The sequence below is a fragment of the Falco rusticolus genome, chromosome 5, assembly GCF_015220075.1.
Source record: "Falco rusticolus isolate bFalRus1 chromosome 5, bFalRus1.pri, whole genome shotgun sequence".
In the NCBI taxonomy this organism is placed as follows: domain Eukaryota; kingdom Metazoa; phylum Chordata; class Aves; order Falconiformes; family Falconidae; genus Falco; species Falco rusticolus.
Genome location: NC_051191.1, coordinates 27,935,339 through 28,223,696, shown reverse-complemented (window position 1 = coordinate 28,223,696; position 288,358 = coordinate 27,935,339). Strand labels below are relative to the sequence as shown.

Genomic DNA, 288,358 nt, shown 5'->3' with positions numbered 1-288,358 from the left:
TTTCTTTCCATTTAACTTTATGTACCAGACTGAGGGTGCATGTTTGGGGTACAAAGCATCTCTGCAGACCAAGGAGACAGTGAGCTTTTGGGTAGTTTGCACTGTCCCCTGAAAATAGCTGTTTTCCTCAGCAGTAAAGAGGGATCTTTGGAAATCATACCCTCAGGTAGGTGCCAAAAATTAGACAAGGTGATCTGTGCCCCAAATCCTAACTTTATATTATTTTTGGGTGCCAAAATGGATGGGATTTAGGAACCTAAGTGCTTGGGAAAAACCGAGAGTTGATTTACCTGCCCATGACTATGTCAGTAAACTCATGATAGGAACTGAACACAGATCTGTGTCCTGGTCTAATCCACTAAGAATAATCATTCATCCTGTGAGATTCAACAGCCTCACACACACAGAGCAAGCCCTTTTCAACGTAGGTCAAAAATCATTGTGGGAAAATGAATGAAAGTGTATGAAATAGTAATGCTATCCGTTGCTGTAATCTTTAATACAATAATATCATTGGGGACTGGGATTCCGAGAGATGCTGTGCAGAACAAGACTGTCTTATATCACAGAAGTCTACTAAGACAAAACATACAATAAGAAAAAAAGCCTGACCAAGCAAAACCCAGACATTGCCCACTGTGATTTCATGGCAAGAAATATGATTTGGGATATTGCTTATCTGAAAGTTTTATCCTGCCTTTTGTAACAGATTTACAGCCCAAACCATGAATTCTGATTTGGGGAGTTCACCTCCTGAGACAGAAATGAGGAGTCTGGGTGTGCCAGGAATATGGCAATGGTCTCAGTATGTTAAAATAAAATTCCTGGCGTGGTTCACTCTAGTGGTAGTATTGGGAATATAATGTTAATTGCTGGACTAGGCTTTGGGCAGCTAATGAGCTAAGAATCCTCAATGGACTGGGGTCTTAATTACCTGATTTCCTTTAACCTGATTTCCTGTAACCCACCAGGTCAGTGGGACTAATCCCAGAACAAGACACTGTGCTGTATGAGATGTTCAAACAGATCCAAGGTTTTCCAAAGATGAGAAAAGGAAGTGGGGAAAAGTGCTAATCTCAGTGGAAATTAGGCATTTATGCCCAAAGTAATGATCTAGAAATAATCCTTTGCTAACCACTTACCAGCCTGAAAACCCAAAGACACATCAAATCTTGCACCTCCCCCCTTCCCCAATACTTTGGTGCCTAGATTTCTGCCCCCAGTTAAGCTAAGGAAGCACCATGGGAGGCATCTGACCTTACTTTAGAGGCCTTCAGCGTCAACACAACTGACCTCCCCTTCCCAAAACTCCTCTCTGTGATATGCAGCAAGTCTAAAATTTTTTCTCAGCTGGAAACAAAAGGACTTATAAATTAAGACCTCTCCATGAACGCACAGAGGGAAGGCACATTGTGTCTGAACCAGTAGACATGAGGTAAGTCAGGCTTCATAAGACCAGCATGTGAGTTGACTGCATGAGCTCCAAAGCTTTACCACTTTCTTCTACCTGGTGCATGCTACTCTTTACACTTGAGGTGACACCAGTCCCATAAAGCGAAGTTTGCCCTGGGTGCAACTTCTTTGAAGTGATTTGTATAGCTCTGCTTGTTTTTTCCCCATGAAACTCTAGGTCTCCTTTTGGTGACACTCTACACCAGCTTTATCCAGGCAGGTTTCCATTCTTGCTCATCATTTATCCTTTAAGGAATAGCATTGGGTGCCACTCAGTGGTGAAAACCAGGTTAAAATGAGGTCCCTGAACCAGTGGACAAAGCCCTTGCTGGGCTCTGTGATGACAATGATAAACTCTGACACTATCTAGAGAGGGTATCTCTCTTCTCACCCTGTGTTACTATCACAGCAGGATGGTCAAAGGAATTCCCACTTGTTGCTCAATATCAGAACCTGCAACTACATAAAGATGACCCTAAATGAAATACTCATCTAAAATAGCTCTGGTTCTCAGTTAAGAGTCTTTCATAGTTCTTGTTTGTTTGTTTGGGCTTTAACTTGTGTTCTGTGCTCCTTGTTTGGTGTTCCGCTCTTTTCATTAAGAGGTAAGAGAAAAAGGAAAGTAAATGAAAGAGAATCAGCAGATTATCCATGAAAACTTGCAAGTAAAAGGAGTTGGAGACACCAGTTTGTAGGCTAAGTTCAGATTCATCTCACTTTCTTTAGTCGTCTAAGAGTTAGGCTTTTAGTCTAGACTACCTCTAACTTTAGTAGGCATAGACATAGGAAAGACACAGACTTCTCCAGAGACTGTTATCTAAGGTGATTTATTATTAATTGAATGGTCTCACTGGGCCATAAACTGAGTCTTGTGCTTGAAGTGACACATATGCCTGAACGACTGATTAGGATCTGCAATTATTAGCAGTAGCAGTTGATATTCCTTGGGTTATGATGACATGCAAAGCCTTTTTATGCTAGGGAATCTGATTCAAGCTTCACTGTAGAAATCTGTACCCACACATTTACAGTAGAAACAAGGTCTCTTCCAAAACTGCTCTTGAAAGCTGTTTACCTTACCTATTCTTAAAGTCTCTAGTAATGGAGAATGTGTCACACACATGGTGACTTAATGTCATACCCATCATCATTTTATAGTAAGCTACTCTTCTGAATGGAGTATGTCAGTACCTTCCCTTTTTAGCAGAATTTCTTATGTTTTTAACTAATGCAGATAATTACTTTCTATCTTTAAAACCCAGAATGAACATTTTGATCACCTTATTTGACCTCCTGGCAAGACCTGTCCACAGAATTATGCCTCTCTATTCCTGAATTCAGCTTTCAAACATGACATGCATTTCATAAAGACAGCCAACCTTGAATAAGGTTGAAGAAGTGAAATCCAATCAAGCTTCTGATTTATATGCTGATTACTTTTTTTTTTTTACAAATACAGAAAATTTGAAAAGTGAATTTAAAATTAAGAAGTGCAGGGTTTTTTTCCCCAGAATAATGTAAACAAGATTGTTCAACTCTGCTGCTTCTCAGCTACTGATCTGCTGCTCTGACCTTGTAATCAGAGAAGACTGTGAGCCCTGCATTTGTCTTTGAAGACTGCTAATAATTAAATCCTATTGTTTCATTGAAACAGAACATGAGTCTCACAATTTGTAACCAGAAGCAGTATAGCTGCAAAGAACAATGTTGGATAAACATGCCCTTCAAAGATCAAAGGATGTAGGGCTTTGTCAATTAAAAAAAAAAAAAAAATCAGCATAGCTAAACTGCTGTTTCTCAGCAACTTAGTGTGGGTACAGATCTGAAGCTGCCTAGATTGCTTTGCTTTCATTTCACAGTCTCAAGGGCATCTTTATTCCCCAAAGTGTATGGGGAAGCTGGCACACCCAGATGTGAGCTGTGAGTCTGCGGGCAGAGGGAGAGAGTACCCCCCTCGTCACTAATTAAACGTTCAAAGGATTCATGCTCTCTGCAAGCAGCACATCTTTGTGACATTAAATAAAAATCAGCCTTAAAGAGAAAATATACACACAATATTTTCAATACGGCAATGGGCTAGAGGATAATGGGACGGTTTGGCTTTTTAGTGACACTGCTTTCATTTCTTCCCTGTGGGAGCCCTTGCCTTCTTCATGGATTTCCGCAGAGTTTGTCCTCCTTACCAATCAGAAACTCACCTCTGATGCCACTTTGGCCATGCAGCTCCAGAAGGAGATAGGAGAAACCACAGTTGCTCAAGGAATTTACCCCTTCCCATGGATGGCCATGTGACTTATGGCCAGCAAACCCTCTTAAATTGACATGACTCTCACTAGCTGCTTCCTGGTGGCCCAAAAAGGGGGCGAATTTGCAGCAAATGAGTCACGGCTAAACCTTGGCAAGTCTGTTCCGTACCTCATAGCTTTTCCTCTGTCTGTTGAACAATTTCCTTGGACATGAAAACTTCCTTGCTGAAATGTCTCTACTTGTGCGAGGACAGGTCACTGATGAGAAGAGCAGATTGTATTCTCCATGGCCTGACCCTTCTGGCAGAAGTTGTGGGGTACAAACCATTCATGTATCCACCTCATAAAATTCTCAAGTGTCTCTTGTCCCAGTGCATGTGTGTATGGACATGCTCCCAGCACGTACAGGTCATTGGCTAAGGTGTTGAGACAACCACTCCAGCAGCAGTGTAGACCTAAGACCTTTCTCTTGTCTAGATGGAGGTTCAGCTGGACCACCTAGCTATGGCATGTGGGTCCCAAGGCAAAAGAGAGGTTAACTTGCAGAGAGCACCTTCTTGAAGGTCAAGATGAGGTAGGGGGAGACTGTATGAGACACAAGTGTATGTCTAGGCAGGTCACAGACAGTCAGTGAGGGTCTCATCCACTCAATCTTATGCTAGCACATTCTGGAAGAGAATGAGAATTTGGAGGACACTTAATACCACTTTCTCCTATCAGTCCAGTGATCAAATAGAGGTAGCCCTTTGGAGGGGGCTCAGCATGGTGCAGGGTGAAATCTGTTCTCATGGGGTTTGCATTCAACTAGTCCATGAAGATGCTCAGAGGGCTGGAGCACCTCTCCTAGGAAGACGGGCTGAGGGAGTTGGGGCTGTTCAGCCTGGAGAAGAGAAGGCTCCAGGGAGACCTTAGAGCACCTGCCAGTACCTGAAGGGGCTGACAAGAAAGCTGGAGAGGGGCTTTGTACAAGGACATGTAGTGATAGGACAAGGGGGAAGGGCTTTAAGCTGAAAGAGGGCAGAATTAGATTAGATACAAGGAAGAAATTCTTCCCTGTGAGGGCGGTGAGGCGCTGGCAGAGGCTGCCCAGAGCAGCTGTGGCTGCCCCATCCCTGGCAGGGCTCAAGGCCAGGCTGGACGGGGCTGGGAGCAACCTGGGCTGGTGGGAGGTGTCCCTGCCCCTGGCAGGGGGCTGGAACTGGATGTCTTTAAGGTCCCTTCCAACCCAAACCATTCCATAGTACTATGATTCTATGAATCTATATGCCTTAATGCAAAAATAAATTTTACCTTTTCCCATTTTAGAGGAGGGTATAAATTGAGAATTGAGGAAGGTATAAAACAGAATGGATGAAATTATGCTAAAATCTTACAGCAGAGCTGTCTCATGCATAGCACTGTGCTTTCTGCTGTAGATTGTGTTACCTCAGCTTCAGAGGGAATTAATATTCTTCAGCTCTAGTTTTTAAATTGAGGAATCAAAGTTTATTAGCAGGTTATTACAACACAAAAGCAACATAGAGAATAAATGATTCCAGTGATTAGGAAGAAAAGTAAATTTAGCAACTCAAACACTTTCCTTTTCTCTGTCATTAAGTTCCAGGGTGGATCTTCAGCTCACATCAAACTATGGTGCTTCACTCTTCATAGCATTGAGTTAGCATTGGACATATGACCAGATACACTGAGGGCTAAATCTTCAACTGAGCTACATCTTCAAATGCTCCCTTTCCATTGCAGATGGGGAGCAAACGTCTGGTGGCAAGTGAAGATGTTCTCTCTCTTCAACTTAGATATGACTGTATGGTTTTCATCTGAAGTAGGGCAGGAAAAGGCAGTTTTATTCTAAGAGGATAATATTTGTTCCCGTTACCTCTTGTCCATCTGGACTCCAGTGCTTCCATTATGTGTGTCTGGACTTCAATTTATTAATACAATGACAGGAATGTAAAGCATGTAAGGTTGAACCTATATGTAGGACAGCTATCTAATCCAGGAGCCTACTAAAGAATTACAGACTTGCTGTTTGTTTGCTACACTTTTTGACAAAACACAGCTAGTCCATTTTGCTTCGTATTTATACTCCATTTTTATTTCCCAGTTCTTAGGCATTATCATTCAACTTTGGAGGATGTTATACAGTTTCCTTGACATAAATCTTTCTCTCCACCTTCCTGTCTGCTAAAGACAAAATCTTATTTTAATGAGTTAAATTCTAACATCAGTTAAACTGAGGAAAGAATCTGGCCCATAAAGTTTGACAAATGACAATCATTTTAAAAAGTAAAATGTACACATTGTGTCTAAACACAATTGACCTCATTCCCCTCAGCTGTCCTGATGTTCAGCTGCTTGGAAACTTTCCTCCAGGGAAAACCTTTATTAAATGATTTGTGCTTCTTTTACATTTTGTTCCAAATTATCTCACTCCCTCGTTTTATTTCTTCTTCGGGCTGGCTGCTTGCTACAGCTAATTTGGTTGTCCTTGCTGGGACTACCATAAATACTCTTTCCCAGTAGTACTTTGTAAGCTGAATTAGTCAAGTGATCTTGGCTATAACATTCAAGAAAACAGTCGATAAGATTAAAGACTGGGAGAACTTTATGGTTGGAAACACCGTTTTAAAGTCACCCATAAAGGTGCATGAACAAAAAGTGCTGACAAGGCCAAAACATTTCATAGATGCTAAAATTGTGACCTTCAGCATTGTATTAAAAGGGATAATTGTTCACTCACTTCTCTCCGTACGACAACTGTATTAAAACATTACATTCTCTTCAGGACTCTTTAACAAGGACCCTTCCACACAAATAGATGAAATACCAGATTAAAAACAAGGAGATAAAGCCTCACCTACAAATTGAAAGACAGAGCACTGAAGCCTGCATAAGCCCCCAAGTATGCTGGGTGCCCGTCCTTCTCTGACTGTGCAGTAGACCTCCCACCTGAGGTAAGTAGTACCAGTCACTCAAAGCAATAGAAAAGTTGTTTCTTCATCTCCGTCTTTGCTTTTCAGGCTCTTATTTCCCCTGACAGCACCTAGAGCTTTAAGCTGTCCAGGGCCATGGCTCTTGGGTGGAAGTCATAGTTGGGTAAGTCTGCTGCTGGCTTCAAGGTGGCACAGGTTCACCATTCCCCCCAGAACTGGTGGTGATCACCGTCACTGTGTCTGCACTGCTCCGGGCAGGCTGGGGCTAGAGCTGCCCTTACAATGCTCTCATGTCTTTCTCTCATGAGGTCCGAGCTTCTGCTTTTATTTTAAAGCTGTATGAACACTTCATTTCACTGGCATCTAATTCTGGGGTTGTGAAAGATGACAATAGGTCTGGAGTTATTTGTGACTGGGTGGAATCGATGAACAGGTTTCTGTCAAAAATTCCCTTTCTTTATTTTTCCAGACAAGCATCTGTGGGAACATTTCATTTCAGCATTTTCAAAAGCAAATGTTCTTCCTTTTCAGTTGCAAAATAATTGTTTTGAAGTCTGGATTTGGCAATACTTCATTTAAAAGGGTTAGGGAAATTTTTAACAATCCCCCGTCAGCCACACAAAATGTTTTGACTTGAAATCTCTCTCTTCAATTAATCAGAAAAAAAATATTATTTTTTCCCCATAAGTTAACCAGTATGCCCCCCCTCCCTTCATCTCCCCAAAACAAGAGTTTGCAGAATCAATTATTCCCACAGTTTTCTCAGACTTTTTGAGACGTAGTGGACAGAGCCACTTCCATGTCAATGTTGACTTTAAATAAATAATTTTTCTAACACTAAATTGAAAAGGTTGAGACTTTATTCTAATGAAAAAGGTGAACTGTTTTCATTTTTATATCTAGATTACAGTGAGAAAAGTATTAAAATATCAGTTCTTGTTGAATCAAAAGTCCATATTTGCTTAACTCTTTGTGCCACACAGAGGATAGATAGGTCTTTGTCTTTACAAAATCTTTCTGGCTGCTAAAAGGTAAGTCTATTCATGTTAGAATAAACCTGGAAAATTCTAGGGCACAAAAATGCATGGCACAGCGTAAACATGATCTGAGACACTTCAGGTACAAGCAACAATTCCACTTTTCTTGTAACAGATGACACTGCTTGAGGTTAGAACAAGAAGTACCTGTTGCCTGTGCTATAACATCTCCTGCAAATAGCTTCCTATTTGTGGCACTGATATAAAGTCTGTGTTTTATGGAGCTTACCCAACCAGCTTTTCTATGTCAGGTTATCACAGATACATTTTTTTTCTAATTCATTTTGAGATCAACTGCTGTTAAGAGGCTGTAACAAGGGATGTAACTTGCTCCTTTCACTTTCATTCAGACAGTTTGAATAAACCCACATTTAAGCCTTTTATGGTTCCTCTTTCCATTATACTTATTTTATTTTATTTTTCTCTGTGGGGACTGAGCCACTTTATTCAGGTCATTTTCTGCAATATCATGGTAACCCATTAAAATGTCAAATAATTTATTGTCCGTTCAGTCCACTCGCCTGTCCTTTTCATCTAAAAAGCACAGTCATTTCTGTAAGCTCTCTGTTCCTCTGCATGTTCAAAGGCCTTCATGGATCTCCTCACCTTCTCATTAAATCTTGCTGAAGAACAGTTGCCTTGGAAACCAGGGAGCCGATCCAGCAAAGGGGCTGAGCATCTTCACCTTGCCTTGACTTTGGTGGGAGGTGAAGCCATTCAGCACTTCTGAAAGGACAGTTAGCACATGGCCAGCAGAGAAACCATTAGGTGCTAACTACTGTTTTGCTCTAGTTTCAGGATGATGAGGAATGATGCTGGTCCCTACACACCCTCCTATCTTCCACATGAAGAACAGAAGATAGAAAGAGGTTGAAACATCTGATGCTTTTCTGGCATCAGCTGTGAGCTCATTTGTAATTGCAAAGACTTTGGAAATGTGAATGCATTCTAAATATTATTCAAAAGAACAAACCTATTCTGAAAGTCTAAGGGGACCCAACTTTCTTTCCAGGTTATTTATAACATGCTAGTGCATTTGTAAGGGCCTACTAGAGTTGCTACAGACACGGAATAATAAACCAATTTGTATTAAGAAGAAAAGAAAACCATATAAACAGCACATCTTAGATGTTCTTTTGAGATAAGACACAGCATCCTTCCAAGGACTCAGCCGATATAAGCACCATGTCTTAGCATTTCCAAGGATTTGGAAACTTTCCAGTGAAGAAATGAAGTCTAGATTGCAGTGATAATCACAGCAAGAGATACGTATATAAACTATACCCTAAGAACAAAGCTGGCTCTACTATAGGTCACCTTGGTCTATCTGGTTCATTATCTCATGGCAGAGCCATGCGAATGCAACAGGTTTGCTTCCAGCTCAGCCCAGGATCAGGTTATCTGCTTTTATCACCAGCATGTGGTAGAGGCCTAAAGACCTCCTTACATGTTCTTCCCAGCTCACCTGGCTCCGTACAGAGCCATTTCTTGGATCTGCATCTTGATATAGGTAGCAGGAGCCTTGTTCAAGGTCCAGAAGACCTTCGCAGCTGAAGCATCATTGCACAAGCTCAGTGCAGGGACTTCGACCCAAAGCCATCTACACACATTCCTGGGGAGCTGAGTGTGCGTTAAGCAACCCTTCTTAGATGGGTAGGCATGACCATGAGAATGATTACTGAAATATTTCTGTTCTTAGGCTACCTGAGCCCATTCTGGACCAGGGAGAGATGCAGGTCATAGTGCTACCTGGCCAAGTCCAGGCACTAGCCCTGCAAAAGCTGCAGCGGCTAGCTACAGGACCATCTTTGGCAATGTGACAGTACTCTAGGAATGATAAGCCTGCCCACTGCTGTCTTTACTGGCTTTCTACAGGCAATTTTAAGGTATTTGCCTCAGATTAATAAAACCCCAAGGATTGCATGCCTTCCCCATTCAGTCACAGTTTAAAAGTAGGTGGGAGCTTGTGGCTGTTTTACAGACACCCCACCACTATCAGGATGTGTTAGGTGGCCTGATGACATTTATGGACTTTAGAGCACTTTCAAGGACACAGAGAAGCAAAAGAGCCTTCACAGCAGGAGCAGAGGATTTATCAAGCCTAAGCAAGCCCAGCAGAAGAGAGCTTTGCAGGATCACAGTCTAATGGAGATGATAAATTCTGCCTTGTTGTTAGTTGAAGATCTCAAATGCTTCATTGGAGCTTGCTCCAGGTCCTTACGTGCTGGTGATAAAAGGTGCATGTCATGGTGTATGGTGGTGTACATCTGCAAGGATGCTTCCTTTCTGGCTGAAGGTCATACTGGGCTTTTCTCCTTTTCAAACAGAATGGAGATTTTTACCCTCAAAACAAGGTTTGCTCCTGTAGGTTACAAATCTTTCTCTGGGCTGTCCCCACAAGGAATATCATCATCTTCTCATCATGACACAACACACAATGGTTTGACTCACTTTCCCTGATGGCAACCCAGAGTTGCATCCAGAATCCACGTTAATATTGATTATTAAGATAGAACCACCCAGAGTGGTGAGTTAACTTCTGCTAATCCCAAGTTGTTTCAGATATCGAATTCGGTCAAGGTATTTTGCAGAATGCCTCTAGGAATATTTTTTCACATTCCTTCTCTTGATATTTTTGGTGTTCATTATCAAATAAGTTTGTTTGTTTGTTTGTTTGTTTTCTTTATATTTGGTTGTGCTATGTATTAGAACAGAAAATAAATTCCTTAAGGTCAAAAGGTTTTATTTTGATTTTAGATGGAAAGGAATTTTTAAACTTGACAAGATGAGTACTGGAGAGAAGCCTGAACTCAAAATCCGTTTGAGAAGTAGACCTTTATTCTTTTACACAAGTCCATCTGAAAGCCTTTCTACCTAAAAGCAGTTTCTTACAAAACAGTGCACTACAAGCAGGCAGGACTTCCCACAGAAATATGCAAGGACAAAAAAGAAATTTGCCATACCACTTGATGCATTTCTTCAAAGTTTCGCGTTACTTTATTTCCATGTGTCAAACATGTTTTTAAAGAGAAATAGAAATGAATTGAAAATTATATTTTGGTCATGTCTAGAGGCACTAAATGACATTAGAGCTACTGGCTCATAGGTGCTGTAGAAACACCAAGGAAAGGTTTTCCCTGCCCTGAAATCTTTTCAACTGGGACACAAGTTAGCAAAAAGAATTCAATATCTTGGTTTCCCAAATTCACCCAAGGAATGAGAAATTACTCTCCCAGCATCAGCCAGAAGCATATGATGAAGACAGAAAAACAGAATTGAATGACATAATGTGAGATGAACAGGAACTCACAGAATGGTTATTATAGAGTTGTTGATGTGCGATAACTTGTTCCTGCACTAGGAAATCCATGGGGATCTGAACATCTCTGAGAGTGGGAAGGGAATTGGGCATGGATGTGACAGTGCTGATTGGCAGGAGAACACGGCACTGAAGTCATAGTCTGGGGGCATGAGCTACCCTGGGCTACCTACATCAAAGCTGTGTGCTTCTGAAAATCCAACCAGGAACCACAGGAAAAAACCTCAACTTCTTACTCGAGCTAAAATACACTATTCTCTGCCTTGCAGCACTAGCTGGTGCAAAACACCTCTCTCCTCTGCCCTTTCCCCCATCTATTTATATTGTCAAGTCTTCTTTCAGAGATTGTTCCTTGGAAGAAAGCAAAGAAGCATATCTGTGGGGCTGAAAGAATAGGTAGCAAAGAGTAGCTTTCTAGTACCACAGCAAGAAGAGAATAAAGTTGGGGCAGCCTCACCCAGAAGGAAGAATTTGCTGTTACTGTCCCAACACTGCAGCATTGACACCATACCTGCTGTTGACTTCACGCAACGACAGGGGACTTCCAGGGCCATTCTAGGCCTTAGGGGTCATGAATTGGAATTTCTTGCTCTGCTGTGCGCTGATTTCCTCTCTGATCTTGGGCAAGCTCAGATTCAGCCAAATGCCCAGTCTCACCTTGAAAATAAGGGTAAATGCATTTCTGAAGTGCAAAATGTTTGGACAGAAGTCTCTTGCTGATGGTGGGTGACACTGGGGAGGAGGCAGGTCAAGATCCCTGTGTTGCAGGGTTTTACACCTCCAAAAGAGACTTTTTGTACTGACAAATAATATGCTTCTAATTAAGGATGAGGCTGTAAAATCTCAAATCTGATAACACATTGTGCAGGAAGCTAGGAGACATCTGTTCGCATGAACACATCAATATTAAGGTGGATTCTGGATGCAAAATTCTCCCCACGCTGTTTGATAATGACACTGGCAGAAGAGATCTCCCACGTTAATATCTGGCAACAAATGTTTTGCAACAGAAGCATGTATTCCACAGAGGATTGTGTGAACATAAGATCTAATTTTCCCTGGCAAAGCATCCATCATGTGTGTGAACTTTTCATGGAAGATAATAATACCTCCCATCAATAAAATCAAGTTGTTGAGTGGAACAAGACCAGGTAGAGACACATACACCCTCACCTTCACAATTACATCTGTGGTCTCTGTTTGGGACTTACTAAATGGGAAGCATTTGGAGTGGGGTGAGGCCATCTAAGATGGCATCTCTTTGGTGCTTGTGTCCACAGAAACCTCTGTGGGCTGCCCAAGTGCTGTTGGCTTCATGCCATTCTTAATGAGGGAGGAACAGAAGTGGAGGCTGAGCAGCTGATGGCCAGAAGAATTACCTTGGACCTTAGGCAAGGGGAGGATGTGGAATCACGTCAGGCAAAGTGACATATTCATAACACAAGACAAAGGCAGAAACGGTCACCAGGGGAGGTGTTTGTGACACTTCATTTACTGGGAAGGCAGAGAGATGGTAGATGAAAGTCCCATCTCTGCTGCTGAAGGAGAGGTTTTTGGATGGAGGGGAGCTGTGTGTTGGAGGGCAAGGTCCTAGTGAACTTGTAAGGAGAGATGCCGGGTTAGGGCCCCATTATATGGCCTGATGCCCACCCTTGTGCAGCTCTGGTCAGGAGTGAGTGGAAGAGCATACCTTGGTTAAAATGTTGGTCCTTTCAGCATACAGGCACGGTTTACCCCCAGGCCCTTTTGCATTGTTTGAGGTTCTCAAAGCTAATCCTGAAGAGAAGTAGGATCATGCAAGACTGACTTTTCCAGAACAGCCCAGATGCTGTACTTACTCAGCAGTTTGTCTCCATCACTAGTCAAGCACAAATCCCTTGTAGTACTACATAGAGACAGCCTCCCCAAGTACTCGTTTTCCTCCAGTAACTTGCTGCTCAGAGTATTACAAGCCAGAGTCAGTGTCTACATTTAACTGCCCTCAATGCCTTTTTTTCCATAAGTTTTTCCTGTTGCTTTTTTGAACCCATGTAAAGTTATGTGTCCTCGTCCTCCTGCGACAAAGACTTGTGCAACTTGGGTACAAACTGTGAGCAGAGCTACACATTTCTGCTCTGCCAGGCTCCCACTGGCATCTGCTAGTTTAATTTGCTGAAAGCTCCAGCCTTCCAGAAGTTTGCGGGAAGCCAATAACACTGGCGATGCTCAGCAGCACCAGTGGGTGGCAATCTCTTACTGACACCTATCCTGCGCCCTAGGCAAGTTCATTTTGGGTGTTCATTTTGGGTTGGCTCCAAAGTGCACTTCTATGGGTACAGAGAGTCATTAGCTTTCCGTCAGGCGTATTTTTCCATTAACTTGGTTTTCTTCTATCAAATAGGAAAGCGGTTTCTGTTTTTGACACACAGATGTGTTGGTGTCAGTGCCCAGCCCCTAGAAATAGCTTTGTTGCTAACATCCAACACCAGACTTGCTGGTTTTACCAAGAACAGAAGAGGAAGTTTGATTAACCACACATATATAAATAAACCCCCAACTCACACTGAAGCAGAGCAGCACTCAGTGATTCAGGGCGATGCAGCTGACCTTGCATATAAGAAGCAGGAACGGTTGCTGATGTAAAAGACTTTTTACTTCTCCAGTACATGTGCTTTTAAAACGAAGATTGGAATAAACCCAAGCAGTGAGAGGGACTTGAAGTGCAGAGGGAATGTTTTTATGGAAATGGCTTTCCATAGAGGGCTGCCCTCCTCTGCAAGTCAACAGAAATCTAAAAGGATCTGTTGAAGGACTCACAGGTTTTGACATACAGCAAACTCCGATGTCCCTTTTGGATCCCTTCATTATCTCTAATAATTGTTTTGGCCATAACTTACCACAAAACCATTTGCTCAAGAGCTACCTTGCTAGAGATACGTAATTCCGTTGCAGCTCCCTTTATAACATACATGGTTCCTCCTAGGAAGGGATTCTGTGGATTTAGATTAAATTTTGGCTATTGTTGGTGAATTTTAGGGAAGTGTCTCCCAGTTGTAAGTTCAGGCAGCATTCAGCCTTGGTGCACAAGGAGGGAGGGTGTTAAAATGCGGGTTGCATGGAGGGAAACCGCTAGGACATGGCAGGACCTCCTCAAACCTGCTAACTCATACTGCTTTATGTATCAGTGTGACATGTCTGTGGTGGGGCCAGCCCTGGCTGGTTTCCTGAGTGGAGCTGGACAAAAACACACAGTGAAATGTATTACTGGAACAGGGATGGGGAATTTGCTTTTCCACAGGACATTTAAACAGACCTGCATGCAGCACACCTCATTGCATGGTGTCTTATGGGGCTGCTTGTGTTTGCTCAGCCTCCCCAGTGGTCCTGATCTACAGGAGAGTTAGGAAAGGTGCAAGCAGGGAGCAGATTGCTGTTGCTTCTCCTAAAGCCTCAAGAGAAGGAGCAAATGCTCCATGGAGAGCCACAGACTACTGTGCCTGAAGCCAACTCTGCCTTCCAGAGCAAGGGGCACTCAGCTCTCCGGCATTCCTGATCCCAGCTTTGACACCAGATCATTATATGACCTTGCGCCTCATGTATTTTAGATCTTTAATACATTAGCGGAATGACAAGAAGAGAGCTATCAGCAGAAGAGGAAGCAAGAGTGCAGTAAAATGAAATGATGCTGCAAGATGTGTCTTCAGAGGAAAAAAACCAACCATCTCTGAGGTTACCTTAGAGCAGGAAAACCTGTGTCAGAGTTAAATATTTGCACTTCTAGCCATCAGAGTTACACTGGGGGCAACTTGGTGGATAGACTATGCAAATAAGGATCAAATTACTTGCACATCTGCTTCAGACTTGTTTTCTCAGCCTTTTACAACAGCAACTGTAAGTGTATTACAGTTGACACCCAAATGGGTTTAGGTACCTAGTTCCCATGCCACAGTCTGAGAAAAATATATCAAAGCACAGGACTAACAAGGAGCAGGGTACTTCACAGCAGTTAAAGGAAGAATGCAAATGTAATGCAACTACTCTTCTCTGTTCATTGGGAAAGGGCCACCAAACCAAAGGTTCAGATCCACGTAGGACTCAGCGTACTTGGGGAGCTCCCATGCCCTGGCTAATTTGTGGTTACAGCCTGTCTGCCTGCTTCAAGTCTGTGGAAAATATGTGGTAACTTGATCTAGTATGCACTGCTACTATTAGGCAAAATTAAGTGATATTGCCCAATGGTTTTGGTTCTTTAAGAGTTCACGGGCAGTTGTCATGGCTAAGCTGTTCCACAGCAACTTGTTAAACTAGTACCTTGCTTGCAGCTCTGATGACAAGGTGGTAGAGCAAGAAATGAGCTGAATGCAAAGTGAGGAGGGACATGGTAATTAGAAGTGAGGAATTAAACCCTTAGGGCTTGGTTATAGGAACATTTGTAAGCGACTTTACTCATTTGTCACATACCATCAGAACACCAGCAGAGCAGCTCAGTGGGTGCAAGAACAGCTGGACCCCAAATTCCTCCCAGGCCCATCTGTGTCTATGGTTTGCATGAGCTTAAGAGTGCTATAAAAGCACTTTCTTTTGGGACTGAATGAGCTTTATTGCTGGGAATAGTGTAGCATCATGTAATGAAGGGGAGCTGCGTACAGGTAGTACAGAGAGGGGTGCAGCACCCCACCAGGCATGACAGACAGAACAGATTCCATCTGAATTTTCTTTGTTTCTGTGTTCAGAGCAGAAGCCCAGCTAAGATGCTCCAAATCACCCTCTGAAGACTCCCACAGGATTTGTATGATCCTACAGAGAAAATCTTTCCAACTGAGGCACCCAGCTGAGTTGATAAAGCAAAGTCTTATTATTTTTGAGGCTTTAAGCACACTCATGGTGTGTTTGAAATCATCCTCAAAGCAATGCACACTGCCAAAACTTTTTGATTTTGTTGAACCAGCTTTTCCTACTCCAGAACCATACCGCAGAAAACATCTCAGCTGGCTTCCCCCAGGTATCATGACCAGGCTTGTGAACAATGACTAGCTTTGAGTTTGTTAATTTAATTTGCATTTACGTAGCTTTTCCCAATTCCTTATCTTTTTCAAGGACAAAAACAGAGAGGCTCAACTGTAGAGTTCAAACTCAGCTGTTTTGTTATCAATGCCAGTGCTTGTTGGACTGAAATGGCCAATTCAAAAGAAAAAAAACAACCCTGAGTTGGGCTAAGAAAACTCAAGAGATTGACAAAATAATGACATCAGTTTAAAAAGGAGGAAAATGTTTCAGCCCATCTGTATTTGCCATCTGGTTTCACCCATGCCACATTTTACAGTGTTGCTTTGCCACCCCGAAGTCAGATATATCTTTTTCACCTGAAATCTGAGTCTCACTGTCACAGCACTCTCTAAACTAGCCGGCTGCAACAAGGTCTTTTACCATCACACACCATCATACTCTTCATGCCAGTCCCTCTGCTGCCTTCTCCTAGTCCCTCCTCATCCAGAGCATGTGTTCTCTCTCTTCTCTTTGCTTCTTCCTCCTCTCTCTTCACTGGCTGCCCAACCCCTTACCAGAACAGTCACACCTGCACCTTATCTACATCAGCCAACCTGCTGCCCCTGAAGCCAGCCCACAGCTGTATATTATCAATGCTAATTAACCCAGCTTCATTCCTCTACAATTCCCCCTTTTTTTCTTTTTTCTTTTTTTTTTTTAACATTTCATACCTTATGCTTTTAACAATCATCACAACCTTCTACAAACAAATTTTTCATATAGTCTTCTATATTTCATCTACATCTCACAATTTCAGGGGTACTTGAAAACCACCCCAGACAACTAGACCCTCAACACTACCATGAAATTTCATTGTGTCAAGGTGAAAAATAGCTATGTGGGATAATCAACTTGGAGAAAATCATCAGAAGTTGTTTTTTAAAAGAATGATGAGCTGCTTCCCTCATTAGCAAAACCTCATCACTTTTGTTTGTGGATTGCTTCCCTCATTTTGCTTTTGAATTGTTTTCATCAGCTTTTTGGTACATGGATAGATCTTAGTACTGATACAGCCATAAAAGCAATTGCTAGAACAATATCAGATACTTCTTATGGTCTGTGATATTATATTGTATTATCGTGTCATACGAATGAAGCAATGGATTAGTTGAAGGTGCATTTCCACTGTCAGTTAACAACAGTGGCTCCAAAGACCACACCTGCCCATTGACCCTACTGTAAAGCCTCTGCTCTTGCCATAAGGTAATTTCTGTCCATGTTCTATAGCTCTCTGGAGGGACAGAGACAAAGTGGACCTTCTTGCCCATGTTGCCTGGAAAGTTTGAGCCAGCATGTTACAGCCTTTCCATCCATCTGCCAGTCTCCCTGGCTCTGTATTCGAGACAAAGCTAGGGGAAGGCTAATGGGTTTGGCCTGCCTAAGCCCCTTTTCAAACCTGTCTCCATCTTGCATTAAATATAATCATAGACCTGAACTATCACATCCAAGGACATCAGATCCACAACTCACTGAGCTCAGCAGGAGTCTTTGCATTAACACCACTGAGATTTGCAGGGCTAAGTCCCCGCAAAGAGAAGAGCAGAACTGACTCTGTTTTTTTTCCTGAAACTAACAGAAATAACCAGAAATGTTTCCTTCTGTGGTAACCCTTGCCAGCTTTGTTGTTTTCTCACTTTTTTTTTTTTTTCCTGAATGAGGCAAGAGTGGATGTTTTTCTATTAGTAAAAAGTTTCCTTGGAAAACAAGCTGCCCACTGTCACACCACGAGCCCACGTGAGCACGGCTGGGATCTCTAGCTAGTCGCGTCACATGTAAAATTCATGCGGCTTTATCTGCGTACGAGGCACTTGTGCATCCTGGCCAGGCCATCGCAGACCAGCTCCCCTCCGCAGCTTGCAAAATGTTTCCTTTGCTCCAAAGCCAGGCGAGACAGGCAAAATCCCTGCTCCCCAAAACGCACATCTCAACGAAGAGATTCGCTCCTTGGAGCCAAGAACACTGAACTCCTTTACCTTTCATTTTGACGGTTTCCATGGAAACCATAAAATTAAGCTATGCAGTTACTTACTGCAACATTACATAATCTGCCAAACGCTCAGTTGCTTTTCAACAAACGTGTTTGTGCTGCGTTGCTTTCCCCGCCTCCCCCCCCACCAAGTATTATCAGCCCGATCTGTGTTGATCTGATTAAACAAGGAGCAATGGTGTAAAATGAGATATTAAAATGCAACTTCTGTCAGTTCTCCTCTCCAGAGAATGACAGGCTGCCTGCCTCCACTGCCAGTATATAGCTGCAGCTGAGGTATTACAGCATTGCTCATCACCTGATCATATAGATGGGTTTGGATTGATGAGGGTCTGAGCTCAGTTCTGACCTCATGCACAATAAATAGGAACAGTTCCACGCTGCTTCAGGTTATTAGCATCTATGCAAATAGTATGCAAAAAATCTGGTCATACACAGCAATTTTTTGTTTAATTGGAGCAACAAGGCAGGGTAGAATGGATTGACTTCAGTTCCGTTTCCCACCTGGATCTCAGAGATTTGATCTCACCCAAAATATTTTTGACAAGTGCTGTGGAATATCCTGCAATTTTTATTGTGAAAGAAAAATCTCACAGTAAGGCAATGAACTATCCATTTTTCCATGTTCCTGGCGCTTGGCCATCCCTGCTGGAACTGGACCAGAGACAGAAGCGATGTTTGGGATGAAGGAAGCTGCTGTACAATTACTCTTTAACTTTTGTGGCCAGGCTCATTATTTTAAATAGAGCTCAGCAAAGCCAGATAGCTCTTCTTTGTTTTGTCCAGGATACACAATCCTGATCCTGTAGAGAATAACGTCAAAACTTTCTCACCATTGGTAAGAATGAACTGTTCCTTTTGTAGCTTTGGAGGGCAAAGGAAAGATTTCAGCTGGACCCTAGGGCTTGCACAGAAAATGCAAGGGGAAAAGGAAGGCCACAAGCACACATGGATGTGTAAGCAATGTCTTAGAAGAAGGGTATGAAAAGGTTTACAAGTTGTAGCTCAGCATCCGTTACCTTTCCGGCACTGTGTCTCTCAGGCTGTGTCTTTGCTAGCAAAATAAAAGAGGCCAGGAGATTACTCAGGCCAGACTGAGTAACTGTTTGGATGCTCTAGTCCTGTCTTGGTCCTGTGCCGAGTCTCACATGATGCTGAGGAGTGTGCAGACATAGCACAAAGGAGGCTAACTTATCTGGGGTACAAAAGAAGAGAGTTCAGATGCTGTACCATTTCCCTGAAGGCCAGAAATTGGCCTTGGCCTATTTTATTTGTTAGTAAAGTATGATGTAGTTTCAAAGAAATGATCAAGTCCATCACAGGCAGTGTAAGTTAAACCTAACCACACAGGCCCTTCTCTTCGCATCATCCTTTCATATCGCTTCCATTAATTTGTCCCTTCAACAAAAAACATGTCTTCCTCAAGCACTGTTAAGCCTTGGCATAACACTTTGAAAATCCCTGTCTGGGGTGTTGCCCTTTGTTTCTGAAATGTTGCTGAGAAACTCAAAAGAAAAGCTGGGATTCCTCCTCACACCACTGACCGTGTTTGCCATCAGGTGACACCCCAAACCCCCTAACCATATCCCTGGAAAAATCTGTCTTTTCATAGGTTAATCTCAGCTCCAGCTTCTTATGTCTCACTGGCTTCGTGTGACATGCAAGACAGTGATCTTAGTGTGACAGAAAGACATAAAATGCTAAATAACTGAAGCAGCTGTTGGTGCATCATCTAAAGAGCACAGATATTCAATAAAGCAGGCATTTACAATGTCTATAAATAGCTGGAAATAGCAGATAACTAATTATTTGAGTGCCAAAAAAACTCAGTCAACCTCAGTCAACGTAATTACACGCGTCATGGCTAGTAACTTCCAGCCTGAGATGAACTGAGGATGAAATTTGAAGGCACTGAAAGTTTCCTGGATTTGCCAAAATGGTCAGTCTATTTTTCCCATTTCAGTGCTAAATATTGGAGATCTTTCTCTCATTGATTACTTATAAATTCCACTTTGAAGTCAAGAGGTTCACCCAAAGTAAACTGGCATCACTGAAAAGACATTGTTTTATACCGGTACAGAGGGTGGATCAGGACGCCAACGTAACTATTTCTTGTATCTTTCAAATTGCAAGAAAAGGTATATTCACTCAGACGGCATAATAAATCTCTGCAAAATAAAGATGGCATTTAACATCTCTGCAGGGTCTAGTCTTTTGAATTTCCTGGTTTGCTGTTCCTCTGCTTTCAACATATTGCTTGATGTGAAAAGTTTCTTCACTTTATATATTCATTTTCTACTACAGCAAGCAGTACCAGTGCTAGACAAATAAACCACAGGACAGTAAAAATTTCATGCTAAAAAAAAATTGCCGTGAAGTACAAACAAAATATCAAATAATGCTAATATTGGTGGTTCTCTACTTTCTCCTGAACTGGGTTTCACTCAGCCTGCAGCAGACCTTCCTGTTAGCTTCTCTGTCCAGGAACTTATCTGCATGATAAACTCACATGCTTATTTGTCTTCCAAATCCTTGTTATGTAGTTTAACTCCTTTTTTTTAAAAAAAAAAAATAAAAAATAAGCTGTTCAAGATTACTGGCTGCAAAGATCAGATACAATTGTTATTCCCTTGATTTTTTTAAATTTATGTATTTGTTTCTGCTGATGATTGTCCAGAGACATTTCTCTGCTGCACTGGAGCAGTGTAGGTTCTACAGTTACTCTGGTTACTACCCCTGTTTCCAGCCTGAAGGATTATTCAAACCACTAGAATATGGAAACAGGTTGAACAAATGACCCAACACATTCAGAAACAGGGAGAGGACATCACTGCTCTGGTGTCAAATAACAATTAAATAATCAACATGTGATTAGCAGAACATGTCTTCCTAGTGTTTGAGGAAGGGAGAGACAAAAAAAAAGGAATAAAAATTGGTGGATGAGGGTAGTGACGTACTGGAACTGCTGAGTGGAAAAGAAGGAAGTGGCACACAGCAGCCAGGCAGTCATCAAAAGTGTAAGAAATATTAGTTTTAGAACAACCGGAATTATTAGTCCTGGAGCACTGAAGGGGCTTTCAGAAGCCCAGGAAGCGTTTTCATAGTATCTGGTAGGAGCCACGGTAGGTGGTTCTCAAAAAGGAGGGAATAGGGTGAGAACAAGAAACCACTACCTTAATTATGGCAAGCTGACACACTATGAAAAAGTGCTCTACCAGTGAGCACTGCAACAAACTGGGAGAGAGTGGGGTTAGTCACTAAAGATTTTAGCTTAGACAAACATCTGTCAGGAATAGGTTTTGGTTTAGCTCATCCCTGAGGATAAGGTGAGATACTTCACTCAGTATTGCAAAGAAGGTGTGGAAACAGACTAAACCTTGAGGTCCCTGCTGCTCTTCTGATGTGTGCTCTTAGAGTCTTTGTGTTAAATTATCCATTTGCTGCAAAAATTGGGATGTGATACAGTTGTGATAACCCCCTAGCGTGGGCAACAGTATCAAAAAAGTCGTGGAGCCACAGTGGTCGTCTGAACTACCCAGGGTCTTATGTAGGTGTGCAACCACTGACCTTAGAGTTTCTGCTGTGGTGGTTTGTCATGGTTTAACCCTGGCTGGTGATCAAGCACCATGCAGCTGCTCGCTTACTTACTCCTCACCCAGAGGGATGGAGTGGAGAATCGGCCAGGAATGTAAAACTCGAGAGTTAAGGTAAGAACAATTCAATAATCTAAACAAAAGAAAAATGAAAGAGCAATAATAATAATAACAATAACAGTTACAATGAAAAGGAGGGAGGGAGGAGAGGAGTGAAATACAAAGGGAAGGGAGAAAAGAAAAGAAGTGATGCCCAATACAACTGCTCATCCCCTACCGACTGATGCCCTGCCAGTCCCCAAGCAGCGATCAGTCAAGCTCCCCAGTTTATATACCAAGCTTGATGTCCCATGGAAAGGAATACCTTTTTGGTCAGTTTGGGTCACCTGTCCTGGCTGTGTCCCCTCCCAATTTCTCATGCTCCCCGCATCCTTCTTGCTGGCATGGCCTGAGAAACTAAAAAGTCCGTGACTTAGTAGGAACATTGCCTAGAAATAACTAAACTCATCCATGTGTTACCAACATCATTCTCACACCGAAGCCAAAACACAGCACTGCCACCAGCTACTAATAAGAAAATTAACTCCATCCCAGCAGAAACCAGGACATGGTTTCATTGTGATTGGAACTTGAAATGGCTGGGTGAAAGCCTGCGTGGATATACCTCCACACGCCGCAGACAGAACATGGGACTTGCACATCCACATCTACAAGCTGGTCACTTGGAGACCTTCCACAGCTTCAAGCTCTGCCAGAGGTCAAGCTGAAGCCCAGTGCCTTCAGTTCATCCAGTGAAACTGCTAAGATGGTCCCCTGTGTTTGTGCAGACAAGTGATGTGTTAATCGACAGCAACTGCAAAATCGTACAAATTCAGCCCCTCTGCCTTCAGAACAGCTAACATTTTCCTTTCTCTGGCCACACTGTGTTCTTGAAAAACAGTGCATCAATGTAGCATCCTATATTCCAGGATCTGGCTGAGCAAGCATCTTATCATGCTAAGATTAACAGATAGTAATGTATTAATCTCATCCTGCTGATACGAGCATAATGAATTGATCTTTTGAATGAAGACTGAGGAGTTTTTCTGCTTAAGATCAAACCCAAGTCATCCACTTGGCCCATTTCTCTTGAGCTCCTCATCTTTGTTTCTTGGTATATGCTTTAAGTGGGTCAGGCAAAAAACATGGCAACATGTAAGGTCAGATTTATAGCTGAAAAAAGCCATCCTCCTTTTATTTTTGATGGATTTTAGATTACTTGGTGACTTGGGCTGGACCACCAATTTGCTCTTTGTAACACACAAGAGTTGCCTGCTGTCAAAGCTCAGGTGAGCTCCTGAGGATGCACAGCAGCTGATGTCTTCCTCGTGAGGGAGCCATTCAGTTTACCAGTGGCAGGAGAAGCTGAAGTCTTCAGAGTTGGTCTTATTGTATTAAATCTGTGTTAATTAGCCCACCTGGGGGCTGTGGGAGGCACATGCTCAGTCTTAGCATTGGTGGCTCCAGGTCACAAGGCGCTGAGATGTGTTACTGCTCCTACATCCTGGGCAGGGTGGCAGGTGGGTGAGGAGGGTATTATTGATTATGAGACTGATATCATTAAGTCAGAAAGGGAAAGAAAAGCTTTTAAGCTCTTATTTAGGGCTGATGTAGCAGCTGAAGATTTCCTGCTGAGGCCAGGTGGTTTAATTCCAGTTAGCTTTACTTGGCTATGTTAATCGATGACAACCTGGAAGGAAGAAAATCACTTAAATCATTATTTTCCATTCCCATGCTCTGTTGGGTGGGACATGGTCCTGGTGCCTACCTCTCTGGACCTTGAAATGTGCAGCACAGCATGTAAAAGAGACAGAAGCACCACAAAAGCCCTTTTGTAAGGAAGAGATGTAATCACAGGCACAGTAACATCCTCTGTCCATGTTCAAAGTAGATATCTACATTCCTACAAGGTCCTCTGTATTAATAGATGGAAGTCATCAAAATGTGGCTGTTTCTTGGCTACTTCACAGATTGCTGCAGGTGTCTGAGGTCAAATCCCAAGTGTAGCTCTCTGGCAGTTTTTTTGCTGATACCATGAGGGAATTGCTCCTCAAGAACCCTGGCAGTGTGCATATGCTCCTGAGGAGGAGTCATGAAATTGTTTTATCAAAAGTGTATTAAATGCCTAACTTCAGACATCATCCTCCACCACCGGCTTGGTTTGCCTTGGTGGAAGCCAACTCCATTTACTGCACTGTGCTCTGGATCACAGAGGACCCTTATGGCCATTAAAATTTGCTTCTTTCTTTCTTGCAGGTAAATATAAATAGGAGACTTTATTAAGTGATCAGAAGTGAGTAGGTTTGATATTGCTTAACTCAGAGAAAATTCATTCTGGTCTATTGCCTAATTTGCAGAGAATTTTTGTTTTTTTTAATTTTTAAATTTATAGACACCTGAAGTTTTCCCACTGGAAGAGCCCTGTCTAAACCAAATTCCAGCCATATAATTTGGCCAGATTGATTTTCTTAATCACCATACAGAGACCTTTTTATATTGTTGACATACCAGAATAAGCCCATGGACCACAGAATAAAATTAATTGGCTAAAAGGATAAAGCACAGACAGTTGTTTTGATACATCAAACCCTGAGTGCCCCAGCACAGGGAAATTATTACAGGTTTGGATGATAGTTTCTTGGGATTTTTTTAATTTTAAAAAAATTCAAATGCTTTCTTCTGTTTTAAGATGCTTTCCTGCACTCCAGTCTCACAGAACCAACTTCTGAGGGCTTTTTTACATGAGAAAATAGATTGTTGTCACAGTAGTGGTGTAGTTCTGCTGCTTAAGTATCCAATTCCCTGAGTTTAACTGACTTTAACTTTAGAAGTATAAAAAAGGTGAAGTTTCATCTGTCTGAACCAAAGTGAATTTTGCATGGTGGCTAATTGCTTAGCTAAATCAGGTGGTGAGGCTGTGCTTTCGACTATGTATCTCAGAAGAATCTGGACCTTCATGCCCCTATAATGCAGCTACTATGGATGTCATGTCACAAGAGTCTCTTGAGAGAGAGGCTTGTGTCAACAGACGTTTTCAACCAGAAAGAAACTCTTTGCCGTGTTTTCTGACTTACTGACATCAGGTGGATATGCCACAGCTATAGTTAAGCTTGCAGAACATTGTTGTGTCAGCCTCACCCTGGGGAGCACTACAAACTAGGAACTATCCTCCTTTATATAACAGTTAAACTTTCTAAAGGAAACAAATCTAATTAGCAGTTCTTTTAGAAAAGTCTCCATACCGTGTGACTTTGGGAAGACAGAATTGCATCGAGAGAGTGTATCTTTCCCTATTGAGTTCCACTTTAGAGACACTTCTCTACAGATATCAACTCCATACAATGTCAATCTGTGCTAACAAGGTCTTTAATTGGGCTAGCTCAGAAATGATGTGCTAAGCCAAGACCCAGTGAAATCTCCCTTGGTGTCAAAATCCATTGGGTTTTCTCCCAACAATCAAGAGTTTCTACCCCTGTACAACCAGTGGGAAGCTAGCTGGGTTGGCAAACTTTCCTACTCCATCAGAATACAAGCCTAAAATCTGGGCAACTGCAAAAGGGGCTTGAATCTCTTCTCAGCCTCTATGTAAAAAAATGCAGAGACAATCAACAGGATCAAATTATGAAGCAGAAGAATCAAGCCCCTAATTTCTACAAGATTGCCTACAAGTGATATATATATATGAAAAAAGAGGGACATCCCTCTATATATGTTTCGTACATATATATACACACACAGATATATTTCTATGAGTCTAAAATATAGCTGATTTAATGAACCTGTGTGACACATACATGCATGCATCTATTACATATATCAGTGTAATTAGATGGACGTATAACTAAATATACATATAAACAATTTTAAGGTGTGTGTCTGCATGGCTATGTATAATTTAAAGGTATAGAAACATTAGGCATTGATTTCTCCTGAGCTAACAGGATTTGTGATTGGATCCCTGCATCTCAGAAGGATGATATAGAGCTAGGGAGGGACTTTTGTGCGTGACATTTCCCCCTTTGTTGGGAGGCTTTAGCTCTCAGTTTGTAATGACTTTTAAAATCGCCAATGTGAAATGCATCCTTCTAGGAAACATTTGTTATAGGTGCGGTAGGTCGTACTAAAAAATGAGTCCTTTGCTATGGCATGTTGTGAACACTCACTCACGACAAGGAGAGGTAATGGGAAGGTTATGTAAAAGTTCTTGTTAAGCATGAACATTGCTGGGAAGGATTTCACACTCACACCGATAGTTTAGCACAGAGTTTGACCAAATCCACGGCCAATATCATCCCATATAAGAGCAACCATAGATGGGTAGGCCACTCCTGTGCACTCTGAATAATCATCGCTAGGGAAAATTCACTGCTTTCCAACCTCTGTTTACTATATCTCCAATATAAACATGGTAGAACTCAGCCCAAAATTTGAATCAGACTGCCAAGTGGCCAAAAATTATGTCAGTGATTTTTGGTATGTAGAGTTGAACTGTTTTCCCAGGGAGTCTCTTTATCTCTGCAGGACAGAGACGATAAGAAAGAATAGTCTGGGACCATCAGGAAGCTTGAACTAGTTAAGGTTGTCTAGAAAAAGGACTCCCTGGTGGAATACATTGTAGAATACCTTGGTTGTTCAGCTCCACCAGTCTTGTGGTCTTTTGAGTGCTTATCTGAAGCTAAAGCCTGAGTGATGGAGACCTTCGAGCTCCTATCAGACCTCAGGGTAAATCAGCTGGCAAAGTCCCCCAAGCCATAAGCCAAAATGAGTAATTTTTTATGATGTGGCCTGATCAGAATCACGAGACTGGAACAATGTAGCAGCCCCCAAATGCCCTCTGTGTTAGCTTCTGGCCACTTTTTCTTAACAGTTCTAAAGAAAGGTTTTGAAAAAAATCAGAACAGCCTCAATGAGGATAATTTTAAGAATTTGTAAGTTAGAAGCTCACACCTGGCACTCAGCTTTTCTCAGGAAGCAGCACTGCTGTTTGCCCTCTACAAGTGGCACTGCTTACCGAGAGAGACACTTTCAGTTTTATTTTTATGCTTCTCAGCTTGTTCATCTGTCTGAAGAGCCAATAGGACTCCTCCCCTCCCCTCCCACGCAGGCTCTTCATTTATGCATCAGAGATTCTTGTGGTGTCTGGGTTGTAACATCCTCAAGGCTGACTTCCAAGGCTTGCTTACTTCCAGGTTTATTGCCCTGGTTTCCACTCCAGGTGCACAATGCCAGGTGCTCAGCTACTTAGCACTTGCTTTTGGTGGCCAGCAATCAGATTCTGAAAAAATTATGCTCTCATAGTTTAAGTGAAACCTTTGATATAGCTGTGTGTCTTTTAATGTGCCTGGTTTTCTTTCCCTCTGTCTACATCCCTCTTTTCCACTGGAACAGCCCGGAGAAAAAAACATGGAAGACAACTCAATGGACACCACAGACAGAATTTCACTAGGTTGCCATTACACAGCTTGGCTCTAGCTGATAATAAAGAGTTGATATTTACTATAAATTTTATAATTCTGATCAAGATGCAGGTCATATCTAGAGAAACGGCACCTCCCAACACCTGGCATATCATGGGAAAAGGTTAAAGTGAACAAAACCACTCAGCTTCTCAACAGTAATCAGAAGTAACTCCATTACATTTGAAGGTGTTATCTTGGCACAGAATTGAGGTGAAGGAGGATCAACACAGAATCTCCACTTATATTTTAAAACTTTTTAATGAGATACAGAAAATCTGAAGGAAGTCTAATTTTTTCAACCAAACTGTCTTTACTCAGACCAAAGCTCTGGACTACAGGCAATGGGAGTCTGAGAAATTACCAGTTTGGGCCTTTCTCTGCTTGAATATTTGCAAGTTCCATCAATTAGCTTAGATAAAGACCATCTGTGGTCTTTATTAAACGCTAAAGTTTTCCCTTAAGTGACTGTCATTATCACTGCTAAAGAACAGCCAGAGTCTAATGGCTCTACACGGGCTACCAAAGAAAACATTTGACTTCTCATGGATCTGAAGAGGATCACAGTAATTCATTTCAAGGAAGAACTCCTGACATAACACAGGCGCATGGACCTGGCCTGATTCATAAGAGCAGAATTTAGGCTCTTAGGCTTATTCAGGCTCTAAAGATGACTCTTTTTGGAGGTTTTATAGCACTTATCTCCTGCTCAGATTACTATTTTTGCTACTGTACCATGGAAACACCATTCCTGACCCAGAACTCACTGTACTGTCATCACCTGAGCATTCCTGTCCTGTTTGCCCGACTGGGCATAGCAAAAGTGCTTCCACTTGCAGCATGCTAGCTCCTAGGGCTGGGACACATCTAACTTTGGACATCCAACCCATCCAACCTGGGCATCTGCATGTGTGTAATCACCAAGTCTCCCTTTATTTTAGGAGAGGAATGAATTGCTTCCAAAGCCTGGAGAGTTTCCTCTCTGAGAGGGATGATGGGTGTCTTGTAGGTGCACTGATGCCAACGCAAGTGTGGCAATTAGTGTCTCACTCTGCTCCCTGTGACAGACTCATCCTTACACCTAGATTAAAAAAACAGCTATTCAACCAAAAACTTGGGCAAACACTACTAATGCTAACAAATTGGCCCATTCTTCCTTACAGGCCCAACACATGGGGTACTTGGCCATGGACAAAGGTGGAAATAACTCCCACTCATCCTCTCTCGGAAGCTTCTTTTACCCTGGACCTTCCTGAACTTGCAGTCCTCACCCCGGTTTCCATGCTATGCCACCTTGGCTGCATTCCTAGGAGCAGGTGATGCAGCATCACTGTGTTTATTTGATTCTGGGTTGCTCAAATTAGGTGTCTTTTACACATTGGCCTAAAAGAAAACAGCTGAACTGCTGACCCTTCTTGGGTTTTGGCCATTTAAAATGTGTAATGTGGCTGCTGCTTTGCCCCTCTTATCTGACCTCACACAGAAACTCTGACAGTTTCTGCGCAATTTCAAAAGGACCTGGAAACCATTACTGTAATATAGGTAGTTTCCCTTTCACCTATGCAAGTTTTCTAGCGTTATGAGTGTGAGAGTGACCTTTAAATCATGGAGAGATTTCTGGTTTAAACCATCTCTGTCTACATGATTATTTCCATCTCAGCAACAGAATTAAATTTGTCTTCCTCTCCAAAATAAGTTTAAAACTTCTTCACTTAGAAAGCTCTTGCAAAACTGAAGTTCTTCTAAGAAACCAATGTAATGTTTAGAGCTTTCTTTCACTAGTCATGTCCATATCATGTCTTGCTTTCCTAGTGTTTTATGGCATGGGTCTTTGCTGTTCCCATTACCCAGCCTAGAATTACTTTTTACAGCCTAGAGGTTGCCCAAAACGAAAGACCAGATGCTTCTTTTGTGTGGGAATTTGCACAGTGCCACCAGCTTTTTTCTAGATCAGGTCTACTATAGCAAATAAAATCATCTGGGAATCATCATCTGCAGGGAGGCAGCACAGAGCAGTTCAAGTCCACTGGACTAAACTCTTTTCCCTAACACACACCTCATCCAAATTGTGTCCCAGGAGTTTATGGCTCTGGGCATCTTCTGTGAGAAGCCAAAACCATGTGAAGAGTGCTACCAAATAAAAAGCATAGATGATCAGAAGACAGATCCCATTTTAACCTGCAAGTATAGCTATAACTTGTGTGCTTATGGGAACAGAAGTATCCACCTAAGGGAAGGGACAGGACTGGGAAAATGGGAAGGCCATGCCATCTTACCACCCTCTTAGCTTCAGCATGGATTTATACCAGACTAGGATGACTGTGATGACCTCATGCTTCAAAAACAGTTCCCTTGTTCAGTGACACTAGTTTTGCTCCTGGACTAGTACACTCACACAGAGGAGCAAAGGGGTCTGGTGAGCTCTGGGGCTGGCACAAAAGGAATGAATGGGAATGAGTAGCTGGAGGAGGGGAGGGTGAAGGAAGGACTGCAGACACGGATTATTAGACTGGGTTAGGCTGGTGTGAAACTGCAGTCTCAGATTCCAACAGTTCAGTGAACGTGGTGGGTTCCTTTTGAGTAGGTTGGTAGTCAAGTCTCTGACATAACTACATCCGTGCGTAAAGCAGTTGCCTTACTCAAGATCCCATTAACCCTCCCGACCAGATACCTGACTGCTAGCTCTAACTCATTTCTCATTTTCTTCCATCATCACCTCCTCAGGAGTGTTTCTTCATCACCTCCTCAGGAGTGTTTCTTCCCTTTAAAACTTCTGCCAACATATTCGTATCAGTGAAAAGGTGCTGAAGAAGATGTGTTTTCTCTGCAAACTCTGTATCTCAGCAATATGAGGTCTCAGCAAGCAGTGATGCCACCCTGAGGGGCTGGAATTAGAAGCTGATCTCTTTTTGCTACAGGAAATCACCAGGAAGACTTGTCTGCACACCTCTGCAGGAATAGGAAGGGCTGGAGCCTGCAGTTGGGGCTCAGTCATCTAAAAGTCATACGAGTGTAGAGACAGCTTTTGTTACTTACTTATTTTCTCCTCTGACTAAAAAAAACCCCTTTCAAATCAGTACCTCCCAACTGATTGCCGGTGTCTTTGGATGAGGCCCTGGATGAAGTGGATGCACTACTCTGCTGGTGGGTCCCAAACCTCTGAGAGGCTACAGACCTCTGTCAACTCTAAAATTCCCTATGGTTCATTCACATTAGAACTGACGAGTCTGCAAATTGCTGTGCTTAATTTGATTTTGCATAAAAGCTTCGGACCACAAAGGACAGTCTCATGGACCACAGCTTGGTGGACTGAAATAATGACTTTCAGTGGAAGGTCTTCTGGACAGCAACTGTGTCTATTCCGTATACAATTTGAAATATTGAATTCTGCACCTAGGATGGAGTAATTCCCAACACAAGAATAAAATGGGAGATGAGTGGCTGGAGGAGGAGCCCTGCAGAAAGGGATATAGGGGTGCCGGTTGACAACAGGCTCAATATGAGCCAGCAGAGCGCCCTGGCAGCCAAGAGGGCAAACAGCATCCTGGGTGGCATCAAACACAGTACAATCAGCCAGTCAAACGTGATGGTTGTCCTGCTGTATTCAGCATTGGTGCAGCCTCACCTTAAATAATGTGTGCACTTCTGGGCCCCACATTTTAAGAAGGTTGTGAAGGTCCTTGAATGCATCCAGAGGAGGGCAACAAAGCTGGTGAAAGGGCTGGAAGGCATGTCCTATGAGGAGCAGCTAAGGACTCTGGGTTTGTCTAGTTTGGAGAAAAAGGAGGCTGAGGGGTGACTGCATTGCTGTCTACAGCTTCCCGAGGAGGGGACGTGAAGTGGGAGGTGCTGAGCTCTTCTCCCTGGTATGCAGTGATAGGACGTGTGGGAATGGTTCAACACTGCATCAGGGGAGGTTTAGACTGGACATGAGGAAGCATTTATTTACTGAGAGGGTGGTCAGACACTGGAACGGGCTTCCTAGAGAGATCAATGCCCCAGGACTTCCAGTGTTTAAGACACATTTGGAAAATGCCCTTAATAATGTGCATTTAACTTGATCAATCCTGTACTGGTCAGGCAGTTGGACTAGATGGTTGTTGTAGGTCCCTTCTAACTGAAACAGTCTAGCCTATTCTACTATACATTTTTTCAGTGTGTCATTTAGAAAACAAGGTTCTTATCTGCGCAAAAAGCAGGTCTAGATTTGTACACGTCCTAACTTCTTCACTGGTGTAAGACAGGCTAAGTAGCATTTTTGCTCAGTACAGCCTGCATCTCATGCTGTCACTGTTCTCTAACTGCCTCATCCCACAATGAAAAGAAACAAATAAAAATCAAGATTTAAGTTTTTCTGTTAATTAGAAATTCCATGTTAAAAAAAAAAAGTAAATCTTCTGTCTCAGATGAAGGAGATTGTTATTTTTATATCACTCAATCATGAGTTGAGCTATAAAAAGTCCTAAATTCCTCACAGTCCCATATTGAGTTGGAAGTTAATGCTTCATTAGCAGTAAAAGCTTCAGGTTATGTTACTGAGTAACCTTTTGTTCAAACATGATGTCTGGCCTTTGCATAAGTGCTTGGGTATGTCTATCTCTGAGCTATTGAGATGATGTGACTCACCAAGCTCTTGTAAACAGGTTGGTTTTTTCCCTACCTCTTCTCGATATCGTACATCCTCGCAATTTGCTTTCTTAGAAACACAGCCGTCTGCTAAGGCAATGACATTCTTTAGCTTCATCTGCCCTTTTGCTACCGCATCAAAGTTGTCTCTATTGTGTAGCCAGCAGCTGGTTCTAGAGAAGAGAGAGCCTAAGGCAGCCATGTCTAACTCAGCTGAGCACCCAGGTTAAGCGGGATGTAGCTGTAACAGGCAGTTCTGCAGAAACAGCAGGGCAGGGATGAAATTACTTTCTCATGGTGCCCCAAAGATCTTTGCACTGACCCTGATTTCACGTAGCGGGAAGGTCACCTAACAGACCCTTTCTATAACCTCCTTTTGTAATTACTTATTTGAGCTTACAAGCCAAATTAACACCAGGACTTATTTAGCCTCAAGCCATCTGTGAGCTCTACACAGGAACAGACTCACCTCCATGGAGCAAGGGGAAAACTGAGGCATTTCTTTGCAGTGATGCTTAGTTCTGCACCAGGACATGAGGCTGACCAGTATGTGCTGGCTCTAGAAACAGTTAGTAAGAAAATATAGCAGGAAAATATATCTCTGACATTATAATCCTTCCATAAAATATCCAGTTTCCTCTTTAAACCAACTGAAGAATGCTCTGAAATGCCACTGTTTGAATGGGTAGGAACCATCTTTTAATTGCCAGAAAAAAAATACTCATGGCTCCCTTTCTGCTGTGACTTGCATGGCTGTTTCCCATTCAGACTACTAGACTCTAAAATGGGTTATCTTCTTGCCAGAAATGGGAAACTCATTTTTCAAAGACCTGGGTGACTCAAGCTGGGCTGCTCTAGACAATAGTTTCGAACTTTCTTAAACCCCATGATTTGATAAGTAGAAGTCATTGACAGTCCATGTGCTGTAGCATAGGCTGAGTTAGGCTGGTAGCAGCATGATCTCGCTGTAGTAGGTGGCTTGCAAGGCCAGAATAATACAAAAGCTTTATGAGGTTATAGCTGCACTACTATTACGATCACCTTTAACAGGGCTTGTCCTAAGTTCCTTAAAAAAATATCTTGGAGGTGAACATAAACCTAGGAGATAGTGCTATTGTCTTAAAATAATTCTGGAAGGTAAGTTTTTTTGTCTGTGGCTGGTATTTAAAACAAGAGCAACTCCCTGCATTTCACTGTCTCTAGAAAACACCTGAGGGGCTGGAGTAGAAATGAGTCTTCCCTGTTAACAAGCCACCTCAGAGTTAGGGATCAGGAAGTATGTCTTTATCCCTCCAGGACCTTCCATTATTTAATTTTCTGTTATGGGTTTTTGGTCTCTGTTCACTACCTTAATTTCAAAAGCCAGGAAATTATCATTTGACAGGTGAATTTCAGAATGGGTAAATCTAGCTCAATTCAGATTTTTGTTTGTTTGGGGTTTTTTTTGTTGTTGGTTGGTTGGTTTTTGTTATCTCTGTTTCTCCAAGAAAATTTGTCCAATGGAGGGAATATAATTTCTCACAGAGAGAAAAAACCTTGAAAACTGCCACTTTCTGCAAATGATGTTCCAGGCAAGTGTTTGGGAACCACAGAAAAGGCTTTCACTGACTCTAATATTGCATTATAAGTTACAGCACAGTGGTTTCTTTTATGTACCTGCTCCTAAGCATGATCCTTTTCTTTATTTCACATCCCTTACAATATCCTGCACATGGAAATCAGGGCAAATCAGTTTCTAGCACATCCTCCAAGAACCTTCATTCCTCATCAAGTTGTTGTGGCCCTTGAATATAAGGATCGGTGAAACACACTGATCGCCCTAAATCCTCCCCAGTGTTGCCTAAGTAACTACATAACATTATCTCCACGCGTACTGAGCTGCTGTTGCTCTCCATGGCAGTTCTACCTGCAGGAGGCTGCACCGGCAGTGACAATGACACCCAGGCATGCAATGCCAGCCTGGGGAGCACGCAAGGGTGGCTGCTGTGCAGAGAAAGAAGTTGGGGCCACAGCTGTAAGGCCACTCAAGTGAAAAGACCTTCATCCCATTGGAAGCAGATCTTTGGGGCTGGGTACTTGCAGTCAGCTTTTGAGGACTGGGTGGATTTGCAGCATGGAAGACGTATGGACACAAAGGAGTCAGGCAGGGATGTATGCGTGGGCAGCCACCATGTGGCAGGATGAGCTGGCAGTCACCAGTGAAGTGCGGCATGTATTCAGACAGACTTTTCCGGCTCTTTACATGAGCTAAAGTGCCTTCGAGGCACAAGGCGTGCTCTTCAAGACTGCCAGCCCCGGCTCCCCATGCAGTCAAAAGGGCAGGTATCTCCAGTGGGATGTGACTGCATCTCTGTCTGGGCCAAGGGGTGGTCTGCCTAGAAAAAGGTCACTGGGTGCAGCTTTCAATTAGCTATTAAACAATAATCATCCATACATAAAAAACAAGTTTGTGTGTTTATTTTTGCCTATTAACAGGTATTCCCAGTCATTTGCTGGAAAATAGACAGGGATCTACTTCAGGCATCCTATTAAAATGCTGTCAGCTGTGAGCTCTTTAACATTTTTCTCTTCAGGGATCCATAAATATTCAGTGTTCTTGTCCTGAAGGGCAGTTATTTTAGACTTAAGGATGTCTAGACATCCTTAAAAGCTAAAGTTCACCAAAAGTACTGGTAAACTTAGTTGCTTCCATACCTATATGGAGAAAGGCAGATCTTAAAAGTGCAAGGTCCCTGCTATAGCAAACCGGTTTCCAGAGTTTGCAATGTAAGCAACGAAGTAAAAGCAGGAACAAAGAAATGCATTCCATGGTCACATTTGAGATGTGATTACAGGAACATCTGAGCTGCCATGAAAAGGCAGGATCTTTCACATACTTTCCTCTCATTCTCTCTTTCCTGCTGTCAGTTCTTCTGTCCTCTGGCTCTGCCTCCTCTTTGTGTCAGTGCTGTTACCCATCACACTGCTCTGGTCCTGCTTAGCTTGCTGAACTTATGGAAGATAGTCTGTTTTCTCTTTTTGGGAAGGAGGGATGGAGGGGAAGGTTCATTTTCTGCCAGGCTGGGGAGTTGTGCTGGCTTGCAACGTCATCCCAGGAGTTGGTAAAATATACGCAACATCAACATGTGGCCAGAGAGGGGGAAAAGGAAAAACGGGTGTGTGAAATGGCAGTTTCCCTTTCTGACAGTAGTGACAGCAGTGAGCTGTTTAGATCAGTTTACTTTGTCCTGTGCAGCTTTCTCTTCTGATGTTGTGGACTTCTTCCCTTGACAGTGTATTTACCTTTGTGGGGTTTCTTCAACTTGCACACGGTGAAGCCTTGAACAGAAGGTGAGATCTGCCTTGGCTATCTACGGGGTCTGTTAAGAAAAGGCAGTTGCCCTGAGAGCTGTAATTGGAACAAATCTCCACGGAAAAGATAACAGAGCCCCCAGCAGAAGGGCAGTAATTAGTCTCCGATCTCCCTTTGCTTTAGGATGAGGTCACTAATGAGCACCAATGAAGGTATGGAGGATACCATCCTACATGGAAAAAAGGACATGGAAAAAAGACATGTCCTGGCTCCAATGTTTCATACCAACCCAAAAAGATGAGCCCTTCTGGGTTTGTTTATTGGTTTGTTTGTTTTGTTTCATTTGTTGTAAATGCATCATCAGTTGTTTCAGAGTTTGGCCTTTGGGCCCTGTCTGCCAGAAGGAGCAGGCATTTGGGTCCGAAAGGAAGACAGGACTCATAGAGTTCCTCTCAGACAGCTGACCAAGACACTTCCCATACCTTTTTAAAGCAAGCTGTAAAAGCTGAATTCTCCCCACACTCTGTAACATCATGCCTTTCTGGTTTTTTGCATGACATTGAGTAGCCACTCCTTGTCCTGCATTGCTTCATGGAGTTACACGCAGGATGCCCATCCTGGTAAACCAGAGAAACAAAGCCTTTACTCACTGAAGTTCACGTGAAAGGAGAATTGGTTGGTTTTTCTGAGGAACAGGTCTCGCTGCAAGCTCTCTTTGGATCTGCATGTGCTGTACCCAGACAGTCTTTCCTGGAGAGTGGGAAGTAACTTCAGACCGGCCCAGTATGCCCTCCTTCCCTGCAGATTGGATACCCAGCCCAGCAGGAGGAAAAGAACTGGTTTTAAAATTCAGCATGTTGTTTCTCCTTTTAAATTAGTGATTTGGATCTTGGTTTGGAGCATAAGGAAGCATAAATTATAACACAAATGAGAATGTGGGAGACAGTGTAGGAAAATTCTGTATAAAAAAAAAGCGGAGAGGGAACAACATTTGGGGAATAAAAAGTAGGGCAGATTTTGAAATATTCTCAAAACCATTTAACACCATCTGTCAGGGGCTTGTGTTGCTAGGGATTTATCATCTCCTATCTACAAAATCCTCTGGCTAGTGAAAACAAATTTGGGAAAAGATGATTAAACTTCTCCTACCCTTCGACTCCCACCCCCGCACTCCCACCAGCCAGCTCATCTTCTCAACTGTGCTGAGAGGAGGAATCAGCTGAATCCATGTGCAACTCTACAGAATGACCAGAAATTCAAAAAAAGCATAATTAATAACTGTAATATCATCCTTTTTAGCTTGCCACAGCATAGCCTTGATTTTGCAGTGCTTATACAACAAACCCTGAAAAACAGATACACAACCCAAGGGCCAGCCAGACTCTATATCATAATGTCCCTGAGGCAGAAGATTGATTTGCAGAAGGGAAAAAAATGCAGAAACCCCAAAGCATCAGATTCAGAAACCTCCCAAGCAACTCCAAGTGTTGGTTACTGCACGTCCTGGAAGCCTTTTGACCAAAATCTATCTCACATATTTTTAAATCCTATTGATCACACTTGGTCTAGAGGCTGCCTTTACAAAAGGCTAATTAATAATCTGCAGTGCTGTTCTAGTTGTATAGCAGTGATGTTATGAGCAAGTTACAGATATTAGGGATGGGTGTAAAGTGCTGAATTAACCTTCTCAGCTAGAAAAAGTTAAACATTTGTATGAAATTTTCAATGCCATTTTTATTTCAAATAAGCAATAGTCAGCTCCTAGCTGCTGTAACACTGCCTTTGGGGGTGAACTAGAAATACACTGTTGTCTTCCTCTCAGTAGGCTTCCTTGCTTTCCTGTATGCCTCAGGATACAACATGAGGTCTCCCTACAGAAGAACAGAGAGGGAACAACATTTGGGGAATAAAAAATATCCCCTGGAATCCTGGTCATAACAAGCTGCAGGAGATGTAACCACCTCCCAGGTCTTCTTTATCCACAGAGAAGAAGGTAAAAAAAGACAGTGACACTAAATATCCCATACGACATTGCTGCAGAATACTACTACTACTAATAAAAAAATCTTTGTATTTTTGCACATCCCAATGCAATGGATTTTTTTTTTTTTTAAATTAACTGGAGGTTATCTTCTGAAAAGCTGAATAATTCATTTTTAGGAAAAGTATTTAATGATTATTTTACAGCCTCCACCATATAAGTTGTTCTAATAAACTAGTTATTTCAACTCCTGTTAAGTACCTAGTAGCCTGCTATAAATGTCTTAGAAATGTGCCTTTAGGTTGAACATTGTTTTTCATGTCTGTCTTCCTTTCTGAAAGCAAGCTACAGGCTCCATGTGAATGAAATAAAACAGTCAGAGAAGATTTTAAATAAAAACGTATTTGCTGAGACAAATTGCAGCAGTCTAATAACAGAGGCTCTGGAATGATAACTGAATGCCGGAAAGCAGAATGAAGAGCAATACTGCCATGAATTTTTCCATATACTGGGGAGATGGGCCACGGATTGCCAAAGGGTAAAGGCTGGTGTGATCTGTGTAAGGAAAAAAAGTCCCTGTGAGCAATAATCCCCGCACAGAGCTCTCTGCGGAGCAGCAGGTACTAAGGTGAAGGCAGGCATTGCTAAATTATGAAGGGTGGCAGCTATTTGTTTCATTTCCTTTGGCTGAGGTTTGTTTTAATTCTGGAAATTTGATTTTCAGTCCCGTGGGACTTCAAAGAGAGGGTCAGTGAGAGAACAGAGGATCCCATATCTCTGGAAGAGTTCTGTGTTCAGGTGTAACTGAGCTGCTGTCACCGTTTTAGTGCCTGCAGGACTGGAGACACCTTCGGAGAAGATGAATAGGAAGATCCTGTTTCTACCACTTGTACATGCATACCTTGTAGGTGTGCGCACCTGCACCGACACCGACACATTTGTATATATCCTTATACCCATTTAAGATACAAGGAGACTCATCCCATGCATTTGAGCCATCCCTGTCCATTACATCACCGTGCACCAGCTGCTCTGCTGTAACTGCCTATATGATGCTGCTCTTACACCCTGGCATGTGTGAGGGACCTACGCCTTACAGAGCCATGAAAGAAGGATCAGTGCATGAGCAGTCCCCATGGAGCATCTGACATGTGGCAGGAGGTGGTAGTGTGAAGGGGGGTAGCTCCACACTCTGCTCTGTGCTCGGTGGTGACACCAGTCCTTCCAGGGCCTTTGTTTTTTAGGGGAAATAAGACTAAATGTTTGGGACAAGGAGAGCTACTAAGTAAAAGGTGTCCTGATTTGAGGAAACAGTGGGGACAGAATTAGGACACCACAAAAAGTAAGAGAGCAGCACACAGTGGGGCAGGGCTGATTTAGGAAAAAATGGATGTGGGGGTGGGTTTCCATTTCTAGGTGATTTAAGTACCCCGGCTCTATACTTGGTTGGGGTTCTCCCCAACTAATTTGAGTAAGACCTGTCCTCTGGACGTGTGCATACGTGAGCATACATGGGTATTTTTGGATATACCAAGACCTTGGAGTCCTATCTTGCTGTATGACCGACAATCATTTTCTGCCACTTGGGATATGAATGTGTCATTCTTGGCGCAGCTGAGGTGCCGTTTTGGCACCAATCCAAAGGATGAAGTGGTGTGTACTTTCTTGCCACAAGCCAGACACTCGAATGACTCATCTTCATTCATTCTGTCTCCAAAGAAAAGCTGCATGTATATCTGCCAGACCTCACTTGGATATTCCTGGCAAATGACAGCTTCAATGCAGGAGAAAGCCAATTTGGCTTCAGTCATAGACAGATTCACAGGTAAGACACACCTCCCCATGGTACTCTTCTCGAGTCAACTCAAGGAAAAGTAGGGAAGGACTCCAGCACATCGTTGTGTCAGGTGTGCAATTTTTTTGAGTGTACACTCTGCATGGGAGTATGAAAACCCATAGCCCTGGCCTGGAGGAAGGTTCATCAGCTGTGTGCAGGTGAAATGTAATGGAAGCTTATCTAAAGTCCAAAAAGTGAAGGTGGACTTTTAAATTTATTTCAATGGCCTTACAATAAAATGCTTATTCATTGTTCTTTCTTGGGTTAAACGTCAAGCAAAGAAACCACGCCTTAGTGTTTTCAAGAGTCAACAGCAGACAGCTTACACTTGGATTGATGCAACCACCCAGAATACATCCACCATCCCTTTCTCTTCATCCTGCAAAATGGCCTCAGTGACATGGCAAAGAAAGAAAATTTCTCAAGCAGGTCACACTGGAACTGTATGTTCTGCATGACCAGCCTGCAAAGTCAACAAGAGCCAAGTCTACATACCTCCTAGCAGAATTTGTCCAAAAAGTGAAGGTAATGGAACAGCTTGCCCATCCTACTGTTTATAATTCGGAATGCTGATTCCCAGGATCTATGAATCTGCTGAACTATTACTAAATGCTGAGCTCTGGGAAGCTGTGTAAACTCACAGTAAAACCACTAAATATGTTGTTTAATCCTACTGACACTCATGGTTCAACTCTATTATCTCTGATGGGGTTAGAATTTAACCTTGAGTTCAAAAACCTAAAGAAGTACTAAACAGATGGATAATGAATGGATAGACAGATAAGTGCCAAAATGGATATACATTGTTCTTTCACTTCAAAACAGGCTTTATGAGGAACATCCATCTTAGCAACTCTTTGCTCCCAGAAAGGGAAGGTTTTGAATGCTGGCTTCTAATAATTCATACAGTGATTCTTGCTGATGCCATGTGGATGTGAATTTGCTTTTCTTTCTTATAAAGCTTACATTCGGTTGGGAAAAAAGAGCTAATATTCACATGTGTGAAGTTTAAATGCTGATGGTATTTGTGATGTGGGAAATATTGTTATTACCATAGAGTGTGTTTATGAAATGGGATTGAGTTGAGGATTTGAAATTTCCCACAGCTAAGAGAACACTGCATTAGTCAGACAAATGCTGTTCTCTGTGTCTTCAAAGTAAGTCTGATTCATATTTGAGTCTGTAACTGTCCTTTAAATGGGTCTTTCAAGTCACTCTGCTCACCTTACTGAGATCCTCACTGAAGACGGTCACACTCCAGTGTTCCTCTAACCCAGCAGTGGCAGTGGCAAATCAGTTTCCACAGCCACTTAATGCCAGATCTCAGTATTGGGCCACTTGCAGATAGACCAGCTGTGATGTCTGTAATTTGGAGGTAATGGTATTTGTCTACTGAAAACTGGATCAATATCCTAAATCTTTTTCACTACACATCTGAGAATTTCAGTTACTACCAAGCTATGCAGGAGCTACTGCTGCCAATAGCACATCACTAAACACAGAGCCAAAAGCACTCCCCACAATTTTGCCTTTTACCCTACACATGAATTCTGCTTTCAGACTTGGGTAAATAAAATCATGAACAGAAAAAGACTGATTGCAATGAAAAAACTTTCAGAGTTTCCTTCTCATATGAAACCACCCTTTTGTTTGCCTCTCTTTGTTGAGGGATGTGCGGTAGAAGAAATATCCACAACTGCTTGTATGAATATATGTAAAATGAAGAAAAATGGACTTTCCCTTACATGGGTTTTTCATGATTCAAATTTTTTTTTTTACCAAATCAGCTTTTGTAACTGATAAATGGAAAAGTTTTGTTGAGAGGTCTCACATGAGTCAAAACAATCAATAAAAAATTATCAAAACATTTAATTTCAGACTGCTGTTTCTGCTAGGACTTGGCTATATTGTTCTGACTACAACAGAAAAGTTATGTCACTTGAATCTAAAGTGGATTTCTTCTAGTCTCAGCCAAGTAAAGCCATTTGATAAGGAATCCTGACAACATTCTGGATATTCTGAGTTTTGGCCTGTTTCAGAAACTGTTCTGGGCAGTGGTGACAGCAGTGACTCCCATTACCCTACTGCCTGGACACTTCATGCTCTCCAACACTTTATGTTTTTTGGTGTTGTCAGCTCTGCAACTTGCATAAATATTGGGCATTCATTTTAAAATTGGGGACATGTCTTCCAAAGTCTGAAACTCTGCTGAACAAAGACATCAAGATCTTTGACAAGACAGATACATCCCCCCACCCCTGGTCCCTGTTGTTTTCTATAGGAGCTGGATGAGAATACCTCTGAGGATGTGAGACAAGTGAGTTTTCCAGGGCTTGCAACTCATCTGTAGTCAAGGCCATACCAATGCCAAGATTTCATAATAATCCTTGGATTTGTCTTCCTCCTACCCAACTGCATTGTACATGATAGCAATAGAAATCCTCACTGGAGTGGGGGAGATTGGACCAACCTGCAAATTAACCCTTTTTCCCTTAAACCCCCAATCTTTGTTTCTGCTAATGCAAATTTACCTTGAAATGAGCACAGAAACCAAGCCTAGCTGGTGACTCACCTCACAGTGGGGACATTTTGAGTCATTCCTCCCCACACATACATCCACTTAATGCCTGGACACCAAGAAAGAACTCAGAAGCCTGGCATCATTCTGCAGACAGCCATGGTTTTGGTCTGAATTGAGGCTTTTGATGCTAGAAGGGCCTTGCAGAGGATCTGAGACCTTCCATGCCTATGTATTCCTTAACCACCAAATCCTCACCCCAGGGCTTTGTGCACAGAAATCAGTGAAGGCAAGGGAGACAGATATGTCCCCATCCTGCCCAGACAACAGTCCTCTGTGTTGGGACCTTGAAGCATCTCCAGCCATTGGGTCAGATGAACACAACCATGTGTGCATTGCATGCTACACGGCAGATGGAACTTGTATGGCAGAGATCTTATTTCTTGCTAGTGCATATGCTACCCCCCGGAAATAACTCTTCCCAGCAAGTCCACCCATGTGAGGATTCTCATAGCCTGAACACATTTTTTTTTGTATTATCTGACACAGCGTCATGTCTCTTGTCCCTAATCCACTTGTTCTTCTTGTCTATATAGGTGGCGAGCTAATGTAGGCCAAAACGTGTACCTATGCAGCTGGTGTAAGAGACTGATGTTAGCTGAGAGCTGTAGGTAACCATGGGACAACCTGTACTTAATTAGAATGTGTTTGTATATTCAGTTACTCATGTTTAGAAGTTTTTCTAAGATCAAGGCTTAGTATTGTACCCATGGCCTTTATATTCACTGCATGGGTAGTAACAAAAAGACAATACTCTTTGTCCAAGTTGCAAGGCTTCTGCCAATATGTGTCATCTGGGATACATTCCCTATCTTTACACTCGCCTTTCTGTCTGAAGTAGCATCACCCGAATGGTGAGACACATTGCAGTCACACATGCTTAGCGTTTGTTTCTTGGCTTATATTCAGACTCCATGGAGAAACACTCATAAAAATTGTCCTGATCAAAGGACAATAGCAACAAAACTTTGCAGATGCATTAATGAGTTATCTGGGGCTGGACAAACAGTTAAAGCTATGCTGTTTGAAGGCAGAATCTTTAATGAATCCATTCTGTGTGGATGCTGGCTGGGATGAATCTGTTCCCAAGAACATCACTTTAAAAGTTCAAATGATTCAGCTTCTCCTAGTGAAGCGCTGCGGGATTGTGTCTACGCAGTTTTGTCAAACTTCGTAAGAGTTTCTTAGGTTGAAGCTCTCTGCTTGGCATCATTAACTGCCCTGCAATTCTTCATGATGCTTCTACAGCTTCATGGACACCAGGAATTTACTCTGAAAAATATTTTGATCTCTGTAGAGGTCAACATCTATAACTCTGTAAAAATCAGGTTGATTTCTTTTCCTCTATTTCTTCCTATCTACCGAGGTTCTTCCTCACTCAGAACAGCACCAGGTACAAAGGGAACAGGCAGCACAGCCCATTGCTCTTTCCAGCACTAAGGATGCATTGCCATCCTGCAGAAGTGCAAAGAGCAACGCAAGGGAGGTGGCCAAGAAGAATTAGGTTCTCCCAGTCCAGGACATCAACACTGCAGGTGCCGTTTCAACTTTGCATTGAACCCCTCAGCAGTGAAAAGGATCAATGCGATTTGGAGCCTACCTGTCCGTATAAAAGTTTCCCACAGCAAATCACAACTGGACTCATATTAAAGTCAAATTATAAGAATTAATTTTAATAACAGTGAAATGTTTCATTCCAGCTGCAAATGTTTGGAATTTTATAGCACAGTTACCCCAAAAATGTTTTTGTTTTTGGTTTTGGTTTTGGTTTTGGTTTTTTTTTTTAGGGAAATGCTAGGCTGAAGAAAACAGTAAAATATATGTTTTTAAAGGATCTCATCAGATAGCTAAGTCCCACCCCTGCCAAATTAAATTCTGTGGGAGCTGGCAGCTTCCTCTGGTTCCTGTACATACTGTTTCTAACAAGACAAAGGAGAACCTTTAAAACCTTTCACCCAGCGGCAGGAGGTGTCCAGGCAGTGGCTGTGTGGCCCACAGGGAAGCAGCACTGCCCATGGGAGTGCTCTGGTTTGGCATGCTGGTTAGAGCTGGCAGGTGGACAGAGGGACAGGCACGCAGATCCCACAGCTGTCCCCTAACTCTTCTTATCTTTCTCTTTTACGTTCAAGACTCGCCTCCAGCTTCCAAGTAATTTCTGACTACTGCTGATGAATCTTACATTCAGAAATTAAGTGAAAACCACTATGAACCCCTTAAAGGTTCATTGGTTTAATTTGGGTGTCATTTTGGGGGCTGTAGAGGTTGAGTGGGGAAAGGGCTGATCCCTGTGCAGTCACCGTTGTCCCTACCTTGTATGTGGGCAGAAAAGAAGGTAGAAAATAACATCTCCAGTCACCCAGCTCCCACCCATGCTAGGTATGCTGCATCTTTTCAAAAGCCATCTCATAACAAGTGATGGTCTTCTCGCTAGCCTCGAGCAGCATTTCAGGAGCAATTAAAACGGTGGGGATATGTCTGGGGGAGAAGATATTCCTTTGGCCTCTATTTAAATGAAGCTGCTATTCAGCCACTAACGTTTCTAATTACCAGCACTATAATTGAAATACCGGAGTAGTCTATTTGAGGAAGGGGAGCAAGGGGCAGAGCAATTTTATTGAAACATGGGTTGGCAAGCTTGGTGCCAATGTCAGCTGAGCAAATGTAATTCAGCTCGGAGGGATGCAGGCAAAGATGAAGAAGAGACAAAGGAATGGTGCAGGCATAAGCCATGCAGTGGATGGAGATTTGACGTAGTGCTCTTTATGCCCCAGCAGACATTTCAGGGGTGATCTTAGCCCATGAAACCTCAGTGACTGGTTCCTTCACAGGGGTATATGTTACCCAGTTGGGCTTGATGGAAGATACCCTTTTACAGGAATGAGAGTCAACAGAAGAGGCTTTGGATCCTATCAGGTATCATGATCCTGTTGGCAGTGAGGTTTTAGGAGCGTTGGGTAAAAGGAAGCCCCTTATTTTCTCTCTCCCCTGTTCTGTTCCCCAGGTCCTCGATGATCTGGTCTCTCTAAGATTTGTGACAAGTTCCTAAGGCTCTTCAGAAATAACAGCACAGGCCATGTTGGAGGTTAGGGTATACTCCCTTCCTCCCCCTCCCAGGTTTAGGCTCCCCACACCCTTCACAGTCTTCTTCCATGTCCCTGCTCATCCCAAGGCCCAGAGATCCTCCCGCACAAACACAGGGACATGTGGCTCTGCAGCGTATTGGGGAGCAAGAGGAAGCTGCTGTGGGGTGTTGGGAAGGAGAAAGCATCCTGTGGCTGGCCATGCCTCTTGCAGATAGTGTCATTCCTGCTCGGAGTGGGGGACAAAGCAGAGTAAATGGGCCTAGGAGCAGGCAACAGACATGATGACAGCATTGTTGTCACCCTGGTCTTATTTTTTTCCAAACCTTTTGCCCTGTGTGCTCTTTTGGGGTGTTGGGAGTGGTTATCTGTGACTCCGGTTGCAATCGAGATTCCCCATAGCAGGTGCTGTCTTTTGTTACTACAGAGCCCTTGTCTGGGTTACATGAACGTCCTTCCACAGCAACGACAATTAAGGATCTGCTGCAGAAGTTTAGGATGAGATTGAGCTCACAGATTCAGACATCAAACTTGAGAGGATGTCATGGGTGAGAAAGAGTAAATTATAGCGTGCAGTGAATCTGGGTTCTGGAGTTTACTGAAGAACCAACAAGATAAGAGCTTTTACCCTACCTGATTATCTCATACATCCACTCACTGACTCCCACTGACATTGACTTCACAAAGTCTTGACCTCCTTTCCCAGCAGGGAAGTCACTGCTGGTCCAGGAACAAAAGTCGTGTTGGTTCCCACATCTTTCTATTAATTGGAGGATTCAGGTCATGTCACTCCATGAACAAGGGACTAGGCACTGCAAATAATATCAAGCACATCTGTATGGGCAACTTGAAACTTTACTGTCTGCCAGGATCAGAGCCCAAATCTGTCTTACTGAGAACATACACTTCTCCCCTCTGCACCTCTTGCCTGGGTCTTAGCCTTGATAGAATTTCAGTCATCTCCGTTCATTGAGGCTGAAACACGTGACTGGAAAGATTTAGTTCTCAGAAAGACTTCAGGTGAGTGTTGCCTGTGCCTATTGCATTAGATGTTGTAAAACCAGACTGACATATACACTGCCTTTCTGAAAAAGCTTCTAATCTTAAAGGAAACAGAGCAGGACAAGGGGCTACCAGCAGAGAAAGCATGCTGTGGGTGACAGACCTATTGAAATGTCTTACAGGAATGCATTTTGACAGCTGATCTTGCTTCTTCTTCCCCTGAGATATGTCGAGTTGGTTAGATGAGAGGTTCTCAGGTGGACAGTCTATGCGGCACAGGTGACACAGTAATCACTTTGCAGCAGCATGGCCCAAGGCCAGTCCTGACTGTGCACACTGACACGTTCTTCTCTAAACAGCCAGAAACATTTTCCACATCATCAGTGATACCTAGATAACCATTAACTCTGTCCAGGTCTTAACCTTGACAGTAACTGATGTGTGTATGTGCCCATCCACACAGTCTACCTCCAAGCCTGGCATTAGTATGGAACATGAGTATTTTTGTTCCCCGTCACATCTTTATCTGCACTGTTTTTCCCCTTTTCCTGTGGCAAATCAGCTATATGGCTGTAAGCTCTATTGGGACAGTCTCTCCTTTTTTTTTGTGCACAATCAAACTCACACTTGTGTCCTGCTGTAGAGCTTAACAATGCCTTAATGGTAAATGGCCATTAAAATAGCCAGGCCCCTCCTTTAGATAAGAGCCAGCTGTGAAGTCTGGATGTGGCTCCAAATTTCCCCGTAGTTTGGGGACTGTGCCAAACCGGGGATGTGGTATGAGCTAATCACTCACAGAAATTAGAGGCTGCTCTGAAAGGCAAGTGGTTGTTGTGCTGAATGCACAATATTAAGATCTTATCTTGCTTTACAAGCAGACTAAACCCAGAATGAATCAATTATGAGATTAGAATTAATCCAATAATCCTCTGTTCTTCTGTGCCTGAATCAGATGGTGCATCTGTAAAGATAGTGTTAGTTACGGCAAATGAGATCACCACTTGTCCCATTTTATTAAAAGCCTTTCCCAAGCGTTAACAGCTTGGGTGAGAGGTTAAAATGAAATTAAATTGAAATCTCTCCTCTTTGACTGATTGCCATTGTGCATACATCCTTGGCCTCAGCTGCCCGGAGGGGATGGCCAACACAGAAAAGATGCCCCATGACTCTAGCAATGGGACGTGGAGAAGTTCTGCTGCAGGATTTCCACCCCTGGATGTGGCTGCCAGTGTAGCTGGGCTTGTGGCTCAGAGGGAGCCAGAAAACAGTACTGACCTTTTTAAATTCCTTTTGCAAACTCTTCTCATGCTGCAGCTTGGGCTTGGGGCAAAATACTGAGACCTGCCTCCCCGCCCACCAGCCGTGCTCTCACCAGCCGGGTCTTGCAGTACTTGTCCTCTCTCCCCTCTTCTATGTGCTTTTTACAGTCCCATGTGTCTTGACCTAAATCTGGATAGTTACCCTCCTGGTTTATCTTTTGCGTATGAGACCAGTCATGGGCAAGCACAGCTCTGTCATCTGCCTGGTTTTACAGTTTAACGTTTGTGCCTCAAACCCAGCCCTTCAAAACCAGACTTTTACTTAGTGTTCTCTATGCCACTCTCTCCTGTTCTTTAAAGAAAAGGGAAAACAGACAAAACCCAGGCTCAAAGTAATACTGCTACATGCAGCTATAATCATTATTTGGGTGATTGAAGCTTGAAACTGAGACTTTCACTGCTCAACTATCTTTGCCACCAGGTCCAAGACATAGGTTGAGTGGCACCATTCTCTTTGTGCGCACCCTCAAGGGATGTCCACAGATGCTGCTCATCTCGGAGCTCTTTGGAAAGCTCAGCCATGTCATCAAGTTGGAGGAATGCAGGAATCAGACATCCAGAGGTGGTCTTGGCCATGGAGAAGGAACAGGACCTGGTGGCTAGAGAAGAAAGCTGAGCAGATTACACAGCATTACCTCCCCCCCTCACCCCCGGAAGTTGGCAGTGCCATTGTTCATAGTGAAGTTGCCCATTTGACTGACACTGGAGCCAGGCAAGTAGGTTTGGCGTTTTCCAAGGCAAGGATAAGTTTGAATTTATTATTGGAAAGGCCTCGCACAGCCTTTCTGCTCTGTAGTTACCCCATCTGCAGAGCAAAGCAGTAGCAGCATTACCCAGTCCTGATCAAAGAGGAGTGTCATGAAATGCATAACACTGAATATCATCCAGAGGGAGAGGTGGGACTGGACCAAGGGAGGAAGGAGACGACTCTTCACTGTGGTCCTGCCTGTGTATACTTCAGGAAGCTGGGTTTGGTCCAGGGCCTGTGCATTGAAGATGGCATTCAAAGTTTGAAGCCTGCTGCTAAGACAATTTCTCCAGGGCTGTCCCTCTATCATCTTTCAATTCCTCTTTCCAACCAAAACCATTACAAAAAGATTAAAAACAGCAGTGAATTTTCTTTTCATTCTGCTGAAGAAAACCTGAGCAATTTTGTTTGGACTTTTCAAAACAACTCTCTCTGAAGCAGAGGAGATACCTGGATAAACACAGAATCATAAAATGTTTTGTGTTGGAAGGGACTTTAAAGATCATCTAGTTCCAACTCCCCTGCCATGGGCTTTTGTCCCAGCTTTCACAGTTAAAGTCATCAAATTTAGGTGCAACTGAAAACAGAAGTTCAATAAAAGCATTTTTCCATGTCTTTAACATTAGGGCCTTGCTGATGGAATGCTGTTTGGAAACTTTAAGAGCTGCTATGACATTAAACTGGAAACATGAGCAGAGCTGTGAAAGAATCAAGACTTAGAATTTGACTTTGATATTTAGTTTTACTTTTCTGAATTGCTTACTCTGCAGAAGTCATTTGGCAGTTTAAGGAAACTGAACTTCTGGTTCTGTATGCTTCTAGCCAGGCAGGAAACACTGCCAGAGCAGAGCAGACCCTTCATCCCTGATATAGGCACTAAATAACTGAAAAATATTGAATAAAATAGATGAACTGGATACTTTTCATGACCCTAGAAAAACCCAGACCTTTCCTGGAGAGTGGCTCGAGCGTGAGCTAGGAGGTAAGGAGGGTCATACTGTGCCCCAGAGATGATAACCAGCCTCAGTAGAATTAAACCGCAGTGATGCTCCTAATGACCAACACAGGAGTCCAAAACAAAACTCCTCCACCCTGGAACTGAGATTAACATGTCCCTCTCTGAATTATGACTCCCTTGACAGATGGCTCCACTAATGAACCAGAGATTAAAAGACTGGAGCAACCTGATTAGTGGAAAAACTTCTTAGCATTTACAAATACAAAGAGAGATTTTTTTCAAGGAAAACTTTGATGGGAGATGTGGCTCCTCTTCTCAATAGTTCAGTCCTACTTTTTGATCTCACAGTCATTCCTTAAACAACATGCCCTTCAGTTAGGAGCAAAAAACCATCATCCATTCCTAGACATTGTTTTAGACACAGGTTGGTCCAAGAAGCCTCTTCAGAGGCTTCAGTATCACCTCAGCTGCACTCTTCATCTTGTATCCATGTGAGTATTGGAGATGGACAAGTTCATCTTTGGCAGAAGAGCAGATCTCTGCAATGGAACAAAAATGCAGTCTCCCTACCTTTTTGCTGCTCTTGTCCTTCTAAGGGAAATGTTAGCTCTATATTGTGGCACATGAAGGCCCGGACCCCAGGTGAGATCCCCCATTGCGTACACCAGTGCTGGTTATACCCAACCGCTCATCCACCCAGGTTCTGCCCTGGAACGTGCCTACGTGCAGCAAAGCACCTTGGCAGCCAGGTCACACCCCACCGAGCTGTTTACTCCCCCCTGCTCACCTGAGGAGGTCTCTTCTTCCCAGCTCAGGGTTTAAGCTGGGGGGGCCAGCCCCTCGTTGCAGATGGGTGAGCACAGAACTGATGTGCAGGTGAGCTCAGGGAGCCAGATTTAGTGCCAGTTGCTGCCTCACCACATTTTCAGGCAGAATCACCCTGCAGCCCGGCACCCAGGCAATGGGCAAAGCCTTTTCTTTATCTCCACATCCAGGGCTCAGGAGCGAGCAGGATAAGCCTGCACAGATGTCAGAAAGAGCCCTTACACTATATGACAAGGGAACAAGCAGGTAAGTGAGAAATGAGGAACAAGTAAGAAAATTATTGTACAGCCTCATACTTTGGTTGTTAAGCTCTTATAGACCTTTCAGAATCTATGTAGCATATTTTCTTAAATCAGTTGCATCCTGAGAGAATTTTTTTCATCTATATTTAGACCCCAGTTTCCTAAATTCTTGGATTCCTGCTCCAGCTCACCTCTCCTTCTTGGATGGGTGCTGAATACTTCTAAGTAAAGTGCCTAGCTTCCAGAAGCACCCAGCTGCTCAAGACAAGCTTGAAGAAGTGTTTAGGGAATTGGTGTTCGGCAAGAATTGGTTGCCTGTCAAACTTTCTCTTTTGAGTGTTTCATGAGAGATGACCTCAAGCAAGGCAGGGACCAAGACAGGGTGAGTTCATGCAGATCTCCTGCATGTCTGAAGCCAGCGATGTGTTTTTCAATGCAGCAGGAGGTCTTGTGGCAAACATGGATGTGTCCAACTGCGCACACAGGATGGAAGAGGGAGGATGTATCCTACTCATGGTTGGAGAATGTTGGTTATCAGAACTTCTATTGTTGATACTTTTCCCAGGAAAAGAAAGATAGGATTAACCCAGGAAGACTTTTTGCTGCTTGATTGTGCCTGAAATGACAACTTTGAAGCTCTAAACCTTGAAAAAATGACAGGAACTACTTCAAAAGGAGCCTAGCTCATGGTGACTGTATGCCTGAGAGCACAAAAGGTTACTTGGACTGGCTGCCTCAGGCTATCCTGGTACACTGCAGCCTCGTATGCACCAGTTTGTCCACCTCAAAGATGTGGCTTTCCCCAGGGTGGAACACTCAGCTCTTAAATAGTATTTCACACTACTCAATGCCAAAAGCTAAGTGGGAACAGGAAGGTTAGGATGAATTCTTCCCCATATTGAGTAAGCAGCAAACCTTCTTTAGCAGGGCGTTGGACTAGATGATCTCCAGAGGTGCCTTCCAACCCTGACCACTCTGTGATTTCCTAATTCTGTGATGTATGCCAACAGAGGATTTGGTGCACTATAATAAACAGGAACTGAAGATCGGATTTCCAGCTAGTGTGCGTTTTAAGCTGTACCCTTGATCTAAAACCCTTCTCTTAACACCATAGCTGGAAAAACAAATTGCAGTCCCCAACAGCAAGGTATAAGCAACAGCTCTATGAATATGTAAAGACCTTTCAGATGGTATTTTAAAACAGCATTCAGTAACCATTATGCCACAGTTAACTGACTTCACCAGGCTTAAAAACAGGATTCTTTAATTACAGTCGTTTATATTTCCAAAGATAGACTATAACATATTTATAAACAATCTGTGCACTTGGTGAGTAAATGACACACGGCGTGAATCATTCGCTAACAGTTCTTATATAATATTCAAAGTAGGCATGAATGTTTCATGAAAGCGTTTCCACTGCTGAACCGGTTGGGGAGCCAAGCTCCCCTCCTTTCCCATATACACTTTCTAGGCAGCCTCTTCCATCCCTCTTTCTTCTGTGAAAGTGCTGAAAGACTCAGGATTCCTGATAGAAATAAACACCTCTGGATTTGCCAGTCTATCTCCAGTTCCAGACCATTGCAACTAAGTTTTGGAGCACCTGTGCTAGGAATGCAGAGACATGTGCTTTGCCACAAGGAATTACCTCTAAAATAGCAAACCTCTCATATCTCATGGATGTGGCACCAGTCCCTCACAAGGAAATGCTGCCTCACACATCTGAGATGTTCAACATGATATGTCAGAGATAAGGAAAGGATGGGAGACTGGATTTGCAGCCACTCCAAAGGGTCTAAAGGTCTGTCCTGAACAGGGAAGCACTGAGCTTATGTCCTTGATGCTAAATCACTGAGATTTAGCAGTCCCTTGAGTAGTGAGAAAGGATTGGAGCAGGCTCCATCAATGCTAGACATGGATAAGCCTCCATGCAAACCCCAGCTCAGTGCTGACCTCAGCTCTGGCTGGCCTCTGGCTGGCATGCTCTTGTATGGTGATGTCCTAAGACCTGAGTTCATTCAGATGAGAATGCAGGTGTCCACACACAAGCAGAAAACCTCGGTCTTCTGTCAGGCATTATCATCCTTTTCTTTACAAATCCTGGCCCAGGTGACTGTGTGGGCTTTGTGAGGCTTGTTTTCCCGAGGTGAGCCCCAGGCTCTGCCCTGACATGTGATGCAGCTCTGTGCACACCTGCACACCTCTCTGTTTGTTCTTCTCTTCGCCCATGTGTTGTGTTTGGTTAAAGGTGTTTGCATAGCACTGCACACAAGAGGGAACACACAACTGTCAAAAAGACATCAGGCATACTTCTGGAGGATAGACCCTAGACAGCAAGGCTAATGGGAAGCGGTTGGGGAACTGGGGATGTTCAGCCTGGTGAAAAGAGATCTCAGGGGAGACCTTCTCACTCCCTACACCTGCCTGACAGGAGGTTGTAGCAAGGTGGGGGTCAGTCTCTCCCAAGAAACAAGTGGTAGGACAAGAGGAAATGGCCTCAAGTTGCTCCAGGAGAGGTTTAGACTGGACAATAGGAAAAATTTCTTCACTGAAAGGGTGGTCAAGCATTGGAACAGGCTGCCCAGGGAGGTGGTGGAGTCACCATCCCTGGGGGTGTTTAAAAGACCTGTAGATGTGATGCTTAGGGACATGATTTAGTGGTGGGCTTGGCAATGTTAAGTTTACAGTTGGATTCAATGATCTTAAATGTCTTTTCCAACCCAAATGATTCTATGATCCTATGAATAATCATAAAAATGGCCCAGATGCTTCCCTACACTCAAGACATCCCTAAACCCTTAGTTGCCAGAAGCTGGGTCACTATATCAGGGAAGAATAATTTTCTATGCATATTTCCAATTGCATTTCTTGTGTCTCCCATTCTTTTCTAAGGTCCCTACTCCTGCTCAGTGTTAGAGCAGAAGTGAATGTTTGGATTGATCCATATAGACGCTTTCCCCCCTGCCCCAGCCCATGGCTTGCTTAAACCCAAAGCAACAAGTCAGCATATTAAGGGACTGCAGAAGAGGAGAAATCCAAGCTAGCTGCCACCCAGTGCTAGAAGGGAGTTGGGGATATGAAACTCCTGAGCTTTGCAGGGCACATTTAGATGTCCTAGTAGTAGATCAGGGGGTGTGTGAGTGTGTGCATGCATATGTGTGTGCCAGAAAGAGGGATCCCTTTTAGCTACCCCATGTGATGTTGCTGCGGTTCTCAGCAAAGGCATGTTGTGACAGCAGGAGAACGTCTCGCCTGGGGAAGAGGCAGGCAGAAAAAGGCTTTTTTGTTGTTGCAACACTTAGCCATCATCACTCAGCTTTCAGGAAGCTTATCTGAACTTCACACGCCACAGTGACTCTTTCACAACAGAGGGGTGAAGTTCTGGTGTTCAGGGGAGATCCCACATTTGACTCTGATTTTCTTATTTGTTGTCAGGACTGACACCACGTGATGCAGTAACTGGCAGTAATGCCAGTGTTGCATTTCATTGTCCCTTGCTACATTTGTGCAATTTGTAATTCCATTTATTGGAAGGGTCTTAAGTGAAGGGGTGAAAGCAAGGTTATATCCACATGCATTGCTCAAATCCATCTCTCCTGTTAGTTATAGGAGCACCTGCCCCTGCAGATTTGTTGGCAGGACCTGTGACCCTGTGGGGAGAGGAGTCTGGTCTGGGACAGGGCTGTGGGCAGAGCTGGGGACCCCGCAGGAGGGACCCACACTGGAGCAGTTCATGAAGAACCGCAGCCCATGGGAAGGGCTGATGTTGGAGATGTTCGTGGAGGACTGTCTCCCATGGGAGGGACCCCGCGCTGGGGCAGGGCAGACTGTGAGGAGGGAGGAGTGGCAGAAAAAACATATCATGAACCGACCACAGCCCCCATTCCCTGTCCCCTGCTCTGCTGGGCGGGAGGAGGGAGAGAAACTGGGAGTGAAGTTGAGCCCCAGAAGAAGGGAGAAGCGGGGGGAAGGTGTTTATAAGATTTGGTTTTATTTCTTATTATCCTACTCTGATTTGATTGGTATTAAATTAGACTTATTTCCCCCAGGCAAGTCCATTTTGCCCATGACAGTAATTGCTGAGTGCTCTCCCCGTCCTTATCCCGACTCATGAGCCTTTTGTTGTATTTTCTCTCCCCTGCCCAGCTGAGGAGGGGAGCGAGAGCGGCTGGGGTGGGCACCTGGTGTCCCACCGGGTCAACCTGCTGTAGATGAAGAGGAGTAAGGGCATAGGACATGGGAAAGTAGGTTCCATCATTTCCACCCCTTATGGAAGAGTCTGATTCTCCTTCATCTGATAAATCATATTTTCTTATAAAAAATACCAGCTTGGGTTAAACAAAACACGCAGCAGAATGAGTTCATGCTTTTAGTGACATTTCTAGGGGAAAGCTGATGAAAAACACTACAGGGAAACCTCATGAGAAAGACTACACAATTCTCTGGTTTTTCATTGAAAAGCTACTGCTTTTTTGAAAGAATGGAGATATTTTATTTGCAGGGGGTGAGGGTGGAATAAGAAGCACCTGTGCTGGTGCTGGGCAGAGAGCTCTCTGGCAGGGGCACGCTGCAGTGGGACTGCAGGTCTGTGCTGTGCAGGCTGCGTGGGGGCATTTTCCAGCAGCTCAGCACCTCCCGAAAACTTCTGTAAAGATGTAACAGAGAGCTACAACAGCTTCATCACAGGGCTGAGGCAAAAAACATTTTATCTCTTTCTGTGCTTGCACAGCACCTAGCACACAGGGAGCCTAGCTATAATGAGAGTTCTAATTTGAGATGACAAACACATAATCGTACTTCTAGAAACTTTCTGCTTTTGTCTATTAGACTTCAAATTCCTTAGACCCTGACAGATGTTCACCTCACTGAACTTCCCAGCCAGGTAGGATAATGTTTCTTTGTGTGGATATTTATGTGAATAATCCTTTGTTAGGTGAGTGGCTTTATTGATACGTGACAGCTTGGACAGCAGGGGTTATTTGAGTCATCCTGTTCTGCTTTTGCCATTTTAATTTCCCTACAAGCCCCAAGGGCCAAATGAAAGTGTGAATGAATAAGTAAGAGGATGCCCATTTGCAATATGTCCACAATTGTCTTCCTCAGAGCCTTCCTTATCTATAGCCAAGTGTCCCAAAATTACACCAGGCAAATACCGCAGACATTTATTCTTTTTTGACTTTCATTAAAACATGCTGTTCATAGCAGCAATAAAGCGTATCGGTTTTAAATGGACCTAGATTTGTATTTTATATAGGCTGCTCAGTTGTTGTTGTTGTAATAATAAATGACATGGAGGCAATTTCAGATTGTTCTGACAAAAATCAGGACTCCTAAGGGGAGTCTGCCTTGCACACATGAAGTTGTAGCTCTGAGCAACCAGCTAGGAAGATGCAATTAATTTCCCCCTCGTGAGTAAAGCCATTATATAAAATACCACAGTTGCCTTGAGGGCCAAATTGAAGGCACTGAATTATGTATTATCAAAACTGACTTTACAATGATGTCTTCATGGGCACTTCTGCGGCTGGTGAATGGAAAGGGAACAGCAGTCAGCTGCAAGGATCTTATTTGTCTCTTGATCGCTGTAAACCATACACTGCTCATGTGAAGACCTTAATGAGACAGAGTGACATTGCTTTTTCCCTTGAGGTAGTGGCACAGGAAGGAGAGGAAATCCTGCAAACTCTGCTTAAATATATTGTCTGTATTGACAGGTCAGCCCATGCCCACCAGTCTTTGCTCAAGACCCAGAGATGCAATGGTTTTCCAGCCCATTTCTCTCCTGTTTGAAGATGACTCCTGCAAGACCTAAGCTGACCTGCCACTTCTAACGTACTGGAGCCATTTTATGTCTGGGATGAAGGTCTGAAGCCTCCACACCCACTTGGGTGCCTTCTGCTCCGGGATGTAACGCACCATGGACAGAAAACCTCCCCAGTAAAAACTGTGTGGGGTTTCACAAAAGGACTCAGCATCCCCCTTCCCTAGCCACTGCACTGGCAAGTAATGTTGACATTTTCCTTGTATCCCATGTGGAAAGGGAGGGTGGAACAGGGGGATTAAGGTCATATCAATACATTTGTCAGCCAGCAAAGAGCATATCTGTTGAGCCAGATAGCAGGTGTAAAGTCAAGCAGGTCAAACCAGATCAAAAGGGGGTTATTAAGGAGTATTTTCAGCTGGGCATTCACAAGATACATTTCTACACAGAAAAATCCTTTACATTTCACAATTTCAAGCCAGTGAACCAACACCCTGTATGTGCTGTTTATTCTTAGCAAGCAGACACGAGGTAAGAAATAAAAAATTGCAATGCCTGGAGCAAAATTGGATGGTTGCTCAGTGATAAGGGGGGAATGGGTTTCATTTTTCGTGACTGTTTTTCCCTCTTGCTGGCCTCTGATCTCAGTCATCACACTGATGCAATGAGGCAGGTATTCACATTAAAAGCAGCAACTACTTAATTAAACTTTCGGTACTCTGAACTATACAAAAACACATAATAAAGGGGGGAAAAAAATCCATGTTTCTTTTGGTAAAGGATTGTCACACACTCTCTTGTGGCCCAAGATTCACCAGCAGTCCAATGAGACAGGGCACATTTTGCTCATCTTACAAAAGATAAAAAATAAATCAGCTTGCTTCTTTCCCTTCAGTCTCACATTGTGGTAAACTAAAAGCCTCCAGATGGCAGGAAAGGGAGTAAGTGTCGGCTCTGGGAGAAGGAGCATCCCACAGGACAGACTGCTTCGGTGGGTGGGAGAATTGAAGCTTTCCTGGTCTGACTCTGAACAAGCATGAGACCTTTCTAAGCTGGAAGTTGCCCTGAGAATCACCCTGAGAATCTCCCCCTAGAAAGCCTATGGTTATTTAAAATATGTAGAACCACCTGCTAAAAGCAGTAATTATTCCTTAACAGAGGAAAGAAAATTAAAATCTTTCAGACAAATAATTCCTGACTAGGGAGGTGGTGGATTCCGAGGACAGACCAAACAGATCATGGAGGCTGGTTCTGACCCCACCTCACCTCTCTTGCATATGGAGCAGTGCAAATATAGGAAAAAAAATAATAATCTGAATAATCAACTTTCCCTGAGGGCTTCCCACTTTACTTTCTTATTCAGATTGCCTGGGCCATTTGCCAAGTTTCCTCAGTGCTCCAAAGGCAAACTCAGAGCTTACTGGCCTGTCTTCTGGTCTTGAGATGTTCCTGGGAACTCATGAAATGCCACCTGACGGAGAGCAGGATGAGTGTGTGTGTGTTGCTCACACGTGTGCTTGGCAGAGGTGTGACCTGGTGGGGTCCCTGACCCCACTGGGCACCTCCACATTGCAAGCAAGAGCGTGCCTACTTGGGTTAGAAAGAAATGTTCCTGCTCCTGCTCCTGCTCCATTAACCAGCCTGGGAAAAGACAGACCCTTACCAAAAGACTTAAATTCATCAGAACAACAGATGAGCAACGCAGAGCAAGGAGCACTTTAGATGGCTTTATCTAAGCCTTTTGGATAAAATGTCTGCTGGCAATTTCTATCTAGGACCAAAAAGATTTATTAGAGCCACAGAGATGGGCTGCCCTGACTGTGATTGAGCTAAAAACGATGTCACTGGTCTCCAAAACACCTTTTCTGAGTTCAGCCCTGTGCTTAGTGCCCACTGACCTGCACACCCAGCTGTCAGGCCACTTTCTCGTTATCCCTTGCCTACTGAAATAGCACAAGTTTGTGTTTACTCTTCAAAGAAGCGGTTTTGTTCCTAACCTTGGGCAAAGGTAGCCGCCACAGTAATGTCGGCTGGAAGGAAACTCTGCTCATCTCTAGCCCCATCCCCATCCCAAAGCAGAACTATCACCGACACTAGCAGCTGAACCATGCCTTTGCCTAGCCAACAAAAGTCCTTGGATGGAGACTCCACCATCTCTCTCTGGATGTCTTGCTTGGCAGCACCAGGTTAAGGACATTCACATAGTTATGTTGACAGATTTAAGCTTACCAATAACTTAGGGCAATGGGAAAAAGGGGTTAATCCTCCCCTTAGTCCTGCTGCAACCAGGGTAAGGTCTCAGGAGAGCAACAGCCTCTGTCTTACACCAGTGCCTTACCCTAGAGCCTTTACGGTCCTTTTAGGCAGCTATATTAGAAGGGTTGTCTGTCATGATAGTCTGTTCTCAGCCCAGGATCTGCTCACAGGCAGTTCAGCCCCTCCTCTTTTGGGAAGAAGAGAGGGAAAAAAGCAAACATCATTTATTTTTGACAAGGTAAAAGGCAGACATGTAATATGTGTCCAGGTGAAGTGGCTGCCTATTTACCAAACCAAAGAACTGAAAGGGTAACAGCCGTTTCTCTCTGTTCCAGGAGTGTCCTTTAGCCAGATTGGAAGATTTCATTAAACTCTTTGAGTTAGTGCTTTTCTTTCATATCCAGTAGCCAACATGCCCTTTTGAAGAGTGGGGGACCGGAGTACAATGCAATTAACCCCTAGTTCTCCTTACTGTAGGACGGATCTTGTTCCTAACGCAAGAATGTGGTGGTTGGAAACACAGGAATCTCTTCATTTTTCTGAAAATACAGAGTAATTTAAAACCTGAAGAGACCTGTGAGGAATTTCAGTTGAGTCAGAATTGGTGGAAAGAGACCAGATCCCAAGATTTACAACTGCTTTCTCGACAAATTCCAAAGGCTTACAGAAACCTTACAGTCCTTAAACCCAGCCTTGCTGCCATGTGAAGGCAGCAGCAGCGTGAAGCCAGGCCCTCTGTGCCAAAGGTCTGGGAAACAAAAGTCCCTGTGTTTTTGTACTCTAGATATGAGCTTCATCTCATCTAATGCTGACTGTCTAAAAGCTAGATATCACTGCCCACGTGACTCATGACTCCCTTTGCAGTCATCTATAGGGTATGAGTCTTCTCATCCTAATGTAGATGCTTAGATAGATTGCATGAATCACATTTATAGAAGTATTTTCTTCTTTCTGCTGACAACATGGCTTAGAGAACTAGCTCAGGTGTGGCTGTCAACACGGTGACTTCCTAAAGATATCGAAGACAAATCCCACACGTTTGTTCCTTCCTTCAGCTCACAAAATGCAGGAGCGTGGTCTGCAGGTAGAAGCTGAATGTTGAAAAGCAACTTTGATTGATTTCACTGAAATGTCACTGTAGCACCCTCTGAAACTTTAGCCCTACTAGTTTGAAAGGTCTGTTTCAATCATCTTAAACTGCTGGGCTCACCAAAATGGGATTCACGTGTATCGTGTAAAAATGTCAATAACCAAAACAGCACCGAAAGTTAGCCCTGCTAGTTATTGAGGTTTCCTGTTCATTAACCATTCTTATTGTATTTTATGCTGGAAAGATACCAAACTACAAGGGAAAAAAAAGTGAGTTTAGGATGCATAAAGCTTGTTAGCATGATACATTTCTCTCCAGATGACTGTTCATCAATCTTCACCTTCTCAGATTCACTTTAGTTCATCTTAGCATCTTAAACAAAAGGCCATATTCTGATTTCCTTTTTCATTTTTCATGTCCTTTTACTCCTAAATCATCCTGTTGACTTCAGTGAGATTACCCAATGGTAATGGGAGGGGAGGAGGCAATCTGCCCAGTGACTAATTTGGATTTTTAGCTCCTTTCCTGAAGCTTCGTTTTCATCTTTTCTGTTTATTCCATTATTCATATCTCAGTCTGTACCTACTCCAAAGACTGCATTGTAGTTCCTGTCACAGAGATGTATCTTTTGAAAGCCATGGGATCCTTTCCGGGAGATGCTGAATTGCCCTTTAGAGTTTTGCTATTCTTTGGTGATTTGCTGAATGCAGCCTCCTTTTGTTCTTCTTTTCTTCCAGTGTGTGATCACTTCACAGCTGCACATTTTATGAATGTGTTAGCCTTTAGTGCATACATCTTGCTCCACAGCTCTGGTGTCCTCGCATTTCAGAAGCTGCTGTGGGTACATGGGCTGACTTGCTCTTATTTTCTGGTTAGAAATTGCCTCGGTGGGTGCTCGGCTTTGTCCGCTTTGCAAACACTGTCAGAGGATGCTGAGTTACCACCGGTTCCTTATCCGACAACCAGCTGAGTTCATAAGATGTAAAATGATGGTCCTTTTCTCTGCAAAGGTAAGGGTACTCAGCCCCTAGGAGGTCCATCCTCCAGTTCTGTAACACCCTCTTTCCGAATCAGTAACAGATGTATTTATTTAGTCCAAACAAGATTTTGCCATTTCTTTTTAGGGTTATCCTGACCACTGTTATGAGACAAACTTCTGTTGCTCCTTATGGTCTAAACAGACTGACTTTTGAAGGATATTTTGTTCTGATGAGCTGGACCAAGTCTATAATAATTAAAAAAAAAAAAGAATAAAATAAAATAAAATGCACAACGAAGTAAGAGCTTCAGCAGAAAAAACAGCTCTTGAGGCCAGAACATTTAGGTGTGTGAAGCTGTTAAGATGACTACTGGTTGTGCCTTCTGAGGTTTTATTTTATTTACCTTGCAGAGAAGGACATGGCTGAACCAGATGGGTTTGGAAAAGAGATTGGGCTTATCCAGAGACACTGGCATTTTTTTAAACATGCAATGTTGGTTCGCTAGAAATCCCATTCCTGCTGTGGGTATGAAACAGTGCCTTTACAGTGGTGTTGTCCAGGTCCTCTATACTGTGCTGTAAAAAGCAGGGAAGAGATCATGGTGCTGATTAGAAAGGAAAGATGATTGTTCCAGGGGTGGTGGTGGGGTGGTGGTAGGGGGGGAAGTAATCAAATTATATTTTAATTATTGGAGTTTGCAGCTAATGATTTTAAATCTGACTCTGACTGGATCTGATTCATGTAATTTCTTTAGACTTTATTGGGGGTTTTTTTCACTTAGCCAGTGCACCATCTGTTGTTTTACAGTTGTCTGGTTCCTTTTTTGCCTGGGGTGCAGTTACCTGAATTTTTTAATCACCAGAAAGCAGTACACCTGGAGATGTCTAGATGCTACCAAGACCATGCAGTTCTCTAAAGGCAGCACTGACTCCACCTAAGTAATATGGTTGTATGGCATATTTTGTTCTTCTGGAAGCCTGTTTTCTCACTTTCTTTACAAAATCATTCTTATTTTGGTCAAATATGAACTATTCTGTCTAGACTGGAAACATGTTGGTCTCAGTTCTAGGCAAGAAGCTGGAAAATGGCAACACTGAAAGAAATCTCTAAAAGAGATACTTTAAGACAGTAAATAAAAGTCTGTGAAGTGATGAAGCAGCAAGTCAGTCATTGTCATTTTCAGTTGTAATCTAAAATGTCCCTGTAATATGATTATTATTGGTCATTTCAGCTGGACGGTTAGAAATCAGGTCACTTAATGGATACAAAAATGCAATTGAGGTAAGGGAATAACCAGCAAACGTGAGCATCCAGGTTTGACCAATTTGAGCTTGATGAATTAAATGGTGCCAATACTCAGTGAATACAAACAATCTCAGCCCAATTAACTTCAAAAGCAATTGCTGGCTGATGGCAGCTCAAGCTTTTTCCCAGCATTTTTCATTTAGGCAATTGCCTGGCACCGGTTGGTAACTCTCCACTAAGTATGCCAGACGAGGAACAAGCTAATGCATTACCAGAAAACACTCAGCTTGCTGTCTGTATAGGTATTCCTATGAGGAAATGGGAAAACATGGGAAATGAGGACATCATCTGACAAAGTGGAGTGAAGGAGGAGAGAGGAGGAAGACAAAGGAAGTAGAAATAAGAAGTAGAGCAGTTAGTGCCCTGCAAGTTGCGCATTCCCTCCTGTGTCAGTCAAAGAAGGCATCAATCAGAGACAAAGCCAAAAAGCAACAGCCAGTTGTAGGCACAGAAAATAGAAGAAAGACAAAACGAAGCAGCCAGATCAATGTGCTGGATCTCATCACCACCAACCTCTGCACTTTTCCATTCCACTGAGGAAGCTTAAAAAAAATAAATAAAAAATCAGCCACAACAATAAAATCACCTAACTACTTCTCTTTAGAGTTTGTAAAATCTTGGTGTAGTTGCAAACTTAACCAATGTGTAATTGAAATTTTCTTGTGGCTGCTTCTGCCTGTTTTCCAAGACAATGATATCTCATTACAACAGCAGAGTTTATCACAGATCTTGGTCTTGACTTTGACATCACTGACTACGGATCTCAAAACTCCCATTAATTTCAATTGATCAACATCAAATGTGTTATGACATTCAAGCTAAATGGATGTTAAGGAAATGGCCAGCTCATGGAGACACAGCACTGAAGAGCCATTTGGAGGCCTTCAGGTCCAATCCGCTGCCCCAAGTCTGGATGAGCTTTGCCTATGCCCTCCCTGACATATGTCTGTCTAATCTGTTTGCAAGGACTGATATGAAGAGAGTTCAAATGGGAAAGGGGAAAATATGACTTTGAAGGAGATGAAAGAGTTTCTATATGAGTTTCAACCAAGTCTTTCCTTGGGTTGTTGATCAACACAGTCCCTACCAGAGCGTAGGGACTCTGCCAGATAGCAAGATAGAAGTGGTGGGCTCTTATAACTTTGAACTCCCCTCTATGTCTTTTTCATCTTAGACATCAAAACCTGTGAGGCTGTACTGTCATCTTTTTTGACAACTCAGCAACAGTTAATATCTCTGGTAAACAGGCTGAAAACAGGCACTCCTGCCTTTGACAGCAATGCGCAATAATAGCAACACGCTTCCCTGAGCCTGCAGCTAACGCAGAAACTTCTTGAAAGCCACTGAACATGCGTTTCGCTCTAACCCATGTAATCTTCCTTCACAGCCTGACCTGTGATTTTGGACCTGAATTCCTTTGTCACATGGGGTGGACAGCTGAACATCAGGTGGTGAGTATGCTTTGAGAAGACGTTAATGGACGGTGACTCTTCCGTCTCTCTGGATTTGTAAGGTCCTTGTGGAAGGGGTGTAAATGTAAATTAATTGATTCCTAGAATTCAGGGAGGTTTACATGCACACCGGGTTGTACATATGTTGTAGGGCATATGAACAACACGAAGTGTTGATGCAGTCAAACTCAGTCTGTTCTTTAGCCCAAACTACAAGAAAGACATTGAGGTGCTGGAGAATGTCTGGAGCCAGGCAGGGGCTGGGGCAGGGGCTGGGGGGCGGCGGCAGGGGGAGCTGGGGGGGTCAGCCTGCAGAGGGGGGGCTCAGGGGCACCTGGTGGCTCCCTACAGCTGCCTGGCAGGGGCTGTAGGCAGGGGGGGTCGGTCTCTGCTCCCAGGGAACAAGTGACAGGGTGAGAGGAAACAGCCTCAGGTGGCGCCAGGGCAGGGTCAGATGGGCTGTGAGGAAAAATGTCTTCACGGAAAGGGTGGTCGAGCCTCGGAACAGGCTGCCCAGGGAGGTGGTGGAGCCACCATACTTGGAAGTGTTCCTTGGAATGTAGATGTGATGCTTAGGAACATGGTTTAGTGGTGGACTCAGCAGTCCTGGGTTAAGGTTTGGACTTGATGATCTTAAAGCTCTTTTCCAACCCAAATTATTCTATGATTCTAACTCCACAGCTTACAAGACAGAACAGTTGGATTTCAGTGTGTAATACTGGGAAAAATACCTGTGCTTTCATGAATCCCACTTTTCTCATTTTCAAAGCACGAGCAAGGTTAACAAACAGCCTATGACTGAATGAATTGTAGATTAGATAAAATATGGGGCTTAAAGAAATGATCAAGAACAACTTCTGACAAGATGATAATTCTCAACATTTGTTGGTCATCTTGTTCTGTCATGCCAAAGGGGTTATGGTCTTGAAAGGAGCAATGAATTGCTAGTGGAGCTGAGCTTAGTACAAATCCCTCTTTGACTCCCACATGAGAACATATGCTTGTGGCCTCCTGACCACGGGATGAAGTCAGCTTGCGGCTTTCTGTCTTCATTTTAGCTTGATGGGCCAGAGTGAAACCTACCAAAAAACCCTCTGTCAACTGTGAATTGAGTCTTATTTGATCTTGACCTCCTCAAATGGTCACCACTCTTCAAAAAAATTGTATCCCTGAGATTGCCAGTTATTATAATCCATGTACAGCATGAACCTCAGAGAGATATTAACCCTTGAGAGTTTATCTCAATGACATCACAGCAAACTTCAGCTGTAATTTTACCAAATTCCATAAAAAATAATGTCTGCAGGGAATACATGAGCATATAAATAGTCACTATTTTTCCTTGTGTGCCATTGGCATTTCACGTTTTTTGATGGGACTGGAACCATCAGAGCTCCTTGGCAAGATCTGGGAGCAGAGGCAATATTAGGTATTTAATACCTTTTGGAGAACTCCTTCTCAGATGACAGATCGTTCAGGTATCCTTGGTGACACTGTGTCTCCAGTGATATCCAGGAAAGAACATTAGCAGGTTTTTTTGTTGGGCAAAGCATTCAAAAATATTTTAAAAGCTTCCAGGTTAACATCGTTTTGTTATTTTATTCATAGAAGTCTTGACAAGATCAGGCTTTCCCATTTTTAAAAAATAAATTATATTAACTGAATTTAAGTTCAGTTAATCAGGAAACTGATTCACAGTTTATCAGATAAAATAGCCTGGGAAGATCTCTAGATGCTGTAGAAATTGTTGCTGCAGCCGCTGTGGACAAGAAACACTGGTGAAAATTTTTTTAAAAAATTAATAAAATGCAGATGATAAGGCCTGTTCATAAATGCAATGTAAAAGCTATTGAGGCATTAATTACATTCTTTTGATTTAATAAAATGGATTTTGCATGGGAAGAAAATTTCACATAAAAAGCCAAAATATGTGCCCTGGGTTTTTAAGATGCAGCTTGCAGATCCAATAGTATCAACGATGGGGAGGACATTCCTAGGGGAAAGTAAAGTCCTGCACTCTCCCCATGTTAGCAGCTCCTTCAAGTAACTTCATCCACACATCTGACAACTTCAGAGTGTCCAGAAATTTCATCTTTATGTAAAATGATCTTGAATAAACCTGTTGCTATTGGCTCTTCCTTTTTTTTTTTTTTTTTTTTTTTTTTGCCAGTTCCTAGGCATCACCATAGAGCATCTCCCCATGCTAAAGAAGCTCCTGATCTGCTGATAGTTTGGGCAGAGGAGCGGCATCATTGAGTCTGATGCCGTGGTGGGAGTGGAGAGACCCTGGGGAGCAATGGAGGAGTCAATCCTCTGTGCCTGGCACATGGTAGCCTGACTTGGGAGGAAGGATGTTTGAGATACCAGCAGCCCCCCAGGGCAAGGGATGTGCAGGCCCCAGCTGCGCCTTCCCCATGTACTGTGTGGGGTGCTGCAAAACTGCCTCTCAGGTGCAGAAAGCTGCCTACAGGATCAGGGACAGAAGGACACATCTTCCTGGAGACAGCAGTGACGACTTCACAAGTGCCAGCCTTGGTCCTTCCCACACAGTCAGCAATACAGCGGTCCATGACATTTTGTAGCATCAGATTATGGGACAGAGGATGAGGCTTCTTGCTACTTGTTTTTGAACCTAAACCCCTCACTTAGGCTGCGCAGCAGACTGTTATTTTACTTCTGTTTTGACTAATAGCTTTAAAATTGCGTATTTGGGAGAATATCTCTAAAAACATTGGGCTAGGTCACAAACCAGATAATGAATAATTACTGATTAATCAACCATCAGACTAATAATGGGCCCTCAGTTTTGCCAACAAAACCCACTACTAAATCGCTCCCTCATTACCAATAACTACCAATTTAGAGGTTGTGTTATTGCACTAGTTTTATTAATGTCACATTCAGAAGGATACTGTAGCAATAAACTGGCATAAGGCTGTAAAAAGAATGTTGCCATACAGATTAATAATGTATTTTATAGTGCAGTTTAATATTCTGAGTCCAAGCTGCCTTACTTTATAATCAGTAGAAGAAAAAAAGCAAGCCGATCAATCATCCTTACCTATTCTTACAGTGGCTAGCTAACTAGTCATGGTGATATATATGGGGATAATATCTTGCTAGAAAAATCTTGTTATTAAGCAACACTATAGTTCTAATTTGTTATAATGCCTTATAATAAGCTTAGTAATATGTTTCTAAATGATTTATAGGGTTTTCGTTTTTAAGCAGGAGACGTCTGCCGTCACTCCAGGAGACACGCTTCACAGCTGATGAAGAGCTGTGAGGGAAATGGGGCTCTCTGAGCAAGAAGATAGCACTCTCATTATGCAGACTGTGCCCAAAGCTGGGCACAATCCTTTCTCCAGGTCTTCTCCATGTGGGGAAAAACATCATCTCAGATGCTAAAGCTATAGTGACCCACAACAAACAGCAGAGCAGACAGGAAACTGTTATTGGATTTCCCCTTCCTGGCTCTGCCATAGAAGACTCATCCTTTCACCTCGGATGAGATAGTTGAGTTCCAATCTGCAAACATATAGAAATCTGTGTGATTTAGGTGTTCAGACATCTCTATGGGTTCAGGTCTTTGTCCTCAGTCTGTAAAACAGGCATATTTTATAGTATTTCCTTACAACACCAAGGTGGTGAAGGAAGATTAATTAATAGTTGCAATATGCTCAGATAATATGATGAGAGAGCCAAAATACTCAGGAGGAACAGCCTTTGCCTTTGCTCCATAAATCCATTGCCTTCCCTGCCTCCATACTGACCACCAGTGGTCTTAGTTTAGCTGCTATTAAATAAACAAACTTGGCTTCATGTCCTCTGGGAAGGAGGGATGAAGAGCTCCTGGGAATAACCAGTTGCATAGAGACATGGACAGCTTAGATGAATGGTACAACATGGTCGTTGCTCTGACCATCCTTATTGCAGAACTGCGGCAAGGACACCAAGGAATTCAGGCACGTCTCCTGATCAAGCATGGTCAATCCAATGGCATAACATAAGCAGCAAGATCCTTAGGGTCATCCCTTTGTTCCACATTTAAGACCTTGTCACGATGGGATCAGATGGCTGAACCAGTCCTGCTAAGAGCTGCTTGTGGAAGATCATGTGTGTGAACTCTGCTCTTTTCCTTCTGGCCTTGGAAATGGAAAATTTCTGGTTCTGCTGTCAGTCACAGCAGTAACATCTGCTTCACAGGTAATAAGCTGTAGACAAGAGTGACCTGCCAGAGGGGAACCAGCTGGGGCAGATGGACCACCAAACCACAGTAAGGAAGAAAATTTGGGGATGTGCATGACTCCCCTCACTGCTGGCAGCTTAGCTTCAGCTGGGGGATCAGAGAGGTGAGGATGGGAGGAGGTGGCACAGCCAAGCACACTGCAGGGGTAAGTGTGGATTTGCACTTAAAACCTTGACACCCAGCCAAGGGCTCTATTTTCTCCATCGCCAGATGATTGTTCCTGTTGCCATGTGAATGATGGGCTTTTACTGTAGCCGCAGCCACCAATTTAACACAAAGGACAGCATTTCAGTTCCTCTTCAGTGGAACATATCATTTGAGTCTAATGACTCTGGTTCCAGTCCCCGCTTGCTGGCGATGGACAGGGCTCTTACCCTTCCAGCAAGCTCAGGAGCAAGGCCAGAAAGCTTCATTGTCAAGGTGTGTAACTGTGATTTTATAACTACTGAGAAGGTTTGTGACCTGGACTAGGTCTTCAACTAAGTTGGCTTCTAATGAGAGATGGACAGGACTGAAAGATGCCTGGAGGCAAGTCCAGGGACAGATCCTCACTTGGTGTAAGTTAATGCGGTGTAGTGGTGTTCACAGTGCTCTATCCTGGTCAAGGACTGCTGAATCCCATATTTGACTATGATGAATACAGCCCATCTAACACTTACAGTCCCTGCCCAGTTTCTCACTGATCAGGCACACTGAAATGTTTATGGAAAAGTTGCAGAGGTCCTATTAAATGGAATTAATATTCTTCATTATTAGTCCTGTGGCAATGGTACTTAGCAGAAGTTGGTCAAAAAGATTGCAGAAGCATCACCCTGGTGAGAGTACCAGATAACCACCCTGTTACATGTGTTGTGAATCACAGTTTAGCTACTTTACACAATAATTTTTTAAGCATCTCTTAACTGCACTGGATAATTCATTAAAATAACTTTCTTAGTGGCTGTGTAGATGACTTCTGTCAGGTTTACCACACTATATATCACTTTGCTGTTGACTAAAAGCAATTCCCATTCAACTGGCTTATTTTAACTGAATGGTTGAGGTTTATCTTCTCTATATCACATTTCACTGAAGCCCAGATTTCAGCAGGGACAACAGGAACGTCCTCCAAAGCTGCTGAAGATCCTCTGTAGGTATGTTTTAGTGGGGAGGGACTGGGAAAAGGAATATGAACAGAAAGTTACTGCTTGCATGGAAATACCTCATCCTACACCAGTTACTCCGTACAGGTAACTGTGTGGTGCACCACACGACTTGCAGTTTGTTTTGGGGCTGATGGCTTTGCAGTTTTATTTACTCAATGAGTTGCTAAATCAGGGCATAGCTGAGCACTGCAAAGTGACTTTCCCATGGAAGACAGATCTGTTCCCATAGGGACAGATCCTGGCTCCTTCATGCCATCAGAAGAAAGTGGACCTGGATCAAAATCTAATTTAAAAAGGAAAAAGATCAAGGTCATGCTGTTATTAAAGGCAAATCCCCACAGATCTCTAAGGATATAGCTGTTGTCTAATGGAAGCAACTAATAAACCGAAAAAGCCGCGTAAAGGGAAACAATCCATTATTTATGTGACAGGTAAACTGCTTAAAGACTCCTTAGCAAGTTAACATTCAGGGCCAGATACTTGCTCTTCTAATCTTCAAAAAGTCCAATAAATAGTCAGACAGAGGTTTGGTTTTTATTCAGTATTTCTATTAGCTAGGTGAGCACCTGCCATTTCCCAAAGAGTTGCGCTCTGCATAATTCACGCTACTGCTGGGTTGTTTGGCAATATTCCTTCTCAAAGAGGCTACTGACAATAAATTAGTGCTTTTCAGTGATTTAGACAGTTTTATATGTTTCTAGTCTTTCCTCCCCTCTTTCATTGTCAACAAATTCAATATTTGTTACACTGTCAAGGTTCTGGTGCTTTTCTTCCTTTATTGTTGTATATTCTGTGTTTTACTGGAGCGCTCTGTGGCTCCCTGTGTGACACACTAATAATACCTTTCTGCTAGATATGGCACTTCTCCGAAGATCTTAAAATATTTTGTAAACTTTAATTAAATCCCTAACTACACACACTGTAATGTCAAGCTAAAGCCTTAAGGCATTTTTTCTAAGTGCTGGTGAGACATCTGTGCTCAGATTGATGAATGTGGGTAAACCAAAACCATCTACCCAGTTAAGTGTTTGTGAACGCAGGCCTTTGTGGATAAATGGTCTTGTTAAGAAGGTACAAAATAGGACCGAAATACCTTAATTGGTTATTTAGTCCATTATCACCTAAATTCATTGCATATAAACCAACCCCGGCAGACATTGGTCTAATGGGTTTTAAGTTCTCTAGAGGCAGGGATTGTTCCCCAGATACAGCATGTTCTAGCATTTCAGGGTTTTCTAAAGTCTTTCTGCATTTAAACCAATGTTTTCTTATTATTCTAGTAATAGTCAAAAGAATAATTTATTTTACTCTTTAAAATATTTAAAGGTTGTCATCGGGTCTCCCCTTCAGTTGTCTTTTCTGTAGATCAAACAACATTATTTTCCTTCCATCCTTGAAAGCTACACTTCCTAGGTCTTTCACCAGGCTTCTCCTTTCAAGCTGGTCTAGACCATTTGTGAGAAGCCCAAAATGTGCATAGGACTCCAGCAGGGGCCTGAGAGGTATTGAATGAAGCAAAAAGAGGTGTAATCACCTCCATGACTCTGTTCCCCATCTTGAAAACAGGTCCAGAGTTCTCCTGTGCCTTTCTAGCTTAACATGAAGGATCAGCCACTTAAAGGCTGTCTCTTACCTCTTCTTTGCATGCAGTCTGCAGTGAGGAAACCATAACGGGTTTAAGTGGCCAAGTATTACGGAGGCACAAATGAAAGGACACTAGCAAGGCAGAACTCCTTTTGTGACACTGAGTCACAAAAGTTACTCCCAGAGTTATTCCAGATTTTCACTGTTGCAGTGCTTGGAAACCTTCACTTAACGGTGGGCCTGAATTTACTCCTGGTCAGTGTAGAGGCAACTATTTTTCTGCCAGCATTATTCATTAGCTTGAGTAGTTCTCAAACAGCCCTATAAGAGCATATGCCCATGTCACTCCGTATTCCTCAGTCACCTTCTACAACTTTTTATCAGGTAGAGCTACCTAAAGCAAATTAGGTTTCGGCACCTAAAGCGAACACCTCTGAAGGGAAATACCATTGCTCCCTTATCTCATTATAACTAACCCTAAAAGATATCAAGCACTCTCCCAAGATTCAGAGCTCTCAACAGCCAGTGAAGTCAGCAACAGCTGATGATGGTCAAAAGAGCATGTAAAAATGTGATCCTTGAAGCTGTCAGGTGTTTTTAGATGATGTTCTAGATGTTTTAGATGTTCTGAGAAGTTGTGACTATCCTCAGCTTACACAGATTTTAGGTTGGAAGAACCATACCTATTTGTTATTCTATGGTAAAAGACTGGCTTATGATATAAATGCTCTTTGGGACCAGCACATTTGTTGGTGCTCTGCAGTAAGGCCTAAGGACAGAACCTAAGTGTTCTGATGCCCGGGCCCATCTTCTTCACACAGCGCTCTTGCTTTGTTTTCTGGATTTTAAAAAAAGAGCCTCTCATACCTTCAGTCTTAGAAATGGATTTATTAAAAAAAAAAAAAGTAATCTCTGTAGAGGAAGAGGAAGTTATATGTCGCAGCACTCTCCAAACTACCAGCTGCAACAAGGTCTTTTACCATCTCATACCAACACACTGTTCATGCCAGTCCCTCTGCTGCCTTCTCCTGGTCTCTCCTCACCCAGGGGAGCACTCTTCTCTCTGCTTCTTCCTCCTCTCTCTTCACTGGCTGCCCAACCCCTTACCAGAACAGCCACACCTGTACTTTATCTACATCAGCCAACCTGCTGCCCCTGAAGCCAGCCCACAGCTGTATATTATCAATGTTAATTAACCCAGCTTCATTCCTCTACAGTTATGGATATTTTAGGTGGGATTTTTGCTGTGATAGTATTTCAAGAGTTTTGAAAAGCCTGTCATAACAGAATAAAAAGTACAAGTGCACACACATGCACATGTATTTTACACATTTTCACACACAAACACCCACCTCCACACTTACCTCCACAAGCAGCAGACTTAAGTTAAAGAACTTTATTAAATTACCTGGATGAAATGCTCAAAGGTTGGTAGATCTCTTTACACCTTTTCTTAAGGACCCTTAAGCACTCTTCCTGTAGCCCTCTGTGGATTTGCTTTTTAATTACAGCTTGTTTATTATTCAGTGAGCAAATAGGAGGTATTGTATGATGAACTGAACTGAAATAGGTGAGGTTTGTCACATGGGAATAAAAGCCTGAGAAATCTACCATTTGAGGTTTTTTAACTTCTTTCGAAGAAGTTTTCTTGGACCCACTCATGGGGTTTTTACCTTGCATGTTCTCTCCTCAGATCTCAGAAAAGTTCATATCCTTTCCTCCATTACACAGAGAAGCAGACCAATGCACAGCACATAGCAAGAGGCTTGCACAAGAGCAGATCCATGGCAGAAGCAGGTGTGGAATTGACCTTTGCTGACAACTGTTCAACAAGTTCAGCAGATGTTTGAAACTTCATCTCCAGGCTACTAAGAAGTGTTGCATCCATTCTGTGCTACAAGCAGGAAGCAGTTCTCCATGGGATGCGCTCTCCACTGGGAGATCCCAGGATGTCTTCACAGGAGCAACAGCTTTGACGTTTTCAGAACTCTTTTCTGTCTAGAAAACCCCTTTGAGCCTACAGTCTTATCATCCAAGAATGTCTCCATGTGTGCCAGTATCCCATACATGGCAGGGGGGAAGAGGCAGATGTTTTCTATATTTACAGTTGATCTAAACCATATTGCTAATCTCAGTGTTTTACATGGGAAAGTTTGGTCTGTAACATAAGGCTGTGTGTCTGTATTTCAACTAGGGCATGAAAAACACAGACATCTGGTGGAGTTTTAAATGCCCCCTGGCTGCTGCTCTGGAAGGGTGTAGGTCCCACATACATGCTACCTCAGCTCCAGCCCCATGTGGGTTCCTTGTACAGCCTGAGGCACCTCATATGCCCCTAGATACTTTGCATATGTAACTGGATTGAAACCCAGGAGAGAGCAGCAGCAATGCCACTGCAGCCCAGGGGAGGTTTTCTGCTAACTTTCAGGATCAGGACTTTGTGTAGAGCAGCACTGAGTGGACCTCAGATTTAAGGCTAGAAAATGGGGAGTGATGTGCGGTGTGGGCTGCTTTGCTGCTTTCTCCATGACACAAAGGCTGGCACGTCCCTCACCACGTTCTTTGTACCCAGGTGGTTTCAGCAGGAGTTTGGCTTGTACCCTTGGAGGAGCCTGAGGCTGCCTGAGCCTGCAATGACTGGGAGGGACCATGCCCAGCAATGGCCATGACCTTCCCACCTTCAGTCCTTTGCCCAGTGCCAGCAGACTTTGGCAACCCATCCCATGCCAGGACACTCCGCTGTCCCGGCACCTATCCATCATGCAGGTCTGGTACAAGCCATAACGGCAACAGCAGTGATGGCTGGTGTGATGAGAGCCCAACCAGCAGCGGGGCTGGAGAAAGTCACTGTGGATCAAAGGATGCCTTCGAGTCTTGCTCAAATTACCTGTCAGTGCAGATCATCGCATCGGCACGGGGCAGTGGGAGTCAGCGCAAGTCAGCGTGGTGAACTCTGCAGCATGTTTTGGAGAGCAGTTTATTTGTAATCCATGGCCCAGAAACTCCGGCTGTCATTTCCTGAGATGATGTTGCAATTCTCAAGAGACAGTAGGGTGACTCTGATGGTGATATAAGGGTAATTTGGTTTTAAAGCTCGGGTCCCTGGGAGACGTTTGTTCGTCTGACAGACCTGGGTTACTTTTTATAACAGGCGAGTTTATAGCTTGAGAAAAGAGGTAAAAGAACACAAGCATTAGAAGCAAAAAGCATAGGGTAAATGAAAATAAAATAATACTTAAAACAGAAAAATGGCATAATTTTTGAACTATTCATGTAGCTTAGGAGTTCATGACTTCTGAATACATTAAGAATAACATATTATCTTCTGTGATAGCAAAAAAATTTGCTCCCTGGTGAATATCCCTGGCTTAAAGCACAGATTTATTTGTAGGGTGGTTTCATAGTATCTCCAAATTACAAGGTTTTTCTGCTTAAGTCTATAAGCTTTATATGATTTAGTGCTGGGGGAAGAGATCATGGTTTAATTAATTTTTTAAGTAAGAAAATGCTAAATTTATAGAGACAAAAGGTATTTTTCATTCAAGCTCTTTAAGAATGACTTGTCATTTCAACTAAAACACTAAAGCACTAAAACAGAGGCGTAAATGGTTCCGACTTTGGGTCCAGAGCTAATTTCACCCTCTGTATTTAGTTGAGGGAAAAAAAGCACTAACAGCTTGATTTACATATAAATCCTCCTGCTGTAATGCAAATGAATTGCTGCCAACAGACCAATACTCATGAACAAGCTGATGGCAATTAACCAGTCTGCCCTGTGCAAAGCATGGGACCTGAAAATGCCTCCAGCAAATGCCCAGATCTTCAGGTGCTCTGAACTAATTCAGTGTGGACCTACTAACTCTCTATTCCTTCTAGAAACTGTAGATCTTTCCTTCTGTATTATCTAACCCCCATCGGAGACTCCACAAAAATAAACCTGTTCACCGTTCAGTACCTGTAACTCCAGAGTATGTTCCAAGAATAGTAATCAGCAAGTAGCAGTCTTCTTTCCCACGTTGCTCAGAAATTCAGCAGGAATGTGTACGAAGGGGAGGAAGGGGAAGGTCTGTGTGTCTGTATATTTAAGTATTTTAAACTATAATTACATTATGACACTGTTACAAATTTGCTTATGTTACTCCCATGGCATTGTCATGATTTCAGCAAGATTATCTCAAATTTATACCATTATCAACGGCAGCAGAAATCTGTACATGTGCCTGTGTATTACATGTACATGTACAGAAATCTGTACATGTGCCTGTGTATATACACCATCATTTTCTCCATCCCTCTTTCTCTCTCTGTCTTCTCCCTCTCTCTCTCACACACACACACATTTCCCAGGTCTGTTTTGTATTTTCCTATGCAGCAAGGCTGGCTGTGTTTGTATTGCACCAGTTCTATTATGATGGTGAGAAATAAGAATATAGACATCAAACTACTACAAACATAGAATAAAAAGGTAACTTTACAGACATCCAGGCCTCCAAATGCAAAGATATCTATCACTACATGCAGACACATGATGAAAGCACAACATGTGCCAATTTAATCATAACAGTAAATTAAAGTAATTTTCTGTGTCAGTACAGAGAGAGGAGCCACCACATGCAATCTGTATTTGTCTCATGCCATAAAGTTTAAAGGAGACAAGGAAAGCTGCAATGGACAGTGATGGACTAAGCGACTCCAATGACAAATTTTCTTCTTCCATTTAAGACATAGAAGAAGGATGGGCAGCTTTTCTGACCCTTTCTATCTCAGACCAGAGTCTTTCTGTGGCTGCAGATGAGACACACTCATAAGTTCCCCAAGGGAGCCAAGGAGAAGGATTTTTGAAGGTAGAGCAGGGTCATGGGGTAGAAATTGTCCCCTAAGACCCAGCACTCCAGACAAGAGGGGAAGAACCCTTTAGCCCTGACAAAAAGCCGGTGATGCCTCCTTCATTAATTTATGATGGTCCATCTCTTCTTCAGAAGCTCCAAAGATCATACTTGGTCTTCACTCCTGGGCCATGTCCTACAGGTCAGTGGCCATGAGGTAGGGATTGGTTTGACCCCAGAAGCACAAGGCTTTCCAGCCTTCAGCTATTTTGCAACTGAAAACCATGGGCCTCTCTGCTCCAGCAGACACAGACTGGTTGGATGCCTTTTCCATTCCACTAAGTTTTCCAGAAATGGGTGCCTGATACTAAACTCCTCAAATCCCTGCTAACTAGATATGTGACTACCCTGATTTTTGAAAGTAGATTGCTGCTAGTTCTCACTAAGACTCAATCCACTTTGATAGGGGTCAGTAATTATGAAATTTTGCAATGGGATTTTAGGAGTTTACTTGCAGAAACCCAGCCTAAGCTTGGTTCTGCTTCCAGGAAGCTCCACGGATCGTCATTTAAACAGGAGCATCTTTGGGACCTAGGTAAAATCCGGTCGTCAAGGCCAGTAGATGCCCACAACAAATCTGAGCTGACAGCCGTTTTCTTCAGGGCTAAATTTGTACCTAAGAGTTTAGGAAACATAAGCCACTCATCATCTCATGCTAAGAGAAATTAGTTAAGTACAAAGGACTAAATGAACCCTGAAAATTGAGAGGAAAAGTAAAGGAGCTTTTCATAAAACATCTTTTTTGATACTCAGTGGAGTTTCCTTCAGTAGGAAATGTTTAGTCATATCAAAGTCACTACCTGTTCTGCCAGCAGCACACCTCCTCTGTAAAGAAGGGTGAATCTCACATGCTGCTCTGGAACAAATGCTCATTTGGGGGGGACGCATACAACTTTCCTTAACCTAGACAGGTCAGTGCTGGGATTTTATTCAGTATTTAGTCTTCCTCAATGCAAGATGAGACTCAAAAATACCCTCAAACAGCGGAGTCTGCATTGTTATACTTTATACCCTATTTTTTTTTATAAAGAGAAAAAGTTCCTTCCTTAGGTAACATCTGGAAAAATGACATACCAGTGCTGGGACACACCAAAGAACGAAGATATCTCACTTCTCTGTGCACAGAGACAAATTTAGGGCAATCCGCATTATTGTATTAACCTCAGGTCCATAGGATGCTAGGGTATGGAGACTGGGAGGTCCACAACACTCTGCCTAGAAGAAAGGTCTAACTAAAGGCAGCGTTTCATAGATCACAAGGGCCAGATTCATTGGTCTTACGCAATAGTCATCACTACTACAACAAAGCATTACCCCGAGTAGTTCCACTGGCTCCAGCAGAGCTGCAGCAGTTCATATCAGGTTGGCATCTGCACTCACAAATAGGCATTTAACTAGGACTAGGCTAAAACTAGGATTTTCAAGTCACGGTCTTCCCAGATAAACTGTATCTTCCAAGCCACATTCAGCTGGCAGAGTGGCAAACAGTAGGTAATGGAAGGAAAGGCACAGAGGAGAAGAACAGACCAAAAGCAGAAGTCCAAGATTGTTGGCATTCAAGAAGCTTAACAGTGATGTGACCCATAATAAGTTATTTTATTTTACTTTTCCATGGACTTATGTGGAATCAAAGCAAAACTGGTAACTATTCAGCAGCACAAACAGATATAGCAAAAGGTGCATTTCTTGTCCAATGCATACAATCCTACCCCATCTTACAACATAATTGTGCATAAAGCTAAAGAAGCATATCCAGTGCCAACAAGACAGGAGCAGTATGGCAAGCAAACTCATTCTGCTGATGTGAAGGAGGTAATGGGAAGAAAGTATGGGTTTTCCTCTGCTTTACATGTTATTATCCTTCAGCATAGGAGCTCGCCCCTGTTGACCACCCTTGGGTTCCAAGTGCCTGCACAGCACTCTCACCTGATAAGGCCTGTTTTTTGACTTCAGTCCGTCCAACATGAGATGTGGCTTTACCTTGGACAAGAGATTTTCAGATCTGATGTTGGAATAGGCTGAAATCAGTCTGGGTTTGATGTCGCCACATGTTGAGGTGTCAGCCCTATGGTACAAGGGAGCAGCCTCCCGGTACACTGCTGAAATTCAGTGCAGATACAGGCTGCAAAGCATTTTGGCATGCCATGACAGCTTATGCCACACATGAAGATGAGGCTGAGCATCGTGCATACTGTACAGGTTGTGGAAGATGTTTTTACCTCCAAGTCTTTAGTGCTGAGATCTTTTCACTCAGGTTGAAGTCAGAAGGATCTTTGCCCAGTGCACTTTCTGCTGATTCCTCATGCATATGCTTTCCTAACTTTCAGGCGCTTGGCTTTGCAACCTGAATAATGTTGTTGCTTTGGCTGTATTTTTTCAGAGGGCTGTATAATATATATTAGGCATTTGAGAACATCTCATGCATACAGAAAGTACTAACAAGTCCAGACTACCCTGGATCCACAGACCATTGACTATACTTTCCAGCCTGATCATCTCCTTGAAAGACAGAGAAATCATGGACAAAAATATAATTAACATACAGGTAAATTTTATTAAATCTGGACCAGTCTCTGTGACAACATTACAGTGTATTTTGTGTGCTACAGTAGAGGATCAGGGAGTGTTCCCAATGTGACTTGGCTACATTCACTGCTTCTCAAGGTCTTGCCCCACAACTGTACTGGCAGAAGGGTTATCAGGAGGACCAGTTATGGGGATCTGATTAACTCAAGTGTACTTCTTTCCTATCTAGACAGCTTCAGTCAGTGCCTAAGGCACACTCTAATCGTTAGACTTCAAAGAAAAGTAACCTTTTGTCTTACGTACCATAAGCCATAGTGCATCACATGTAGTGGCAGTCCAAGTTTCTGTCCCACTGTGCTATTCAAGACCTTGCTCCCAGATGGACATAGCATGTTTTCTCTCTCTCATTGACTAAAAAAACAGTGGCAAAGCTACATTCAGTACTATTAAACTTTTCTATGCCCGCATGCAGAACCATTCAGAAACACTCTACACCCACAGAAACCTGTCTTGAGATCCCAAGGGCCTCTTCATCATAGGCACAAGGCAGAAACACCTCCTCTGAAAGGCTCCAGACTGATCCTCCCTAATGCCTGGGCTGCTGCGGCACAACTCTCCTTGTAGCACTAGAGATCTGTGAAGACCTTGTCTAGAGAGATGACAGATAGTTTAGGCTGGGTCCGCATCCCACCAAAGTCTTGTACAACTGGGCACCTGTCTGGAGCAGGGTGGGAGAGAGTGCTGAAGGGTGAGAAGTAACAGCAGCCTTTCTGCTCATTTTGCAGAGATCTCCACAAAGCTCAGCTTTCAGGAGAATGAAAGAGTTGAAGATCATTGGGAAGAGATGTTGGACTAGAAGGGTGCTAAGAGCATTTAGTTCCACGGTGGGGATATGTTTTATTTAAGACTATAAATCTCATTAGAGGAGTATAGACCCTCTCATTCATCTTTGTAGGGCATAAATCAACTTCTGGCAGCCTGCAGTCAGGAAGAAACTCGCTCTCCCATTTGTCTCCAGCTACTTTTTCATGCAGCCCTCTGCATCTGGCCATTGCCAGAGGCAGGAGGACCCCATGGTACAGTGCAGTGGGGCAGCTACTCAGACACCTACACATCTCCTTCCCTTTCTGTATTTCCCCGTCTTTTCCCTTCATCCTGTTGCCGTCTCCAAAACCTTTTCCCTAACTGTGCTAACAAATCCTCATACCTATCTATAGATGGCAGCAACTTTCCAAATCAGTTGCTGATGCTGATAAACTGGGATGGTCTCTGGCTGCCTACGGACAGAAGTGTTTTACTGCATGCTTGAAATAGGTAGCAGACTCTACGTGGATTTAATGGTACGTACAAAGAAGTTCACTCATTCTTCAGGAGGGGGGGGATTTTTTTATGTGGTTCTGAAAAAGTTTGGATTGACAGCAGAGACATGCATGGGGGTAGAGGAGGCAGTTGGGGAAAGCGGGTGGATTTCTTTATGCTGCTATTAGCTGCCAGCTCAGAAATACTTAAAAAAAATATAATTCTACTCCCTGACTGTGATTGTTGCTGGCTCCTAACATATGTCAGGCTCTTATCATTTCATAGCAGCTGGCAAGTTCATGCAGAACCACCAGGCGGCCCAACGTGGCCAGTAATCAGTTAAGTACAGATGTCCAAATAGATGTAACTTCCATTAAACTTTAAATAAAGATAATTTATGCTGAGTAAACAGAAGAGTGAGCACATTTGCCCAAATACAGATGGCACTACCTGATAGCAGTGCATTAGAAGGGTCATTAAACAGGGAGGTTCAATAACATAGTACTCAAAGATGGTCTTCTGCAAGGTAAAATAGCTGAGATCAGGGGTATAAAGTCTACTTCTGCAAGCATTTTTTTTCTGCTTCTTTTTGAATAGCTTGGCAGGTTTGGAGTCTTAATGGGGCATAAAGGGAAACAGACTTTCCACACTTTCTCCTGGAGGGACATCCTTGCACCTGTCCATGGAAATAATAAATTAAAAAAAAAGGAATTGTAATCTATCTCGCTTGGAAAGCAGGATAAGTGTGCTCACTTAGAGGCGAGGAGGAGACATTTCTGAAGCTGATTAAGCTGACAGCCTTAATCCAAAACCTGGTGGCTTTAGGGAGGGAATTCCACTGCAAGGGGCTTTGCATTTGCCCTGCACTCCCTGGGGAAGGTATGCACTGTTGTCACACCCACAGCGACACATTTTGCCTTGGAACAGGATTACGTGTGCACATGCACACCCAGAGTCATTCCTTCCTCCCTCTGAACTGCACAGGGATTCAGGGGTTTGCTGAGGGCTTCCATGCTGGCTCTTCAGTAAGGAGATGGAATTAAGCCGAGGCACCAAACGTTCAGGTTAAGGGACCAGATGCTGGAGTTTCGCCCTTCCTAGGACTTCATGAGGAATGAAAAGATGAGATCTTCTTTACTATACCTTGTATGGAGCTGTCTGGTCACACCACACCTGCTCACAGCAGAGCTATTGAAATCACGGTCTACACCAGCATCCTGGACATCAGGTAGATATCCCTTCCCGTGGGCATCTCAGATGATCATCCATCTGGTCTACGCACGTGAAATAAGTGGCCAAGCCAAGCCAAGGCAGGACTGACTTCAGCTTGGGACAGCTACTGCCATCATCGCCAATCTCCTGACCTTCCCTATTTGCATGGCCCACCATGAAGCCCAGGGCACAACTGTAATAATAACAAGAAGACACGAGCAGGGGTTATGAAGTCCTCAGCTTGCTCCCTGGCTGCTTCAGCTGTGCAGATGAGGACAGTTTTTGTCAACTGCAGTGGCATTTAACTGACCCGTTGAAGGAATTGTCAGCACCTACTAAAATATCTACATTCATAGTTACCAAACACCAGTTTCTAGCTTTATTGTCTGTGACTTTTATACTATCAGTCACCTTTCTGACTTTCACCTATTCTGTAATAATTCTACATGTCTCCTGTGATCAGCAATAGCCACCTGATTTCAGCTTTGGCCCCACCGTGTAGTGGAACGATATTGCCCATGACATTTTTAATCACAGAAAGCAAGGGTGGGATTTCTCTTGACTGATTCTTGCCAGCTAACAGGTGGGTATCCATGCTAAGCTGCTCATCTAGGTTCCTTCTGCAGCTGGTGGAGCTTCCCGGGACAATTCATGGCCTGTGAAGAGCTGTAATAAATCACCTCTGAAACCCCTTCTCTCTACTGACTATTGAGAGAGTCCAGATGTCCGCACTAGCCCAGATGCCTCATTTTCAGATGGCTAATGTTAGAGAAAAGAAATACAATTCAAAAAAGAGTGTCAGCCTGTCTTTAATATTTTTAGTTACTACATTCTTCTCTCTGCCTCAATTTGGTCCTTGAGGAATAATGATATGTTAATGACCACGTGATGTCCCGCCATCTCAGACCACCTCTGTGGTAAAAGGTTGCACCACGGAAGGGAGGGCTGGGCAGTTTATTAGGTTACAGTATAACCTCCAAGGGAGGGAGAGAGGGCAATACTTTGGAGAAGGTGTAGTGGGGATAGTGGGGATGGGAAAAATCTCAAACCAGGATGAAAATACAAAACCCACTGAGGTATACCCTAGGGAGGAAAATCCCGCTGCAGAAGTGGCCTGGGTCTCATCGTTTCACGGTGCACTGGGGCTCCCTGCTCTGTTTCTCCCTGATGATGACGAAAAGACCCTGTTGGCAGCTGTGTGCCACAGACCCCCACATGCCACTCCATCAGTATTTCCAATTCAGACCTTCCCCCTCTCCTTGCAGACAGAGCACTCGAGCAAAAAGCAACCAGCCTTCCCACCTGGCTCTTGGTAAGCTACCTGGGCTCAGCCCTCAGCCTCCAGAAGCCTGAGACACCTTCAGTGGGACAGCTGGGGATGTGGTTATTTGGGTATTCCTGATGTACTTTCAGAAATTACACCCAAAGCTCCTGCTATTTGAGTCTTGCACTTATGAACTTGCCTCCCTTTCGTTTATTAAAAAATGATTTATTTTCAAGCATCTGTAGGGTCAAAATCTCCCCTCCCCACACTACAAAATACTGTCTTCCCCTTGACTGTCTCAGCATCTTCCCTCCGATGACTCTCATTATAGTCCAGGGCCCCTTTTTAAAAACTCTTGGTCTGGTTTGATCCCATTCATGACATTGACCTACGCAAATCCTTTCACTGCCTCTCACCTTTCCTCCCCCACCATTTTGAAATCATCACTGTTAAAAACATCATCTCTCATGTGTCACATCAGAAACCATAACCATTGGGGTTTGTTGTGAGATTCTCTAGCAAGAACAGTTATTTATGCTGCTGCAGGCACTGACAAAACATTTTTGCCCTACCTTCTCTCAACAGTATTTAAATTAATAGCAGATGGCTGGGGTGAGGCACTGACCAACAGGATCTGATGCTGTATTGAACATTTCCAATATCATGTGTAAATTCAAAACATTCCCTTCTGCAGGGTGATTACTTCATTTTTTATTTCCTGGCCTCATGCTCATGTCACACCCCAGTTCCTGTAGCTGTCAGATTAGACACGGCTTTATCAGAAGAAATGCCACTGAATTATAAAAGTTCTTTGGCCATTTAGCACCTTTATCTCTGTCTTGCCTTTGCCAGGATTACTGACACAGATTTGTCCTGTTCTTATTATCCCAGAAAACTCCTAAAATGTATCTAACAGGGGACTTCCTAGACAGTAGTTTTTAAAACTTCTTTAGCACATACACAGAGGCTATGTTTTGGTCATGGAAAACAGTGTGCAGGTACAAATAAGGTTTACATCTGTGAAATACCTTTTTTTTTTTTTTTTAATTCTTACTGATATGTTAACCTCTCTTAATCTTGCAGATTACTTCCCTGTTAAACACAAGTGGGCTGAGACCGTTGCTCAGGTAAAGTCATTTCTAGCACCTGAAAGTTGCTCCTTGGAGCGGACACCCTTTTGCTGGAAGCAGGTGTAAAGCGTTAACCTCCATGGAAGTGTCATTCTAAGCCAGAACAAGCTGGGACCAACTAAAAGGAAACTAATGTCCACCTGAACAGGCCAGAGCAATCAGAGTATCTCTCCCCTCATCCAGGTTTTTTTTTCTTTTGCTGTGCACATACATGGACAGAGTGACTCTCTGTCACAGAGCCAAGGGACCCGACTGATGCCATGGGGTCACTGCAGAGGGTGACAGTCACATGTAGGGTCATTTCAGCCTCAGGCAGCCCCGGCCTGAGAGGGGTGACAGAAGGTGGCATGCTCTACTGTGAGGCAGGCTGTGCCAGATCAGCTGCACAGCTTCTGGCCAGCTCAGGGCATGGCCACAGCAGCTGAAATCTGCTTAGGAAGCATCATCCTGTGTCTGCCTGTGAAATATCCTGCAGCTGTACCCTGCGATACGGCAGGAGGGTGAGCAGAGGGATTGCACTGCCCTAGGCTTGGCTTTGCTACTCTGTACCATTAAGCACCTCCCTTAATCTCCCCATCCATATGAACAATGATGGATAGAGGGTTTACCTCCTTGAAGAAAGGGCTATCACTGGCTCCAGATGAGGTTGAATTAGGTTCCAATTCCAATGCCAGCATGGAGGGGTCATCAGAGGTAGCAGCCATCACTGCATCCATCCTCATTCCAAACACCTGGCTGGTACCATCCCAAACCTCTTGGACATTGCAGTGGCTCCCAACACTCTGGCACTGGGGCAGCTGTCTCATTTACATCTATGATCTGGCACTGGTTTCTGACCAGCTGTGCAAAACATCCCATTTGGATGTCTGAACTTTCATGCCGATGTTTGATGTGTAGCTGTACCAGCTTGATCCAAGGGAAGGTGTGGGAGGGAGCAGTGTCCATACTCAGACTTTGGCTGGTCCAAATACAATACTGAGTGAAAGGATTTCAGGTGCTTGGTTCTGCTATGACCCAGTTCAACAATTATAAAAGATTCATAGATTTGAAGGCCAGAAGTTATTACAGTAACTTTGTCTAACTTTTTGAAGAAGAGTGCAGAGAATCGCATACACGGTGGGACGTAAACTGAGCTCCAGCCATCAAGTCTGAGTCAAGACCAGCCTTCCCTGCAAGGCTAATGGATTTTCAAACCTCTAGATTCCTTTGAGTCCTTCTTCATGCTGTGAAGTCTGGCTCTGGCTATTAGGCTTTCCCCAGATCCAGCAGTTATTACCCCTGATAGGAATTACGGTTGTTTGTCTATCAGCAGCAGTAATTTTTTCTACTTCAGTGTCTCCTTAGGGCCCGTTTGTGCTAGACATTGTCAAAATATTTCCTTGTTCCTCAAAAAAATAAAAAGATCATGAGATAGCACTTTCTTAGCCAAGATGCGATGTGTCCATGGTCTGCAGCCAGCACTCTCAGTCCCATCAAGTGATCCACCTGCCAAATATGACGCCTTCTTTTGACTGCCATGTTCATTCTCCTTCCAAGAACAACTGCTGAACAGACAACTGACTGCCTGCCTGCTCTTAGAAAGGTATTAGGCAGATACACATTGAAGACAAAATCAGTGAGTTGTTCACAAACTGCCTCTAGTATATGAAATCATACCTAATTTCCCTGACTTGGCATAAGGGCCACCATCTCAGCTCCCTGAAGTATGTGGTGGTGGCTTGTGGAAAAGACCCTCACGGAGACACTGGTGAATTGCTCCTCCATTTACTGCTTCTTAGATGTGATAGGAGTTCTGACACCTTAAATTAAACACCCAGGGCTGACAGCGTGACTGCAGCCCTCAGGGCTTCTCTATGCAACCTCTCAGTCTATGGTGATATTTTTAAATTAACTTAGTTAAACTGGCGCACATGGCTATGGGGAAGACATTGATTTTGTTTTGTAGGCAGGGTGTATTTTGGTATTTAATCCGGTTTAAATAAAAGCAAGTGTTCTGGGTTGTATTAAAACAGTTCAGCCTTGTGGAAGAAAAGCCCAGGGGTAGTTAGAAGCAACCAAGTCAAGAAAAAAGCATGAAGGCAGCTCCCTCTCAAGGATGCAAACGAATGCTGATGATTATTTTTCCCTCTGTATTTCGATTTGTTAGGCTCTGATTTATTTTATTTACTTTTTCAGGCCAGAGGCTTAGGAACTAGATATTCTATAGCAAAGAAAACACCTCTTGTTTTTAGCAGGGGCAGGGGATTCTGAGGTAAGGCTCTTACTTGTTCTGCCAGGATGAGACTCCTTCAGTTCTGTGAGAAAAAATATAATCTTCACTGTGACCAGATGCCTCAAACCATCTGATTGGTTTAAAATAAGAGGAACAGCTTTGCCAAGTAAAGTTATTAGGTCAAATTCTCCTCTCTGTCATCCTGCTCTCCGCAGCACACTGATGTCACCGCTGCTGCTGGTAAGAAAACGTTGACTGACACCAGCTGTCAGAAAAAGAAAGGGTATAAGAAATAGGTTAAATACTTCAGGCTCTGATTTAATGGTCATCTGAGTTAGCAGCAACATATATATTGGTGCCAATAGCCTCGGAGTGCTTGTGAAGCAGAGGAAAGGGGCCAATAGACCAGATCAGTCCCAACCAAAAAGCACACTTCAGAATGCACATACTCACGGCAAGGTTATTTAGCTCCTGCCTTTGGGTAGAATAATTGCTGTGTGAAACATTAGTGAATCAGCATGAATGTTTCATAAGTTTGAATTTATGAAATATTTCTGATTTTCCTGTACACATGCCTTTCAAAGATAACTTTCAAGTGCTCGTTGTATTATGCATCTCACTTTTCAAGAGAACAGCATGATTTCCTTGAAGACATATCCGTTTAGAGAGTTGCCATGGCAATTTGTTCCCACCCCCAAAAAATGCTTAAAAACAGATTTTTCCATTGTCTTCTGATTTCTGCAGATTACAACATGCTTCGCTTTTCTCTCTTCCCTAGAGTGACTCTAGGTGAGTGTATAGAAAATAAGAAAGAAAAAAAGATTGTTTTTAATTTAAATTACCTTCTGATGGAAGCAGAAAGCTTCTTCCTCTAAAGTTTAGTCACAACCAAAGCAAAATGATCTTACTGTTTGAAACAATCATTTATCAGCTTGGCTTTCCTTTTTTATCCCAGGAGAATCCTGATAAAAATTGGTTGTACAAACATAAAACCTCTTTTTTCATATGCAAGGTAATTATTAATCCAATTAACCATCTGTATACCAGCATATTTAATTAGTTCTCAGAATGACTCTTTTCCTGCTGTAATTGAACTAACTACCTTGTGTGATCTGTAAGTCTGACCAAAAATCAAAAAATTTTTTGAGCTTTTTTTAAAAATAAAAGATAGATTTTGGTGAAAATGGGATTAATGCAAGAATTTTCTATATTTCACCTTTGTTTTTTTTTTCTTTTAGAGAAAAAACATCTTCTTCCCCCAAAGAAAAGCAACCAAACAGTGATGGGGATTATATTGTCAAATACTAGCAAATGATGGGGGTTTTTTTGGAGGGAAAAAAGCCAGCATAAAATGTTAATATAGTGATATTTTTATCCCCATTAACTTTTTAATGACAAATATGCTGTTTGATCATTGTTAATTGCTTGATCCCAGAGCATAATCAGACAGTATTTTGACTAGAGAACAGACTGCTTTGCTTGTAAATACTCCTTCTTTCCCTGTTTTTATTGAAAAATAAAATGAAAAACTGATAGTGCTTGACAAGTCCATTCCTAGTGCTGTTTTATATCAGAGGTTGTGCTATGTTACTGCTTTTTTGCAATTCTTATTTTAATTGATCTGCCAGGGGGATGGGTCAGCACGAAGTACATGTCCTGATGTTTCTCCTTTGTGCAGGAAACTCTCTGAATAACTCCAGGGAACCAAAACACCTGAATGGCTTTAACCAGAGATGTAACCAGGCTTTAACTCCCAGAGACCAGAACTCTTCCCACTGGGTATGAGGAAAACAAAATAAGGTGCAAAAGGGGTTATTAGATGAGAATGGTCCAGGGGAAAAAAAATAAAGGGTTCAACTCATTTGTCTTGACACAGGCATCTAACATCACTTGAGATGCCCTGGAGGCATCTGAGATCCTCACAGTCCTAGTGTTGTGGGGAGGACCTATGGGAGACTGTGCCCTTCTGCGAACTGGGCTGGACACCATAATAAAGTCCTCTGGACAGTTGTGTTGAGGAAAGAGAACCAAATTCTTGTCCTCTACGGACTACACTGGAGGTTTGCCTGCCAGCCCAGGGGCTCCTAGGTGGGGATGCTACTCATTAGGTGTCTTAGCAATGAGCTGAAACTTTCCTCTCCTTTTCTGTCTAGTCCTCTGATAGGTCTGCTGCTGACCATGCCACTGGAAGAACTGGTATTCTGACCGTTCTGCACCGTCTCTACACCCCACCCTCATTTGTGGCAGTCCATACAGGAGGGACAAGATAGATACCTGTTCAATGAAGCCAGTTAACCAAGCCTTGGATATTCTTCGTCTAAAGGAATCCAAGAGACGTCCCTGTCTGGGCCACTGCACACAAACATGATGGGAGCTCTGTACCTCAGTGGTACATGGCCCCAGAAAACTCCATTCGGTCACCACAACATCAGCATGTATTTTGGTGCAGAATTGAGGAGGATCTAGCCCGCATATTTAGCCCATGGCTAAACCTCAGGTCCTGATGATATATCAAAGACGTTACAGCAGCCCAACAAGCATGCAAGACTCGCAGAGTGCAAGACTTGGTGACTTAGGGCTCTCTGCAGCCTTTAGATTATAAAAATTATTTGCTGCTCTCCCAGTTCCTCTCCTTTTTGAGCAACTTAAACTATTACTGCTTCACTAAAGCTGTTCCTACTTGCCTTTGTTATTATGTGTTCTGGAACAATGAACACAATCACCAATTTCTGAATAGGATTTTGGCTGCATGTTTGTAAATAGGCTTCCAAGCAGAAAGGGGGGGTGGGGGTGGGGAAAAAAAGGAATTGCTATCTGCTTTCTCTCTATGCATATATACGTACCTGTAAATAAACAGAGACATCTGATGCTTTGCTGCTTCCCAGGATGGGTTACAAAAGGGTAAACTGGAGTCAGTGGCTTTTCGTATTTGCCTCCGAGATACATCTGTGTTTTAATTACTAAATAATCTGACAACAAAGTTGATCTGACTGAAGCAGACACAATGTTAATTTTAGCAATGCAATGTGCCTGCAATGTGCATGCAAGCAGAGAGGAGTTCTGAATGCTGATTCCCTCTCTGCCTCCCCTTCTGCCTTACCCCTGTCTGAAAACAAAAAGGCAAGAATATTTGTATGTAAATAAGGATCACCAAATGGAGTGAATTTAAAGCTAAGAAAAAAGTCATGCAAAAGTTAAGAACAATTCTGTGTTGCACCTAGCCTTGCCCTGAGTGATATCCTTGCTCTGTCACTGACCTGTCATGCCGCTTTTCTGGTCTTATGGAGCTGCTTCCACCCCCATGCAGTGGTGTCCCAAGCTCTTTGAGCTTGCCTGTGTCTCTCACGGATATCTTGCACCCACGCTTGCAGTGATTGCCACATGGATAACAGCAGGAACCTTTATGTGTAAATATGGCATTGGACAGTGCAACCCCAGGAAAAGGTGGTGAAAGCAAAGGGTGCCAGATCCCAAACTTTGCTACTGAATGTTGCCCTGAACTTGGGAGAGAGGCATAAAAACCTAAGGAATGCAAAATTGCCATCAGTGGGTGCCAGATCAGTGCCAGAAAAGTGAGGAGCTGGCAGCCTGCTTTCATCTGAAATTGGATAATGTTGTATGTCATGAGCTAGCCCATCTTCTTCCTCTGGTTGTCATCGTAGGTGCGAGACAGGAGCAGACCACAGCATGTGCACAGCTGCATTTGTCTTCTCATTTGACCTGCAGATGCTCTGGGAAAAACACAATCCTTTCAATTATCTCTCTTTGGAACAAGAAACAAGCAAAAGCAAACAACAAGTTCCTGCTTGCGCCTGTGGATCTCAGAGGAGGTCTGGCTGAACTTCTCTGGAGCTCCCTGAAGATGCTGTCACAGATCTTATAACTCATACTGATATTTCAAGTCACGATAATAAATCTGCATGTGATTTCCACTTCCAGTTCATCTGATTTCAGCTTCTGACCTTTGAGTGAAATCACTCAAGAAGGCTGAACCAAGCCACCCTTCTGTCTAATAACCAGCTGTAATATAGTAGTGCCAGGCACCTTAGGCTGGTATATGCTGATCTTCAATTCTTTGATTCCTCCAGCACTGGGTTTTTAGACACGTTGCACCACCTGAGCTGTCAGAGGAGCATAAAACTAATAACCAGGCTGTATTACATCTTGATGATGTGACAATGGTACTGATGGTGCTTATTCTCAGAGACTACAAGGCAGCATTTCTTTGATTGCTTATGGGAACACTTTACAGCTGAAGTATAATTTCATTTATTAGAGGCAGACAGCTTATAAAAATGTGTGAAAAACAACAGGTACCAAAAGGAAAGCTTGGGAAACTAATGAGGCACAAGGCTCATACCTTTAAAGAAAACAAAGGTTTCTACGGACAAATGGCTGAAGCAGTTTGTTTTTTATGGATGTAAATCAATCAAAACATTCAAATCATTTTATCCTGGAGAGTTACAGCAAACACATTTCATCTAAAATTATTGATGATTCTGCTTTTAAACAGAGGATAAGACCAAAAGGAAAACAAGGAGGGGAAAAAAAATCCTTCACATTCAAAGAAACATGGCTGGAGTGAAAACCAATCTAGCAGAAGGGGAAAAATGTACACAAGTATAATGATAATAGTATTATTACAAAGTGCCTTTTCTTCAGAACTGTCTTCCACCCTATCTGAGCACTCAGGGACAGAATTAAAGCAAAATTTGATGTAAACATCTTTAGTGTGGGTCCAAGAGTGAAAGGGGGAACAGCGAAAAGGTTGGCATGGTTTAAGAGTGACAAAATTGCCCCAAGCAGCCTGCAGAAGGGCTTACAGGTCCATTTCCCAGCTGGTGAGGGATGTCCTTGGTGAACAGTGGCTATGGAGCAAAGACCAAGCAAGGAACGTGTGTGGACCCTGTGTGCTTCATCTCTGAACCAGTGCTGAGAGGGGGCTGAGGTGCCAAAGAAAAGGCAATGATTAGGATCCTGATTAGGAGAAGCCTCAGAAGTCAACAGTAAATGTCCCAATTCCATGTCAAAGCAAGAAGATGGAGAAGGCAAATGCTGCGAGATGCTTTCCAAATGTCAGAAAGCACTGGTCATGTGTTCAGAGGGATGAAGGACCTTAAGTTCATTTGGAATGTGTTACAATATATCTGTATTTATGTCACGGACTCAACGATCTTACCAGTCTTATCCAGCCTAAATGATTCTATATCTATATCTATATCATCTATATCTATATATCTATATGCACTGAACTGCAGTGGGGCACTGCCTGACCCTGCACACACTCCTGGTTGGCTGGCCAAAAGCTATCTTAGCACAGTCGGATGCCAGACTTAGTATGGCTTTTGTGGGCAATTCTTCTGAGCATATACGTGCATATGAGACAATGTGAAGACTTCTAGAACATGAGACATTTAGTGTGTGACCTCTACAGGTCTTCTCAAGGCCAGAAATTTTGAGCATGCATTGCCATATAGATAGCCAAAAATAATCCAGAAGTTCCTGGCATGCAGTATTTGGTCAGGGGTATTAATGGGTGGTGGTTCTGACCAGGGTGCCTAACACCCAACAGTGCCAAAAATCTTCCCCCAGCCAAAAAACACCATGTGTGAGGAAAGCAAAATGGCAAGGGGGACCCAAGCATGCTGTACTATACAACCCCCAGAGCAGTACTGATTTGGTATCCAGGCAGCCTGGAAGAAAGGAGGAGCAGCTGTGTCCTGTTTGAACCTGTCTCACCAGACATTCCAAGACATCCCTGGCTGTAAACTGGGCAGCTATCAATGTCAATGACAAGTGTCACCTACTGCCTCTGCCTCCATCTCCTGATGAAGCACAGCTCCCTGAGTTGCCTGAAGGTTGCAGAGTTAAGACCATGCCTTGGGAAGATTTGTCCCAACACAACCTGAGCCAGAAGAGCAAAGATGAGTATGAACATGAGTTGATTCCCAGGGATGTGAGATGTGCATTGCTTGAGAACATGTCTCACCAGTCACACAACTCATCCTCCATCATATATGCTCAGCTGCACAGAGCAGCTCCAGAACATCAGGTTGGCCTCAAGAGAACTTGATTACATTCCTTTGCCCTAGGCCTGCTGGAAGTCCTCAGGCAAGTCGGTCTCCCTCGATCCCTTCATTTCCTGACCTGTTAACTGAAAGTGAAGTTACTGATATCACTGCCAAGAATTTTCAGACAACCTGGGAAGATTGCTGGGCAGAAGATGGTGGTCTTTGAGTGAAAGAAATGGAGATGGAGACAGAAGCCCTTAACCTCAGACTGTTATTGTACAATTTTGCCATCTCAGATTGGGAACCTGTGCTGGCATCTTCTGCCATGCTATGAACACACTTCTGCCACAGATTAGACAACAGCTATGAAAGCTTCATGTGGAAATGCTAGCTTAGTGCCCTGTTGGCTGTGGGCCTTTCTCCACATTGTTTTGTGGGAGTTGCTCTATGATTTAGATCTGATTATCTTGATCACAGCCTTTTCTCCGGTGGGCATATGGTACCAGGTACCCAGAGCCAGGTTTTCTAGCACTCTAATACTTTCAGCTTTGGATTATAATTGTAATTAAAGTGTTGAGCTTTGCCAGTTCTTGTTAAGAAAACAATCAAAGTGTGTTTTGTGAGAGATGAGAGCAAGGAAGCAAAATGTTTGATACTCTTCCCAGCCTCTACCACCATCTCATCTCTCTGGTGACATTGTCTGTGATCCATCATACAGACATTATTTCTCATCCAAATTGTTTCACATTTTATTACATTAAGGTAGGGGTCATGGAACCAGTTCTGTTCCAGTCCTCTTGGCTGCATGTGGTTGTGGGTTTTGGTGAAATACAAAAAGAGAGGGTTGGGAGTCTGGCAAAGCTCTATGCTCTTTCATGTGAAAGATATTTAGTACTGTTGGGGAGAGGGGCCCCCAAAGGAAGAGTCGTTCCATGTACCTTGCTTTGAAACCCTAAGGTGTTCTGAAGAATGAGAGACCTGTCTGTAAATGAGAATCAGGGCCATAGATGTGAAGGGCTGAAGCTGCTCTGAGTACCTAAGTTTTACCTCCCACACAGAGACTATCACCCTGTCATTGCACCTTGAGCCCCATCTCTCACCTGAACTGAGCACAGCAGTTACAGGGATGCTGTGTGTGGATATTACAGTGGATGTCCTAAGCTCTAAGTGGATGTCCACCCTGCTTGATACGTGTAAACCTGATCCATTCCCATGACCAGAGCCACCCCATATTGTAAGCCCTCTTGCTCGCACTGCTGATGCCCTTAGTCTGAAGTCCAACGTTCTTCATGGGAAACCAGACCCCATGCTGTGCTCTCAGGATGGGCTGTGTTATCCCCACTCTGCCCTGACCACCCACAGTTCTCCATAATTCAAGTCTCCCTAAAAGTAATGTGGCTGCTTTCATTATGAACCACATGAAGACTTTGCCAACAGACAAGGCTGAACCTGCTTTCCCCTTTTCAATATAACTTGAGCCATGGAGGACAGAGCACATCCTTTAGAAAGCTGTCCTGGTGCTCAGCTACATTAACTCCAGGCTATCCCAGCTGATGCCAGCCAGAGTGAGGGCTTCTGGGTAGGAAACAGTATAATCTCCATTCACTTCTTGCATGCTCTTCTTTTGTGTAAGAATAAGGAAAAGAAATTAGCTGACTTAGCAAGTCATTGCAGCCTGGAACAAGTCATGTATCGTGTTATACCCAAGGTGTAATCTCACTGCTAAGTAAGTGCTGTGCTCAAAGTGAATGCTTTGTTACTTGTGTGCAGTGAAGTCATGGCAGCTGAATAAATGCAATGCCAGGACGACCCTGCTCCCTTCCCGCCGATGCATAATAAAGAGAAGTTAAAGGGAATGAAGAATATCATTTGCTATTGTACTCTGGCAGAGAGGGCTCATTTGAACAACTGTCAGCCATGGAATTTCATCTGAGTTTGCCAGATAAAATCTCCTGTTTCAGGGACTATATTTACACAGTGCATTTAATGTGACAATGAAAAGTCCACGTGCGCCAATCTTTTAAATAATAATAAACCCACACACACACCAACAATGAAAATCCCACAGGCAGCCTAATAAGTGGAAAATTAATAAATATCAAAACCAGAAGATAAAATTCTACCCAGCAAAGCAGAAAGGGAACATCCTTATTTCTTACAACTGGAACTGCACAAAGAAATTGTTCTGCTGGTTTGCATCCACCTCAGCTATAGAATATTTCCATGTACATTCCCTTTGCCCACCATCCTTTGGGCACGGTGCCTGTGAGAACCTGAGTGCTGCTCTGTGCCTGCGGGATCTGGACCTCTTTCAAGTGCTTTTGTTTCCTGTGCGCCTTAGCACTCAAGCGGGTACCTGGCAGCTTTTCCCCAGTTTGTAAGAAACCTTTGCTGAAGAGAAGGAGGAAAGGAAGGATAAAGGGAGAGAGGGCTCCCTGGTAAAAGGGAAGAGACTGTCTTGGTGGTGTCTTCATAGGGTATTCCAGGCAGATGGGAACTTGCAGCTGAGGTGACGTGTAGCTGAGCTAATGAGCTCCACGGAGGCTTTTGAATGTTGTGTTTGGTGACATCACGCTATAGTTACATGGTCTCTGATTCGGAGCTGAAGCAGAGGCAGAGTTTAGGAAAGTCTGTGAAGAAACACCAGAGCTGAACGTGGGGTCCCATCAGCTCTGCCTTTAGCATGGGAAAGCTCAAAGACTCTCTTTTCCTGCAAAGCATTGAGGACAAGAATGAATATCCAAATAATTTGTTGAAAAATGCCAGACTGGTAGAGGGTACAGAACACTGGGCACCTAGTGTAAGTCATTCAGCAGCAGCCTAAGGAGATAGGGAAGTGACTGTGATTGTCAGAAAGATGCAAAATAAAACCCAGAAGTCATGCTTTGCACGCACCTCGAGTTACTGCTTTCGAGTAACAATCATGATCCTTCTGGGAGTCCCCTATTAAAAGAAAAGCATTTGAAACTGACTAACAAACTGATCACAAGCTGAATTATTGATTGTACCATTAAGGTCTTCGTTTGAAACATTATCAGGGTTAATGAAATGATCGAACGCTTCTCTCCAGCTTAACCAGCGTAGTGCTTCTTTCCAGCTCCACTTTTAGGGTTCAGGTCAGCTCACATCAAATCCACGAGGGACCAGGATGCTGACTACCATAGGAATAGCTTGGCTGCACTGTAAAAAAAGCCTACGGATAAGATATTAGCAGGGTATTAGACATGAAAAACAATAGGAACGTTACTATGTACTGTTTCATTATACAGTAATTTATTAATGAAGCCAGAGGCTGTGGCTGTATTTAACTCCATGTCTTCTAGTCAGTCAGCTGAGGCAGCTGATGTGCAGTTTGCTCCCCTGCACTGCCAATTTCAATGGATCAGAATCGTTTGTCTCAGTTACACCGAGAGATCAAAACTCATCCGATCCCCCACCCAAACAGCAAGATCAAACAGCAGTAACATCACTCCCACTTTTTTTTGGTCTTTTTCAGAGCTTTGCAATATTTTTAACTCCTTCTCAGCTCTGTAGGAAAAAAGGAGCTTTATTGTTTGGAGGGTGAGGGTGAAATAACTTATACCGTCCTGGTCTGGGAGTGGGAATGTTTTTTTCCCAGCTGCTGGTCCCTTCCCCCTGCTCACTCCTGGTGCACAGGTCCCCTCCGCATCCCTACAAGGTGACATGCTCACCACCAGCAGGCATGGGTGGAAGTTACTCTGCACCCCCGGGGTCTTGTAGTCAGTGGTCTGGGTCCAATTCCAGCAGCCTGTCACTCACCTCCATAGCCAAGAAGCTCTAACCCTCCTTCTCCACGAATATGTCCACGAGACAATTACAGTGTGAGAAATCAGCCTCTTGTGCACACTGGTTTGTGCTTTGTTACCTTTTATCTTCTTGTGTTAACTTTCCACAAACATCCACAAGAACCACCTTTTTTTTTTTTTTTTCCATGTAAGGATGCCTTTTCCGCATTGACTGGCAGAGTAATGGTTAAAAAGAAAACATTACAGCTTCCTCACACCATGGGTATCTTAAGATTTTTAAAGTCTTCCTTAACAAAGTAATTCTGTATCATATGTTTAAAACATCTCGGAGGTAATTGAATTCACAGTGCTTTGTAAAATTTCCACCAATGGCACATATGTGTAAATATGTAACTTAACCAACTGCAAATGTAACCTTTCTGAGAGGCCTTCTCCCATTGACTTACTCTGCATCCCAGCGGCTTTTCCTTCCCCACTCTCCTAATTTCCACTGCAGCCTCCACTGTCCTTATTCCGTCCTCCACCAGTTGTGGCTGCCCATCAGCCTGACCCACTTCAGAAGCCATTTCCCTTCAGCACACATCTACCTCACTGGGAATAGCGGGAGATGGCAGCCACCTTTATTACAGCTAGTTTCACATCCCTTTTTCAGAAAAAAAAAAATATGGCACAAGGGATGGCGATGATGGCTGGGTATTTCTAGCCGGTCACAGTTCTTGCTTCTTGTGGACTTCATGCATCAGCCTTGAGATGGCTCTCCACCATGGCCCTGAGGTACAGAGGGCCAAGAGCTCCCCATCACTCAGCCAAGTCCCACTTCACACCCTGCCACAGCTCTGAGAGAACGCACACCCCCTGCTTTATATGACTTTTTTCCCTTCTGGATGGAAAATCCTGGTGAAAATCCAATTCCAGGCTTGAATGGCTGGAATTATGGAGAAATTTCAGAGATGGTCTAGGAGGCAATGGTGAGTAAATATCAATTATGAGAGAAAGCTCCTCTGTCTCACTGCCACTGCAGCTGCAGAAAGATACAGACACCAGAAGGGGCCGTGAGCAAGTGAGGAAGGTCACATGACAGAAGCTGAAAGTTTTAGAGGGATTTTTGCCCCTCAACAGCATAAACGAAACATCAGTATCTGGGTGGCTTTGCATGGAATGGGCATTGTTGAGAGGACATGTTGAATGGAGGGATGGCAGCAGTTAGTTCAAGTAACTGGGTTTTTTTTATAAAGTAGAAACTTTAAAAATTAGTTTCCTGCTGAGCAGTTCTTCATGCCCTTTGCCTTTGATTTCAACCCATTTAAATTGCAAATACCTTACTCCCAGTGGCTTTCTGCTGATGGTTCATCTGTTGAGAACTTGAGCTCACAGGTGTCTCCGGGGTGTCCTCTCTGCTCTTTGCAGGGAAGGGGAAAGGCAGATGTATACATTCACTTTTATCTCTGTAATTTCATTATGCTTTGTAGCTTCTTTGGCTTCCATTTTGTCTTCTCCAAGGTCACCTCTGGCACAAACGTGGAAGCCCAGGGCAGGATTCAGACTCTCACCTAGGGCAATTCAATCCAGTTGCCCAAGCACAGGTCCATAGTGAAGCTCAAGAGTCCTACATGGCCTTCAGCTACTGTTCTAGGCAGTACAGGGCTTGTGTAGGTCCCAAGTTGCGCATGCCAGCCCTACAAGGATGTCTCAAGAAGCATTTCAGCTGCAACGAGGCTCCTATATACAGGCAAGTGGCTCAAAGCCTTGTTGGATCCTCATGCCTGGAGAAATTTGTGACTGCTTGCAAAGATCTGTATTTGAAAAGGTACAAGCCAGAGCATTTACTCAACACTGGACCACATGGAATGTGATTTCACCCTGCTACTGGAGCTGATGCAGGGAGATAAATCTGCTTACCCCTAGCTTTTCATCAGTCAATCAGCAGCCTTGCAAGAAACCAAACATCTATTGTCCCTACTTCTCTGACTACATGCGCTCTCCAACAGCTTTTCTTGATATGTCTTCCCTTATTCACTCAGAAACGCTGTTCATACAGACGGGAAAGAATGGAATGTGTGCATTTGGCCAGGATTTTTGGATGTCTAGCAGCCCAGACAAAGCAGATTAACCAAAATGGTCTCTGCACATCCCAAAATGCCCAAAAATGATGCTGTCAGGGAAGTGCTTGCACTTGTGAGTGATCTGTATCCTGCTGATTTTGTGCAAAGCAATAGATGTTTTTGATCCCTCCTCTTGGAAAATATAAACGGAGACCACACAAATGCATGGGACTGCTCTTCTGGTCCAGCTTGGGCTGAAAATGATTTTTTTTTTTTCTGAGAAAGATAAGTTCTTTGGAGGAATAAAAAGGACTGGGAAATAAATTTCAGAGGATGACGAGTTTCATTTTTGGTTCTGAGCTGGCCAGAAACTCTTTGTTTTGAGCAGTTCAGTGTTAAACTTAATTTCTATATATACCTGGGAAGTATCAACACAGGTATCTGCTTTTCCCACTGTCAGAGTCTGGGCTTGCTTAGTCTTTCCTTCTGTGCCCTGAGAGGAGTAGTCACTCCAGGATCCTGTAGTCCTAGTATCATTTCTGGGACAGGACTTGCCTCCATGTAAGTGTCTACACTCCAGATGTCTATGGTGAGGCAGGACGCAACTCACTGCCTCCTCACTTCTGCCCTCCCCTAGAACTGTGCAGAGAGGATGTCACTGCCACACACATCTGGCATCAGGTAGAAGGTGTTAAGGGAAGTTAGAAGGTGTAAAGTGACATAAGCAGCTCAAATACTATAAATCCTTCAAGGTAAAAGGGAAATATAAAAATCACCAGCCTGTCCCAGCTTTTTTCTGCACTGGAGCTTACTGGGACGCTGTGGTTCTTACTGGTCTCTACCAATACATCCTTCCCTCCCTTGCAGGTAAAATCTATGTTACCTGCACAGGGACACAACATTTGTGATTTATTAACTGTTTTAAAACAGCTCTTTCACGAAGTGCAAATTGTCCCGGATTTATCTGTCAAACCAGAGGCTTTGGAAAGAAACTGGTTTCCAGAAAGAATAGGGAGGTATGGATGTACAGTGAAGGTTACAAAAGGGGTATAAGGAGGGATGTAGAAAGGCAATTTTAAAATGGACTATTTCTTTCTATGATTCAAAACAGGAGTTGGATCCTAAAGGAGAAGGGATTATTCCTTGAGAGAGCAACCAAGTTTTTCCTTTCCAGCAAGAGAGATGTCAAAAGCTTAGCTCCAAGCAATTAGGTTACCAGTCTAGTCTGTCTCTTTCTTTCCCTTTACTTTGTTTTCCTCTCTGTCTTTGTAAAGTTCTGAGTACTTTTCAATGAAGAAGGAGAAATGTGATTTTAAGATGAGTCGGGGTTGCGCCTTGAGGCAGAAGCAATGCTCAGAAACTATGTTTTAATGAATACAAGATATTACACCATGAAAATCAGTGACTGTTGCTACTGCTTTTTTTAAGGTATGTTAATTTTTGTTGTTTTTAAATACTCTTGTTGCTGGGAAACCACCTCGCACACTGTAATTGAAATTGGTTCTTCATATTCCATTTTGGACCTGGCAGGTTTAAAGTGTTCTTAAAAGCTAAAAAATCCACTGAGGAAAGGCAAGGGACACCTGATAGCAGATCCCTTGGTATTTCTTTGGGCAAAAGACATCATGAAATACATTCAGAAAAATTAAAGCATGGGGGCAGGGTACACATTGAAACTAGCAGGGGGCTACGGTAAATATATTGGGGTGTGAGGCAGCGGGTGAGAGGATCTAGAAGGGTTTTTTTCACAAGTAAGAAGGTTATTTAATGGACAGTGGGAATTAGACAATCTATTTCACACAAATCCACCTTGGTCTGAATCACTTCTGGCATCCAACATTTCCTCATTCAGGGGTTATACCCCTTGCTCCCAAGGTTTCAAGCCCCTGGCACGCAGACACTTTTTAACCAGCTTGCAAGTATCACCCATCCTGTGCTTCTTTCTTCCTCTCCTAACACTTTTTCCAGCAATAACAAGCAGTGGTACACACATATATCCCCTCCCTCAGCAAACAAAGGGTCTTGCTTGGTACCTTATCGCAGAGTGTTTCAACCCTGCTAGTCAAAGACCTGGATGTGCTTCTGGGAAGCAGCAAACCAAGCCGCATATGCATCCTTCTGGGCAGGGTCACCACATATGCTTTTCAGCTGCAACTGACAAAGCTCTGACTGTGTATTTATCAGTTGTACTCTCCCTTTGCAGATCAGTTTGCTTTTACTTATGGTTTAAAATATGTGTATCTTTTCTATATTTTTTCCCAGTTAGTTGCTTAGCACCTTCTGTTACCTTGCAGGATTTCTACTAGTAGCTGAGCTATGTGGCTGAAGAGTAAAGATCAGCATACAGCTAAACTCTATTTTAAGATGCTTAATATGTACTCTTGCACTTAATCATTGTGTCTCTGGGATGAAAATATACTTGGTTTTCTGCTGACATAAATCCCTCTTTGCCTTCTATCTGCTTTCTTTGGCTCCTCAACTGAGTGAAACTTGGCCAGATTTGAGTACTGAGTCCACAGGGAGAAAGTTAAACATGAAACACTTAACTGCTGTTAAAGACAAAGCTCTGGACTCTTCACCTACTTGATTAATGCTGCTTATAACTGTTCCTTAAATAAGGAAGAACAAGAGGCTAAGAGAAACAAAGTCTCTGCTCAAGTTTATGGACTGAATTGCAGCAACGCACATGTCCCATTCCTTTTTATATTGTCATTGCTTCAGCTTTGCCACTCCCTTAGACTGTAAACTCCTCTGTGTGCAGATATGTTGTGCTCAAGCACTATTCACATCTTTCATCCTACATAAATAATAATACATCACAGTAATAAAGCAGCTGTTGTGAGTTAATCCCAACCAAACTGCAATCTACCCCCATGCAACAAGATGTCTGCGCAATCACTCTTGATAATAAGTCCTGGGAAATGCTCTGCAATAATCTCAGCGCTTGATTAATTTTTATTTCATAACAAGTTGTTATTAATGGGCCAGATGCCGATAGGTTTGCTCATGGTGAGGACAGTCTGACTGCAAGAGAAGTGGCATTAAAAGGAAGGCAAGTGGCACTGAGCTAGTATAAGGATATTCCAGTGCATCTCTGCCAGAATAAAACAGCTAGTGAGTCAAACAAAACAGGATCAGCTTTTAGAAGTAAGTACAATGACTTGCTGCCTCAAAGAGCTAGTGTTCCTCTTTTAGTTTCTTGTGTCACGCAGCAAAAGAACAGCGAAAAGTTCCCAGAATACCTGTGCAGGGAGTTAACATTACCAGGGAAAAAAAATTAATTATTTAAAAAGCCTTTACAAAAGGGTGTGGTTTTTTTTCTTACGGGCTCTTCAGAGAAAGGCTGGGTAAAAGAACAGAGCTAGGAAGAACTGTGGGCAAACCCAGAAGAAAAACATGAAACCTTTTCAGTGGGGAATGAAAGCACAGAAAAACCTCCCTGGCAAATGTCAATATTTACATGAGTCGTGGTAAAACTGCTGGCCAAGGGAGAGAGCAGGGAAGGGCATTCAGAAGAGTGACCTTCTGGACAAGGTGCACAAGCTTTCTTTTTGCACGGCAGGATGTAGGGTCAGCCATCAACACCAACTGAGACAAGAGCCACTGATGCAATGACAATCCAGCAAAGCTGTACTAAACAAACCCACAGCCGAAAAGCCCCAGTTTCTTGGTGAATTGATTTGCAAATCCAGTTCTCCTAGGAGGGCAAAGATAAATCAGGTGCAGTGTCTCTGTAGTCAGGGTGTGAATACCAGAACAAGTGATAAGGGGGGGTTTAGGGGGGAATGCCATCTCCATCTGAAGGAGGGAGCCATGCATCCATCTCTGCATCCTCCATATAGGAACTGGACTCACTCCTGGTAGGGGCGAAAAACTGCCTTAGGCAGCTAAAAATACCTACCCTACACTCAGCTAATAAAATGGAGCTACTTTGAATTTATCCTGGAAATGCCAAGGGCTGGCTCAGGTTCTGCAAATCTACATTGATCAAGCTAGCTGAAATGGCCAGTCCCATTCTCAGTCATGCTTCAGATATAATCAGCCTGACAAACTCAATCCATACTTTCTTTTGAAAATCATTAGTCATCATATTAAATCAGATTATGTTAACAAATTGCTTCCATCTTCATATTGTACAAGCAAACAGTCAAGCAAGGGGCAGCTTTGGTTTGAGAAAATGACATGGCCTAAGCTGATAGCAAATTGCATGCACTGATTGAAATTCTAAATTGACACCATGTAGCACAGTTTGACTTAATTGCTTCAAAAAGAGTTTTCCACGGTTCAGTCTTATGGTTTCCAGTGTTACACTGCCAAAGAATTTCTAACTTGTGGAGACGGAGGAACCAGTTTAGGAAAGGTGCAAGTGGTCCTTTTGACCACATTCATTTTCTTCTGTTTATTGTAATCTCTCTTCAGGTGTTACAATACTGGGTCCCAGGAGCTTTTTCCTCCATGAACACAGATGCAGACATAATAGGACTCACTAATAATGCATGTTTTATAGATCCAGACAGGATCAGACCCCTGAGTGAGGTCTGAGTAGTTTGGGAACATCAGTACTCTAATGAGCCATACACAGGCAAGAGGAACAAGACACGGAAGGAACAGGAAAAATATATCACTGCCCTTTTTGCAAAACAAGAGCTAGCAAAAGACCTATTATCCTAGATAAATGTTGAGTCTTAAACTCACATTAAAGCCTCAAACCATGGCTATGCAGTGCCATTTCAAACGCTATGGGGAATCAGAGGTGCCCATGTGGGACTGAGAGATGCAGCTGGGATTTAGAGGAGATGCTTACCCTTTTAGAGTGTTGCTGGAGGCCAGGAGGATACCCCAGACCACCAAAACCAGAACTAGAACCCATGCTCAGACAACTGGATGTCATTACACATTTTCATTTACCATCTTGGGAATTTAGAGTCACAACTTGCACAGAAACACATAGATGGAGCCAGTGAAATTTAGACTTCTTAATCTGCAAGTTACGCCCCACACTGAAAGCTATGCGAGATGAATCCCACTTCACTGAAACAAGCTCTAACTTCTCCAACACCAGAAACACGAGCAAGAAAAATCATGAGCTGAGCTTGGCTTGAGTCTCCAGAGACTCATCTGAAAGTCTGTGCCCCTTAAAGGAAAAAAGACAGATTCTAGTTTGAACTTCACCTGTAGAAGTTTGAGCACTGAATTAAGATAAAATAGAAAAGGTTAGGGCCAAAGAGCAAATAATCATGGACATGTTCGTATTTGCACAGCTGAAACAGTTTTAAAACTCTGTTTCTACCAGCTGTATTTCTGTTAGACAGTTCCAGGGACATCTGCTTTGCCCCCCAAAAATCTTTAAAAAAACTATCTTTAAATCCCATCTTAAAAAAAACCACCCAGATGGAAAAAAGGAGCTGTTTCCAAGGAACCAGAGATGTAGGGTGATCTGGCTGTGCCTTCAGCTGAGCTATGGCTTCAGACTTTGTGGGCACTTCTAATCAGCACCTGCACAAATTAAATCAGGTCAAAGTAAATCACAGCTGCAGGATGGCAATTGAATCTGCTGCAGCTCTCCCACAAGCGTGCATTTCAACAGGGCACCAGCAGCTCACGTATATCTCCTCTGCCTCACACACAAACTAGCTGCTTAACCTGGTTCTTTCCAGTTCAACCAAATAGCACAAGGCAGGCAGGCAACACCGAGAGCATGTTCCACACTGATGCTCTTCTCCGTGGAGCTGCTGGGATGCTTCTCTGTGTAGGTCAGTCACTACACCATCCTAGCACCCCACACGGTTATTAGCTTCGATGGCTACAGCTACATGCCACTACAGGTTTCTACCAGTGGAACCTGTAACGCTGGGCTTGGTGATGCTGCAAGAGCATGAACCTATTAGGCACGAGCACATGCACGTGATTTGCATGCCTGTGGTGGAATATGGTCTATTTTTACCTCTGCATGCTTTGAGCATGGTAGGTCCTCTGTTTTTTGATATCTCATATGGTCAGGCAGAGAAACAATTGCAATCTGCAAAGCTGGAAGAAGGGGTTTAAATGTTTTAAAAGTTATTCTGCGTTATGGCAGACAAGGAAAGGGATAGAAATAGAAGATTTCATTTAGATTACAGTTTCCCTAGAGAATAGGCTACCTATGCTTTTCTATATGGTGCCTGACATAATACACTCTCAGAAAGCACATCCACACACCTGAACGTATCTCAGAGCAAGGGTCCCCAAATGAAACCACAAGGGCCTGAAACACCATTTGTGGTGCTGTGTCACGGGGTGGAAACGCCCCCAGGAGTGCTTTATAGGCCTCGGGTACAGAAACCTACAGCTGAAGTATTCATCCTAGTCTGTAGAGTGCAATGGGCATTATCTAGACATGATTCATCTACCCTAATTCAGATTAATTTCTCCCCAGAAGGCCTTATTTCTCTCTTCTGACTACCAAGGTAGAGATGGAGAAATTTACCTCTCGTGTCTACATCTGATCACATGAATCCCATCAAATACGGCAAAGACACTGTGTTCAGAATGAAATTAAATTTCCCGGAGACAAAGTCATTTGCTCTTTTCTTCCCAAACCATCATGATGTATTACTGCAAGGGTGAGTGGGCATGTGGTGCCCAAGGTTCCACTGCTGGTGGGGCACCCTCTTCATGATCTATATGAGAGATTAAAGGTGGCTGAGGAGATCCTGGATACTGCAGATGGATCTTCTGTGCAGAAGCCTTATTTCCAACAAGCAGAGGAAATTAAAAACCTCTGGAAAAGAAACACTTCTAGACTTAAGTAGAGTGAGGCAGGTATTCGTGGCTGTAAGAAATGCAATGACCTTCTTCGGTGAGGAGATCAAGCCGCAGAGTTTTGATGGTCTCCATTTTTACAGAAGAGTCTTCAAGGTGTCAAGCTGAGTAGTCAGGAGAGTGTTAAACTAAGGAAAAGGGAAGGCAGAAAGGGAAGAACAAGCATTCATTTAGCACGAAATTAAGATGTCAAGAACAAAATTAATCAAGGCACCAAGGGATGTGAAGAGAAGAAATTCTTTAATTGCCTATACTCTAATGCTGGGAGTCTGAGTAATAAACAAGAATTGGAATTGGAATAGCTCATTTATGAGTATACATTAGACCTTGTTGGCATTATTGAAATCTTGGGGGAAGATTTGCATGATTGGAATACTAAAATCACTCATTATAATCTATTTAGGAAGGATAAAGTGGGCAAATGCAAAAGGGGAGTGGCTCTCAACATCAAATGTGTTTCTGTGGGAATCAGGTGCCTAAGCTCTTCTTGTAAAGCCTTTCAAGTGCTTCTGTATGTTTTACACCTGAAGATATGTAAAAAGATGGATAGCAGAGATTTGCAAGGTGGGATCTTTTAGAATCTCAGTTTTTGGAAAGTGCGCAATGTTTGGCACTCTTAAAAGACTGTATCTCCAAAAATCAGACTCTTAGTGAAAGAAAGAATATTCTGGGCAAATTGTTGGTTTTTTTGCTGTGCACAAAACCTCAGGCTTGAAGACTACTGTTTGAATGGCATTACTGAAATTTGCCATAAATAAATTGAGACATAATAAGGTTGATCCTATGCTCTGATTAAATACTACAGATACTTTGTGTACAGAATTACAGAGACTAGGCCATCCAGAAAAGCATTAGTACCTAGTCCTGTTTGACCTTTCCTGGAATTACACACAGAAGAAATCTGGTCCTTTATGTTTTTCAATGGCGCAAATTATCACTGTGCTTTTGGAAGATGCAATATTGGCAGGTCTGCAGAATAAGAGAGGCTCTAATCATCACTTATTCTTCTGCTGCAATTTCCCTGACATCAGTTTAGATTCTTACCCTCACTATATATACACATATTTTATTTCCTAGGTAATTTCATGATTTTCTCTACACTTTTTCAGATGAATGAGCTATTACCTAAGTACAGAAAATTCTCTAAGCCATTATCTCCTATGTCTTTTAGACTCACCGTTTTTCTCCCACCTACCCTACTCAATCCTTACATCCTTTCTGTCTTTGGCAACAATTTAATTCATCCTATTTGAGAATCCTACACAGTATCACAGAATTCGTACTGCCAAGCTAATTTCATGTCCTCATTATCGTGATCTTTATTCTGCTTCACACTACAGAAGCCCCCCCACCCCTCCACATCATGTCATCAGAAAACATCTCAACATTTCAAATGCCAGAAAAGTCCCAAAGTTTTTCTTCCCATATGCCAAAAATTTTATTATTTTTTCCCAGAAGTTCAGCGCTAAACAATAGTAACTTGAATATGTCTTGATTACTCTGAAAAGTTCATTATGAGAAGCATGTGTGTTATGGTAGAGGGAGTAAACCGAAAAGAGAAGGGGGATTGTGCTTGCCCAGAAGAAGAGCTCACCACAAAGTGGATGAGTCACTGGGCCACAACATGACACAAGAAGCGGTTTCTGGATGAGGTGGGACCCAGGTTGTGTAGGGCAGTCACAAGTCTCTGGATTGTGTGTACATTTGTCTGTCTCTCCGCAAAAACATGTGCTTTTCTGGTGGAAAAAAAGGGTTGCTTGTGCTTCCTCTGCTCAAGCCAGTGACTCACGCTGTCTTTTCACAACAAAGCAAGCGGAAGTCGTAGCAGAGCATGAAAGAAAGATGTGATTCAGGCTTCACTCCCGATTTTATGCTTGAGCAATATTCCTGAGTACAAAGTCACATCAGTCAGCTCCTTGTCAATATAATGCTGGGACAAATGAAGGCAAAATTGGGATTAACAAGATCTACGGCTTTGCAAAGCTTTTTTTTTTTTCCCTCCCCAAAAATGAGGGTCAGTTTATATGCTAAATCAAGCCAGTAGGAAGCAGGGTTCTTCAGCCAATTAACTAATTAGTGCACGGTTTCCCAGTTCCATCTGAAGCTCAGCTCAAGCTGCAGCAGACGGATTTGCCCCCAAGACAGTACGGAATGCCCATGGTTGTTACAGCACAGTGTGTGTCTGGATGAATAGGCATCTGTTCGTATTGACACAGTTACAGAAGCACTTCCTAGCATCTCTTGGGAAATCTTACTTGAAGGAAAACTCATTCAAATTAACTCAGGGGGAGGCATCATCATGGCTGTGGGGCTGTAAACAGAAGGCAATGTTTGTCACCTAAGACTGGAGTTAAAAGGAGATGTCCTGGAGATGATTGTGGTATGGAGAGTAGCAGATTTGGTCTCTATTCTGTTAATAATAAAGAAAATAAGAGGTAGTGATAATAACCAAACTGAGAGGAGCAGCAGTGTCCTGGTTTTGGCTGGGTTAGAATTAATTTTCTTCCTAATAGCTCATAGAATGCTGTGTTCTGGATTTAGCATGAAAATAATGTTGACAACACACTGATGGTTTTAGTTGTTGCTAACTAGTGTTTGCACTAAGCCAAGGACTTTTCAGCTTTTCATGCCCTGCCAGCGAGAGGGCTGGAGGGGCAGAAGGAGCTGGGATGAGATACAGCCAGGACAGCTGACCCAAACTGGCCAAAGGGATATTCCATAACATATGACATCATGCACAGCATATAGACTAGGAGAGAAAGCTGGCTGGGGTCTGCTGCTCGGGAATGGGCTGGGCATTGGCTGGCAGGTGGTAAGCAATTGCATTGTGCTTCACTTGTTTTGTATATTCTAATTTCTTTATCATTATTATTATCATTATTTTCTTCCTTTTCTGTCCCTTTAAACCATCTTTATCCCCACCCACAAGTTCAAGCCTCCCAGTTCTCTCCCCCCTCCCGCCAGGGGGGAGCGAGCGAGCTGCTGCCTGGTGTTTAGTTGCCAGCTACACCACGACAAGCAGTAAGGGCAGAGAAATAACAAGGGAAGGGAAGAGGTTAGGAATATCAGCTGGAAATTATGAGCGAGATTCAGCTGAAGAAAAAGAGTATGAAAAGGTGATGGCAGAGAAGGAAATCTGGGACCACATAAGCAAGGTTTTCACTGCAGTGGGGCACATGAATGCGATGGCAGCAGGTGCTTGCTCAGGGTGCCTAAATTAACCCAAGACCTGGAGTAGCACCACAGGAGACGCAGGTGTGGTGCAGATCCTGGGCACCTATTTATTAGCTGAACATATAGCCAACATATAGTTATTGCATTAAAAGCAGTTTAACTATAAGGAGCCAAGCTGGAAAACTCACAGTTGCCTACTCAAAGGACACTGGTCCTTTCTAGGCTGGTGATCTTCATGCTACCAGCTGCTGCACTGTGGTGAATAATCAGAAACAGCTGTAAACCTTACATCCATCTCCATCAATGTTCAGCTAGTCATCCAGCTCCCACCTGCTGCCTGACGACTGCTTTGGTGAACAAGGCTGTTGGCAAACCACCAAGTCAGACTTTTTTAGACATTCACGCACTGGTGCATGCTCTGGAGGTCCTCATGCTCAGGACTCCAACCCCACCATCCTTCTCAGGGTTGTCCAAGGGTTTGGTATATCGTTTTCAGGATGAATGCTGGATTACGGGATAGTCCTATCCCAAAGCTATGCACACCACTATGCAAAAAGCAGAGGTAAGGATGCAGGATGAGGATGGTCTGTCTTGTGGTGGAGGGGAGCAAGTGGAGTTTGTGGAAAGCAATGTGAGAAGACTCATGCTTCTAGAGGAGCAGAGTTAAAGGCTGAGGCATGTTCTCCATGCTGGACAGTAGTTGGAAGGCCCATAATTATGGGCTTAGAGCAACAGGATGTTGATATACTTGGTAGCCTCAGCTTTTCAGATCCCGGATGTTTTAGGTTGTTTTCACTTAAAAGACTTCCATTGAATGAATATGAACAGGGCCAAGCTTTCAAGTATTCATTAATGAAATGGAGATGGTCCAAGAAGGAGTAGAAACAATCTGGCGATTGCTTGGGTTGGTGTGCAAAGAAAGACTTGAAAAGGCAAGTATCACTTGGCTCAGTTAAGTGGAGAACAGAAGAAATAGAGGGAGAGGAGACAACCACAACTTAACCAGAGGGTGTGGACTGCAGGGCCAAGATTTCCTCCCTCAGGCTACAGGGACTGCTGTTTTCACTCGCTCACTCTCACAAAGGCTAGTTTCAGAGGCTGTGCCAAGGGAAGAACAGAGTACAAAGCAAAGCAGGTCTGAATTCCACCAAGCATCCAGTAGGGACACCAAGACCAAGAGAGACAAGACATCAGCTTTTGGTCATAGCTACTTTGGGACCCCTCTTCCTTTGGACTCATACCTAGCCCTCCTGGAGTGATATGTCCCTCCTCATTCCTTCTTATTTCTTCCCCTGCACACTGAGCTCTGGTCATTTCTGTGCAGCACTGGGACAGCAGTGCTAGAACTCAAATATCCTTCTGTGGCAGTCACATTAGTTTGTGAGGGTCTCAGAGTGAGGATTTTAAGACTCAACTGGACAAAAGCAGTAGGAGCTGCGGCTGAGCGATAGTTCACCTTTAGCAGAGAGATGGGATCACTGATGTGCTGTTTGGGGTTTATCCCTGGTTTAGTACAAGTATGTCATTTATATTAAGTCATTAATCACTGCAGCAGTACATACCCGCTCTTAACTGATGGTCCTGATTAACTGTAATGTACAATTTAATTTATTTCACTACAGACAAGCAGTAACATTTGCCCCTTCCTGAGCCCTTGGTGAAAGCAGAACTCTTTTAATATATACCCTTTTAATAAATTACACACTGCATTAGATAAAATGTGCAGTAATGTGTGTGTGCATGTGAATGGACATGTACTGCGGTTTTCATTGAAGATAGGGAATATTTTTGTGTTTAGGTAGACACACACCCCTTGTGAATTCCCTCCTTGGGTTCCCAGATGTTCCCCTGGAAGGTTTCAAAACACGTAGACATCACTTAGAGCTGTGGTTGTGTGCTAGGAGGTGGCTACTTGAAAGTCCTTCAAATTCAGAGTCACAATGCCCAAATTTGCCTGGGGATCTGGGCTTAACTCATTTTTTAATCAGTGCCCAGGAGTCTGATTTCCATCACACTGACAGGAGGAACATCAGGATCCCAATTGAATGGCTGAGAGGTAAAATCATAAAATCAAATCAGGGCTTTTTAATGAGGACAAAGGAGAACAGAAAAGATGTCCCATCAGTGACCGTTGTGCTTTGGGCACATGTTTTCTTTCACCCTCGTTGAGAATCCTCTAAGAAGACCCAGTGTATGCTTTCATTTAAAGCTGAAAGAAGCTTTCTTCCCTGAGAGGAGCAAGCATGGTGTGCTGTTTAAATACACCTCTGATCATTGTAGAATGACATTTCTGCCGAATTCACATCAGACACCTGTGAGAGAGCTTGCTGCAGCAGCTGAGGGGAAAAATAACACCAACATGAATATACCATGCAGTGCTTGTCAAGCTGAGTAGCCACATCTATTAGCTTGAGTGGGCATTTGGAAAACTGGGTACTAAAATAAGCAGCATGGTGGAAGTGTACCGATGCCTTATGGTCTGACAATTACAAGAAGCCCTTTGCAGCACCGCACTCATCAGCCCTGCCTTGCTCTGCCTGCTAATCCTCTCTGCCTTTGGCTTTTTCTTGTCCTGGTTCAAGCTCTCAACATGCAATGGGCATTTTAAGGGCCCCAGAGTTGCTGCCATGCCCCACACAGGCCTTTCACTACCGTATTTGCCAAAGGGATGGATAAGAGCTGAGTGGCAATGGAGAAACATCATAATCCAGCCTAAAGAAAGCAAACTACAGCTGCTAGGCACCTTTAGGCTACTCCCTGTAATTCCACATGTTTTCCCACGGCACCACCACTGCAGTGTCTGAAGACCTCATGGATATCAGCGGCTGGGTACAAAGATCCTCCCTCCTAGGCCAGGAGGGGCTCCACTGGTGGGGAAGGTCTACACTGCTGAACAAAAGAGAGTAAGCTTGACCATTTAGTTACCTTCAGCCACAAAGACACAATCCAGTCATTACCAGTTGTCCTGAGGACCTCAGACTGGTTCTTGGCTCTTTTTAACGAGGTGGTACAGTCATCAAAGAGAACTCGGGCCCAAGGGTATTACATGTCCACATAACAGCTGGGTGCAGAGATCCCCAAAGAACAGCAGTCCAACTAGGTACATGGCTGGGGACAGTCCACCCATATTAGCCACCACACGGAAGGTCCTCAAGCTAAGACAGGGTTTAACAGCAGAGGAGCAGCACCATGCTGAGATGATGGTTGCAGGGTGACCTCTGAGCTAGTGTTTCTTAGCCACGGGACACACCAGCCAGCTCAGGTACTCTTGCTCCACACTTAACTGCAGGGTGTTCACCTCTCTTCAAGCTGCACAACCTAGAGAGCTACTCAAGATGACATCTACCATAGACAGCCGTGGCACAATTAGATGCGTGAGCTTCCTTCTTACACCAGAGAGAAACCGGTATTTCTGTGATACGTTCCAGCTCATATTAGGCACTGCTTTTAGGAGGAGAGGGCAGCATGTTCTCCACAACCCCAGGATATGCTCAAGGCACCCATGGAGACCGTCCATCCACTACAATATCAGCTTTGCCAGCTTCCAGGGCTGCACAGAGCCGATACCTCCACCCCTCACAGGATATTTCTCTGTTGCCCTCATGAGAGCTGAAGAAGTCCCTCAACAGATCAGAGACAAGCAAAAACCAATCCGTCATCCAGGAAATAACTGCAGCGAGTGTTGCAAGGCTCCTTGTATTAACTAACCCACTTCAAAACACATTTCAGAAGTGATTTATCTTTTCCTCTTAACACTTTTAAGCCAGTTGTCATTATAATGAGCTACAACAGCCGCTCCTAAAAAAAAAAAAGAAAAAAAGAAAAAAAAAATGAAGTAGTTATATTCTCCGTAGTGGAACAACAATGATTTAGATTTAGGAACAACTGCTATGTTGTTGCTGGTTTCAGGGTGTTTTTTTCTTTTTTCCCTTTTTTTCTTCTTTTTAATGTTTGTCTTCCTTTCACGGGGAAATTGATTGTTTGAAGGAACTGAGATTGATGCATCTAATATTTACAAATGGCACACACTTATGGACACTCTATTTTCTGGTATAACCTAATAAGAAATTGATTTGTTAGTTGCTGGGTCTTCGCCTTGTTCAACACATTTTAAAATATTTATATATGTATATTAGCACTAATCAGCCTTGAAAATGATGAACAGGCTGGTTAGAATTCTAATAAACTGAAATTTTGGTCATACAATATCCAGTAAAAACGATCAATCTGAAATTTTTGTGTCATTTACACACATACCTAGGAAATATTTCTTAGTTAAGACTGGCTTTTCTGGAATAAGCAAGAATTTGATCACTTTCTTCTGTGATCATCTCTTGTCAGCTCTGTATCCCTCAGGCTTTTCTGTTACTCTTGTTTTGATTTATCATTTGATCTTTTTCATTTTGTCATCTTTGAACACGACTGAAATCCAGCAATGAGGATCATATGAAAAGAAATACATTTGTGCACGCATTAAAAGCTGAAATAATTTAATAAGATGCATTCATCCCTGTCTCTCAAAAGGGAGGATTCATCCGATTTACCTGGCTGTTCATGTGGGCTTCTGAAGTCCAGCACAACCACGCTCCTTACTGAGGCAGCAATGAAGACTGATGGGTTTTGTAGTCCCAGAAGCGGACAGTCCTCACAGAAATAAACTTCCAGAAGGATCAAGCTGGGGGAAGATGAAGGGCTGGCTACTTCTGAGATGCAATACTTGGCTTGATTGAATACAGAAATGGGTGTTAGGATCCTGAAAAATGGGAAGATGAATATACCCTAGGTTTATGATGTGGCCTGGCTTTGGTCTTGTGGTCTACACAGCAAGTCTCACAAGTATCTACTTTCCTAAAGGATAAGCAGCACATATCACCTGTGTGACAGGGACCATGTCCAGTGCATCATGTCATGGGTTGCAGAAAGAGCCATTGCAACTCATGTGATAAGGTCCCAAAGGAAGCCAAGCCCGTGACCTTGGATCTCAACAGCATGAGCCCTCATGCCAGCCTGTCACAGACCTGACAACGTGCTAAACCCAGAACAGGATGATTCTGTGGTCTCAGTCTTTGCACAACACGGGCATATCTGTGAGGGCTGAGAGCAGAAGCCAAAGACTTGGGTCTCATCCTCAAAAGGTGTGATTTGACAAGGTTTCATAGAAACATGGGATAACTCAGGTGGAAGGGTCTGTAGGCCCACCTCATGCTCAAAGATCAAATATGAGACCTGGCCATGTTGATGAGGGCTTTGCCCAGCCAGATCTTAAAAACCTCCAAGAACAGAGACGTACAGCCTCACTGGCTCCCTATTTCAATGTTTGATTATCACCATGGTGGAGGGCGGAATCCTTATAACTAGCGAGAACTTCCTCTATTTCAATTTCTGTCCATGTTCTCATCTACCCATGACATTTCTCCATGAAAAACATCACTCTGTCTTCTTCATGACCTTTCTGTAGGTACTGGAAGGTGACAGTGAGAACCCCCTTGAAGTCTTCTCTTCTCAAGGCTGAACTAGCCCACCTTCCTCAGCCTCTCTGACCAGAGCAAGTGCTCCAGCCTCCACTCCTAACACAGAACTCACTTCTGTTTTGTCAGTGTCTTTCTTGCCAAAGACTGGAGGCACTATTCTAGATTTGGTCTAACAAATGCCAAGTAAAAAGAGGAGATTATTTCCCATGACCTCCTGACTTTATCTGTGATTGTACAGACTGGTATCCTATCAACAGTTGAGGCTGATGGGGTGACCATCTGCCCCAGTTTTTTTTCAGCAGAGCTGCTATGACAAAACATGTGAACATACAGTTCACAGATTAATTTTTGTCTGGCAGGTTGAAAAATATGATGCACCCTCTAAGCACTAAACCCACTTGATGTCTGGAGAGAATGCAGCTCCCACTTAAAATCCTCAGATAGAGCTGCACTTCCTTGCCCCCAGGATGGATGGGCCTCTCAAAAAGCTGTTGGGCTGTTTGGGTTTCCTGGGCTGGAGACTGCCTTACCTGAATCTGTCACTGCCACCTTTGTTTCCACTGTTCCTGTGATCACAGCGCTGCAGCGAGTAGCTGCTCGCTCCTCAGCAGACTTCCTGACAGGTGATTCCTTTACAATGAAGATTCACAATAAAACAAAAGTTGAGCTCCCAGAGACACCCTCCTTTTCTCCCTCCAGCACTTCAAGCCTGGGTTCATTATCACCTCTTTAATTGGGTAATTATAATAGAGCTGACAATCACTTGGTGCCATCCAAAGACATTTTTGATCTCACCTTTTTCTGTGTGTGTGTATATATATATGTATATTAAAAGCAGAACAATTAAACTTTGTCTCCTTTGTTCACATCCTTTTCAAGAATACCAGAGAGACCAAACTGCATGCAAATGTGTGTGGAGCTAGGAACAACGCGGTCCTCAGCCATTACCCAACCCAAGCACCATTGTGGCCATTCAGATACAGATTATCAAGGCTAGAAAGGGTGATGAGGGGATGCAAATTGAACAGTATTTAACAAATGAAGAAAAGGTCAGCCTGTCACTGAGACCAGCTCTAATACAAGACTAGCTACGGCTACTTTCAGTACGTCTGTGTTAAAAAGGGATATGGTGGATCATTTCACCCGTGTCACCATGGGAGAAGGAAAAGCTGCAAGAGGAAGAAGCTCTTGCTAACAGACTCTTAGTCCCAAGAGTGAATAATATTAATAGGCTGCCTGCAATCTATTAGGAAAAGGAATTAATTAGTATCTTTAGATGAGTTTGTTTTGTGTTTGTTTAATTATGCACACAGGGAAAAAAAAAAAAAAACCAACACCCTTTTGAAAAAGAATAAAAATGCAATCACAGAGGAGCAGATGCCCAAAGAAGGAAGTGGAACTGCAACACACAGCAAAGCTGATAGCAACAAAATCCTTAAGTATCGCTCCATTTCCTGTAAGCGCATTTTAAACGGCCAAACCTCTCTTTGAATCCCCTGAGAGATAATATTTCAAGAGAACTTTTCCATGCTGCAGGAAGACTCTTCTATCAGTGCTAGAAAATGGTCTGTTCTGGTAACAGTGCAGTCCATTTGGGATAAGCTCTGCATCCCTCATAATCACAGAATCGTTGGGACTGGCAGGGATCCTTAGGGAACATCCAATCTACCTCCCCTGTTCAGAGCAGGGTCAGCTACCACAGGTTTGCCCAACACCAGGTCCAGCAGTTCTTTGAATACCTCCAAGTATGGAGACTCCACAACCTGTCTGGACAACCTGTTCCAGTGTTCAGTCACCTTCGCAGTAAAAGACTTCTCTTACGTTTAAACAATTTCATGTGCTTCAGTTTGTGCCCCTTGCCTCTTGTCCAGTCACTGGGCAATTCTGAGAAAAGCATACCTCTGCCTTCTTTATTCCCCTCATCACACATTTATACAGACTGCCAAGATCCCCCTGAGCTTTCTCTCCTCCAGGCTGAACAGTCCCAGCTCTCTCAGCCTCTTAAATGACAGATGCTGCAATCTCTTAATCATCTGCCTGGCCCTTCAACGGCTCTATGCATCCCCAGATGCAGGTCTTGCCATTCACCTTTGTTAACTACATGGGGTTCCCCTCTGACCATTTCTCCAGCCTACCAACATACTTCTGAAAGGCAACAAAACCATTCAATGTATCAACCACTCCTCCAAGTTTTGTATCATCTGCAAACTGGCTGAAAGAATGTCCTGTCCCATCATCCAGGTCATTGGTGTTACCTTGCTGTCAGTACTGACCTCTGGTGTTCACCACTCATGACTGATGTTCAGCTGGACTTCATGCCACCAATTGCAACTCTGAGCCCAGCAATTCAGTTTATTGTTCACTTATCTACTCTGTATTTCATCAGCTTGAACATGAGGAAGCTGTGGCAAACAGTGTCAAAAGCCTTCTTAAATTATGCATATATTCACTGCTCTTCTCTTACCCACTGAGCCAGTAATTTCTCTGTAGGAGGATTTGGTCAGACACAATTTGTCCTTCCTGGATGCATGATGGCTACTCTCTCGCATTTTGGTGTCTTTGAGCTTGGGATTCCTCAAGGCTGGACTGACCAGTAAAGAGGCAAAGGAGGCATTGAGTACACTGGCCTCTTCCATGTCCTTCATCACCGTGTACTCTGCCCCTTTAGCACTAGGCCAACATTTTCTCTAGCCTTCCTTTTGATGCCACTGCACTTGTGGAAACCCTTCCTGTTGCCCTTCACATCCCTTGTTAGATTCAGTTCTGGATGGATTCTGAGCATATAGGAATGACATTTGGAAAGCTAGAGCACATCTCTATATTTATCTTGGCTGACCTGATCTGACCCTGCTTCCACCTCCTATACACTTCTTTTTTTATGTCTGTGTTTTATTGGGAGACCTTTGTTCATCCGTAAAGGCTTTGTGCCATCTTTGCTTGTCATCCTGCATGTGTGAAGTCCCAATCTGGTCCAGACTTCACTCAACTTGCAAAGCCTGGCAAGCTTTGGCACTAAGGAGGAAGGAATCTGCTCCACAGGATATGGGCACAAATCGTTTTCCCAGAGGAATATCAGAAGAAAAGCTTCAAATTCCCATCTAGCTCTCTGCATATATAGCTACACGCTACCCTTGATTTCGCAGTGGCTACACTGCAATAACTGAGTCCTTTTCCTACAACTGCCTCCACCCAGGCTCCCTGGACCTTTGCAAAGCCAATAAAAGTTATTAAAAGCTTTGGAATGTGTTCTTATGTTCAATACACATCCTTTCTCCTTATGGATCTTTTATGGGTAATATTGCATCGTTGGAGATGTCAGATACTTTGGTAGTAGGGATGAAACCACCTGGGCATTTAATCACATCCAGTACATGATATTATGCACAGTGCAGGTGATAAAATCCTTTCTTGTAATATATTTTCCAAGAGTGGAGGGCGGGAAATGGAATTTAATTTTTTTCATACTATTAATTGAGCACAGTGGCCATATTTAAAAGGCAGAGTCTATTGAATGATGAGCCTGTGATGCGTTCATGGGAACCAGTAAATCAGCACGGTCCCTGCAGTTTTCCTTGCCATATTAGTGCCACTTGATATTAAAATGGAAATTGCTGTGATGATTGTTATGCAATTGTGGATCACGTGTGAAAAGGTGTCAGTGCGTTTTAGTGACACCATACATTTTCTTAGACTTAGTCAGAGAAATCTACCAGCGGTACAGAGGAAGGATGTGAATTTTAATGCAGCATCTCCTTCAGTTATTAGAAACGGGTGTCACGGTCTGACGGTAAAAGCTGTGATTCACGAGAATTGTTCTACTGGCACCAGTCTGCCTGTTGCGTGATTGTGACTGCATAGCACAAGGGATTATCAGTCTAGATAAGCAAATTTTTTTTCCAACCAACGAGCAGTTCCAGTTGTTCCAGAAAAAAAGAGAGGAAACATAGGTGCAGTCAGTAAATGGACTTTCTGTAATTAGAGTCTGTTTTCCCTGTCATCAGTTCTGGTAGGGTGGGTTACAGCCTGGAGTATTTGGCTTCAACCCTTCTTAAGTCCAGGTTTGGCTTATAAATAAGAAGTATTTTTCTTTAGAAAATGCACATACACAACTTCAGCTCCAGCTTTGTTTCCCTTGTTTACCCAGGATCACCCTTTCTTGCAAGTCTTCACCCACCTCTCCCCAGACTGCTATGAAAGCAAGGAGCATTAGTCACATCACACCAAACCTCCCATCTCCTGGGATGTAGCTTTACCAGAGAACAAAAAGTCTCATTGAACAATTCCCATGCTAAAAAAGCCCCAAAGAAAACTCTGCTCAAGCTTTTCCCCAAGCCAACAGTGCTTCAACTGTTTCTTCTTCAGGACGGCTCAGACCTCTGTCCCTCCATGGGCATGATTATGGCTCATCACAAGGTCTTACCAGCCATGCACAACCTGCCGAGGTGTAGAAATGGTGACACTATCTTATTTGAGTCTACGGGAGCAAACCGCTGAGCTGCCCGTTTAGCTTCACTGTTATTTTAAATGGATTTTAGAATTAGTATACACCTCCCAGAAAGAGTGACTATATATATTTAATGTGCATTATTTAGACACATTTCTTCAGACTATGTGGAGACATACAAGGGCATGTATCAGTGTATATATGGGTTTAACAGAAAAGAGCTGGAAGGTTTGAACTGAAGTAATCCATGCTCCAAAAATGTCTATTTTAAACAATGAAACAACATCAGTAGCATTTGTCTTTGTTTTAGGATCATGCTGAGTGGCTTAACTGTGCCAGATGGTTTGTTCATGTCTTATGAGTGAAAAGAAATGCCTGTGAGTTCACCCAAACTTGAATTTCCTCATTGAGACACTTGTGACATGAAAATAATGAAGATGCTGAGACGAAAGTGACTTAAAGGACATTAATTTGATTTTGTATTAGATATACAAAGAATATACTAGACAACGTGTCACAGGAGATAGCAGCAAGGAAAGGACTGAGAAGAAGGAAAATACATAACCTATACAGGTGCTGCAGGAGCATATAGGGTAGGGCAGAGTTCTTTACCTCTGCATCATGCGCTGGGAGACCAAGCAGTTCAGGGGTGCCCAGGCAAGAGGTGCAGTGCTCCGGGGTCACGCTTGCTGCTTTGTCCTCTGCTCCTTGCTCTGCCGAGCTGCAGGGCTCAGCCGAGGACAAGTCTCTGCTGCTATCTGAAGGAGAAAGGGGTATTTTATTTCAGACTAAGATTTCTTCTAAACAGCTAAATGAAACTGAAAAATCTCGCTCCCTGGCAAATTCTCTAGATATTTCTCTGTTTTGTGTTTCCCTCGCATCAGGACAAAAGAAATGTGTGTTTTTCTTTTTACAGAATGGACGAGGGAGAGACAGAGAAATTCAATTTGGAAAGGTCAAAACACAACAGATGTCAAATGCTCTTTTTGACATTTTCAGCTGAAGAGAAATCTTTCGACACGCCTGAAATCAAAACCTTTCCATTTGGTTTGCTGAAAGGTTTTGTTTTGAGTCATGTCAACATTCAACTTTGTTTTCTCACAGCAGCACGTGGTCTTATGGGAACTGTAGTTAAAACAGAAATACTAATACCTCCCCCACCCTCCTCAACCAGGCTTCCTGCTCATAATAATTACATGGTAATTACAAGGTAATGTAACATCCATGACACACCACATTGCCTGGCTGGTGGGAGATCAGCACAGCTCCTCAGTGGAAACATGGTCCTCTCAGGAGACTATTTTATTGGTGAAAATGGGGCTAAAATGATGAGTCCCACCTGGCCATACCCCAGCAGGAAAATGCAGTTAAATACTTTGAAAAGCTGTTTCCAAAACCAGCACATTCTGAGCAATCCAAAAGGAAAAATTAAAGTATTTCATAAAACTCTCAAAATGTTGCCTTAAAAAATTCTACATATGTAGAAAAGGTTTTGACTGGAAAGGTCTTGTTCAGCTGTCATTAGAAATGATGGGTTTCATCCTGGTGAGCCACAGCCCTCACAAATATGGCTTTAGTGTCTACAGGAAAAGAGTATCTTACCAAAGACAGAAAACAAAGAATAAAAAGAAAAAAATAGGAAAGCTTAACATTGCCACATGATGAAACACATTATTTCACTAAACAGCCCTCCTACACAGAAAATTTTTTAAAAATCCACCATAAAACACTGCAGAGCTGATTTCAGTCTGAACCACAATAATTATAATGTTCATTTGTGTGGTGTCAGTCATCTTCACAAAAACCCAGGTGCTTCATACACTGTAAATAAATGCATCCTTCAGCATTTATTGGGGTGGAAGGTAACAGCCACTCTACATCACCAATGATGCTCAACGGGCATTTTGGGATGGATTTTGCAGCTGAGAGAACGGGGTGGGGTTTATTTGCAGGTACAGTTACTACCAAGCTCTCAAGCAGCAGGGCCATGGTCCAGGGATAAAACCCTTTAGTTAGGGTCTAGGGACCCTAACTAGGGTCTCGGGTTAGACCTCCAGCTTTGACACACACCTCCTTTGGAAACCTACCCTGGAAAAATCCTCTGAGCTGCAACAAGACCTCAAAGACACCTGAACTCCTGAGGTGCCTCCAGCTGCGATTTTAGTGTTCCTGCACTCAGTTATGTGTATCTTTGTATGTCCACACTGCCCAGGCAGGGTGGGACAGAAAGGATAGACTGGCAGGAATCAATGACCAGGTATTCCCTATGCCGGTGGCTTTGGCACATTGCCCCAGAAACACTTAGCCCCATTAGCAGGAATCAGATGCCCATAAAATGTCCCTTCATTTTCAAACACCATTTGCAAGCAGAGTTCCTATCCAAGACACAGGAGGCTGAATCTCCTCGCAAAGTGGAGTGTTCCAAAGTGCCATTTCCCCCCTTCTCCTGGGAATGTTCATTCTGTGCATTAAGATCTTCTGAATGGAAGATGGTACCCATTCCTCCCGCATAGAAAGGTCAGGTCCTCTTAACCTCGAGGTCAAAAAGAAAAAGATTTAGACGGAGCAGTACTCTAGAGGTAAGAGCCCTTTTGTAGGAAGGAGTTGTGGCCTCTGGCTTGATCCATGTGTTGCTGGTTTTTTGGTGGGTTTTTCTTTTCTTCTTTCTTTTCTTCCAGTGAATGGATAACAGAAAATACAGTTAGCATCAAGATTTTAGATCCCAGGTTTGGAAGCAATGGGGACACTATAGCACTCCTGGCCACTAAGCACCCAAGTGCTTCTGGACCCAGCATGAAGGAGATGCTCCTTCCAGGGAATTTAAGCAAGGAAAATGGTAAACTGGAAGCTGAAGACAGAGGAGAGGTCCCATGGGCAGCTGAGCTAACCTTGCTGCCAACGGGCGAATCCTGCTTTGGTAAAGCTCCCTTTTCCCTGCTCCCCCCCATCACCCCTGTTCTTCTCACCTTTCCTCCTCTTTCCAAAAAAATTGTTATTAAATTAGTTCAACCCACCTGTGAAGCCACCAGAATAAGAGGCTGCATGAGACAAAGAGGGAATATAAAATCACGTCTGGAATAGGGCTGCTGTGCAAGGAGAAAACAGTCACCACTTGGATTGGGTTGGTGCTCTCCAAAGGGCACGTGAATATTTAGCAAGGGGTGAATACAGAAAAAGAAGCAGAAAGGGAAAAGAAATATATAAGGGCTAGGGAAAAGCAAGACATTGGACATATATGGAGATTATTTATAGATTCATCAATGGCATGTCTAGAATAAATGGCTAACAGTAACAAAAGAGGACAGCTGAGTGAGTATGTGATGGTGTAAGCACACACACCTAAGGTTCAGCTACTAATTTATAATGGAATCCTTTCAGTCAGTAATTTTCTGTGTTGTTATGATCCTACAAATTACTTTTTTCTTGAAAAGGACTGGAGTGAGGCAGACAAGAGATGTCACCTGCTGAAAAGATAAATACAAATATATTCCCTCTTTCTAGCAGCTTTTATTTCACTTTAATAAGCAGAGGAATAAGACATTGGAAAATTGTCTGTAATTACATGACTATTATGGTACATCTTCCGTGAGTGAGCAGGGCAGCCGTCAACTCTCACGAGTCTCATCTAGTCTCGCTAGTATACTTTGTTGTCTGGATCCTGACACAGTGAGAAAAGCCCTGCTGGATGTCTCGATTGCTGGGTATTAGGGATTCCACTCTGAACTGTGTTGCCAATGGTGTAAAACCAGGGAATTTTCATGAAACTACAGTAACTGTGGTGTTTTGCTCTAAATTTGGAGCAGACTTATCAAAACCACTTTTTCTCATGCTGCCTATGGGCTGGAGTGATTGAATGGCTTTTGTTTGTTTTAAGTTTTCATATGAGGTGCATTAAAATGTGGCCTTAGAATCCCATATTCACTCAGCACATTGTTACTAATGTTACTAACATTAATTTAGCTTTCATATAGACTAATGCCGTTAATACACAAAACACCACTAATTAATGTAGGCAAACACCACTTTTCCTCCTGTTCTTTCATTCTTTGGAGTTTCATATCCCTACAAGTATACTTGTGAGTGTGTACTTATAAGAATAATACTACCATTATAGCAGGAATTGCCTGGCCCACATTTTTCAGTCAGGTCCTGCCCAGGTTAGCCATGATTTCCATGCCTCTGTTTTGACACTCTGTCAACTATTGATTATTGATTTGTCATGCCTTGACTTTCAGATGGCTTGAATTGTTCATGTGCACTGAAAAAATGATTACAGCATACAGGATTAGAAAATACATATCTGAAAGCTAGAAACACCAAGGATGGTGTAGGATAGAGGGAAGGAAAGAGATAGATATATATCTCATATATCACAGAAACCTTGCTACTGGCTACATATCTCTGATTTTCTGATAATGGACAAAGTCCAAACTAAACTACACATGTCCTCAAACTGCTGCCCACTCAGTATTTCTAGCACTGGTTCTTCTTCCAAAACCTGGAAATCCTAGCAGAAAAACGATCCTGACTCTTGGGGGAATTGGATGGCCTTCTTGATTATCAAGCTTAATCAAGGGATTGCTGAAGCCAGGAGCAGCTTTTTCCCTGGAGTCCGGGAAAGGTTTCTCCCTGTGATAACTCTTTCTAAACAATTCTGCACAGCAGTTCGAGTTGTCTTGCTGTCAGGCAGAAGGTCTGCAAGTACAGCCCCATGCAGAACAGGACAAGGCTTCTGCTGGTAGAGTAGGAGCTTTATGAGTGTTAGCTAGCACAGCCTTGAGCAGAGGTGAGGTAAAGTAATTTTAGTTTTTCAGAGCCTTGGATGTAACCATTTCAAGTGGTCTGTTTTTTTTCTAAAACACAAAATCAATTTCCTTCCATTGCCTTTTAGGATGATTCAGCCTTTCTTCAATCTATTTATTCTTCTAGTTACTAAAAGCTGTTAACTTTCAGCTGTTGTGCTTGGAGGTTTTGTTTTGTTGTTATAGAGAAATTCATCTCCTCTTGATGTTTTTGCTTGCTTTCAAAAGCTCATTAAAAATAACAAGGAACAAATTGGGTGGAAAAATGCACTGTTGATGAATCATCCTTTTTTTTGCCAATCTGAGAAGACTGAACCAAACTAAACTTTTTCAATTCACAAGAACAGACCCTCGTTTCTGGAAAACCCCTGCAATGTATTATTATCTGGGAGGTTATTGTGTTTGTCGATAACACAGGAAGAGATCAAGCAACGGAGACATTCCTGGCCTCTGTTGCTAGAGTTGGGGTGATATTATTGCCAAGATGCTTCAACTGATCCCAGGTAGATCCAGGTAGAACCTTTGCAATGGTGAGTGCAAGTCCGAAGTGACTCAACACAAAGCAATCTAATTTTCTGGCGGACAGAATAAGCATGACAGAAGGTGTTATTATTCAGCTACCCTCATTTTGGCATCTGCATTAGAAGTATATTCATGTCAAATGTGTGCCTGAGCTCCTGGGGATAAAGGTGGCAGAAAAGGACCTAGGGCAACCAAGCTGAATGTGAACCAGCAATGTGCCCTTGCAGCAAAGAAGGTGAATGGTACCCTGGGCTGCATTAGGGAAAGTGTTGCCAGCAGGTCACAGTATGTGATCCTTCCCCTCTACTCAGTGCTGGTGACACCACACCTGAGTACTGTGTCCAGTTCTGGGCTCCCCAGTACAAGGGAGACATGAACATTCTGGAGACAATCTAACAAAGGGCCACCAAAGTGATGAAGGGACTGGAGCATGTCTCGTGTGAGGGAAGGCTGAGAGAGCTGGGACTTCTCAGGCTGGAGAAGAGAGGGCTCAGAGGGGTGTTATCAATGTGTATAAATACCCAAAGGGAGAGTCCAAAGACAACAGATTCAGGCTTTCTTCAGTGGTGCCCAGTGATAGGACTAGAGGCAATGGGCACAAACTGAAGCACAGAACTTGCCCTCTGAACTCAGGAAGAATTTTTTAATGTCAGGGTGATTAAGCACTGGCACAGGTTGCCCAGGGGAGTTGTGGAGTCTCTCTCCTTGTAGATATTCAAAAGCAATCTAGACATGGTCCTGGGCAGGTAGCCCTGCTTGCATAGGTGGGTTGGACCAGGAAACTTCCAGAGGTCCCTTCCAACCTCAACCATTCTATGATTTTGTGATTCACTTCACCAAGTGATAGGCAGCTACAGTGAATTGAGACACCTTAAAATACATCTGCACAGGCTGCCAGGTATTTTAACTACTTATGCAAGGTTGTTTGAGCTGTCCTCAAGTACCCTGCCTGGCCTCCAGCTGCTGGTCCATGATGGCACAGATGTCCCCTAGATCCTGTGACATCTGACAGCCCCATGTGAATGGGTTAAACATCCTTGGGCACCTCAGCTGTCATTCATTGCCTCTGTGTGGGCAGCTAAATCCAGCCCACGGTCATGCAGAGACATTTGCTTTGCACCCATCTAAACGCAAAAGTGTGGCTGCAAAAGCTGCCATGAGCATGGTATTTTTTCTATGACTTCATTACATCCTGTAGATATCCATGAAGGCTGTTTGTGAAGAGTTTGTAAAATCTTTCTCGGGATGTTCAAGAAGACAATCTCTGGTCATAGCCATGGTGACTTTTTCAGTCTTTTGGCCAGGATGGACAGAGAACTTTGTCTTGATTGCAGCTTTGGGGCATCTCCTTGCAAGACACACATTTTAAATGTCTGAGAGACTAGTCCCTTGGAAGGACTCCTGGAAAGATTAATGAGTGTTTGGAAAATTTGCGGAACTTCTTAAAAGAGTACAGCTGCAGCCACATGAAGCTTTACTGAAACCAGAGACACAATCTCAACTGGAAAATAATTCAGTGCTGCTACTGTCTTGTGTACATGACGATAATGTCTTGTGCTGAATAGGATGTTAACACAGAGCACCAAGCCCTAGGCAAGATTATGTGACCAAATTACCGCTATGACAAAACACATCTGCAAGGACATATTAGACTCTTCACAGACTTGCCCAACTCATGATAAAAAGCAGAATCAGTAGCAAATTCTTAGAAGGGAACATATCTTGAAGGAGCTAATGTGCCAGGGAGAGCAGTCACACCTTCTCTTTGCCTCTAGGAAGTCCTTTCTCTCCTTTCTAGAAAATACTAGTGTAGCTCTCCAACACGAGGTATTTTTTCCTGGATAATTATAAGCAATGAAGCAGTTAATGGCATTGCCATCACAATCTTTATCATGACTCTCTGGATACTCCTCAGGGTAGTTCCTCAGCCTCTGAGACTCTCTGCAGACTCATGCAGATGAGGTTCACCATTTGAAAAGTGGATCGTGTTTATGTTGCAACCATCAGGGCAAAGGAACAGGCTAAACAGTTTCAAACCAAAGGAAGGAAACCCCTGCATGTCTACAGTATTGAGTGAAATGACTCCCAAAGGTGTGAAGAGTTCTTGTTTGGATTCCTGGGAAAGATGTAACTTGCCCCACAGCCTATATTACACTGAGAAGATTATGTTCCTAATTTCAGTTAGTTCCTCTCTTTACATGATTTGCCTTTGTGATTATAGACAAATTACTGAGCAGTTTTCTAGGAGAGAGAACTTAGGACTTTCCCCAAAATGTAATGTATATAAATATGCCTCTACGGGAAGACAATGAAATGGCTGAAAAAAATAAACCCATCACAGATACACTATTATAGCCCGTGATACTTCTTCCAGACCCAGTTTGTACTAAGGAGGTGAAATCATGTAACAAAAACATGAAGATCCTAATCCAAAGTAATTGTAATGGACTTCAAATGAGATTCTAAGGCCCTTTGTGGGGTTTAATTCAGTTTTACGATCCTCAGAAGGGTTCAAGCCTGAAACAATGCAAAGCTCCAAGGAAAATATATATAAACTCTTGTGGTTTTGTTTTAAAGATTCATCTATAAGCTTACCAGACAGCCTTGGCCCCAGCATCACCCAGCCCCCATATCCAACACCAACTTCCTGCATCCCCACAACCCACCTTACTGTCCCCACCTACCCAAAAGCGGAGTCCTCTTCAGGCATACCAACACTTCCCTACCCATCCACCCGCAGCTGCAGGGATCCACTGTATCCAGGTGTCCTGGCATGGTCTGGATCCCACTGTGGAGCAAAGTGAGGTCCCTGCACTGGAGAAGGTGACTGGGTTTGAAACAGCCGCCTGCTGGCACTTGCTCCATAGTACACACCAGGTATGGTATCTCACATATGATCCGAGGTCTGTGTACGCATTTATGTCACTTATCCAGCGTAAAGCTTGGCTGGAGGAAGGCTGGAGGAAGTTCATGGATCCCTAAACAGTCATTTAGGGATTTCAAGGCACCTTTTGTGTCTTGAAATGTAATGATCTAAGGCTCTCCCCATTAAAGTCATCAGCCACATTTGTGTCCTCTTTCCCCCAGTACCTACCCGAGTAGGAGCAAGCTGAAGTTAACCCCTGGTTCACTAACTTAGCAGTGAAAGTCCCATCCCAGCAAATGAATGTCACGTCCCCAGCTGTGCCCAGACTCTGCACAATTTTCCGCTCTGAGTAGTCACATCACATTAAAGCTTTGACAACAACAGTGCTCAGAACAGGAGTTGTATCTTTTTCTTTCTCCCCTTTTTTTTTCGCACAGAAATAAGGCAGCTCATATGAGAGAACACAAGGTGAAAAGAGTTATTTGGGAAGTGTTTACTTTATCGGGCTTTATGATGACTATCAGAAGACGGCTTCCGATGAGCTCCCACGAGCCGTGCAAGCCTTGTATCCCATGCCGTGAAATGGCAGCGTGATGGAGAGCTCCCATTATCAGGGCTAGCATTGGGAGTGAATTGCTTTTCGCCATCCGCTTGATCCAGGCCCAGGCACTGTGCTTCGAGCAGCTATTCCTCATGATATATTGGAGGCAATGACGACAAATGCAACAATGTCATCCTCCAACAGGGAGGACTGCCATGCATGCTGGGGTAAACGAAAATAGATGGGGTGTATGTACGTATTCAAACAATAAATGCTGTGGAAGTAAATCATCTCTTATTGCTTCATATATCTTCTCTGGAGCTGCTTCCTATTTCTTAACCAGCAAAGCCTCCGTAGTAACGCTGATTTCCTTTCTGCTATTCCAGATGTGTTAACATCATTTCTCCAGCTGAGGCTGAGACAAAAATGCTGAATATTCCCCCTCTCCATAACAGACCTCCACCTCCTTTCCATGTTTATTTCTCAAGATATTTTTTCGAACCAAAAATAGGATTACGGAGGAGGCGAGGGAGTGGAGGAGAGAGGGGGACACTATCCTTGCAAAGGGAACTGGACAAAACCACATGTCCTGGTTTCAGCTGGGATGGAGTTAATTTTCTTCCTAGTAGCTAGTTCAGTGCTGTGTTTTGGCTCTCATGTGAGAACAATGTTGATATCTGCACTGATGTTGTTAGTTGCTGCTGGGTGATGTTTATACTAAGTCAAGGACTTTTAGGTTTCTTGGGCCCTGCCAGCTGGAGTGCTGGAGGGGCACAGGATACTGGGAAGGGACACAGCCAGGGCAGCTGACCTGAACCAGCCAAAGAGTTATTCCATACCATGGGACGTCATGCTTGGTATCGAAACTTGGAGGATTAGCTGGGGGGGATCGTTGCTCAGGGACTGGCTGGGCATCGGTCAGCAGGTGGTGAGCAGTTGTACTGTGCATCACTTGTTTTTTTCCTTTTCCCTTCCTTTGAATTTTACCCTTTTCCCCCACCTCTCCATCCTAATTGTTGTTGTTATTATTATTATTATTGTTATTAACTGTTGTTCTTATCTCTTTATTCTGTTTAAATTATTAAATTGTTCTTATCTCAACCCTTGAGTTTGACATTCCTTTCTGATTCTCCTCCCCACCCTTCAGGGCAGGGGGTGTATGTGCAAGTGGCTGCGTGATGTTTGGTTGCTGGTAGTGTTTGGTTGCCGGCCAGGGTTAAACCACGACACCACATCTCAGCTGCTCCCAGCCAAAGGCATTTTTTCAGCAGTTGTCACTATTTGTTCTGCCATGTTGCCTCACAGGGGTGAAACCCATTTTTCTTCTTCCATTTGGTGTGCGTTGTCATCCACCATGGAAGATTGTTGCCCCTGGTGTCACATTTTATGATTAACAGTACTTGGAACATCCGGCAAATGTTCTGTTCCCATCATCCACAGTTGTTTGTAGCTTAATGCGCTGCATGGTCACTGCATTATTAATAACAGCAATAATAATAATAATAATTCCTGAGTTTCTACAGTGCTTTTATATGGGTGGATTCCTCCAACACTTTTAAAAGAGTTATTATGACCTTCATTTCATATGTGGGGAAACTGAGGCAGTAAACCACAATTTCTTGGTTGTACTATGGCAGAACTAAACTCCAGATCTTTGCAGATCGGTCCAGATTTATAATCCACTAATTCCTATAGTGTCTTCTGGAGAAATATTTGTAACTGGGTGATTTTGGCAGTGCCTTTGAGATATAAACATGCATTCCTTAGAAAAGCTGATACAACTTAAGTCAAGGTGTCAAACTACACTGGCTTAGGATATAAGGTAAAGGACAAGTGAAAAGGAGGGAAAATGTGAATCTTTTTTTCACTGAGGCATAGTCTCCCATTCATATAGGGCAGTATATGTTGTAGTAAGGCATGTGTGCAAGCTGCTTTGGAGAGCATCCATGTACTACGCTTCCTACCATGTCTGACTCCATGGTAATTCATTCTTTTGATCATTGCCCTCATTAAACTGGTAAAGTGGGCTGTTTGGGAAATTTCCCATTTAAAATTCTCTCATTTCAGGTTTTTCAGACTGATTAAGTATTGGTTATTTTCAGTTATGCTATCTCACAGTCTCTGATGGAATGAGACAGGTTAATCATGTCCTGACATGCATTACAGCCCTAATAAGTCTTTCTCTACTTTCAGTTTCTTTCATATTATTTGCCCTAATATTAAAAATCTTTGCTTGGAAGCTGGCAGGTGAAGAGCCTCATCGTATGTCCCATTTGCTAAAGTGCTTACATTTGCCACTTCAAATATTTAAGGCTATTTTACAGCCTGTGGTAAATGTAACGTAACCAACAGTAGCCAAAAGAAAACTTGGATTTAGTGTCCCACTTTTCCAGGTCGTAGCTGCAGGGAATGGACTGAATAGTCATCAGAAACTCCTTTACTCAGAGTGGAGGGTGTAGCCAGAGGTTTACTTCAGGATGCATTAAGATGTGGGCATGTAAAACCACAGTATCTCAGACAGTGGTGGTTTGGGGAATCCTGCAAGTTAAAACTTAGCACAAGTTATGGATTCTGAGGGTGCCTTTATTCATCTGGAAAGGCCATTTGGAAGCTTTGGCTTGATTATTTTCCTTGCTTTCTCCTACCTCTATGTTGGCCCATTGGGAGGACTAGCAAGAGAGGCCGTTGACTCCAGGGCTTTCTTAGAAAAGACCTCCGTCTGACTTTGTTTCCACCCTATGACAGATCCCACTTGTCCTCCCCAGCTGGAGATCTGTCTTAGAAGGGCAGCCACGCCGTGGTGGGATGTTTGTGTGGACAAAGGGACATACTTTAGTGAGGAGCACTGGGGAATGGATTGGGTGGAGGATGCTGGATCAGGTGGGGATGAAGAAGTAAGAAGGGCTCAGCCAAGGCAGGAGCCACAGCTATAATGGTCAAAAAAGACTTCAGGACATAAATCGATCACAGCGGTGAGACAAAAATGGTTGCTTCCCGTTTCATATGGAAGAAGGTCATTTAGGTCTTACCTGTCAGTCTTCCAGGGTAACAAGTGATCCAGAGCTGTCCTTTCCCTAGCTGCCCATCCCCTTTCTTATCCTTGGACTGCTAACATTTATTTCCAGCCATGTACAATCCAGTAGAGCCTAAATGTCATGCCTTAGGCAGCAAATGCCCAAGTTAGTCCTCACAACTGCTGTGGTATCTCACAGTGAAATTGAAATGAACTACTGAGATCCCTTCTCCAGAGGGCTGCCAGAGCCGAGCTCCCTGGGTAGGAAGAAGTAGACGCAACGTAAGAATTCGTGGCTTATGTACCATAGGTAGTATAGATACGGCCCAGTAGGCTTCACAGAAACTGTAGGAACATTGAAAAATGCAAGGGCAGACAGAGATCTCTGTGGGACTCCCCTGGCAGTGCTCTTGCCTGAAGACATATTCTTGTTTCTTTTTTACCCGCTGAGATCAGACAGAAGCTGCTCTGCCTCTTTAACATGCCAGCCTGGTTTTACATCCTTCTAACTTCTTAATCAAAATATGGTTCTGTACCTGTTAAAGCCCTTGCAGACTCTGGAACTGTCTCTCAAGAATAGCAACTTGGTTTAGAAAAAATGTTAAAAAAGGATATTTCATCAGCGTGTTGAGGTCTAGTAGCCGGGAACAGCAACACATCTGCACTTTAACCAGCACATTGCACCAATTGTGAAAAAGCAAAAAAAAAAATATTTTTTAACTACCTCTACATGATCTGACCAGTGCTGCTATGTGCAAGAATCATGAAACAAAACCCATCCATGGCACGGATATTTTAATAGGGTACAGGAGAAAGGAAGAGGAAAGAAGAGAGAAAAGAGGGAGGGGGAAGGCCAGAATAGAGGCAGGGAGGGGAGAAGAGAGCAATTACGTAAGTCCTCTTAGTGCTTAACTGACTGGAAGCTACCATACTAGGGGCTTTCGCTAGTCTCCCTCTATCACTTGTGATGATGCTACCTGTCTGTCCCACCCTTTGCTGGGTCCTTTTGGAGGTCACTGCCTCCAGCTGAGCTGGCACAACCAAACACCTGCCCCACATCAGTTGCTTCATTCTGTGCATTGCCTCAAACTTCTCATGAAGGTGAGTTTCTCTTAGGACACTGGACTGTGAGCAAGCACTGCTGGGACATGAGGATGTTTCCTCCAGCTGCTTCTGCTAGGGAGCATGACATGCTGAGCAGACAGCAAACATCTGGGAGGAGTTGAGGCTGTCACAGCTCTTTCCTTAGTGAACGTCAGTCAAATATCCAAGATGACCAACAATGAGAAATTAGTAGGCCCCAGCGATACCCATTACTGTGCACATTCAACTAGCTGGTGCATTTGTACCTCCTCATGACAGGTCAGTGTTTTCCTGTCCTTCCCTGGGCATTCCAGCACTGGCTCTGGTCTCACAGTGTACCTATAGGCACAGACTGTCCTGGAAGTCATAGATAACCCAGGTACCTGAGGCTTCTGGACTGGTTTTGACACCAAAGATATTGTCATTGCTTAAATATATTTATTATTCCTCTTATCCACAGCTTCTTTATCATTTTAATTGTCTATACTGTCATTTTTGCCACTTCACTGAGACTTTCCACACTCCAGTTCTCTGGAGACAGAGTCTGGTTAAACCAGCCGCTGCAGCTCAAAAGTCTCTGTGTAACATCTCTATTGCCCAACAGGCTGCAAACATTATGTTCATGATTTTGGTTCTTTACCATTTTTCAGATTGCTTGGGCCATACCCGTCAGGACCCCTGTCTGCCCAGAGTGACTCTGTACAGCGGGACGTTTGATATGCAGTAATTTCACAGTTACTCAGAATTCATAAATTGTGCAAAGATAAATTTCTCTCATCTCATCATAAAACCAATTCAGTTTAAATCTGACTGGATGGATTTAGAGTAGATGGATTAGGTCCTGCAGTGAAAGTGGACAGAAAGACAATTCAGTTACCAGTTTAACTGCCTTTCTGTTCTAAATAAAACCACAAATACACCCATACAAAGTAGGAGAGGCATTATTAGAAATCTTATATTTTTATGGATAGGAATGAATTTTTATGGAGCTGATAATGCAGATAGAACACACAATTGGTCTAGTCAAAATGAAAGATGAATACAAATTGCAAATCAGCTCCTGAGCTATAAAAATTGGTGTAACCTTCTCAGCAATAACTGATTGTTTAGGAGGCTCAAATAGAGTCACAGTGATGTTTCTTCCAGCCTTATTAAGCATCATAGTTGTCACATTAAACCAATGATGTATGAGTATTTGCTTATTGTAATGAATTCTGGAGAGAGTAACTGGAGCAGCGATACAAAGGAAAGTCAGGCTGAAGATTTTGGATATTTTTTTTCTCACTCGCTGAGGGAAATATTTCTTTTATTTCACTGACATCAAAGACTGTCTCAAATCCTGATACAGGCAGAACTTCTCTTGAAGCTAAATCTCTGGGATCTAATGCCCAATTTCCTTTCAATAGGCTGTAAATATAACTCCGGCTGTAAATGATGTTCTTCTGTATTTTCATTTCCCTGAGAGAAATGGAAAATTATTACTGTTTTGTATATGGTAGGCTGAGAATCCCAAATTCTTTTCCAAGTTTTAGTAAAACTCTCTTGTATGTTTGGCAGTGTTAGAAGCCATGTTGTTTGGAGATCAGATTATTGCAGCAGTATAAGCTTTGGAGGACTTCAGAGCAGACTGATGTATGGCGCTCAAGGCTCAACTAAGGGAGGTTCAAAGGGAGAAAAAAGATAAATGTTGTTGAGGAAAGCTGGAGAAAACTTGAGGGAGGAGAGGCAGCCAGCTGATGGTTGTAATACACATGCTCTATGTGTATCTTATGTGCTTTGGAGCAGGTCCACTTACAGGGTAGCCACACACTAGGAAGATGCTTTGATGTTTTTATAGGCAAATTGCAGTTTTTTTGTGGCTGTGGCCAGGGGTGTTGCAGTGATGTATCTAGCAGACATCAACTTCCACATGCCAGCCTGCCGCTCTATTAAAAGTAACTAGGATGCAAGGTGCACTGAGCCTCCATCCCTACCCCATGCCTGAGCTAATGGTGGGAAAATCAAAAAACCTAGTAATTTCTTGATGAAATTTAAGTTGATTGTTTCTTGTTCTGTCTCCCATGGGCATGTAAGAAAGCTTATCTTCCTTGCAACAGCCTTGTTAAAGATTTTAGTCTTTTCTCCTTTGGCTAACCAGCTCCAGCTCTTTCACTATTTCTCACAGACTATGAAGGCCACTCTGATGGTCACTTTCCCCTGGAACACTCCCAAACCATCTTTCTTGAAGGATGATATCAAAGCCAGACATAGGATGACACCTGGGACAAACAGGAGAAGGACTTCCATTGTCTTCTTGGCTGTCATCCAGCTGACACAACCATGCTGTTTCAAATAGCATGAGCATGTATATGCTCAGCTTGTTCACCCTATATTATATAAGTTTTGCTTGTTCTGCTTTGGGAAGTTGAAGTCAAATTGAATTATTAGCATTTCCTTGTTTCTCCCCCTTTTTCTCTTTAACAGCCAGGCACTTTTCAATCTTCTCTGGTCTTCTGGATTCACACCATTACAGGAGATATTTAAGCCCTATCTTGTACTCAAGACAAATCCCCTTTGCCTCAAAATGTATTCCACCTGCACAGGGGGAGAAAAGAGGAGGTAATCCAAGTTTATTTGCAAACATAATCTGTCCTTCCTTTTCCAGCACTTGTCTTGGCAACTAAAAACATTTTTACAGAGCTGTCATATGTCATTATTAAAGAATTGCAGCCATGAGCTGAATTAAAGCTTTGCAAAGCTGGTACATTTCTTCCATATATTTTGCAGATGGGGTCTTTGTCCTCAGGGAGATAAGTGACTTCCAGGATTACATAGGCTTCATCTATACCGTGTTTGGGATTTGTCCAAGAAACAGGCCATGGTCCCTGGGCTGTGAGGTGGAAGCTGTTTTCTGTCTATAATGTTCAAGTATCAGCAGTCTTTGGAGCTCAAGGTGTGTCTTTGCAGGAGACTTTCAGAGCTCTTCCTGCTGTTTTTTCATGCCTAGAGAACACACAGCTGCTCCCAGCCCACTAGGGAAAGCTTGGGAATTGCTGGAATAGCCTCAGAAGATAAAAATGGCCTGACTGAGCAACATCTTGTGCAACCTGGGCGCACACTGGACCTAAAATGTAGATTCCAATGTGAGATATTTTCTAGTCTGTGTCATTCATTTTGAACCATGAAAGGAACAATTTCACAGCAGAGCCAACACTGGGTTGAGATAACGTATATACAGTTATAGCTGTCATGCTAAATAAGGCAGTGTTCGTGCTGTATTAAATACAATAATAAGCTTAATTCAAGCAAAGAAGGGGGAAGCGGTACACTTTTCCCTTCCCAAATGTTTCCAGACCCTACAGGTATTTTAGAGGTCTCTGGAGAAGTGAAACTTGTCACAGTGTAATAGCGGCCCGGTGTGAGATAAATCCTGAGACAGGCCCTGCCAAGCTGTCAGGGAGTTATTAATGGAGGTTTGTGAGTTGCTCTCTGAAGTCATTCTCAGTTCTCAGTCAAGTGCTGATGTGGCTAGCAGGGCCAGGGAGGGGATTCTGCCCCTCTGCTCCGCTCTGGTGAGACCCCCCTGCAGCGCTGCCTCTGCTCTGGGGTCCTCAGCACAAGGAGGGCACGGGCCTGTTGGAGCGAGTCCAGAGGAGCCCACGGAGATGATCGGGGGCTGGAGCACCTCTGCTAGGAAGCCGGGCTGAGGGAGTTGGGGTTGTTCAGCCTGGAGAAGAGAAGGAGACCTTACAGCACCTTCCAGTACCTGAAGGGGCCGACAAGAAAGCAGGAGAGCGGCTTTGTACAAGGGCACGTAGTGACAGGACAAGGGGGAAGGGCTTTAAACTGAAAGAAGGCAAGTTAAAGTTAGATATAAGGAAGAAATTCTTCCCTGTGAGGGCGGTGAGGCGCTGGCAGAGGCTGCCCAGAGCAGCTGTGGCTGCCCCATCCCTGGCAGGGCTCAAGGCCAGGCTGGACGGGGCTGGGAGCAACCCGGGCTGGTGGGAGGTGTCCCTGCCCCTGGCAGGGGGGTTGGGGCTAGATGCTCTTTAAGGTCCCTTCCAACCCAAACCATTCTGTGATTCTATGACTCTATGAATGTGTGTGTTGCCTTGACAGCCCCCATACACTTAAACATGACTGGAGAAAAATGGGGTCTGTTTGGTTTATCATTCATTTCAGCTTTGCTTAGCGTAGGCTTTTCAGGTATCATAACAGACTTTATGACCAGTGGCTATGTATTGCTGGCTCAAAATGGGAGGCACATGGCAGAGCTTTTTATCAGGACGTGTTACAAAGCAGGGTTTGCCATGTTTTACTGTTGCAGTGATTGTTCAGAGAATGAAAAAGATATGGTCCTATTTGCCTACTTCTTAGCCACCTAACAAAGTAGTATATTTTCCATGCAACATGTCATAAAACAGGTTAAAGATAACATAAGCTTGCACCTGAGTTTCAGACCACTTGCCTGAGAGTATCTCGGAGATGGTCTCCATGATTCATAGCGCGGACAAGGCTAAAAGCGTAAAATCACCAGTCAGTTCCTGGACTAAAATTTGGGCTCAAAAATTATGTGATTAAAATTACTGAAACACAAGATTTTCTTCCTGTCCCTTTGCAGCAAGATGTCCTGGGTTCCCAGCTTTTTCCTGTAACAAGGAGGAAGATGATGAAGACAGAAAGAAGAGAGGAAGAGAAGGCAACAAGGCAACTCTGATATGATTGCAACAATTGGAGGCTTAAAAAAAACCCCAAACCACCTCACTAAATACTACAGTATTGCGATATTCTCCTGGGAGCTGAAAACAATACATCAGACATGTAGAACAGAGTGCTTTTGCTGTCATCCTCACTGGTAATTACTGATTTAAAAACAAGATGAATTTTTGTGAGGGTCCAGATACATGCAAATGGGTTATTTGGACAGTTAACAGAGGTGTTACATTAAAAATGCGGTCACTGTCTGCTCCCCTGGAGTCACCAGAGGGAAAGAGGTGAGGAGCACACTTTAGTCCCCTGCAATCCACATCAAAACCAAAGCACCATGAAAGTTTATGAAGGGAAGGGAAGGGAAGGGAAGGGAAGGGAAGGGAAGGGAAGGGAAGGGAAGGGAAGGGAAGGGAAGGGAAGGGAAGGGAAGGGAAGGGAAGGGAAGGGAAGGGAAGGGAAGGGAAGGGAAGGGAAGGGAAGGGAAGGGAAGGGAAGGGAAGGGAAGGGAAGGGAAGGGAAGGGAAGGGAAGGGAAGGGAAGGGAAGGGAAGGGAAGGGAAGGGAAGGGAAGGGAAGGGAAGGGAAGGGAAGGGAAGGGAAGGGAAGGGAAGGAAGAATTTCAGTTCTATTCATAACCATGGAAAAAATTTTAATAACATTGACCCCTAAAAGACCAGCCTTGAAAGGGATGAAATCTCTTCAGTGTTGGTGAGACATTTCCCTGAGCAACACCTGCATGACAGCTGAAGTGCTCCCTAAAAGGCTGAGGATAGCAGTGGTCTGGAGGGCAGGGACAGCATTCCTACCCTTACACCTTGCTGAATTCAGCTCATCTAAATACAGTAAGTCCACAGAGGGGAAAAAAGGCAAGGATTTGAGCCATGTACTTCTCTTTTACAAACCCGGGCTAGAAATACTAGGACCTGGTATGGAAAGAAGTTGTGAGACCTAACAGCTTAATTCTCGCCACAACTAGAAAGCCAGCAAAATTTTAAAATTTTGTTACTTTTGTTTACTCTCTACTTTTGTTACTTAAATGCAATTTTTTATAGGCAATCAAAAAATGTTTATGGATGCTAATGTGCCTTATTCTTGTTTTGCTGTCTCGGCAACAAGGTGAAAGCATGCTCCAAAGTTCTCTGAAGCTAATTAAAATCTTCCTTTTTTGCTCACAAGGTCCTAAATAACCTTTTAATTCCTCTTGAGAAGGATCTGGTCTGCCTGAAATAAAAGTACAGGGATCATGAAACTTGGTTAGGCTCTCTAGAACAGATAAAATACACATGCTGATTTTTTTTTATGAGAATACTCTAAGAAGCATTACACCTGTCCATTTTATATTGCTTTTGTGACATTTCTCTCTCTCCCCCCCCCCCCCCCCCCCCGCCCCCCCTTGTCTGAAACAAAAGCACGAATGAAAGATTCATAGCATGGAGGAGCCAGGCAGCAGATAGCAAGAAGCCAGCTCTCTTCAATATTGTAATGTTCTGGACATGTCTGGTCCAGTTTTGTTTCCTGGACCCTTCAGGATCAATTCACCTAAGAAATGTTATGACTTCCTCTCTGACCTGCTAATAAATCCATTCAGAGTGATTTAAATAAAAAATAATTTTAAAAAAAGCAAAGGGGGAAAAAAGCATTCAGGAGATAGAGTGATTTGCTCCCACCCCCCCCAACCCAGGTGGTACCTGCAAACCTTTTGTTGTTTTCTATACCTTAGCATATGAGCCAGATTTCTATATTGACTTTTACATTGGCTAGTGCATTCATTTTTATCTATGGGCTTGGGTGTGTATGAACAGGTCTATCTTCACCAGTGCCATTCATTCTAAGCACTTTCTCTTTATTCAGAAGAAAAAATTCTTTAGATGGAGAAGAGACATTTCCTGGATTGGAAAAGTGTATACTTTGACATGTACTCACACTCTCAAGACACACGCGTCTCTATCTGGAGCAGCTGTGACCCCCTGTTTGGACTGCACCACCTCCTAGTTTTCAGTCTGTTCAATTGCTCTCAGAGTTTAAAGCGTAGAAATTAAAATAGGAAACGGCTCTGTAAAACAAAACCACTGCAAGCAGGCGCATTTCTCTTGCTCTGGGGCAGACTGGGGGATGGAGAGGAAGGCAGGGGAAAGCCAGCTGGCTCTGCAGCCCTGGCAGTGGAGGGAATTAAGCTGACTTTTTAGGCAGCCAAAGTCTAGCTGGTTTAATCCAAGCATGACACCTGGAAACTTCTCCAAACAACCCATGTTACACCACAGTTCCTACTGAAGGCTGATTCTGAATTACTTCGCTTCCCACTTTTGTGTCCCATCAACAACAGCACAATATGCTTTTGCATCACCACTGAGGCTCTGCGGTCTACGCGTACATTCATCCATGACATCAGTGCAGTGCACCAGGATTATAAAATCTGTACAAACTCCTTTGCAATTACCTGCATTTGAAAAGTATACATGAACTGTATTGGTTATTCAAGGTGATCCCATTGCATGTGTAGTACGTGCTGTAATTATGAAGCAAAATCCTGCACTGAAGTCCAGAAATCTTTCTTTACCATCTTCCAAAATCAGGTCCCTTTTCTTGTACTTGTTTGTTGAGTGGGCTTGCGGGTGTGAAGAGGAAGTTCCCACACAACAGTGACTGACTTTCCTCCAACAAAGCTTTAGCTCACACAGTTCAGCATTTGAGGAGAGCCAGGTGGAGGCTGAGTTTTGATTTACAAACTCTTGGACAAGGCATTTGCTTTAATAGTTTAATAATTAATCAGGGAAGGAAGAAAGAAGGTATTTATACAGGGCTGATAGGAAATCGATGGCAGGGAGAGCACATTGTTGCTCAGGGAGAAAGGAGGACTGCATCAGGCTGGACTGAGAAAAATAATCCTGTGAATATTTGGAGAGGATGAAAGTATTCAGTCTTGCTTAGAAAAGCGCTCTGGCTTTTTACCTTTGCAAGCAGGAGTGGCTGAAAATATCTCTGGCTTTGTGAGGTGAAAAGAGGAGGACATTTGGTTCTTCAGTGCCCTGGCTGCTTGTGATGGAGGGGGAGGCATGGCCTGGACGTTCCTCTTCCATGACTTTCTCACCCCCTATTCTGTGCTTGATAGACTGCTCTTTCCCAGGCATCCCATAAAGCAGGTTTCTTTAGAAGGAAGACATATTCTGCATTTTCAGGAAAAGGACTATACGCTGCCCTGTTTGTGTAGAAATCACAATCAAACCTCTCTAAACCAAACCTCTGCTACCTAACCCAGCATGATTTGGGGAAGAGATTATTAACAAATGCAATTTAAAGAATTACTAAGAAACACAAAGGAAATTGTTTTATAATGTGCTCTGGTTTCTCCTTTGCCTAAAGAAAATGTGTTTATCTGACTCATCTGAGCATCTTCAGCTGCCTTTTGGGCTGAAAAAGAACTGAATTTGACTATAGTTATATAATTTTGCTTATTTATTTTGCAGGTTTGCTTCCAGTTGTACTTTTCGGGGTTAAATGGCAGCCAATGAATAGAACATGAGAAGCAGTTCCCTGGATTCATCATCATTTGAATAAGACGCCCAGCAGTCCATAGACCCAAAAAATGCACCAAACTGCTAATTGATTTTTAAAGGAGAATTATGATGCTTTTAACAAGCCACTTATCTTGCTAAGCATTGTTAGGGTAGCAGTGTATGTTCCACTGAAATGGCTGTTCTACAATGTGAGTCCCTAATTGCTTATAAAGCACACTGTTTATTGAGTATTAGCTCTGGCATAGTTGTTTATTACAGGAGTGCATTGCTTAATGTTTGTAAAAAGCCATCTAACTTAAATATGCTCTCCTTGTCTCTTACCCTCCAATGCTCTCATGAACTCACGCTCTCCATTGCTAACTTTGCAGAGGGAAGAGAGGAAAAGTATTAGCAGCACTGTGCAGAGCTGGAGGAGGTTGCCTGGTAACTGTGAAGAAAGGAGTCTGACTCGGGAATGTATCGACTATATATTACCTCCTGCGCTCTGCCTACAATTAATAGTTCAGTGACCCAATGAAACATTTCAGATGAAGTCAAACTATTAGCTGGACAAATGTGTCTCAAGTACCGCTGTACGCTGGTTCCATATGATTACGATACATTATAGGCTGGCGAAGAAAGCATGAATCATTAATACATGTGGGCTGAGCCCACTGCGTCCTGCAGCAAATGTCTCCCAGTCCTGAGCGATGTGCTGTGTTATCTTCATAAGGCATGAAGCCTTCAGTTAGCGTGATCTACAGTGCGGTTAGTTTGCAGCGGGGATGTATTCGCCTTTCTCTTTCGTGGGCATTTGTCATTCCTCTGAGTAAGATGGGTAGTATTTTCAGGGGGAGGGAGGGAAATGCTGGAGAGAGAAGACCAGGGGACAGATATACTGATACCTGTTTGGTTATAGCTCCTTTTTTAAGGCTAGGAATGACTTCTCTAATTCGCTACTCTGGAAAGGAGTGAGTAGGTAGATTTACCATCCCTTTGACTCCCCCGTACAACTGAAGCAGGCAGGTAAGAGGATGACCAAGTATGACATTCAGCTTCTGATTTCTTCTTTCCCATAAACTTAGAAAACCTCTTTTCTTGTCAAAAGAACTGCCTGAACTGTAGGAGCAGCTGAAGAAGCACTTTCTGAGTTTGGCTGAGATTGGTAAGTAGTGGTGTAGGATTTGCAGAGTGAACAACTCTTGCAATCATATCCTGCCGCACCACCTGGTGTTGACCTCTAGAACCCCAGAATCAACTTGCATGGTTTGTGGTGTTCTCTGCCAATGGCCATGTTCCACAGCTCTTCACAAAGGATGTGATCAATCCCTAGTTTTATTCAGATACAGAGTGTCTTGGGGCACTTGACTAAAGAATACTCAGTCAGGACTCATCCTTTCCTGTGATGGTCTTGGTGGAACGGAAAACTTCTCTAGAGTGAAGTGGCATTGATTTGTCAATGCATAATTATGCTCACTATTTTCCTACAGGAAAGAATAAAAGCAATAGAAAAGGAATATCTTCATTTTAAAACCTGGCTTTCTCTAAAATCAAACAGAAATGCTTCTAACCTATGGTGACTTGAACTCAGGCCTTAGCATCTAACTACGTGCTTCTTGGAAATAAGATTTCTCAATTCTTCTGTCCAATGAAGCTATTATACTGCTTTGTTGGGTGTCGCGACGGAGGGAAGACACAGTCACTCAATATGAGTGATCAGCAGACTTCGTTTATTGTCTCTTACAGTCACCTTTTATGCCTTCTTATAATTAGCTCATACATATTACAAAAGTTAAGCTCATTATTGGTTAGTTGCCTAAATACCAAGTCCGCCCCTAGTTTCTCTTCTGTAGTTATCGGTTCCCACCTGCAACATTCTTTTCCCACCAAAATCTTCCTGTTATTGTGTAACAAGGACAGCCAAAGACAGTGTATTTTGCTTTACTTCAGATAAGCTGAGAGCGATGTGCATTTTTGTCCAGCCAGCTGGACTATGTCTATGTGACCCTTTTCAGCTAGCCAGTTATCCACAGTTGGGGAAAAGAGAATGATTGTGAGGCTGGTGTATCAGATTCAGACCTAGAGGCATGAAAGTGTTGTTTGCAATAGAGATTTCTGCTGTTTGAGATCTACTCAGATCTTTGTTGATGAGCTGGATGAATTCTTAATGTATCACCTATTTTGTCAACCTATTCTAATGCAAAATTTCCCTCTATGCTTAATCTCTCAGACACTTTATTTAGTTAGCAGCAGAAAACAGTAACATGTTCCTTCACAGGAGTCTCAAGGGCTTTGTGAATCCTCCAAAAGACCTTTAAAATAAGAAATTACCAGCAAACTTTGTACCACCGAAGATGTAGAATAGTCAGTTTCCCAACTATTTGAAATTAAGTACTGTTGCCCCACTTAATGCCATGATTTGGGTAAATCGATTTCTAAGGGAGCTCAGGAAGCTGCAGCAACTTCCTTCTAAGTGAAAGTCGCTTTCATGGAGACCATTTGGGATTTCAAATGGCCTTAAATGGAAAAATCTAAATCCACAATAAAACTAAATGGGAAAGTCTCTGGAGATCATGTGTTCCAATGAGCTTCATTCAATAAGCTTAGTAAGAAAAATGTCACCAAATACGATGCTGAAAAATCCACAGTGTATTTCTGTTAGTATCAAAAAATTCTACAGTCTGAGACTACACTGCTCTGTATTTATATCAGCTGGTTAATTAAATTACACAGTGTTAGTTTAACTTACCAGGAGAAGATTTTCCTTTGGTAGTAATCTATGAATTAAATGCTATGACTGCAGCAAAGAAAAAACAAGATTGCATCATTTATAAATATACATATGTTTACCTTTAGGTATATATAATTTTCTACACCATTATCATTGTGCTAGCACAAGAAGCTGTGCTAAACTACATCTCATCTTGCAGATAAATACCAATTCTTGATGCTGAAATATTAGCAATATAAATTCAGCAATTTATAAAGTAAAATACCCAAGTATTTGATCAGTGTGTGCTCTGAAAACCCTATCTTTGTAAACTTGCTAGTATTTATTTACACCTTTGTAACACTTTTAAAATGAGTTAAATGTCTGTTCATTGATCTGGAAAAGCTTGCAGATTAGGTTGAATATGCAATCAGCCTGGAGTGGACACATCTGTCTCAATCAAGATGTTTCCAGTATCTACAACCAGACTAGTTGTCTAGACTACTTTTATAGTCAGTGGAGGAAATAAACACTTTGAGAACATGATTCATCTTATTGTAAAATAATTGTCCCAAATCAGTCACATGAATTCTATTCTGAAATGTCTATTTGTCTCCATTGACCTAAATGGGAGCTGAGGGTTAACAGCTCAAATGGTAAATAGTACCATGTATAGGTGGAATTAATCTAACACGCATGGCTTGTATATCTGATCGGATAAATTTATATCTATACCATCTGTAGCCACTGAAAAACAATGGACTTCTTCACAGACAATCAAGTCACCATCTGCTGATGCAACTGCAGGTTGTTGCCTTGGAGGCTTAGGTCTGGAAATGGAAAAGTAATGTAAGAAAATGGGGAATTATCTTACTGCTTGTCTCTTTTGCGTACTCTGGCCCTTATGCAACTGATGCCTGCATCTGCACTGGCAGAATCACCAAGGGCTTTTGACGTGCAATTCAGACAAGATTAAGAAGCTGGATGGTGTAAAGCAGGTAACCACGAGCCTATTTATTTGTGTTTAGTTAAGATCTTTTGTGATTAGATCAATTCCCCAGCTGCACAGATATAAATAGCTAACAAAATACTTACTTTGCAGGTTATTAGCTATGTTTTCCAAGTAACACAGGTTTCCAAGTTTGTTCCTTATACAGGCCATGAAAATAAAACCTATTGAAATCAATGAAAGCAGCACAACAGTGTCTGTAGTAGCCCACATTGTGAATTGTCTTTCTCTGTTTGTTCACAGTTTTAAAGCATAGTTTACTGGTTGATGCCTTGATGACCTGTCTATTTCCTTACCTGTAGGTCCTTTGATGAAAGAGAAGTCATCACTGAAGCCGTGGCAGATACTGAAATGTTACAAGGACCTGAGGTCACTATGTGCGTTGCACGAAAATAAGCAAAATAAAATACCTGCCTCGAAGAGTTGATATCTTGGGTGAAATCTTCTGCAAAGAGTACCGGACTGAATGCATCTGTGTTGGGTCAGTTAAAGTCTTCAGCTGCCCAGTAGCTGCAAATCATGGCTCCAAGAAGCATTAGATTTCCCAGACGCTAAAGGTTTGATTCAGTAGCCCAGACATAATTGTCTAAGTCTCTGGTTATCGGAGACAGCCAAATGGGGCTGGCAGCTTCTACCTCTGCCCTACTACAACATTAGCTGGAGTCCTGGGCAAGGGATCCTCAGGCCTCCCAACTGACACAACACACCATGACATGCAACCATGCAGATCTTCCTGGAAAGACCTGCATCATTCCCAAACAACTAATACTTCCAGAATAATGTTTCTGTCAGATCCAGCTCCAGCTCCTCTATCTTGGCAAAGTGTTGCTTGGGCTCTGCAGTCTTGTTTTGCTCTGAAGACATAAATTGTCCCTGACTAAAACTTTCAACAAGATTATGAGTTAAGAAGGAAAAGACTTTTTAGGTCAGTTTGCTTGTATTCAACCCAGTAGAGTTAATCCATCATCTCCATTTTGTCCAAGGGTGAACTGAGTAAAAGAGGTCAAGAAATATATGTTCTGTGGATTATCTCAGATGAAGAGGCTCTCTGATTAGGCTTGTGTAAATTTGATGACATTAGTGCAATTACCCTGATATGCACAATCAGAATCAGATGAGCAGATAATTACTGGCAGAAAATTGAATTACATGGATTTATTTGAGCTATGGTCATAATGAACATTACTATGTGATATGATTTAGGAAAAAAAAAAACACAACATAACCTTGACAAGATGAATTGGGATGGGCTACAGATGCTTACAGACAAAATATGCTGGAATGATCTTCTGCCCAGATCTTACACTGCAGAGTACCTGCAGCTTCTTTGTGGAGCCCTCAAAGTCACTATGAATGTCATGAGCCCATGAAGTTTCTTGGTAAGCAAAAGAACATCTCTGAGTGACATAAAACTACATGTTAGTTTATATCGTATTTGTCAAAGTCCTACCCAGCTCCCAACACTCTGCCCAAGCTGTAAAGTTACTGTACCATCAACGACATTTGCCCTGTGAGGTACAGTAGCAGGATGCAGGTACCATAATCCATCTAATGCAATGTGAGCTGAGTATATAAATTCTCGTTACACTCAGCAGAGTCAGTGGATGAACAGCAGCAGCAAGGCCAACACTTCCATTTGGTGAAACACGTAAGTAGTTTTTAGGATGCCATGGACTATAATGATGGGCTATGACAAGACCACAGATACTCAGCCCCCATGTAGAGACCATCATCATTGCTACTTAATGTTAGGGACTCAACGTAGTTGTCTAAGCAGAGGTAACAAGTGCCACTTGAGCCCAATCAGAATGTCCTGCCATGTCCCTGGTTGCTGCTCTGAAAGGGAACAGGTCATCTCTAATCTCAGGTCATGTCTAGAATGCCCGTGCTTGCATCCTATGGCATCTCAGCCAATACCCAACAGCAGTGCTTACACAGGTGAATCAAGCCTTGTGTGCAGGATTTCAAAGCTGACCCCATCCCATTTCCTTTGAGGCACCCAACTCCTACACCCTGTTGCTAAAGTAACTGAGCTGGACTGACCCTTTGTCTCTTTATTTTTACCAGAAAAACACAGGAGTTAAACCACAGATTCAGGTTTTTGTCTTACCTAATCAATTATTGAAAATGGTCGGTGTTGGCCGTTCTTGAAATCCTGACTAGATTAATTTCCATTGAGAGAACAATAATGGAGGCATCTCCATCTGGCCTAGTCAGCCATCGCCTTTTCTGAGCCAGTGGAGGCAAACAGATGTTACACATACCTCATTTCATCCTAAACTGACCACTCCAAATAGGTCATTCCTGAGAAGTATTTGTTTCCTAGCATTGACTATAATGTCAATCTCGGAGGTAGGTGCCATTTCATCTGTATGTTCACGTTCGTTCTATTTCAGCATGTAGCAGTACTACAGTACAATTCTAGCACCATCAGGTGAATAGAGCAGGGTTACCAGCTCCAAACAACCTCAAACCAATTCCTCTGTTCTGCAAGGTCATCTTCATGCAATGGGGCCTTCAGCCAAGCCTTTCCTTCTTTTGCCTCATAGCAAGTTGCTAAAATAACTAGTGTAGTGAGTCTGTTGTCAAAATGGTGCTTTGATTTGCCTGTTTTCCTCTGCAGTGTTTGCATGGGTGTAATCAATCTGTAAGAAGGTAATCGTGCTGCTTTCATTCTTTTCTTAAGCTTACAGTAGATAAATGTATTAACACTTTGTGACAGCAGTCTTGGAACCACTTCTAATTCAGTAGTAACTCTCCCACTGACCTCTTAGTTGTATTAGTCATAGTTTTCAAAGGAGGATATTGAAGCCTGAATTACTATTATTTTCAGAAACGATTGCCTAAATCTGGACAGGCACATTGCTGAGAAGACCATCAGATGGTCAGCGGAGTTGGTGACAAGATACGAAGGAACAGTGGGATGAACACAATGCAAGATGACCCTCCCCCCCAAAAAAAAACCCCAACCAACCAACCACAAAAACCCAACAACCCTATACACACCCAACAGAGATGCGTTTTTAGATGCTCTAGGAACAAGTGGTAGAAAGGAAAGGAGGCCTCCCAAACAGATCTCCGGCTCTCAAAAATTGGTAGAGCCATCCTGAAGCCAGTTTACACCATCTGAAAAGTTCTCCCTGTGTGTTCATTTGAATATAATGCCAGAAGAAAACTTTCTACTTATAAATAATAGCTTTTGTAAATACACTTTTCTAGTGATGGCTATTCTATTGTCTGACTACACACTGTAGGGAACACAATTCTAAGTTTACCTGTAGGTTACATTTTTATTTTGCAGCCAGATGTCACAATAAAATTGTGTAAGAAGAAATAATACAAAATAAGATGCCAAAGTGAGAAAAAATAATCAACTCAGGGAGGAGGAATACGCATTTCAGTCTCCAAAACATCAGCAGAAACTCTTACATTTCCATTATGAAAATAGATGACATACTTAATGTAAAGGCCTCTCTGATATGCTTTGTGATATTATATTGTCCTGCACATAGTTATTTTTTGAGAAAGCTCTATTATAAACATTCTCTTGCTAAATCTTTCCTACTATAACCCCATAAATACCCCAAATCTATTTGCAACTCGGTTTAGCACTTCGATGTATTTTGAGGGAAAGTACCACAAGAGTTATTCCTTCTCCATCATATTTGAGGGCTGACTTTTGTGTTCACCACATTTGATAAAGGGGACCCCAGAGGCAGCCGAATTACTGAAATTCAAAGGAACTGCTGAAGCCACAGCATTAAGAAGATGGAGTGCTTTTGGCTTATCATGTGATATTTAAACTACTTGTGTCCTAATAATGAGCCTGTGGTGCTATCAAATTATCAGTCTTACCTTTTTTACTTAGATTTCCAAGTATTCTATGAAGATATTAACACTGTAAGTATTGAAAAGTGGGAAAAGTGAACATGCAAATACAAAATGATTTGCCCTAAACTGGGCAGTGGCAGAAGTAGACAACAGGTCTCCTGAAATCCCTTGTTCATGTCACCAGGAGAGAAGCACTGCCCACAGGAGCCTCCAAGAGCTACAGGAGGAACAAAGCAAGCTATGAGCTGCACACTGAATAATGCTTGTTACAACAGAAATTGCTGAACCATGTCAGCTGAAATGTGGTTTCACCCTGGAGTCCTTTGCAAAGCCAACATGATGGCACCTATTTTCTTGTAAACCAGCAGCGAGTGAGGTGGTATGCCAAGATTCCATTTCCTTGACCTGCAGGGATTTGAAATTACATTCATCTTCTCTTAGAGGACAAACTGACAAGTAGCACAGGGAAGGGTGTTGCTCTCTCCTCTTAGAGCCATACTGTGCATATGAACTGCTTCACTTTACATTTGCTCAAGGGAAGCAAATGTGAAAATTACTGAGCTTGCTAAGTAGTTTTCTGGAGCCATGGACCTTGGGCAACCATGCAAAGCAAGTCTTGTGCTTCAGCAATACTTGTATGCCCATACCAGGCAAAGTCAGATGGTGAAAAAACCTGTGAGAGGAGCTAGTGGAGAACACACCATCCCTTGATGCTCAGGATTCATGAGCCTCATGAGCCTCAAGGCCATGTCTCCAGCCCCTTTCCAATGTATGGTTGAACATTTTATACAAAGCAGAGACATGCAAGCAGGAAAGACTGAAAAACGCAGATGCAGAACATTACAAAGCACTTACACCCTCCCAGGTAGAGAGAGGCAGTGGACAACACCTGATGCTTTGTAGTCTCCAAAACCCGAGCCTATTTACACTGAACTGCTCCCTTCCCCAGTAAATGAAGGACACCTTGGTCTAGCCTTCCTAACTGTTACGAAGTACTAAACCATAAATAAAACACTTTGAATTAAGCATTTCTGACATTTCATAGGAATGTTATGTTAGGCGCCCCTCAACTCCACTCCCCCCCCCCCGCCTTTTTTTTTTTTTTTTACTATGAAAGAAATAAGAAATTATTTCCATCTTGAGTCAAGTTGAAGTGGATGTTTACATTATCTTTAATTTTGAGGGTGGACAAAAGGTCAGTCCCAAACAGTTATTCATGCTGCACAGACAACTGTGACGGGCACCTGGGCATGAGTTTATAAACCAAAACAGTGGAGGCAGGTTTTAGCGAGCTCTTCATGAAAACCTGCTCTGAAACAGAAAGCACACATTCCACTCAATAAAAGAATAATAAACTGTCAGGTAGGAAATAAATATTGAAACTAATTTTCCACCAGGGAAATCTCTTTGCAGTAACTAATTTAGATGTAGAATAAAACAAAAAGGCCCTATATCTCAGCCTTGGCAATAACCTGTCACTGAGCACCGTTCACCTCTTGCCTCTGCTCAGACCTGGTGCCTGCATGGGAAGAAGAGGTGTCAACTGCCTTGCTGTCTCCCTTTGTAAATCAAATCAAATAAACCACGCATGAAAGGAGTTCCTTGCAAAAAACCCAATGTGTTAGGGTCCCTTGGACATTCTTGAGCAGCAAGGACAAGAAGTGAAAGTAAGTTTTTTCCTCTTGATATCAGTAATTAGATGAGATGCTGCAGGCGAAGATATTGCTTTGGTGTGTTGTCAAGAAATTAAAATTCTCTCATAGTGAATGCAGAGCCTGTTGGTTGCTGGTGGTTGTTTTCTTGTTTAAACTTCTCTGAAGATCAAAACCAGGGTTGGGTGAACAATACAGAAAGGATGGCAAAACGTTAACATGTTGAGTGCCTGTGGTAGCTTTGGCTGGAGACCATGACAAGACAAGTGAAGTCTAACTTCCTTGGAGGTAGAAGGAAGAAAGTGGTGGCCAGGACCCACACAGGCTGTCCCTGCTGTGGTGAACGTGAGACTTGTCCATTCTGGCCTCACATTGTGCTCCCTTTCAGAGGAAAGTTCACACTGTGTCACTGCCTTTTCCGTGCACAACTGCTCCTGGTGACCTTGAAGGTCTGACTAGCACAAATTTCTGTTGGGATATACATACACTGTGTGTTCCCGGGAGAAGGTGCATCCCCCACCTGTAGGCTGGAATTGCAACCTTTCACTAGAGAACCAGGTATTGCCTTGTGTGATCTGCTTGCAGAGTCTTGTATGTAACTACCATGGGAAGGTCACATCTCCTGTTTTTTTCCCCTCCATTCCCCTGGAAGTAAAAATGGGGAGAACAGCCCAGTGCCTTCTCAGCAAGCAAAAGGAAAACACTAAGAGAAAAAAGAAGGGGCTGGGGGGGAGCCATCTAGGATCACTGTTCCTGCCTATGGATAGCCCATGTTTGAATTGTCCTCACTTTGGAACATATTTGCCTCCATCCCTGACTACAAGGAGTAAAGAATCAAGACCTTGTCACTGTCCTTCGCTTATACCACCTGTCAATGTGCAGTATCCAGCCAATTCAAGTAAATGTTGTCTAAAGGCTCAAAGAGCTTCTCCTTTTAAAACACCAGTGTCTACAGTCCCAGATGCTTCATAACCTCTGGCTAAGCTCATCCTCTGTCAGCCCTCTTGGTTAACCTCTCCCAACTCCTTACCCAACTCCTTCAGTGCCAGCTCCTCTTTGCTGTGCTCCACAACTCAGTCTGGGCACAGTGCTGCTGCTCACACATAGACCTCTGTATTGTATGAGCACTCTCAGGATATTGGAGATGACCCTCGTGGTCCTGACGTGGCACAGGACAGATGGGAGAGGTTCACTTTTGGTGAACCTCTAGTCAGAGGCTAGGCAGGATACAGTGGGGCATCACTGATAGTGATTGGCACATGTTTACACACTTGAATCTTCTGCTTTCTATATTTTCCTGAAGACATGAATACAAACATTAATACACTGATAAAATATTACTATATCCCTATCTTCATCAAAAATAATATGCTTTGAAAATAGATGATACACGCCTGAATTTCCAGGGACAAAGAGCAAAGTGTATCCACCCAATTTGAGATAACTTACATCTCTACAGCCCAAAAAACAATGTCAGAGTTAGGATGCTCTGGAAGGGGAGGAAAGCACGAAGGAAAGCAACTGTATTATACAGGTTGCAGCAGTCCAGAAATATCTATGACTGTAGGTGGAAACACCTCACTGGAGCTAGTCACCCAGGGTGCAACTTCACCACCTCAGTGTCCTGTGCACCAGTGGACAGTCCTTGAAATACTTGAGCAAGCCACACACGGTTGATAGATGCGCCATCGGCTACCATGGGAAATAGGGAATTGGAAATAGAGCATTATTTGCCTCACTGATTTTAAACATCTGAACTAGAGCAGGATAAAGCATTCTGCTGGAAAGGCTGCATCCCTCTAGTAATGTTAAAGAAGCCCAAATATCCCTATCAGGAAGGTAATGTCCTGTCCACTCCCAACTTTTTGAAGTCTAAGAGGCAACGCAATAGTCCTCACCACCTTTGCCTACACCTGGAGTGTGAGATTCCTTATCTCATGTTTGTCTTCCTCTAGCCCCTCATCGATATCTCATCTTACAGGTCCCCAGGATAAGGAAACTTGTCTTCCTGCTACACCTGTAAAGCATCATGTAATTTCATGTGAATGATGCATTAAAATAAATAACAGTATGTTTCCATGTTTAAGTGTCTCAAGCCCAGGGAATAAGTTACCCCTCTCACTTCACAGCTTTACCATTGGCACCTTGAAGAAGTAGCTCATTAACAAGTGAATGAGGATGCAGAAGGGGGGTGAGGAGTGGGAAATCCAATTTCTAGCTTGCAGTATTTTGCTAAAAATGTTGATAACAATTCCTGCTATTAGTCTCTGTCAGAAATGCCAGAGTCATTACTGAAATGGTATGGCCAGAGGGCACCCTGCATCACAGCTCACTGCAGAGTCGGAAGCCCTTAAATAAACAGAAAGCATAGCAAAACTGTTGGTATTTGAAAGTTTTTGAGTAATTAAAGTAGTACTCTGCTCTGTTGGTAGCAGACAGTCAAGTTAAAAGGAAATCTCACCTTCTGCTTACCTTCTCCTAGCTAAAACAGTGTGTTGTGATTATTGCCCCAGCCTGCATCTCTGTAGGCTTTGGTAGGGTTGCCTGAGCATGCATTTGAACATCTGACCCAAGCATCAAATTGTAACCACACAGGGCCCCCTTGGAGCACACTGCTAGGATCTATATTTTGCACTGGGGTGAGAATTCAACAAGCATTTGCCTCCTTTCCGTGAACCCTTTCCTTATGCCAGCTGCACATCACATGGAAGAACTGAGCTCAGCTGTGCACCACTGTGTCTGTCCATCTTCAGGTGGTCAGGACTCAGATGTGAAGACAGAAGAGTGCTTGGATGGCAAGAAGAGAGGCATCCACAGAGCTGTCAATCAAGATCAAAACTCGTTGCCCCAAAGCACAGTCATTGTAACTTGTCAGTGGCTGCCTGTGTCCCTCTACCAGGGCCACGTTCCCGAGAAGAAAAGGCTAACAACACGCTTGAATGTGCTCCCAGTATTTACAAGCCAATGGCAATTTTGCTTTTTGTATGGCTTAAAATCCTAGAGCTCCTGTTCCCCAGGGATTTCCATAGGAGTTGGGTACTGAAGGGACATGGTGAATCTGGCTGGACCGCTGGTTTTCCCGAGCACAAAGGCACCCATCAGCTGCCACATCCAAGGAGCTCAGAACCTACAGTCCTTACCACTGACTCTCTTCTCTAAAAGTGATTCATGAATGATGCACCTTTTGGGCATACTGCAGAAATTAGTTAATGTTTGGGGAGTGTTTCAATGATATAAAGTGTGGTGAAAATGCTAAGTATTATTATTGTTCCACTTTGTCTTCCACTTAAATATAAAGAGGGATTGTACAGCTACTTCCCAAGTGTCTCCCAAGGGTGTTTCTAAAGCAATTATGTTGGCTGACAGTGTTGAGCTTCAGAAAATGGAAAGGACTCAGAGGCTGACCAATCAGCCCCTTTACCAGCAGATGAATCTAACTACTTCAAAGCTATTCATTAAGCAGTACTATGAATTGATTACATAAATTAGCACGCCACTGACAAGGCAGGGAAGGGAGGAGAAGACGGGAGAGGAGGCTGACATAACACATCCCTCATTTGGCAAAGACAGCGGTTATTAGGAGCCCAGAGCTAATGAAAGAGACAGATCCATTAGGCACGTGCCGCGGCAAGGGATTGATTGCTCCCCCTGAAAAAGGGCTGCTCCTCTTGTTACTAGGGGATTATATTTGTTCTAGCTTGTTGATCCAAGGGTAACTCTGTCACATTTAACAAGAAAGTGTAGTTTGGAGAGAGAGGGAAGGAAGATGATAAGCCTGCTTCGAAACCATTATTGAAATCTCCTAAGCCCAAGCAGCCTAAGGCAGGTTGGTTTCGCTGCTAAAAGGGAAGACTTTTGAGGAGGATTTTCTATCTGAATTTGGGAGAATTACAGCTGGAAATATTGAAAAAAGGAAGTTTTTCAATGGAAACTTTGAATGACAAAACCTGACAGGTGTGCTTGGACCCTGCCTCTGATGGAAACTGCCTGTCCGGGACAAGCATGGTGCTGAGTCTCCCTGCAGGCTCCCTGGAGCTTAGCAGACCTGGATCAGAGCTAAGAGGATCAGATCCTCTCATTGAAAACCTCATCAGAGCTCAGCTAGCTGCAGCCAGACCCCATCTGTCCCTGCTGTCATTTGGAGTTTGCTTACCCCTCTGCAATAACTGGTACCTTGTCCCTACCTCGAGTCCCAGCACACTATAAAACCCTTCACTCGTGTTTTGAGCCACTTTAATTTCAGGTGGGTCAGCTTGGAGCTGTCAACATCATGTCTCCAGGCAGTGCAAGCATCATTTCGCAGCCCAACTTCCTTCCACACTAACCAGAGAGGTATTGAATAAAACAATCCGATTTCAGCGCTCTTTGCATTACTTCTTCATCCAGGACTCTCTGGACAGCCCTGCTGGTGCCTCCTTGTCTAGTTCAGCCCAGAATATGCCTGTGTAACTCTAGGTATAGACAAATCCCTTGGATTTTTCATAGAGGTCAGTTTTCCACCTGTTGGAGTTGCTTCTGCTGCTGCATTAGGGGAAGATGGGTTGAGTTGTTCTCCGTTGCTGGTCTGTTTTGCGGCATAATTTGAGTAATCTCTAATTAGAAGGGCATAAGTGTGTTGTTCAGCCCTTCAGACCCTTAAGTATATGCTTAAATTAAGCACATGCTGAAGTGCTCTTCTGAATCAGGAGCCTGAGAGAGCTCGGATGGGTTTATTGCTGTATTTTGAAATTACTGCAATCCATTATTCCAAGTGCAGCTTGGGCACCGAAACTAAACAAAACCTCTCAGAAGAAGAAGCCCTGAAGCAAAAGGCACACCTCCCTTGGCCACATTTCCCTGACAGCTATCTTCTCAGTGAGTTTGATGCTGCCATTTGCCTAGCAAAGGTTTGCCCGCCACAGGAACATCATTCCACTCTTGTTTTGTGACTGACTTAGTTAACAAAATATTTTGCACTCGTTAAAGAGGGAATCAATTGTTTACTCTGCAGCTTTGTTACCAAAGGGGGAGGAATCCTGAAGCTGATATCCATTCAGGTTTCTTCTAAATTTGCAAGAAAAATGTTTGGATTTAAAAAGGAAACCAGTCACAAGCCAGTGAGTGTGGCTCGGGGAATGGAGCTCCCCGCTGTTTCAGATGGCTTGCTGGTTTCTGCTGGAGGGAAAGCTGGGTTTGATGGATCCCCAAGAAAATCTGTTATGGCAAATGAATGCTGATGGCAGCTGCACAAATTTAGACCAACTGACTTTTCACGTTGCAATAGGAAGTCAGCAAGATCAGAAACTACCAGAGCATCATTAAATTTGGGTATTTGATGGAGAAGCTTTATGCAATTAGAATTTCAGAGAGGATTTTTCTATTCTTCACCATTTTAAGTAATTTGGTGGATTTGTTATTAACCAAAAAAAACCTGTGAGAGTGTCTTGCTATCTCTGGCTACCTAGGGATTATACAGAGTTTGCTGTATTATGCAGTTGTTCCTTTGCATATTTCATTGACTCGGGGGAAATATTAAAATCTGTAATTTCCATATTGCCAGGTTATCATACACTCTCCAATGATTGTTCTTTTTATTTTTTTATGATCTGTCAATTTCCACACTACTTAAAAAGACAATTTGACTGCCTTAATGCCAGAAAAATCTCATAGGGTACTTTCTTTTTTTTTTTTCCTTTTTCTTCTTACTTTCCTCAGCATAGAAAAGGCTATTTTTATGACTAGAAACCTATCATTACCATTCATTGAACACCTTCGCTTGCAACTACAGATAAACACTGAGCTTAACAGTTTTTAGCCTTGGAAAAAAAAAAATATTCAAATCTGCTCCCAGGAAGTCTTTGGTAAATATCATGTCACCATGGAGTGCCACATTAATAGAGTGTGAAATACAAGTGTGAAGTCTATGATATATCTATACCCTGTGCTTTTATATGTCATAATATTTAGTTATCCACAACTAAGCAACTCACAAGATTTTTGAAGTGCAGTAAGCAGTACTTTGCACATTTTACAGACAAGGAGATGGAAAGATAAACGAAATAGATGCAGTGGGTAGCAGGAGGTAAGGCAGCTCCTCAAGTACAGCTTTTGGTACTGATCTGCCATCTTCCTGTCCCACATGCAGCCCACCACTACCAGATCTAATTAAAATAAGAATCAATTAAGATGGCTGGATGAGGTAAAAGGCTTGATAAGGAGAGGTGCAAAGCTTGTCGAGAGAGATTGAGAGAGAGAGAGAGAGAGAGAGAGAGAGAGAGACTTGAGTATTTTTCCACAATAATTAATGGTGAGAATTAGAAGTGGATTTGTCCGTTCCTTTTTTAAGCCTCAGTGTTAATACTTGCTCCAAATGAAGCATCCTTAGATTCATTTCCACAAGGACCTGCTATTGTGGGGACCGAACAACAGCGATGGGTGTCCTGAAGCACCTGTTATGTGGGTTCTGCCCACTGGCCATCTTCTTCTAGTTCTTTACAAAGCTGAGACTGATGTAAGCCAACGTCCTCAGTGTGGGATAACAAAAAAATAACTCACTTTCATGATCTATTATGCAAGGTGCAGAGGCTTTCTGCAGGTCAGATGATCTCCAGGTAACCTGACAAAGCCACTTTCCTGGGAGCAGGGGCTTTCTAGGAGGGCTGTAGCAGAAATGGGTCTTGAGACACATTTCAAGTCATGCTCTAGTGCTGCTTCCAAAAGACTTCTCATCAGAAAAACACCTACAAAGTGTGTGCTCCTAGAGGACAAGCGTCCCTCTCATGAGATAAGCAGTGTGGGTAAGAGGCAAAATAATAGCGGAATACTTGTCAAGTTTTGGAAGCCATTAAAATCTTCACGGTGATGTGCTCCTCTGGCATGCTTGAAACCGCATGGCAGGGCTGGAGGCTCTAAGTATCCATCTAAACAAACATCAACAGAAAACATACCCCTTTTCTGCTACAGAGGAAAAAAAGTTGTAGAGACAGAGAACAATCTACCCATTCAAGCTCTTTCAGGTTTTCATTAGTTCCTGATGAAAGCTTTGCAGATGGAGGAGGCAGCAATTAACAATTAACAGCAATTAACAATTATTCCTTCTGCTTGCTTCCTGCTGGAAAAGGGAGACAATTAAATGCTCTTATCCTGTCTTTGCTCTCCTCCCTCTCTACCTTGGGAATTACATTACCAGGGAACCATTTTATTTAGCAAAGTACCTGCTTTTGCTTGTAGTAAATAGTTACTGCCTTAGGGCCAGGTTTTTAGAGACATCTGAAGATACAGCTGAGTACTTCCTTCTGAAAACTCACAAGGTGCTTTTCTGTCCATATAAATGTGTAAATCATTGGTCTGGATGTGTGAGATAAGAAAGAACAGAGAAACCAGGGCACAACAATGGATTAAGGCGTGCCATAGCGAAAAGATTGGGAGTGTCAAAGAAAGGGGGAAGAAAAGGATTTAACTCGTGAACTATACCCAAAAAGGGAGGTTTTACTGTCAAACTTGAGTCCAGAGGGAGGTTTTACTGTCAAACTTGAGTCCACCTAGCTTTTTACAGTTAGAGTTCCCAGGTACGTGTCTGGGACGTGGTCCTGTTCTTCAAGCTGTCTATCGGTGATGGAGCGATGTACTCCATCTGGGAGTCTGGGAGATGAAGCCCACCCTGCAGCAAGGCTTCTGAGGCTGGTTGAGCACTCCCCTGGAACAGCTCTTCCCTGTGCAGCTCCTGCTGAAGATCTAAGACACATCTGCCTGTGAATTCTGATCATGTAGACATGAGCTAAGAAAACAAATCATAGAGTTTAACATAAGGAGTCTAAGGAACCAAATGAGTAAAAAAAAAAAAGGCAGTGGATCCCTGATGGGACAATAAAGGAAATTTGTTTCTGCTAGGCATAAATCTGTGATGCAGACAGAGAAGTTAACAGCTGTCCAAGAATGAATTGGATGGAGAAGAGAGTTATACATGCGTAGGATAGAAGGAGAAGAATTAAGATAATGTGGCATGACTGGCAGAGAACCAGCTTGAAGTCTTTTGTACTGGATGGTGGGACAAGTTCTCTAGAGCTGGTGCTGAGACTGTGATGAATCATTGTGCCTGGATTTGCATGTGGGCAGAAGCTCTTTTTAATGGAAAAAATATCCCTGAGGAGGGCATTAAAATGAGAGACTTCAGCATCCTAGGTGCAGACTGGGAAAGAAAAAGTTACTTTTGAGAGTTGATCCCAAGTATCTTTGATGTGATAGTCACCTGGCCAGAAAGTGGTGAGGTCACCTGTGAAGAAAGAGCCAATTTTAGAAGACCTTGTGGTAAAAACAAGTCTGCATTAAGCTGATTCAGTTGCTGTTAAGCTGAAGGGTACATCAGAACTGGTCTGCAATGAAGCTTCTTGATTCCAAAGGGCCCAGGGTTTCTTTATGTCAGTTACATAAAATTACTTGGAACGGAAATGGGAAAAAATATTACAATTCCAAAGTCAACTAAATCAATTTTTATTCCCAAAGCAACCTTGTGTTGAGATTTCTCTGACTTCAGGTTTCCAAAATTTAGATACTAAGTCACTTGTCCTCTGGAGATATCTCTCTCCCTTTGCTACAAAAGACAATTCATCCTGTCCTAGGTAACGGTCTTAAATAGATGAGATAAACTGCCCTCTGGAGGTGCTTGTCTCCTGTTTTGGCTACAGAAGGAATTTAGATGTGGTACATATGCCTGAAAAGCTAAAATTTAGTGATGTTGATAGACCATGGTGCGAGGAAATGAGAAACCTACAAGGGGGAGGGAAGAGGGAGCAGGGAGAGGGGGAAATAAAGCATTAATTAACAAAGAGAACAACAGCTGAAGGTTATGAAAATTTAGAAGAGAGTGAGAATGGCTATATTTCAAGTGGTACTTCTGGAAACATTTGTAAAATACATGTATTACCAGAAACAGCAGCCATTAATAAAATGTTTTTTTAACAGAATTGGTAATATCAGTTAGATCTGAAGACATTTTCTACCACTCTGCAGGAAACACTTCAGATCTCCTTGCAAAACTTCAGCTCAGAACTATTTGGGTGTTCAGATTTAACTGTGTGTTTCAGTGACTGGATGGTTACAGAGCCATGCTGGTGAACCTCCATTTTTTGAGGGCGGGAGAAGCGAAATGGCATTTTAAAACTATAAAGAATTTTTTTTCAGTGGAGCAAAAATATAGTAAGTCAAGCTTTCATCCATCTGAAGAGTGTGGATAACTGGTATCAAAATCAAAGTGAGGTCAGTAGAGAATGACTGGTTAGCTTTTACAAATATGGGCATCTCAGCAGAATGGCTCAGATTGCAGAGATCTAAATCAATCTGGTCAACCACAGAGTTACTTGTTGCGGCCTTAGAACTATCTTTGCATGTCTCTGCACGTGAAGTCATTAGCTCAACTTTTTAGTTCGTCACATCCATGTGGTTTCTTTGTGTTGTTTCTGTTTGTCTTTGAGGCATGGCTTTCAAATGTGCAGTGGAATCATTTATCTAGGGTGGAGATCTGCTGGGTTCAGGTTGGTGGTGCTTGGTTTGGCTTGCAGACACTTGAGTGCAAGATGAGCTGTGTGAGACATAACCATTCTCCTGCTCTACATGTGGTACGAAGTGCCTACCTTTGTCTCTAGGCATATGTCTCTATGGCAACTCCCATACCTGATTTCCTACCCATCCCAAAACACTGATGGAAAAGCTCGTGTATCCAGGCAGATAGATAGATTGGGAAAATGAACTAGCTGAAAGATCGGATGTTTTTTTAATGTGGCTTAGTCTCTAGCCAGATGAATTTCCCAACTGCCAAAATACTGGTGCCAGCACAAGTGAGAAAGCAGAAATGCCACAGGGAGGGGACAGGATGGGACCACTCACTGAAGCAGAGAGAGTGCTAACACTAAGGTGGTAGTGTAACCTTGGCTGTGGGTTAAGAGTGTTAAATTGCTCCACATTTACCATGGACCACAAACCTACATGTAGGCATTGATGACATGTAGATAAAGCACAAAAGTTCATACTCTTTCTTTCCTATAGCATCTTCACACCTCTATACTTAGCAAAAACCACCTGTTTACATCCAGAACAGACTGGGTGACTCAGGAAGAGATATTGTTGAATAGTACTGCATGTTTCACTAATACTGTGAATGTAAAAGATATTCTGTAATTAATCCTTTAGAAACAGGCAATTAATACTCCAGAGACTATAATTTATATAGCTTTTGTCAACTTTGTCATCCAGATCAGAGGTTAAACAACAGTGATTGCAAGGATCTGGGAAGGAAGCAGCTCACACATCCTTGATGCAAGCTCATCAGTGAGAAAACCAGCACTAAACGACTCATCAGTCCCAGAGATGCTGCCTGGAACAGTGTGGTTACCACCCATGCATTCCTCCAGAGACAGAAACAACAAAAGAGGTGTGGACCTTGATGATACCACTAAAGCTAATGGAAGCCTACATGCAGGTGTCTGCAAGCATGGTGGTGTCCATGGCTGCATCTGGTGCAGTCAGTGGAGCCATACAAGCAGATACCCAGGTGGCACTTGAATTAGTTGACTCAACATAGGTGTCTACTACTATCTGAGAGACCCCAAAATGACACTTCCAGCTGCTGCTCCAAGAGGGTGTGACTTTTACTTGGATTTGCCATCCTATTAATCTCTTGGATGCCCCGGGGGGGATCACTAGCTCCTGCCTTGGCTGGAGTTAGGTGTGATGCTCTCTGCTCAGGCGCCTGAAAATTAAGTAACATTTATCCTAGTGCTGCCTTGCTCTGCCCTTAGAGGCTGCAAGCCTCAGCCCACAGGTTGCCTGGTTGGCCCAGACTTCCCTGTTCTCAGCTGATACAAGACAAGCCTGATCTGACTCCTATGGAGTCAGAAGGGATGAGATTTCACAAGGAAAGCCAGGATGCTGTATCCTCAAGCCTTTTTCTCCACAGTCCCATGAGTCAAACTTCCCCTTACCTGCTCTTTATTGCTCCTAGTGTCACCAAAATCGGGAATAAGAAAAATCCTTAACACCAATGTAGCATTAAGAAGCAGGATTCCTTTATTGCAGCACTGGATGCACAGGGGATTGCTCCACTGAACGTGAACAAAACTATATAGTCCACATTCATGTTTATGCATTACATTTCTCAAAAAAATCATATGTATTCATTCAATAGGTGGTACTATGTTAATTAAGTGTCACACATGCTCCTTACAGGTATCTCAGAGTCTTCTAAGGGGTCTCAAATAACAGTTGATCCTATAGGTACAGCTGACTGATCACTGAACCTTAATTTACTTCCCTTATATAGAAAGTCCAAGGAGACTCCAAGTTTGCCAGTAACCTATGCAACTGTCTCCTCAACGACCGTAAGTTTTAAAAAACTCTTTCCTTCTTGGCATAAAATTACACAACCAGGGTTGGTAAGCATCTCTCCATAGTGATTGCACTGAAAGAATCAATATAGCTGCAAAGCTAAACCAGACTATATTACATGGTAGCACCAGTTGCATCTTAAAACCACGATGGTCATCACTTAGTGCAATAACCAAGGGAGGTACTACCACGCTGCAGGTTGAGATGTCCACTTTGCGAACTAAGATTTGCATCAGTATTGAGTCTGCAGTGTAAGATGGTGTCTAGGAAATGTTTTATGACCATTTATTTCTAGGTCTGTATTCTCTGAAATGTCACCAGATGTCATCATTATTTCAAAATTTAAAGTCAGTTTCTTTCCACTTCTAAAAATTAAGCAAACTATCCACTGGATTATCTGAACCAAACCTGTCTTCACATGCCTGTCAATAATACTAATACATGAAAAAAATACAGCAAATGCTTCTGTGCTTCATGTCTCTAATGCTCTATCAGTAAAAAAGATAGATTAGTCTGAAATAAGTTACAATTTAGAATGTCTTTTCCTATTCTACATTAAGGGACTCATCTTCAAAGCAATGTGCACAAATCCCATTAACAGCAATAACAGAATTTGTGTGAGTAACTCCCCAAACACCACTTTGAACATTAAGCCCTTTACTTAATTCAATATCAGATAAAAAAATGATCTAAGGAAATGCAAAGACTTGATATTCTGGTTTGTGTTTCACAATGAACTGGAGACACACACACAGAGACACATGCACATAGATACTGTGGCTTAGCCATATAAATGGAAACAGAAAAGCTGTTTTTTATAAAAAGAATTAAAAAAAAAAAAAAAAAAAAAAGAGAAAGAAAAAGCCCCCCAAAAGCAACTCCAAAATGCTGTGCAATAGGAGCTCCACTCCTAAAAGAGAAATAAAACCTTGAAACACATTTCTGAAAATGTTGTATTGGGTTTTGGAGGAATCATGGCAGAAAACAATATCCCCTAACATTGGGTGCATCATTCAGCAGTCTGCAGTTCAAATTCCAGCCTCTTCTCCACTATCCATTGTCTCTCCTTCCTGTCCTATTGTTTATCCCATCAGGCCTTTTAAGCCACAGGAAAGACTGTCTTCACTAGACAGGGAACAGTCCCCTCCATCACATGCATCCCAACCTTTGGTCATTGCTGCATCTGTACCTCTTTGTGAGAACCTTTTTTGTGATCTGTGGGCACGATCTTTTCCTCCACCCACCTCATTGTCAACAAATACTTGGGCCTGGACCAGTTCCTTTCTGCCCTGCCCTCCCACAGCCACAGTGTCCTCTTACAGAAATTCAGATTTCACCCAGAAATGCCATGACCAAGGCACCAACCCAACTGGCCTCTTAGGGATCCGGTGTTTCCAGCCACCTGAAGGACAGGGAAGGTTTTACATTGGCTTTTGAGGTGCATTGAAGGCTCTTGAGCAGGGAAAATGGGGAAAAGGATTCCCAGTTTTTCACTGCCACGCTGTGTGATGTCCAGGAACATCCCAGTCTGCCTCAGTGTTTAATGTGCTGAGAGAGGACAATAAGCACTTTCCCACTGGAAAGAAGTGTATGAATTTATTCCAAGTTCTTGGTAGAAGATACTCTTGTTAATTTATTACTTGCAATAATGTGGGCTAAAAATGAAGTCAAGCTCCAAGGCACCAGCAGTTGTAGCTACTGGTCATGCACAGAATGAGATGAGGGTTTTTTCCCCTCGATGAGATGATGCTTAGGGGTTTAATTCAGCCTAACATAGGTTCTTTGAGACAGAGCGGTCCTGAGATGGTGCCCAGCTCTTCTCTCTTTTTGTGCTTGTCTCTATTATCTTCACAACAGAACATGAAAATGAGGTGCCAAAGGTCTGGCACACAAAAGCAAGGTGTGCTCAGGACCTCCTTGCCTAGGTAAATTCCTGCTGTGGAGGCGGTAAAGTAGAAAGCTGCACTGGTAAAATGCAGTTAAGGTCAACCATACATCCAGGAGCTCAGCAGAGCTTGCAGGGCTCCTGTGCAAACTCAAGCTAAGGATTTACAGTTTGGATGTTTGAGGATCTTTCCAACTGTGAACAAAAGTGAACTTCAGAGTAAGGATTGCATTTTGATATGGTGATCATCCCCAGCACAGTCTTAGCTAGATACCTGTGTGATCTCACCTTAAACCAGTGGGAACAAGGTTCCTGGCTGCTGCAAGGTCTCCAGGTCTTGATGACAAGTCCATGAAAGTGATAACAACACTTTCCTCCCCTGAAAAGGTCCTTGCCTTTTGCTAGGTCTCATCATGAGAGACTGCAAATTGTCTTGGCAGGGAATATCTCCCTGAGTGCTCTGCATGTGTGTGCATGCGGGAAGGGAGATTTACGGTGACAGGCTGTTGTTTCTCTATGTCCAGCTGATACACATGGAAAGACATAGTAAGCTTTCCAACATGTGGGCATATTTCACACCTGAAATAGCAGCAGCAAACCCTAGACTAAGCACACGCCAACAGTAGTTGCTCCATGTTTGACTTAATTGCATCCATCAGCTGGAGAATTTCACAGAAATGGGTGGCTGCTGTGTGGGTATTGTCACCCAGAGGATCAGAGTGATGTCCGTCACTCTCGTCCGAGGGGAAGGACAGTTGTACATAACAGAGCAATCTGCATCTACAACAGCAGGACTGTAACCTATTGTCTACAACAGCCCCAGTACGATAAAGCTGTTAGGTGTAGAGCTTCTGCATGGGACTAAGAGCACAGGCACACTCAGAAAGACTGCAAAAATGGAGCTGATCTGGGTGAATTAGTTGTATTGTGCCTATCCATTCAAATATGAGAACGCTTCACTTTCTCATGGGAGTAAAGTTAGGAGAATTATATCTGTTCTGAAGTTTTGTGAGGAGTGGAGTCAAGGTCCTTGGTGTCAGGGTTTGGACCTGCTTGCTTTCCTTCCTTTCCTCAGCTACTCTCCCTTTTGCTATGTGCAGACTCCACATTTACATGGAAAACTTACGTTGATTCTTATGGAGATATTTTAGATTTATATATGTTAAATAAAGGAGGGGTGAGGGGTGTCTTAAAAGCTCTGCATCGGAGAATCAAAGATTGCTGTTAATTCTGAGCTGAGTTGGGAATGTTGTCTTCTCTGTCTTCTCCTGGGAGCAAAGGGTAGGCTCCAGAGAGCCATCACCTTGGAAAACCCCCCTTGAGCAGGATCATCAGGAGCTAGCAGCTCTTTCGTGTGCTAAGGGTTGTTCCTAGCTCTCTCTCTCTCTAGCTAGCAGGAGACTGTATTATCATGCCTGGAAGGAATCTGTGCTCAAGAATTCCCATCCCATGTCCATCATAGGTGTTGTGTTCCCTAAAATGGCATGGGAGAGTGTCCAATTGATTCAGAAGCACCTGAGAATGACTGCTGGTGAAGCCCATCTACTCCTCTTTATGGCCAATAGCTCCTCCCTGACGCAAACTCATGACTAGGCACCGCTGGGCAAACCTTCCTGCTTAGCCCTTGCAGCTCTGGATCTGACCTTCTTGGTCAGATTCTTGGATGCATGTCAGTGGGCTGCTTTGTTGCCTGGGCACAAGCTAGGAACATGGTGTTCCCAAGCTTTATTTCCAGAGGTGACTTACCCAGAGACGCAAGCACAGCGATGGCAGCACTAGGCATTGCAGGGAAGTTGGCTGTAGCACCATCATCTGCTGTAACCTCCGGATCACACGCTCTGCCTCCCCAGCTAAGCACTCCTGATGGGCATTGTTATCACTGTTACTTACTGGGAATCTAATCCATCTTAACTGTGATTTTCCTGCTTTTACTTCTACTAATTGCTACATTAATCACTAGTCAGATTGAGCTTTTCAAAATGAAATGGTCATTCAATGGCAACATCAGCTCAGTGGTTTTGCCTGGGAATATTACACTCCATCATCCAAATGCCATCACTTCTTTTTACATGCTGTAGAAGTGCTGGGGAATCGCTTGTTGCTGGAGGTCTTATTTTGACACCCATCGGAAGGTCAGGTTAAACAAATGCCAAATAGGAATAAGATTTATCTAATTGGTCCTGCCTTGTAGAGGGGAAACAGCCAAGCTGACACCTCAAGGTGTCCTGCAGCACTATTTTTCTCTGGTTTTAAGATTTTATGACTTATTAGAGAAGACAGTGTAATTACAACTTCAGCTGAGATGCAGTTATAAAATCAACTTATGGTAATTGAGTACAGACAATATAGCAAGAGGTGTATCGTTCCTAAGTAAATATTGTAGCAGTAGAGGGACTTTGAGAATCATTAAATTTCAATGAAAGGCATGAATCTTGAAATTAAAAAAGCAATAACAATGCTAACAAAAGCAGCAGTAATGGCAATAACTGGTTATTAAAAACAGTAATTATTTGTCTTGAAAGTATGTCTAAAAACTTAGGAATGAAATAATGCTACCAACTTTTTTTGTTCATTCTGTATGCAGAAATGAAAGATGGCGTTTCCTCAGAGACCTGAAAATCCAACTTTATTTTTGTAGGTGTTTCTTTACAGGGTAGTTGACTACATGTTGGTGTTCATAATGCTGCTTACATGAGTGCTTGATCATGTCCACAAATCAGGTGAAGTAGCTAGAAATCTTTCCTGAATTAATTGTGCATGAAGAACTGCAACACTAAAAATGGAGGTGTCTTAAAAATCTTGGCCTGTGATGTCAGAAGCAAGGCTGCGAGATCTTTTTTCCTTGAGGAAATCATATATGGCAGCTATATTTCATGTGTTGGTCATTAATTTCAAGGAACTCATTTGGAGTATCTTGCCAGACATTCTCCAAGAATTAGCTCTTTGCAGAGCTCTCAGCATGTTTTCCCTGAGCTGGGGCAGAAATTTAAAAAACAATGTCTGACCTTTGCATTACTTTTAAATGACTATGTAATAAGCTGCAGGGAGATACATGGATTTATTTTCACCTCTGGATTCTAAAGAATATCATAAAACATTCCAGCTTTTGCTCTTTTAGCTTTATGTCGCCATCAGACTTAGCTTAGAATTATTTCCTTGTGTAAATCCTTCCTTTCAGTGAGGACTCCTGTGGTCTAGCAAGCCATAGGCCAACACACATCACTATCCATTGGTCTGATGCCTTATTTTTAAGGCTGTTTGGACAGATCACTTCTCTAACTATCTGTACTTTTGTCCTTTCCAAAGCATGGGCTGTGGTTACAGCGTCATGATGAATAACACAAAAGGATACCCATCCCAAGACTTTGTTGACATTGTAACAAAAAACAAACAAACAAACAAAGAAGTATCTTTCCAGTGGTTTGATCTTTTAGCAAATCACCCTAAACCCACTTGTTTGCCCATGGTTGCATTTTTGCCTGCTAAAGAATAGCCAAGTTTGATGAACTAAGAGAAACAGTGGACCATGGAAGGAGCAATTTTGTTTCCCCCCTTTCATTGTATCCACAAGAGACAACGGAATGGGATTGAGGGAGCAAAACCAAAACAAGGATCATCTGAGTTCTTGTTAGCCAATTCTGTACTCCGTGCTCCCTTTTTCCCATGCATACATCGATGGATGCAATACTGCTGCCTCGGGGTGTGCACCACCACTTTCACTGCGCAGAGGGGATGGGTGATGAGACCAACGGCAAATGTCCAGTAGACAGCTTGGCCCAACAAATACTCTGGGCAGGACTCAGGATGCCATTCAGTGGTCTGAAAGGCGAGATGCCTCACTTGCAAAGCTGGAACTTACTTCTCAACACAGCCTGTAACTGGAGGGAAAATGTTAAGATTAAACATCTAAGAAAGACAGCAGCCCGCTTCTTGGACTCTTATGAATAGCACTTTTCCACCGCTTCAGGATGGCTTCCCCCATGTTCAAAGGCTGCTGTGCACCTTGGGAAGTGGTGTTTTCTGCATCTCTACTCCACGTGCTGTGGTCCTGCTTTAATTATTGTCCTGCCACCAACAGCTCCTCTCTCACTACAGCCTTCTTTGCCTGTTGCTCATTGTATTACCTTCACTCCCATCCTTCACCCTGCTCCTCGTCACTCTACTTGTGACACTAAAATGTCTTTGGATGCTTTTGCATCTCCCTCCCTCCCCCCCCCCCCCCCCCGCCCCGCTTCTTGTTTCATGTTCTGCCACACTGCTTCTGGGAAGAACTTGCAGGCACATAAACCCAAACCCTGCAGCTTGGCATCTACAGTGGGTTAAGCCAGACAGGCTGCGTGGTACCTTGCTGGAGGTCCAGGGGCTCAATGACACCAAGACTGTGGTGCAGGCAGCTGAGGCACATTCACCAGGGCTCAGGTGCAGAGCATGCAGAGCACACAGATGTGGAGACACACATCTACTTGGACAGGAACCTGCACGGCCTGGAATGCATGCCACTGTGTGTCCATTATGCTCTGAGGGAGGCAACCACAGCTGTTGTCTATCTATGTCCACACACGTAGACCAGCCACTGGCTCATATTTGTGTTCTCTTAGTATTAACCTAAATGAAGACTTCACCTTTTCCAGATATCCTCCAAAAGCACTGAAGAAAGGCAGTTCCCTGGGGCCATTTGATCTGGCCAGTCTAAAGCTCACTGTTGATGCTTCCCTCCAGGGACAAAGAAGGAGCCCAGAGATGCCTCTGCAAGTGCCTTAGACTGCACAGGACAAATCCAGGCTGGCCTGTCCTAAAATATGCGCGAGGTCGCTCCAGATGGAGGAAAGCTGGTATTAGCCGCGAAGCCAAGCAGATGGCTTTCTCACCTTACTTCCTCAGGGATGAACCAAATACATCAAAATACAACCCTCACTGCCCAGCCAAACAAAAAAAAAACTACCCCAGAGACAGATACGATTTATTGTTACTTTAATAACAACGTGGCTTACAATTGTTTCAAGTAAAAAGGGGATTTATTTAATTTTGAATAAAAATTAAAATATAACTCTGAATATAGATTTTCACTTATTTACATGAAAACATATATACAGAATAGAATCTTACAGCAAACTAACAACATGCCCTTTGCCCTGTGAACTTTAAAAAGTAAAAACACCAGCATTGATTTATATGTATATATATACACATACATGTACACACACACATATATACACATATATATATATATACACACACACACACACATATATTGTTGTAACACACCAAAGGGATTATATACATAAAGTTTGAATCAAATCTCTGGTACAAACTGGAATGCAAAACAATTCAAAGGTTTCCAACGTGCATCACCACGAATGGACCGTAACTGCTGGTTTTGAAGCTAATTTCTGTTGTTCCATAAGAGACAGCAGGGTTTTAATTTTTTACCTCGTCCTACCATGGTACATGAGAAGACTCAAGTCCCTTCAAAGCCTGCACTTGGGACTGTCATCTCTGGCGGACCGTACTGCAGCAAATGCCCGGCTGTACGTGACATCCCTGCCTGCATACATGGAAGTGTCACAATACTGTTCCCCGGATGTTTTCTATCAAGCAGGTCCCTGAAGGTGAAGGCTGCTGGAATGACTTCACATCATCATATCCTGACCTTGTCTGGCAGAACAGGGACTGGGAAATTTAATGTGTAAGTTTATAAGCAGATGCAACATCCATAATCTCTGGTGAGACTGGAGCAGCAACAAGCAGGTGGAGTGACTCGGGAAAGATCATTTCCAACCTGTCACATGGTAATACAGAGCAGAGTGCTTTTTAGACTCACAACCTGAACCCAGGGCAATGTCACCTTTTCCTGTGGGGGAGTTTTAGCTTCTGACTGAGGTCTGAGAGGTGCAAGAGGAGGTTCTTCAGGCCTTAAACCCAGAAGACACAAAGAAGCTGGGCAGAAGGAAGAAAGACTGATTTTGCCTACTCTCCAGCCAAAGTGCCTGGAGCCACCTTAGCCAAATCTCTTTATCTCCACTGGGAAAACAAAATACAAACGTTTCAGCATTTTAGCTGAATAGTGGGTGTATTGCCAACTTCTTTACTTCCTCTCACCTGGCCCCTGCTGGGACTCAAAGCATCTTTGCTTTGAAAAAGGTCTCAGAGAAGCCTTCAGGAATGATGCTTATGGACCATGGCTATGCTCCTCTGCTGTGAGAGGTCCCCCTCCACGAAGACTCTCTCAAGCCCAGAACTCCAACCTCTATCCTTCCCTGAAACCCAACCCCCCAGACACACATCCTTGGTGGTCATCAAGACCAGGAACATCTGTGGGTAGGTAGCCACATGGTAACTGACCTGCTGCATAAGGCTGCTTGGGCTACGAGACCAATCCAGCAATATTGTCACTGGAAACATCTGTCCTGCCACAGTGAGCTGTGGGGAACACCTGCCCTTCAGGCTGCACAGATGACTCCTTCAACAAGGTGTTGAAGCAAGGTCTCCTTGTCTCACCCGACCTAACTGCTTGTCAACAGAACACCCCCATGCTCATCTATAGTGTGATGATGGATAAAGACATGTTCTGCTGGTACGTGGTGCCATGGGCCATCACAGATGCTGGAGTTTTAAATCATGAACATGAGACCTTTCTCAAAGAATTAATATAAAAGACTAGAACAAGAGAAAAAACGTGAGTATTTAGAACTATGACCTATGTTGGTTTTGTGTGCATTTCACGTCTTCTGCAAGAGAATTCCAGTACGTCGCACCAAACTATTGCAAAACCACTCTTCTGCAGGACAGCTGACATTTAAAGGACTAGCGGGCTGTAAAGCTCATCTTTTGATGACTGTCACATATTCTAAATTCAGTCATTAAGATCATTCGTACTTCTTGCTGGAGTATTGTACCAAAGAATAAATGAGAATATTAAATGCTTCTGCTCCTTTACTGGGAGTTCATGAGCACCTTAGGACACGAGCCCTCTCTTGTTAAGTCTAGCAGATTTCAGTTGGATTTCTGCCTGCCAGAAGAAGGAGGGGTTTACATTTTATGTTAACTAACTGCACACTTTTTGACTTCTAAGTGAAAAAATTTGGTGAAGACTTTGTCCCACAGCCCACACATCTGCGAGGGCCCTTCCACTAACCTCAGTTACTTCTGGATCAAATCCTGAGTAACAGATATCCTTAGTTCTGCATCAGCTGATGTGATGAAGAGTATTACTGAGGGGAAAATACACATGCACGCACATTTTGAAACAGTTTTAAAATAATTATACTGTATAAAACTTCTCCAAAACTCACATGACTGGGGAGAGGGGATATTTGTTGAGTGTATCTGAGTTCAAAAATCTACAGCCACAAGAAAAAAATAAAATCCTAAGCTTAAGACACTGCAAAATACAGAAAATACTTCCTGGAGGAGGGAATCAGCTTTGTAATCCCCACCAATGGAAAATACAGCGTTACATAGCACCAAAACAGAGCCCTTAAGACTATATTTATCCACATGTAATAAAGCTGGTTTTAATGGTGCTCAGTTGCAGCATGTTCTTCTCTTTTGGCACTTGAATTTGTAAATGGGAGGAACAGTCCGAGCTCATCATTTTCTAGACACACTGCACCAGAAAAGCAAAAAGTATTTGAAGTGCCCTGATGGTACCGAGCTTCTAAAACACTGAGATGGCACTGAAGCTCTGCCAAACTCAATGCTGTGCCCTGAAAAGACAAAAGCAGGCTTTCCAGGTGACCACATGTTGATCATGGCAGCACAACAGTGTCTGATTTGCCTTCATAGAGCTGAGATGGTGTTTGCTCCACACCACATGACTGGGGACTGCAAAAGGTTGAAGGACAAGCCAAGGAATTGTGACTTTCCAGTTTAAGGCAAATTAGCTGTTTACCCAGACTGAAATATTAATGGGGTTTAGGTGTCTAACCTTCTGAGAAACTTTGCAAATCCTAGCAAACATTCAAATACCTCTGACAATGGGGGTCAGGCCATCTCAGCCAGGACATGCACCTGCTGGATGCTGCAGTAATTGTATAACCATTTGCACTGATTTCAGTGGTTACTGAGGGCACATAGCATTTCTAGGAGGTTTTCTGCACCCTACAGAACAAAACTATCAAGGGCTATTGCATATGGTTAACACAGCGTAGCTGAAGACCCTGAAATCCTCAGAGCTGAGAGGCCATAACACCTCCGAGAGGTAGAAAAAGCCAGGGTTTGGTCATCCTGGCACTGAGAAAAAAAAAGGGAGTGTGGATGGGAGCTGTGTTTTCGAGCTGGAAAGGGAAGAAGATGAGCTCTGAAACTAAAGAGAGCATTCTTCTTCAAGGTGGGAGAGAAGCATCCATGACAGCAGGAGGAAGGCAGGACAACCAGACAGGGAACCATGGACATTCCCTTAAGTTAATGCTTTAATTCAATTTCAGAGACTGGTGCTTTGGGCCTGCAGACTGGGAATTGTCTAATTCTGTCAAGGGAAGTGCTAAGGAGGTTGGGAAATGGCAGGGACCTGCCCGTGGATCTGTTCAGTCTGACTGAGTGCAAGCTCAAAAGAAGCCAGTGAAGATGAAGATAAGCATGTACCACACTCTTCAACCCCCTACTTTTGCTCCAGGAATGCCCGTCCCTGGTCCTGCCTGAAGAGTAGCTAGTAACAGTTGCCTGCACACCCTTCTTGTGGGACAAAAATGGTCCATGGGAATGATGTGCTGCATCCAACAGCCCAAAAGCAACAACAGCAGGGTTGCTCCTCAGCCCTTGATAATGGCCCTGGATAAACATGAGTTCAGAACTTCACAGTGGTGGCCTTTTGTAGCTAACACAATAAATTTCAGGCCTGAACGCCACATTCAGAACAGGGAAGGAGAAGATGTGGCTTCTCCAGTGTCATCGGTGTATCAGTGAAGTTGCACCAGCTCTGAATTTAACTAAGAACAAGAGCTAGACCAAAAAAGGAAAATAAAACATTCCAGTGGCTTATACTTCTATGCTGCAAAATAAAGTGATATTTTACCAAGATTTGGTTTCCAATTTGAAGTACTTCCTTTGAAGTACATTACTCCAGAGCCTCGTTAATGTTCCAGAACTGAAATGAAGTCCAGGCAAAAGTAATTCCTTCTGATCTCTGCTAAAGCTGCAAGTGACAATCTGAGCATACTCTCCAGTTAAACTACACACTGTTCATTTTCTGCTTTCTCAAGAAATTGTCTAAGAAGTTCAGCTCCAGCTTTTCTGGAAGACAATCACTGCAGCAGACAACAGTAGCCCAATCCCCTAGTTCTTCCCAACCTGAAGACTTAAAGAAATAATAAAGCATTTTCCACCCAAGGCAGTTCTAGGATAGAGATTTCAGGTTATCATCTTCTCCGAAAGGACACAGAACAATAAATGAGACAACAATGAAGAACAGTAATTTGAAAGATGAATGGTGAGGAGAGAGAAACCTGAGGAAATAAAAAGAGCCGGTGCAAGATAAAATGAAAATGTTTTTTTTTTGTTTAATAGGTGAGTTTTAAATACGGTTAAACTTCCCTGAACAGTCAGTAAAGACTCCCGTGACTTGGACTCAATGCTTCACCCGTCACCTGCTTGGCCAGCATCAGAGCGGGTGGCTCTCAGAGTCTGTGGCTGTCTGCTCCCCGACCGTGCCTCCAGGAGTTAGCTGCCATACGATTATCTACAGTAACAAGGCTGATGGAGAAAACAATGACATTTTTGCAACACGTCCCAGGAAGCATTAAACGTCTGACATATCCCAGTGGCCAGAAATTCCAAAAATGTCAGAGCAGAAAAGGATGCTCAGAAGAAGGTGGATGCAGTAAGTAAAGGATCGGTGCAGGGATGCTGTTTAGCAAACAGACATTCTGCTTCCCTTCCTTGAAATGTCCTCATATGCCAGTTCTCCTGACAGTAGTCTTTTGGAAACTGTCTCCTGCTAGAAGATGTTTACCAGCCGTCAGAGAGACTGGGCTGGAGGAAGGAAAAGCTGGGAGAAGCACCCTCCGTGTTTTTCTCAGCTGTGCTCTCATTCTGCTGGGCACAATCCTTCTGTCTTCAGAGACGAAACAAGGAGCAATGTTTTTAGAGGACCCTACGGGAGATCCAAAGCAGTTATCAAAGCAGTTGCATGGACACAGTCCACTGCTACCATCAGCACGAAATTCAGTCTAAAACCCAGTTTCTGAATGTCTGCACCACTACAGAACCCTGTTCCTGGATTTCTGAGAAACAAAAGAAAATTACTTGATGCAGAGGTGACTGCTCTTCCCTTCAGTTGATGAGAAGTTGAACAAGATCTTCAGTACGAACAGCTGAACACAGATCCAGTCCTACCGATCTCCTATGTAAGAAAAGTTCTAATGAAGTCTCAGGAGCTGGCAGGATCTGGCCCAGCCTGCAGTGCCCGAACCCACCACACTCCTCAGTGGCAAATGAGGAAACTCACTGAAAGACAGACTAGAAACTCCTCAGCAATGCATGGCAAACAGAGTCAATACTTCTTGCCTAACACATGCTCTAGGGCAGATTCACATATAGTCCCAAATATTTATTTCTGAGGCTTTCCCCCACTAATCCAAAGAATTTAAGGAAACTGATGAAGGAGAAAGCAGCAGCTATAGCCTGGTATTGGTCAATAGGTTCTTCTGAGCTCATGGTGGTCAGCACGATTATCTGATCCAAGTTTTCTGTCCCCATATGGTATGTGCTTGAGGTGGGGGTTTTCTGGCCACTAACACTGGCCTCAGATTTAGGGCTAGAAATTACATTTCTTTTTGAAGAGGTCTTCACTGAGTAGGCTTTGGCATCGCAGCATGGTAACAGAGCTGTGTGCAATTTCTAGGCTGAGCTCCCTGAGGCCAGGGAACAGGGGTCTGTTCATGGTTTGAGAACAAAAGTCTGCCAAAGTCAATGGCTTCCTATGAAATCAGGCTAAAGCTCAGCACAACCCACTTGATTCACCTTCTGAAGGATGGATTCACTTGCACCTTAAAGTCAGAGCAAAATTCAGACATGGTCTGGTCCCAGTTTGGATCTTGCTTTTGGGATAATTTTACATCCCTGCAATGCCTCCAACCTTGCTGAGTTACAGCAAATTCAGGCTCAACATTGGGGGCTTTATGTAGACTGCATTGGGCCAGATCCTCAGCTGGTCTAAAGCACCATGGCGTAAACAGCCTGTAAAGATTGATGCTTTTTATTCCCACCTAGCAACCAGCTTCATGAAGGTACAAATGAAACCAGCATTCACTCAACAGTCTCATCATTAAATCTGAATAGTCTTTTTTTTTTTTTTTCCCCCACCCTGTGGGGCTCCAAGTTGGGTCTTTCAAGTGACTTGGATTTAAGAGGATGGGCTTGACTATGTATGCTTTCATGCATGTTTCTGAACATGAATGCAGCACTGTTCAGATCCCATCACAGACACATTTAGCTTATTGTGCACAGCCAGCACAGCTCAGGACACATTACCGCGCACTTGGTCTTGTTGCACCCCTGTCAGTTCACTGCAGCTTTGTCTGATACCGTAGAGACTGTGGGATGAGTCCTGTTCATAAATTACTCAGGAATAACAGTCTATAACTGATATAACACTTTTTCCTTTTGTACGATTGGAGAGGCGGGAGAAAAAAAAAGCCCAATGATCACTAAGATCAGATTTGCAGTAAACCCCAGGTGATGCTACAAATGGTCGCTTACATTTCAATATGAAGGAAGTGTGTCAGACTTGGATAAAAGAAATGTTCACATCCAGAAATTGGCCTAGAAAAAACATCATCATCATCTGGAAATGTCTGACCCTTCTCCTTGGGAATGTGTCTGCCATCGGTAGCTTTGTTTTAATGAATGACAAACCATCTGATCCATGTTGGCCTTGCACCACTGTGTAACGGCTTGGCGAGGCTCAGCAGGAGAGGTGCCAGCAGTCTTTTGATGTGCTTTACAAGTACAGAAAAATCAGTTCAATTTGTTACTAGTTTTCTGGTGTGGGGGTCGCTTTTTTTTTTTCTTCCCTATAGATTAACTTCCAGTGCTTCCAATTCCATGTGTTCTTGGAAAAGAGAAGGGATTGCGGAAAAAAAAACCTTGAACAAGTTGAAATGTTAAAAAAGAGAAGGAACAAGAAGGAGAACAGAAAGAAATCGAGAAGTGCAGTCAGTTGGCATATTGTGCATAGAAAGCAACTTTTACTCGCTCAATCTGGTGACACAGTTTGATGGCTGGCCCAAGCTTCAGCTCCATGCACTCCTGCACCGTGGGCAGTGTCAGTAACAGAAGGGCTTGGCCGTCGATGTCCTGGGGAAGAAAAAAGACAGGGAAAATGGTTTCGTTTGTGGACCCTGGAGGGCAGAAAGCATAACGAGATCTGGAGAAGTAAGAAGGGAATTTTGTCCCCAGAATTAAAGGCAGTTTTGTCCTCTGGCCTTTCTCCCGCTTTGATGCTGCTCATCTCCTTTCTCTGAGATACATCTTGCTTTTTCAGAAGTTGTCTAGTTTGTCTTCACAGGCTTGTCCCCAGTTCAGGAAAATCCTCCCAGCTACTGAAATGCAGGATCACCTTCTACAGAAACTCTGCAGGGTCCACAGAGATCTGATTAGGCCTATTTTACAACTAAGGAACTGAAACAAGGGGGAGGCTGCAGAGAGCACACCAGGAGACACAGGAGGGACCTGAGTGGAGAAACTGATGCTGGTCCCACTGCCAAATCAGACCCTTCCCCCGCCTTTTTTGGCCCATGATCTTCTCAGCACAGTTTTATGTCTGCCTCGCTCCATGCTGTGTCCCCTGGTCCACCCAGAGCCTTGCTCTGCTTCAGCTGCTGAACAACCAAGACAGGGGGCCAGGACCACCCAGAACCCTTGCAATCTGTGTGTCCCAGAATCACAGAATGCTGTAGGCTGGAAGGGACTTCTGGAGGTCACGTCCTTACCTCAGGCATATCTATGCACCAAACTCCATGAACTAACATCCCAGACAAAAGCCATTTTATTAGGGATTTCTGTTGGCTTTATGACCCTCTTCTTAATTAAGAGCTCAAGTCCTCTACATTCTTGAGTAGACTGAGAAGCAGACAAGCTGACTACAAAACTGCTTTTTACACCTTAGGGGAGGATCAGAGTCAAAGTGCAGAAAAAGCACTGTAACTCACAGGCAACATCAACTCCCCAGGACAGCCCTGATTAGACAGCAGTAAACGCAAGGAGGATTTGGACACCTTAAGCACTGCTTTGATCAGGACTGTCCATGACTCAGGTTCCTCTTCCACTGAAGCTTGACAGCATGGCCCACTGCACCAGAGCTTCCTTGCAAATCACAAGGAAAAGCTCCAGTCACCTGTGTTTGATTAAAGCCCCCATAACACTCTTTGGCAAAGGAGAAACACCAAATCATTCTAAATATGATTTCTTAGCACTGCCCTTTACTTTCAGCAGCGTTAGCCAAGGAATGGCTGTTTCTGTATAATTTTTACACGATCACACAAACTTGAAATAAAGAGCATTGCCTTCCGCTCCTGCAAACCTATCTGTATAATGAGAAGATGCTTGGCATCTCCTAAAATTAGATCATCCAAGGGAATGACTGCCACATCTTCACTGGATGCAGATGGGAAGTAGGTGTTTACATACTCAAAGCACCTAGGTGTTAGTGACAAATTCAAGGAGCCAGTTTTGGGTTCAAGCAGCAGTTTTCTGCTTCCCAGGCCAATATCGTACAACAGGGTGGAACACATGTGGCCAGGAGAGACAGCTTGCTATGGACCAGATAATGACTACCTGTTTTTATGCCAAGGTGCTTACCTATGTGATGCCAGGATGGCGTTGTGGACCTTGTCATGAGCAAGAAAGGTCTAAACCTTCTGCCTTTCACAAGGACTATGGCTATAGGGTTTGTGGTCTCTCTGAGGATCTGGCAAGGCTCTGACAAGTTTCTAAGGGTTTCCATGCCTTGCCAAAATTTGTGCTATAGCTTGTCCTGAAGGGATCTAAAGTCTGGTTGTAATCTCTTTGTCAAAGCCCCAGGCCCAGATAGTGAGGTGGTATGCGCTGCTCTTACTTTGTGATGTGAATAGGCACGACAGACACAAAGAGATGAGTTACATGAAGGCTTCTACCTGCTCCTGAAATATTTTGGCAAGAGGTGCACAGTCAGTCAGTTTAATAAACCTCACGACATCAGTCACGGTCCACTCCAACGGGTTACTGTCCAGGATGAGTTTCTCTTCCTCTTCTTGCTTAACTTCCTAAAAAAACCACAAACAAACCCAAAAGTTCTTATAAAGAAAACTACCTTGTGTGGAGAACCAGGGCACAGGTGCCCTCCCCAGATGAGGAAGGCTTGGCACTGAAGGTCAATTTAGGAAGAATACTGCAATTAATTGGGAGTGAAAGCCTATGGACATACTCACTTCCTTGACCTGCGGGCACTTCTCCACCTCACCGCAGGAGTGGGGCTGCGGTCTCCGGCTCCGTCGGGCTCTCTCCATGGGAGGAGGTCTGTCCAACTCAGTGCTGCTCCGCAAGGTGACCGCTCGCCGGGGCCTGGCAGAGGGGACCTCAGCGGAGGAGGTATCCGTCTGGTCATCCCGGAGCTCTGAGCTGGTTTCCTCGCTTCCCGTCTCATCCTCTATCGCGTCTGGCTCGTCATCCTCACTCTCCTGCACAAGGACCATCAGAGAAACAGCGTCCAGGCTCAGAGATTAATACAGCAGCAAATCAAAAGGCACTGGGTCAAACTGCATGCCCGTGCCCATGCCAGTCTGGGGTAACATTTTATTTTAACCAAATTACCTTGTTTTCATTACAGTGCTAAAGTAGGTTAGCCCTCAATTTAGATTTGTTATGAAATGTAAGAGAAAAAAATACACGATGGACAAATCCTTTTTCTGTTTCTAACAAAAGGTCAATGGCAATAAGTCATCTGGCATGAAACGTTTCTCTGCTGGGCTGGCATCTCAAACTTCATGGCACTGCAGGTGTGCATGAAAAGGGGAAATGGAAAGTACTAAAAGGATAAAATGAAACTCAGGTTGCCTGAGATGAAATAAAATCAGAAACGGGCTTGAATTTAAACCTTCACCTTGCTTCAAATTGTCGTGCATGCCGCTGGTATTGCAAGAAAGGAAATTTTTTTAAAAAAACATCTAAATATACAAGTGCATATTTGTACTTGATTTCTTAGCTAGTGTTTCTGTAAAACCCAGGACAGAGGATTTTGCCCAGATTTCCCTGCCTTCAGCTCAACAACTAACTGCTGAAGGTGAAGCACAAATTTCCATTTAAAGGATATTGAACCAGATTCCTGTTATTTCCACCACACAGAGCTTGCAAGCACACACCAACTGATGGAAACTATGTATTTTGAACTTTATACATATGGAAGTTGCCCAAATGGCTTCAACAGCCTAGCTCTGTTCAAAGCATGAGCATACATCCAAGCCATATGCTCAGGCCGTAAGTGAAATAACAATTTTAGACAAAGTTAGTTATATTAGCTGAAAGGTTAAAACTTGACTAATGTTTGGTTTAGGCTTAACATGAGTTTAAATTCCTTTGAAGCAGGTATAATCTAAGGAAATGAAGCAGATATACACCTAAATGAGGACCAAGTCGTGAAGGTACAAGCAATTAACTGAAAGCTGACTAAAATATCCCCCTCCAGCTGAAGCAGAGGGAATTTAAGTAAATCAGCTTTACTTCACATTGCACATAGCACCAGTCGCTGGCACTCAGCTGAGAAGGGCAACCGCACAGGAACTTTGTCATTATTATCATGGAAAAATCACCCAGGAACAGTCCACGTAGAACTAAGTCTGCTCCAGCCTGTATTTGGTCACGAATCACTGCTAAAGCTGGGACCCTGTCATATCGCACAGCATAGTGGAAAGACTGAGGCCTCAAATACCATTTATTTGGGACACAAACCATCTGCTTGTATTCTAAAGCTTCTAGAACGTCTACTGCTTCATGCTGTGAGCCAAAACCATCATGAATGGTTGATGAAAAAATAAAAGCCCTTGAAACCACAATGGCCCATGAGTCCATATTATTAATTGTAGTATTTAAGAGAACTTAGACATGGACCGCAGACCTCCTTCACTCTGCTAGGTGCTGTGCAAAGCATCTAACAGGCTCACCCACCTGCCTACAGGCTTACAAGGAAGCAAACAAAGATATAGTATTAGACAGAATGTTAGCTAGTGAGCATTATGAAGGTGGGAGCAAAACCGCTACTTCCTGACTCCAGAATGGATGAGGCTGAAAGTCCTCAAAGTGTTCCTAAAAAAACAGTCCAATCTGAGAACAAGAGAGTAGCAAGGAGGGATTCAAAATGGAAAACTGAAATGTTGAGGTTTGCTGAGAAGCCTCCCAAAAGGAAGATGCAATGGGGGGACACAAAGGTACCAACGGGTTTTTGCTGATTTATCCCGGTGCAACACATACCTCTGCAGAGCCCGCAGCATTCAAATCGACAGCTGACGATCTCCTTTTTTTCTGCACAAAGATGGATTTCCGCCTCTTTCTGCGTCTGGCTGGCTTGACATGTCCACTTTTCAGGTTGTTATTTTCCCCAATTGGTGGCTTAATGATTTTTTTCCTCTTCCCATAATAATACGCTGGAGAAATACCCATTAAAAACTGTAACCACCGAGAGAAGGAAACTTTGGCTTGCTTCTTGCTACTAATTCAGTACTGCCCTCTAGATGCACTTTTATGAGGAACTTCAAAAATACATTGATTTGGGACAAATGTCCAGTAAATACAAGATGTCATCTTGGACTAGTGCAGAGTGTTACAGTTCTTATGTATACGGATTTATTGATGATGAGTGAGGAGTTCAGAATTTAACAATATGTACTTAGGCAAAGCTTCCACTAAGCCAAGCAGTGATTTGGAGGGAGAGAGACCAACATGTGTCAGATTTGATCCAATGCACTTCTGCATGAGTTAACAGTCTTAGATACACTTTCAGTTGCTACTGGTTTCAGCAGAGAGTGAAGAGGGCCAGCTATCCTGAATTATGCATGTTTGTTCAGTGCACAAAGGAACAAGTTTTTATCACCTTCAACTATTTCATGGCCCAAGTTGAAACTAAGGATGTGAGAGTCCTCTGACCTTAAATGAGGTGCTTGTGTTAGATGCCTTTTGAGGTGCTCTACAGCATCCCCTGGGGCTGACAGATACTCTGCTCTTCACCAGCTAGGGTAACTAAATGACACTTGGCGCACATGTCGAAGTTTGTAACTGAGCTGAACCTTCCGTCAAATCAATGGAGATGTGAGGAACAATTCATCCAGCCACATACAACCACCAACTCTGAGATGAGACAATCTCAACTGGAGCTGTTCTAGCTGTACTCCTCCAGCTCTCCATTTGCTACCAGTGGGAGCTGGGAGTCTAGATCAGGTGTAGACTTCTAGAGAAACCCATATTCAGTGATCTCAGTATCTCCCTGAGCCCATTTCACATTCTACTCTTGCACCAAACAGAAGCTAATAATTGGTTTAAATCAGTAATTCTGGGGTTTTTGCAACCTTTGTGGACGAAGGACAGCACTCACCTCCATTTTCCTGACCCGTTTAAGAGCCAATAATATCACTAACATTGATAATAAAAAGCACTGAACACATGCCTAACTTCAGCCTTCCTGAGCAGACCAGAGCCAATGCTCCCAAACTCCTTCCAACACCTCTGCATTGTGTTACTGGCCTGAGCCGATGCAGACGCCAGAAAATCTTCACTTAGTAGGAGAGGATTCATCTCACCCAACGAAGCTGTCCCAGATGTAGCAGCTTAAATCTCAGCTAGCCATTACAGGTTCCTTTTATGTGCTCCTTATATTAACTTTGCATTTGAAAAAAAGTCAAGACTTCCAAAAAGTTATGACTTTTGAACAGATATATGAAGATGGAGTGAGAGGGACAGTTTTCTGGAGATGCCTATTTCTCCATACAGAATACTAAGGGAGCCTGTGGTGGCCTGGTCAGGATTAACTAACTGGTCTTAGATGAGAGGAATCCTACTCACTATTAATGTATTACACAACTCCTGCTATTCATCACTAGCTCATGCACAGTTCCCCACTGCTCTGATGCCCAGCAACAAGAAGCACTTTGGCCAATACTCACTGTACTTGGTTTTAGTATGAATGGAGCAGTTTTCTGGGCAGACTTCAGCCACCAGCACAGGACTGAACAAGTTGGGGCAGCACTCCAACTTTGCACAGACTCTTCTGCAGAAATCCGCTACCTGATCCGACGTCCGCACAATCTTAACAGTCGCCCTGTATGTCTTCCCTCTGTATCTAGAAAAAAGCACAAGACCCCATGTCACCAATCAAGCCATGTTCCCTGATGCTACAGACCAGATGTTCCTCTGTTAGGAAAATACTTTCCCTAATGACTTTTGGAAAGGTGTCTCTCTTGGGAAGGCACACAGAATCAGTCTACTTGTTTTAGTGGCTCCACTTCAGATAGACTTGAGGAAGGAAAGGCAAGGTGAAATGAATCAGAGGTGTGAGCATGATTCAGAAAGGAATGCATGTGCAGACTGGTGGTATCTGTAGATATGGCAAGAGATGGAAAAAAAAGATGACAGTAGGCTCGGGGAGGATACTACACAGGAGAGCAAGCCCATACTATGAAATGATGCAAAGCTTGGGGGAGAGGGATGTAGTCTCCATATATTGACCTGTGATGAGAAGCTTACATGTCTTGCAGAGCTTCTGGTCACCACCCTGTGTTTGGGCTGCACTGGAGACTGTCTCAATATATACACATACACATATACAATACATACACATATACAAGGTCTTCTCCCTTGCCATCTTTCTCGAGGCAGCTCTCATATACGTTCTAGCACACAACAAGCCTACGGTTTCATTGTGCCAGCTGCAGTTACTGGAATAAGCACACTGTGTAGAAATATCTGAGTGAAACTGTCCTGTCTCCATACGGGGACTAGATGACTTCACTGCTATGAGATGTGGGCAACACAGAACCTGAAGAACTAATCAGGAGTCTCCCGAGTTGTTTGATGCGGATGTACCAACAGGCCCTAAAAACCAATCCCTACAGAGAATGCTCAGAGCAAAAATCCCCAATGAAAGGTTTGTCTTAAATTTGTTATCCATGTGCCGCTAAAACATTTATTTCAGTGTTTTATATGAACTGTTTCTGAGCGATAAATGGCTAAGAAAGATCCCTGCTGTAATGCGTTGTAGATGTGAACTCTGAAAAACCAATTATCCCCATAATTTATTAAACAGCAGCACCACACTATTGTAAACAGTGAGATAAGGTTTTTAAAACACCTCTTACGTATCCTGAGGAATGCAATGCAAGAGACAATCATGCGAGCGCCTGGTGCTAAGCCATTATAAATGTGCTTTAGAGGAGAGAAAAGTAACACACACAAAAGAAAAAGAGGAGAGACAGTGAAAGAAAGATTACTGGATGGGAGGCAATGAAAGACACAGATACAGTCATCAGGAAAAATGAGACAAAGCATTTGTGAGAATATTAAGACCCACAGCTCCCCAGCAGGGAATCAGCTGCTGATAGTCAGATACGGAAGAGGAGGAAAAAGGTGAAACAAAGGAGATGTAGCTGGAGAGGTAAACTACACCACATGCACCCGGACCCTACTCCCTCTCTGTAGGTTTGAGTTGTACAAAGCAACGAAGAAACCACCTTTTGCTGCTCTCCCTCCCAAAAACTCTTTCTGGAAACACTGGGATATAAGAAAAGTTTGAACCTGTGGTACACAATGTGTTATAGCAGGGTACCCAAATGAAACTTGGGTCTGAGAACAGCCCAGTCCAACCACCCTTATGCTGTAAAAAACTTGATCCAAACTACCACCTCAACACAGAACTCTTACATAACCTGAATGAGCATTTCTGCAAGGCATCAGGCTCTGATACCCCACCTGGTGCCCAACCAAGGACCCCAAGACGTGAAGACTATCCTGGATTCATTCACCCAAATGAATGAATGAACAAATTACTTAATGAGCCAGCTCTTTATGCCCCGTGACAGACCTGGAGCGATGACATAAGATGGCAAAAGGATCCTTCCAGGTACAGAGCACTGCTACCCTAGCTTCCCTGTGAAACAGCTACACAGGCAGGCTGGCAAAAGAGGGTTTGGCAATACCCAATATCAAAAGAACAAATTCCACAGGCATTTAAATATCTCTACTTATAAACGTTTTATATTTCTTTTCAATGTGTTTGAAAAGACTCCTGCCCTTATTACTTCTCCAGGAGCCATAAAGTTTAATGACAGCCTAGATCACTAGGTCAGTAACTGCAGAATTTCACTGTTACCTTCACTTGAACCCAAACAAGTTTGCTTGGACTAAAGCATCTCTTCCAGAAAGCACCAGCCACCCCTCAAGGGTCTCCACACTGGAAGAATCCTGGCAGTGGGAGCACCTGTACCTGTACCTCATGAGCCCATGTCTCATTTTATGTCTGGATGTGTCTGCATTTAACTTAAATTTATTTGTCCTTGTTCTGACTTTCACCACTAGGACGAAAACACTGCATCTGGTTTTGTTTCCCTGCAAAAGCACTGTAATCAAATTGCCTCTTGATGTTCTTTCTTATAAGCTAAGAAAGCTGCCTGATGGGTATTATTCAAGGATGGCTGACTTCTTCTGACTATGCGCTTCCTATTGTGTTTGGCTGCCCAGAAAGGACCCATTGTACTAAAGTGCCTGGTGAAAGAAAAAGATGAAACCAGGAAAATTAACAACTGACTGATTTCACAGTCTGGTTTGAATGCAACCCACACAGTAATTAACAGAGCGGATGGCAAAATGGAGATCAACATGACTGCAGCAATCAGTCTCAATAACCCAAGGTGTTAGTACTGGCCACAGTATTACTTTTTACATGATTTTTGCCTTGGCAGCACCTCTTTCAACTATAAACCAGGTTCTACTAATATTTTCCATATTCCTCACACACTAAAGATTTTTAACACAAACACCACCAAATGTAATCTGAGCTGTTCCAGGACAGCCATGTGGAAAGAGCGCCTTTGGATACAATCAGAAAACCCTTTTCCATTAGCATCACTCAAAAAATTACCAACTACTAACACTGCTATTGATGTTTTCATAATAGGACTCCCAGCCACTTGTAAGCAGTAGAGTAACCTGCATGCACAGCACAGCAACACTGGAGACTTGGAAAATAGCCGTATCAAGCATAACATTTTCAGTTTTGTTAGAAATCATTGTTCTTTTAAAAAAGGTTTTTCAGCTAAAGCCAAAGAAATCTTCCCTTCCTCTTCCCCTTTCTTTGCCCTCACATCCCCAAAACTGGAGAAACCCTTATGGCTGAAATTATTTCCACAAAAAAATATACTTGGGATCTTTGCTGATCCATGAGCAACAACATTAAGCTAATAGCACTTTGCTGGCAGCTTTCTGTTGAAGCTTCCTTTGGTGATAAAACAGATCAGAGGTTCATGAGAACAAAGTGAGTTCTAGGAGCTCCAGTTAGGGACCACTGTGTGATGACACGAAGTCTTGTGCTGAAGATACTTCAAAGAGCAAGAACACTGAGACTACCCACATTTTCAAAAGTCTCATCATAAGGGTTACAGCCCACAGTTCTGACAATCCCTGAGACTAGTTTGAATAACTCAGTGGCTAAAAGCTTCAATTCCCTTTTGGGGGACCAAGAACCCTTACCTATTCTTCTCCAAGAAATTTCCAATCTGTCTTACTAGCTTAAAGTCTCCCAACTATGCGAAGTTACCTTCCTCTAAGCTATTTAATCATCCAGTGGCATTTTACACTCTTGAAGACAGGGTTCAGAAAGGGCCCTGGAGTTGTTCTGGTTGTACAGACATGTCTCATAAAGACTCCTCCTGATCATGGAAACAAAGGGTTTAAGACATTCCACTGGTTTTAATGACTTCTGTCTCCAGTATTCAGCATGGAAGGCCACCCGGTCACACTAATTCACCCTTGCAGTGCCTCAAAAAGTACACACCAGAGCTGACGTGGAAGACAAACCAGATCATATGAGCTGTAGCTTTGTACCGACCTTTGAGGAGCACCGTTAATAACTGGCTGCCACTTGGACTCCGTATCACTGAACCCTTTGGTTCCATTTACCTAATTTGTACTACAATTTATAGTACCTATAAATCATATACCTATATATATAGTACCTATATATAGTACCTAATTTGTTACTATATATAGGGCTACAGCTTGATATATCCTTACTACATGAACCCCTTTGGGTTCAGTTGTCCAGCCAGCTTCCCACTCACCACACACATGTTCAATCCACATCTCCACAGCTTGGCTTTAAGGATGTTACTGGAGACTGTGTCGAAAGCCTTGATAAAATCAACATAACGAACTTCCACTGCTTCTCCCTCAGCCACCAAACCAGCTACCACATCAGGCACAACCTGCCCTTTGCAAATCCATGCTGGTTCTTGCCTGTCAACTGTTAGTCCTGCATGGTCTATAGCTTCCTCATGGAGGAATATATAGCTTCCAGGAGGATTTGCCTAATAACCTTCCCAGGAATGTTAGGCTAACAGCCTGTAATTGCTTGGATTCTCCTTCTTGCCCTTGTTGATGAGGACACTTCCCTGATCATCATCAGCTTTCGAACCTGACAGCAAGTGGTCTTGCAGTGACATTGGCCAGCTCTCTCAAGCACAGTTGACTGCATCTCACCTGGCTCCATGCACTTGTGCACCTCCAGTTTGCTTACAGTGTCTCTAGCTTTCTTCCATTTACTGTGGGTAACGCTTCACTCAAACTAACAGGGACCTGGGAGGCCTGAGAGCAACCCTTGCCAGCAAAGGCTGAGGCAAAGAAGACTTCAAACACCTCAGCATCATCTATTACAAGTGAAAGTCAGCCTTCTAACTAAAGCACCCACAGTGAAAAGACTTTGAAATGCAGCCTCATAAATAAGCAATGATGGCTGCAATGGGGTAAATATTCCTACAGTTCAGCTACTGGATTTGGACAGCTCTCAAAATTTCATTTAATGAAGGAGCCTAGGAATACTCATCTTTCTTGTTTTGATTAACTGGCTTTCATGCAAGACCCAGGAGATAATTCTCTGCGCGTGCTGCAAGTCCTGCAAAAATGAGTAAGTCCAAACAGCCCCACTTACAGCCCTTAGAAATTAAAACCCTTAAAAAGCATAAAGTCCCTCAAGCATTTTATGTAAAACTGGGGAGCCAAATCTAGATGTAGGCACTGAACTTAACGCATCAGAACTATAAGGGTTGAATGCCTACAGCTTCGGCTGGCCCTCATGAGAATTCAGAGGATCAGGCCTGACATTTCTAACTCATCATCACCAATAAATCAGGTTTGACTATTTTCACAGAGAGCCAGCAGCGCTGATGGGAAGCGACTGCCATCACACATTGCAGACACATCTCTTCAGACAATCTAAATTGTTTATCTTCTTTGCAAGGCTAGTGTAATTGATTCTGTGCTGTTCACTCATGACAGCAGAGTAAACTAAATGCAGGTTGCCCTAGGACTCAGATAACGCATTCCTGGCAGTGCACAGTTTGGCATTTGGGCCAGTGGGAAAAGCAGTCTGCTCTTCACCGTCCTCCTCCCTCCCCTTTGCTCTACCCTACTGCAGCCACCACCGCAAACAAACAACAACATTGTCAAGATCCAAGGAGTTGTCAGTTTACATCAGAAGGAAGGCGGTGACACGACATGTCACATTACAGCACAGACGCTCCAGCTGGCTGTAGAGCTGTCATCATTAGCAGCAAGACACCATCGGGAGCTGGCGTAGCTGGAAGTCAGTACAGACAGGCGTTTGCTCGTTACGGGTCTCTGTTTAAGATTCTGGAACGCAACTGACTGTCATACCTGATGTAAGGTGTCATGTGCCGTTTGCACATCCCATGGCATCTGATTTCACGACCATGTTTTCTTTTCTGCTTCTGCACAACCAAATGCAATTAAAACCTTGGTATGCTTCTTGATGAAGCAACTCAAGCAAACCGAGGAAGGAAAAAAGAAGGAAGTCCTAGGGTAGCACAACAGTCTCAGGGCTGTTGTCAACGCTGTGTCACCCACTCTTAAAAGTACTCAAGCTGCACACAGGCAAGCTGGTGTGAGCACCAAGCACTGCTCTGTGAGCAGAGCTCCAGCCCTAGAAGGCAGATAGCTACAGCAACAAGATGCCGTCCCCGGCCATGAGCTCTGTCTCCTCAGGAGCCAGAGGACATTGCCACACTGCATGAGAATACATTGCTATGCTCAGAAGTCACTCCAAACCTTGCTGTCCCAGCTCTGAGCCTGTAATGATCCATTCTGTAGCTTCATAAAGTTGAAAGCTGCTGCTTGACACACTGAAGAGTGGAGGTTGCTGCCTCCTGGGGTAGCCATCATACAGGAACATGTACGCAGGCTGTGACTGGATGGCCAACATAAAATAACAAAGCCTCCTTGCTGGAAAGCAGTGGTAGACTTTTATCTGGCTGGCTATGTATACAGAAGGTATATCCCAGCAGGCTGCCTGTTCTGCTAAATAGATGGGAGGAGGGAACAGACCCAGGAATGAATGGGTAGAAGCATCATGGGGGACAGTAACAGAGATGGAGGTGCTCATTACAGTATGATTAGCACATCAGGTAACAGTGAGGGAAGATGATTATTTGATGTGATACGGATGAGTGACAGCCTCTAGCAGCCCATAACTGAGTTGGTCTTCCTGGTGTAAGCACAACTGGAGTCAGCAGGCTGAAGGGGTTCGCAGTGGATTGGGCTGTAGACATAGCTGACTGTCAAGGACAAGACATCCCTGCGTTTGATGGTCAGTTAAACGTTTTTCAGACTGTCTCCCATCAGAAATAAGGATTGCAGTAGCCTTCAAGAACCAGATACTGCTACTTCTGCACCAGGCGGATCTCGACACTTAAATGAGAAATCCCAACAAAGTCCTATTTTGGATACTGCTAACAGGAAAACTGTCCACAAGCTCAATTCCTTTCAGGATAGTAGATTAAGATGGGGCATTACAACTTGCTTTCACAGCTGCTAAGTAGGACTCTGTTATCTAATGGTTGCTAGTACAAGGTGTGGCAGCCTGGAATCAATGAAACCCAGGTCATGGACGGTGGCTTGTTTTTAATGAAAATCTGCATGCGCAAGGATGACTTTTAGATTTCCATCCACAAAATTTCAACTGACAAACACAAAAACATGACTTTCCACATGGATGAAAGAAGCAAATTAGAAATAGGGTTTTCTAGTACCTTTTCATTTCTATTTTCAATCCTCTTTAGAAAAGCCATTTCTGAGGACGCAGAATAAAAGGTTCTCAATTCTTCCCCTCAACCAAAGCACGCATTCTGCAATATCTGCACGGCCAAAGATCGACTACAATAGCAATCAACAGTGCCATATTTGACAGTCAATCACTTCAAATAACCAAGAGAAAATTGCTTTTATTTGAAAAGGTGTAACAAGAGTTCAGTACAAAGGGTGAGATTCGCTGCATTGAACTTCAGTCCTCAAAAAGTCAAGTTAGTCAGTGGAGAGAGCTGTCTTCAGAGAACTATTTGTTGACATCCATCTTGAAGCGGGAAGAACTGCTCCTCTGGAGAGAGCTTAGGTGTGACTCCCCTCTTTCAGAGAGACAATGGTTGTTGAAATACATCTTAAGTGTAGTGCCCATTACATAAAGAAGGGATAAATGGGTCGATTTTAAAGTTGGAAGGGGAAATTGAGTATTTTCTAGATACAGTTTTCTTAGGTGGTGTTTACATGATAATTGAAACATCTATTCTAGAAAGGCCTCAGATCTCCACCTGAATCTCAAATCTGTTTGCATTTTGCCTTAAAAATGCTCAAAAATGTGTCCCTGCTATTTTGTTTGCACTTTTTTTGTGTGGCATTTGTTCTCACCAGGTTTTTTCTGCATCAGAATGACAGGCTCTATATTAAAAACTGTAATACTCCTACATTTAGAAAGCCAGGAATTGAGTTAATTCAATAATAGCCAAGCTTATAGGAACAGCTTATCATAAAACTCAGGACTTCACTGAATAAACATGGCAGTTTTCATCAAAATCTGGATGGCTGCTTGGAGAAAGCCAATAGAAATGAACCATTCAGGTGAATATTTCAATTCTTAAGCTGCTACAGAATGAGTCAAATGATCCAATGATGCAAACAATAATTAGAAAAAGTAAAACTCTCACAACAGAAAAAAACCTTTGTTCCTTTTTCTCCCCCAGTTATTTCCCTTTTTGAAGCCTCCCAAATAAAAAAGCACACACTGAAGACTTACTTTGCTTTAAGTGTTTCCTCTTGGAAATTCCACTGAGGGTCTTCCACTAGCTGCAGTTCTCGTAAAACACTCCCTGGCTTGTAAGCTGCATTGATCACCATGCTGAGAACCTATGAAGAAACAACACCGACAGCACTGACGGGTTTAAAAGCAGTCCCTCACCACACTGAGCATGATCTCAGGTGTTGCACAAGCAGGAGCAGCTTACAGGTGCCAAGTTAGGTACAAAGCTGCACAGGGTAAGCGTTAGATGCAATGAGAATTGGTCCCAGATTGGATCAGTGTGTCAAACATACTGTAGATGACACATCATTTTGATACGGTAACTGCATTAAATGCTGCTAGCTAACCCCAAATATCTCCTGTTTATCCATAATTTTTCTTTGAGACAGATCCTCCCACCCAAAGCAGATTCCATTTGCTGCCACCACAGTGGCTCAATTTAATAAAAAAATGAAAATACTTCCGACAGCTCAACCAGGTACAAAGTCGTGTGTGCCATTACACACTGAACACTAAAGGAGAAATTCATGTACTTGAGGTCAGCAATATGCTTAAGCATCTGCATGCTGCGTGCCTTGACTGTATTAAAAGAATATTAATGAAGTCAACACAAAAAGAGTTTGCAGGACGTGTGCCTGAAACCCAGTGTGTGTCCACTCTGTACAACAAAACGCATGTGCCAATCCATTTAATCCTAAGTCTCTCAGAATAAAAATGATTCTTACTATTGGCTCACGGAATCTAAGCTTTAATAGTCTACACTTTGCCTAAGGAGATAAATAGAAGAAAACCAAATCTCTTAAAAGCACCAGACCATATGTTTGAACACTCTGCATTGCATGCACATGAATGACCCCACAGTGAGCCTGCACTGTTTTTAATATAATTTAGCTCTTTACCTAACGCCTGTTCTTAATTCTTGAGGGGCTTGCAAATTATTTCAGGATGATGAGCGTTAAGTTTCCCCAGCACCCATGAACGTGGTTCATCAGAAATGAAAAACGAAGTCATATTGCAAAGAGTAATGTTATTTATGGTGGGGAGTGGAGTTGGGGTTGGTTAGTTCCGAGTTGTTTTTTGTCTTTTTAAATCCAGCAACCTGAGGATTTGCTAGTATTTTGAAAACCTTGTAGGATTAAGCATTTTCAGGCAAGGGCTTCCCTTAATGCTGCAAAGTACCATGTAAAATGGCAGTTTGAGTTATTCAGCTAGGTTATTTCCTAGAAGTAAAATCTGATTTACCATTGGGCCCTTAGAAACAATTACTCAAACCACTCTTCCAAAAAGTGCCATTAGAGACACCTAAAGCAATGCGGAATGTCTCACGCAGCTCTGATCATCCGTACACCTCAGAGCACTCTACGAGGAAGGGCAGGAGCACACTCCCTATCTCACACAGGGGGAAACTACAACACAGATTTACCCACAGCTTCCCAGCTGGTTCCCATCTCATCACACAGCCCACTATACTAGTTACCAAGCTGCAGTGATTCCCAAGAGAACAAAAGCAAGCGTCCGAGTGAGCCCATCCAGTGGCTCATCCGCATCTCCTCTTGCCTGCCTCTCACCGTACAAACCGATGGGGCACCGGACTCCGACACGGGACACTGAGGCCCGATGTAGGGAAGCCAAAGGTGGGTCTTCAACACACATCAAGTGCCTGGGTAGCTCCCACACTCATTCACAACTCATCAAATGTGTTTCCCTCTTCATCAGCAAATCCAGGGAATTATTTAATGCCCACGCAGGAGCTTGTTGGGAAAGCTCTCCTTAAGCACACTTCTACAGCCACTCTGCTTGCCAGTGGCAAAGCTGGGAGCAGAAAGCAAGTGTCTTTTGCTGACCAGCTCCCACAAACGGTGCTGTCCTGCTCCTTTATCAGGGCGATGGTGTTTTTATGAGTTGTCAGAACAGTTGGGAAATGAGCAAGACAAGAAAACCCAACCCTGCAAATAACAGCACGGCCATGTCTGGGCATTATCCCAGACACCTAATGAACTCCAGCCTTGCAAAGACACCCACAATACCAGGACTTTTCTCAAAGCTGGCTGGTCATCAACAGGACTCTGTAAACTTCTAAACTTAGTTTTTAAAAAAAATGTTTTGTAAGAACAATCATTTCCCTTTAAGGGAAAAAAAGATGTTTTTTTAAAAACTCTGGCTTTCACTCTTTGTGTCTCTCAAGTCACTGGTTTTGGCATGTTACCCTACAGCAGGAGCCCATCACCATGTTAACAGTGTTAACTTCTAACATTATCGCTTCATATTACACACTATTAAACACTAGGGAGAAACAAGAACACTGGCTCTTGTGGAAAAATTAACTCTGATTAAAGGAAAACCAGTGAAGAAACCGAGACCAGTTGCCAAGTTTCCAGTTGTCAACTTTCTCTGGAGATGGAAAGTTACTTCACCCGTATCAGACTGGTCAAATTTTGATCTGATTCACTAAATTCCCTTTGGCTGGAGTGTGACAGTCTGATATTTAGGTAGTTCTTTTCAGTTTTTCAGCCTTCTCCATCAGGAATGGTTTGGGTACAGCCAGTGGTGCCCTGGAGCCGAGGTGTGGATCAGACACCACCAGCCTTTGCTGCTACGCACCTATGAGGTTTTATTTTGATACTGCTGAACTTCGGATTTTCAGAGGCAAGTAGGCTGGAGTCACATCACTGAGCACGATCACACAGCACCACCACTGTCAGGTGCACAAGGGCCCTTTTCTGTCCATGTTTAGATGTGTCTGATGCCACTGGGCAGTTCAGCACCTTTCTTCACATCATAGTTTTTGTGTATTCACACATTTCCCATCTCTCCACCCCTCTTTGTTAACAGTCCTCATCCTGGATGAAGCTTTCTCAGGAGATTATCACTGATGAGGTGCAGGTCAAAATACCATCACACCTCTTCTCCTGTTCAAGAGCCCAATGATCAGCATCCTTTTAAGGAGAAACTCAGTTCCCCTCCTCTATCTGAGATATGATGCCACATCTCCTACTTAACAGGAGAGACCTTAACTACCAAGCTAGCCTCTGTCGGGACAGTAAACAGTCATTGTATTTTACCTGGAACAATGACATGCCTGTGGGACAGAGAGAGAAGGGAAAAAAAAGAGTTCTTCAGGATTCTTTGATTAGATGAGCAAAGATTTAAAAGTGAGCTTTTGTCACAGTCAAGATTTAAGTGCTTACATGCTTATCAATAGTCCATGACATTTCAAAAATACCAATGTCCAGATTCTAAGTTGGAGGAACTACTACAGATGAGCTGAAGTCCACTGAGCAGTCTTGAGGAGGATGTTAGTGAACCCTCTTGCAGAAATGCAGTCTGTATCTTTCCAGACTATAGAGGTTTCTGCCATTGCAGCACCACATCTGATCACTAATAATAACCCTATCAGCCCAGCTCAATAATACATCTCAGGCTCAGTACAAGCAACTTAATTTTCTGAGCACTACGGCTTAATTATGCAATTTTTTCCTAAGAAGTCATGCTGTGCTCCAAAAAATTCAAGTTGCAGAGTGCGATAGCTTTCCTTCACAAATGCTGGCTGATTTCTCCTGTTTGCATCACTTGGACAGTCAGTCACATTACCTATAAGTCCATTTTCTTTTTAAAAAGAGAAAGGGCAAAGTTCCTTAAAAATAGTAAAAGCAGTAAGAAATGAGGCTAATCTTTACAGCGTATTTCCCTAAAAGTGGTGGGTTATATATGAAGTCTTTAAAAGACACCTCATTTTGTTTTGCAGCGTTGCCATGGTAAGTTGTTGGCAGAGATGGAAGAACTGTTCAGAAGTATTTTTTAGATATTCTGACCCAACAACTAAATCTAAAGCTGACAATGTGTTTATTTTAATTTAACTTTAAGCTAGTATTTATTACATATTTTAGCTACTACACAGTCACTATTATTCAGCCAAGATGCAGTTGTTGGATGGCAATGGTTGATGCCTCCACTGTGTTCAGCTCCAAGTTTCAACTTCTTTTCCAAACAAGTATCTCAGGGATGAGACAAGTTTTGCAGCTGATATTAAACAGGCATGACCACCTCACTTGCCTTCTGGCCTGAAATAAACCACGATAAACCACTGGGCCCAGCAGAAACTTGTGCTGGCACCAGGAATAGTGAAGAGCTAGGCTTTAAAAATAAGTTTGGCACTAGACAGCACAAGAGTTACTTGTCACTCACCTAAGGCTTTGCATGGATGCAAGGATATATGCACACACACATACAATTAAAATTACTATTTTTGATCATACTACAAAATAAGTTGCAATTGCTTTCATGGTTTTGCTGGGGAATATTGCTCAAGGGCTGCCGTTCTGGGGCACCTTAGCAGTTTCCTCTGTGCAGAGCTCACAACCTCTGAACCCAACAGGAGGACAAAGCAATTGTGCAGAAAGCCGGGGGATGCGGTAAAAATGCAGAACTCAGCAGAAATGCCTGTTCTGTTGGAAAAGAGGTGCTGCACAAAAGCAAGGCTATCTGAGCTGGTTCTCTCCCAACACCCCAGGTGAGAACAGCCCACACTACTCAGACAGGAGAAGATGCTCCTACTCCACACTACGAGGGTATCTCCTAACCTTGTTTAACCCAGAAGCAACCAGTACTGATCCACAGCTACCTCACCATTAGCATGCAGGTGAGTAGCACCAGTTTGTTTGGAGCTGGATCCAGGATGATGCTTCACTGCATTAGTGATGGAGGAAAGGAAGGACTGATGCTGAGAAGCGTCATGAAGTACAGTTGTGCTGCATTTTTTGATACAACCCTCATGGTTGACTGTGAAGGAAGCTAGAGGATGGGGAGCTACCTCCCTCAGCACCCAGCCAGGAGCAAGGTCTTCTATCACCTGGTGCTAGTGGGGAGAGGACATCTGCTCTCTTCTTGCCTTAGGCAATCCAGGCTGGAAAATGGGGCAAGGTTTGGTTGTTCAGCTGTTTTTAGAGTAGGGTTTCCATTGGTGCCAAACACAGCAGCAGCTCTGTCACAGAGCCTACTGCCCACTGTGAACTGGCTGGTGACTGGCACAGACTTTTAACTTGAGCGTCTCTGAAGGCTGTGACTTACGGCTGGAGACCCGGGTGATTTAAAAAGCTCTCACCAGACCACTACTGACTCCACTGTTCCTTTGTAGCTGTTGTTTTCAGTTGTCTTTCCCACCCTCCCCTGTGTGTTGCCAAAGTAAAGCCCATGTATAATTTATCTATTCCAGACAAGTTATGCTGATGCATAATTTACAATGGCCTGCAATTTTCCTATATAGTGAGAGAGAGATAATTACAATGCATTTGCATTCCTGCGGCCACATCATCAGTGGGTGTAAAGCAAGACTAAGGCATCAAGCTCAGCACTGTGACTGGGTCCAGAGAGACGAGGACCCTTGTGAGCTCTTCAGCTGTACAAAGCCTTGTGGCTGTGGTCTTGGGCTGGAGGAAGTATCTCCTGCAGTCTTCTCACCACTCAGCTCTGCAGTCCTTCTGGGTGCTCTGGCAGCTACTACAGATCTTCATCTTGATGCAGGGATGTCTTCTTTGCCACTTGTTGCATCCTCCACATACTGGGCACCCTTATCTTCCCCGCTGCCCACGGTTCTCTGAGCTGCTAACACCTCTCTCATCTGTGCAGCAGCTGACAGGAACCAGGTGTACCTCCCCTACAGCAACACGCTGAGTGTCTTCCCTTTACCCTTTCCAAAATTTGGACTTGGTCACTGTGGTCAGAATGACCTTGAATTTATCTGACCAATGCTGGGCCATTGCCATTGTCCCGCTCCTTAGGAAGTCATTCATGTCTCCAAAAGCAAGATGCCCATGCCTCACTGACACTGCTATTTACTCCTTCAGCAAGCAATTCTGTAAGGAGGCAGAGCAAAAGAGAATAGGCTTTCTGCAGGAAACTCAGGTTGGTTTCCACAGTTGGTAATTGGTCAAATTCCTGAGGAATTTGGAGAAGGCGGTATTAGTCTCTGCAGCAAAGCCCTAAGATACTAGGGGAGGACCTGACAGAAGCTTTGCACTGCTCATGTTTTCAAAATCCAAATTCCAGGAGGCGAGGAGGAAGAAACATTAGCATAAGTACTGACTCTGCATGCCTCATGTTTCCCCCATGTTGCTTTTTCATCGCCTTTTTCCCAAGCAGCAGCAGATTGCTAACGCTCCACATCAGCAAGCCGCTATGGACTTGGTTTCAAACGTGGCAGCTGTCAACTTTTGCTCTGCAACCACTTTATGCTGCTTTGTGCTGAGGGTTATTTCTGACTAGCTTCCTTGAGACCCAAGTGTCCCACCTGCACGGGCAGCTGGGTTACTGGGCTCTCTTCATGGCGCAGCTTTTAACCATGTGAGACCACCAGCAGTGCTGTTGTGTATAAAGCAGTGCACATAGGTGATGAGGAAGCGAATGGGGATACAAGAGTCACTCTACAGTACAGTACAGAGTTTTTTTCAAAACTGGTGGGCGATTTGGGAGGAACCTCGTCTTTTAGGTGTTTCTGTTAAGGGCTGCGATTCATCTCATTTCAGACAACTGCAAACATCCTGAGCTGGGCACTGATGACCTTGTCAATACATCAGATAAATGAACACCTAGAAGTTCCCATGCTTTTCCAGCAAGGGCAGAGGGAGCTCAGACATGCCCCTGCAACCACGTCAAGGGGGATTCATATAGATACAGACCTGAAAGCTGGAAGATCTGGATTTCTAGAAGGCCCAAGTCAAACAATGGTGTCCAAGGCACCATAGGCACCCTGCTTATCTAACAGTACCATCTTGCTGTCCTCTGCCACTTGCAGTCACCTTGCCTTTCATATGTATATAGGCCAAAATCTTTGTGGAAAGTACTTGTGCATTTTTTCAGACAAGCTAGCTTTTCTCCGAGGTCAACAGCAAGCGCTCAATACTCTGGATTTGGCCCAAAGCAAGCACTGATGGGATCAGGATGAAGTGAATAGATGGTGGTGCTCTGTCATCCCTGCTGTGTGGGATTAACCCATTCACATTCATCAAGAGCTAGGCACACCACAGCTTTCACTCAGCACATCGCACACACCCCTGCTTGGCTTTCTGTCCTATTCTCCTTAGATCTCGATGGCTTGGGCCCCATTGGACCATGATCACATAAAGGTGTCACCCACACTGAAACTGCTGGCCCAACAGCGTCGTGGGTGCTGAGAAACAGGTTGATGGCAACACCCACAAAGGCCCTCACTGGGGATCGCTCTGGTCAGAACATGAATTCTCTTGCACACAGTTAGACAAAACTTGCTCCCAACCAACAGAACTCCCCATGTCTCAAAAACATCACCTCTCCCATCAAAAACCACACAAATATACCTACCCCCTCTTCCCATCTTGCATTTCTGATTTATGAAAACTACTACAGAGCTCCAGGACAATTTTAGGTGCATTCTTTTCAAATTCTGGGCCTAGCAACACATGATGTCCCCTGAAATGCCCCCAAAAGATAGCTGAGCCATACCTCTTTAAGGACCAGCACGCACTTGCCAGGTCCGACAGACTGAGGTAGCTCTGCTATTCTGCCTTTGTTTAAATATGGACCTGAGAAGCAGCGGTGGTTGATGTAGAGCTGGGGGCAGCAGTATCTCCCATTGATGGTGCCTGCAAGGAGAAAGTAGTATTGACGTGTGTGCAGCACTTCTGTATAATAAATCAAGGGCCCTTCTTCTTCCTCCTAGATGTGGGAAGAAGGGGAGAAGAGTAAAGGAGGCCCAGAACCCTGACATAGAAGGTAGAGAAGTCTCTGCTGCTCAAATCCATCCCACACAGGAAAAGCAAGTGCTTTTAACAGCAACTGATTTGGCTGCACACCCTACTGAAAGAAGAATCGCAAAAGGATTTCATTCATAACGTGACCCAAGGCTCTTTTGTAACTCACATTGCAAATGGATGTGAGTGACTCGGTTGCAGCTTTCCAGAAAATGAATATATTAGCTGCCTCTCACAGATACGGAATCAGCTCAGGGAGAGCATTCAAGTGGAGAGGTCTACAAACACCTCCTCAGCTACCGTCCTACCCAGTAAGCATGGCGGTGCCATTCCCCTGACCCAACACGGGTCTACAGAGCAACTTTCTTTGTCTGGGTTAATTACTCCGGGCTCCTTTACAGCCCATGGAGAGAAGTGGGTACTTCTAGATGCAGCTCATATGCCATCCAAGTGGTTATCCACTTTTTGGTTATCATACCCAAGAAGAGCCTATTTCTCCCCATTTGATTGTAAAAGGGCCCTGGAATGTTGGCTTGGATGCCAATGTGTGTCCTGCCATCTGCTGAAATCAAGTGAGTTAAATGCTGCCCCTCCTGCTGGGTCTACACAATTAACTAGATGAATACTGCACTCAGAATCTCCTGCCATTGCTACAGGGGAGAAAAATTTGCTTTTAGCAGAAGTAGCAGACATGCCCACACAGTCCTGATGCTAACACTGGGACCCATTCAGTCCTGGTGTAAGCAACTTCATTGATGCCAATTAAAAAGTCGCATCCATCTCTACCAGGGCTTCATTAGCCTGGCCCCAACATCATTAGCTGAAATGGACAAGCTGGACAAGCTGCAGGGGAACTCGGATAACCCCAGCAAGACACAGTGTTCACACATGTAGGCTCACACCCTCACATGCTGTACATCAGAGACTCCTCGCACTGTTGGTGGGTCCACACTGCCTCACACCCCATGGGGGATGAGGTTCCATCTCCCCACCCGTACAACACACTTGCTCCCTTTTGGTGGTCATCCCCCTCCACACAGGCAACGGGTCCTTGAAATAAGGATGCTGCTAGTGCCCAGCAGCCTTACCTGTTGTGTCTGGCTGAGGAACGGGGCAGAGGTCATGAGGTATTTTCTCAACAGGCACTGTGGAAGGTAACCTGTTAAAACAGCAATTCAGTGTTATTTCATAGTGTCAGGCAGGACAAAGGGGCAGAACCAGCTTTCAGGCTGGACCCAGAGACACACCAGCACCTGCCTGGACTGAGAAAAGGAGGAGATACCTCAAATGCAACCCCACTTCCACATGGTTTACCACAGCCTAGGGCCAGCATATTGCAGAAGAAGGAGCCAGCTCCACACCTCCTCCAAAAATATACTCTGGTCTGTGAGCTTTAGCCCTTCAGGCTGCAAATATTCACACTTAAATCCCTTAAATTCTTGTTTCTAGAAACTGCAAGGGGTAGATAGGGAAATGCCGTCCTGGCACATGTCCGTCTTTCATAAGCATCCCTTACTGACCATCAAACACTGGCCATGCAGTTTCCAACCAGTGAAAAAATTCTATTACAAAGACTTTCTAATATGCTCACAAATATTTTAGATTTAAAAGAATCCTCTTGTTGACTGTGCTGCAGTATCTGGGCAGGAGTTTGCAAAGTCATTTAGCTGCTGTGTATTATCTCCCCTGGAAGACCTGATGCATCCCTGTAAAAACATCACCTTAAGTAACAAAAACTTACTGCTTTTCGGGTTGCACAACTGCAATTCTTCTCTTCCTTCGCACTGCAAAAATGAAGCAAGGAAGAAAAAAATAGTTTTGTACCCTTCTATCCTATAAAGTATACCCATAATGCATAAAAAGCTGTATAAATGCACTGACTATAAAATGACTTGTAACACAATGAAATGGTACTTAATTACTATCGCCATCTTTTCTTGGTATTTTTTAAGTAAGTCACTACATCATTAAAACCTACTTTAAAGATGTAATAATACATTTAATCTTTCCTCTGGAATGCTAATACTGTGTTTTATGGGATCAGTACAAAAAAAAATTAAAATAAAAACACAAATATTTTTCCATACAGAAACACATATGGATAAGATTACATTTTACAAGCATGATTACCTTCAGCATAATTTATCCCTAGCTATAAATTGCAATAAGGCTGCATAATGTTGCCATAGCAGTATTCTCTCAAATTAGGCCCCGGCTGCCTGATTTTTAACTTAAGCATATTTAACTCTTCAAAAGGGTTGACACATCTTAAAATTTGCCTTTCAGATGTTAATTAATATAAACAGTGAGGCTAATTTTTCATCTGGTGGCTTAAGATTGGGGTTGGATAGCTTCTGCGAGGAACAGGAGAACAACACCAAGCCACTGAGCACTCATGAACTGCCTTCAAATGCAAATGGAAAGGGAAGAAATTCATCTTAATACACACTGGAGGCAGGACAAAACACTATAGGCTTACTTGTGCTGGGAGAGATTTAAATTAAACACTAGGGAAATCTCTGGGCTGATAAGGGCAGTGAAATAATGGGATAGATACCCTGGGAAGGGGCAGAAATGCCACCAGAGAAGGCCAGCAAACATTTCTCAATTTAGATGGAGCAGATCCCAGTTTGGAGGGGGAGCACCTAGATGGCCTCTTTATGTCAATTCCACCCTGTATTTTATGGGGTTTTTTTCCAATTTGAGGTTGTGTCCCCCTAATTCACTCAGCTGCCCAAATGAACCTGCTTCAGCGCAACGAAACCTGGTTTCACTCTGGCAACGCCATCACAAACCCACAACTCTGCAACCCCAAACCACCTACCACCCCTTCCCAGCACCAACAACTTCATTTTTAGAGGGGCTGATCACACAGACAAGTACAAATTGCATAAAACCAGTGCTGCAGCGTCTGGTCACTAATGAGATTGATTACTATTTATTACAGTACATTTACAGCCTAGTTAACTACTAGGCTGCTAGTTAGGTTGGTAGTTTCAAGAATAGGATTACAAACGTAAGACAAACTCTCTGGTATATCTGCTGAAGTAATATCTAAGCTGCTGGGGGTTTCCATGTACTTACAAACAGCTTTGTGTGGTGGAGTTAGGTTATAAGCATTCGCTTCACACCAGCCCACGGGGAAAATGTCCATAGACTCTACATCAACTATGTACTCTGGGGAGGGCATCTGTAAACCTATAAACACAAATTTATAACGTAATTTAGACACGGGAATACCAAGCTCAGAGCCATTCAAGCATTCATCATGAACCAAGGGAAGCAAATGATGGAACACGTGAAAATAAATCTGCTTCCCTGCATCAAAATCAGGCATCATTTCATCTTCAGTTTTGCACAGACAGCAATGATAAGGCTGTTGCATTCACAGTGCAACGTGATTCCAGAGAAAATCCCCATTAAGAGCACTCTACGGGTGCGCAGTGAAGAAGGCAAAAGCCAGTAAGGTTAAACACGCGTGACTTTCCCCAGCAAGATGGCCTGACTGACCTCTAGCTTTGTTGTAGAGTTGCACAAGCCAGTTAGCAGCAACTTGCTGGGTGCTTGCTCTTTAATGGTAAGAGAGTGTATATGGGCTTTAACAGGATGGTAGCTGATGAGACAAGCCTTCATGCCCCGATGTCCCCCAAAGCTTTTTTGTGTCGTTCTGCCCTCGAGTCACTGATTTTAAGGGTGGGAGACGGCCACTTTTCTGTCTAGATGTGCCATGGATTCTCCTAGGGCTCTTCACTGCACATGAAACATGAGCTGATCACCCAGCAAGGGAGAGACAGTACAAAAACCCCAAGTGGGACAGATGCACTGATACCTCTGGCACAATACTGACTCCAAAGCCCACTGAGAATCTCTGCTTAAAGCAAATCTCTTGCAGTTTGGTTATTATGCCTCCTTTACAAGACATTCTCCTGTCTTGGTTTATGTGGGTCACACTCAAAGCCCACTCCAGCAAATGGAAATATTCCCACTGGCTTTCAGTTCTTTTGAAAACAACTCTGGGTCCTGAGTCAAGACACCATTTAATTACTCCAATTCAAGTCCATCTGTGCCAGTACAGCCTGGCCAGCAGCTTCACTCCCTCCTGCCATTTCCATCCTAGAACCCGTATCTCCAGCACCAGCATGAGATGATCTTCTAATAAAAGAGACCAAAGCATCAGCAGCTTCCCCTGCAGCATCCTTGCCTTTGCATCTGTTACAGCATCTTTGCCTCCTGCTTACGGCAGCAGTGTTTGACTGTGCACAGCTAGATGACTACAGGGAACTTCCCACTAATGAATGTTCATCAAGGGCTTGCAGTGTAATTGAAACAGTAATTGAACTTTGTGATGGGAAAGGCATCGAGGCTGAGACACAGCATTTGGATCAATCTTGTCTCTAGTAATAAACCTGATGCACTTTGAGAGTGCGTGGCTGTATGAAAACCCAAAGCAAGCAGGAAAATAGGTGCTGGCACTCACACTGCTGGATGAAGTAATTAAAAAAATGAAGTCATGATGTCTGTGTAGATGCACAGATGTCTTTGTGGTATTTCTCTGAGCCCCGCATCATGTTCACGCATTATACATTGAAGATGCAGTCTCTATTTCACTGGGATATGGGGAAGGGAAGAGGAAGGGATGAAGGCTCGTGATACAGGACACAATCTGCTCATACAAGCAGTGGAGACTCAATGCAAGATCTCAGCAGCTGGCATTCCCTGCAAAACCATTTCCTTCCATGAGAAAATATCAAGAGGTCACTGCTCAGTTTGAACCTGATGAAAGCTGTTCAGTGGGCAAAACGTTTTCACCTAACACCACAAATCCATCCAAGGAACTAATGTGAGAACTGCTGAAATAAGTGGGAAGAAATGCAGAGAGAGAGCAAGCCATGGATCAAGACCTAAACAGAGCAAGAGAACAACACAGTCCCCACTGAAATCTCACCAGACCTGGAAAAATCCACTATTTTCATCACTGTAACTTAACTGCTCTACAGTGTCATTCTGACCAAATAAGCAGACTGAATGTACTTTCCCACTTGCAAACAACTACAGATGTGACACAAACATTCTGGTTTTGGCGTTTACAGATGCAGCCACCCTGACAAGCAAGGAAACACCACAACGTCTGTTCTCCTGCAACTCCTACTCCTCTTATAAGACACAGTCATAGCTACTCTGTCCTCCCGGGCACTGTTTCTGCCCCCTGGTAACTGATAACCCTGCCTTCCACTTCCAGCATCTCACTGCTTCATTTGGCCTCACTCATGTAAGTAGGAAACAGCTTGTTTGAGACTCATTAGTTTCATTTGCTGCATTTTATGCTACCATCTTCTTAGACTAAGAAATGTCCATGAGACCTGAGAGGTTACATGGAAAAGAAAAGAACAGGGAGATTGGAAACAAGGTGAGGAAAATCTCCACCTCCTGCTGTGAATCTTGTAGGATGGGCAGAATAGAGCAGCAACTCTAGAAAACTCTCCGAGGGAAAATTACGGAAAATCTCCCTGGAGAAGTGATTAACAAAAGGGTTTTCCTCATATTCCTAGGCTGTGCAGAGAGTGTACATTATTACTTGTATAAATTCACACCAGAAAGCTTCAGCTTTAAAATCTAAAATGAACCAGTAAAAATTAACAATGCAGATGATGAGTAATAAAGTAGCAGAAAGTGATGGGATGCGCACAGCATCGGATCAGACCTATGCTTCTCTTCCACCACAGGGGAACTATACTGCTGCTCATTTAATGCTCGCCCTGAAGTTTACAGAGTTTTGCTACTGTACAAAGCGTGATTTATTAAGCAATGTTCCCTCATGTCTAACTCGACGCTGCTTAACTACTGTGTCCTGTTTTATGGCTGCAGTTTGGGCTGTCAAACAGTGAAACTGGGAGGGCAACAATGAAAGCTTCAGATGTGCCTGTGATAAATGGTGGGACCCGAGGTCTTCAGCAGTGGGCTCCCATGGTAGTTGGGGAGTCTTGCTGCTACCAGAATATAAATAATCAGTTAGAAACAATAGTGTATAAATGGAGTCAAAAAAACATGCCACAGTTCAAGCCACATTTATTTTACAACTCTGCAAGCAGGGTTTGGGGTTTTTTTTTTAATGCCTAGTTTTAGCACAACACTGTGAATACTGTAGTCATGTACTTCAACAGCAGCAAAGATTTCTTTTCATTTTTGCAGTCCTTTGCATCTTTTCCTTTTACTACAGAACATTCTATTCCTGGTATCGAGATATAAACCAAGCGTAAAGGCAGCTATATATCAGAACTCAAAAGACAAGGAGATGCACATAGGTTGTAAAAAGCATCCTTTAAGAAACTGAAAGAGTAAAAGGGATGGAGAAAGAGACGAGGGAGGGGAGCAAGGTGGGAGTGTGTGGCCCTCTCCCTGCTTCTATCCAGGATCCTGGAGGACTAGTTAATTTAAGACCCAAGAAACAATGCTTCCTATTCACTATAATGGACAAAAGTTTAGTGAACACTGAGTCCTTCTGAAAGTACTACAGCTTGGGGAGGGCAGGGGAAGACGGATTCCCAAACCCTATAAAATCTGCCTATAAAAGTGAAGGCACCTGGCCATTTAAGAAGGGGAGCTGCCAAAATGGGTCAGATTCCTTGACCAGATGGGTGTGAAGTCAACAACAGTTAGTGAGAACTGAATTTTCAAACAAGCGTTGATTCCAGCTCTTTAACATGTACCCCACACCCAGACCAGGCTGCAGATGAGCTTTTGCTGCCTCAGAGTCAGAGGGCAATCAGTTATCTTAGATGAAAAAAAAATCAAAACCAGCTATTCCACACAGCTCTACCAAATGCAAAATCATACCTGCTCTGTATGCTGGAGATAATCACAGAGGAGACAAAGTGCCTGTGGTGACAGCCGTACATCAGGGACGGAGAAGGGTGACAATACAGCTCTCCTACATCCCCCAGCTCTGCTGCATTCAGGAGCTCGCCTACAGCTCTGCTCTCCCCAGATCTCAGCCAGCACAAACTGCGAGGCTTAGCAGCAAAGACACGAGAAGCACAAAGGATTTGGCCTGCCAAACTTTAGGTCAGGAGTAATCTCTCTTTGGGTAGCAACTGCGTTATAAATCTCTGAGAATGGGATTTATCACGGAGGCATCAGGAAAGCCTTGTCTACCATATAATGCTACTTCCGTAGAGCTAAACACCACTGAACACCTGCCTTTCTTATATTTTAGAGCAAGCTGCTAGCACAAATGAGGCACTTTGGGTTACCTGAACATGTTTTTCCTAACTTGAAGGGCTTTGATCGGAGACCTTTCCTCTTGTACAAACTGCACCGCACGCTGTCACATGCCGAAATACTTCTTGGGTTATCATAATCAATGCAGCATGATGCTGAAGGAGATGTGCCAGGTAACGATGAAGCAATACAGTTAAGAATCACCAATCGGCTTCCACTGGCTTCCAGTCCCAAAACACTGAGTGCTGACCATCTTGCGGATGAGTGAAGGTGACCTTTTGTGCAGATCAGGTTTGATACTTCATCTCAAGTACCCCTTGATAACTGCAAGATATCTGCAAGGATATCTGCAAGAACCCCTTATAACCCCTGTTCCTCTGTCCCTTCCTGAAATCATGTGCTCACAACGTTTTGTACTCACATTAACTCTTTCCTAACTGTTTTCCCTGGAAGAGCTAAAAAAACCAACCCTGCATCAATCTCTCAGAATGAGGGTTCACACTGTTTTTGAGGAAACAATCTTGACAGCGGTCTGAATTTAATGCACTTCAGGAAAACTACCCATGAGCCAGCAGACTGACCTCATGGGCCATCAGAGAAGCCATGGGTGACTCCTTTCCTCCCTCCCACCTCCTGCTACAGAGCTCCCATGGAGCAAGCAGGTGTCACTGACTTAAAAGACTTACTCCCTTTCTTTTTGATTCAGCTCTCTGCAGGGCAACATTCTGACCTGGAGCCCAGCACAAGCTTCATTTCTCCCCATCCTTTCCTTCTCTTATAAGTCTGGGATACCAACGACACGCACTACTCCCTGAGCTGCAGAACACGACTGTGCCTTGCCTTCCTCCCATCTCACCAAGCCAACAAGCCATCTCCTGGGGTTGTACATCACGAGTGTTTAAGAGATGTTGCTCTTTCATTGGCCAAGTCTCTCAGGGATACCTTGAAATACCAATCAGCATCTACCAGAAATGCGTAAGCTGAGCTGCACAGGATCTACCTATCAGCACAGGATTCCAAACAAAGGGGTGTTTCAACATTACGTCTCCCTGAACCGGCATGGTAGCTTAACCAAATGAATTTTATTTTGCAGATGGGAGGGTTCCAGTAAGATGCTGGGGTTTGACTGTGTAAGGGCTGGCAGCACAAGGGATGGCATATCTGCCTTCTGCATTCATCAAGAGGCAGAAGCGCAGATATTAAAGAGGTTGGTGATGAGCTGGACACCAGAAGTGCCTTTGATATTTTCATGGCTCTCCAGAAGAAAGTAAAGAAGCATATTACATTTGTCATTATGTTGACCCAATTATGATTGATTTCAGAGTAAACTGAAGCTCTTATATCCCTTATAGATGAAGCCAGTAGCTTCAAACAATAGTGTGTTACCTTGATGGGTAAAAACTAAACAATGCTGTCACAATGGCACATGCTACAACAACTGATGGTTTATCACAGTGCCCATGAAAACACTTCAATGAGCATGGCTTTCTGCTCTCAGTGACTTTACAAATAATACTGGTTTTAAAGCAATAGTAAGAAGAATCCCTGTGTTATTCTAAATTACACTTACATAAGAAGTCCTTGCCAGTTGAATTGAGAAAGTCCCAAGAGCAAAACCTTACAAAAAATGAGCTCATCTGTATACCTCGTTTCAAGAAAGGTGGAAATGGAAGTTAAGATACGGTATTATGGTCTGCTAGTTTTTCAGCACTCTCCTAATACTGCCTGTACGGTGGTAGTGTTCTCCATGGGGCGATGGCTTTCTAAACTCTGTATAATAGAGTTACTGCCTGCAAGAGCTCTCTTAGATCAGCGAAGGAAACTGCACAACCACAGGGAGGAGGGATGTGAGCATGTGATGACCACAGTGAGAAACAGCATATATTGCATAAGTTTTATGGACCTAGGTGAAGAAAGGAGTGAAATGAGAAGGGATGAAGGGAGAAAGGGAAAGAGAGAAGGAGGGAGGGAGGGAGGGAAGGAAAGAAGGGAAGAAGTTGCAGGGGGTTAGAAGACCCCATGAGAGTGTGCTGGAAATCACAGTGGACATCTCAGCTACACAAACTGAGGCTAACATCCATTCCTAGGATGGAGATCTGTCATGATGGCAGGGAGGAGGTTTCTATCATCAAGGAAGATCATGCCGCTAAAAGTCCATGTGGATCAGAAGGTGGAAGACAGGAACAGGGAGAGAGCAGGGAAAGATAATTCTTTGTAGCATATTATTGTCCAATGTGTATAAAACGAAAAATGTGGATAAAGCAGTTTTGTGCAGATGAACGACAAAATAAAGAGTGTTTGAGTGAACCACACAAACACAAGAAGCCTTTACAGCACGTACCTTCAAGGTGAAGCCACATTAACCGTCCTTTAACTGAGGTGATAGAAGCGACACATATCTCTGCAGGGTTCCAGGGGTTCACTGCCTCCAGCTTCATGTTCTTGGTAAAGCCACGGCTGAAGGATGTCTGAAAGAGTCAAGAGTCAATACTGAAACAGGGCACTGCAGCACTGCATGACTTTAATTAGGCTGTCCACTGGGAAGCATAAATTTAGCATGGTTTGCTATTCACTGGAAGTGCAGGATACACTGAAGGACACAAAGGCGTTTAGATTCAAAATGGAGCAGCCCTGGACACCTGTATTGGGTTTGCGTGGCAAGGTTTTGGTAGCTGCGGGGCTACAGAGGTGGCTTCTGTGAGAAGCTGCAAGAAACCCGCCCTGTGTCTGATGGAGCCAGTGCCAGCCGCCTCAGAACAGACCTGCAAGTGGCCAAGGCCAAGCCCGTCAGTGACGGTGGGAGCACCTCCAGGATAATGTATTTAAGAAAGGGAAAAAGTTGATGTACAATGGCAACTGCAGCCAAAGACAGGAGTGGGAATACGTGACAGCAACAGCCCTGCAGACACCCAGATCAGCACAGAAGGAGGCAGGAGATGCTCCAGGTGCCAGAGCAGATGTCCCGGCAGCCCGTGGGGAGCCTCTGGCCAGGCAGGCTGTGCCCCCAGCCCGTGGAGCCCCAGGGGGAGCAGATTCCCCCCACAGCCCATGGGGGACCCTCTCCCAGGACAGAGGGTGCCTGCAGGGGGCTGTGACCCATGGACAGCGGCACTGGGGCAGCTCCAGGCAGGACCTGTGGCCCTGTGGGGAGGAACCTGGGCTGGGGCAGGGCTGGGGACCCTGCTGGGGACCCCTGGGGCTGGCTGTGCCTGGGGGGCAGCACCCTGTGGGGGGACCCACGCTGGGGCAGTTCATGAAGGGCTGAACCCACAAGAGGGACCCATGTTGGAGAAGTTCATGGAGGACTGTGTCCCATGGGATGGTCCCCAGGCTGGGGCAGGGCAGAGCGTGAAGAGCCCTGTCCCTGAGGGGGAAGGGGTGGCAGGGACAGCGGGTGAGGGACTGTGCTGCTCGTGGGGGGAAGGTTGATAAAGTCAGGAGTGAGTCCTGGAAGAGTGGGCGGAAGGTGTTTTTAAGATTTGGTTTTACTTCTCATCACACTACTCTGATTTGATTGGTAACAGATTAAACTGATTTCTCCCAGTCGAGTCCATTTTGCCCATGACAGTAACTGCTGAGTATGCTCCCCATCCTTATCCTGACCCACGAGCCTATCGTTGTATTTTCTCTCCCCTGCCTGGCTGAGGAGGGGAGCGAGAGCGGCTGGGGTGGGCACCTGGTGTCCCGCTGGGGTCAGCCCTCCATACACCCGTACAAATAACCACTGATGGCAACAAATCAGGAAGCAATGTATGTCATGGTTTACTCCAATCCATACCTCTCAGCAACTGGGAGGAGGTCACTCCACACCAGCTGCAAGCATATTTGAATGCTTGCTAGTCATGCATTTGCTTTCCACCATTGTTAATGGGCTATTATGCTGAGGGTTCCCAGATCTCCTACACTTGAGCACCTCTCACCTTGCTAGGAGAAACCTTGCAAAGCAAATAACTCATCTTGCCTGAGAACAGAGAAACTACATTTAGTTGGCCAGGCTGACTGAGGCTGGAGAAATCCCAGTAACCTATGCTCAGCGTACAAGGTCTTTCTCTGCAGACTGCAGGTACATAAGTTGCAGGTGGGTGTAGATGAAACCAGTTGTATTTACTGCCACAGCAGTACCTCTGTACACTTAAATACAACACTAAAGAAAAAGGTCTTTCGCAAGTTATCTGAGGCACCCACTGCCCTCCCACTCTTCTCCTGTGAAGGCAAAGCCAAGCCAGATATTACAGCAATGATCTCCAGATGAGGGGCTACCACCACGAATAAGAAACACAGGACCAAAATGGGGGGTCATGAGCTTGCCAGAATGCAGCATCCCCTGTTGTGGTAAGTGTGTGGGAGCCTGAGAGAGGCTGCAATTCAAATCATTCAGGTACCACTGCTGTAGGCCAATGTATGCCTTTGCAAACTGCTTCTGTCCAACGCTGGCCTGGCCATATGACAGCAGCAGGCTGCTGACCAGTCCCTCCTGCTCCTGTCAGAGCCAGGATGGCTCAGCTCCAATGGAACAAACCAGAGCTCAAGTTTGTAACCACTGCAGCTGATCTGAAGTGCAGAGGTATCCCAAGACCCCACAATCCTCTCCAAAGCCTACACAAGCCAAGCCTCAAACTACTCTTCACTCAGTTCCATCCTTAACCTCTATTCCTTTCAGTGCCCCCTCTCGCTTATGCTCAGTCCCTTCCAAGAATCCTACCGCCACTATCACAGAAAACACACTAATGCAATACCTGTGGCCATGCCATGGCTTCCTTTCCTTGCGTTTTGCTCCCCTCTGTCCCACTTGTTCTGCAACATACCAGCTCTGAGCATTTGCACCTCTGTTTGCATGCAGCAGCATGGAAAGGTTCCCGCTTTTGGCTGAAATTTTGGCTACCAATAATAATTAGGATGGGTATTAATTGTCACTGGCTCAAAATGACACCAACCTCTCATCCAGCAACCCCATGTGAGCAACTGAAGCCAGATTCAAATTCAACCCTTCTGCTATTTGTACAGCACCTAAGACATGTCACCTTAAACAGTCACTGGGAGCTCTCTGTGAGACTAAAAACTTTGATTTGGTCTTTTTTTCATCAAGAGGCCTTCCAAGAACATGCTGCTAGTCTCAAATATTGCTCGGACTGTTGCAAGCCTTGCTCTGTACACAGATCAGCTTCACCCTGTAAAAGCTGCCAATGGCCAGGACTTCAGAGAAGCAAGGTGAGTTTGTTTAAATGCCTTTTATGTTGCCTAACAAGGAAACGTCATTTATCATCACACCGTCTCCTTTCATTGCAGTTCGGTGCTGGAGGCTAATTTATACAGAATCAATGGCAAAACAGTTAGCTGGGAGTTTATTTTACTAAGCATTTGGTCATGTCAATCCATTTCATAACTGCCTCTTCTCATTAAATATACCCCCTAGGGAAACAGTTACAGCATATCCACTTCCAGCACCACGTCTGGCTGCACTAGGTGGAAGATGTGCTTGCAATACAGCTTCTACCAAAGAGCCGCTCACAGCCACGAAACAAATGGACGACCTGCCAGGGAGGCTGCACAAGTGACAACAGCGAGATTACATCTCTCTGCAGAGAATTGTGTTATCGAGAGCAAAAGAATAACAGACACATGTTCATCTGATGAATGTTTCCTTTAAAAAAAAAAAAAAAAAAAAAAAAAAAAAAAAAAGAGGAAAAAATAAGTGCTTGGACCTGATTTAATCTTTGGAGGATATTACGCAGAGACTATTCTCAAGGCTGCCAGTGCTGAGAGCACAGATCCATTACCTGACAAAAAGAAAAGAGATATAAAGAAAAAGGGGGGGGTTGGGGGGGGTGTATGTGTGCTTGCAGAAGAAAAGAAACATGAGAATCATCCTACTCTACTGGTGGGACACAGCATTGACCAGCTTCCCTCAGCACTTTCAGAAATCTTCAAATTCCCTTGAGGCAGAGGGTGTTGCATAAGATGGCACAATAAATGGGGCAAACAAATATCAACTCTGAAGTCTCAGCTCCCAGGTCAAACTCTGTTGATGATACAGGTCTTCTGAATTCATCAACAAAAAGCATTCACATTCATCAATTCACCATCAAAGGTCTGTTCCAAGCCAGGCTGCCCTTGGGCCACCACAGATGAAAGGCAACAACATATCTGGTGTCTTGCGAGACTGTCTCCACCCTGCTTTTCATAAACATCCTGTCCCCCCATCGTGTGACTTCTGAGTACAGCGAAAGGCTGTGTAACTCCTAGAGTAACCAGCTTGTCCACCGTTCACAACATTGCTTTATTTTACAGACCCTTCTGCGCTTATTTTAGGTACCACCACATTTCCAGTTACTGATGGGATCTCAACTTCCATCAGTTGATGGGAGCATGAAGAAGAGCACCAGGTTACTGGAAAAGGCAGAAAGGCACATCTGCCTTCCAGCAAGTGATGAACCTGTCGGATCAAGCCACAACAGACTGCTGCTGCCAGGAAACAGCCTGCAGAAGACTGTTTCCAGAGCTCTGAACCTTGATGGCCTCCAGCGTAATGATGTGCTGCTCACTCTTTACATCACTGTTGCTGTATCAAGGAGGCCCATGATCTGTCCTAAAGACCAGAGCATCCATGCGGGTTAATCACTCTTCTCACACTCTGAGCTCAACAATTTCAACCTTAGCTGTTAATCACGTTTGGTTTAGTTAAACGTATCCCCCTAGGAACCAGAGAAAACACCCAAAATGTAAAGAGGGCCAGATGATATCATGCAATTTTTTTACCTAGTTGTTCGGTTGTTTTTTTTAATAGCACCTGCATTACTTGTAATGGTCAGCTGATATCCTCCTTGTGCTAGGTGCTGTACAAAATCAGAGAGGAGATGAACAGCAGGAAATCTAAATTAATCAGACAAAGACAAGAATAAGATAACATTTTTCCTCTTTTAGGCATGGAGACCTGAAACACCTCTCCAGCTGCCTTCCTAAGACAGACTCACGGCGGTCTGCGGGAACTGTCCAAAGCCTTGCTGCAGCTTCTCTGTGCAAGCTATTTTGTTTCACACGGACCAACAGGAGCAATGCAAAGGCAAAAAGAGAACTTACATTTTTAAAGCACAGGTGAGGCGCTGCCTCCGCTCCACACTGCTTCTGGTAGTCTGCCCAGTCAAAGTCCTGGCCAGAGTAACCTGCAGGATGAGAACACAGAAAGTGCCATCAGCCACCACCTCACACCAGAGAGCGAGCACAAAATGGGCCCCAAGCAGATGACCATTTGTGTTTCAGCATCCCATCCCACTACAATGAACTGTGCAGCATCAGCGGGCAAGTTCTCTGGATGCCTGTTTACACACCATGAGAGCCAGTGCCAAGGCTTCTCCAGCCCGAACTCACACATCTTCTGCACTTCATTTTGAAAATTCCATACCCTTGTTAAAAATTAATAAAACATACTAGTGTTCCTTATTTTCCCTTTTCTGTGAGCATCTCCCAGATAATAAACCTGTAACTATTGAGAAGCGCTACTGCCCCCAATTTCCAGGTGGGGCTAGTCATGGACTTCTTTCTCCTTCCTTTAGCTATCTCAAAGATGTGATTATGGAGCTGGACGTCAAGGATCCCTCAGCAGTGGACAGGGAGAGGACCAGCACAATCAGAAGCTGAACCATCTTCTCTTTCAAAGCATAAGATAAATTCTTCTCTCTCTTCCTGACATTGATGTACCCTCCATGACTGACTTTCCAGCAGCTCAGCGTACCTGAGCTGAATCCCATCACAGGAAACATTATCCAAGGTTATATAGAAACCTGGAGCAGAACAGGAAAATGAACACAGATTCCCCAGCTCCCAGACTAAAGCCTCAGCAACTAGATGATCCCTGCAGCCTCTGCTTCTGGGAAAGAAAGGGAAGCAACACTGATTTATATGAGCATCTCTCAGACAGTCCCATCACAGGAAGACAAAACAGACCTCATCCATTCCTCTTACCTGGCTATTTACACAATAAACTCTTAGGACAGAAGGTGAGTTTTATTTAATTTGCTTTTGGGGTTTTTTTTTGTCCTTTATATTTTTCCAGTGCTTGAAAGTGCTAATCCTGTCCAGGGCCCTGTGACAATACTGTTCATACTCTAATAACATTATTGCAGAACTACTCTTACTGGGAAGTTTTAGGAGTCACCTAAAGGCCAAATTCTCCCCTCAAGTCTCCCTGCCTGGAAGCTCAGCCTGGCCTCATTTCACAGAGCATCCCTTTATGCCTTTTTCATTGATAGTCAAAAAGGGACACTCAAGATCAGATGGGAATGAATCATTTATGACAATGAAAATTGTGACTTTTTTTGTAGGCAAGAAAGGACTGGAATACTGAATGGAGTCACCTATCAGTCACCCAGATCCAAAAAAGGAGGTAAAAATGTTGGAGATAAAGTCACAAGTACCCTGGTAAGATGCAAGTAGCTGGGATAGGATGAGCTTCTAATCCTAATGATTACATACATGACAAAGAAATTAATGACATAAAGCTTTAAGTTAAGATGCCTGTCTCTGTGGGTCATGAAGGTGCATAATAATTGTAAAGCTACAAATACACATGCACAGGGAAGTAAAAAAGGGCAACTACTTATACGGAATGCTCATTTTCCATAAGGAAAACACATATCCTTGCACAACCAATTTATGCAACAGTATTTTCTTCCCACTGCTCCATCTCCTTTTTTATCACCAGTTCCTTGTTTGCCAGATACTCTTCAGCTTCAAAAAGTGAAATGGAAAACAGGAAGAGAAGTGCACATCACTTAAGTGTCAGAATGGGATTCATCTGATCACATACGTTTGCAGGAGATGCCTACAGCTGTGCCTGTCACCCTGGGTTCCCTAAAGAGTCAGTGGAGGAACAGGCAGATCCAGAGGTGATCTGTCTGTCCTCCTGCAGAAGGAGCACAACGCCCTGTGAAAGTCCCTCTCCCTCGCCACTGACTCCAGAAGCAGCCAGGGTGATGGGCTCAGGTGGGGACAGCTACAGTGTGGTTGCCTACATTGAATCATCTGGGGTCCATCCCAGCTACCAGAGTACGCTTGCCTTCAGGGACCCAAAAAACTGCCCACACCTTGCACTTTATCACATCTCCAATTCAAACCCCTCATGGACAGGTTTGAATCTTGATCGCTAGCTACGCAAAATCCTGGCAGAGTGGATGGAAAAGGCACACTGACAAGGTTTCAGTGAGGTATAACAACTTGTGACCGCACAACCACCTGTTGGCTTGGCCCTGCACCACCGAAATCACTGGAAGACCTCTTGCTGTAACCTTCAGCAGGAACAAAACCTGGGAGGGCAGTTAAAGACTTTGCCATGACCCACTTCAACAGCCCAGCGAGGATGACCCCAAGTGAAGCATACTCAGGGACTGGCTTCAAACAAGCCTGGACCTGCATATGGCCTTTTCACGGAGCATCAAGATGTAAGCTCCCTCCCTTAGCACGTGGGGAGGTACCACGTCCCCAGTACCTCCATTAGCACGTGGCATTCACATACTGTCACCCTTTAAGGCTCAGCCCAAGTAACAACGTTCAAAGCTTTGTTTGCGTGACTCAACTGCTGCTCCTCAAACATGTAAAACCTCACTGTGTTTGCTATCTCAGCTCTCAGCATGGAAGAGCCCAGCAGTCTAATCAGAAGCAAACAGAACAACACAAATGTACTGGAGGTTTTGGAGCTGGCATTTCCTTAGTAAGCCTTACAACTAGGAGTGCTACTGAAATGTTTTTCCCCCTCTTAATAGCTCATAAAAAGGAACAATGGTTGTTACTCTAAAGGGAAGTGGTCTATAAATCCAGCTCTAATAAATATAAACAGCACTTGTTCAATGTTTATACAGCAGCAGTAAATGGGTATTCATTTTTGGCACTGTACAGGAAAATACTGCTCTCTATTTCTAGTAGCAAATGTTTGCACCTCCTGTTCATGACTCATCTACTGCACGTCTGGCTTCAACAAAGGCCCCATAGGCAAAAAGACAAGAGAATGGAGATCAGGCAAATAAAGGACTCCAAACCCACACACCCCAACCTGGTATACTGATCTGATGAAATAAAATCAAGTAACTTTACAATCAGAAAACCTCCTTGACAGCCATAAATTAACCAAAAAAACCCAAGCCCAGCATACAGCAAATAAATCCTTTTGCTTCATGGGAACTTCGTGCCTTTCAACAGGGAGAGCTGTGTGAGCAGCACGAAATATTGCCAATATATTCTCTGTTAAAGGTGATGTTGGTTGGGAATGTGTGAGCGCTGGGGAAGCAGCAGGCTGGCCAAATCTTGGTGCAAGAAGGACAATTCTGGACAGCCCAGATTTGGGTGGGAATGGTGGGATTTCCTCCTCCTCCTGCAGACCTGCTCAGCAGCCGCCAGCTCACGCCACAGCCTTCCTCGCTTTTGCAGCATTGCAGCCCTCCCCTATCAGTCCTGGTTACTCACCCAGAGCCGGTATTACTCCGCTCAGAGAAGACTGGCACCATCAGCGGGGGTTTGAAGGCTTTCCACTTTCCCTCCGCTTTCTTTTTTCGGAGGTTTGTGGGGGGTTTTTGTTTTTTTTAAAAAAACATATTTTTATGATGTCTGATTATATTTTAGTGACTCAAAGAGCACGTCTGCCGATGGAAAAGGTTTTTGACACAAAATGTGCTAAAATGCAGTTTGGGCATGCCGCCCTCATACACAGTCTAAGAAATACAGCAACATACAGCATGCATCTATCTGCCACTCGCTGTACGCCTTTTTAATAGCTTCCTTCCAGCACTGCTGATCTGACAGCAGAAAGCAAACTTTATTTCCACTGGGGGAATGAGGGGAGACTTTTTACACTTTCTCAGGAGCCCAGGTGGACCCCAATCACCAGGCATCACACCAGATCACGACCTACGCCTCACACTTTACTGGCCGAGTTGAGAAATATCTGTATGATGGATACTACAGATACTTCTAAAAATGTTGGCATCTAAACCAGTTCATGTGTGTTTGACCTGTAAAATATCACCTCAGACAGACACCTCAAACATTACCTCCGACTATCCCTGTAAAGAGAAGTGTCTGGCCTACAGTCCACTTTAGTTAATCAGCTGCATGTGAATTTGGGGTGGAAAAAACAGAAAATTTAATTTACTTTCATTTTTAGCAACTTTTCTGGCCAATATCAGTGAGCACTTACACAGGCCTTATCATTGTACCTGGATTTAAGGGGGAGGAAGCATTCATTTATTTCAGTAAAAGCAACAGCTACATGTGCCAAAGAGACACTCTGGATATACATGAGAGGACTCTGAATCTGGTAGGGAAAAACCCTTCGCTTCCCTGGGTTTGGCAGCAGCCTAATTTTTCCAAAAGTAAGACAAAACTGCGTGCACAAAATATAGTGGGGAAAAAAACAACTCTTTTTTTTTTTTTTTTTTTTTTTTTTTGAGATACTTCTTTTTCTCCCAAGCAGCACCAATTTTTGGCAAAGGGTCGACATCCCAGCCAGCTTCAAAAACCTAAAATTCCAGAGAACCAACACATTTTGCAAGTGAATAAATATTGCTAGGGCACTGCAGGTGGTTGTCTGAGATTGCAAGTAATTAACTGCACTGCCTCGAAGTTTGGAAATAGCACGGCTGGAGGCTGTTTCTCCTGGCTCTGACCTGAACACTGCTCGCCATTTGCCCTCACCTGGGATTTTTTGAGACATCTAAGGAAATGCCTACATGCTCCTGAGCTGGCAGCTCTGAGTTTAGTTTAGGCATTCAGATGTAGGAGCTTTGCTTGGCCTCGGCATTGTATCAAGGTGGATGCTACAGGGAGATGCCTGGTTTGCCTCCAGTATGACATGACTGGTAATGCTCCTTTTGCTCTCTACACACACAAAGCATCGCTAAGATGCATTTCACAGGAATTCACTAGGCTTCAGTGCAGCCTGCTTCAGACTACAAAGCACATGATCATCAATCCACCAGCAAGACCTGTTTGCAGAGATGCTCATGGGCTAGTATAAGCCAGAACAGCTCCAGTGATTCAAGAGAGTTACTCTGGCTTGAGATACTTAGGGTAATGCTCTGCAGTGAAAAGCATCATGTTTTTTAAAGGCAACAATAACAAGCAATCTTCCTTCAGAGGAAACCTGCAAATCACCAAGAAGGAATACGAACCCTTGGGAGGTGTGAGATTGACTCCGTTTTTAAGGCACCACTGTATTGGCAAGATCCCTAAGGAATCCGCATGGCAAAGCATTGAGATTTTGCTGGGTTCAGGTCTCAAGTCATCAATGGTCACTTGTAAATAATGATTGCTAAAAACCTAAGGGGTGAAAAACAAGAAAACAAAATCAGAAGTTAAATATGCTGTAACATCAGGTAATGTGGAAAGATGAAACAGTCATGCCCTGGAGTTAAACTACTCCTGAAAACAACCCGCTCTCATGTAACACTTTCCATCAAAGTGTTTCTACCAAAGAGATCAAAGTCTGAGTTTTAGAGATGGGTAAACTGAGGCAAGGGAAAGTGCTGGGGTTCAGGGTCACTCAGTGTGCCCACAGCTGAGCAGGGACTGGAGGAGATCCCACAGCCTTCCTCTCTCTTGCCTTTGAGAGTGTGGATTAAATACCCAGCTACTGCCTCCATCCAGCTGTTTTATTTCCAAAGGTTTCCCAGATGTGCAGGGAAAATACATATGCATGGAGGGGAAACAGAGGTAAAAGAGGGATCCTATTTTTTTTTGCATGGAAATGGTAGATGGACATGCCATCCCCATTGGATCTAAGTGCATATAGTTAGCTGGTGATGCCTGTGGGAAAGAAACAATTCATTAATTAGGAACATCCACGGATTTTAAACATATGTCTTAATGTGTTCTCCAGCCAATTAAGTACCACTCTTGAGTTTTCCTAAGTGTGGTGGAAATCAGTAAGAGGTTCCTAATCAGGCTCTCTTCAGCCCTTTCTGGGAGCTCACCTTGGTCACTGATGCAGGACAGATATGAAATGGCTCCCTCATATTCACCACCTCCAGCTTCATCCCCACAGTGAAGAAGTGGTTTCGCAAATCAGCATGATCCTGCGGATGAGACAGGGAAGAGGAACACATGGTATGCCAGAGCCATGCACCAAGGAGGGGCCGATACATTTGAAAACCTATTTGAAATGTGTCCATGTGGATTTTGCCACTCAGCTGATTACCACATTGACCCCCAGCTCCAACTGGGCACTTCTGGCCCTATGCTCTTTTCATGCCAGACCAACCACAGAAGGAGAGGGGACAGCCTCACTCCTAGAGGACAGATCTGCAGCACCAAGCCCATCATATCTAAAGCACGTTGTGCATCCATCTCAGCACTAACGTGAACTGGGTCAACAAGGAGAACACCAAAGTGAGGACCTGTCCGAGAAATGCCTGCTTGAAAACCTCCCCTGGGCACAGCCTCTTCACCTCTGACAGCCACTACCATCTTGAGAGCAACTAAAGGTCCCGATGTGCCAGGACTCAACCTGACATCCCCAGGGCAATGCACAACATGGATGTAAACAGCTCAGGGTGGCCCTGATTTATCCTGGCGGGTGTCTACCTCCTGCAGGGCACCATAATAAGGACCTGGGCTGTTTTCCATGTGCTGCAAGATAGAAAGGTCTTTTCTCCAGCCAGGAGACCAAAGTGGTGGACTATGGCCCAGACAATGAACCCTGACCCAAAACATGGGCAACAAGAGAACATGTTGGTGGGAAAACATGCCCACTGCAACCCCCTTCCACCTGGGATCAAGCCTGGCTGCACCCAGAGGGGTTCCACACAGCAGCTTTGGGGATGGCAGCAGGATGCAGCCCCAAAACTCAGAAGAAACCAAGGTTCAGCTCCCTGATTTGCCACCAGTTTAGTGTTTAACATCTACCAAATCACTCCATTCCTCCTGACCCCTGCCTAACAGGCGTACAAGTTGGCATCCTAATTCCAGATTAACAATCATGTTTTGTGTTCATTCAATAAAAATGTCCTACAGTATTTCTAAACCATCTGTGCATTAGCCAACACAAGCATAAAAAGAGACATTATATTTAACACACACACAGACGACTCCAAAATACATGCAGAAAGCCTGCTATCTAATAAGTGGTTAGCAATGTCATTCCCATCTACATTCATCGCTACACATTTTATTCTTGTTCTAAAATGATTTTCTATTGATCCAAAGTTGTATGCCATTGTGCTTTCTTTTCCCCAAGAACTGCCTTCACTTGTAGACTTAACAACTTCTATTTTGGGATCTTACATTCCTGGTGCCATTAGAGAGAAAGACTTTTACAAGCTCCAACCACGGCTAAATGAATTGTTTTCATCTTACCAACCTTCAATGTCACAGAGCCTTTTCTGTGAGAACCAAAAAGCAGTCCAAAAAAATCGTAACGGATTCAGTCTCACAGCAGAAGCATATACTGATGGGGAAACTGAGGAAGATTTAGCAATGATGGCCCAGAGCCCAGTGAATTAATGGCTGAGGAAGGAGCAGACGTTCAGGAGTCTCAGCATCCTGCAGTGTAGCATAACCATCAGGTATGGACCTGCGCTTGCTGTCAGTCGTTTCCGTATCACAAAAGCCCCAGAGAGACAGAAGACTCGTTTCTAGCAGCTTTGCACAATAGTTCAGTGAATCAAAGTCTGAACCAGGGAAGAGAATCTGGCTCCTTGTACATAGAGGTTGCCCAGGACCAGGGATGCATCGGACTGACAGGTTATCCAAATTGCCATCTATAATCCTGAAAAGGCTTCAGCTGGGAAAAGATGATGGCTGCAAAAACCAGACCTTGCCAGCAATGAACTTCAAATCTCCAAAGGCAAAAAGCATCTGGACTGGAGGGCTGCCTCCTCCGACATGAGGATCTACACCAGCATCTCTTAATCCTTAGGGTGAGGTTGCAAAGAAAAGGCAACTTTGAAAAATGTACACCTGGAAGCAAGCTTACACCACAGCATCTTCCCATGATTCAATTCACACTCGTATCCAGCATCAATACATAATAAGCCAAGATCCACCAAAGTACTTAATCGTGTTTATCTTTAAACATGCAAGTAGTTTCCTCAACTTTTTAAATGATTTCTTAATTGAGACCAAAACATATCGAGACCAAAACATACTGCTTCTCATTTTTATTTGAATTGTTTTCTTTGAGTCTTCTCCTTCTATTTGTTTTGGCCTTTTTCAAAGGGAAAAAATAATCGGGGAGGAGGGAGCTAATAACACTTAAAGCTATTTTGCTTCAAAAGCATATCCCACTTTCCTCCACGTGCTATGTACCTTAGGATCAAATCTCCCTTCTCATTCAGCATAGCATGTAAATATCTTCCCCATTAAATTAATATCAAGAGTGAACTTGCAAGGGGAGTTTGTGGGATCTCAGGTACATCTGCCTTTCGAGGGTCAAAACCCCCTTTGAAGCAGGAACACACATTTGTTTGGAGAAGGGCTGCGGAAGTAAAAAGCTTGTCTGTGTTAAATGTCATATTTGAGATAGGAAAGCTTTCATGGAGAAAAAGCCTTTGTATCGTACCTCTCTGACAAATGCTCAGGGTCTGGATATTTGATCTTTCTCGTGTATTTGCTAAAGAGAAGTATCAAAATTTACCAAAGCAGCCTTAGATTTTTGCAGCCACAAAAGGAAAAAATGATCTTGACGCCATTCTCCGGTTCCAGTGCTGGAGTTGCCTCAGCCAGCAGGGAATTACTTAGGATTTGGCATATGCTCCTCTTCAAAACTCCAATTAATTTACATAATTTCTAAGAATAGGTTCCACAGAAGTGAAGGCAAAGCTTTTAATTAGTATTAGACTCAAAGTGATACAGTGGATAATGAACTCTCCTCCCTTTACTCACATTGACAGGAAAGATGCCTCTTTAATAAAAGCAGCTACAAGAGAGGCCTGGAGGGGTGAGACATTCCCCTGGTCCCCGCCAGGCTCCGCAGCCAAGCAAAAGAAATGCCTGCAATCATTATGGGTGTCAGAATCTGACCCTCGACTGCTACTTCATGACATTCCAAGGTACCGATAAGGATGTCAGCAGTCACAATTTTCTAGCAACTTCTCCAAGGGAGTTTCAATAGTCTTTGAAATTGGGATTAATAGGCAGAATAATTTTGACCATCTGGACCATTTTATAGCCTTGTGCATGGTGAACCTTCACTCCTACCAGCAGTCAGTGCTTCCCAGGAGCAGCCCCACTGCCCACATGGATTTACACCAGCAGATTGCCTGTCCTGGGGTTCACAATCCCGGAGTGGGAGATGGAAATACCCTCCATCTGCTGGAGAGCAGTCAAGTAAGCTGGATCAGTAATTGACAAGGGTGCAGAAAAGTCCCTTGCAGCAAAGTGAAAAATCATGCCACAGAAAGTACAATGAATTAACGTGGTACGAGTACCACGGTCACTCATTCAAAGGGTCACAATCTCTAACATGATGGATTACAAGCCTGCGACGGTGCTCACGGGTAATGAATGGAAAATTGCATAACCCTCAACTGAACGTCTGTCACTTACAGCCCAAACCCACTGGCAAAAGCCACGGCTGTCACAGCTCTCACTATAACCCCCAAGAAGCAATTAACTCAGCCCCACACTCAGTTTTAGAACGCTATGCATTTACAAATTTGCCAGCGTTCACGGGCTGTGATCCTCTGGGCCACCTGAAAGACATCCCCGCTTTGATATGCATCTGCCTCACTGGCTCCATCTTCGTACCGCATGGGCTCCTGCAACCCCTCCACAAAAATACCGATGGGCTTTGCCTGCAACCAGCATCACCAGCAGGGCTGGGAGCTGGGATGTCTGAAGGTCAAATAAAAAGCCACCAATGATGCTGTGAAGAGAACCAGGCTCCTAATTCCCAACCCTCCTCTTTAGGTACTGAGATAGCCACGTCATTTTCTCCTTCACAGCTAACAAGTCGCCAGCAGTGCAGGTGTCAAAAATGTCAGGTGACTTGGGAGCCTAAATGTCATTCCAAACGAGATCCACAAACAGCATTCAAACTGTTTTCGGACAGTATTTGGATTCGTAGGGATGCAGCCGAGACTTTAGGGGAGTACTTGTGTGGGTGACATGCAAAAGTCTTAAGAAAGTATTTTAAAGACTTAAAAGTCACCAGGCACTGGCTTTAGGTCTTGAACTCAAAAAGATGTGCTTCAAAATCATCATAGCCATTTACCCTTCCTGGTACCTAAATACCTTGCTAAATCTGGCTTCTGAGTATTTCTACTCAACAAAGGTTACTTAAGCACAAATAATCTCAAGTTTGTCCATGTCACAAGAGTGGAGCTCAGGTAATTTTACATGGGCGCTGAATAACGCAGATAGAGCAGGAGGACCTGGCTAAGCTGCTTTTGCCTGTGATACTCAGGGAAGCCGTGCTAGGGGCTGGTTGCTCTAGCTGTGTCCACAAACCCAAGGAAAGGCATCACCTCCAGTTTGGGAAATCTGCACTTTTAGCCCAGTCTGCTCAAGACGGAATGCTGGTGTTGTCTCATTTTAAACCCAGCAGCTTATCCAGTGTGCAGGTAAGAGGAAAAGGCTCTAATGTGAACTCTTAATTTTCAAATATTCTAACAGTCACGGCTCTTTTGGTCCAGCACAGTCAGATTCACATGGACTATAAGACTTCAACTTCATTCAAAATTCAGAACTAAGTCTGAATGCTGAAAAGTTGCCAAAGTTGAGAGGCTGATTAGAAACACTGAGCAGTTAATAAATGATTGACCTGTGCCTCCTTCAATCCTCACCAACTTTGTAACAGTGCAAAATGCTATTGCCTTCAGCCACATCTCTCCTGCTCTACCCTACTAAAAGACACACAAGTGAGCCCCATCTGTTATGATTGGAAACATATTATTTGATTCAGGTTTTGTTTTCAAAGATATCGCTTCCCCCAGTGTTTTCTCTAATTCTCCAAGAAACTGGCTGCTTCTAATAGCCTAATTTTAATCACAAAGCTCATGTGTGGTAACCAGTCACAAACACAGTAATAACAGTGGTTAAACTGCCTCTACAGGAATCTGGCATTCGTTTTTTAATTGAGAAAAAAACATAATAAAGAAACACTCCCAAATGCAATCCTCTGCATTATTTGCAGATGAATCAGTCTTGTTTGTGATTCATCAACTTCCTTTGCTAAACACAGAGCAATTTTCCCCAAAGACACACTCCACAGAGAGACAAAAATCCCCCGGTAAGACACAGTTTGACAGCTGCAGTCACGGGAGGACCAAAATGTAGAGGTGTGGGGTGGGATGAAGAGCAAAGGGTGCTGGGAGGGAGGTTTTAGAGATACCGTGACCCTGAAGTAATGAGCACGAGAGCCAGCTATAAACTGCACCTACTGAAGAGCCCCTTAAAAACTGCAGATGCTTCTGCCTAGGATTGAATTTAGCCCTACGGATTTTAAGCTCCGCTTGTTGAATAAAAAATAGTTACCATAGAAACAGCAACATCGCAGAGTAGCCAGTCTAAATCCAAATACACCTTCTCCGTATGGCTCGGACCGCCACAGATGGCATTAGGGCAAAGATCCCCTCCCACGCAGCGCCTGCTTTGATTTGCCTGGGCAGTGCAAGTATGGGCGGCAGAGGTAAAAGAGACAGATAAGCATCGACTTGGGGTCGGGGTTTTGGGGTGGGGGGGTGGGGTTGCATGATTAGTTTGTTTTTTTGAATGTCTGACAGCATTCAAGATCACCACGCTACTTCACTAACAAATCCTGGTTGTGTCACACACACGGGTCCCATTTCGCAGGTGGGAAAGTCTAGTGGAAAGGAAAACACAGGTGGGAACACCTACTGGAGTGCTCGAAGTGACTGCCGTTCACTCTTTTCACACCCTCAGTTGTGAAGAGGGACTGAGTCTTTCACCGGCACCCGGCACTGAGTCTGCCCTCAGCAGCGTCACAACAGTAATTGCTTCGAGGAATCAAGGGGGATTTGTTAGAGGAGAGAGGATGAGAACAAATTCAGTGCACATTGTGGGCTGCAACCACCCTGCGAAACAGCTAAGGACCAGAGCTGGTTTTTGCTTTCTTTGAGAAAAAATGATCCATCTTTAGAGGGATGACTTTTAGGTATCACCCACCCCTGACAAGGGAGCAGATTCTAGCTGCAGGTGCACATCAGCCCCTCTCACTGGAAAATGCTGCCATGCCCAGGGATGCAACAGGCAAGAGCTCAGGTTGTCATGTATGAACTCTCCCACACCCTGTCTGGATGCAGAAAGTAAACTGGATCAGGCCCTTCTGCTAACCTCTCACCATCCTGAGAAACCCTGGCACGTAATGGAGAAAGAAAACAACACATGCTAAACATACAGCCAGAGGCATGAGGAAGGTTGAGGGACCCGGTTCCCACTCAGCCCATCTGCTTTGCTTGAACTGTCTCTGGCCTTTCTCTTCCAACCCTAACTTTCATATGGTGCTGCCAAAGAGACCCTTGGGGCATCTCAGACGGGGCTTGGCTTCATTTACCTCCTTGGACTGCTCTCCCCCCAACTCCCTTGCAAAGCCCACGGTTAAAAGGGAGCTGCAGAGAGGTCAGAACTTTTTCTTGGTCCACAGAGGTACCATGACTCCACCTCGCCTGAATGCCACCTTGGTATCAGAGACACTCTTGCTCCCAAGAGCCATGAAGGCAGCTACATTCGTGAGGACCTTTGCAGTATACTCCTAATGATGGGTATTAGGTCTTACCAAGATAAATGGCTTTAACGAGCTGAGACAGGAGTGGGTCAAAAAGCAGCCGAACAACTGAGGGATGGGGACGCCATGCACATCTCCCAGCCACACAAAAAGCAGTCAGGGTGAAGGGCTGGCGAGTGCTATGGATGGGGAAGAACAGATGGAATATAAATGATCTGGCAGCCTCCAAACAACATGGCAACTCGCAGGTTATTACAGCACAGCATGCACAGCAAGGGCCAGCCAAGCCATCGGTGCATGAAGGGGTTGGGGATGGCTTATGTTGGGATTTGGCTTCCAAGTGGAACCAAAAGCATGTTCGTTTTAAGCTCCTGCATCAGCACATGCCCATCTATTGGGGGGTGGGGGGGTGGGGCAAAGACAGAAAAACCCTGTTGGACTTAATGTCTACTTATATAGCCAGGTCAGGATTGTCTCTGAGCAGAAAATAACTCTTGGTTTTCTGTCTTACACTTAAAACTCCTCCAGAATACCCAATAATGGAAGAAAACACCCTAAAGCACCCAAAGGGTTTATTAACTTTCGAGAGGTGTTGTCCTCCTTTTTTAAAAAAATCACAATCTTGGAGAAATAGTCCATCTTACTCTTGTAATTAAAATGCACAGTCCATCTGATGGAAAAATTGTATTTTAGATGGGGGGGGAGGGGAAGGAGTCCTGTTTAATATTAATCTTCATACTTCTGAGCGTAGAACTAGAACCACCACTCTGTCTGGAATTTCAGGGGACAGCTCATGCCTGAGTGATGGGCGGCCCCTCTCTATCACTCTCCTTAGGAGAGATCTGTCCCAACAGATTCCTTCTATGTCATTAGTCTTACCATTAATTAATACTAGTACTGATTACAGGAAACATCCAAAAGCTCTAGTTAAAAATAGGAGCACAATGGGATGGGCATAACATAAAAGTTTTTTTGTCAGAGAGAGAACAATTTTGAGCTGGGGGGGGGGGGGGGGGAAGACAACAACTTTAGGAAAGGAGGACCAGAGGGTGGAGAATGGGAACAAAGGCTGTAAATCAAGAATTTCCACCTGTCTTAGATAGCACCTCTCTCTCCTAAGCATCTGTGCTCCTCAAGCAGTTTAACAGAGTTTGGGTTAGGGATGAGGCTGGTGACAGCTCCATCCAAGCTAGTCATCACGACCCACTTTATAGCAATCCGATGGAATTGGGGATAGGATGCCCTTATGCAACATCTATGGAAAGATGATGAGCACCCCAAATCCTGGGTAGGATTTAGCTGCCCAAACAGAGGCGTCTGGAGTGAGCTGAAAGATCCCTGAAGACTGACAATATCTGCACGGGACCCACAGGTACGGTACAGGAGACCAGGGAAGGCATAATGGGGTGTCAGAGAAGATGCCCAGGATGCTATCTGCCTCTCCCTAGGAAACAAAATTCCATCATCTGTGTCCAGCGTTCATCTTACACAGGCTACAGGGCTTTAACTCTAAAAAATGCATTGATTCATAAATACTAGAGGTAGCAGGTGCCGTGTTTGGCATCTGGCTTCCCAATGCAAGGCTCAATCTCAGAGAGCACCAGCAATGCGAGCACTGAAGCTAACTGCTGAAACTCTCACACTTAACTTGAAATCAGGCCCCGGGAACACTTTGACCATCCTTATTCATACCCAAAGCCCTGACCATTATTTCAGGTGTCCTCTGAAGCTTAAGCCATCGTTTATGACCGATACCTAGCCAAGCATGAGGGAACCATACAGCACCCTGAAATCAAAGCAGAAACAGCAAAGGACACATCTCCTTGAGCTGTGGCCTTTTGGAAGGATTTGTGCTCTTAAACCATTCAAACACACTTGAAAATCCTGTCTGTATTTAGTTTTCTTTAAGGATCAACATGTTTTATGAAAAGAATGGAACAACAAAATAGTAGGTGTGTTGCAAAAAGCTTTTGTGAAGAAAAAACTTATTCCAGGATGTGCAGTTTGCAAAATACTATGTTTAGCAGCTATATAACAACAGCATTTTCCAGCAGTTGAACATCACGTTCTTTAAAGGACCCCAAAGCATTTTACGAACACTTTCCACACACAGCCAAGTGTAAAACAGCACCAGAAGATAAGAACCTGTTCTCAGCCTCTCCCCTGATTTTTGCAACCAGCTCATGTGGTCTGGTGGCTGGTGCCCTCTCCTTAGGTGCCAAGAGGGGATAAGTGCTGCACTCTGCAAAGGATTTTGGGTTCTGCTGCTGAAGCCCACCACAAACAAATTCACCTCTGCCACACTTCTGAGCATTGGTAATTCCAGAACAGCTTCTGAGGTCTCAGGCAAAACCCAACCCTATTACACCAAAACCAACGAGCACCAGCAGCAGCAGCAATGGTGGGCTGGCAGACCCCTCAGAGGAGCCACTTCTCACACTACAAAAGCAGATCTGCTTTCCCTGCACCACCACCTGGGACCAGCTCACAGTCGTGCACAGCTCAAAGGACAACAGTGATTTAAGTCGTAACCCAGCCAAACATGCAGGTGCTGACCCTAGGGACCGCTCAGGTCTGTAGAGCAAAGCACACACTTAGGCTCTCCTCAGTGATGTGTTTCTGTAGGGAAATGTGGAAAATGCAGAATATAATTGCTCAGTGAGCAGTTTACCACGTCTGCCAAAGTAAACATTTCTAGCTTTCCAGAGGATCTTTAACAGTTGCCAGCTGTCCAACCTGTGTTTTATATCTCATCCAACACATGACAGTTACAGTAGTACGGAGCCCCAGGCACCATGTAGAGACATTTCTTCTGTGCTGTGTTTGCAAAAAAAAATTAAAAAAAAAAAAAAAAGTAAAAATGACATCTTTGGATTTGACGCTTTTTGGTGGGATCTGGGATTCTCTTTGATGGTCCCACACAATTATTGGCTTATCTTGCAAGATCTGACAAGTGTACCCTCCTATAGTCTCTTAAAGCCTTTCCTTAACTCATGTTTAAGTCATTACTACAGGAAGATATGTTCATAGGCATGGAGAAGCTCTCATATTTTTCTTCTTAGTCAAGAGGCACAAGTTGTGGTTGATTCGCCCTAAATGGGCAGAATGAAGTGATGCCCACACATAAACAATTTATTCAGCTTCCTGCCTCCCCAGCACCAGAACCAGGGGCTTAGGTAACACCAGACACTAAATTCAGCTCACCCTGTGCTCAGCTTTCACATTACAAATAAATAAGCCCTATTGACCTAATCCTGCCTTTTGTCACATTTGGCCTCAAAGTAACTTTTCTCTTGCTCTATTCAAGCATTCCAACGTTTTGCATTGTCTTCTAAGAGGAACATCTTTGCAAGCTCCAACTGCATGGCGCACCAACTGGGATTTGCTGAATTTAAATTTATGACCCTCACGCCATAATTAATGTAAGTGGGTATAAGTCTGGCATCCTGAGAAGAGGCAGCAAAACAGATGTTACAAACTTTTTAAAAAAGAAGAGGTGTTTTATGAGTCTCATCAGAAACATTCTTCGCTCTTTCATATAGGCAGGAATAAAATTTACCCATCAGGCATTCTCTGCAGTGATCTAAACCCTGCCCCACACAATGCATTTTTGATCTTGAAACTGCAAACGCAAACTTTAATAGAGTTGGCTGACAGAAGCATCGCACGAAATAAATGGCAGAGAATCAAAACTCTCCGCACGCTGCTCCCGTCACAACACGGAGCTTCCCAAACCCCTGTTCACACTGAAAGCCAACGCAGAAATCTTCCCTCCCCCAGCCTAGCAGAGCTTAGCTAGCAACCGAGTCACTGCCTGAGCCATTAGCAAAGCAAACGTTCCCAAAGTGATGTTGCTAATCCAAGTGCATCTCAGCTGGTCAAGGAGCCTGGATTCCTCACCGGGAGCTGCTGGCACATCCCTGTAGGAAGGGTCAAGGTGGCACCGGGGTTTTGTGGCATGCCAGCCAGGATAGGACGGGATGAGTGCCCTCTTCCAACTACAGAATCACAGAAGCATTTAGGTTGGAAAAGACCTTGAAGATCATCGAGTCCAATCGTAAACTTAACATGCCATGCCCACCACTAAACCATGTCCCTGTGTGCCACATCTACATGTGAACTGCACCGCCTGCATGGGTGCTTTGGGGTGTCCCATTGCTTAAGTACAGGGAAGGAACCCACAGGGTGTCCAGGCTGGATGAGGCAGGAATGGTGGTGGGGAGGGCACTGTGATGGAGCACATCCCTAAGCAGGAGATGATACCAGAGACCGAAGGGCACCACCGTGCTTCAACACACCTCCCTGAGCATCCTCTTGTGTCCACAGCCACACTGCCCATCACACCGCAGTGAGGATGTAACTGTTAGAAACCAGGTGGGCAGTGCTAGAAATCAGGATTATCTGGAGCCATCGTGATTAATAGCAGTACAGATTTGCACGGGAAATTAAAGCTGGTGCCTCAGGGCTGAAGCACATCTCTAATTATTAAAAACCAGAGTGAGACAGAGAAAAAAAAAAAGGATTGGGAGCAAAATTATCTCCCACTTCCACTATAGAACCCTGAAGGATGTTTCTCTGCCTTGTGATCAGATGAAAATTTTCATGTAAGGGTCACAGAAAACTGTCCAACTTCTATCAGCTTTCACATTTGTAGCCTTACAATTTCACAGTTGCACACAATGCATTTGCACAGGTCTAACAGCATAAGACATGTTAAAAATAATGTTGGAGAAATCAGTGCTGATCACCCCCAGCCCCTAGAAGACAATGACTGCAAGAAATCAGCTCTCAGAATGGGAAGTCCACACATAAAACCGTATTTTATACAAACATCTCATTGTGACCTTCCATGGTTATGTATCAGAGCAACGGCCTTTCCTGCAGAAGTTTAACATAAGCCGCTAAACACTGCATCATATTTACTCATTGCGGGTTCTGTAAGTGAAGGAAAAATGTGCATCTTTTACCTTGAACACTTCCATTGGAAGAGGAAAATTTGCTGCATCATTAAGGGATTTTTCCAGAGCGCATTTCCACTCAGATATAGTCTTCAGAGAATAGATATCTAAAGTGATGACAACAAACAAAACCAACAAAACCAAGAGGTGACTGTCAGGGGATCAAACATTTCTGAAAGACTCTAAGTTCCTGTGTCATAAAAAGGGATACAAGTGAAATGAATACTGCGTATATTCCAAGCTGTACGGCGTGGATAAATACAACACAAAAGCAACAAGCAGGGGCACATGTGAAGAATATAGAGCTTTACATCGTGGAGCAAAACTCAGAAATATGCATGTCCTTTTTTACTGCTGAAGAAATGAGAACCGTGCTCTCTCATTACCTGAAAATCACAAAAACTCTCCTTTGATTTTCAGTTCTCAAAATACCTGATGTTTTCCAGTTTGAGGAGCCTCAGGTCTTCAGCCAGTATTAGTTTTATTTGATCAAAACCAGAAATATCTTTAGCAAGGCTTCTGTTCATTGGAAAGTCTTTTGTTGTTATTGCAGGGTCGTGGGGGTTTTGCGGTGGGTGCGGGTAGGTGTGGGAAGGAGCATTTCAGCCAGATCCCCACCCAGACTCGTCTACTGGTACCACACTCAAACCAGAGCATCACCCTCATTCAAAGACTTACACTTAGCAATTTTCATCATGGTACTTTTAGGCAACGTCTTTGTGCAGATTCACATTGCTTTCAGTGAGTTTCTTTAAATAGGTTTAATATTATTAAATCGTTATATTAACAAGCCCTTTATGGTTCAGTGCAGTGAAATGCCTATGAATCATCAAAGGAAACAATGTAGGAAACAATGCTATTATGAAGAACATTATATTGGATTTACTTCTGCCCTAGAAAACATATTGTTATCCTGCACCTAACAAGTTATTGCAGAACACTCATATCAAGGTCTTAAAGAGACAAGATAGGTAGATAGATTGCAACAATTATTAAAATGGAAATGAACGTTTACTCAATAATAAACTTGAATCTTGATACAGAGTGAACAGTGTGAAGCTTTTCTTTTGTCGGTTTGGCTTCACGCACTTACATTGCAGTGCAATTTGGCCCAATTTGCATTTAAATTCTGTACATCTAATAACTATATATATTTACTAGCTAGCAAAGATTTAATGCTGTATCTTACAATTCTGAAGGAGGAAATAAAAAATATGTATAAAAAAAAGAATTGGCAAGCACTGTTTTCACCGAGCACTGATGGTACAAGAGAATTTTATGCTCTGATCTCAACAGATTTAAGACCTTATCAAAATAGGATTTGCAGAATCACTCACTGGAAGTGGATGTATTTATACTTCCACTATATCAAACCTCACTACTTCTGAGCAGACATCAAGGATATGCATATGAATTTAAACACTTAAAGGGAAATGTTAACCTTTCAGGGCAGTATTTTTAATTTCTCAACTGTCTGGTTATTAACGGGAATAAACATTTCAAGTCTTTGTTTACAGCATGAGCAGCGGTCACAAGTGTTAAGAAATGTACTCTTTATCTAACTGTTCGTTATTTTATAGCCTTGTTGCTCCAGTTCTCCTTTACTTGCGAAGGTCTGATCAGCTTCAAGTGCAGGGAGGAAAACGACTCACCCTGTTTCTTCCTTTTTGGTTTAATTTATGTCAAACAGGGAAATACTCAATATAGTATGATGTTGCCCCAAGCTGCAGCCAGACTGTTGTTTCAACAAACAAAAAATCTTGAGTTTCAGAAAAAACCTGCTGGATGCTCCCCTGCTCCCCTGAGAGAGCAAGCTGAAAACAGACCCTTGCCTTCTACCACAACAGCAGTGAAGCACAGGAAAGAAGATGCAAGTGGCATTTTGGGTGACACTGCCCAAAATCAGTGAAAACAAGCAGCAACTTCTCCAGGCAGCATCAACAAACTTCAAGAGATAAGGACAACTCCACTGGTTTCAATAGCCAGCAAGCAATATCATATGTGCATTTAATTAGTGGCAGCTCACTTATGCTGGCAAGTATATGGACACTAAATCGCATGGTTAAAAGAGCATAAAGCATTTTGTTTAAGTGATGGGGTTGTAGGTAATTCCAAGAAAGTGTACTGTGTCAATTTGTATTAGTTTAACAAGGAGCGAGCAATGACTGCCAATTTGTCTTTAAATAGAAAGTAACATAAAACGAGACGGTCTCTTCCTGCATAAACAGTTGAGGCAAGACCGTTGGTGGATCTGTGTCAAGCAGCCTGGGCCAATTTGCACTAGCAAGGGCACTTAAGTTTGGATTCAAATAAGCATCTGAGGGAAAAAATAAGCTATGACCCCTTTGCCTCATTTAAAAGGGCTCACAAGACATACAAAGTCCCTGAAAGTTGCCATTTAGAGAAGACAGCCAGGATGCTATTTCCTAAGGACCTTCTTGCACATTCTTGTACATTAAGTGGGTGCCAGGACATGGATGGCTTCAGAAAAGAGACATTTCCATCCAAAATACTGTAGGCATTTGGATCCATGGGATCTCCTTTATATAAGATGCTCTGCATCTCGAAAGACTGACCTCAAACTGCTGTGCAAGGTGCAACTGAACCTTGCACATCCCACAACACAGAAAAATCACAGCCTTGACATGAAGGGAGATAAAGCTGAAGATGCATAAGCAGCATCCAAGTCGACAGTAGGCAAAGCGCTGTCACAACCTGCAGAACTGACGTAGAACTGAACATCCTCATTTGATAGCCACTGAATGCGCAGCCTGATTCGGGAGGAGCTGCGTGTTCTCAGCATCTCTTGGAGGAGATTCAAAACAGCTTCATCATGCAGTCTAAGGCTGTTCCTGTTCTCAATCAAGGAGTCACCTTAACTGGCTTCAGATGTTCAGAAGTTACATAACCAGGTCTGTGTTCATTGCTTTCAACCCCTCTGAGTGGAAAAACATAGGCTTACGAAGACGTCATTTCATCTGACCTACGTCAGGCACGTCTTAGGCATCCCCTTTCCTCCATCGATCATAAAGACAAAGCAATAGCTCATGATGAACTGTCTTTTGGATGCCTACAGTACAGCAGGCGAACTTAACCCTGATGTGCAAAAAACCAATATCCTCCCCACAGACTCCTTCTCTTTCCTAAGAAGGTTCATACTAGGTTTTCCCACAACAAAGCTCTTTCTAGTCCAAATCTTATTTACTACAGTAGTCACCAGGAAGCATGTAAGCAGGCAAGGAGATGTCCCTGCACACTCTCCTGGCCTGAGGTCCTTAGGAAATTGCATCCTTTGACAGTTTGCGGTTTAGTAGCTTCATCCCTGTTTCTTTAGAGGTCTCCACTGCCAGCATCTCATCCTGCCGACTCACTACTGCTTGCTTGCCTGCTTGCTCCAACATTTATTTTGCAGACTCTTGAATTTGAAACAGAACCTCTAAGGCCAGCCACTGGGCTTTTTCCCTCTTCTTCCTGTGGGTTAATGTCTCATATGCTTTATTCATCCATTGTGCTTTATGAATTTGTTGACAGGTGGACATCAAACGGCTGATATAGTCCACTACATCAGAAGTGGAACAACCAGTATTCCTGACTCCAGAAATTCATCAGGTTCCCATCCCTGACCAGCTACTACCTGGAGTGCAGAGCCTGACAACTGGGTACACCAGAAGAGGGGATCAAAGAAAGATCTGTGGGGGCAGCGTTCAGGAGGGGACTTGTGAGAAAATGGAAGGGTTCAGACCCGAAGGGTCTTTTCTCAGCAAACTCCTATAAGACCTAGCTTTAGGAGATGGAAAGTCATGACCACCTATTTAAGCCAAGAGAAGTCAGGAAGAAGACCTGGGCATTAAATGCATTAGTAACAATGTTCACTAAAAAGTGAGTGACCAAGGAAACGTCAAGGACTGGAAACAGGTATCAGATGGAGGCAGATGAGAACAAGAGAAAGAAATTTTAGAAGCAGTTAAAGCAAAGAAATAGGAGAAGAAACCTAAACTTCAGCAATTAAAGAGCCTAATAAGTTTAGAGACAAAATGACAGAAAAAATGAGAAGAAAAAGAAAGGCAGGGGGGTGGGTGAATCCACAGAGAAGGAAGTACAACCAGATAAAAGAAGGAAAGAGTAGAAAGAGAATGGAATAAACAAGGAAGAATTACAAATCTCATCTAGACCATTTCTGTATAGATTCACCAAACCTATACAGGCCAAGAGGGTTCAAAGATGGTCAATGAAAAAGTGTTTCTCTGTAATACAAACGCTCTGTAAAATAACAGAGCAAATGATATTCACACTCTCCAGCATTCACATCTAAAAGTGATGGGGAACACTGATTCCTACCTATCAGTGAAGAAAAACACATGCTTCCAAAAAGCATTGAAGATCCCAAGTTAGACCCGAGACCCAGACAGACTTGTGAACATGACAGCTGCAGGTATTGGGGTAACCTCTCTGAATCAGGTGCAATGGACAGAAGCCACATCCGAAACACCTTTCTGCTATCATTTGACAGACGTGGAAAAAAATCACCCACAACACAAGGAAAATGAGGCACAGGCCTGGACAAGTTGTTCGCCTACACTGGAAAAGGTGGGACAGGTCTACTGGACCAGAACCTGTACATTAACCAAGAAAGCGCCTCATCTCCCAAGGGAAACAGTAGTCTTGGGGCATCCAGCTTGGAGGTGCAAACAGTTAGCACAGGGGGGCCATGCTCCACAGGGCTTGGCAAACAGCTTTGTGGCCCAAGCATAAGCCACAGCCTTTTTTATTTTTTTTTATTTTATTTTTTATTTTTTATTTTTTATTTTTTATTTTATTTTTTTATTATTATTTATATTTATTTATACAGACGCTGCACACTTTCTGCCCCAAGGAAGACCATACATGCAGCGGTCTAAGCTGTCGTGTTTAACCAGATCCTTAACTCCAAGAGAAGTCAAGCCAACCAACTTGGCTCAGCCAACTCCATTCAGACCAATGCAGAGCCAAATGCCCTGAGCAGAGAGAAACTCAACTTCCCAGAAACTTTCATAGTTTTGACCAATATTATGGGATGGTGAGGAAAATTCACCCTTCCAGTCATCCTTAATTGTCATGAGGTACAGCCTGGATGGAAGCATAGCTCCAGAGCTAGTCCCAGAACCTGCCAGTGAATGCCTCTGCAAACACTTCTCCAGGAGGCTTCAAGGAGCCTGGAGCCCCTGTGATGTGGTGTGGTCCTTAGCCCATACCCTGCTTGCTAAACCTCTGCAATGCTTAATCCTCCCCTACACTCATCCTTGTGATCATTCTTTCCCTGCCATTTCAGTCGTGCTCCTTTTTCCACACCCAGTCCCACCGTTTGGAGTTTGCTTCCAGCTGACCCCTAAACACTGCTCCTGCCCAGCCTCCTGGCTCAGCCTGCTTGCACCTGGCTCTTCTTTCTGGGTCCTGTCCCTTGAAATTCTCCTGCCTCTGGATCTGCAGCTTCCAATTTCTGACCCCAGGCTGGCCTAGCCACAGTCTCTCTCCCTCTCCATCCAAGCTGGTTTGAACACTAAGCTCAGCTCTAGAGAGCTGCTTCTCTAAGTTGCAATCTCCTGACAGTGAACCTGGTCTGACATACTGGCAAAGACTTCATTCCCTTGGAGAAAATGCAGGACAAAATTTGTGGTCTTCTAAATCTGAAAGACCCCATCAACCCTTACTCAAAGGAGTACTTTCTTACCTTCTAGCAACAGACACCCCATAACCCCTTGATGAGCGGTCTGGCATGGCCAGGCAGATGCATCCAGCACTCTCAGTACACTTTCTCATTGGTTACACACAAGGCAGCTCTCACTTCAGAGATGTACAGCAACGTTACAGCAGAATATGAAAGACCTATGTTAGAGGGACTATGAGGGTCCCAAAAGACTTTCTCCAAACCTGAAAATAGGTCTACGGCTTCCCAAGACAAATGTGTGCGGCCACGGAAAGACAAATGGGCAAGTGGTCTTTGGCTGAGGGGAAAGCAAATGGAGCCTAGTGTATGCTGAGAGGTGTCTCCTAGGACTCGACAGCAGAAGAGCAGTTCCCAGTGAGGCCTCCACCAGGATACCTACAGCACGGCCAGAAAGACCTGGCCACTGAAACACCAATGAGAAGGGTTGGATAAGCAGGCACATCCTTGGACGATCCCCACCAGCTCTGCTTCTTGGTGGAAAACTGCACGAAACTGTTTTTATCGGACATTGCTTCCTTCCAGGAGTGAGCCAAGCTAAACCGAATTTATCAAATAAATGTAATACAGTTTCCCTGGCCCACTTTGAAGCCAAATCAGATGGCTCTCACATGCCATCTACGTTATAGGTAGAAACTACTGTCAAAGCAATGTGAACACTGGAGAAGAGGCAACAGCTTGCACGAATATCTCAAAACATCAGTAAATGCCACAAAGGGAGACAGTATTTTCAGGAGGCTCTTTACCTGCAGGTGGGTCCATTCTGTATTTATTCTCTTGACACCAACCGACTGGTCGAAGTCTGCAATCCAAGTAAAACAACCACTGGTCATAGGATTCAGTCTCCTCCAATCCCACATAGCGAAGGCGTAATCTTCCTCCAACATTTTCAACCACACTAACTATCCAGTACTGAAAGGGATTCTGGGAATCCTGCAGCTCTATTAAGGAATCAACTGTAATGAGGTCTACAGGGTTTTTTCCTCGCAGAGGCTGTTTGAATAGAAGCAAAACTCCTTATTTTAAACTTTATTTGAAGACTTCTCAAGGAAACAGATGACAGCAGAAGATTATTTTTGTTTTTCACACCATCATCCAAGCGATCAGCAAACAGTCTGTTCTTCTTCTATTTTACCCAATGTCTTCCAAGTGCAAATTCAGAAGTAAAACAGAAAACAACAGTTGTGCTAATTTCTCAACCGACATCATCAACAACAACAAAAAAGAATAATAAAAGGTGGAATGGCCCAGAAGGCACAACTGCTTAGGATGCTCCTGAACAACTTAAAGCCCAGTTATATTGAAGGATTTCAAACCAAATTCTCATTGAATGCAGCTGATAAGAGCCCATCACAGGACTGGACACTGGCATTTACCTAAAGGCATCTACTCTGGGCATGACCCTGAAATTGCTCTCTGTGCCCTGATCTTTCCCACCAAAGGCTTTACCTCATTCCTATGGGCACGTAGAGCAAACTATTCTCCACAGCCATGGATGCAAGAGTCTGTGGTGGTTACTCCAAAGCCCATGCATGGCAGGCTCCCACCAGCTTAAGTGGTCTTGGGATCAAAGCCTGAGGCACACAGGATTTGCCAGGTCAAGCCACCGTGCCCAAGAAATCCCAGTGACTGAGGTTATGTGCTTACATATAGTATTTTCTGTGATCCCGGTTCTGCAACCATTTACACATGTGCTTAACTTTACACCTGCAAAGCTGCCAACTGCAGGCATTAAAAATCCATGAGATGCTTTGCAGAACAATACCTTTGGGACTCGGTGTTTTGGCTTTGTGATTGTGAGCCTCTCTGTGTTGTCAAGCTTTTCTCCACTAACAGAACGGTTAGATTTCTTCTTTGTATTAAATGCAAGTTCCAATTCTTACGCAATTTCTCAATTCCAGAGCTTTAAGAGCAGCACTAAAAAAACATCCCGAGTTGGGAGCATTGGTCCCCAAAGGAGATGCTAAGCACAGGCAAAATGTATTAAAAACAAGGACTCTTTCTCTTCCTGCGTGTTTGTCCCACTTCTACTTAATTAAACAATATAAACCTTTCACAGTATTTTTTTAAATATTAATTCTGTAAATCAGAGTCAGCCCAGGATGGTTCTTTCTAGGAATGGTTAGAGAAAAGAGAGGAAAAAGCCTTATTTTTCAATAAAGTTCCCCTTGCTATTGAATTTTGAAAATATCCAAAAATCTGAAATGCAACCAATTTTCACTACACCTCTCTTACTCCAAAATGCAGGCAACAGAATGAGAATTTGGTAAAAAATGTAATTAAAATTAACTAAAACCTTAACACGTGTACAGTTTTCACCAACTCTTGTGATTAACAGATATTTCTCAGAACAATATATTTGCCATTATAACCCACTCCTCTACAGTGCAAGCTACAAGCACCTGTATAATCTTTTCAAGTATTATTTCATGGCAAAATGCAGTGTCAGAATTTAGCAATGTAACAGAAGTCTACTTTAATGGTGGTTTTTCCCTCTCATACAACTGCTTCATCGCCACAAAACATTCTTTAATATGAACCAATGGTGTAATGATTTAACTTATTATAATAAATCCCTGGCTGTATAAAAGCGAATATTGCTTCTCTGATTTGTGTGCTAAATTTTAAGCCAATGGGTTGTCACTTACCCCTGAGAACTGAATGGCTAAGATTAATAATCGGCTTGCATGAAATATTAACATTTACTATAAAACAAGAACTGTTTATACGCATAGCTAGCATGTAAAAAAAAAAAAGCATCGCTACATATTGATTTAACAGTATAACAACAATCTGCAGCACTCACGAACAGCAAATCTGTCAACAGGGGGTTACATACATTGCACGACACAGACAGCACTAAACACATATATTGCATAAAACACCAGAAAAGGGTCAGAAACTATTTCAAGCCAATGCAATGTTTTCTCTCTCTGCGTTTCTGCCTGGGGTTGCCTCTTTTCTCTGCCTGCAGAAAGGGAATGGAGAGGTTTGCGATGGCGCTGGCACACACCAGAGATGGGTGGTGGCCACCACCAGCTTTTTGCATGTGCCACCTGGGAGTGGTCCAGAAACGGGGATGAAGCAGACCTGAGGACGTGCACTATTTTGGGCATGCAAGGGCTGTTCACCTAACAGACTAGGGGCAAAAAACCATCCCTGATGGTGCGCTATTAATTCTCCCTGCCAGGCTGCTCGTACTGCACAGGCACGTGGAAAAAGGATGCAGCAGCAGTTGGTGGGAGTGACCAGGGACAAAGCGATCAAATGTGGTGCCTGGATGCACACTTGCTTCCAAAAAGCCAATGTGAGCACTTATACAAAGGGCAACTGCCTGTATGCCTTCCCTCTCAGCCTAAACACAGAGAGGCAGAGAGAATTACCTCCTGCAGGACAGGCTGTCTTCTCTCCAAATGCCCGCATAGCATCCACACGAGAGCAGGGCAGGTTCCATGGAGGAAGTGCCCTGCTTTTGCAGTTTCGAGGTGGAACTGCAGGATTTTCATCCAAGATCCCAAAGCGTGCCGAGGCTGCCCCAGGTGCAAGTCACCTTGTGAATATGCCTCATAGACTGGGCTCTTGGTCATATGGGTGCATCTAAAAAAACACGCCCTTCTTCTGACTGCTGATGACTGAGGCCACCTCACCCAGCTTCCCTGCTACATCAGATCGCCGTGGTTAGGTGGAAGGAATGTCCTTGGGGGAGCTGTTTCCATACAGACATAAACCAGACGGCGCTCCCCATCAACCTGCTAAAGCCCTCCTCTCCAACCTGTGTCCTGACTCAACTCACCAGTTGGGTGGATTTAATGGGACACTGAAAGCCTGTGTTCTCCTTCCTATGGCCCCTCTCCACGCTCTCTTTCACCACCTAGCCTTTTTCGAGTAACCAACTTTCTAAGCACCACCCTCCAGCTTAAAGGCAGAACAAACTACCCATCCCCGGGTCAGAAACGGAGCCGGCAGAGCCAAGGCAACGTTGCCAGTGGCTTTGGGCCAGCACTGGATCAGACCCCGCTGACGGCACACAGACGCTGCAAGCACACAGCCCTACACACCAGGAGCATCAACACCGCGGGCAGCATGCACACCGCGACACCGGTATCAGAGAGAAACTGCAATCTAATACATACGCCTTCCAGTAAATTTGCAGGTGCAGTCCGGGCGCCGGTTAAATCGTGTATGAGAAACTCCGTCCAGTCCATGTATTTCTCTTTGATTGCTGGGGAGGGGGGAGGAAAGAAAAGCAATGCTTAGCACAGCAGACCGCAACGGACTTGCCACACATATTTTAGAAACATCTCCTTAGGGTTTACCAGCTCTCTAGTTTCGGATGCAATTACAGTCCAGACCGGGAGAAAAGCTGGCTTGCTGTCCGGTTCCCTGGGCAACCCGTGCACATGGTTCATCCCAAAATAAGTGAAGGTGTTGCCCCACAGTAATCGCTGACAGGGATTTACGACGGCGTGGCTTATCATCTCCACCTCTCCCATTCAACATCGGCCACTGCTTGTGCGACCGCTCCTTTCCTGCCTATCACGTAGGCTCAAAGATGATTTATAGTGTCTCTTTGTCTGCTCACTAATGACCTCTGATAAACAAAAAGCTGTGCAAACTTCCTCGACAGGACAACAGGAACTCCAGGTGCCTTCCCCCCACAGAGCAGAAAAATCAGCCCTGAGAACATGGTTTATCAGCTGCCAAGAAGAAGAAAGTCTTGAAAGTATTCATCAGGATCTCCCACTTCATTTCAAAAAGAATTCGAGTAATTTCTGAGCTAAACACTGTAAGCCTGTGTCACTTTAGGATCCATATCCATGGTTTCATAAGATACGAACTGAAATACGTAAATGTAGCCTCTGGGATTGAAACTCAGATTCAATTCTTGTTGAAATCAGTAAAAGCTGGGCACCAAAAGGCAATTCAGCAAATCTCAGCTTCAGAGATACAGATGCCTCTTCCAATGCATTGTACATCTGCCACTGGAAACCCAGAAACCAGACTTTTCATTCCACCTGCCCGTAAATGGGAATTAAATTGCATCAGAAACATTTTTCTCTCCCCTAAAATCTTACTTACGTGTGAGATAACCAACAGTGATAGAGCTATGTTGCTAACACAGCAACACCTACAGAAGAGAAAAATCACAAGGATTTAAAAATCAAAACATCTCTTCTGAACCAACAAGTGGATGCATGGTTTAAAGACCGCTACCCCATCGGGGAGCCCAGGAAGGGCTGTAATTAACCAGCACAGGTCCAGAATATAATTAAATGATAGCAGCCCTCATGGTCTGCCCAAAAGAAGCAGAGTCCTTTGCTCCACACTTCAGGGAAATACCACATTAGTCAACCAAGAGCAACCCAGTCTGAAGCACTTCACATTTGTACACACATCAGGGTGAGATTTCTAAGTGTTTTAAAAGCTCGGTGACTGACTTCCCAGTCTTTCCCAGTGGCGGGTGTCAGCTACTGCACTGCCCAGGCCATGCAGAACCTGAGGTTTTGGGCCTCTGAGTGTTAAAGAGCCTCAGTGGTTAGAGCAGGAGGACTTCTGGGTGCAGTTGCAAACAGCACTGTGGGCACAAATATTGCCACCATTACCTCCGGCCAAGGAGACCAAACCTCAGCCTCCTCAGAATGCATCCTCAAGCCATCTGCTGCCAAACACTGTATTAAAGAAATGCAAAGATGGAGCATTGGGTTTGTCCAAGGACAGTTACATGACACTGCCACAAAACCTGGCACAGCATGCTCATGGGTTGGGCTTCCATCCAGCATAGGTGTTTGGCACACTTGGACTCTGGCCCGTACACAATTTATATCCTAAATACCTTATGCAATCCAAATACCAATGCAGTTGGCCACAGACAAAGACAGGAACCATGCCCAGCAGACCTCACCCGTAGCAGACCCCATTTCCGAGTTGTGCTCCTTCCCCAAAAGTCAGTTCCACCAAAGTCACCTGAACTATACATTCAAATTATAGACCTAAATGACTTTAAAAGTGCATTTAAATGTATTTAAAATTAGCAAACCTTGAAGTGCTGGACTTGAGCCTCTATAAAATAATACTCGAACTTGCCTGGAACCATTCTAAGTCTTTCACAGCACTGATTTTGCATGATTGCCAGGAGATTTATGACCTTCACATTATTTAAGATGAAGGAACAGCCTGAGAAGAAATGGTTTATACATGGCACTTTCTCTCTCAACATTCCTGTTGCGTATACCTCATCAGTTCCTGTCCACCTACATTAGGATAAAGCAAACAAGCTTAATTTTGGCATCAGTGAGAAGACAGTAATTGCCGTAATGAATGAGAATGGAGTCCCTCTAGCTCAGACTTCTGCCTCTTGCTGTGAACAGCACTGGGTGCATCCAAGAAAGGTGCAAGTTGAACTTCATTCTGGCTCATACCCACAAAGTTGTCAGCCACATTTTTGAATGCCAGAGCTTCATTACTCAGGAATGACAAATGTGATAAAAAGAACACGAATCGAACTTTCAGAGCTGGCAGGGGGGTGGGGGGCGGGGGTGGGGGAAATAGAATTTTCAAAGTTGACAACAGATTTTAGGGGCTTTCATTTCCAGATGCCCTATTTGAGATGTCTTAACGGTGCCCGATTCGCAGATCATGCTGTCTGTCACTCAGTACACCTTCTAAGGCCTCTCAAAAGCAAAAATCCCTTTTTAGATGACTTGCACCTCACAGCTTTTTGACACCTAGACAAGAGAGTGTCCCTCTCCACATTCAAATCTGGATTACAGGCTTCCAAAGTCCAAAAGTGCCAAGGTAACCTTTGTTTTCAAACTACATGGACTCAGCTGACAAAACAAACTACTCACAGATTCTGAGCTGTCTCAGAGCCATCCTCCCCACACAAATACAGTGTCTTACTTTATTCTTTTGCAGTGTAGAAAAAGGGACTCTGAAAATGTCTGAGAGAGTATAGACTGCGCTGGAAATTTTAGGAATGAGGATTTGCACCTTCTTCAGTGCCTACAGAGCACCATCATTCTCAGTACTACCGTTCAAGTTATTACAATGTAAATACTAATTTTTTGTAGTAATGAAGTGAATCTGAACCTCCATGGTATCTGCAAAAGCCTCTGAGGACCAGACAAAATGTTAAACAAGAATATTCAAACAAAGGAAAATCTGCTGGGTAAATGAGAAGAGCTAGCAGTGTAATGCATGGGTGCCCAACCTGAGCATCCATCTCAAGAAATGCTGGTGCTTCTCTGGCATATCAGACTCAGCACCTGTGAACTGAACCACTGCTTTTCAATCACTAACTCACATTTTCACTTGTTAAACACAGGAAAAGACCCAACTGAACCTCCGCTACTGCAGGCAAGCTGCAAGAACTCTGCTTTTGGATCCCAATTGTAGCTGGCTGGCCAACCGGCAGGATGGGAAAGTGGGCAGAACCAAGGATCCTGTCCCACCGGGACCAAAGCCCCACTAGTACTGCTACTTTCAAAACAGTTTTTCCTTCCTTAAGTAATGTCTGTGAGTCAGGAGTGGTCCATCAGGCTCAGATATCCATGTTTTCTCTACCTTTCAATGGATTCATCTTCCCAGAAGACCTCTGTAAACCCCCTTGACCCAGAACCTGTCAAGCTGAATGCACCTCCAGAACCTCAGTTTATGCCTGCGGTGCTGTGGGAGACAGGGGAAACACAAGGAAATCAAGCAAAAGAAACCCTCCTCATTAAATCCTTTCAAAAAGAACCACTTCATGCAGGGAAGTAGGTCATCCTACAAAAGCCAGAAGCCACAGAGGACAAAATGTGTCCTTCAAACCTTCACACTGAAATAGCCTGATGAGCCCCCTCCAACCACAAAGTGTGATAGGCACAAGCAGTCATTTACCAACACACAATTAATGTCACCCTAATTCACACCACCCTAGCTCCTACTGAGCTGCACAGACCCAAAAGGTGATCAAAAGTCTTCACAGTAAAAAGTCCCTGGTACTTCTGCCTAGGTGGCATAGGATGAAATATCCCTCTGACAAAACTGGAAGACTTTTACCAGTGCCCAAAATCCCCTCTACACAGGGGTCAGTATCAAAAGCCACCTGTCCCTTTGCATGCCCACCGCTTCCCTCACCAGGCACAGCTCATTAAGGTGGCACCTTGGCAAGGGACTGTCACCCACCCCACCGTGGGGCTCCAAACTGGCCAAATGACAAGAAAGCATTTGAGATATTCCTGTTACATCAAGGCCACTTTGGAAATTATATCCTAAGCAGTGATGGCTTGCTTGACCAAGACAACAGTAACACAATCACACGGAGTGGTCCTCTGGAGCACGAGGCTGTGATGCTCTACAAGGACAGAGCTTGACCAAGAGTCCCAATATTGCTGTGAGCAGCACACCCATCTTAGTGCCAGTGCCATCATCCTGCACATGTGCACCACAGTGACCGTTATGAGGTTGTGCAATGGTCTGAGACCCTGGGGGCCACCCGCCATCAAATTTATCATAGTGAGAGAAAATGATTCAAGAGAAGCAGAGGCACGGTAGCAGAAAAAAGGACTCAGTTTAGTGACCCACTGATGCAAAGGCTACAGTGTGAGCTGAACTGAACGATTAAACACTAGATTATCCAGAGAGGAGACAGGTATTAGCAATACTCCCACCAGGGAAAAAGCATCGGTCAGAGCTTGCACGAGATTAGACACAGCACAGCCCAAATACAAGGCATGCATTGCACAGAGCGAGGCTCATGAAACGCCAGGGCTCCCGCAACTGCTTTTCTTTCCAGGTTTAGCAAGCAGCACCACAGCCCTGTTTGGAGCTGCAGCTTTTGTACGCAGATGTGCCTGTTTCCCTTGGATCGAGTTCAGCTCCTCTTGGAGCCCGCATGGGTGGTTGTTTCACACCTCTGCAGCTCCAAGGCCAAAGGCTTTAAAGCATCTTCCTACCATAAAAATGCCACAGAACCACCTGCCTTAGAGCAAAGCAGCCCAAAACAGAGGCCAGATCTGCACGGTGCTGGTCCAAGGTATATCCATAGCAGAGCCAACAGCTCTGCTCCAGACTGCACTCATACAGGACTAACTGCACAGAGAGGAAAATTCATCTGGCTCTGTATCACTACAGAAAGACCTGAGAAAGATCCCACATAGCTCTCCCCAGTTCCCAAGGAGCTGTCGTAGCAGTGCAGCAATTCCCAGACTCAGCACCAGGCTGGGCTGGTTGAGCCTGAGCCCAGACTTTGCCTCCTCCTAACAGAGGTCAGTGAAATTATCCACACCTGCAAAAGTAAAAACCAGGAATCCCTGCTCTGCTACAGTCTCCCACAGGAGAATGCAAAGCCCTCCTGCCTCCTCCAGCAAAAAATACTCATTTCAGAGACCATCTTCCAGCTTGGCAGATATTACACCAGGTTCTTAAAGTAGAAGGAAAAAGAACCCCTTCCACATTAAGACTCTCTTTATTTCCACAGAAGTCACGGTACAGGTTCTAAAACTGTGTTCCCCTTCCAGAGGGCTCAACTCCATCAAAAAACAGATCACACCTGACATGCCTCCAACAATAATAATTCTTCCCACTTATTTCCCTACTGAATTCACCCTGCTCCCAACCTCTCTGACTCCAACTCCTCTCTCCCTTTTTGACTCCCTGCCATTTTCACACTTTTACCCATTCATCTCATCTTCCCAAGCAAACCACTCCAGGCTGTGGCTGGATCTGACTGCGCCAAACCTCGGCACCGCGGCAGCAGCTGAGGACCAGGGACTGCTGTAACCTGCTCAGTGGCTGATGTGCAGAGTACTGTTAGCACCACTCACTGTGCACCAGGTTTTCAGCACCAGCTCCTCAAAAACAGCCCTTTCCCCTTGCGCAGTGCATGCTGACCATGAAAGCTACGCAAAGAGTGGCTGAAGAGCCCAGAGCGCTGCACACCCTGCATCACCGCATCCCCTGTAACCCCACTAACCTCCTGCCTGAGAGCCAGGACAGCGGCTTCACTCCTGGTGCCCTGTAAATCTCAGTGCCCTGCCTCAGCCACAGCTTATAATGGGTTCAGATTTATCTGCCTCTCTAGAGAAATAAGAGATTAAAAGAACATTTACAGTCCCATGAAAGCACTGAGTCACAGGCACTCCATTCAATGAATATGAGATACTATTATCGCATTACCAACTCAGGATTTTATCTAGCCTCCTAGCAGTTGCTGTTTTTCTTAAAGCCACTTCTCCCAGGCCACGGGTTTATATAAAAACCCTTATTCTCTTTTCTTTCTTTTTCTTTTCTTTTTTTTTTTTTTTTTTTTTTTTTTTAATTTGGAAAAACATACACTGCAAAGCCCCGGAAAAACCTTGAAATCTGAAAGACTTAGAAAACAAGGGAAGGAACATGCATGGTATTTTCTGCTTTTTTATGACTGGTGGTTTTTCCCCAAACCACTCACTGCACTGACTAGAGCAAGACTCAGGAATCTGAACTGCTGCATTCAGTAAAATGAACAAATAACACAATACCTTACTGGCTTACAGCACCCAAATAAGCTACTCCTTGGAAACGCCTTTCACACCTCATGGATATCCTTGCCCTCCCCAGCCACGAGGAAATGCATAACAAAACCATGCTTCCAGCCACCAGGGACCATCGAGCAAGTGTGCCATTACTTCAAAATAACGCATAATAATACAAAATAATACATAATGCATGACTGAATGCCTATGCCCATCTATCTACCTACTGTTTGAGCACATTGAGTATGAGCTTGCAGGCATGAGGACAACCTAACCCTGGCCCTGAGTGGACCTGAGCTGCTGCCACAGTAACAAGGCCAAAGACAAGTAATAATATCAAATTATGCTCATTTTTGTCCATACATTTAAAAAAAATGGTTTTCATGTTGGGTTTTTATGAATAACACCAGATCATCAGCAACCTGTCAACACCTCTACTGGAGAATTCCCTCTGGACCCCATCAACCTCTGTAAACAATAGTGTTTCAATTTTCTCATATGTGAAGAACAGCATCTTCAAAAGCTTTATAAAATGGGTTAAAAATCTTTGGGATAAATCTGCTAAGTGACAATGCTCTCATTGTGGCAACTATTCTTATTATTAAAAAATTAACTCCTTCCTAGGCCTGGAATGAACAAAACAATTAAAACGAAGAATTATAGCCGGACAGTACCTGGACAATTCTTGTCAGTCCATTATGAAATAAATTAAAATATCAAGATCTCCTAAAAAATAAATCTTCTAAATAAGTAATTCAGGATGTTCAAAAGTTTATATATAGGTATTACAGATTTAAGATACACTAACCTAAAATTGCCAGGGGAGTGGAACCTCAATCCATCCCACTCCTACCAGTTTGATCCCAGTGCCAGCAACAGACCTTACTGGCATCACTAAGACGTGGTAGGATGGCTCCTCTGATTGGAGTGTTGGAATGGAAGGATACAGGCTCTTTTAAGAAGGACAATGAGACCCCACCTGGGGTATGCATTCAGTTCTGGGACCCCCAATGTAAGAAGGACACGGACTTGTTGGAGCAAGTCCCGAGGAGGCCACAGAGATGATCCGAGGGCTGGAGCACCTCTCCTATGAAGACAGGCTGAGGGAATTGGGGCTGTTCAGCCTGGAGAAGAGAAGGCTCCGGGGAGACCTTAGAGCACCTGCCAGTACCTGAAGGGGCCGACAAGAAAGCTGGAGAGGGGCTTTGTACAAGGGCACGTAGCGATAGGACAAGGGGGAAGGGCTTTAAACTGAAAGAGGGTAGACCTAGACTGGATATTAGGAAGAAATTCTTCCCTGTGAGGGCGGCGAGGCGCTGGCAGAGGCTGCCCAGAGCAGCTGTGGGTGCCCCATCCCTGGCAGGGCTCAAGGCCAGGCTGGACGGGGCTGGGAGCAACCTGGGCTGGTGGGAGGTGTCCTTGCCTGTGGCGGGAGGGTGGGACTGGATGGTCTTTAAGGTCCCTTCCAACCCAAACCATTCTGTGATGCTGTGATTCTGTGATAAAACATGGAGGTTTTGAAAAGGTAAATAGCATATTACAAAAACATACAAACCTTATAATATTGAAATTTTTCCTTAATGTTAAAGTTGTCACACATTTGATGCAATATTTATACAAAAAGTCTTAACGTATAAATGTTACAACTATGTTATAAAGGCCTAAATGGTAGAGTCAAAATGAGATGTCTTTATATCACAGTAACATAGAATGCTAAAACAATTTGTTTAGACTTCACCCATCAAAACAATTTGTCAAAACTGACATGTTCTCACAAAATATTTCCATTTTGATAAAACAGCATTTTGACAGAAAACAGTTGAATCCAAACACTTTCATTTGGCTTGCTGAACTATATACATCCTTGTGAACCACACTGGATGTGAAAACAGCAGGGGGGTGCCAGTGCTGTCCGTGCTCCCGTGTCCCTAAGCAAAAGGCTCCAGCTGCCTCTGCGCTGTTTTTGAACCCTCCCCAAGTCTTTCAGGGCAGGGAACATCGTCTGTTGCACATCCCACCAAGCCAGATCCCCTGTTAGTCATTTCCGAAATAAAGTAAATAAAAAAATACTTTTTTAAAAAGCTAGTGATCAGTGATTCAATGGCATTTTCTATAAAAATGACTGTTTGGTTTGGGTTTTTTTGTGGGCTCCCTGGAAAATGCCAAATAGAGCTGGAGACATCTTTAAACAACTTTCTTAGTTAAAACTTCAAACAATCTTCTCACACCAGCAGAGTTCTGCAGTTTGAATCAGAACACAAAATAACAAAAATGCATTCCAAAAAAGAAAAAAGGGGGAAAAAAAAAAAAGTGCATCAAAAGCTGTTGATCTGGCTTCTTAATGATGCAGCCATAACTATCAAGAGATAACAACTTCAGAGCTCAGGCATCACCTTATATACACCTGTCTTAAACAGGGAAAGCCTTCAAAGAAAATATTATAAACAGGGGATTTTCATGGAAACCAGAAGTTATAAGCAACTGTCCATCAAAGGATACATGTGCTCAAAATACACGCCTGGAGTCAGCAGTACACTGTGGTCCCACTCATGAATTTAAACAGGCTAGTAAACAGATGCTAGAAGGAAGCGTGGTATCTGCTGGAGAATGAGTCAGCCTTGTACACGGTTAGAAGATGCTGCTTTAAGCTATCAATTGATCTACTGGCTCTTATAACTATTAATTATCTAGTAATTTTTATTAAACAAAACAGAAAATGTGTAAACTTCAAGTTAATGTTATTTCTTCAGCCCACATGGGTTGCTTCATATAATAAGAATATTCTTCATGATTTTTAATTGTCTTCAAAATAACTTGGTGTGCTTTGTTTTTTTGGGTTACCCAAAACACTCCAATCCCATTTTGAAGACAAGACTACCCATGCTGCACTTTGTATGGCCTTAAGAAAGGGCCAATGCAAAGACTTTAATCCTTGTATACCCAATTCTGCACACAGGAGCACCCATTGATTAGAAAAAGTAAAGGGAAGAAAACCCAAAGAAAGGCATGAGCACACGCTTTAGGTTCTCTCCCTTACAGTTTTTTCTATGCAACTATACTCAGTTTCAGTGCAATGCAACTGTTATCCTTCCTGCTGCCATTCAAGGTTTCCAGAAATGATCCACTTATGCTCTCTAGGTCAAAACAGGCAAGTTCACGTGCAAAAAAAATGTCTCACTGTCCACAGGAGACATTACTTGTTAACATCCTCTGAGCCCTTCACAGACATGCACACTGTTCCTCTTGGGTTTCTCCAGTCCTTAATTAACTGTTATCTTTTTAACAATAAAAAAAGCAGCAGGTGGTTTGGGAGTTGCTTTTCATTTCTTGAAGCTTGCTCTGGCCTGTGCTATGTCTCCAACGCAGCTGTAGGAACTACAGGTGGCAGGAGGAAAGGGCACGGATGTGGGATGCTGTGGGAGAAAAGCATCAGAGCATGCGGACAGGGTGAATGGATACTGTTGCACTGAGGTTAGTTTTATGAATGATGCAAGATGTTGCAGCGATCCTCTCTGTTAATCCACTGCCACTCAGGAAGCCTAGCAAGACACTTTGCCTAGCAAGAAATAACTGGCAGGAGGGTCACCACCAGCAGCTGCTGAGGCACTTCCACGCAGTAGGTTCAGCTGCCTTCACCCCAAACGCAACATTCTGGAAACAGGCACACTCTTCCAGAGCGCCTGCTGCTATGGCTTTCTCCTTGCAAGTTAAACTGCTCAAGATCAGAAGAGAAATTTGCCCAATAAATCCCAACAGCATGGTTACCTATGTACCGCTAACCTGCATCCATCTGCCTCAACTGACTGAGTACACCAGCCTCAGTTACCCATCCTGCATGCAAGCTGCAGTATATGATCTGCTCATAAGTACTGTGATTAATTACTTCCCTTCAGGTAAAGTCAATACCCTACTTGCACCGGATTATTTAAAATAAAACAAAGGGATAAAAAGGAGAGGTGCACTGATAATGAGAAGCAGCTTTGCTCTGTCTTGGTGGCATTACCTATCAATTGCAATCAGATTATGTAGCTAAAGAACAGCAGCGAATTTATCAGCTCTGTTTGTACTTATCATGTCCCTTTGCTGTAAGAAGACTTCACTCAAGTTCAAGCAACACAGTGCAGCCAGGGACCACCGAGACGCAGCACTGCTCTCCCTTGGGAGTACAGGCACAGGGGAGGAGGGAAGGTGAGACACAGGTGGGAGATGGTAAGAGGTCAGGGGAATTCACCGCTTCCCACCCTTGGCCTTGCAGGGATGCAACGGATCCATTCACCTGGTCCCTTAGTGCAACAAAATGTCACCTGTGGCCATCCAGCCTCAACAGGGTGGTATTCAATTACTATGTGCAACTCTATTTTTTAAAGTGTTGTTACATTAATTTCACCTGGAACACAATTCTGAAACCTTATCATCCAGACTAGGCACCTAACAACAGAAACATCCCCATTGCAGCACCACGGATTGAGAAGAGCAGCTGCCTGGCAACTTACTTGGGAACGCAAAAGGTCCTCCAGACACAAATGTTTTTAATTAGGTCAGTTATCTGCTCTCTTGTATCTCCAGGCATGAATGACGGCTGATTATTCTGATCTTGCTATAGTATCCAACATGGTAAAAAACATCTGATTTTATTCTTGGTTACCGATGCAATAAATTAGGAGGAAACCTGATGCATAACTACAAAGGTCACAGTGTTTCACTCAGAGCCAGCGGTTTCTGCTTCTCCAAAATTTCTTACCTTCACTCTTACCTAAACAGAAATTCTTTACGTGTAGCAGTAACATTGCTCCTTGCCCAATTCCATTCTAGGTACAAGGTAACTACATTTCATTTTATCAACAACAGTCTTTGAAATTAAGCAGGAATGGCTGACTGAAATGGTCTCAAGACATGTACACACACAGACAGAGATCCTGAAGGGTATTTCTGAAAGCCAGGCAATGCCCAGCGTTTGAAAGCTCTGAACAAACCATATAACCATGGGGGTTCCTCCATCATTAGTATCAATGTCCATTAGGGTGACGGCTCACTGTGAAAATGAGCATCCCAACTCCGCAGTTCTTGCCACTTAACCCCAAGCCTCCACGTACATTCCTTGATTATTTTTTCCTCCGCTTGCATTAAGCGCCATGCTCAGTGTGCAGAAGAGACACATCTTGTGCGATGAGAGCTCAAACTCCCAATCTTTAGACCCAGGAGTCTTAATGAACGCCTTGTCAAATCAGCAGTCCAGGAGCAATCAGGGCTGGGGTGGGGTGCGGGGGATCTGGTATTTTGATTGTAATTTCTAAATCCATTTTTATCCCATAGAGATTAAAATAAATAAATAAATAAAATTTCAGACCTTCATTATCCAGGCAAAATCAGCATCCTAACCAAAGTGCTCAGAAGCAGCCCAGACAACAGACCTCAGAGTGTGACCTCAGGAGACAGGTTATGAGTGCGCCTGTATGAGGCACAGGTACATACCCCACATTCCTAGCACAAAACTGCACTTTGCAGGCAGTTGCACAGCTCTTTACTTCCAAACTGCAGCCTCTCCGGGTGAAAGCCGAGAAAGCATTTAGTCATCTTTGCAGGCACCGAGATGTGCTGTCGCAGGCAGGCAGAGATGTACAGACACTTTGCAAAATCATGATTTTAAAGTTCCAAAGCCACTGGGGAGGGTGTATGTGTGCTGCTTGCTCATCGCCAGCCTGGTAAAGCTCACATGTAGCACTTCGTATGCTCCCTGTGTACTAGTTCCAGAAGAGAAATGTAGAAAGAGGAAAAAAGGTATGTCTACAAAGCAAAACGCAGCAATTCCTGGATAAATCCCCATCCAAGTCAGCATTCATACCTACAGCCAGAACTATTGCAATATAGCCATCAGCTTGGTTTATACCCTAAATTAGTACCTTTGACCACCGTCAGGCAGGGGCTGGCCCATGCCAATAGTTGTTACAAATAGCAGGGGGGTCTTTCCCATAACACTGCACTGTGCCAGCTCTCTCTGATGCCAGAAAGCAGAGCTAGTGGAGGAAAGGAGATCTGGAGGTTACCTGATCCTGATCCAAACACCAAACACTCTTCCCTTGGCTCACCTTTGCAGATGGACATGAGAGGCACTTTATGCCCTATCTCTTTGGCACCTCACAGGCCAGCCCCAAATGGATTCTGCGGCATCACAGCACCTAAAAGTTATGGGCCATTCTGGAAGGGGATGTCATTGCAGTATAAATCGTGTGCCTAAGGTTCCGACCTCACACCTCCAAACTCCATCCAATTATCTCATATACTAAGTGCCTTTTCTCACTTCTAAATCCCGTGGCTGCTTTCTGAAGGCTATTCTTTGGAGACAGCTCTGTAAAATGCAACAAATTTACAGCAGCACAATGCTCTTACATAAAGCATAAACCAGTTCACTGCACAATTACCTTCCTTCCGTGGCAATGCCAGCAGTCCACAGCAAATATCTGCTACGAACAAAAGCATCAAAACACAGAAGACATACAGAGGGACTCAATGTCCACAAAATCCACTCGGTTTGGTGGGCTGTTTTTTTTTTTTCATTTTCCATCTTCCACAGGAAAATGAGAATTAGCAGGCATGATCCTTGCAGTTTATTGCATGCATTGTATTGTTTAATACACTACAGAAGAGTAACCAAGACAACTCTTTCTTAGCTCTATTTATTTTAGCTTTATTCAAAGCATTATAGCTATATTTTAAAATATTTTTTTAAAAAAGGATGGAAGTTTTGGTTGATGTTTTAAAGTTTTTTTTCTATTATCTAACTCACTGGATATGCATGAGACCCAGAGAATAGCCAAAAGCACCTTTTTTCACTTTTTCTGCCTTTACACAGGCACTGCAAGTCTAGCTTCACCTCAGTCTACACAACCTATCTAAAATGTAAGCATCCAGCCTCACATTATCCAAGGTTATTAGGTGTTATGGCTACATACAGGTGAAATATGTCCCTGGCTCTATGGCCACAGACTGGCAGTCTTAAACTGCGTGCCGACTTTTGAAGGCACAAGCTGTGATTGGAAAGAAAAAGCAAGCCATTATTAGTTTCAGCCTGGACCCTCAACGCAAGGGCAAAGATGCACCTCAGAGATGAGAGGCAGATGGATGCCTTGTGGGAAAACTCTGGCAGGGCTCAGGCAGGAGGCTGGTACCACAGCACTCGAGCTAGTGAGGAACAGTGCTGCAAGGAACAAACAGCAAAGCAGGATGCACTAAGTGTGATGTAAGGATTTGCCCATGGTTCTCCCCACACCTCACTGCTCACGGCCAGAGCACGGGACAATACTGGAAGCCTTATCATCCCCACGACCCAAGAGTGAGCCAGCACACTCCCAGATTCTCATGGAAACAGCCAACAAGCCTCATCCATCGTGACTTCACCTTCTAACACCCCCGAAGCAGAAACACGTGTTTTATAAAAAAACAAACAAACCCAAACTCATTTTGCATTTTGCAGGGCATCCTGCAATTAATCGGAACTGTATTGCCAGCTTCCAATGATCGAGTCCTATTTAATCACTTTGGAGCTTCTCAGCTGTGTGAGGTAAGCACCACAAATAAGAACCTGGAGGGCCTTATGAACATTCATCATGCATCCTTCCCGAAATTAATGGTACAGTCTGAGCACAGACATGCCCCATGAGGTGCTTAACATCCTATGCACAAGATAATCATCATCACAACACCATCAAAGAAATACTCCATCAAGACTCATTTGGTGCTTGCTGAACATGTGTTTTCCTCACTTTAAACTAGAAAAGGGCTCAAACTATAAATCCCAGGATCAAAAACATCCCCCAAACTTTGAAGAGTTTAGATCTGAATCAGAGATCAACGTGGAACATTATGCAAGGCATCATCTGAAATGAGAATAACAATGTATTACAGGACTGGAAATGACAGCAGCTTTTCCCAAACCTCCTTTGAATTCTAAAACTACAGCTTCTCCATCACTCTGGAACATGTGGACTGGAGATGATAATGCTCTGACGAACTCAAATGCTTTCACTTCTGAATTGAAGGCTCCCAAATCTTAGTGCAAAGCCATGGTTCATTCAGCTGGTTTGCAAGCTCTTAGTCTCATCTTCATCACAGTATTTCCTCCAAGTTGGTATGGCTTCTTTGTTTCTAAATAAATTTTGTAGATGTTCTACAGAAACAGGTCTTCCAAATGGAGGCAGCTACTGATGTCCAGCCCCGCAAGTTCAAAGACCACAGCAAAATGGCTTGAAGCAAAGCACGACTACCTATAGAAGACATAGCTTCAGTAGTCAAATTCTCAGACTGTAGATGCCTCACGTGGCCAGGGACTCCTCAGTGACCCTCACAGGGCTGCTCAGCATGAAAGAGCTAGAGGATTTCCCCCTCCCTAGGCTCTATACTCCTCATGGCAGAGCCTCTTCAGTAAAACTTGAATAATACGTAGCTGGATGGTTTCTTGAGTTTGGCAAAATTTTCCCTAGATACATTTCCTAGATCAACTCCAGCACTTTAGGAAGTAGCTGCATTTTTACACTGTGACCTGAAAATGCTGCCATTTCTTCATCCATTCCCAACACAGACAGTATGGGGAGGAAGCTTTTCTTGCTACAAATGCAGGAGGTGGATGCTCTGCCTCACAACACAAAATAACCATCAATCAGGAAGGGTTTCAGCGTGTCCTTAAGTTTATTTGCTTGTTGTTTTTTTCTTTTGTGACCAAAACCAAATAGAAATGAGAGAGCACACACAGACATAGAAACAAATTGTTTTGGAAAGCTTTTGCTCTGATTCCTATGTCACGCGAAAGGGCCAGAATTGACCCAGAACTTGGAATCTGGGTTAGAGGAACTGATTTTTAATTGTCATCTGGAAAATGCTTTCTAGGAGCATCACTTAGGTCTCTGCACTGTGTAACAGCTACCTCCACAGGCTCCAGGAGCATATGGTCTGCTTCGGGAAGCAAGTCCCTTCCACGGTGACTGGGAGCCCACATTTTCATGCGTAATGAGGGAAAAATCAAGTGCAAGTCACAGCTGGCTCGGGATCATGCTGGTGCTTGCATCTGCCACTAGCAGCCTCCCAAGTTCGCTATATGCATGCTCCTCACGAGCGAAATCTGAGGTGCCCCTAGATGCATCTGAAGGAACGCTCTGCTGAGGACATGAGACTAGACACGTTGGCTTGTCCTTGGCCTAAAAGAGCACCAAAAACCCTCCATTGGCTCAGCTCTAATAGACATAACTTAATTTTCAACCTGATCAAAAAAGGTCCACTGAAGATATGTGTACGTCAACTTTGGCACGCTCTGCATCAAGTCCCTTGTGCTATTTACCTTCCCAGCTCCTACAGCAATGCACAAAGTCACCTCCTCCTCTGACACAAAGACCCAGAACCACAGTTCTAACTCAGAATATGAATGGTAGGGGGCTTTTAAGTCTCCACAGACGCCTCCAACGGTGATTATTTAAGGCTGTTGATGTTTTACGTATTACATCAGCACATTAACTACCTAGGCCTAGACTTACAGTTGAGATGGCATTTCCATTCCAAAACTCCTCCAGGGGAAATTACAGGAGACTGGGGAAGGGAAATTATACGCAATTACCAAGAACGGCTACTTCAAAATCTCTCAAAATAATGATTTTTAAAGACAACTGTATAAAAGAAACGCATTCAGCCAGATATTAGTTAAGTTGACCATGTCAAAAGAGTGGTTTGCATCCACTGTTACGCTCTCGGGGTCAATCCTCCCATTTTTCTATGGTTTCTGGGCTTTTTAACTCCACAGCTTCAGAACACATGTGCCAGGAGAGGTGGGATGACAATGGAATAACAACTCTGGCCATTCACTGCTGGATATCAAGGTATCGAGATCTCCACGGTCATGAGTGAGATTTTGTTTGAAAAGTCTGGTTTCCAATGCACTGCCAAGTGCTTAGCCCAGAAGACCTGGACCAAGTAAAGTTCTGTCATTCAAAGCTGTGAAAAACTACATCTTCCACTGGTTTTGCTATGAAGAGCAATATTTAATGTTTTTCAGAATATCTTGAGGAGCATCTGGGGGAACTGGGGATGTTTAGCCTGGAGAAAAGGGAGTTCAGGGGGGACCTTCTCGCTCTCTAGAACTACCTGAAAGGACGCTGCAGCAAGGTGGGGGTCGGTGTCTTCTCCCAGATGACAAGCGATAGGATGAGAAAAAACAGCTTCAAATTGCTCCAGGGGAGGTTTAGATTGGATATGAGGAAAAATTTATTCACAGAAAGGGTGGTCAAGTATTGGAACAGGCTGCCCAGGGAGGTGGTGGAGTCACCATCCCTGAAGGTATTTGAAAGGCTTGTAGATGTGGCACTTGGGGACCTGGTTTAGCGGTGGGCTTGGCAGTGCCAGGTTAACGGTTGGACTCAGTGATCTTAAAGGTCTTTTCCAACCTAAAAGATACTATGATGAAAACACAACCAGAAAACGTACATTCTACATAATCTCGTCAATGACAACGCACCGTCTACAAAAATACCTGTAAGTCTTCTGCTTGGCAGCGAATAGATTCTCAACCATTCTGCATTCTGTTCTGTATTCACATGGTTTGTACCAAATAGTTGGATGATGTCAAATGGTGGCTCAACACAGAGCAACAGGGCCAGTACATCTCAAACTTGCTGTCTCTTCAACCACATTTTTTATTAGGAGCTTCATCAGGACTTTAATTGTAAAATAATTTACATCTTTCCATCCCTCAGCACTTAAATGTCTTGGAAAGAGGATTTTGCTGGTTTGTGCCATGGATAGCAGGGGGGGTTTTGCAACAATCGTCAAAGTGAAATTTTACCCAAAATGGTCTTGAAGGTACCTTCCAAAAATCAACTCCATTTCACCTGCTGCTAAAGAACAAGGAAATCTCTACTCACAGAAAAGCCTGATGTAGGCTCACAGCCTCTTCGTGCAGTATTTCCTTGGAAATATGACTTCTCATTCACAGTCTCTGCCTCATGCTGCAATTACTCTTCCTCCCGTATCTTTGTTCCTCCAGCACAACTTGTACTAAATGTCAGGTCCAAAACCAATGGTTTAGTCACAGCAGCAGCTGCAGTGTTATTCTGCAGACGGTGACCAGAATTGCGAGCAGCAGAAGGCAAAGCTGTGGGGTCTCAACGGCTCATCTTAAGCCCTCCAAGTATCCTAAATGGCACCTGAGTCCCACTGAAATGTGCTTTCCTTGCAGGAGGTTGGAAGCTGCAGCAGAAATTGGTTCTGCCAACACTTCAGGCTTCATCAGTCAATTATTGTACCTCAGCACTACTGCAAGGAGTTTTTCCTCCATCAATCTTTGCCAAAGTTGAACCCTTCTGCTGTGCAAAGGGGTTGGGCTTTGATCTACACAGACACAATCTCACACATTGCCTGATAATACTAGAAAAATAAATTAAACATAGCTCTACATGGGTTTGGACAAGCAAAGCTTCCTCAGTTTCTAATACAACCCCTCTTTTTTGTCACTGCCCATAGTGTGGCACAAACCTCAGGAGGACGTACTCCATCCAGCCAAGAGGGATAAATTTCAACACCCAAAGCCACCCCCTACAAAAACAAGTGGTTGCAGAGCAGTGGTTGTGGTGAAAAGAAGGGGGGGGGGGGGGAAGCACTTTTACTCCTTTTCAGGGCAGAAGAAGCTTGAGAAACACCCCATTCCATGCACCTGTGTCCAACCCCACTGCCCCATGCAACGGTGCATCAGTGTCCAAGTCTGAGCAGTTCCGCAGCTCACTAAGCAGCCCTGCCTGCCAATGCTTTCCCAAAGTTAGCTCTACCCCTCTGATCTTGCTTTTACCTCCCTACTGTGTCTTATTTGCTCATCACTTCCATGGTCCAGCTGTGAAATAATCAATTGGCTACAGTCCTGCTGTTCCCAAGGGAAAACCAGGTCTTTGAGGATGTTTTTTAAAGTACTGCAAAGACATGGAGCACAGAGCTAATACATTTTCTGATCTCCTCCTGGCCATTTGTTGTGACAGTCAACCATAAAGCAACAGCACGAGCACACCAAGCCCCAGCTTTGCCAACTGCCTGAGCTTGAGGAGCTTTTCTGTCGCCCTGCACTTATCTCTGCAGTCCAGTGCAAAAGCGTGCAAGCCTCACCGCCCACATGCAGCCAGACTTCAGAGCACTTTTGGTTGGTTCTTGTCCTTAGAGCAGCAGCAAACCGGGTGCTGAAGGCTTCCAAAACTCGAAAGATGCCTGCCTGCTTGCATTCAGCAATGACCTACGTGCTTAAGTAACCTCCCTGCTGGATAATGGAAACCGCAGCTGGGGTCCCGTAGCACCTACAGCTGTGATGGTGGAGAATGGCTGGTTCCTCAAGCTACAGGAGGAAGTCAGACTGTGCCTTGAAAACCCAGATGCACACCATAGGGGCAGGATGAAACAAATCATTCTTTGATATTCAAGCATCTTCCAAGCAGGAGAACAGGTATCAGGAGAAAACAAACAGATCTGAGTACAGTGCTGTGTACAGAAATGAACTAATATCAAGCTTGACTGAAAAAGCTGATTAAATTACTTTAATTTAAAAGCCCAAACAAACCCTGAAGGAGGTTCTTTGTTTATTGCTTTTTACCGACAGCACACGTTACTGAAGAAGCACCATGTGGGCATGAAATATTTATTCATTAAATCTTTCATAAAGCTCCACACTATTGGTTTCACTCAGGATATATTTATAACTTGTCAAAGTCCACGAAAATCACTGCTTTTCTCCCCACCACCCCTTTGCCAATCCCCCCCTCCAGACTGTTTATAAAAGGTTTAGGCTTCCAGTTTTCATTGCAATAAACCTGATCCTCAGCTCCACTGTTGCTTGTACACAAGGTGCTGCTGTTTTAATCTTAACAGAGTAGCTGTAGTTAAAATAGTTCAGCCCTCCCTGTACCACCCAAAAGGGACCATTAACAGTGCTGCAAACCATCCTGATGCTTCACAGTGTTCCTGCCATGGGAATGGCAACATCATTCATTTACAGAGGAAAGCACCATGCACCGGTAGCCGTACACAGAAATGAAATTCAGGACAGACAGTCCACCCAAGCACAGGAAAAGCAGTCAGAAAGCGCATTCATTTCGTACCGGTATGTTCAAGTCATTTGTTATCAAACCTCACTCCATCGGCAAAACCCCTTCCTGAACCCTTCCTTGGCTGTCAGCCAACCTGCAGATTAAACCCATGCTCCAAGTTGGGTTAATAACACACTAGTGTAAACAGTGCTATATTATCCTCAGTGTTAGCTGTAAAACCACGTAATAGTGTTTTACTGGGTTTACTGACTCAGTCAGTGCAGTACTGGAATGAGGATAGGTTATACTTATAAATGAAAGTACTTTCCACCCATAAGTGTGCAAAACTCAGCGTTTGCATTAGGATTGTGCAGGGACAACTGCAACAATGAAACTGTCACCTCCCTAAGAAGCTGCACTGATAATCTAATCTGGGGGCAGGACAAATGGGATTTCCCCAAATAATCTGAGCAAATTTCCTCAGCAATAAAAAAAAGCACCACAAAACGAATGCTGAGCAGGCACTTTAGGTGCACTGCAGGGTCCTGTGCAGCCTTGGTGGCCACAGCCACCGCATGCATCTCTGCCTCACTGAACCATGGGCTGTCTGGTCAGGCCTGCTCCTGTTTCCCTTACTCCATTTGTTTGTGAAAATAAATAAATATAAATACAACATAAGCAGATGTTGTTGTCCCTGGAAACTAGCCTTGCTGGGTATGTTTCTGCTGAAATGGCTTCTTAAGGGAAAATTAGGTTTTGATTAAAGTGTGTTCTTTTCTTTCTTTTAATAAACAGAGGGTACTTCATGTGCAAGCTTTGGGCTTTTGTTGTTTTTTTTTTTTAACTGGAAACCTAAAACATCTTGCATGGCTTTGGTTTCTCAAATGCCTGATCCTCAGCAAGGCCTGGGGTTCCCCAGGCACCAGAGCACCTCGTGGGGCATCGAGCAGAAAGCATCTCAGGATGACTCCACATGGAGAGACCATGCCCTTGTGAGATAAAAGTCAAACCCAGACAAAAGGGCAAGGAGGGACCAGCACCCACATATGAACCCCATAAGGCACTGCTGCAAGTCAAGGCAACATTTGGGGTATTTAATCCCAGAAACAACTGCCCAGACATTTTTGAGGGGAAAAAACAGTAACTTTTTTTTCTGAAGGAAAATACTGAGAACAAAGCAGAGGCTTCGCATTTATGGTTATTGTGAAGGGGGAAATCACCTTTTCTAAGTCAGTTCCACCAAAAACTCAATAGAGACGTACAAAGAGAGACCTCAGATGATGAAGCTTCACCCCAGGGGAAACACTGCCCTTAGCAGAGAGCCCAGCAGTACCCCATGGCCATGCACCTAGACCACAGGGTCACGGCGGAGCCAAGGCTGGGAGCCTCTTGGTAGGCACGTTCCCTAAGGACCACCTCCACCACACTTCCAAAGAACTTGAACAAAAGGACCTATGTCTAACCAAACATTTATTTTTCCCCTCGATAGCCTCTGTCGTTCACATCAGCCCCAGCTCAAGCCAGAGCAGCACACACCCCCCATTTCCCACCCGCACAGTGCTGCTCCATCTCAGGCCCACAGCACAAACACAGGATAAATCACTTACTCCCAAGCCCACCTTACAAACCTGCCAGCACAGCATCCCTGCAAAGTTCTCTGTGACTATGTCTCTAGACCAGAAAAATATTATTAAAAGGACAATCAAACCAGTAAAGGTTGACCTCAAGCCCTGCAGACCTGGAGATGCTCAAAAACTCCGGATCTGACCAAGTCTACAACTGAAACTTCTTGCAGAGCCTGTCCCACCAACCGGGCTGTGCCACATTTGCACAGTAGCTCAACAGTTACTTATATTCCCAAAGGACATGTGGGGGCCTGCTACACTCAGTTTACCCCAAAAGGGGCTCACTTGGCAATATTAAGTCTTTTGAAAGTAACAAAAGCCAGCAGCACATACAAAAGATTTCCAGCCTCACACAAGAGTGAAAAGACCATTTTCCCTACCAAGAAAACATTATTCCTGATGCCACACCAGCAATGGGCAAACTCTTGGATTTTCACATCCTAGACTAAGCGATCTGAGTCACGTCAAGGAAGGGAAGGAAAAACTACCGTGGGTGCCGTAATGAAAGAATGTTCTTCTCGGGAGTGAGTCTGCAAGAGGCTACGTAGGGTTGGCCAGGAGATGCCCAGCCACAATATGCTCCAGCAATTTCCAGCTGCTGCAAGCTCCCAAGAGACACCAAAGTCAACTGACGTGGCTCCTTCCAGGGCGAATTTCAGCCCGAACACCCCCAGCTCTTCAGCAAAAGCTGGCATGATTTTTACCTCCCCTCTTCTCCTCCCTTCTGCCATCATTAGGGGAGCAAAGAACAAAATGCTATTTTTTATATGCTAGTTAACTATAATCTGCTAAATATTCTATGCCAAGGCATAAAGCTGCCTACTATGCTAATAGAATATTTAATTGACATTTATTTGCTGACTAGTTATTTATGCTAACGTCACCCCTGCATAATTAATAGTCTGCTAAAGTCAACTTGAAAAGCACACATAAAACACTGTACTAGGAGTCATTTGCAGTATTTAAAACAAAGAAATCCTGCAATCTATTTACATTAGATTAGTCTAAACTTGGTTTTGATGGAATGAGAGGATAACGACTGGGCAAAGAAGATTAAAAAAAAAAACAATTCAGTATACTACTTTAGAAATATCCAGTCTCTAACAGTACAACCTGCCAAAGAAGATTTCCGAGTTTCATTTTACTTGGCTTGAGGGCCCAGCTCTTAGCTGATGTAAAACAGCATAAGCTCAGTGAATGCCTACTGATCTTCTGCAGCCTCAAGCTTTTAGGAAGTAATATTTCAGGTGAGCCTTCAGTGAAAGAGCTAAACCAGGGCCAGATCTGCTCTCAATTATAGCAGCAGAAAAGTAAACTCACCTCAGATAAATTGGTTGAGGCAAGCCAGCTCCTCACAAAGATAAAAGGAGAAGTCCACTCTGCCCATCTGATCCCTCTACCTACACTGTAATCGCAGACCTGCAGGCATAGTTTAAGTTTTATTTCCTCTAGGATGAGATTACCAGGGGAAAGTTGGCTTCAGTTAATAAATAAATAGATAGATAAAAAAATAAATAAATAATCCATGATCACATTTTCTAGAGAGCAGCTCTGGAAGCCCTCCTCTATTTCAGAAACATTCTCTGTACCACTCTCGGAAGAACCTGTGGACAACCTTTGCAGACACAAATGATCCCCAAGAACAATGCTGAAAGGCAAGTGTATGGACCACATGCATCTCCACCACCCTCAAAAAAAGCCCCTCAAAAAAAGCCTTCTGTGCACCCAGGCAGTCTCGAACAATGCCAAACCCCCACCTCGAGCAGAAAGAGACTGCTCAGAGCTTGCTCTTCTCTTTGGTCCTGTCTCACCACCTCCCCTTACTGCTCCTGTTCACAACCCGCATGCCCCATTTGCTCTCCAACCCACTGCCTTCTGCTGTAGCCCAGCCCCAGCACCTGTTCTAACCACTGCATCAATCGACGACTTCCCCCGAGTACCAGCAAAATGGAAAAAATGGCTCAAAGTTATTTCTTCAGACTACCTGTTCATCCACCTGACATCTTGCACGCCGATCAGCAACACAACACAGCAGATTGTCTTTTCACTGTGCAGAACCCGGTGAGTCCTCCAGCCATAAGTTTTGACGTGGCCAACCAGATCCACTTCTCCCCTCCCTTCTACCAGTGATCCCAAAGAGCAGGATCTGGCTCTATGACAGATTTGGATAACGATATTAAAAAAAAAAAAAAAAAAAGCAACAAGTTGTCATTTGAAGGCAACCCAATCTGCTGTGGCATGCATTTTATCTCCTTTATCACCCATATCCTGCCCAGAATCAGAGCTGGACCTTGGAATCCGAGCGAAATTTCCCTCCTATGGGCTGGATCCAGGGTAGCAGTTTACCTGACTTGACAGACACATGAAAACCTATTTCAAATAATGACCAAATGATGATGTTGGCCTTCACAGAAAGCCTGGGCAGGCAGAATGCTCTAGGTCCACCACTCTTTATGGCTTATTTGATGAAGCAGCTCAATGAGGCTCAGCACCATGCAAGAGGGACTCATTTCACCCCAAGATCAAGCTTTTGAGCTTTAATCCTTCTTATATTGGTGTAACAAAGAAGTAAAAGCCCCTTTCCTACACGTGATCACAGTATGATTGATCATCTTGATCACCAAATCCAGGTATAGATGGTGTTCAGAGGTTTCCCCGTCTGCACCAGTTAATTGTAAAATCAAAATACAGACCTGGTTCTCTCCCTGCTGTATTTCTTCACATCTCCAGTCTCCTCTGTCTCCTGGTTAACATGGCAAGCAGACTCAAGCTCACCACGCAGATCTGCACACAGAAACGCCCTATTTGAATTTCCATCTGTCAATAACATTAAAGCAGAACCACCGCGGCAATTACAAGTGTACACAATAATCTTGTCGTCCAGTGTCTTTAGCGCATCCCAGAATGCATTAAGATAGTGCCAGGCAAGATTCAGCTCTGTTGGCTCAGCTGTAAATCTGCAATCTGTACAAAAACACCCGCGTGTCAATCAAACAACGTTCCTGCTCTCCGCGTGGTTCACAATGCATAATTTAGCTACTACGCTTGTCAGGTTCTCCACGCCGCTCTTCCACCCGATGGTAAATGTGTTCATGAACCCAACTGTCATCAACAAAGGAAAACAGCACATGGAAATAACAGGCTAAAGGAGGCAAGAGACCTCTTTTCCTTTCACAGTTAAAGGAATTGCTAATAAGGGAAAGTTTAGTCAGACTGAAATTTTTAATGCTCAGTGGGTAAAACATCCCAAGGGATGGAGGACACTGAAAAACAACTGCATTGGCTCTGCGTTGAGGAGGAGCAGACTGTTTGGCTAAGACACAGGAGGGGATAACTGCCATCCCCATTTCCATGCATGCTAATATAATGGGGAGATTTTAACTAACTGATGGAAAGTCTGTTACATCTCACCCCTACAGGGCAGAAAACAAAGCCTGCTATTCCACCACAGCCTTGCCACTGTCAATGAACTTTGAAGCAGGTTGTCCTTCCTCTTATGAATGACAATTGCTGTGGGGCCTCGTCAGAAAGGATGAAAATTTCACACTCAGCAACATCAGGCAGTAGCTACCCACTGGTCTACACCACAGTTAATATGCAATAAAAAAGAAATCTCTGTCCCAGGACGTGACTTTAGAGCTGATCAGTGCCAAAGCTACAGACCATAAGGACAGCTTCACACTTGCCTCAGCTAGTTCATGAATAAACATCCAATTCATTCAAATGAGTTCTATATTAACTAATTTAAATAATTTTCATTTTGCTTTGAATGGTAAACAGATCTATTCTGCCAGGATAGTTGAGTTTGCAATTCAAATTACACACCGATTTGTAATGAGAAAAATATAATTAATGGCAAAGCTTGAAGCAACTACAATTTTACTCCTTTGATTTCCTGCAGGGAAGGAGGGGCTGGAGGGTGAAGCTCACAGGCACACACACACACTCACACCGTCTGCTTTCGTAAGGCAAGACATTTTATTGCAAACTCTAGTATTTGGCTTGGGCAGTCCTATTCCAGTGTGCTGTGCCATAATGTCATGGGAGGACATACCACCGCTTGACACTATACTCGCAGGCACCATGCTGCAATACTAACGTCACCCAATAAATAATCATGTAACAGTCTGTAAATTAAATGACTTCCTTCTATTGGGATCATAAACAATAATTATTTGGCAGCTGCCCCTTAAAAGCTCCGTGTGTGCTGAACATTAAATCAAGCTCTATTGATTTGCTAAACGGATCCGGCCCGTTTTTTCACTTCTCTCTCCCCTCTAATGAAATTCTTCGTCCTACCACTCTGTACCGTTCTTGTCTGGCATCACATTTAGAAGATGAATGCCGATCAGTCCAATCTGATTCGTAAGCAGAGACAGAGCACTGTCCCGATGCTGGTGCTTTGCCCGTCCAACACGTCCTTCTCGGCAGATATGCTTTCGAACCAAACCCTTCAGCCCCTGATGAAAATGAAACCCTAGTGACAGATAACTGGCATGTCTTGCCAACAGGTATCCTCACTGCAACCAAGATGTGCAGAATCAGGCCCTTACAAAACAGGTCCATGTGATTTGAAGCCAGCTTTCATTTCTTCCAAAGGTCTGACAACAAAATAGCAGGCAAAGCTAAAGATGTAAAAACCTCCATGGAGTTCATGGAGAACGTCCATTTCTCTTCTACCAAGGCAAGATCCAATCCGGCAGGCTGCACCAGAAACCACTCTGAGCACTGCAGTGACGTCTGGCTCGCTAAGACACATTCACTCATCAGCAAAGCAATTAAGCACAGGACAAACTCCAGACACCTGCATGCTGCAGGTGTAGCACTCACAAGCTACTTCTAAAAGCTGGTCAGAGCTCCATTCTCCCTACGGAAGACAAGGGGCGCTCCTGAAAATTCAGCTTCCACCCTGTGGTGTCCCAATGGGAGCTACGATCTTTTGGAAGCCTCACCTCTGACCAGAGGCTGCGCACCCAGAGGAGCTCTGCCGTTCATGAGCATATTTAGGACCTCTCTCTTTTCCAAGTGGGAGAAGTCCTGAAGGCTCCAATCCTCCAGGCATTTTAGTTGCCTCGTTCCAAAACAGAACTCAAGCCCTTAAACGCCTACATCTCTTTTGAAATTACAATGCATCTAATTTACCCTTTTTGAAAACTATACTAAGACATAGTCAGTAGAGTTTATTCACTAAGAATGGGAGTGGGGAAAAAAACCCAAACAAAACAGGGCACTTGCCCAAATTTAAGACCCTGGTATAGAGTTACATCACCCAGCCAGCAGAGAAAGGAGCTATGATGCACTGCACATTTGCAGTCGTTCAAGCAAACCAATTCACACGAAGTAGCCAGAAACCAAAGAGCAGATTCCAACATTTCCATGAAAAGCAATTGCCTCCAGTTATAAGACAATCATTATTTTCTATTACAACAGTCAATAAGATCTCTTACCCCTTGACCCTCACATTCTGAGATTTAGTTTACAGTACTGTACACTCTTCTGGTAACATTGATTATCATCCACGTAATAAAATGTAGTTTAAGAGACCAGTAAAATAAAACACCTAACCCTTTTCACATCAGCTCAATTTACTAGTGTGAAGCCAACAGGTTTCTCAGCCGTATTTGTCTTCAAGACTTCCTTTTTTCTTTTTCTTTTTTTCTTTTTTCTTTAAGCAATCAATCCTCTGTTTATTCAAAATACACAGACCAGAACAAAAAGAGAAGTCCAGCTCAGAGCTCAGCATACGCACAGCAGGAATGTCAGCTCTTATTCAAAGACCGAGCCTGCAGCTCGCTTCCATGGGAAGTCAGGCAACACCTGCACCAGGAGGAACCGCACACCGCATGCCACACACGCTGTTCTTAACGGTCACATGTAACAAAGCAAAAGAACAACTTCAGCAGCAGCTTCCTTAAGTGAGACTTTCCTTACAGACATGCACAAGCTGGAGGCTAAATATTCATCTTTTCTTCCCTTGCTCCAGAATGAATGGGATATATGGCAGGAATACGGATGAGTAACAATGACAAGCATGCTTCTGCTTGGAGCTACGCAGTGGTAAGGGTGCACAACTGTTCTGCTGGTGTCACAGCCAAAAAAAAACCACCACCATTTTTCTTAAACACTACGATTATTATTAAACTGTTCCACATGAGCCACCCAGTCACCTACAGCTCTTGCATTCAGCTTTTCTGCACCTAAGAGCTGACAATCAGGATGTGCCCCAACCTATGACAATCAAATTTTGCTATCTTTAACCATGTGTATCTACCACTGGAATTAAAAGCTGAAAGGATCTGGCAATGGAAGGTTTTAAGCTTTCAGGGCAAAACGCTTGAGTGCACAGCCAGCTTCTGGTTTTGGTTACACCCAAACTGATCTTGCTTATTTTAGTTTGTTCTCATTCTGAATTCCATCCTTCCTTCCCTCCTACAAGAATAGGACACTTTTCTCCCCTAACTGAAAATAACAGCTTTATAATTTAGCAGTAAGTTTCCTTGTTAAGACAGCTTCCTATAGAAGTGCCTTCTGTTTTCTCCAACTAGGGCAAAATGCCTTTGCTAGAGGCTGACAAATTGAATGACCCATTGACAGGGGACCTGGCCCTGTCTGCATCACCAGCTGAGGATCTAGAGTACCCATCCCAGATCATCTAGAAGTCTGGAGATTAACCACCAGCCCAATACCAGAGCGTGACCCTAACAAAACACACAGAACTCACCATCTGGAGGCATCAGGACCTTGTTATTCTGTGTACACCAGCCAACCGGGTGAAGATCTGCTGTCATCACGTCACACCAGAAATCTGCCCTGCGGTCATCTCCATAGCCACAGTAACGAAGCAGTAAGAGCTGTCCACATGTTGTAATGATCGTAGCCACCCAGTATGTGTCTGGATTGCTCTTGTTGGCCACTTCTAACTTCATCCCTGGTTGGAAACTGCTTTGAAGGCTGATTTCAACCTTACAAAATGAGAAAGGCATGGTGTTACTTTTTCTTCTTTGCAGGGAGACCCTCTCCCCAGATAAGCAACATAATGCTGCCCTTAAAGAACAGCTCTGGAATAGGACATGAGATGATTTGGGTCCTTAACCCAACCACCTCCTTCTCAATCTGCCTGGGCAGGACCATTCCTACTTCACTGGCATATACCCCATCATGCAAGGTCCCACATGCTTCAAAGGGGCCCTCCAGCAGCAGTAACCTCAGATGCACTACATCTAAGAGAAGACTGGTACCCATCTTTGCATCAGAAATCTCACCAATGCCTGGGAGAAAGGTGGTGGAACTCAAATGAGGTTTCACTTCCCACTGCAAAACTCCATCAGGCAAATCACAGGACACATGCACAGTGCTAAGCACCTCTAGGAGTTAACCCAATTATAATCATTAGTCCATCAACAACACTGAAGCACCTCTGGAGGCCTGACAAGCATCAAGGGCTGAATGCTGTACCAGGCAGACCAAGGAGAGTGTTCCTACTAAATCCATATCCAGCAGCTCAGGCCTCACCTGATTCACCCTCCCAGCACCCTAGTAAATAAACTGTGACCCGTCACTGAATAAAGCAAATGGTTTGGGTCACTGTCCTGCCATCTGATGGAGGTGTCACTTCCATTTATCTCATCAGTGACAGACCACAGGTAACTTGCCTTAGGACACTGGAGATGCCAGTGCATCTCTCCTGGTACACTGCAGGACCTTTCAAGTATCTTTCAAGGACCAGTAGGGTGTCTCCAGCTGTTGTTGGTAAAGAAGAAAGGGATGCCAGTCCACTGGATCAGATGCCAGACTTGTCTTCAGTAGACCACCCAAAATGTAGCCTGTTATTCCCTATGAGATGTTTAAGGACAAGTTCTAGGTTTCTTAGTGCCTTATCTCTACTGAAACCAGAGATGATAAAGTCTGGTTTAAGCCTGCCTCTGATTAACTTCTCATTTAAATGACAGGTTAAAATGCCTTTTACTCACAAAGATAAAGGTAATATGGTCTACTTGGCCACCTGAGGACTCCACAGACTTGGGGATGCCAAGTTGCAGAGAAAACACTTCTCTGGCATGTCAGCAGTACTCCCTCCCTCATCCCACTCCAATGAGTGCTACCCAGCCAAAGCCACTTATTTGCAGGTAAGAACACTCCATGTGCCTTTCCTTGCATGGGCACTTCTATCAGCATCAATGCTTGGGAGTCATGGAATAGTTGAGGTTGGAAGGGACCTCTGGAGATCATCTAAGATTGAAGAAGATCTGTTACATTTACTTCTTCATTTAGTCGTAAGATAGGATCTTTGCTCTTGTGATGCTAAGGGCCTTCATAAATCATCCAGGATACATGTTAATTTGTAGTTTTTCTCCTTGTGTTTACCATAAGTAAAGACCAAGATGGTTATCTGGAGACAACGGACTTGTGACTGGAAATCACATGAAGAGTGGAATCAAGCAGACAGATAATCTTCTCTGAAGGCTTTCAGGTTCCTGGCCAACCCAGGGTGTTTTGAGGATCAAGTTTCAGACTGCAAAGCGTAATCACTAAGGTCTGTTCCCAGCACTAACTTAGTTCACATCAACAGTCCCAGGACTGAGGTGCTGTGAGACACAGCAATCAGCAGGATGACGTGGGCATCTCCACCACCTAAAGACATCTTTAGGACTTCATGAAAGCACAAAACTTTTACCTGGATCTGGTATTTGGGTTTGCACCTGGAGCAGAAACCTGGGAGAAGATGCTCTCTCCAGATAGCTACTGGATCAAGGATAAACTCTACAATAATCATTGCCCTGTAATTCTCTGGTAGAGAGAATTATCGTCCCTCATTCTCCAATACTCCACTGTTGTTCAAATGGAAACAAAATGGGGAATGAAGGGTTGTATTATTTTTTCAGACATAGATGGAAGAGACATTTTCCATCACTGAAGCTCCTTACCCCTTCAAAACAAGCCAAGAAATCACCTGGAGACAAAAGTGGTTTAATGGCATGACAGCAGCCATCCAGATGAATATTTCTCTTAAAGTAGCAACAGGTTCTTCAGGAAGTTTCCTTTTCACTGCAGCACAACTACACTGCTCCCAAAGGACATCTCTGCCAGCAGACTAGGTATAAGGCAACCCAGAGCACCACAGCTAAAACTTCTCTCTTCCTACCAAAGATGTCCACATCCTCCAGAGCATGCAGCCAAGTGAAGCTGGGAGAAGAGCCAGTGTGACTGACAAGCAGCTGTACCAGAACAAGCTGCTGCCTACACCTGATGGGCCAGGTAGGAGGACGAGCAGTCTATCCTCACGAGACTTGCAGCTGAGGACAGAGAACCACCATGACTTGTCGTGGCTTCACAACAAGGCATCACAACACCTTCCCAGTAGGCCCCAACGTCAGTCTTGTAGCTGAATGACAAACACGTCCTGGAAAAATCTACCGATGTGGCCACACGTGCACACCCTTGTCGGTGATGAAGAGCTCATGTATCAGCTTAATTTCTGCCCCATGTCCTCATGTGACATCACACACATGGAGCTGAATAGAAGAAGTTAACAACTGGTGGTGGATGGAGACACTGGTCCCAAACAACAACAGCCTTGACTGTGATGGGCTCTGCTTGGAGACAGTCCTTTCTTCAAAGCATGTTCCAATATTCTTCACCAGTAGAGACTTCAAAGACTTCAAATGCTACTTGTGCTAACACAGACCAGAGCCACAGACCATGCTGTAACTACCACAGCTGTCTAGGTGATCCATGTTCACCCAGAAGAAGCATCACCTGCCAAAGTACTTGGTTTTCATGCTTCTGAGATAGCATCTCCAGGCAGGAGGCTGACAGATGGTTTCCTGTGGGCCATGCTGCACTCTAGTGCCGAGTGACCCCACTAGTCAGTAAACCAAGCATTAAGAAGACAGCTTCGGAGAAATGAGATACTCTTGCAAGATCAATCTCTACAGGTTGGGATGGACAACAGTGAATAAAGAAAGAGAAGGAAAAATAGATAAGGGGGGGTGGGGGGGAAGAGGGCATTAAAAGCAAAAGAAGAGCAATACAAGACCTCAACAATGGAAAATTTGAGTCAAAGGCAGAAGATAAGGAAGCGGCATAAACATGGCGCTCTGAGCTGTGCCTGCAAACACACCGAGTCCGCCTCACACCAGCTGGGGGGCTATTCCCACGAGGGCTGTCACATGCATGGAGGGGTGATTTCTCCCGAGAATCGTCAGACCCCCATCTCAGTTCTCCAGGGACCCCCTGAAAACCAGAAGAGGGAACACGCGCAACACCGGCAAGGCTCAGAGCGAGCACGTACGTGTTTGAAGGAGGTGTGGGGAGCAGCGCTGGCTCCTGTTTCCTCCAGGAACTCGTCCCAGTTGAAGTCTGCATCCTCAATGCTGGAGCCGTCGTCTGTTCAAAAGCAAAAAAAAAAAAAAAAAAAAGGAAAGAAAGAAAAGCAGCCTAAAACACATCCAAAGAAGGCAAAAGTTGTGTCAAAGAGTTCAGGATGACAATAGCAACCAGTTTAAACATCAACACCAGGGAAAACAGAAAGCTTGGTTTCTTGGTTTAAAAATCTGTGCTGGTGATCGGCTCTTACCACACATCCAGCAGACTTTGGGACTTGAGCAGCCAACAGTTTTGAGACCAGAAATGACTCTGCTTTCCTGGCAGCGGGGGAACAAGCCCATCATACTGCAACAGGCACTTATGCTCTTGCACTTTGTATTTGTATTTGAGGACTCTCTGCAAGGGAGGTGGCTGCCTATCCACTGTCACAAGGGCACAATGGCCTTGCTCATGCCCCAGAAGTGGGTCACCCAGCACCGTTAATTACAGCACTGTCCTAGTGATAACAGTAGAAGCTGCTTCTGTTGGCTGAGCAGTGTGTAGAGCAAACACCCAGACCCTTGGGCTGGGGAGCCCCATTTTCGATCCTGCCACCATTTCTCCCCTTCATCAGTATCCCTCCACCCAGACATCTCAGCTGAGGCCGCCATGCCTTCCTCTCCCAAGACTGAAGTTGCTTTCCCCCAAACCTCCCAGCACCCCTCACCAGACCACCTCTGCCTTCCTGCTCTCCGCGCTCCTCCGTGCCCCATTTCAGATCCAGGGCTCTGCATCCTGCCTCTCCCAGCCACACTCCTGCCCCACACGATCCCTCCCCATAGCGAAGGACTTGACATGACTGCTCTTTTATTTGTTTCTTTTTATAACAGCACTGAGTAGAGCAGAGCTGAGGCCTCAAACCCTTGCTGAAACACACACAGCAATAATTAAAAATAAATCTTCTTTCACTTACAGAAAATCAGCCAAATCTGATTGTTTTCATTTTGTTCCCAAGCAATCTCGCAAAGCCAGTTTCAGCCCCAGAGCAAAAATATTTACAGTCTAGCAACAAGCTCTTTGCAACAGGCATTTATCAGGCAAACTCTGCAAGACCCTTACCTGCCCAAACATTCATCAGCATGGTCATGATGTAATTAAAGTGACTCATGACAAACTGAATTAAGAAACCTCCCCCGACAGTTTTATGAAGAAAACGGCAGGGTTAATTTATTGCAATTATTGCTACAGGTCTCCATTTTTCAGGACCAGAAAATTATGCTGTGCAATGGGAATCTCTCATTATTAAAAGGGGAAGACACAGGTTTTATTTGCTGCCTATGGAGCCAGACATACATAAACGAGGGGGGAAAAGTGCATCAGAAGAGGGTTTTTGAGATAGAGCTGGTAGAGGCTAAAGACCTGTCTGGGAGTTCAAAAAGGAGCACTTTGCACACTGCTGCATCCAGTCTAAGGTCTGATTCCTTGCCTCAAACTCAAATAACCTGCCTAAATATGAAGATGTAAATTGATATTTACTCCCACGATGACTTTTCAACTCAGCAAGACAAGAAAAAAACCCAAGCCCATGATTACAACCTGAAAACAGAATAATTCAATGTAGAATAAGGGACGGACTTTGTTTTGTTTCTTGCCATCACTGCAAAAACCTCCAGGCATAGAAACTGGTTCTGCTTGAGATATCTGACCCAAAATGAGGGGTTTGTTCATTCTTGACTGAAAGATAAACCACAGCTTAAATCACAAGGTAGGAGCTTGGTGCAAAAAATGCCAAGAGTTTCTCTCAAGTATATCACGCAGGCAAGCAACTTAGATGATCAGGGAAATTTTTCAGCCTTAATGTCTGCCACCCTGTAGAGTTAATGCTTCAGAGAAGAGCCAGGTCCAGAGATTTCAAAGGGTGAGTCTCTAAAATAAAGCATGTTAGTCCATCAGTAGATGGGCAGATACGGTTATCCATCCCTGGCTTAAAATTGCTCTGATGCTCAAGATCTTTTTACCCTGGGGCACAACCAATCTCTATCCCACTAGAAGTCAGAAGCATCTGACAAGAAAAGCTAGAAGTGCATCCCCTCTGCCTGGCTTCTCCCTACTTCTGCATCCATCTGCGCTTGTGGCATTGGGACAGGCTGCTCAGCAATCCCAAGAACATCTTCATTTCAGGACACCTGCCACGGACAGGACATTTCCAGGTCAGCCCTGGGCTCTCTTCTCTTCTGCTCATGTACTTCCATCTCAGAGCGTGACCCATTTCCCTCAGCCCATGATGCCCTCTGTACATTCCCAGTTTTTATTCCTGCTTTTTGCCGTAACCTGCTGGGTGACTGCAGGCAAGCATCTCCTTTTCTCCAGCCTTCCTTGGTAGTCTGATGGGAAGGGGCCATTCCACAGAGCAGTGGAAGCAGAGATTTTTAGGCAGTTCAGTATATACCCTCCAGCCCTTGCAGTGAGCAATGCCTCCAGGGTGGCAAAATCTTCTCCAGAATTTGGCAGCAGCACGTTAATTATGTTAGCATTGCAGATGATGCTAATTATGGATGCAACAAGTCCTCCTGTACTTCGTAACCGTATCACCCGTGACCTATTCTGCCACATGGCAACACGGAGAGACTCACCAGCAGGCTCGTTCACATGCAGTTCAGCAAAACTCACAACAGCACCTGCCTAAAGAAATATCACCCGCATCTCTCCGATCTAAACCCAAAGCAGAGAAGCTTCAAGACACCAGGAGGAGGCAGCGTGCCAACTGCAGCCTTCCCTCCCTGTCAGTTCATTTCTCTCTGACACACCGTAAGTTTCACTCGTCTGCCGTGTTTTATCTGTGGACTTTATCAGGAAATTACTTTTACAAGGTCTGTAAAAATAATGTCAGAGTACTCATTTATCACAGCATCAGTGTTTTATTTTTCTTCGTTTTATCACAAAGGATTCTGAAGGGACTCTAAGTTTCTGAAATGTTTTCTCAATGGACTTTTTTCCCTCTAGAAATCTGGCAGAGGGGCATCCGAAGCAGAGGCAGTGTCGCCCAGGGATGAGAGCAGCCCAAGGGACCCAACCCCATCCACATCTGTAACGGGACTGTGCACAAACTCTCTCACTCATCAGGAAAGCCCTACTGTTGAGCAGCAGAGGCCACCTCTTCCCATCTTCTCCCAACTGGTGCCTGGAGGTCCCCCAATTAAAAGGCAGAGAAATTCAAAGGCTCTTAATATACGCCAAGGAAGACTGTGTCCGCTTCAGGAGCGGTTATTGCAAAGCCAATCTGCTCGCCACTCCACAAGCCATGTGCTCCAAGAAAGCCCTGGCTCTGCCGGAGAGCTGCAAAACCCCAGGTGCCAACATTTCACAGAGTATCCTGCGAGATGATAAATTTGGCATTAGGCCTATTTTACATATCAGCTCCCTTTCCAATTACTGCTCCTTAGCCCCGGTGCTCGCTCTTAACAAAAGAGTCAAGGCTGGGTAGCCTACACTACAGTAATGTACAAACAAGCCCAGGATGGCAAATAAAATCAACAAGTCATCATCTGTGAGCCTCTCAACGGCTTTAAAGTGCTCATGCACTGACACTATAAAAACACAACTGTTCCAGCTGTTCACAGCCCCCTGGGATGTTTGGCTGTGGGAAATAAAGGGGAGAGAAGACCCAAAACCTGTGGTTCCAGAAACACTGATTTTTCCCAGGCTTCACTGAAGGAGCACGTATTTGTGGCAAATTGCTCAGCCATCTTATTTACCATGAGCAGACTTTTTGAGTGAATAGAGAACTGAAATGCTTTAGCAGTTAACATACCAAGCAAGGCAGAGGAGTGAACCTGATTAAACACAAACCTCCAGCACTGCCCTGGGAAAGTCACCCAGATCCATATCCCCAAAGACATTTAGGCACCACAGGCCACTTCTTCTCATTCCAAACCCAGTATCTATGGTTGTCCAACCGGATTTCATCCTAGAGGCTTCTGTCTCTCTTCCATAGATATAAACAGATCTAACGGTGACTAGATCAGCCTGCAGATGTCCACTCTGGAAATGTCTGAATTGGAGGACATGAATCCCACCGCGAGAGAGGGGTCTGCATCATATAAGCAACAAGGATTGAGGTGTTCCCCTCTGCTCCAGCTAGGGCTGATTTTCTTTATCCTCAGTGGGAAGCAACACGCAGCTCGAGATGGCAACTCAACTCAAAGGCAACCTGGCACCTGTGTTAAAATGGGTCTGGAGCTGTATCCTTCTCCACTGCTGATACAAGCAGCACCAGATGACTAGGTTTTGTAAGGTGTTTTAAGACACCTCAGCTCCAGATTCAGATGTTTAACTCTAGAGTACCCTCAGGAGCCATCTCTATGAGTTGCACTATAGAAGGGAGGCTCCTTCTTTTTCATATCTACGGGAGAACCCAGGGCAGTATTTATGTTCTTACCTACAGTAACATAGGAGTGTCTTGCTTCCTTTAGGTGGGATGAATCCAGGTTTCTCATCACAAGCCCTCCATACCTACACATCCTCCCCTTAACAGAGACAGTACACTTTGCCTCCTCCTGGATGCCTAGAGACGTCCATTAGATGAGGGCAGCCATGTGTGATGCATCCCCCCATTTAAGTTCCTATCACGCAACTATTTTTGGTTCAGCGGTTTCCTTGAGACAAACATCATTTCTAAGCAGTAGGCTGCATCTTTCTTCTGTAAGCATGTCTAGTTCCCCTTTGAAGCCATCTGAAACAATCAGAACCACTGCACATACCATGGGGAAAAAACAAAACTTTGGCTGAGCTAACAACCCCACAGCACAGGAAAGTTTCCACCTCCCTGTTTCCCATCTAACATGCCGAACTTAAGAGCCCAATTGAACCTACAAGCATCATGGCAAGACCAAGTGGACTACCCTACATCTCAAACACGTTTTCAGTGCAACACAGCCAGTTTGCATTTTTTATAGGACATTCCTCTCATTTTTCTCTACCCCTGCTGACCTGATCTCTTAAAAGCTCACCTGCATTTCCATCTCCACTGCACAAGCATGATTCAGTTGCTTGCTAAGAGCTGCCCAAGTGGGCACTGGCAACCTACTGCCAGATGTGCCACTTGTTTATTATCTTCACAGCAGAAGTTGTAGAAGATGGTTGCATTGCTCAAGGGGCTGTGCAAAACAGCCCATCCCTCCCCTAAAAATCTTACAGAGTCACCTCAAGGACCACAGCCCATAGTTTCACTGGCATGGTCTTACATTGCTGTGAGTCTTCCCCTCAACTCATTAGTGAATGCGGCAAAGATTCAAAGGCCGGTCACAGCTTTCCAATGGGTGGTGTCCAGGGAAACAAGAAAATCACTGAGCCACTACAAGAAGCGAAGAAATGAAAGGCTGGGTGCCCAAAGTTCTGAGGTGCTGAGGGAGGAACAGCAAAACAAGGACCAGAGACACGGCTTTGCAAAAGACTTCAGCAGAGTACTGACCAATAAAAGCACAAACAGCACCATGGGAGAGAAAAGATGCAAAAGACACTAAAGGCAAAGTATGCAGAGTTTTTAAGCAGTCACCCCAACACTGCTACTGGTTGCATTCAAGTAGTGTTGAATCAGTGATTCACCACTGGTGAGGGCACCTATTTTCAGGGAAGGAGACTTTAGGCAGCCCTTTAGGAGGTCCACCTGCAAGCACGGCCTTTCATATACCACTCACCTCTCAGGATCCTCCTGCAAAGAACAGCTCTCACAGAAATGCAAGTGAGTTCTGGAAAAGCGTTCAAGCACACGAGCACCAACACAAGCACCACAATGCAACACCGAATGCTTTAGTACAGATTAACTGACTGACAGCTCAGTGTTGTTCTCCACAAGTTCATCAGTTGAGCTCTCCCATGCAAACACAGACCAAGGATGAAGTTACAAGTTATAGCTGAACCAAATTAACAATTCATTATTATGTTTTTTATTAATTTCTTTTTTCTATATATAATACTATATAATTAATATATTAAATTATAATAGTCCCATAAAATGGGACCTGGGAGAGGTCCCATTCCCACCAGCATGTGCTCTGGAACTTCTTCCAGCCAGTTCAACTCACAAAGCTAGCAGATATTTTTTAATTAATAAGCTTTCTTTTTTCTAGATTGTTTACCTTTCTGCTGGGTTAGTGAGTAGACTGACTCAGCCCAGGGTGTGGTAGGTGACAGAAGGGGTGCAAGAGAAGATGAGGTATAAAGAGGGATCTCCCATTTTGGCATCAGAAAGAAAGTAGATTGGGTCTAGCCATATATGCAACTTTACCACGAGACACAGTCTCCTCCTGTTAAGGCTAGATATGGGAAGTTAAAGCACCCAATTCCAGCAGAAGACACCAGAAACTAGCACTTACTCTTCTGTATCTACCATGATGATCCCCAAATTTAGCACCATGACCTCCCACCTTTAGGTGCCCATCCCAGAGCATTACAGAGCATCCGGCGATACCCGTGAGCACAAGGACAACATGCAACCAGCTCTCCACCAGCTGCTCTAATGTTTGCGAAGCCCTCTCATCTGAAGCACTCTAAAAAACTGTGAAGGAAATGAGGGTGAAGGGCAAAACAAACAAGAAATGCTGTGATTTCTGAACGTTCATTTCCTCTCTTTAACCACTTCAACAAATGAAAAAAAGGGTGGGGAAACTGGAAGAACACAGTGTGATGTCCTGGAAAAAGTTTTCTGTTGCTTTTTGTTTAAATTTTGCATAGCTGCTCTACACCATAGAAGAGATCCAGAAAAAGGAAAGCTCAAACTTCCCAACCCATCAAGCGTGGGAAACTGTCCAATCCTCAAGACTCAAAAAAGGCCTTCCAGGTGTACAACCATTTCCAATGCTCCCCTGGCAATGTGGCTGTCTCTACCTCCAACAGAGATGGGTTGGAGGGCCGTCACAGTGAAGACAACCCATGGGGGTGAAGGAGAGCTCACCTGAATCAAACTGCTCCCTGCTGCCGTTGGCCGGGCTCTGGCCCTTCTCTGGGGAGAGATGCTGGGTCTCTCGCATGGTGGCGATGAAAGACGCCCTTGTCTCCATGGTTCAGAGGAAGAGGCCTTGCCTTCCTAATTCATCCTGCAGCAGGGAGCGCCTAGAGGACAAGCTAAAAGAAAACGAAAAAAACAATGAGTGATTTGTTCTACTGACACCAACCCATTCCCTCAGCCTTTCCTTTTTTTTTTTTTAATTGGAAATATTTTTTTTTATTACTTAAAGGTTTTGAAGTTATCCCATGTTGACTGCAACCCTTTGATCTTGCTCTCTCCTCCAAGATGAAGCTAGAGTTGGATAAGGAACCACAACGAAGTAGCAATAATATCGTAACAGCCATAATAACAACAATGAAGATAATGAGGCAATAAGCAGCACCCACAGGATTGGCATTGCAAAGTTCAGTCCAGCTACCTGTACCGCCAGCAGAGAGGGAAGGACCAGCCCATAAAGTGGCACAACCGATGCCCCAAAAAAAAAAAACCAAAAAAAAAAACCAAAAGGAAAAAAAAGAAAACAAAAGGCAGGAAGGGCCAATCCAACTGTCCTCCCGCAAGTCCAGCCCTTGACTTCTAACTTCTTGATGGCTAACACTGCATGAGATACATCTCACTCCAGAAATATTCAAATTTCCAAAGCGGGAATATTTGTGATCATGAAACGGAGGGAACACTGAAGGGAAAAATCCTTGGGAGAGACTGGAGTAACTAGAAAATAAAGTTCAGCATGCAAAATGCAGATACCCTAGTGAAATAGCACTGGCTGCAACTGTTTTTTGAATGAAGACTGACCTAAGGTAACTGCACCAGTTAGTGCCATGCAGGGTAGCAAAGATTAACTAAGGAGGAGATTCTTCTCGAAGGAATGACCACAGTAAATACAAAGTGGAATAAAAACACACAGAGATGAAAAATTATATGAGGAAGGGACTACAGACCGACTAGATCTTGAACCAGACACCAGACTAAATGAGAACCGTATTTCTAGCTACAGTAAGCCACCAGACAAGCAATACCCAGAGAGACACCTTTAGGAGTAGATTAAAAAGAACTCCAAAGTGAGCTTTTCAGTAAAACCCTCTGAGATGGTGATGAATTACAAGGTGTCAAAGGAGGACTGAAAAAGAGAAACCAAGAGCTCAGGTTATGAGCACAGAGGGAACGAGCTATTCACACAAGATATGCTAAAGCAAAGACAGATGGTACAGAAAGCGTATGTCCAGAATATACCATGTGGAGGACTGGTCCTGCTTATTAGTGGATGCCTCCAATGCATGCATGACAGAGAGGATGACGCTGGCAGCACCACACAAAATGCTCTGCAAGAAGAGTGACTAAAAGTAGGGAAAAAGTTTACTGCCAGAGATCGGGCAACGCAGGAGATAATAAGGTTGTAAAAATACTATGGGATTTTTTCAACTTTTACTACTCAGGAGGCATATTCAGGAAGACCAGACATGGTGGCTATAAAACAGAAAGAGGGAGAGTGTTCTGTCATAGGTTCCTCGTTCCCACTTTTTAAGGCTGTTCCAATGAAAACTGCGAGGAAGAAATGGACACGCATGAGCAGTCATAGGAGGAACTGACCCAGATGGGGAGCATGTCAAATGTAGACGTTATATCCATGAACTGAACCATGGTGGGATGCTCTGCTAGAGTGATCACAACTGTGTTGTGGTGACTGCAATTAAACCATGGCTGTTTCACAAAGCATTATTGGTAGAAGCAAATTACCAAGGCAAGTGATACAACCCACAGCTGAAGCTTGTCTGGGCAGTTAGACCCCCATCAGCAATTTGTGTTCCCCACCCCAAAGGAACCTGCTAATGAAAGAGAAAAAAAGTGTTTTTAAAAGAGGAGACCGTAAACCAACTCAGAGCAATATGCTTGCTGGTCTCTTTGCAAAGTGCTTAGTATACTTTGAGCACTCCATAAATAATAATGATCACTTCCCCACTGCGATGGCCACTACAGCACTTCATCTTTATTCTTTGTTGACATGAGACTTGCTAATGAATTAAGTGTATTATATACTATGTGTATTTTGAGTGCAGCTAACCTCAGAACATATATATCACTCATCCCTAGTGTATATTAAGTTTCAATTAACTATGAAACTAGAAGCAATCAGTCTATTGAAAGTCAAAAACCACTTCTCCTCTGGTAGAGAATACTTCCGTAAATATCATTAATAATAAATTCGTTAAGTATCAGGATTTTACATCAAGCTTGTTAAATTGTGAGAGGAGGGGAGGAGTCAGCTGAAGCTAACCCTTGCATGGATTCAGCTGTTTTCGTTTTTGCCTAGGACTAGACAATGATGTCTACTAAAAAAAAAAAATTCAGAGGATGGAGAGAAACAGAGAGATCAATTTAAACACAACAAATCAATCACTTCAAACAGAACTCGGTGGTAACAACATAAATACCAAGAGGAAAGATAAACCTCCTGGTAGCGTAGTTAAATCTTGTGATGCTCCTATGATGATAGGACAAAGTTATGAGCTGATGAAAAGCTGAAAGTGCCCAATCAGACAATGAGAGTATTTGCTGCTTCTTGTGCAGTTCAAGCCCCAAATCTGCCACCAGACCCACGAGAAAGGCCTGTTTCCCCGTGTCAGGGAGTTTCCATCAGAAATGGAAAACAAATGGGAAAACCAACAGGAACCTGACAAAGGTGTCTGCAGCACAGCTGGGATCCATCTTCGGTGGCCACTTCTGCGGCTGGGCTTGAGCCACTTCGATTAAAAGGGGGCAATGCAGAACCTCTCAGCCAGGTTCAACAATGCCATCAATATTTTTGTTGGTCTAACTATTCACTCTAGCTATGCACAACTTACTGTTCTTGAAACGTCATGTCGAGAGCAACTGCATCCCAAGAAAAATGGATCTGTCAGAGGCCATAGCTTATCCTCTTATTTTGGGAATAACTAGTTTACCATTTACGGCAGGAGAGCATTTAAGTATTTTCTCAATACTATGTGACAACAAGACCACCTTTATGCAAACACCAGCTTCAAGATAGCTCTGAGCCGTGGTGTTGATACAACTAACTAGCAAAGAAAGCTGACATAGGGTATTAATTTTTCACTTCTTATTAATTGCTGCTAATTAACACTTCAAACAGAGTCCCCAGCCATACTGTTAACAGTAGCACAGCGACTGGCCTGCAATCATCAACATTAAACAAGCAGCACACACTACCATGCTCCCATTTCTCTGCCAGGCTGAAGAAACGTGCGTCCACTGGAAGCCAAGTGAAGGACCACAAGCCACACTGCCAGCACGTAAACCATGGTGTGGGAGACAACAGCACAAGAGTCTCAAGGTGATACTACGCTAGGCAGGAACACAAAGGAAAATATTGTGAAATACATTTGAAAGAGGAGGGAAGGGGGAAAATTCCCTGGTTTCAGACTACTTGTTCATTGTTTCTGCACAGTGGTGGTTCAAACCCATCCAATTCTCCCCCCATCCAGCTCCCATTCCCCTAGTATTTAATTCAGATCCGGACTCTTAATTCACAGGCAGAAAAAGCCAGCCAATATCAAAAAGCACCTCTTTTATTTCCTCCTTCCCACGGCTGTCAGTCTCAGCCACACCATTATTTCAAACATGCTGCCTTGTCATCTGTATCAATATTGGCTCTTTGTGTAAGTGCCGGCATCAGCTTCCTCGCACCATTTCATATTTCCACCTCCTGCCGACTCCATCCGGCTTCTCCTTCCTTTGGAGTAAGCCCCTGGAGGGAGGGGTTTCACACACACAGACCCAGCACCCTAGGGCTCTCCCTTAGAGTTATCCCCAAGAAACTTATTTTCTCCCTCTAATATATGCTTGGTTAATTGGGACTGACATAAAAAAGGCAGGCTCCTGGAAGAGAGGATGCAAAAAAGATCCTACATCCTTGAAACCTTCTGCCTGGATAGTGCATCGGTTGTGCCAACTTAACGCTGAGTCCTGAGCAGTGGAGAAGTGGAAATCCCACTGCTTTCCTAACGACATGGCCCCTGCCTCCAAAATTCACTAACACCCATTGACTGGAGATGGTCGCACGTCTCGGTGAAGAGCCACTTGGTGAGAACAGCAGGGCCGCAATAAGGGCTGCCAGCACAACCCTGTGCCCCTCGTGAAGAGCCCCTACCAGGGACATGCCCCGTGGGAGGGTGAGTCCATGGGCAGCCCCAGGGCTCACTGTGTTTCCAGAGCTCAACCCTAGGTATGCTGGGATACAAGGAATCCACATCTCTTCTTCCAGCCAAGCTGGAGAGAAGCTGAACACGGCATGGCCCCAGCAGACTTTCTTGCTGTGAAAGTAAAGGCATCTGCTGATTTCACCCAGCCCCTTCAAAGCCAGGCACTACCATGTGCCATTTCATGTAGCCTTTACCATTTTCAAGCCTTCTGCAGGACCACAAATGAAAAAGCCACTGCAAAGAGATGAAGGGAACCGTTTGGGAAAAATGAGACCAGATCCACCTGCCTGAACAATTGGGAAACTCCAGCAATTGGTGCTGAGGCTCCCAGGGAATGAGACAGGACTGTGCTCAGACGTGCCCTGCCTCAACCCAACCCTGGAGCTGAGATGGTGACTCCAGTTGTCTCCTCTTCTGTTCTACTTCCAGAACACTTCATTTTTTAATGACCCCCACTAATGTCTCTCACCTGGCCACATGGCTTTACACCAGGTAAAATGGGGGCATCCAGGTCCGAGCAGATGGAGCAAAAGCCTAGGTAGGACACAGGTGATACCAGACCGGGTCCCAACTCCACTGATGACTTCACGTTGGGGTTTTCCAGCACAGCAAATCCCCATGAAACAGCACTACAAGAAATGATGCCCACCAATCCTACCCACCTCAGGTGGGATCTGCCTTACCTAGCCAACCATCTGCAGCTAACCGAAAGAAAGCATCTCCAAAGGATAATCAGTGTGGTCCAAGTTGGACACCGGAAATTCAGATGAGATGAACAACCCTCTGAGGATGCCTGTGCTTGCACAGCACCTGCTACAATTTCAGACATCCGAACGTGCCAGAAAACAAACTGAAGTGAGATGCTCAGATGCCATATGGTACCGGCCCTGTATGTGGAGCAGGGTGAAGGGTGACTCAGCCCCGTGGGACTAGATCTAGGATGCACTGCTGGCGGCAGCCTGCCACAATATTTACACACCCCTGAGCATCTGCACAATGGAAAAGGAGGCTCGTTTGGAAGGGCTATTGAAAACATCAAGGAACAGCTTTCACCTCCTAGAAAAAGAGCCTGTCTCTCTTCTCAGACAAAGTACCAGCTGGAAACCTCTTAAGGATTACTTCTTCCAAATTTCTGTCCTTTTTTTTAATTATTATTATTTATTTGAGAGCTTCCCTCACCAACTGTTTTCACTTATATCAAGTGACAACTTTTCTTTCATACTGAACACCCCACAGGATTTTACTAAGGGCAAACTACTGCTTTGCACAGCGCTGGGTTAGTTCAGATGTGCTCTGGGGTGGAAGAAACAAACCCCATCTAATCCGGGGAACTAGGAATGTTCTCAATATTCAAATATATAAAAAACAGCTGAGTGGGGAAAAAGTATAAAATCTATTTTCCACGTTCTTGGTAGATCAAAGAGGAAGGCTTGGGTTTAAACTGCAGGAGGGGACATTTGATTTGGGCGTGAGAAGAAATTGCTAATAATGAATCTGGTGAAGAAGTGGGACAGACTGTGGGAAGGGCACAGAGCCTTTATTTCTGGAGGGGTTAGGATGCTGATCTACCCAGAAACAGATCTTGGTACAGTTCATCCTGCCCTGGGGTAAGAGATGGTCTTTACAAGCCACGGAGGTTCCTCCCATGCCTCCTGCTCCAGCCACTCAACAGGGTTGATCCTTCTGCTCTTGAAGGCAAGCATCGGCACCATTTGTGCAGCAGCACAGAAAATAAATGACTAAGCCTGGATGGAAAATATGCAAAAATGGGAAAATACAGAACCATCAGAGCAGGGACGGTCGGGATTGTCCATCCTGAAGGGGAAGATGGACAGGAACCGAACTTCTCTGAAGATGCACAGCAGCAAAGAGATTAGGCGAGGTGGTGACAGCCCTCTGTAACTCAGCAGGTCCTTGCTCTCCTCTCCTCCTGCACCGGTGCCAAACGCCTCAAACTTCTTATGCCAACAGAGACAAACCTGTTTCACAAAGCAATTTTCTTATCCTCCCTACCTGGCATACCCCAGAGTCCAAGACACACACAGAGATAAATAGCAGTAAGATAAGGTAACAGAAAGTAAAATAAACCTAATTAGAGAAACTAACTTGTTTACAGCAAAAAGCCCTGCAGTATTAGGCAAGAAAAATCAACAACAAGAGAGAGACAGATGACAGGCAGGCACATAGGGGTACACATCCCCCTCTTAGCTGCCCTGTGGGTACATGTAACTGAAGGACCTAGAGCTGGACTTAAGCAAAAACCTGCCACAAACTTCACCGTGGACTAGATCAAACCTCCAAAATTAAGAGCGCTTTTTCATTAAATTTCCCTTCTCTTGAGCGAGCTGGATGTTTTATAACCAAGGGCTAGAAGGCACCACTGCCCTGCCTGGACCCCTGCCATCGCCCCTGCTAACACCGGGCATCCTCACCTTCAGCATCCCACAGAGCACATGCGCATGGCACGATACCACCCTCAGCACCCACATTTGCTGGCTGGGGGACCCTCCCAGACTCAGATGCCAACACCTAGATCCAGCCCCAAACCACCCCACAGCCCTGCCACCAGCAGCCAGGCAAGGCGAGCGACTGCCTCTCCCTTGCCCCACGCCTGCACTACTGATGCTCACTCCAAGCAGCTGTAAAATCCCCTCCTGTCACAGCGCTGATATTTTCCATCCTCTTTCCATAGGTAGAAATGTCAGCGTAAGGTGTCAGGCCAGGGTGACTGAGGTCCCCATGTACTAATCCTTCTCATTTCCAGCTGTTCTGTTACCTACAAGATGGCTGTCACCTTCTCCATGTTTCAACAGGCAATTCCCACCATGCAGACCCACCTTGGTAAAGCACTTCTACCCATGCTAAGGACCCAACATACACCAACTACTTTGGGAACACAGCATATTTAAGATTAGGCATCTTCTAAAGCTCTTATCTGAATCAGGGCCATGAAAAACACCAACTCAATATCCGCAACCCCCTTTACAACAGGCAAAAAAAACTGCTGGGAGCAAGCTCAGCAGCAGCATGCTGCTGCAACTCCCTGTCTTCTCTCACCTCGGTGTTCGAAACAGAGCTGAAAGGAGGAAGCCTTTTAGATGGGTGACTTGAACACACACACGCAGCCACTTACCATCCCGCAACATCTCATCTGATGCTTATCATCTCAGAACGGCAGCCATGTGGATCAAAACAAATCAGTCAGACCCCCTGAACCGGACCAATCAGCCAAGCGATAGGAGTCATCCAGCAGGAAACACAAAACACTGTTTTCATGGACTTAATTTAGGGCCCAATCCAGAAATCCCTCATCAGCCAAAACTCCCATAGCCCAAGGCAATCAGTTCTGCCTTCTATGTTGTGATGCTTTGCAAGCAGGCAGAGCCGTTTTCCAATTAAAATAAAATAAAAAATTTAAAAAAAACCACAAGATGCAAACCAGAATCCAGGAAACATCTGCCATCTGATTCCAACACTTTTTAGGAAAAATGACATTTTAGGTCTTGGCACTGTTTGGTTCATCGAAACAGCACAGCTGATCAGCATTTGGGCTTCATCCTACACACGCTTACATCTCTTTCAGTGCTCTACATCCAGAAGCAGCTTCACTGACGGGCAGGATCTGCCAACACAAGGGGGGGGGGGGGGGGGGGGGGGGGGGGGGAAGAAAAAAAAAGAAAAAAAAAAAAAAGAAAAGATCCAGCCCTTGCAGCCATCTCGTGCCACCCCTTGGTACAACAGCAGGAAGAGGAGGACCCTTCCCTTCGCCAAGCACCTGTGAGGGCAGCCAGCAAGCAGATCCCTGCCAAGGTCTACCCAGAACCAAATTCCACAAGACACTAATTCAGAGCCCTGCAAGTCACATTTTCAGGGCTAATTCCACCCCGTCTCTCTAAGAAAAGACAAATTGGATTCCCTTTCATTCCACAAGCGGCCTCTAAGAGATGCTATGGTGACCATGTGAGCTGCTCCAGGACCCCCAGGTTTAATGCCCCACCATCACCCACGCAATGGTGCACCACGGAGTCTGGTCTTGCGCCTGCACTGAGCTCCTACCCTGGACCTTCCTCAAAACACCTTCCAAGAAAGAGTTAAATATTATTTTTTTTTCTCCTTTCTTTAAAGGGGATTTTTAATGCATCCAGGAAAGCTATTGGTTCCCACCCAGAAGTCTCCGCAAGGGACTTAGAGCTCCTTTGACTTTAAGGATCCTCAGCCCACAGTCACTGTGTCTGATCTGCGCTGCAGGGGCAATGATAATGCCACCTCCTGGATTTTAGTGGAGGGAATTTATCTTTCTTACCGTGCAAATAAACGCAAAACTTTCCAATAACTTATATTCAAACTGGGTCTCAGGACCCAGGAAAACAGGGCTCCTTTGCACAAGCCACCCAATGATGTTAAGAGTATTAATCATGAAACCAAGAATCATGAGTAAGAGTAAAAATAGCAAGGATTCTGCATATACCTTTTTTTAAGCCTCACACCTACTCAGAAATGATCTCTGGGTCAGCTGTCAAGAACTGCTTGGGCAGGGGTTTTTTTTCTTTCTTTTTATTACTATTTAATTTTAGGACACACACTTCTGCTTCATAAAAACTGAGTAACTGTGAACACATTTTCCAAACCAGCCTTCTCAAAAATGCCTTGTTTAGGTCTTACCAAGGGCAATCTCAAAATAAAACTTTTTCAGGAGGTTTTTTAAATGTCTGTGGCAGAGTCTTTGCTCGTATTTCTGCATACCCCTGTTCTGCAACCCAAACATTTTTATTAATCACTGTAGCAGTCACACCTGAATCACAGAAAATAAAGAGAAGTCGTCTGGCAAAAAACCCCACTGGACAGATTTGACTGGTTTCATCAGAGATGACTGTCATGCAAAGATCAACAGTTTCAAATGATGAGTTTTAAATATCGACAAGGTACCGACGGCTACTGTAATCCTAAAAAACCCCGCTCCCAGGGACCAGCACATGACAGTGACAGAACAAACTCTGTATTTGTAAATAGCATCACTCTTAACAACAGCATTTCATTTTCAGCACTGACGACCCTGTTGCACCAGCTGATACATTCTGATGTGCTAATAATATTCACAGTAATGAAATACCTCTGACACCTCCATCGCCTTCAGGTCATCTAAAATGTGGACTCTGTGGCCACCACAGTAACTTCCTCTGTACACCTTCAGAAACACGCCTCTGACTCCTCTGCTCCAAGTTCTGCTCACTTGTCCCAGGTCTTGGAGCTTTCCACAACTCCTTTACTTTGTCACTTGGACAGAGTCAGGGACCAGCCATAACCATCAACCACCACCACCCTTGAAAAGCCCCTCGGCCGCTCCCCATACCTCCCCTACCCCACACCAACATGAGTTTAGCCAGCAAAAGAACAAATAAGACACCATCTTCCTGTCCTGCCCTTCCAGGGCATCCTTCCATGTCCTGTCCTTCAGCAAGGTAATGTCACATCCCCTCACTGATGCTCTTGTATCAGGCCAGCATCCCCATGCCTGTGGAAGGCCAGAAACAGTGACTCAAAATACAAGTATGTACTTCATGGACCAGCAGCACACTCAGCACAGCACAAGCCAAGAGTGGGGGAAAAGCATCCCCAGTCTAAAGAGTTGACGGTTGTGTTTATTCTACTCCTAGTAACACTACCATAAAGTTCTAATAAATGCTTCATTAAAAAGTCAACTGTCTGTCCAGCCAGCCAATTATCACTCATAATCACAGCTAAGTAACTATATACTGTCTTCTACAGATGTTCTTACATCTGTGTGAAACATGCTCTCCACCTCTGCAACATCCTTCTAACATCTGCTGAGTATCTGTAAATGTTTTCTCAATATGTAAATGAAATGATACTGTCTTGCTTATAATGCATCCACTGTCCCACTACCCCATATGCCCCCTTAAACATTAAAAAGGTATTTCTGTGTTCTTTACAATGTACTAGTCTCTTGATAGCTCTTTGTCGTATCTATTTAAATGGCTTTTAGATTTTCACTTAGTAACAGATTACACCGAGCCTCCATCTTATCACAGGAGTTATTAGGACCTAATCCTTTATAAGCACTAAAGTTATTAGACTTGTGAGAATATTTTCTTCCCTTCTAAATGATCTGTTGGAGAGAGAAGAAAAATAAAAAAAAAAAAAAAAAAAGAAAAAAAAAAAGCCACTTGCATCCCTACTCACCCAGGCAAGGGTCCCAAGCCCAGAGAGAAAACCTGCCTCACGTGCTCCTCCTCTGCCCCCAGCAAAGGCAATCAAATCTGTTTGTACCTGAAGACTTCTTGGGACAAAAAACAAATTGCACTAAATCCTGGCCAGCATCCCCCTGCCACGGCAGGAAAAAAGTCCTCAGAGGAGGTTTGCCCAGTGTGACCCCAGCTAACCCTAACGTGACCTCGCCGGTGCTGCAGGAGGGGTGTGGGGTGTGCATAGGCTGCGTGCTGAGACAGGACCCCCCCTCTCTGAGGGAAAGAGGCAAAGATGGGGGGAGCAAAGCAGTCCCATACATACAGCCCCTTTGGCTGATGTGGGTGTCCCCAGGCTGGTAAAAAGCCAACAAGGGCAGGGGGTGGGGGGTCACCCCACCTTGGGTGGGGTGTTGGTTGCAGAGCACCAAAGAGTCAACGCTGATGCGAAGCGAGGTGTGCCTGTCAGCAAGTGCCGTCTGCAAGGGAAGAGCCATTTGGGGCTGATTTTTCCATTTTCACACAGATCCCTCCAAGGCACAGGGAAAAAAAGTGAGGCGAGAGAAGAGGGGTGATCACCCAAGTACAGAGGGATCTCCCGAGACCCTTGCACTCCCCTTTCCGCCCCCCCCCCCCCCCCCCCCCCCCCCCCCCCGTCCACAACACACAAGCAAAGTTGCTTCTCTGCTCAGACACCAGGTCACCCTGCTACATTTTCTTCCTCAGAGCACCAGGGGCACAAACTGATTTAAAAAGCTGTCCTGTCCAAGGGACAGCAAACTTGGGGATGGACAGGTGCCTGAGGGGTGGAGGGGGAAGCTAGCTTCCCAACTTCACGACGTCTCCATCCCTTCCCGCCCCACAGAAAATCCCACAGGCTGGCACCATTCCACTGCAGTTGTGCCACCACTGTGTGACAGCTACCTTCCAAGCTGCTCTGCTTATAATTAATGCTGTTTTCTGCTGTTCTGATAAGAAATCACAATCCTCCCACACAGCACCTTCTCCTCTGCCCCACCACCACCACCACCCCCTGCAATGTGAGCAGGAAAGCTTGGTCCTGGCAGGGGCTGGGGAAAGGTGGGGGATAACGGGGTGGGAAGATGGAGCAGAGCCCTTTTGGAAGGGGAAACATCAACCTGCGTGACAAGGCATGCAAGCAAGCATCTTCAACCACACCTGCTAAATCAAAGCATGGTGGGTTGCTGGAAAGCAGCTCCAAGAGGTGCAGGGGAATGGGCAGGCAGATCAGCTCTCTTCTCCCCCCCCCCCCAGCTCCCAGGATCCTCCCTGGCTCCTCCATCCCCACCCAGGCACTGACAGCCCCCGATGCTGGAGCATCCCATCTCCTCCCACGGCTAGGAAACACAGATGCTCCAAAGTTAACATCTTGCAACCACAACGAAACGATCCCAGAACAGCAGCAACGAAGTGCCCTCTGCACGGGAACAAGGAAGCTTCTCCTGCCTCTGAGGCAGCCTCACTCCTCCGCTCCCCTGGAAAACACATTTGCAAAAGCGGCTGGGAAGGGCACAAACTCCCTGAAAACTCCTGGCAAACTCTCAGTCGCTCGCTTTGCAAAAGCTGTGACTCGCCTCCATCATCGTGGGCTTTTTAGGGTATCTCTGCAAAAAGACGACGCTCGCGGCAGCACGCACTGGTAAAGTCACTTGTTTGGCAGCCCCAATTTCCCTGCGTAGCAATTTCAGAGCGTTTTTGCTAAACAAGAAGGGGAAAAAAAAAAAAACAAACCCAAACCACATCCCCAGCTGACTACACTGAGGCGAGCAGGGAAAGGCTTGACAGCTCCAACAGAACATCTCAGTCCACCACATCTCTACTGTTAATGCAAAGAAAAAAAAAAATCATCGCTGTGTCTCTCGACATTTTTTTTTTTTTTGCTCTTTTTTTCTCACGGCATGTCTGCAATTTTGGCAAAGGCAAATCGGCCGGGCTCCCAAGTCTGCGTGCCCCTTTCCGAGGTTTCTTCCCAGCACACACAAATGCCCTACACTTTTCCCACCACTGAGTCCTGCTAGGGGGGTGGGGGGGACCCCGAGGACATATCCCATCCTCTCCCCTCCGCATTTAATTCACCAGCGCACCTCCCTGAGCAACAAAAGAGAGTTGAACCGAACGTGCGGCACCTCGCCTTCCCTCTTTTTCTCCTCTCAAAATGTTTATTGTCAGTTTTTTAAAAGACACCTTAACCCGCCATGTTGAACTGACAAGCTTTATAAATATTCATTTACCGCAGTTCGGGAGCGCTACGGGAAAATATGTATAGATCAGGGCTGCACATTTTGGCACAGCTGATTGCTTTCTTTTCTCCCCCCCGCTTTTTGCAGCAGTTTTTTTTTTCCTCTCTCCCCTGCAGATTCAGAAGAAACCCACCCGCACAACCAAAATAACTCTTTTCGAGACATGCATCAGCCTAGTAAATTTGCAAGGCGGCCGCACAAGCTTTTTCTCAGGAAAGCACGAAAACACGGTCGATGTTACTTTAAAAAAAAAGGGGGGGGGGGGGGTAAAAGAAGAAAAAACAAGAAAATAAAAAAAGAAAGGACAGCGTCTAAAATACCATAGGCTGAGGTAAAAAGAAACCCCCGGGATGAGGTGCCCGGGCACGGCCAATGTGGCCGTTGTCCCCCGCGCCCTGCGCACGGGCGCAGCGCGGCGGAGCGGCGGCACCGAGCGGGGCAGCGAGTGCAGGTACCGGCCGCGCCGGGGACCTGCCCCAGCCGCCCGCCAGCACTTCGTGACAACTCCACCGCGTCCTGCCCTCGGGAGGCGGGGGGGGGGGGAACCCACAGCCGGCGTTCCCCGCTCGAAAAAAAAAGACAAAAAAAAAAAAAATTAATATAGGTTGGAAAGGGGAAAGGCACTCTCCATCCAAGCGGTGCAAAAGCCAATAAATAAAATAAAGGCAAACGCCAGCCGGGGCGGGCGGGGGAGGGGGGAGGGCTGCCGGGCGCGGTGCCTTACCTGAGCAAGTTTGGCTTTTTTGGGGTGTTTTTCTTTTTTTGTTCCCGCGCCTCAGCAGCGAGACCCCCGCGGTGCGCGGCGCTGCGCGGAGCCGACCCGTCCCTCTGCCCGCACTCGCGGCAGACTCATTCCAATATGGCATCCGCGCAGTGCGCATGCCTGCCGCTCTTTTTAGGGCTTTTTTTTTTTTTTTTTTTTGCTTTTAGCAGCCAACTCCTTCAGCGACCTTTTCCAGCAGTTTCAAAGAAAAAAAAAAAAATCACGTACGCACCCCAACCACCATCGCCCCGAGTCCTGCGCGCTGCGCGTACGCGGAGCCTCCGCGCCCCGCCCCGTGCCTCCGCTGGGGAAATGCACTAAATAAGCGAGGGGAGGATTCCAATCCCCTCGGGGAAGCGATGCCGGGGTTTACGCAGCGCTGCGCGGTGCGGGGCAGGGCGCAGCGATCGGACGGTCCCGCTGGCCGCGCGTTAAACGCCGTCGAATAGCACCGAGCGTTTTACAGCACGGGCAAGCGGGGGGAGCTCTGCCCCGACCCCCTCCCCGCCGCTCTCCCTTCGTTTCGGTTCCTTCCCCTTATTTCGTGTCGCAAAGAAACTTCCAGGCAGGGAGATGGGCGAAGGGAAAGGAGAAACACCCCGCGGCCCCTCCAGCCCGCCCGGCCCCGCCGCTCCGCCGCGCTCCTGCGCTACCTCTGTGCTCCCTCTTGCAGAGGATAGATCAAAACACATAAAAAAAAAAAAAAAAAAAAAAAAAATTAAAGCAGGGGAAGGCACACGGCAAGATGCAAAATCAACTGGTGCGCACCCTCCGCCCCGCCCGGCGCGCAGGCACACGCACAACTTTCAGTCGTTTGCTCCTTCGGTTATTTTCCGCTTATTTTCTGGTTATTTCTATATGTAACGGTCACAGGGGCTTCAGGGCGGGACTGGGCTGAAGGTCGGTGTGCGCGCTCTGCTGAGGGGGGCGGGGGGGGGGGGGGGAGCGGCACGTACAGACACACTGCGGGAGTTTTCGGATAATTTTTTTTTCTTTGGTTGGTTTTGGTTTTCTTTCGAGAAAATCAGCCCCGATGCAGGGCTGGAAAAGTCTGGCCAGGCACCACTGCCCCTGCCCCCGCCCCGCCGGTTCCTGCTCCTGCGGGGGGGGGGGGGGGGGGGGGGGGGGGGGCGGGCAGGAGAGCCCCCAGGGGCGGGATGGGGATGCAAGCCGCCTCTGCAGCCGGGGTTATCCGGGATGCTCCTAGCGGGAATGCCCGGCGGGCTCCGCAGCTTTCCCTGCCCGGGTCTGCTCAGTAGCAGGGCTGTATTTTGCAGGGATTTCGCTCTGCCTTGCAGCCTTGCTCAGGGGCTGCGAAATGCCTCTTAGTGAGGATTTTTGGAGCCCCAAATTCCTCTTCCTTGCAGGCAGGCAGGGGCTGCATTCCTGAGAGGGCTGAAGATGCGAGTGGATGCTTTCAGAGCATCCTCCGGGCTGAGGGCTGGCGCAGCGCACACATACTCAACAGGTCTGGAGGGGAGCAGAGAGTAGGGGAAGCACTGCTGGGGGGCAGCAGCCAGCCCTGGGCTTTGTCTTTTCCACCCAGAAGTTCACCCCAAACGCTTGGTGTGTCCGCCTCCACGCCCGGGCCGACAGATTTGCATCTCACGCCACAGGCTCAGATGCAATCACTGTCTCCGCTCGCTTTTCTCTGGTCATTTGTGAGTCGAGGTTTGAAGTTTCCACATCACCCTGCAAGCATCCCTTCTTGCAGGAGCAGTTTCTCTTCCACTCTCCCCATACCCTTTCTTTTCTACCAGCCTTTCACGGACACATTAGCACACCACAGGGAGGTT

At 44.0% G+C, this 288,358-nt stretch overlaps 1 protein-coding gene across 2 annotated transcripts; it reads right to left on the bottom strand.

Annotated features, from left to right (window-relative positions):
- Positions 1–164,043: 164,043 nt before the first annotated feature.
- On the bottom strand, positions 164,044–286,647 carry SFMBT2 (Scm like with four mbt domains 2). Of its 2 annotated transcripts, XM_037389468.1 has the most exons (21): positions 286,524–286,647; positions 273,083–273,252; positions 266,117–266,211; positions 262,547–262,787; positions 234,801–234,889; positions 231,414–231,660; positions 224,976–225,073; positions 213,299–213,400; positions 212,498–212,645; positions 207,420–207,502; positions 202,684–202,810; positions 196,209–196,322; positions 194,866–194,908; positions 194,213–194,283; positions 192,877–193,016; positions 185,398–185,507; positions 177,212–177,387; positions 175,527–175,699; positions 173,492–173,740; positions 173,198–173,326; positions 164,044–171,380 (listed from the first exon to the last, which is right to left on the bottom strand). In XM_037389468.1, exons 2-21 carry the CDS (start codon positions 273,186–273,188, stop codon positions 171,240–171,242), a joined length of 2,682 nt encoding a protein of 893 aa, XP_037245365.1. In that variant the 5' UTR covers positions 273,189–273,252; positions 286,524–286,647; the 3' UTR covers positions 164,044–171,239. The 2 variants fall into 2 exon arrangements, with proteins under 2 accessions (XP_037245365.1, XP_037245366.1); XM_037389469.1 differs by lacking the exons at positions 262,547–262,787; positions 266,117–266,211; positions 273,083–273,252; positions 286,524–286,647 and having other exon boundaries at positions 231,414–231,469; positions 234,801–234,883.
- Positions 286,648–288,358: the final 1,711 nt, after the last annotated feature.

Bases quoted from the DNA above. Each gene is read 5' to 3' on its own strand.
- SFMBT2 (XM_037389468.1), bottom strand. From the start codon at position 273,188: ATGGAGACAAGGGCGTCTTTCATCGCCACCATGCGAGAGACCCAGCAT. The intron at 231,661-234,800 runs GTATGTATTAGA...CTATTCAAACAG, and splicing joins CTGCAAATTTACTGGAAGGC to CCTCTGCGAGGAAAAAACCC. The intron at 196,323-202,683 runs GTACGTGCTGTA...TTGTGTTTATAG, and splicing joins AATGTGGCTTCACCTTGAAG to GTTTACAGATGCCCTCCCCA.